The sequence below is a fragment of the Vipera ursinii genome, assembly GCF_947247035.1.
Source record: "Vipera ursinii genome assembly, chromosome: 2".
NCBI classification, from domain to species: domain Eukaryota; kingdom Metazoa; phylum Chordata; class Lepidosauria; order Squamata; family Viperidae; genus Vipera; species Vipera ursinii.
The window spans coordinates 63,838,718-64,127,075 of NC_139513.1; the positions used below are offsets into that span (position 1 = coordinate 63,838,718).

Below are 288,358 nucleotides of genomic sequence, written 5' to 3' on the forward strand. Positions count from 1 at the left end.
AAAAAAGGACAATAAAATATTCTTGTTTCTCATTTATAGTTTCCACATATTAAACATTAACCAAAATTTGTTCCATTTTAACATTCAATACATCCTTCATATCTCTGCATCCAAATATACTAACTACATTCTATCATTCTTAACATATATACATCTTAACCCATATCATTTTAAAAAACTCAATATTTCAATGTTAATATTCATACATTTGTATTTTGTTTTTTATTTTTATTATTATTTTTGTTGGGTAATCAATATTTTATCTACTCATCAAATCATTCTCATAATCCCAGTACCATCCTGTCTATTTTAACATTATCTATTTCAGGCCTCTTAAAAATGTTCATATTACTTCAATCTTATTCTTGCTTTCTTCCTTTGCCATGTCATTTTACACTTCTTTGCCTCTGGATCATCAAAGCATTCTTTTATTACTGTATCATATTGCGGTGGACCTCCAATCTTCACCTTTGAAGAATTAAAGAATCTGCCAATAGCACCAAATCTTATTATTTTCACCTCTTGATACAATTGTCCTGGTCCAAGTAAACATCCTTCCATATTTTCTCCATCACCATCTTTAGAAACCTGTATTTGTTGACTATTTAATTCTTCTGCCAATGTACTTAATTGTTCAATTTCTTCTATTGAGTCCTGTCCCAATAAGATATTAGTTGTAATCACAGTCTTGGTTTGTGCTTGTTTCATCGAAATACTTTCTAACTCTTTTCCAAAGGCTCTTATTTCATTGCCAGCTGTAGAAAGAAGCTGATAAGTTTGGTAGGATATTTTCCACAGAACATGAATTTGTTTTTGAAAATCTTCCATTGTAGACCTTCACACCTGGTTTTCAAGGTTACTCTTTATCTTCAGAATTGCAATTTCAAATTTAGCCACTGGGTGTCCTCCAAGTACTTTAAGAGTTCTTTTCTTTTGTTATTTCTTCTTTAAACGTTTTTTGTTGTTGTTGTTGTTTCCAAAAAACACCCCTGAATTTGTTCGCCACCTTCCGAGGGGAGGGTTAAATTCCCCCTCCCTCTCCACAGGGGGAAAGTACTTAGCAGCTTAATTAGGTGACAAAAGGCTAATTGAGGTACAAGAGAGGATTCTTACCCTCGACTCTTCCTCGCTGCTTTAATGTTGCCTAATGTTAGCTTTGACTTCGGCTGTCTGCAGCTTAGGAGCTGGCCATATTCCTATGGTCAGTCATTCGTCCGCCAGTACAAAGGGAATGCAGGCACTAACGAGGGGTTGCTGCCCCCCCCCACGTTTCTGCAAAGGTCCCTTTTGTCTGGACACCCCTCCAGGGCGACTCTTCGGTCCCTCTAGGACCCCCCCAGCGATGCGAATCTGGACGTGGAAGACGGGAGCCGTCCTCCAGACGTCCATTTTACAGCTGTAGGCAAACCAGAAGTCCTTTTTTCTTCAGCTCTTTCTATAAAGTTTCAGTTAAACCACAAAAGAGTGTTCATTTTGTTTCACCATTGTACTATATGGGAAAATCAGAAAGAAGAAACACATACAGCTGGGCCCAGGCAGCAAAGCAGAACCTCAAACTGGATACATCTTGATGAAGCTCCTAACCAGTGAGAGTTGAAGATGGGGAAGGAGAGTTCCAGTAAAAAGCAATGTCTAGCGAGGCATTAAGTTATTAAGGTTCCTATCCATTTCTCTATTATAAATGTCCAATTTTTAAAGAAAGAAAGAAGAGCATAAATTATATCCAGCCATGTACTTGGATTCTCAGATGTCTTTTAAAGCTATATTACTTTTGTGAAATAATTGTGATTTGTACCTCTTGACTGCAGATGAAATATTAGGCTTGGGCTTAATTATGTGGAAAGTCCAAGTCAGTTCACCCTAGCCTTGTATGTTCTCCTGATGCTTTCATTATTGTCACTCCCAGATTTCCTAACCAAAAGGGCCAACTACATCTCTGAGGATAGAAGAGAATGATATGAGGAAAAAAACTACAGCTTGATCTAAAATAAATCATTTTATATTGCAATGGGAGACTGTATCAGTTGCTTCCCAATGTGCATACAGTAATGTCTGTGACCTGATTATAGAAAATTTACTAATTATTTTTAATACTAGAAAATGAATTAAAAATTAGTGTTTGGTTTTCAATTTTCACAGGAAATAGATCAACTATGGCTGTACTCTTGAAGTAGTTCAGATATGCTTTCCAAAAGGAGACCAAAATGCATGGGAATGCAAATTTAGTATTCCTTTGCAAACACACTTTAAAAAGGCTGTGATCTTTCTTGGAAACATACAGCACACAACTGTGGTACTCCAGGGAAAGACACAACCTATGAAGCTGAACTTCACACTGAAGGTTGCATTTCAAAGTGGCTCTGAAATCATTTGTGAGAAGATAAGAAGTATGTACCTCTACCTGGCCATTTTTCAAAAATCCTCTGCAGAACACCATGTCTGATATATAACATTTTTCTTTAGAATAGCGCTGCCATGGTTCCAACAGTCACTCCGAGCCACTCCAACAGCCACTCCGAGGCTTGAAAATTCCTCAAAGAACATGTTTATAAGTTACAAAGTAGCAGCACGATCAAAAGTGAAACCAAGTCTGAAATTCCCACTAAAATTTCCCAAAGTATAACATTATACCCACAAAACTATGCCATCACTACAGTCCCCAATACATTCATTTGAACGGGAAATAACTTTATGTATGATTGACTTGTGAGGCCGGTGTGTTGTGCAATTAGCTCACATGGCAAGAAGATGGTGGGTTTGTTGTCACTGTGAGTTGTGGTGGTGGGGGCACGAAGGGAAGCTCAGCCAATCTCAAGGCATACATGGCTGTACTTTGACAATAAAGGTTCATTCAATTTGGTGGGCTTTCTAATACAATGCCCAGTCCCTGGTCACAGAAGCAGTAGATGACCTTGGTTCCAGCAGGACAGAAAATTATTATGACTAGCGAAGCACCTGGGCAACCCCCCCCTCCATTCTGTGTGGCAACCTAGAATGAAGAGAAAGATGGCTGCAGCCAGGCTCATTGTGGAGTTGACAAGTGCATTAAAAAGCAGGATGGGGTAGTTTAAATAAATAACAGGTTTGTTTGGCTAGGCTTGGCTCAGCTTGTAAAAATACTGTGGAAGGGAGGGAGGGAGGGAGGTAAATTATATGGTTGGTCCAATCAGAGATAGCTGATGATATTTGGGAAATAGCAAGCCAGATGTATTTTTGTTCTCCCTGCAATAATTGCCAGATTCCCTTTTTGAGTTTGCTGTCTTAAATTAGTTCTTCGATTCCTCATTTTTATTTAAATTCTTGCTTGATCCATTCTTGCTCAGTCTTCTTTAGTTTATCCCTGGTTTTCACTCCTCTCCTCTCTTGTTGTTTCCTTTCCTAAATCAGCTTCAATTTTCATTGTATGCATTTGTAAGTAATGTACAATTGTACCTTCTATCTGTCATTTATTTTTGTAAAAAAGTATTCCTTCCTTCTTATTTTGACCCAAGTGAGATATGTTTATGCATATGAAAAACTCTCTCTAGAAATTACTGGACTTTTGAAAATGATGTAGAAATGATTAAAACACTATATAATTTGAAAAATTCCTGCCTATTCTTTTGTAATGGTTTTTGTAAATTCCCATTCTAAGAAAAACTAAACAAACATATATTATAGATTCTGTGGGGCACATGTTAGATAATGGGAGTACATAATTCTCCATTTCCCCAGTTCCTGTCCCCAAATAAGTGGGGTGGGGGTCTTATCTCTCTGCTCTAAATCAAGGGGAAGTGGGCTATTTCTAGAGTAGATTACATCCCCCTTATAAAGATCTAAAGAAAATTGTTTCAACCTAACATACAATTGGGAAAAGAACAAGGGTGGTAGCTCAGGTTTTCGGAAAAAGATTCCAGCTAATCCTAAATTAGACCTAGGACTTGTTTTGTGTTCAATTAATCACTTCAACAAGTCCTATTTATTAATATGGTAGGAATAGAACCTGACATCATTGCTAGTGTATGCAAGAGATTTTTAGTCCAAGAAAGTGACAGATGCAGACAATTCAGCCAACGCTTGTTTTATAAGGTAGTCACTCCTCCCCACCTTATTATTTAAAGAATTTACTTCACTGTGCATGAAAGAGACATAAAAGGTTGCTCTTTCAGCAGGGAGAAAGCAGAGGTGCTTAATTCATTCTTTGGATCTGTCTTCACACAAAAGGAAAAAAACAGCCCGATCTACCAAAAGCAGAACCATAAAAACAGACTAGGGAAAAAATTAAAATGAGCAAGAAAATGGTAAGACAACACCTGTCTACCCTAGATGAGTTTCAAATCATCAGTACCAAATGGATTACACTCCAGATTTCTGAAGGAGCTGGCAGACATAATCTTGAAACCACTGAACTATATCTTTCAAAGACCCTAGAACACTGGGGAACTAAAAAAAAGAGAGAGAGAGAAAATGGATCCAGGAAACTGAAGTCCAATCAGCCTGACAATACCTGGAAAGATCCTCACAAAGATAATCAAGGAATAGATCTGCAAACAGTTTGAAGTAACCAAAGTTATAACCAGAAGTCAAGGGTTTGTCAAAAATAGATCATGCCAAACAAAACCCATTGCATTATTTGACAAAGCAACTAAATAAGCATACCAGTGAAATGCTATATACTTGGACTTCAGTAAGGCATTTCACAAAGTAGACCACAACCTACTTCTCAGTAAGATAGAAAAAGGATAGATGGTTTTGTAACTGGCTGACAAATCACACTCAATGTGTAATCCTCAATGGAACTACATCTATATGAAGGCAAGTATGCAGTGGGGTGCTCCAAGGCTCTGTCTTAAGCCCAGTACTCTTCAACATCTTCATAAATGATTTAGATAAAGAAATAGAAGGGGAACCCATCAAATTTTCAGATACTGGCAGGAATTGCCAACATCCCAGAAGATGCTTATCTTGGCAATTCCTGCCAGCTTCTGAAAATTAAGATCCAGAAGGATCTCAATAGACTAGAACACTGGGCCCTATCTTAGAAAAGGAAATTCAATGGTGAGAAAAGTAAGGCTTTACACTTAGGCAAGAAAAATCAAGTGCACAGGTAAAGAATAGGTGATGTCTGGCTCAATGGGAGTAACTGCGAGAGAGATCTAGGAGTGCTAGGGAAGTCCTAGTCCTAAATATGAGCCAGCAGTGTACTGCAGACACCCAAAAGCCAACACAGTCCTAGACTGCATTTACAGAGGGATAGAATCAAGATCATGTGTAGTACCAATTCATAATGCCATGAAAAGATCACACTTGGAATATTGCACCCAGGTTTGGTCACTACAATATAAAAAAGATGTTGAGACTCTAGAAAGAGCACAGTGAAGAACAACAAAGATGATCAGAGGACTGGAGGCTAAAATATATGAAGAATGATTGCTGGAACTGGGTACCGTATATACTTGAGTATAAGCCGAATTTTTCAGCCCACTTTTTGGGCTGAAAAATTCCACTTCGGCTTATACTCCAGTCAACAAAAAAAACTTACCGAGGACTTGTGCTTTGGTGCTTCCGGAATCGCCCGCACCTCTCCCAAGCCACCGCCGTCCGAGACCTGCCGAAGTTTGGGGAGGTTTGGGGAGGTGCGCGCGCACCTCCCCAAACTCCGCGCCTTGCCTGCCTGCTTCTTTCCGCAGCGGAAAGAAGCAGGCAGGCAGGGCGCGGAGGAACGGAGACTTGCCGACGTTTGGGGAGGTTTGGGCGTCTCCCCAAACCTCGGCAGGTCTCCGTTCCTCCGCGCAGACCTGCCGACGTTTGGGGAGGTTTGGGCGCCTCCCCAAACCTCCCCAAACCTCGGCAGGTCTCCGTTCCTCCTGCCGACCTTTGGGGAGGTTTGGGCGCCTCCCCAAACCTCCCCAAACCTCGGCAGGTCTCCGTTCCTCCTGCCGACCTTTGGGGAGGTTTGGGCGCCTCCCCAAACCTCCCCAAACCTCGGCAGGTCTCCGTTCCTCCTGCCGACCTTTGGGGAGGTTTGGGCGCCTCCCCAAACCTCGGCAGGTCTCCGTTCCTCCGCGCAGACCTGCCGACGTTTGGGAAGGTTTGGGCGCCTCCCCAAACCTCCCCAGGTCTCCGTTCCTGTTTGGGGAGGTTTGGGCGCCTCCCCAAACCTCCCCAAACCTCGGCAGGTCTCCGTTCCTGTTTGGGGAGGTTTGGGCGCCTCCCCAAACCTCCCCAAACCTCGGCAGGTCTCCGTTCCTCCGCGCAGACCTGCCGACCTTTGGGGAGGTTTGGGCGCCTCCCCAAACGTCCCCAAACCTCGGCAGGTCTCCGTTCTTCCTGCCGACCTTTGGGGAGGTTTGGGCGCCTCCCCAAACCTCCCCAAACCTCGGCAGGTCTGCGCGGAGGAACGGAGACCTGCCGAGGTTTGGGGAGGTTTGGGGAGGTTTGGGGAGGCGCCCAAACCTCCCCAAACAGGAACGGAGACCTGCCGAGGTTTGGGGACGTTTGGGGAGGCGCCCAAACCTCCCCAAAGGTCGGCAGGTCTGCGCGGAGGAACGGAGACCTGCCGAGGTTTGGGGACGTTTGGGGAGGCGCCCAAACCTCCCCAAAGGTCGGCAGGTCTGCACGGAGGAACGGAGACCTGCCGAGGTTTGGGGAGGTTTGGGGAGGCGCCCAAACCTCCCCAAACAGGAACGGAGACCTGCCGAGGTTTGGGGACGTTTGGGGAGGCGCCCAAACCTCCCCAAAGGTCGGCAGGTCTGCGCGGAGGAACGGAGACCTGCCGAGGTTTGGGGACGTTTGGGGAGGCGCCCAAACCTCCCCAAACAGGAACGGAGACCTGCCGAGGTTTGGGGACGTTTGGGGAGGCGCCCAAACCTCCCCAAAGGTCGGCAGGTCTGCGCGGAGGAACGGAGACCTGCCGAGGTTTGGGGACGTTTGGGGAGGCGCCCAAACCTCCCCAAACAGGAACGGAGACCTGCCGAGGTTTGGGGACGTTTGGGGAGGCGCCCAAACCTCCCCAAAGGTCGGCAGGTCTGCGCGGAGGAACGGAGACCTGCCGAGGCTTGGGGAGGTTTGGGGAGGCGCCCAAACCTCCCCAAACAGGAACGGAGACCTGCCGAGGTTTGGGGACGTTTGGGGAGGCGCCCAAACCTCCCCAAAGGTCGGCAGGTCTGCGCGGAGGAACGGAGACCTGCCGAGGTTTGGGGACGTTTGGGGAGGCGCCCAAACCTCCCCAAACAGGAACGGAGACCTGCCGAGGTTTGGGGACGTTTGGGGAGGCGCCCAAACCTCCCCAAAGGTCGGCAGGTCTGCGCGGAGGAACGAGACCTGCCGAGGCTTGGGGAGGTTTGGGGAGGCGCCCAAACCTCCCCAAACAGGAACGGAGACCTGCCGAGGTTTGGGGAGGTTTGGGGAGGCGCCCAAACCTCCCCAAACAGGAACGGAGACCTGCCGAGGTTTGGGGACGTTTGGGGAGGCGCCCAAACCTCCCCAAAGGTCGGCAGGTCTGCGCGGAGGAACGGAGACCTGCCGAGGTTTGGGGACGTTTGGGGAGGCGCCCAAACCTCCCCAAACAGGAACGGAGACCTGCCGAGGTTTGGGGACGTTTGGGGAGGCGCCCAAACCTCCCCAAAGGTCGGCAGGTCTGCGCGGAGGAACGGAGACCTGCCGAGGTTTGGGGACGTTTGGGGAGGCGCCCAAACCTCCCCAAACAGGAACGGAGACCTGCCGAGGTTTGGGGACGTTTGGGGAGGCGCCCAAACCTCCCCAAAGGTCGGCAGGTCTGCGCGGAGGAACGGAGACCTGCCAAGGCTTGGGGAGGTTTGGGGAGGCGCCCAAACCTCCCCAAACAGGAACGGAGACCTGCCGAGGTTTGGGGACGTTTGGGGAGGCGCCCAAACCTCCCCAAAGGTCGGCAGGTCTGCGCGGAGGAACGGAGACCTGCCGAGGTTTGGGGACGTTTGGGGAGGCGCCCAAACCTCCCCAAACAGGAACGGACACCTGCCGAGGTTTGGGGACGTTTGGGGAGGCGCCCAAACCTCCCCAAAGGTCGGCAGGTCTGCGCGGAGGAACGGAGACCTGCCGAGGCTTGGGGAGGTTTGGGGAGGCGCCCAAACCTCCCCAAACAGGAACGGAGACCTGCCGAGGTTTGGGGACGTTTGGGGAGGCGCCCAAACCTCCCCAAACAGGAACGGAGACCTGCCGAGGTTTGGGGACGTTTGGGGAGGTGCCCAAACCTCCCCAAAGGTCGGCAGGTCTGCGCGGAGGAACGGAGACCTGCCGAGGTTTGGGGACGTTTGGGGAGGCGCCCAAACCTCCCCAAACAGGAACGGAGACCTGCCGAGGTTTGGGGAGGTTTGGGGAGGCGCCCAAACCTCCCCAAAGGTCGGCAGGAGGAACGGAGACCTGCCGAGGTTTGGGGAGGTTTGGGGAGGCGCCCAAACCTCCCCAAAGGTCGGCAGGAGGAACGGAGACCTGCCGACGAGCCGCGGCTACACAGGGTATTCCTGTGTATTCAGGCTTGCAAAATGGCGGATCGAGCCTCTGCTGGCGGCAGAGGCTTGCAGAACGGCGGATCGGCTTATACTCGAGTCAATAACTTTTTCCAGTTTTTGGGGGTGAAATTGGGGGTCTCGGCTTATACTCGAGTCGGCTTATACTCAAGTATATACGGTATGTCTAGTCTAATCTAGTGAAAAGAAGGACTAGGGATAACATGACAGCAGTCTTTCAATATTCAAGGGGTTGCAACAAAGAAGAGGAAGTCAGCTTTTGTAGAAAAGCACCTGAAGGCAGGACAAGAAGTGATGGATGGAAACTAATGGAGAGAACCAACTCAGAACTAAGAAGCTACCCCCACCCCCACCCCAGTCATCTATAACAATGAAAAAAGGCAAAACTGAAAGTGTATGGCCATGGGATTTTATGAGTTCACAAGATAAGATGCAAGATACAGTGCAAAACACTTCTTGATACTTTTTTTTTCTTTTTCTTTTAAGAACCATCAAGAAGCCTTTAATTCTGGTTCTCATAGTCTTTCCTGGCATTGTCCACTCCCTTCTTTACCTGCCTTCTTGGAAGATAATTATGGTGGCTTGAAACATTTCAAAGGAAACATTTTTTCTATTGAAAAGGTTTGGAAGCTATAATGTTAGCTGAACATTTCTAACTATATAGATTCTCAATGCTTCTACTTAGGGTTGATACTAAATTTTCTCTGTGGAAACTGCCTTCCTCTTCCTCTTATCTAGAACCTTCTTTCCTGGGGAGGTTTTGTCGCTTAGGAGGGTCTTCATATCATCCCACCCTTTGCTCTTGCTGTCTTTGAATCAATAATTTTTCAGTAGGGAAACACTGCCCAGTACAACTTCAGATCCCCAGAGATCAACACTGTTTACTGAAAGCAGTAACCAGCCAACACTTTGTAGATGTATCTTGAGTTGCCAGCCACCATGTCACCGCAATTCTTCTCCCCTTTTGCTTTTCAAAACTCCACCTCCTTTTGCCAGCTCAAGAACTACTCCTCTTTTCTGCTATGGAAAAAGTTTTCCTAGGAGAAATGAAATTATGTCACCTATTCTCAGGTCCTGTTTAGCAATTAAATTAAAACGAAGAGGTTGGCCCATACATAACAGAAAGGCAGAGAGTTTTGCAGACTGTCACATACTTCTTTCCTTTTACTTTCTAAAGAAAGAGTTGAGCAGCTTTTCCATATCTGTCACAGTTTTCTCAGATCATTGTTACAGGTGACAGTCTCTGGATCAGTTCCCTATTGAGACAGGTCAGCAACCTGGGTGTCATTTTTTTCACGGATGTTCAATCACAAACCTGTATTGTTGGAGGCTCAGGTACCAGTATGCAAGTCTTTTGTTAATACTCTTCACCTTGTCTAAACCTATGAATAGCTGGTAGCCTGTGACTACAGTGAATTCACAATCCCACAAATAAATATTTGGTTTTTCTTTGTCCATTTCAGATTGTACACCTTCTTCTCAATGGTGCTGTATGCCTGGAAGATTGCAGGCTTCCTAGTACAATCAAAAGGAATAAGAATAAGATTGTTTTATCTCTGGAGATTTCCTCTAAAGATGTTAGGTAGAGCCCTTATTGGAATCTAAAATAAATAAGTAGATTTTGCCCAATTATCGGATCTAGCAATCATCTGTTCTGGGCACAGGGCAATTATCAAACTTGGTCACCTAATTAGATAGCTTAAGTCTATTCTTAAGTCATCACTGGAGGCTTGTAAGAATAGGCTGGACAATCACTTGTCTGAAATGGTATAGGGCCTCCTGTCTGAGCAGGTGGTTGGACTAGAAGACCTCCAAGGTCCCTTCCAGCTCTATTCTGATTGATAGACAATATTCAGTTGGTTTAAACGTTAACAACTGAAGACTACTCGTGGCATGATGACTCAATTAACATTTGATTGTAGCATGTTTTGCATTTCTTTATGGAGTCTCTGATTCTTTCTGAAATTTTATAAGTGCATTGCTTCATTGGTTTTGCTATGTGATTGTTAATATTGTACCTTGGTGTAATAGTTCCTGGTTTATTTATGAGCACTTCTTTGAATCCTAGGAATGTTTCTGAATCTGCTTTCTGTTATGAAGGTAAGACTGGATTTCAGTATGTTCTATATTTGTATCTGAAAAACAGCTACACACTTCTACTGCTAAATATTTTTCTCTGGAAGCTCCCAACAGCGTAGCTGTCTTTTCTCTCATAAGCAATTTTCTTAAAATTTTGCATGATGGAATATTTTGTACTACACAAGTTCTATTTTCTGCCATATAATAAATGGGCCTTGCCATTTGAATTCTTAATTAAACTAGTTTGCCATTTGCTTTCCTAATTAAACAACAAAGTCAACAGATTTCCTTCTATTTCTAAAGGTTTATATCTATGCGTCCATGCTAATTTCTGGTTCTGCTGAATTATGTAATAAGAGTGTTTTTTTCTTTCCTTCACTCAGCCAAGTTCTTTCATCTGAGACTTCCCTAATCCAGATTTCCTTCACCATATCAAACACACTCTGAGCCTTCTGCTGTATAGTAGCCCAAAGAGGCTGATTCTTCTGGAAGCCATGACACTTTTATACTTCGAAAGAGTCTTTAGTGAAAGCATCCCAATGCTGTCTTGTACCTACTAAATGAACTTGTTTTACGGTGTCTGATTCAATCTCTTGGTTAGACCATCTTGAGAATGATAAAGGGGTTCTAATCCACAGATTTGAATAAGAATGCTTCAGCAATGCAGATTGAAAACTGTATTGGGGCTTAATTGATGAGACTCTCATTAGTACACACCCATTCTTTTGAATAGCCTAAACAGTTCATTTGCAACAACTCCTGCAATTACTGTATGCAAGGAATATCTTAAGGTTAACTTGCTGCATTGTATATAACCATCAGTGTATACTGATTTACCTTGTTGTTGTTAGCTGCGAAGTCGTGTCCGACCCATCGCGACCCTATGGACAATGTTCCTCCAGGCCTTCCTGTCCTCTACCATCTTCTGGAGTCCATTTAAGCTCACACCTACTGCTTCAGTGACTCCATCCAGCCACCTCATTCTCTGTCGTCCCCTTCTTCTATTGCCCTCAACCTTTCCCAGTATTAGGCTCTTCTCCAGTGAGTCCTTCCTTCTCATTAGGTGGCCAAAGTATTTGAGTTTTAGCTTCAGGATCTAGCCTTCTAAAGAGCAGTCAGGGTTGATCTCCTCTAGGACTGACCGGTTTGATCGCCTTGCAGTCCAAGGGACTTGCAGGAGTCTTCTCCATCACATTAGTTCAAAGGCCTCAATTCTTTGGCGCTCAGCCTTTCTTATGGTCCAGTTTTCACTGCCATACATTGCAACTGGGAAGACCATAGCCTTGACTATACGCACTTTTGTTGAGAGGGTGATGTCTCTGCATTTTAGTGTGCTGTCTAGATTTGTCATGGCTTTCCTCCCGAGGAGCAAGCGTCTTTTAATTTCTTGGCTACAGTCCCCATCTGCAGTGATCTTGGAGCCCAGGAAAATAAAATCTGTCACTACCTCCATTTCTTCCCCATCTATTTGCCAGGAATTGAGAGGGCCGGATGCCATGATCTTGGTTTTCTTAATGTTAAGTTTCAACCCAGGTTTTGCACTCTCCTTCTTCACCCGCAACAAGAGGCTCTTTAGTTCTTCTTCACTTTCTGCCATTAGAGTGGTATCATCTGTATATCTTAGGTTGTTGATATTTCTTCTGGCAATCTTAATTCCAACTTTTGATTCACCTCATTGTGATTATCAGGGACGTTAAGCTCATTCTTGTATAGTTCTTCTGTGTAATTTTGCCATCTCTCCTTAATCTCTTCTGCCTCTGTTAGGTCCCTGCCATTTTGGTCCTTTATCATGCCCATTTTTGCATTAAACGTTCCCTTCATCTCTCCAATTTTCTTGAAAAGATCTCTGGTCCTCCCTATTCTATTGTTTTCTTCTATTTCTTTGCACTGTTCATTTACGAAGGCATTCTTATCTCTTCTAGCTATTCTCTGGAATTCTGCATTCAGTTGGGTGTATCTTTCTTTTTCTCCCTTGCCATTTGCTTCCCTCCTTTCCTCAGCTATTTGCAAAGCTTCCTCAGACAGCCATTTTGCTTTCTTGCATTTCTTTTTCTTTGGGATGGTTTTGGTTGCTACCTGTTGTACAATGTTGCAAACCTCTGTCCATAGTTCTTCAGGCACTCTGTCTATCAGATCTAATTCCTTAAATCTATTTGTCACCTCTACTGTATATTCAACAGGGATATGATTTAATTCATACCTAAGTGGCCTAGTGCTTTTCCCTACTTTCTTCAGTTTAAGCCTAAACTTTGCAATGAGAAGCTCATGGTCTGAGACACAGTCAGCTCCTGGTCTTGTTTTTACTGACTGTATAGAGCTTCTCCATCTTTGGCTGCAGAGCATATAGTCAATCTGATTTCTATGTTGACCGTCTGGTGATGTCCATGTGTAGAGCCGTCACTTGGGTTGTTGGAAAAGAGTGTTTGCTATGACCATCGTATTCTCTTGACAAAATTCTATCAGCCTGTGCCCTGCTTCATTTTGTACTCCAAGGCCAAACTTGCCTGTTATTCCGGTTATCTTTTGGCTTCCTACTTTAGCATTCCAATTCCCCATGATGATAAGGACATCATTTTTTGGTGTTAGTTCTATAAGGTGCTGTAGGGCTTCATAGAACTGGTCAATTTCATCCTCTTCAGCACCGGTGGTTGGGGCATAGACTTGGACTACTGTGATATTGAATGGTTTGCCTTGGATTCGAACTGAGATCATTCTGTCATTTTGAGGATTGTATCCCAGTATTGCTTTTCCAACTCTTTTATTGACTATGAAGGCTACACAATTTCTTCTGAGGGATTCTTGCCCGCAGTATTATACCTGATGGTCATCTGAATTAAATTCACCCATTCCTGTCCATTTGAATTCGCTGATACCTAAGATGTCAGTGTTCAGTCTTGTCATCTCTTGTTTGACCACGTCCAGCTTTCCTTGATTCATGGATCTTACATTCCAGGTTCCTATGGAGAAAAAATCTTTACAGCATCGGACTTTCCTTTCACCACCAGACACATCCACAGCTGAGTGTCCTTTCGGCTTTGGACCAATTGCTTCATTCTTTCTGGCGCTACTAGTACTAGCCCTCTGCTCTTCCCCAGTAGCATATTGGACGCCTTCCGACCTGAGGGGCTCATCATCCAGCGTCATATCTTTTTGCCTTTTGGTACTGTCCATAGGGTTTTCATGGCAAAGATACTGGAGTGGTTTGCCATTTCCTTCTCCAGTGGATCCCGTTTTGTCAGAACTCTCTGCTATGACCTTTCCATCTTGGGTGGCCCTGCATGGCATAGCTCATAGCTTCATTGAATTACGCAAGCCCCTTCGCCACGACAAGGCAGTAATCCATGAAGGGGCTGATTTACCTTAGCTAAAGGTAAAGTTTCTAAGATAAGTTAAAGTAAAGGTTCAGCTGTATGTATAGCAATTTCGGAAAATAGTGACCAAAATAATTCTTTCCATCGGAGCCTTGTCCTGTTTCCATTTGTGTTTCGATTAGCAGTTATTTATCGATTCCAAAGTTTTTTTAAAAACAACAACATTGAATTTGGCTGATGTAGAATTTTGAACATCATTTTACTCAATACTTTGTAATATCTCTTTTGGCAGAAATAACAGCTTTCCAAATATTTCCAGTATCCAATTAAGAGTCATTCTGTTCTTGCCTTTGGGTTTTTTTCCCCATTTTTCCTTGCAGAATTCTTCTAACCAGAAATGCTGGTAAGTATCTTTGCATGTTTGAGATCTCTGCACAGATTTTCAGTAATAACTCTGAAGACCGTTATTCCAAGAACTCATTCATGGTTGTCTTGCTGAAATATCCAATTTCTTTTCTACATGCTGCATGCTGATATGTAGTTGAATTCATTCTTCCTGTGATCTGCATAATATTCCCTTACCACTGACTACCAGAGAAATCCAAAACATAAAACAGCTGCTACTGTAATGGTTGGCAAAATATCTTTTCTTTCAAAAACTTCATTTTTTTAAACCTCCAAATGCATCTTGGTGTGCATGCTTGTGGATAAAAAGGTCTTTTTTATCAGATCCAAAACATTTTAGGCTTTTCAAGGTTTTTTACTTAGATGATGACTTCTGGATGAGATTAGAAAATTTTCCTTCTAATAACAATGCCATGCAGATTATTCTTGTTTAAACAACTTAAACATTTAACTGTGCTGACCTGTGAACAATTATACTAGGTTCAGCTAAACTTTCCAGCAGGTTGTTGCAGTGCTCTATATGTTCTGTTTTGCAGATCTGATTATTTTGGAGGAAATACTTTTCTTGGACTTTTTTCAGCTGAACAGCTTCATGTAATTTCCTTTCTTAGCAATATTTCCTAGTGTTAAAATGTTGGATGCATTTAGATAATTTTAATAGTCCTGCCCCTAATTTGTAAATGACAGAATCTTCTTTTTCAAATGCTCACATTATCCCTGACAGAAGCCCATGTTGTTGAAAATTGACAGAATAAAAATCAACACCTAAGAACTTGACTGTGTTAAAGTTACTTGTTCATCTGCAGAATTATCTAAACCTACCTGAGAAATCATCCATTGTTTTGGAACTTAACTTTATGGATTGTTAAAAATTAACCAGCATTGAATAAATTTGGAAGGGTGTTCACATTTATATATCTATTCATGGTGTTTCATTTTTTCTGAATCTGTAAACAAGTGCATTCAGTTTTGTACAATGTTATGCTTAACTTTGTACTATGCCATTAGTTGTAGCAGCTTCTATTCATTCAGATTCATTAAACTTTCCAGTTTGATCAACTATATTAGTGTCTATAGGTTGAATAGTTAAAACTAATACATAACCCTCCTCCTAATGTTGATGTGCAGCTATTAAGAAATGGATATGGCATTGGTAAGCATAGATTTCAACCAGCTTGTGGATTTTGTTTAAACATGTTTTAACTCTGAGCAAAGGTCACTTCATTTCACTTAAATGAGGAATCTTTTCCTAAATTTCAATACATCAGCAATAGGAATATTTAAAGATTTAATTATTTGAATTATCCTCCATTCTTGACTTAACATATTTAATTCTCTGATAAGAGTTTCTTGAGAAAAAGGACTACATTTGTTGAATTAGTGAAATGCAGTGTAGAGGGTTATAGAAATTGTAAGAAATAGAATTGGAACAAATACTACTGCTCTCACTGAAGATCTGAATCTTATTCTTGTTGTTAGCATCACTATTTTGCCATTTCCATGCTTCCCTTTAATTCTCTGGGCCACAGTTTAGTCCATTTAATAGGACCCTTATCTGTAAGGGAACACAGCATACTTCTTATGATATAGGCAGAAATCTGGACTCAGTCTAGAGTAGGTATGTTTGTCCAGTTAGTGCAGGCAATTCCCATGAACCTTCCTTTCATGTCCAATTATTTTTCTGATTATACAGAAGTTAAAAAACATAATTGGTAACTAACTGGATACACCATCTCCTATGAAAACTAGCTGAAGAATTCATTATGTTACATGTGAGGGCCAATATCTGTTACCATACATTATTCTCAAAATGATGGCCAAATCTACACAGGACTATAGTTGGATCTGAGTGAGCAAATGTATAAAACTATATTTTAATCTAGAAACTGATTCTTTCCAAGTCGGCCATAGAAATATCCTCTTTCCATCCACAAATTTTGCTTGCACTTCAATACAAAACAGAAAAAAAGATGCATACCTACATGCTTGTGCTTCAATACAAAACAGAAAAAAGATGCATAGCCTCTAAAAATATTGTGCAAAGTGATATTTATTGCAGTGGCCAGATAGCACATCTAATCACATGTGAGCCATCTAGTCATTGTATTATATCAGTTTGCACAATCCTTTCCATGGATGGGACAAGAGACTTAAATGTGTGTAAATAGCAAAGAGATAATTTCTGTGATGTTGAAGGTCTAAATAAAATTCATAAATGGACAGGTAATTTGATGTAATTACAGCTATTCAGTAGAATGCCCAATTTTAAAGTCAATGTCCAAGATTTCCACATTGAACCCTAGCTGTGACTAACTGCAAAAGACAAAGAAAGAATATACTTAATAGTACATACCAGGGGTAGGCAACCTTGGCTCTTTTATGACTCGTGGACTTCTACTCCCAGAATTCCTGAGCCATTCATGCTGAGGAGAAATGGAAAGGTTTCCATACTGAGCCATGCTGGCTCAGGAATTCTGGGAGTTGAAGTCCACGAGTCATAAAAGAGCCAAGGTTGCCTACCCCTGGTATATACTTACCTCCACAAAAGTAAACTAATCCAGATCAAAGCAGGAAACAACCAATCCAAACTACAAAAGAGAGGAAAGTAAGCCCTTGTAACTTCATCAACTTCATGTACCATCATAGCACATAGGAACTTTTCCTCCGATATGTAAACTGAATCATTTATTGGATTCCTGATCTTTGACGTGCACCATACTGATCTTATGACAAAAGACAAGAGTCAAAGTACTATCCTTATCCCTCCCCCGCTCCACAAAACAATTATGTGAGCCTTGCCCCAACAAAGGAGTTATCACACTATAGGGCAACCTCCAGGAAACAGTCCACGAAACTCTGAATAAAAGAAAGGATAACTCTGCACTTATAAGGCCTAAGAAGATTTGGCTAGATAAAATTATCTATTGTTGCAATTTTGAAATCTATTATTTGTCTTTTTTTTTCATTTATGTACTAAGTGTTGTGAAGACATTCTGGCTACAACATTTGTCACCTCACTGATTACCAGGTTGATTTGGCAGGCTAGGCAATTGTCACCTTCATCCAGTCACTGCTGCATATGTGCCCTTCTAAAGTTGTGTGCTTGAACGAAAAGGTGAAAAGGAGTATAAAACTCCCTGGTATTTGATATACAAGAATTGCTCTCCTTTACTGGAACCTCCCAAAATTTCAAGGAAGTCTTGAATATTTTTAAATAAAGTGGATTATCTGAAATAATAAATAACTATACTGAAAGAAAATTCATTTCAACACTGCTCTTTTTTTTTTTAGCCAACTAAATATATAAATAACTGGAACTTACAGGAAAATTTGCATCTCAGTGACTCAAAAATTATAACTAATTCATTTCATGAATGAAGGCAAATATAAATGTCCCAGGGTAACGTTGCAGGATCCAATCTGGGTCAGTCACCATGACCAGAGGTTTAGTCTTCTGAGCAAACTCAAATATTCTTCTAAAAACTATAGTGTTTTCCATAAAGTTTTAACTCCCCTGTGAACCGCCCTGAGTCCTTCGGGAATAGGGCGGTATATAAATTCAACTAATTAATTAATTAATAAAAGAGATGATTTAAGAAATTCTGTCTCTTATAATTTATAATAAAAGACAAGAGCATAACAGCTTGATGAATAATTATCTAAAAAGTAGTTTAAGGACTTTCCTCATGAAAATCTGGACTTTGGCCAGCTTAAACAAAATCAAACTGTCCTTTTAATACGGCTATAGAAGTGATGATGGATACAGCCACATTTAAGACATATAAATCCCCAGGGAGAAAATAGACATTTCATCAATCTGAGGCATTCTCAGACTTTTTGACTTCTGCCATATGCTAGAAAATTCTGCTGCAAAAATTATAAAAAATTTGGAGAACTTTTATACCAACGATGTTTTAGTTTAGACAATGGTATTTATTAAGGAGAAAATATTTAAACTCTGCTGGATTTCAGAATTGGAGCAGAGTTAAAATTGTAAGAAAATATTCTTTCTTCAGCATTTCAGAGGACAGTTACAGATAATAAATTTATCTCATTCCCTCAAAAAATCTTCTAATCATTTGACAAAATAAGTTTGATAACCAATATAATTTGATTCTCTATATAAGATCAGATGATGTACCAAATGGATCCATGTACACTGTGGTAATTTAATCAGGTGTTTTTATTAACAAATGCTTTAAGGGGCTTCCGGTGGCGTCGCGGCGCCGAAGACAGCCTTCCCGGGCTGCCCGCGGCTCAGCTGTTTGTTTTTTCGCCCGTAACAGCGCCGAACAGCTGTTCGGGCGAAATTGAAGCCCCCTCCTCGGGAGAAGAGGAGGGGGTGAGGCCCCAGGTAGGGGTTGAGTTCTCCGAGGCCGCCTGAGCTCGGAGCTTGGGCGGCTGAAGGATTGAACTCCCCCGAAGCCTGGGTTGCTCCCAGCTGGCCGGCGTGTCTGCTCTGAACTTCTTGGAGCAGAGCCAGGCGTCTGTGAACCATCCCTGCCTGAAGAAAGGACTATGATTTAAAGGAGCAGGCAGAGCGATACAAGAGATAAAGGTGAAGAGGCTTATTTTATTATACTCTCTAACTACTTGAACTTTTTAAACTCTAAGTGAAAGTGCGTCATATTTGAGGATTAAAAGATGGCGGCGAAACCTCCCCCTAAAACTCTTCGGAGTGGTGGATCCTCGCCAGTGCAACAATCATCTTTACAGGCGTTGCACCCTTCTGAAGCGCTGACAGCGAAGGAGTTTCGAGATGCTGTGGATAAACTTTTGGACTCAATTAATCAATCAATGGCTGACAAATTTGCGCAGATGGAGGAGAAATTGGAGAAACTGGAGGAGAGAATGGAAGAGAGGATGGAACAGAAGCTCAGCGTGATGAAGGTAGACATTTTGTCTTCAGTGCATAAAGTGGCGGAATGTGTGGAAGAATTAGATGAAAAGATGGATGATTTGGCTCAAAGGAATGCTATATTAGAAGTTAAAGTAAGAGAGAATGAAAATGTAAGAGACAAACTGGAGAAGGACTTAAGTTTAGCCCAATTTTACCAGATGCAGTTTGCTGTCAGAATCAGAGGCTTAAAAGAGGATACTAAAGAAGATTTGAAGCAGCTGATCTCTGAGGCTTTTGAAGAAGTATTAAACCTGCCAGCATCTGAAATAAGAGCAGCTATGGATAAAGTGTTTCGGGTGAATTCATGGATTGCCAGACAGAGGAAGTTGCCTAGAGATGTGGTGGTTTATTTTGCAAAAAGAGAGATCAGAGATCAAATTATACAAGCTGCCTATGATGTTAAAGTGGTGATTGCTGAACAAGAAGTTTTGGTTTTAAAAGAAATTCCTCCAAGGATTTTAAGGGGAAGGAAGGATTATACATTCCTCGTGCATGAGCTCAAGCAAAGAGATATAAGGTTCAGATGGGAGATTCCTCAGGGGCTGATGGTGATGCATGAAGGTAAAAGGTACCGGTTGATTACTGTGAAGCAAGCGCGTGATTTCTACAATAATGTCCTAAAAGCAACCCCATTAACGCTCCTGGAAGCTGGAAAAGGATCTGGAGAAGAAGAACAACAAGAGGAGGAAACAGAGGAAAGTGGCGTGGGAGGAGATCAAGTTACAACTTCTTTGGATGATCCTAGAGAGCAAAGAGTGACGCGTGCTGCTTTAAAACGAGCAAAGAAAATAATAGAACAAGATCAGCAAAAGACTTCAGTTTCTTCGCAACGTACATACAGTCAAGCTGTGGGAGGGGCACGGCCTAAAGAAGTTAGTCCTATCAAGGCTGTGGTCCAAGGGCTTCTGGATGATATGCATGGCAACTAAATTTTTAACTTGGAATGTTAATGGACTAAATTCACCGCAGAAGAGGAAGAAAGTTTTTCAATATTTAAAGCAATTTAAGATAGATGTTATATGCTTGCAAGAAACGCATATTAGAGTTTTGGATCAAAAGTATTTACTGAACTCGAGACTGGGTACGCATTTTGTTGCCTCTGCAGAGAATAAGAAAAATGGAGTAGTTGTTTATGTTAAAAGTGCCTTAACAGCAGACTTAATTGAAGCAGATAAGCATGGAAGATATGTTATGATTGAGCTGCTGTTAGAAGGTAAAAAGATGCTTCTAGTTGGACTATATGCACCTAACCAACAACAAGTTGATTTTTTTAGCTTACTTCATACAAAGCTTACCCAGTTGGATTATAAATCTTTTATTATTATGGGAGATTGGAATGGTGTTCTGGATGTACACTTGGATAAAGCTGGAGCTTTTAAGCGTATTCCAAGCCACGCCAGACTGCCTAAAACTTTTTTTGAATTGAAGGATGATCTCGAATTGCGAGATATATGGCGGGAGAGGCACCTGCAGGAGAAGGATTATACTTTTTACTCTGACAGACACCAATCTTTCTCAAGGATTGATTTTATTTTGTTGACTAATGATTTCTTTTTGAGAACTAAAAAAGTGAAGATATGTGCAAGAACTATTTCAGACCACAGTCCAGTTTGGTTGGAGATTGATAAGGAGAAAAGCGACAGGCGCTCGTGGCGCGTAAATGAGAACTTGTTTAGAGATCAGAGAAATGTGGAAGAATGTAAACAGCGGATGAAGGATTTTTTTGAGATTAATATGAATAAGGGTACCTCTATGGATATGGTTTGGGATGCTAGTAAGGCCTACATGAGAGGTGTGTTGATATATATGAATAATAGACGTAGACGTGTAGTGGAAACTAGAAGGAAAGAACTGGAGAATGAAATAAAGGAAAAAGAAAGGGCTTTGATTTTGAATCCAGGGGACGTGAAGATTAAAGAGGCTATTAGGTTGTTAAGAGGACAATTTGATAAATTAATGGCAGACCAAGTGGCAACCAATCTGCGGTTTGCTAGGCATAATACTTTTTGCAACGCTAATAAACCAGGCAGATGGTTAGCCTATAGACTGAGGAAGAAACAAAGGGCCTCTAATATAGACAAGATTGAATATAAAGGAAGGGTCGTGTTTCAACAGAATCTTATTAAGGATGCTTTTGTGGATTTTTACTTGAAATTATATACCAAAGAGGAAATTGAGGTAAAAGACATTGATAAATATTTGGAGAATGCTAATATTCCGGTCCTTACGCAAGCACAAAGAGAGGGGATTAATCAACTGATCACAGAAGAAGAAATCCTTACAGCAATTAAGGATTTGAAGGTTGATAAGGCGCCCGGTACAGATGGCTTGTCTGCGGCTTTTTATAAAAATTTACAATTTGAGATGATAAAACCGTTAAAGGAACTGTTCCAGACAATCCAGAGGGGGGGAAAGGTGCCACCGTCTTGGAGAACAGCTTTTATCTCATTGATTCCGAAGGAAGATCAGGATGCTACTCAAGTTAAAAATTATAGACCGATTTCGCTTTTAAATACAGATTATAAGATATTTGCTAAGGTTTTGGCTAATAGACTGATGAGGGTTCTGCAACAGGTGATTCATGGGGATCAAACGGGGTTTATTAGTGGTAGGCAAATGAAAAATAATGTTAGACATATAGTTGATGTGTTAGAGTATTTGGAAAGGCACAACCAGATCTCTGCAGCGCTAATCTTTTTAGATGCTGAAAAGGCTTTTGATCAATTGAATTGGCAATTTCTGTTGAGAATGTTAGATAAAATGGATTTTGGGGAAAATTTCTTACAGCCGATTAGGGCATTATATCAAAAGCAAACTGCCCGAATCATAGTTAACAATAGTCTGACGGCAGTATGTAATATTGAGAAGGGCACAAGGCAAGGATGTCCGTTATCGCCCTTGTTATTTGTATTAACTTTAGAGATATTATTGAACAAGATTCGGAATTCGGAAAAAATTAAGGGGATACAAGTTGGAGACCAGGACTATAGATTGAGAGCATTTGCAGATGATCTGGTTGTTACAGTGACCCAGCCAGAGAACTCTGTTGTGGACCTGATAGAGATAATAACACAATATGGGAAGGTTTCTGGATTTAAAGTAAACATACAGAAAACTAAAATTTTGGCTAGAAACATGACAGTTTCACAGAAGGCCTTCTTGGAAGGATTAACTGGATTTGAGATTGTTAAAAGGGTTAAATATTTGGGGGTAATTTTGTCGCCCTCGAATACAAAGCTATACAAAAATAATTATGAAAAATTGTGGGGGAAAATTCAAAAAGAATTGGAGAGTTGGCAAAAATTGCAATTGACTTTGTTGGGACGGATTGCAGCAGTGAAAATGAATGTCCTGCCCAAATTTTTATTTTTATTCCAAATGATACCGATTCTTAAGAAAGACTCTAATTTGGAGGAATGGCAGCGTGGTATCAATAAATTTGTGTGGGCAGGGAAAAAGCCACGAGTTAAACTTAAGATTATGCAGGATATTCGTGAGAGAGGTGGCCTTAAATTGCCTAATTTTAAATTATATTATGAAGCTGCTGCATTAGTAGGAATAAGTGATTGGATCAATTTGACGCAATCGAGGTTATTAAATCTTGAGGGCCATGATTTGTTGTTTGGCTGGCATGCATATTTGTTGTATGATAAGAAGGTAGGTACTGTGTTTAGGACGCATATTTTAAGACAGGCATTGCTGAGAGTTTGGAAGAAGTATAGACATAAGCTAAGTTGTAAGATACCATTGTGGGCAATTCCAAAACACGCAATAGAAAATATACATGCTGGTTTCAAACACGATGAGACTACCTATAAGGAAATTTTAAGTTTGGAAAGGAATGTTTGGTGCTTGAAATCATATAGCTTCTTGCGAGAAGAGAAGGTTGTTCAAACATGGTTTCAATATACTCAGTTACGGGCCAGGTGGAAAGAAGACCAGAAAATTGGATTTGCAACGATTGATGAAAATCTGATAAAGCAAATTAGAAATCAGGGACCTGCACACATTAAACGGATATATCTTGCATTGATAGAGATTGATTCAGAAACAGAGCTTGTTAAGGACTGTATGATAAAATGGGCCCAAAATATCCAGGAAGTTATTACAATGGACATGTGGGAGAAGATTTGGGTGAGGAATGTGAAATTTACTCAAGCTCAAAATTTAAGAGAGAATTTTTATAAGATGTTTTATAGATGGCATCTAGATCCTAAAAAGCTTGCAAGTATGTACCCGAATTATCAGCCTAAGTGTTGGAGGTGCGGGGCTGAAGATGCAACATATTTTCACATATGGTGGACATGTAAAAAGGTTAAGGCCTTTTGGATTAAAATTTGGTGGAATATACAGAAGATCTTTAAAAGGAGGATAAAGTTTTGTCCGCAATTTTTTTTGTTGGGAATAATTGTTGATGCTACAGTGGTGGACTCCAAGTTGATGCTGAATTTAGTCACGGCAGCAAGACTTTTGATAGGACAATATTGGAAGAAAGAGGAGCTGCCGACTATAGAAGAATGGACTTTAAAGGTTTCCGACCTGGCAGAGATGGCGAAGATATCGGCTTATTTGAAAGATTACTCGCAAGAACGTTATATTTTGGAATGGAGAAAGTGGATTGAGTTTATCCAGAATAAGTATAGGGTTAAGAAGTTTTATTTAGCATTCGAATAAGTCTTCTTTCGAGTTTTTTCTTTTCTTTTCCTATTTTTTTTTTATATATATTTAATAATGTTAAGTTTTGTTTGTTCTTATATAAGTTAGAGAGTGATGGATTTTAGAATTTATGGTTGTTAGTATATGGTTGCTTATGATTGCTTTTATATATATATACCTTGTATTTAGCTCTGGGAAGTCCGGGGGGGGGAGGGGGGTGGGGGGGAGGGAGGGGAGGGAAGAGGGAGGGGGGAAGGGGGGAGGGAAGGGGGGAGGGAAGAGGTAGGGGGGAGGTAGGGAGGGGAGGGTGGAGGGGGATGGGGGTTTTTAATGGAAAATTGTATTGTAAAACTTTTCAATAAAAAAAAAAAAAAAAAAAAAACAAATGCTTTAAGGAAAACTTTCTGATTTTCAGTCAAATGCCTCATTTTTTTTATGAAGAGCTTAATTCCATCAGCAGACTGTGTCTGACAAAGAATTCTTTCTGTGGTAATGCCAAAACACTTATAATAGTTTGGAATAAAATAGATTAAATATATTAAATATATTCAAAAATGTGATATCACAATGGAAAATGGAAATAAAATGTTATTTTCAGACATTTATTGTTCATGCTGCCCTTTGAATTTATTGATTTTTTATGAAGAGCTTAATTGCATTAGCAGACTGTGTCTGACAAAGAATTCTTTCTGTGGTAATGCCAAAACACTTATAATAGTTTGGAATAAAATAGATTAAATAATTATATTAAATATATTAAAAAATGTGACATCACAATGGAAACTGGAAATAAAAAAATGTTATTTTCAGACATTTATTGTTCATGCTGCCCTTTGAATTTATTTATTTTCAATTTCCACTTGACCCCAGCCAGGAGATATTTATTCAACAAAAAGCAGCAAGAAAAACATATTATTATTTTAAACTATAAAATAATTTATATCAAATATTTTACTTTTGGGTTGTTGGGTCATAATGTATAGTTTTCTCTTTAAAACTACAAACATTCCAGCATCACACTGTAGAATAACAATAAAAAGCACAAATCTTTTGCATAGTATTAAATGAACAGAGACAGTGAGCTCTTTATTTACAATTATTGTCTAGATTTAAAAAATTCATAAAAACAGATGAATAAACGTATAGAAATAATAAACCCTAGTGGGATGGATTGCCAAATGTACTGCTGTATTTTTTTCCAGATATCTCATGCTTTCAGGTACAATAGAGAGCAAGCATTTTATATATTGCAGTGAATTTCAACATATGGATCATCTTAGTTTTTCATATCATCCTCCTGTCACAAATAGAAAAGTACATGATGCACATCTGGTAATCAAAAAGGTTCTTTGAACTCATCCATTTCTGTTGTTTTCTTGAAAAAAGGCTCTTTCATGTGTACATAAGCACAAACAGTTTTTTGTTGTTCTTGAGAGAATCCTATGCCTCACATTTATATATATTCTATTTCTTTTTCTTTCTTTTAAAACCAGGTATGTACAGAATTGAATGCTGGTTTCTTTTGAACAGTTTTTCAAGTCAGCAAATGGTACTTTCTAGTTATTTAGGGAGCAATATTACAATACACACACACACACACACACACACACACAAAGAGTGAAATCTAAAAAAAATACAAGGGGAAAAAGCCAATCTTAAAATAAAAGGTAAATCATTAAGATGTTGAAAACAGAATGTATTCAAATAGCAATAATTCTGTAGTTACTTGAGTTCAAATCGACATGCTTTTCCCTGTATATAGACTTTATATTCTCAAGTGTGGTATTCCGTGCATAATACAGAATCTCAGTATTACACAAAAGTTAGTCACTGTTATTTACAATCCAAGGTTAAACCTTGACAAACTTTCAGTCTGATTGTAAGAATAAAGTGATCAGCTGGTCTTTCCTGCCAGCTGTGAGAGTTAAGAAATGGAGAAGAGGGTTGCACAAACCTAGAAACATTTGCTGTTCTGTCAGACATTTGGATCAAAACAAAGAGTGTATTGTCAAAATACTTTAAAACCATATTAGAAAAGTCCAGAAGCTGGCAATTCAAGTTGATTAGAACTTTCCTGGATGAATAGTCATGAGCATGCCTTGGATTATTATTCATTTCAAGCTGACATTTGGCCAGGAACCTTATCTTGACAGAAGTGTTTCTGGCTTGCAATGGTTCTTCTGATTACAGAGTTGATCGTTTCGTCAAACAACTTCAAAACAGCAGGTAATATCACTACTAGTAAGTTGATAAGCTAAATAAAACGGTCTTTTGCCCACTCTTCTAGTATTGTTGTGTTAATCAAAATGTCTCCCGGACTATACAGTTTTATGGAAAAGATCATAGGCCGAAAAGTTTTCAAGCAAACCTTGTACTAAATAGAAAAGTCGGTTATGAAAAAATTGTGACCCACAAAGAGCTTTGCATTCAAATAGTTGACATAACAATTATAGAAGTGTCTATATTTTCAGGGCTGTTACCATCTTGAGGGAAAAAAAACCAACCACATAGCAGATGTGATTAAGGGCTTTCCCTGTAGAAAGCACAATATGATATCAAAGTTGGTTAATTTATACTATCTTATATACGTTTGTGACTATGGGAAGACAAACTGTTTTTAAAATAATCACACAAAGCACTTTAGTATACATTTCATAAAGTTTCATTCAGAACTACATAGTGCAGAAAATTATATATTTTCTCTTTTTTATATATCAAAGCAACAAACCCTAGTGGTTCTCATCCAAAATGCCAACAGCCCATACTTTGCAAGAAATGAATGTCTACATTTTTAATAAAACAGAATCAGTACACAGTATTCCAATATTAGTCTGATCTTCATACAAAGCTAAATATAACTTATTTTTGAATGGATATTCAGAAACTCCAGTGAACTTTATTATGATGTCTTTTTTAAAAAAAATATTTTTAAGAAGCCGTCGCAATACATTTAAATAAGGAAATGGCCTCATTATTGAGTATTGCATCAAGATGAAATGAAACAATTCATTAAAAGAGAGAGAGAGAGCAAAAAACCTGATTATTTAAATTTCTTTTAAAACAAAGGAAGCCTTTCTGTTCAAAACCCTCTTTTTGGGATTACAGCGTTACATCCAGTTTGTAATATTTTGGCTTCTTTGTTATTTGCTAGCAGTATTTACATAACCCCCATCCCACCTCCCACCCATCCCCAAACCCCCACCAATCCTGTCAGGCAAAAATCAGATCACAGCAAATTGTAAATGATCTCGGCAGGTAGTGCTGTCTACAAATGTTAAGGAAATTATCTACAGTTCTGTAAACAAATTACATTCTTTATTTTTAGGACATAAATAAGTTAAAATAGAATGATTTGAGCAGAAAAAAGGCAACATGCCAACAAAGAAATGTGTGCATGTGTGTGTGTGTGTATATATATATATATATATATTTCACACACACATACATATACATACATACTTGTGCACACACATGCACATATAGTATATATGAATATATGTATATGTGTGTAAGCTTAGATATGGATACATATATACATATACATATACATATACATATACATATATATATATATATATATATATATATATATATATATATATATATATATATATATTTATAATATATTATTTATATATATAGTTATAATATATTATTTATATATTTATATATATATTTTCATAAATGTTCATTTTAGGTTCCTCTGGCCAACTGGTGCAAATCTACTGTGCAAGTTAAGCTTTGCAATTTCAAAAAATAATATTTAAATTAATCTATACAACTGAGTCCATGCCACACAAGCATTTAAAAAATTCACAAACTGGTGAATTGGATAAATAGCTCCAAATAAGTCTTCTCCTTTTCCTGTTCAAGGAATTAAAAAGGAGGTGGGGTTGAAGTAGGGAATACATTCATGCAGGATAGCGTTTGTACTGTTTTTGTTTGTTTCTGCAGGAGACAAAAGGGGGAATATGTCAATCAACCATTCATTCTTCCAAAAATCACTGTGACTAATGATGCATTTATTTATCTGTTTCTTCAAAGTGATCAGGAATTCAAACAGCTTCTCAGCCAGCATTGTTTATACTTATTTGTCTCTGTTATATATTATTATTATTTATATTGATATTTTTGCAGTGACTTTTCAGCTAAAGTGATGTTTCCAGGCTATGAATTGGGCTTCCTGGACTAGAAGAGGTAGCTGATTTGCTTGTGTCAGTTGTAAGGTTTATCCCACTGTCAATAGCACTATTGTTCTTGTTCAGCGAAGATGGGGGACTCGGCTTTTGCTTGAGGACAGAGTCTTCTTCTAGTTCTGTGTCATCAATGAGAGGAATGTGGGGTTGGAAATCTTCTATCCTAAATTCAGGATGAGTCATAAAGTTGTGAATGGAGGTTCTAGATTCCGGTTTTTCCAAACCTTCATAGAGAGAGCTACGGAATGCCTTCACGACGCGGATCTGGGAGAAGGAAAAAGACGAGAGATGTCAGTGGCAACGGCTTTTTGAAAGCACCACAGAGTGATGTTAATTCTTGGGGGAAGGGATATTGGGTGAAAAAAATGTGATGTATGGTTAGGGCACACAGGCAGCTGTAGTTCACAGTCTCTGGATTCTAAAGGCATAAACAAGAGACTCAGCTTTGTACATTTTGAGCATCTGTATGAACTGCAATGTTAAGACCATATGAGTTTAAAGCCATCAGACCTCTTCCCAGAGCTGATGGGAAGCGCTGGTTAAAGAAAGTGAAATCCACTCATGTGGTACATTCCTAGTAAAAGACAAGCCATGTTAATTCCAAAGCAAATGTAGTACCATGCACCTTTCTCATTTTGCAGTGAGTAAATAGGAAAGCCTTGGTGTGTGTGTTTTTTTTTAAAAAAAAACACAGACAGTATTCCTTTGTACAGAAAAGTATAAGACAAAATAAACTGCATATCTCAAACAAGAAAGCACAAAACACAGACACAGTTGGATGAAAAAGTATGAGAGACAAACACAGGAGCCAAATGTAAGAATCCCCCAAAATAATGACCATCTTTTTTTCCAAATAAAATAAAATAAAGGAAAATAAACGAAGCAGCCAGGAGCACAACAAAAAAGAAGTCAAGCAGACAAAATATTGGGGCAAAAAAACATGCTAGGAAAAAGTCTGTTATCACGTAAGCACAGCTAACTGACACACAACAACTACACTTGAAAGCCTGGATAATGTGAACATGAAATTGTTGATCAACTTTTGTTTATTTTTCATGCATATGTGAGGTAAACACTCGAGTATAAACCCAATGTTCTAGCCATTTTTTTAAAAAAATCCTACTAATAAGTAATTTATTATATATTGTGATTATGAGGTTTCATATACTGGAATTATAAAACATCAGATTACTTCATCTGTAATTCATGTAACCCATGTAAATATGACTCATAAAGGTGAGCTAGTAAAGGTACTTTTTTATGTCAGTTCTGTAGCTCTCAAACTATGACCATTCAATGTTTCAGTTTATTTTTCCTGCTTTTCTCTTACTAAATTATAAGATGAGAAAAGTGAGCAGTAGGTTTTATTAAATAGAACTGTGGCATTACGGTGGATCAATTTACTAGGTCTGCAGATATCTGAAGTGGGAACTGATCCATCTGTTGCAGGGCAGAAAAATTCTCCTTGAAAAAAGAGAGTATTTTAAATGTCTCCTGTTCAGTGCTACCAAGGAGAAAAGTGGCGTTTCTTCAAGGTAAAAAAAATTACCAAAGGAAAAAACAGAATGGTAAAATATGTGCACTGTTGAGAAATGTATCATGATTATAAATGAATTCTGTGACTTCTGGGCATTTTGCTTAGTCCTTAACTATAGGGTGAATGAAACAATCCTGCTCGTGCCCTAAGCAGGGTCACTTCAGCCACTCTACAGGGTGCAGGATTAAAAACTGGTGAGGAGAATGCAACTACCCTTAAAGATAAAAAAAATCCTGCCTCTCCTAGTGGCATCAGAGTGTCTAGAAACTCTATTGTGGTTGATTCCTCACTTCAAATGTTGGAAACCCCTACTTTAAAATTCAGCCATCTATTAGGAAAAACATCTCTCAGAAAAACTGAAATCAACATCACTAACTTCTAAATTTAGTTCTAATTGCATCTAGAACTTGAATAGTCAATGAATGTTTGGACTCAACTACTATTGCAAAGCCAAAATGAAAAAAGAAACTTTTTTCCTTACACAAGTTTCCAATTCCTCAAAGTTCTTTTTTTGAACTCTTCAAAGTTAATTGCTACAGACACACAATAGGCCCAAGCACATTTCCAGTTTCTCGTTGTCCTTTCAATCTTGCATATATCTGCCAACTAGTTAAAACATTTTTCCTGTTGGTCAACTACATCTGCCATTGAAAGTGAAGGTAGTACTTCACTTAATTTATGTACTGGGGCACTCTTCTCAGAAATGATCCCTAAGGACCTTTCTTATTCAACCATTTATGGTAAGAGAAACATAATGGGAATTTAACTACTTCTTGTTCTGGCCAACTAACTCTGAAACAGAAAATGCCCAGAAAACTCATCTTGAAGAGAAAGAAAAACATGCTGAGAAAGGAAATATCCCTGTCCACTTATCAGTTTTTATCCCAGTGTTACATTTATATAGAATTGTAGTTAACATATTGGAAGAATTATAATTAATTCTATTTAAATTCTATTTTTTTTTTAAAAAAATCCTGGTTTCTTTGCACACATAATTTCAAAATTCATGTAACTCATCATAGACAAACTCTGTTTCAAAGAATGTGGTCTTGAGTCAGAACAACATTTAGCATTACTTTATATATATTAGATATAAGATCTCTTCACAAACTATTTGTATTTTTAAGATACTATTAATGTGCACTCAGAAATCTTTTGCTTGGAGGTTTATTACTCTATATGCATTGGGAACAATGATTAAGAAAGAGGATATCCAAGATAATCCAGTAAATGCTTAAATGGCCAACTAAGTCCAAATGTAACCCGTCCAGTGGACCACATCACTAGCCTGTAAAATGACACTGTTTGTAACTGATCACACAAATTTTCATTATGTACAACTCCAGAAATATTATTCTTCTCTTATTATTACCTTCATTTAATTAGACAGGGGCTATATATTTTCTGATTTCCCCCCCTCAGAATTCAAATAGTACAAGGCATAGCAATGAAATAATGACATTGGTAAATATGGGCTGAGAGTTAAAAGTTCAAGATTTAGGAAATTTAGTTTGCTTCATTTTTAACGCAATCATGTCTCAAATTCAAAGAGAGAGAGAGAGAGAGAGAGAGAAAGCAAAACTTTATTTATCACTCTGCCTCCATTGCTGTAACAGTGACCTAATCTCAGGAATCTGTTTGGAAGCTACCATGGCTCTGGGCTGCATTTGGCCCATGGGAGCCCATCAGTGTTTCTTCTTTTTTAGGAAAATGTTTTGGATTATTCCTCCTGAAGAAGCAGAGTCAAAAATAAAGTTTTCTCCCAATAAAGTTAGGAGAAATCAACCAAAGATGATTCATATATAGATGCAGAGAACCTTGGCAAGCTCTCTTTCACATTTGGCCCGAAATGAACATAGTGAAAAGACCCACATAAAATATCAAGGAGTTTTCCAGCCTCTTCTTAAAAAACTTGCAGTGTTGGAGCATTCACAGCTTCTGGAACCAGTGGAACAACCTGCCTCCAGAAGTGGTGAATGCTCCTACACTGGAAGTTTTTAAGAAGAGACTGGACAGCCATTTGTCTGAAATGGTACAGGGTTTCCTGCCTGAGCAGGGGGTTGGACTAGATGACCTCCAAGGTCCCTTCCAACTACTTCTTCTTCTTCTTCTTCTTCTTCTTCTTCTTCTTCTTCTTCTTCTTCTTCTTATTATTATTATTATTATTATTATTATTATTATTATTATTATTATTATTTCTACATCATTTGTAGTTGGTGGAATAAGCTTTCTTGTTGGTGTTTAAACTGTAAGCAATTGGATACAGATATTTTTATTTTTATTCTAGAAATAATGTGCCATGGCCAAATTAGTCTGACTTTCAATGTAGAAGATACTAAGAGGCATCAGCATGCATCTAGCCTATTTTAAAGTAGTGTGCATATATTGTTGTCTTGTTTCCAAACTAGTTTGTGAATCTATAGAATGAGGCACACTTTTAGCAATTCTGCATATACGCAATCTAGGAAACTCATAGAATACCATCTCCAGAGATTTTTGTATTGGCTAAACTTTAAATTAGGATCTATAGACTAATTAAATCCCTGTTCAGAGATTTTGTGATGGTAAATGCAGGAGATTAGGTTATTTCATGGCATTTTTAAAACTTTGTAGGCCTGCTCTCTATGCACATATATTGTATGGAAACACACCAGAAAAATATATATAATAAAGATGGCAATTATGTAATGGAGACAGTTAATGAAAAGGAAATGATAAACAGCAAGAAACATGGCTCAATTTTCTTACAGGAATGGAGACAACAGAAAAATGTTTTTAACAAAGGACTGGGGTAAGGGTGGGGATCACACTTCAGGACATTCTGACATGGCTTCTAGTTTCCACTTCCTTCTTCTCTGCTGCTGCAATGAAAAGTGTTTCAGATCTGCTGAAAGTAAGACTTCAATAGTTCGGTTTGGCAAACAAAGGATAAACACTAACGCATTTTTAAATACTGAGGATTTTTACATCCATCTGAAGAAAAATAAACATTCTGACCAAATACAAAAATATCCCTCCTCACAATTCAATATTGATAACCCATTTGTACTAGAGTGGTAAAATATGGGCTTATACTCGATTGTTTACCTGGCTTTATCTAAGCCAAGTACCAGAATTGGGTTCACATTCATTATCAGGCTCAAGGTTAAAGACTCACAACCTCTTTTTATTGCACTCTCTCCTGCTGAACCCTTTTGTCCAGGGGTCTCTAGCCCTCTAGAAAAACAAACACATTAAATATTCAGAAAGCAGAGTGTACTGCAAAAGCAAATATTTCATTTCTACTGAAAACCCTATACCACCAAGAAGAGCTGATCAGGCAAATGTGAAGTCAGTTTTGCAAAGAGAATAGTTGCTTTACTTAGTTGAAGTTGCAATTATGCAAAGGTAACACTGAAATTCAATTAATTAACTATGATTTACCTTTCTTTTGGAATAAATTCAGCATATTAAAAATACTGAGGGCCATTTCTATCTTGCTACCAGCCCGAACACTTTGGGCATATCCTGATAAAAAACTCAATCAGCACCATCACAAAGATAGTTATTGAAATTTTTGTCACATGGTAGAGCCCAAGAGATCTTATTCTAGTGCCTGACAAGGAAGCATTGTTATCCATTCCACGTGCAAAAACCAAGTGGACTAGCTGCAAAAATGTCAATACCAGCAAAAAACATCTTTTAAGGTATACATTATTTTAGAGGGAACAACATGGGCTATTTGAGACTTGCACTTGTTGTTCATGAGAAAGGAATCCAGGCTGACACACAGAGTTTTGTCTTCAGGAGAACACAGCAGACTGCACACTGCTTTTTGCCGCATCTGCCAAGTAAAGTAGATGCCACTCAGCAGGGTGGCAGGGCAGGTCCTGGATTGGGGTGGCACTCTCTTAAGTCAATCCACTAAAACACATAAGCAGTCTCTGTGATGAAGGTGGGCTTGTTCAAGAAAATGACATTGTTCTGCAATCTTCCCTATTTTAAATATTTTGTTATATTTTAAAAGAAGAGAAAAAATATGCCAAAGGTAACTATTAGGGTTGTGTATGCTTTGACAAAGGGACGCGGTGGCTCAGTGGGTTAGGACGCTGAGCCTGTCGATCAGAAGGTCGGCAGTTTGGCGGGTCAAATCCCGAGTGCCGCGTAGCAGAGTGAGCACCTGTTACTCGTCCTGGCTTCTGCCAACCTAGCAGTTCGAAAGCACGTAAAAATGCAAGTAGAAAAATAGGGACCACTCCGGTGGGAAGGTAACAGCGTTCCGTGCGCCTTTGGCGTCTAGTCATGCCGGCCACATGACCACGGAGACGTTCTCGGACAAGCGCCGGCTCTTCGGCTTTGAAACAGAGATGAGCACCGGCCCCTAGAGTCGGAAACGACTAGCACGCATGTGTGGGGGAACTTTTACCTTTTATGCTTTGAAAAGAGCTGAGGGGTCCTTGGTGCTCTCTGAGCTTGCTTGTTTTATTGCAGGAGTTTCATTACCCAAACTAGGTTACATCATCAGTGCTAGTTTGAAAAGAACTTTCAGAGTTTTTTAGACCTCCTGTGAGCCTCTGGGTAATCACAGCAGTCTTCTGCTACCAATTAAAGCAACTATATCCTTTCTCGGGTTTGTGTGCAAGTCTGAAAAAAAGAGGTTGCTGCATTAAGAATCATATGTATGAGCCAAATCCTTGAGCAGAAACCTGAAAAAAATGACTATTTTAATTATTAGAAGAGACTTACTATGCCCACAGTCATAGATTTGGAGTATAAAACATGGATAGTTCACATACTTATCCAGGTTTTCTTTATATGTGCTAGAAAATGGACATCCAATCATGAAAAAAAATCTATTTGGCGAGGCTTTGGATAAAACACTTTAGTTTGTAGACTTTATTTTTTAAAAAAACTGCATTCTAATTAGGTAGCAGTCAGAGTAGCAGCGTATCTGAATCCTAGCAAAACCAAAATTCAGATTCATGTAATTTTTCAGTCCGTGAACTCTCATATCAGAATAGGCCTTTGCATAATTGACAACTTAATTAAAATACTTCATATCTTTTTTTTAAAAAAAGGTACTATAATATAAACAATTCTTTATGAAGTGATACTTTTCAATACAACGTTGAAAATTAACAGCACAAGTACATTTGTTTTAAATGTTAGAATAGAGTGATAAATGAAATTAAATGAAAGATGCAAGATATGTAAGATATCTGAAGGATGCTCTGAGCCGCTAGGTAGAGTTAGTCTCCAGTGCCAATGCAGCAAGTGTGTCAAAAACGGTGGCATTAATGTGCGAAGACAGAACATGCAGTTTTCTGTTTCCCCCCTCTTTTTAAAAAAATTAAAATGACCCCTGGAATATGTTACCAGCTAGCTGCATACAAATAACATTTCTATTTTCTTTAACAATGTGTACTGCAGCTTAAAATTGTTTAGACTTTTTTTTTATGATGCAGAGAATGAACTTCAACATTCACTCCAGCGGATTACTGTTTGTGTGACCCGACTTTTCTATTCTATTATTGCCCTTTAAAGTCTCTCCATCTGCAGACCAGCAGAAGGTGAAAAATTTCCTTCAACACCTTCTTGTTAGGAAAAACTGGTCATCTGCAGGAAAGGTTCATTTGATCCCAGCCAAAGCATCTATGGAGTCATGTTTAATATAAGCCAACCACAGTTTTCATCTATCGCTGTGTACTGGTGATCATGCTAATATTATGAAACAATATCCAAAAGTAAAGACTTTGCAGCCTATTTTAATCAATTGTTTTAAATGTTTTACTACCCTCAAACAGAAAACTCTAGATGTATTTTATTTAAGGCTATCATCGGTTTAAAATATTACAGAAGTTAAAAATATATCTAAATTATTACTTAAAGTGGGGTCCTATACCCATGCATACACAGAATAAGTCCCCTGAACTTTACAGGACTTACTGCTCAGTAAACATGCATCACACTGCCTAGTCCCTGGAATACTGCTCTGTGGGTAGTCCTCATTTTACAACCATTTGTTTAGTGATCATTCCAAGTTACAATGGCACTATAAAAAAGTAACTTATTACTGGTTTTCACACTTACAACCTTTGCAGCATCCCATTGGCCACATGATCAAACTTTGGATTTAGGGGGGGAACTGACAGATATTTATGACAGTTACCATGTTCCAGGATCATGTGATCACCCTTTGTGAGCTTATCACAAAGTCAATGAGGAAGCCAGATTCACTAACATTTTACTAACTTAACAAATGCAGTGATTCACATGACAGCGGTGGCAAGAAAAGTTGTAAAATGGGGCAAAACTCACTTAACAACTGTCTTGCTTAGCAACAGGTATTTTGGGCTCAATCATGGTTATAAATTGAGTATTGAGATCTTCAAAGCAAAGCATCATGCATAATGGAGTAGATTAAAAAAAGTTAAGCTGCTAAAACTGAAAATAAGGTTCTTTATTCCCTGCATGTGTACCAATTTGGTAAAATGGAAAGATGTGAAAAATCAGAATCTTTCTTTCCTTTGTTGTGTACACCTTGGGGAAGTCCGGTCTCATGCAAGAATTTTGAAAAAGATACTTAAAAAAGACTTACACAGGACCAAGACTTCTCATATGTCAGTTCCATCTCCAGATCATGTGACCAAAGGGGCATGACTTAGCTGAAGGCTCTGTCAGGTGATATTTGCACTAAGTCTAAGTGGACATAGCAAAGGCAACAAAGGAAAAGAGAGTCCTTTGTGTGCATATTGCTTCCACTTTGCCCAAGTTGTAGTAAGTAGATCAAAATTTACTTTTTACTGGTAAAGGAGTTATGGGGAACTCTTTACATATTTAGCTATTTGTAAATGACTAGGCAATCTAATTAGGCTTGGATATAATTACTAAGCTTCAAAGTAGAATTAAATAATTTTGGTTAATTAAAAAAATATGAACTTTTAATAGCTTAGATGTAGGTTCCTACTATTTTACTGATATAAAAAAAGTCAAGCTCAATGTAACAATTTGAAGCATGAAGCATGAAGCATTTCCTGGAGAAATGTAAAAGAAATTTGTGTAGTCAAAGAAGAAATATGAACATGCGAAGAACAGACCTATTCATTATAGGAGAAAATTGGTACTTATTCCATGGAAAGTAGTTATAGATAAGAATAATTTATCAGTGGAAATGAAGACCTGTAGGAAGTAGTGTACCACAATGCCATTGTGGTGTGAAAACTATACCACTCATGTTAAAATGGAAGAGATAAGAAAGGGCACAGTGGCTCAGTTGTGTGACTGCTAGACAAATGAGCATCTCTGTATGCAGATGCAGTAAGAATACACACTCACGCCCAACCGCCGCAGCAGGTGTGCTGGTAGGAGAGGAAAGAGCATTGGATAACGAAACGTGGCTAGGGCTAGAAATATTGGTTACATCCTGGTTCTGGCTTGTGACGGAGGATTGTCTCCTGAGAGCTCCCTGAAAGGAAGTGCCACTCTTGAAAGTATTGACTACTTCGATCTGTAATGGAGGAAAGAATGAGACAAGTTGCTTGAGGAATGGACATAACTTTGCAACTGACAGGAGCTGTATTCTCTAATAATATTCAGCTGCTTCCCCCAAAATCATTTCAGTCTTCAGAGTCAAAAATAATGAAAACGTCTTTTAAGATTTAAGAGTACACAGTTTCTATGCAAAAGAGAATCGTGCAATATCACCACTGCTAGGTCGATTTATAATAGCAGATTTGTGATTTAAAAATAAATGTGTGGTGGGCACATTTTTCCTGCTGTCCTTGGACTTTGCTGCTCTGTCACATAATGCTATAAATTCAAGCCATTCAGGCACACTGCATCTGCAGACATTAATTATCTTTATATCTATCAGGAGATCAATTTTATTCAGTAGGAGGAAAAAATATTAAAACACTTCCAATTTCATATAATAAATTATATACTTTGGGGTAGTGAATGTAATACTATGAATGTCTGTCCCCAAATAGGTTTTTTTTTTATTTTTCAATTCACAGCTTATTGTTTATAGGATTGCATAATAGTATGTAAACTAGAACAATCTTTCAAATGTAATTCTCTTGTGATATTGGATCTCAGTATCTATAATCTCTGGCCAACAGAGCTGCATATGCTGGTCACTGGTCACTGAAAACCAACAAAACTGGAAGGCACCAGACCAGGGAAGAATATAATAATACATCTGTTGATATATTTATACCATAATCACTTTCTTGCAGTGAGTAGATTAATTTCTTTAAGATAAAACTTTTGCAAACATAACTTCCCATAGATTTTAACTGCAAGAAAAATAAAACCTGGAATTATTTGGATTAAAAAATTAAAAAAAGATTCCTATTTCCAATTTCTTAGGTCAGATGCACACATCTTGGTGTTCATAAGAAAATAGTATCTACTCTAGATAAATAAGATAATTCAAAAAATTAATTTGCTATTTGTATTTTTCATCTGTAGCAGCTGCTTCCATAAAATCCCAAGGTAAAATCAGCTACAAATTTTGCATTGCCTATGAATTATCATCTGGTTTTGGATCTCTCTTTCTTTTAAACACCAATTGTGCAATAAAAGGCATAATATTACTCTTCCTTTCTATAGAGTTATAAGATTATAATTATAAATAATTATTATTATTTTTAAATTACAATGAATAAAGTCATGGATAGCATTTGTAACAAATGAAACAACTATCTGTGAAAGGCAATTAGAGATTCAAGAACTGCAGGTAATACAACTTTTTTTTTTGCACCTCTCAAAGATAGCTAAAAATCAGAGACATTTATGACCATGTTTAGACAGGAAATATACAAGAACTGCAATGTAAGTATTAAAATAGGGTGACATCATTTTTAAAAAGCCCTCTACCAAATCCAGAATCAAAACAAATCAACCAGATAAAAAATCAAAATAATTCATTCCATCTACTTTTCATCTATTTTCTCTCCCAACATTATATATATTGTCCATGCCAGCATTATATAAAGATTAAGACAAAAGGGCAAACAATAATAAAGGTAAAATTGAAATATAGACAAAATAAATCTGCAGATAACTTGATTTTTTCACATTGAATTTTTAATGGGAAGGAGAACAAATTGGCCAAGGGAGAAAGATTGGGCAATTCTTTTAAATTTCATATTGGATATATAGTCTTGCAAATATGCCTTTGTGCCACAAATACCCAATATGAGAGTCGTTTAATCACTTCTGCTCTCTTGCACCATAGTTCTCATCAGTGGTGTCCACAGCAAAATAACAATTCATATGTGATGATATAGTCATGTAAATGCTACAATTATGTCTTGCATTCATAAGAAGAGGAATTTTCATGATTACATCATCACATACTTGTCATCATTTGCTACCCTGGATATCCATGATTTCGTTAAAGATAGATGTACCCTCCCTTTCTCCAAGCATTTACTAGGATGTCAGGGAATCTTCTTTTGAATCTCAGAGAAAGAAATGCTTAAACTGCCATTCAGTCTAGGAATCCAGCAAATATTCTCTAACGCTTGAATGGGAGCAAACCTGGTTCTGTTGCAGATTGCTTCTGACATGAGCAATCTCTAGTATGAATTAAGTTAATCAGAAACATTGAGTCATTCTCCAAAATATTGACCTTCCTGCAAAATAGTGTTGTATGAACACGGGGTTATATTTTGTAGTAGTGATTTTCAGATAGACTTAATCAATTTAACAATCCAGCAACTCTAACTTTTGAAATGAAAATATGTTATTAGCACTTTTGAAGTTTTAAAGAGAATACAACAGATTTTTTTCATTACAGTAAAAAACTTTGTATATACAATAAGTAATATAGCATCTAAAATGACTTAAAAGACCTATTCCATTATGGTTTATATTCTCAATATCTACACTGAGTATTTTTATCCTGATAATAGTTCTTTGTGCTTCATAACCAGATGTTAACACTATGGTTTCTTCAAAAACTTAAGGGTCTGCAGTCATGAAGAGAACATCTGAAAACTCAGCTATAGGAATGGAACTAAACGTGCAATATTTTAGATATTATAAACATGAACTACATTAATCATGATAATCTTGTACAATGTTTTGTGCTTGATTAATGACTCAGCTTCAGATTACAATAGAAAAGCTAATTTACACAAAGCGAAATGAGTTTGGCTCAAAAGGACTTGCATCCTTAATATTAAGAAATGCTTACTTACCTATATAAATAAATATTCTTAAATTAGAAATAAATATATTTTCTGGATTAAACTATTCTACTCCAGGATCATGATACACTCTCCAATAGAGGCATTTTTTTAGAATCTGTGTTAAGAAACTGCTATGAATGGAACATGGTGAAACTGCAAATAATTTACAGAATCACAGAGCTGGAAGGGACCTTAGAGGTCTTCTAGTCCAACCCCCTGCTCAAGCAGAAAACCCTATACCATGTTGGACAAATGGCTGTTCAATCTCTTCTTGAAAACCTACAGATTGATATTTTGTTTATGGCTAAACTAACTGCCTTATAGTCTGCAAACTATTTACCAGTTGGCTCTCCTCTCTCAAATCTGAGGAAATATCCTTGAAAACCCCATAAAAATGGGATTTCCTGAAACTGTGTCCACTTCACAGCTATCAGAACATATTGGCTACAGCACAATTTTATCAATCATCCATAACTTTATTCAAATCAATGTAAGACAGAAATCTCTATTTACACATATCATATTATAAAACAATTCAATGTCACTTTTAAGCAAGAGAATGATCCTCAACTTCCTCTGAACAGACAAGCCCAACTCAGATCTGGGAACAGCTTTATGGCAAGAACAAACATTCTTGAGGGTACACAAGAACAAAATAAAATAAAAAGGAAGAAGGAGACCTCAAACAAGGAATAACATTAAAGGAGGATATGGCTGAAGGATCTGATCTTCCTTATTCTACTTGGAGGACCCTGAATACGTAGGTTAAGAGTTGAGGTGCCTAAGTGTAAAAGCAATATGCTCAAGCGGAAGCTTTTAGCAGTTAACAACACGCTGTATGAAAGTGGAGAGACACACAGCCCAGACCATCTGTGGGCATGTCAGCTACTACTAGAAACATGTATTGATAGCATGTATTGATAATGACTTGGCAAATCCAAGAAGGTAACTTCATTCTGACAGTTTAAAATTTGATCTAGACATGGAAGAAGAAAAGAAGTCACTTTCAACTGGGCAAATTAAGGCAGATCAAAGAACAACCCACCTACTATATTAACCCACAGGATTTGCACTTATTCTGTGTTGTCATATTCCATCACTGTGTTTCTAGGTATGCTTATGAGAAATAGAAATTGAGTTGCTATTTTCTTGGAAATATAGTAACTTAATTTCTATGTTTTAAAAATCTATACAGATCCTACAGGTAAAAAGGATAGGTGGAGAAGGGGAATTGCTTTTTGATACAACAAAGTCCATTCTGTTATGTTTTTTGTAAATTCTAAGGAAGAGATGGAATAAAACTGAGATTGAGATTAGAGATTTATCTCTGTCAAGCTCATGTCTTCCTACAGTATGAAGAGCAGCAAAGGAATACATATCCAATTATTTTACCTTCCCTCTCTTCAAAATATGTCTATCAAGAATGTGGAGAGATGCTCTATCTTCTTCATGTTTCCAGAGGCCATGAAGCTTTGGATGATGACAATAAATCTCTACTCATAGGACACCAAGATTTCCTAATCACCTCTTGTTAACTCATAACTGTAAACCTAATATATATTTTTTGTTCAGTGTGTACACCAAAAGTATTTTTAAAACATTCTTCATTGATTGCAAATTAACACAAAAGTAGAAGGGTACAAAGTAGTAAGGGGTTATTGTAAGATACATTGCTAAAATTCCTACCATTATGTATCTACATCTAAGTAAAAAGAGAAGTATCTTGGTTAGCAAGAAAGCATAATTATTGTTTATTTTGGTTTAAACAGTTAAGTAGAGAAGAATTTTCCATGGATCATGAAGATAAAAACATACAAAAGAACTAATGTCTATTTTTAAATCTACGAGAGGAACTAAGTGGAGAGTTGGTTCTTTGTTGTTCACACTCACCACAACCAGAAAGACATCCTGATAGAAATCTCAACAGACAACAGTCCTCCTGCAGCCACCAAGAAGAAAATAATCCACATTTAGAGGAAACTCAAGGTAGATAATAGCTTCTCTCCCAGGGAATACATTTTGGAAAAAAACCTTTCCTAAAAATTGCTAGTAAATTATTAACTTAATTTAAGTTAGCAGCTTTTTACTGAATTACTAAGTAATGTAGATTTATCTTCCTATGTGTTACTCTCCATCTAATACTAACTTTCCTGTTTTTAATTTCTGATTTCCATAGACAGCAACAAACTGAGTGCACTGGGCTGATGTGTATTTTATTTTCTACCAAATATATTTCTTCTTTAAAAAGAAAGTCTCTCGCAGTATAAAATGAGGCTGCACTTACTGTAACACAGATTAACATGGTCTGCAGAAAGAAATCATGTTTTGACCTTACAAACTTTCATTCCTTCATGGCATTTTAAAAGTATGCCTTTTCAAAAATGTCTGGTTTTAGTGCTATCTATACTTTCTCTCCAATGACTAAAAACCCTGTACAGAAACAGAGGAATCAAGGATTTGAATATATATTGAGATGTGATAATGCAGTTTACTAAAAAGTTTGTTATAATTTTTAATCCACACATTTCTGTTTATTTTTACCCATTTACAGATAATGCTGATGCAGTGTTTTTCCCTTATGTTTTGTGAAACAATTATATAACAAATCAATGGAACACAAAACCTTAAGCTAACAGAAAGGCAGCATCATAAAAAAAAACCAATGTTTTCTTAGCCTATGTAGTTTAGCTTTCAATGACCATATGTAATAAAAATGTAAACCATTTAAAAATGATTGAAGACATCTTTTTGAGAGTCTAAAAATATAGGTCACAATCAAAAAATGGAGAATGTGTTATTTGAAAAAATGAAAATAGATTGGAGGAACACACTGTTTAGAACTGTAATATAATAGTCTGACTTTATGCAAGCCTTAATTACACAGTAATATACATATGTATAGAGGGACGCAGTGGCTCAGTGGGTTAGGATGCTGAGCATGTCGATCAGAAGGTTGGCAGTTTGGCGGGTCGAATCCCGAGTGCCGTGTAACAGAGTGAGCGCCTGTTACTTGTCCCAGCTTCTGCCAACCTAGCAGTTCGAAAGCATGTAAAAATGCAAGTAGAAAAATAGGGACCACTGTGGTGGGAAGGTAACAGCATTCCGTGCGCCTTTGGTGTCTAGTCATGCCGGCCACATGACCATGGAAGATGTCCTCGGACAAACACTGGTTCTTCGGCTTTGAAACAGAGATGAGCACCGGCCCCTAGAGTCGGAAACGACTAGCACGCATGAGAGGGGGAACCATTACCTTTACTTTTACCTATACATATGTATATACACCTGTTACAATAAAAGCAAAACGAGTAAACAACTTGTTGGCCTGTACTGAACGAATATTCTGAGGATGATGGAATTAAAGTTCAATATACCCGGAGGATTGGGAAAGGTTGATTTAAGGCTACACTTTGCATTTGCATTATTATTATTGTTATTGTCATTGTTCTCCTGGAGAATATTTATGTCCAACATACCTGAGTTTGGATTCTATTAAGCCCTCTGAACCAGAGGATTTGCCCGCGGCGAAGTTCCCTCTCTGCATGATCAATCTCTTCTACATCTTCACTCATCTCCTCTTCAGGCACTTCTTCTTTTAATGTAAGCCCCCCTGCTTCCTTTAGAAATTTTAACCTACTGGTTGGGATGCTTGCAATGACCTAAAATAAACATTATAATTATGCCAAGAGACAAAGTTTGCAGGGAGAATATGAAAATTTACAGCATAGAAAAAGTACAAATGATACCTTAGGGGAAAAAATGATACACAGGGACTGATCAGACAAATGAAAGCTTTAAAGCAGACTTTCCCATCTTAATGCTCTTCGATAAATTAGGAATAGAGGACAATGAATCAGGGTAAGGCTATATTTAGATTAAAAGACTGAGAACCAATAATCCCTTTGGGATAAATGCTTGCAGATGCCCAGTGAAAAAAGTCAGTGGCCATCATTACCAGCTTCCACAAAGGTACAGGGGGACTGTTGTTCTCTCTCTTTTTTAAAAAAGAAATGCTAAATTAAAGATGAAATCAGGGTCAATGCCAAACAGAGTTGGGTGAGACGTACCCATTGGTACTCATTCTACCCACCTTTCATACCCTCCCTTGTAGACACGGAAGGGTAAAAAGTAAAAGTGAAAGAAAGAGACATGGAATTCTAAGAAAAGCCATTTTGTTGATCACATGGTTGACTTGGAGAATTACCATCTAGGAATCCTTCATTTACTGAATGAACAATGTGTATCAGTTTAATCTACGAATCCCATCCATGATCTAAGCAATACTTCAAATTTAGTCTCAATAGAAGGATGTGAAAGCATAAATATAGCACTGCTTTAAAGTAGTTGTGCCTTTCCTGGTGTTGTACACAATGCTACAGTTGTGTTCCTGCATTCTCTAAAGCACTAGTTTTGGAAACTAAAATACCTAATTCAGCTCTTCTTGCTGGTCCCAAGATTACATCAGATTCTTGTAGCCAGATCTCCCCAAAGTCTCACTAGAGTCTTTACAGAAAGACATGGCAGAATGTTGAACCTCATGCTAATGCAAATAGAACATATTTCCTTGAAGTATTAAAACAGTCACATGTGGCAGGCCAGCAAAAATCTTGTCTCCTGTGCAGATGTGCTAACAACTAGGGATGAATTTCAAAATAGAAATATGAGCCTTGCAACTCCTTCAGTCATTAACAGAGAAGTGCTTTTCAACATATGTTAGACAACTTATTTGGAATGCATTGCACAGCCTTGCTTACTGCTGTAAAATTACCCAGAATATATATATAATATAAATATATAATTGATTTTCTAATGAATACAAAGAAAATGGTCCTTACCTGCCCCCATACAAGTTCACCTAAACCAATAAATACACACCACATCCATTGGTCAAGTTCCAAAGGAGAACAACTGAAAGGTTTTCCACCAAACTGTACAATTACTATCTACAGAAGGAAAGAATGAAATGAAATATGTATTAACTACCAGAGTCCCAAATCCTATTCTTGTTTTTTCTTCCAAAAAATAACATTCCTATTTTTATTTTCTGCTTCCTTAAAGAAAATAATACCAGCATGCTTTTGGACCAATAAAAAAGAATTATTGATAAGCTACAGCCTTTACCTGCATACAGAATTACTCTGTCTGAAACAGATTCTCAAAATCAACAAGACACCAAGGACAATGAAGGAGACAGACCCTACAACAAACCCAGATGTCTAATTTGCCCCCAATCTACAACAGCACCAACACAAATCCCAATGAATACACACATGATTTGAGATGGCTTCACATATTCTTCCTCTAATGTAATATATTTATATTTGCTGTCATGTTGTATGCCACCCAGTCACATAATTTGAATTGGGTGGCCTTATATATCTGTATAATAAATAAATGAAGTAAATCAATCAATCAACATAACTCTGCTTCCACTATGAAAAGAAGACAAACAGCAGGAATGCTGCAGGAATGCTCAAATGTATATAAAGAACTTTAATAATGACCAAATTAGCAATTAATTTATAGATCTTTAGATATTTTTTTTAAAAAAGACTATAATATAGGATGAAAGCAGGGGCTTTTTTTCTCATAGAATGCTCAGAATGGAATTCTGGCACCTTTTTTGGATGGAACCTTGTAGGGTAGGCAAGGCGGGTTGTATGACATGTGTGAGGTCTGGCACCTTTTTCTTTTACAAAAAAAGCACTGGATGAAAGTATAAAAGGAGAAAGACTGTACAGTGAAGCGTGCAAACAATACTGGCTCTCTTAGCATTGTCAGATGATTACCTGTACAGCAAATGTACCCAATACAATAGTGCAAAATATAGGGTTTCTAAAGATGCCATCAAAAACATTCCTTTCACCATGGATTTTGCGTGCATTGATTTCATTAAATAGCTGCATCATGACAAAAGTATTGAAGATGATGGTGTAGTGCTCAGAAGGTGGAGAGTGGAGTGGTGCATTTCTGCCACTATCGATCTTGAACATTTTTTCCCCTGGTCAAAGCAGAAAATAAACAGAATTTAAAAACATCATTTGAAGTTTCAATTCAGAATATAATTTGTTCCCAGCTCATCACAATGTTTTATTAGGTCATCTAAATCACCATTGCCCCAAAATTATGAAACAAACTATCTGTTCTCCAAGTATGTCATAGTCCACAATTTCCAAGGTGGAAGTTTTTAAAATACAATTTGTCCCAAACAAACAGGACTATTTATCTCTAATTACAGTATCCAGTCTAATCACTGAGAACCAAATGTTTGCTTAGGAATTTCAGCAGTGCAACTGAAGTTCCTTTTGGGGAAGTTTGGATTAGAATAAAAACAGGAATGGCACCAGGGCCTCCTAGATGTCTTCTATTCCCACTTCTACCCTTAACTCCCCCAAAGCAAAATAACAAACAACCCCCCACAAGTCTAGAAGAATCTTCTAGAAAAATCTAGAAGATTCTGCCCCTTCCAGTTATATTATTATATAATGGAAGCTCCTGCTGCCCTCTGGAAAAAAAGTAGCTCCCTATCACTGATGGGTTACCTGTTCTTCCTTTACACCTAATGGAAAATTTTCAGTGTATTATGTAACTACAGGCTTTATCCACTCATGAAACATAACACCATTTAATAATATTGAAACTGAATGAAAGTAAATTTGCATAATGCTAAAAATTAACTGGCACCACACTATTTTTATGTAGTTAATCAGTGGGTATGTTTTATTGTATCAAAAATGATATTTTCAAATTTAAGAGTCTTTCTAATTATGAAAGTGATTATGCCGTAAACCTGGATTTAATGTACCTGGATTTAACAGACATAAGATGCAATGCATGTATTTCTATATATGCATTAAATCTCACTTACCATTTTAAGCAAGTGTAAAATAATTAGAATTTACCATTTTAGGCATTTGGAAAACCACATTCAGATTTAAATTCTGTGCCTGGGCCACAATTTCCTTTCTCCCAATCCCCTACCTCATTTGTTTGTTAAAGCAAGGTTTTACTGTATTTGAATCTGGTGAATTGATAAAATCAGGATGCTAAAAAATATCATTGACAAAAGTTCCCCTAAAGAAAGTTGAGACATATGGATAGTGTTGTAAATCATATAACAATGTATTTTGTAATAAGATCAATAATACTACATAGATTTTAATTAACTAGAAGACAAATCCATCTAGAATTGTCACTGAAAATTCTATTATAACTTTTTGTTATTCCTTCCAAAAGCAATTTAGAATTGAAGTAGAATAATTACATTCAGATCACAGTACTGAGATAGAAAAAATGAAGTATAAATACATTTCTCTTCTGCATGTTTATTAAGTTTCAACAGAAACTCATTTAGAATTGATAGAAAAGGGTTTTATCAGGGTTGAACTGTGGAGTCCTTGGTACTCTCTGAGCTTGGTGGTTTTCTTGCAGATGTTTCTTTAGCAAACTAGATAACATTAACAGTGCTAAAAGGAAGTGGGGTTTGCTCAATCATTTAGAAATGATAAAGCGAGAAGTACCAGAAATGTCATTCTGCTCAATAAATCAGTAGAAATCCATTTTAAAAAGAAAGAATTTGGAAGCCTAGTCCAATAAGAAGACAGGGCAAAAAAGAAAGAAATTAAATTGATAAGGAGAAAGAAGAGAAGAGAAGCCTCAAAATATTTTAAATGAATCAAAACGTTCAACTAGTTAAATGCATTACTAGATGAAAGGACTATTAAACAGTGAAACTGCCAAGACACAAAATAAGCATTGTGTAAAATGGTGGGCAGATGTCTATAGCATATCTGAATACATGGAAAAGATTTGACTCCGCAATTTGATAATAGGTACTACCAGTTGTTGTTTTTTAATTAGGTCTTTCACTGAACAGCTAGTTCTTGACTTACAACAGTTTGTTTAGTGACCATTCAAAGTTACAATAGAGCTGAAAAATATGACTTATAATGGTTTTCACACATCCCCATGGTCACATGATCAAAATTTGGCAACTGGTACATATTTATGACAGTGGCAGTGTTCCAGGGTCATGTGATCATCTTTGGCGACCTTCTGACAGGCAAAGTCAATGGGGAAGCCAAATTCACTTAACAACTGTGTTACTAACTTAACTTGCAATGATTCACTTAAAAACTGTGGCAAGAAAAGTGGTAAAAAGTGGTAAAACTCATCAAATCACAGAGATGCTCAATGAAATGAAAAGAAGGACTGTGATGGCTTTAACTTCTTCAACTTCCAACATGGTTAACATAGCTGCTGAGAAGAAGAAAAAAAATCTGTTTTAGGCTTTTCTAATTGTTTTTAAAAAAATAAATAAATAAGAGGCTCATTTTTTTCTCATTTGTATTATCATTTTGCAATGGTTGGGTAAAGAACTATGAGTGTAAATGAAATGTATAGTTGTCTTTGGTATAGAAGGTTCCAAACCACACGCCCTGATTGTTTTTATAATTTTGTTTGCAACTGAGGTGATAACATTGCACTTGGATGAATCAACAGAAACATATATGTCAAATTTTCAAGACACAGACCAGGTCTGTCAGTAAATGAGGTGGGGCGGGTAGAAGGAAATTATGATCCTCCATTTTAAATACATAAAGATAAGGCAGAAACATAAAGCATTAAATTCACTAGAATTCTAGGCCTTGTTTCATCATCCCATAACATGAAAGATTAGAAGATCAGGTATTAAGACTTAAGATAATTGTCAGGTTCTTTCTTAAAACGCAAGAAGAAACTGTTTCAGCTGACCTGTGATTTGATCACAAGGATGACATGGAACTGAGGTCAGACTTGTTCATCACTGAAATATATCCTCCCCTGCCATGGCAACCAAGATTATGTTTCTTTTCTTTTTCCTGTCATTGCCACTGAGCTGCCCTTTGCAGTAAAGGTTAGGATTAGAGCTTTGAGAGAGCCCAAGGCCTATCTGCTCTGCCTAGCTTTCTAAAGCCAACTCTTCTCTGCATGTATTTTTAGCTGCTACTGTCCTATATTTTCTTGACTCTTCAGCTTTTTATATTTTTTGGCACAAAAGGAAAACAAAAACAAATCTTACACATGTTACTGTGTAATATATAGATATGATCAGATTTAGCTTGGGTCCAGAATGTTTCCAAAAAGAAAATAATAATTCAATTTGTACAGTACAGTCAACATTTTGAACTTCTCCCACTATATTCAAAAAATCATTGATTAATAAAGCAATTTTCAGACTGAAGAAGAAAGTTCAGTCATCAATCACTATAATTTATTTAGGAGAGAGATGTACTGCAGAATTTTAATGGTATTAGGTGCACCGAGTGTCTGCAACCAGCACCTTATTTATCTGGGTGCTGTCATTGATTCTTTCCCTGCTATCTTTAACTGCTAGCTGAGTTTCCAGAGAGCTATTTATTACTCTGTACCAGTGAAGCTCTGACAATATGTGAAAGGAAAAGAAGACCTTGATGCAATCAATGAAAGTTGTAGCTGATCTCCACTTCATGTAATAAAACCCTATTGAAACTTCAACTTGTTTTAAAATGTTGCAGACCAAAGAGTGAATAAATCTTTGGATTTCCTGAAGTCATTATTTGAATTATGTACTCTGAACAAGTTCATGGTTATGTGAAATCTCATGTTGTGTATCATTTGCAGATTCAGAAGTCAAGGAGTTCATTGTCTGTAGTTTGAAAAAGTAACAATAAATGACATTTGAGCTTACCAACAAAAAGGAGGGTAAAAATTAGAATGAGTTGATACACAGCGTGGCCCAGAATATTTTTCATCATGGTACGAGAAATAAGGGGTTTGTTTCTACCATATGGTTTTCTTAGCAGAAGAGATTCTGTGGGAGGTTCCGTAGCCAGAGCAAGAGAAGCAAAAGTGTCCATAATCAAATTGACCCATAGCATCTGTACGGCTTTCAGAGGAGAATCCTGAAGACAAAAAAAAAAAAAGATAGAAAGCATTATATCAACATTACTATTATGTATAGTCCTTTTACCATTTCTGTAGAGCTTGTCTTAGCATAATACGCTTTGCCATTCTAATTTCTATGTGTCTCCACAACAAAAAGACTTAAATGAGAAAGTTCTATTAACGTGAAATATGATAGTGTATTTATCTGATCTATCTTACTTAAAGCCATCCTTTCATCATTCTACTTAAATCCCGTTGTCCTTGAGAATGTGTGGATTTGATGATGGTGGACTTAACACTGTCAAACCTACCCACGAGAAGATCACTGGGAAATAATAGGAAGCACAGAAATAGGACAGATGAGAAAAGCAGTCTTAGTTTAGAAAATAATGGAATATCAAAATAAGTAAGTAAATCCTATTGCCTAGAACAGGGGTAGGCAACCTCGGCTCTTTTATGACTCATGGACTTCAACTCCCAGAATTCCTGAGTCAGCTATGCTGACTCAGGAATTCTGGGAGTTGAAGTCCATGAGTCATAAAAGAGCCGAGGTTGCCTACCCCTGGCCTAGAAGGTAGGCAGTTTGGTCCTTTCAAATATTTTAGGTTTCAACCAGAGTGGCTAGTTGTGTAGGATTGTGGAAGATATCATCCCAAATATTAGAAAGCATCAGGTTAGAAAGCACCTACCCATTTCTGAAATACTCAAGGTTTTATGCTTTATTAGCTACAGTATTCATTTTCAATCCTGCATAAACAACCACTAGGAGGAGCTATCTGCTCACTAAAACCAGCAGGAACAACCTTGGCATCTCTAAATGGAACATTTAATAAACAACCACAAACTAATTAATACCTCAAGAGGGAAAGTAACTTACTATTAAATGTGTTTTATTAAACTGTGGCTTCAGTAGTGACCTCTTCTCAGCATCTTCCATTGCTACAAACTATAACGACTTATGGGATAGACTTGATATGATAGACCAGTCAGAAATGAAATAGAATTTATTTATTTTTATTAACCGAAAATAATAAAGCAGTTCAAATTGATTCAAATCAGTTTATCATAACATGCGTCTTAAGTAAAGTAAAACTCTTTTTGACAATGCAAATTATTCCAAAATCAATCTCTTCATTCACTATAATTGAGTAATATGTGACTTGAGAAAAATTCTACAAATCTGCTCAGAATTCACCACTCAGTTGAATTTGTCTAAATATTACTGAACTGTCACTTGAATTCTCATTTAACAATATTCTCCTTTTTCACTACTGTTAAGTATACATGAAACATCCAAAACAACACACAGCTTGTTATATTTGTGTTAGCTACCCTCTCAAGACATAGAATTAGTCCTATTATGCTGGCATTTTTGCTGTAAAAATAATCCTGCTTTAAAGCATAGAATGCTTTTGTAGTTGTTCCAATGTGAACAAGTTTTCTCTGCATTTTTAACTGGTAAGACCAGGTAATGACAACTTGCTTTGCTTATCCAAAGTAAATTTACCATAAATAACTGGATTAACCCAAAACAAATCCACCAACAGGCATACACACGTTATATATATAGAAGCAGTTTTCCATTCATTCAACAGTTTTTATAAATTTCTCTTTTCATCCAATTGTGATCTATAGGTTCACCAATCATTCCAAAAATATTGGGAAGCCATATGAGGAAGGGAAAAATGGAAACTATCTCTCCTAATTACCTCTTTTCCCGTGATTTTATGCACCTTCAGGTAATTAGGCGCATAATTTTGGACTACTACTCCCAAGATGTACAACCCAGTAACTATGGAAGAAATCAAGATGTTTCCTTGAGAAAAAAGCTAAGATTTATGAAAAAGATTACAATATGGACTGCACCAATCAAACACGCTCAGAAGTTAGAATATAATTTGTAGCACCTTTGTGGCTGATTCTCTTCCGAAAGCAGGAAGATAAATTTCACTGAACAATGTGACCTTGTGTGTGATTGGTGAATATTTTGAGCTGAAGTTATCAAGTTAGAATTCCAAACAGTTAAAAATTATTTCTGGAAGTATTTAGTTTTAAATGCTGTTCTCGCTCCATATGCAAGTGTCAGTAAAATCCAAAAGAACCACAGTATGTAATGAAAAGCACATTTCTGACTTTGATCCATCCTCTAAATTGCACATGTGCAATTGTCAGCTGTTGCTTTGGATAGCACAGCATTCTCACTATTCCACAGTACCAAACACTGCATGTTGCTTAGGTGACTCTAATAATTGTCTACTCTTCAGTCAAACAATAAAAGCTCATTCTGTACCACAACCATGGCATTAAACATACCTTAGTTTTTGGTACTTGGTGTAATGAAATTTCTACTGAAGTCTAAAGTCTTAAAGTTGACAAAGCTGGACACCCCAGCTTAGAAAGGGATGAGTAAGATAGACATTGATCAGCCTCCTGATTGGTGGAAAGAATTACTCCCATATATATGAAATTTAAGTCCAACTAGGGAGAGACGAATGAAGGCTCTGCTGAGCTTTATTGTGATTTATGCAATTGTTTTCTAATGTGTTCATTCAATATATTTAAATCCTCCCAGCAATAGCATCCTTCTACATATGAACTAAAGCCATGGAAAAATAGATGAAGTCCAAGCTTCTTAAATCATTAAAATATACAATGACTGGATAATTAAAATGTGGTTGGTTGGGTTTTGGCTTAGCATATTGTGCAAACCTAGCAGTAAACAAGACAGAAATCCATTCTGAGTGAGTCAAAGCACACTCTTTTCTCTAAAGTATTCCTCTCTTGGTTTTTATTTGCTTATTTGTGTTGCATGGTGTAACCAAATATTACTTATTGTAAATGTTGACCTGGCTTTTCCCACCCCTGCATGTTTTTAATTGCAGTGCTTCCTCTGAGGTTTTGTTACTCAGAGGGACTAATACCCCTGAAGAAATCAATAGTTGCAACCTTTGAACACCTTGAAAAATTTAGCAGAGTAACTTGGGAGGAGTTTCAATGTTGCAGCTTCGAAAAGAGACTGCCTCAGGTTTCACTTGGCCATATCATGATAACAAGGTAAACTTATTCTTTACAGTACACCTAATGACTTATTCATAATTTGCTCCGTGAGGCTGAATTTTCCTGTTGCACCAGAGTGAACAATATATGCTATGTGAATAACTGCACTGTGTTTTCAAGGTATATTTTGTTACAAGCTTCTATAGACAATGCAATGTGCATATACATACACAGGGACACATACAAACACACACACCCTGAAAGAAAGAGAGAGTCTTCTCTGCTCCACAACTTTTGAAAATCATGATACCATATTTCACATGTTTACAACTGGCATATGTAAAAAAAAGTGTGTGTGTGTGTGTGTGTATCTGTCAGAAGAAAATATTGATGAAAACAAATTTTCTATAAAATACAACATTTTTATTTTTTTTATTTTAATTCCATTTATATCCCGCCCTTCTCCAAAGACTCAGGGCGGCTTACAAGCTTAGCAGTAGCCTTCATTCTATGTATATGCCTGCTTATTAGGGCTTTCACACACCCCGAGCAGCATTATTACAAAGTCAGCTTAATTGCCCCCAACAATCTGGGTCCTCATTTTACCTACCTCGGAAGGATGGAAGGCTGAGTCAACCTTGAGCCTGGTAGGATGCGAACCTGCACTAATTGCAGGCAGCTGGTGTTACTTAAGGAGGCATTAGCCCACTGCTCCACCAAGGCTCATGGGAAGGGTAACAACATGAAAATGGAATGCAGAGAGCTGGAATGGCATCAGAAAAGGAAAAGAAAGAGAAGACAGTCAGGGGGATGAAGATGAGACAAGGGAAAGAGATAACAAGTTAGGGGAAGAAGACAAGGGGGCGGGGAGTGAGAAAGAGCAGGACCTTGAGTTGATATTGGGTTGCATAGTCTGGATCCAATAATGGCATGTCTCTCTTTAGTTTACTCTCAGCCTTACCTGGGTAATGCAAGCACCAGTGAAAGCCACGATCACAGCCACCACATTTACGGTAAGCTGGAACTGCAAGAACTTAGAGATACTGTCATAAACATTACGGCCCCACATTACAGCTTTCACAATACTACTGAAGTTATCATCTGTGAGGATAATATCAGAGGCTTCCTTTGCCACATCTGTTCCTGCAAGACCCTGAAAAATGAAGAGACACCAACAGTAATTCACTAGAAGGAGTAATAGAAAATCAGTTTGGATGAGTGCCTGAATAGGGTCATAAAAAGGAAGTTTTTTTCAGAAAACGTTATCCTTAAATATCTGTTGATGAATAAAATAGTGGTCAAGATCCAAAAAGAGTGTGAAAGTAATTTCTTGGACTAGCTCACTTCAGCAGATGGCAAGCATACTGGAATCTGTTTGTGATCTGGCATATTGCTCAGAGCTGAAGTTTTAGTTATTTACCCAACTGCCCTTCCAGTGGACATATTTTCAAAACCATTTTGAAAATACAAGTAATTGCAAAATATAGTATGAACTAATATTATTAAAATATACTGCAGCATAACAGCAGATTGAAAGAATCATTGAGAAAACTTTTTCAGCATTAAAAGAAACTTTGGGGGAATATTTAACCCAAATTCCAAATGCAATGCATTCACTCACAGTAATAGATCAAATCGAAACCAGAAACAAACTCAAATATACCATTGCAAAGCCAACATCAGCCTTTTTAAGAGCTGGTCCATCATTAGTTCCATCACCAGTCACTGCTACAACCTGCCTCTGCTCCACTTGCGTGCTGTCAATGATACCTGCAAAATATGGCAATGCATTCTTAAGTAATCATTTAAATATGCCATGCATATAAGTATGTTAGAAATCTGCCCAGCTCCAGAGGCTCTGAGTAACATGCAACATTAAGAGCAACAGAGATTTAAAAAAATGAACAAAAAATGTATGCCTCAGAAGAAAACATGCAAGTACCATAAAACATCTTAAAAGTCTCTTACTACCATCCTAATCCAAGTCTTGGAGAATATGTCAAGCTTTCAAAGACTTTTCAAAGATAGTCAAGGTGCATCAGACAGATCTCTATGAAGATGATATTCCAGCAGACAGGCAAAATAAAGAAGGGTTTCTTTTAGGATTTTGCCAGGTGACACTGTTTGATCATCAGTTTGATTTGACTGGAGTGTGTCAATTGTACCCAGACTTTCACTTTGAGAGCGGGCAACTAAATTTCATTTTTGATGTGTGCTATTGCGCCCACAGTAAAAAAAATGACAATAAAGGTTGCCTTGCCTTGCCTTGCCTTGCCTTGCCTTGCCTTGCCTTGCCTTGCCTTGCCTTGCCTTGCCTTACCTTACCTTACCTTACCTTACCTTAACGGAAATTTCTTTACAGTGAGAACAATTAACCAGTAGAACAACTTGCCTTTAGAAGTTGTGGGTGCTCACTGGAAGTTTTTAAAAACAGATTGGACAGCCATTTATCCAGAATGATATAGGGTCTCCTATTTGTGCAGAGGATTGGACTAGAAAGACCTCCAAGGTCCCTTCCAACTCTGTTATTCTGTTAAGTGCTTTACGGGTGGTAAATACTATTAACTGGTAACCACATCTTTCTCTTTTTTACACGTCTCTCACATACAGTGCACATAAAAGAAGGGTTTGATCACATGACATCTTGAAAATCACATCTAACTTATTACCTATAACTAAGGTATAGTACCCATGTTTATCTTATTACTTATGGATCAAGCCCTCCAATTTTATATTCACTTTACTCAGAGTGTCCCAGGCATTGCTAAAATTTGAATAATTTTATTTGTAGGTGTGAAAATGTCTCCACAATCAATTGTCCTAGGCTCCACTAGAGATGAGGAATATTAAAAAAACAGCCATAGCCAAGAAATTAGCAGAGATGAAATTTGAAATGCATGCTAAAGTCAGAATCTCCAATTTCAATCGAATTAGAAACTTTTCTACCAATCCATCAACAAAAAAATTGTAATGAACTGGTCAACAGCTGCAAAGAAAAAGTACAGCTCTGAGCGCAGGTATGTGACAATACAAAGACAATACAGTGCAGCTTGGATGAAGAAGATGAAAAAAGGGGAAAAAGAAGTTGAAAGAACTTATAATAACAGCAGAAATGGTGGAGAAAAGAGTAAAGATCAAGAATTGGTCAGCATCAGATGAAGATAACCGCATTGTTCTGGTTGAAACATCTGACTAGCCTACACTTACTTATTGCCAAAATGTCTAACAACAATTTCTACTGCAAAGAGTGAAACAGAGTATAGGTTAACATCTGACAAACTAGCTGATAATAAAAGAGCTAACAAAAGGATAGCACCAGGTAACTACAGGCCAATTACCTGCTTAGCAACAAATTTAAAAGTGCTAACTGGTATAGTAGCTGATGCAGGCCCACTGCAGCTACTCGAAAATAAGCTCTTTCATCTGAGCAGAAAGAAAACGGGTCAAACAGCCAAGGGACCAAAGATCAGCTCCTAATTGACAAGATTACTTTGGAAAATTGTAAGAAAAGGAAAATCAACTTGAATGTAGTTTGGATTGATTATAAGAAGGCATTTAACTCCCTGCCACATGATTGGATAATCAAAGGCCTAGAAATAACAGAAATCAGTAGAAAAATCAGAAGCTTTGTGCAAAGATCAATGCACAAGGGAAGGCACAGTTGCTGGTGAATGGTGATTGACTGGGAGAATTTAACATCAAGAGAGGAATCTCTAAGGAGATTCACTATCACCAATACTGTTCGTCATTGCATCTGTCAACAATACTGAACAAGTAGACCAGGCTATTCCCACATCCTGTAAATGGATGATCAGAAGCTGAATGGAAAAATACAATGTGAAATAGAATCATTGTTTTCAACACTTTCCATATACAGTCAAGATATTGCAATGGAGTTTGGATAGGATACCGGTAAATGTGCCATCTTTACCTTCAGTAGCACTTAGACTTATATACTGCTTCATCATAAGCCCTCTCTAAGACGTTTATAGAGACAAAATCTGGATCAGATAAGTAGTAAAAACATCAACAGTTTGGATGAAGATCACCACAAATATCTAGGCAATCTTCAGGCTAACATCAAGCACATTGAAATCAAGAAGAAAGTTAGTAGTGAGTATATCAGAAGAGTGAAGATCTTAAAGTCCAACTTCAGCGGCAGTAATATCATCAAGGATATATGTATATGTATATATGTATATATGTATATGTATATGTATATGTATATGTATATGTATACACTCCCACCCAATCAGAACACACTTAATCCCCCACCCAATCAGAGCACACCTCCACCCACAGAACACACCCCCTCTGGCAGTTTAAAAAAGAGGAACAAACAGCCACATGCCTCTCCCAGAAGAAGGAAGCAGAAGCCACCAGCCTGATGATTATGGATGGGATTCTGTTGAAATGTTGCTCCTACACCTTTAGTTCTACGCGGGGAAAAACCCGAATAACCAAAGATCCACGTACGAACACCTGCGAAAACGTCAGAAAACATATATATATATATATAGAATGATCTTTGGTCATTTGGGGTTTTTCCCACGTAGAATTGAAGGTGTAAAAGCAACGTTTCGACGGAATCCCATCTGTCATCCTCAGGCTGGTGGCTTCAGCTTCCTTCTTCTGGGAGAAGCATGTGGTAGTGGCTGTTTGTTCCTCTTTTTTAAACTGCCAGAGGGGGTGTGTTCTGTGGGTGGAGGTGTGCTCTGATTGGGTGGGGGATTAGGTGTGTTCTGATTGGGTAGGAGTGTGTTTTGAATGGGGTGTGTGTTCTGATTGGTTGGGGGTGTGTTTTGAGTGGATGGGCTGGTCTCAGCTGCCAGCCTTAGACCTGAACTGGTGAGTTGTGCTGCTTTTGTTCGGCTCCGTGTTTGTGGTGGTGCCATGTTTTTATAGTGGCTGTCAGTTTGCTTATTGTGTGGTTTGGAGGGGTTTAAAGTGGCTGATGTTGCAGCTGTAGTTAGGTTTCTGTTTTGTGGTTGTGCGTCGTTATCGTTGTGGGTTCGGATTTGCTTTTTGAATGGTTGTGTGGTGGTGTTGTCATGTGATGTTATCATGAGTTTGGGTCTGGTATCATTCTTGGTGGTTGGGACTCGTCTGTCAATCAAGGTGGGTTTCCAAATGGCTGGTAGGCGAGAGGTATCATCTCGTTTGTTCATGCTGTGGGGGCGTTTTTCTATCTCGATGGCTTCTCTGATTATTCTGTTGTTAAAATGTTCAATTTTGGCGATAGTTTTGGTTTTTTTAAAATCAATTTCATGTCCCGTGTCTTTAAAGTGTTGGAACAGGGATGAAGTTTGTTCTCCCTTTCTGAGTGAGTTCCTGTGCTCTTCAATGCGTGCACTTAGATTCTAATTTTCAAGAAGCATAGATAGGCGTGAAATATGCATGTACAACAGATAACCGAATAAGGGGGAAAAAAGTGAGATCCTTATTAATCCTTCAAGCCGAACAACATGCATATGGTCAAAACTAAATGTCTCAAATAATTCTGTGTAACTTTAAATGAACTTCATTTTAAAAAAGCTAAAGATGTTCCCAAACCAAAAGCACTCTTCTTCCATTACAGGCATTATTCTTCTCTTTTCCTGCTGGCTCTGCTGTTTGCTGAGTGCTTTCACCACTGTTTTAAACTGAAGTTATATAAAACATTCAGGTTTTATGCTATAATCTTATGCTCTGCAACCCATCTCATTTAGATTCATTTTTACCCTCCCTCAACCCTGCTAACTGCATTTCCTCCACAAAAGAGTTCATTTTTTCCTATATTAAGTGGATGAGTAATTGAAAAGAGGGAGGGGTTGCATCTTTTAATGCAGACTGTGGAATAAATCTGAGAACCTAATTCTGCAAGATGCTAACAGCATAAACATTTTAGCAGGATTTCTGACATCAAATAAAGCAAATGTTAGATTGAAAGTTGCAAATGTACAGCCATGTGGCTTTGTATGCATTATTTTAGAAAATATATTTTGACCCTTCTTTATTTTGTTTCTGATTCATCATATTGTATGTTATTGTTGTTACACTGTTAGCCTCACAAAGTCTTTTATAGTTAGACAATGAAGTGAGAAGGCCACATGCTCCACTTCTTATGATCAGTACCAAAGGCAAAATTATTATTAAACTGGAGAGCAACAACAGTATATGTTGTAAAGACTTGCATATATAATAAAATGGCCAACACCTAGGGTGGAAGACAGCAAAAATGATTTGGCTCTGAAGTGACATGAGAAGACAATGCAAAAAGATATACAAATGCAAAAACTGTTGAATTCTTTTACCTCAAAATATGGGCATTTCACAAAGGATAGTCTAATTTTGGACATCTGGATTTTGCTGGCAACTATTGCTCTTGGTTGGAGTAGTTTAAATAATATAGCATGCATTAAGATGTGTGAAAATCAAAGTATATGTTTGAAGTAAGTATAATTTAATTTAATTTATTCAATTTAGGGGCTGCACAACTCTAAAAGACTTTGGGAAGCTAATAATGTAACAACAATAATATACAATATGATAAGTCAGAAACAAAATAAAGAAGTAAAAAAGAATAAAAAAAACAAGATGGCAGTCCAGCAAGCATACACAGAATATATCTCACAGGAGCTCCATCCACACTAGCCCAGGGATCAACCAGGAACCTAATGCTTTCCAGAATATCTTCAGGTTGAGAGTTAGTGGATTATAGAGCTTCATTCTAGAAGGCAAGTGCCACAATAAACACTCTTCTTGGGTGTCGAAAGATGGGACCCAGAGGATTCTAGACTTGGCAGGCTGCCCATTGAGTCAGATACCATGGGAGATAGGCAGTCTCTCAAACAGGCCCAAGCCATGTAAAGCTTCATAGGCTATAACCAGTGTCCCAAAGGTGCTTTTTCACAAGGCAACTGGGCTTTCTTGTTTTTATTTGAAGACATTTCACTTCTCATCCAAGAAGTTTCTTGAGCTCTGACTTGGATGAGAAGCAAAACGTCTTCAAAGAAAAACAACAAAGTACAGTTGCCTCATGAAAAAGCACCTTTGGGATAACTATGACCTGGATGACATATAATCTCCATAGACATTATAACCAGTGCTTTGAATCATGCCTGGAACGAAATGGCCACCATTGCAGCTCATGAAGAAAGGTTCACATATGTATACAAAGGCAGACCCATTACTACCCATGCCACTGTATTTTGGAACAGTTGCTTCCAAGTAGCCCCATATACAACACATGCAGTAGTCAAACTGTGAAGTGACTAGAATATGAGTATCTATCTGAAGGGCTTCTCAGTCCAGGAAAGGGTGGAACTAGTAAACAAGAGAAAGCTGTGCAAGGACCTCCTTAGCCAGAGCCACCACTTGTGCCTCACCCTTGAAAGGAGAAGTGCATTTCCATCCAAGCTGAAGTTGAAATATCCCCAGCTCCAGTCCTAATATCTGCACCCACCTGGTTTTGGTAGGATTGGACTCAAGACAGTTCATCCCCACTCAAGTCCACACAACCTACAGACATTGGATCAAAACTTCAATAGCCTGGAGTCTAAATATACAATAGATAACAACAGCATACTGAACCCCAAACCAGTGATAACATGCATAGTGGCTCATGTAGATATTAAATAGGAGGGGGAAAGCATGGCACTCTTCATAAAGAAGAAACCTATGGATCGATCTCTCCCTCTTAATAATGATTGGAACCAGCCCTGAAGGAAGACAACTGTAAAACAGTGCTGCCAATCTCCAACATTCAGAACTGGTCCAGTTTGATTAACCAAACCAAAAGTCACTCAGAGATCGAGGAGCACAAGAATAGCCTCTCATCCCAACCCCATCACTGTTCATTAATAAGCACGACCAATACTGAATATTGGACTGAAATGTGACTAAAATAATCTGCTTCTTCCAGGATTCTCTGTAGCTGCAGTCAAAATAGTTGTCTAAAATCATTGGGTCCAACGATAGCTCTTGAAAAGGGGATATACTACTACCAGCATCCCAGTTTTCTTTTTTAAAAAAAAAAAATGGAATAAGGAAATGTCCATTTAAAAAATGGAATAGTTTGATAGAAAAACTGTATTGCAGTATACAAGGAAAATGCATAGAAAATTATATTTGTGAGAGGGCAGTTATAGATTTTAATGGAAAATATGATTCCATGAAAAATTATCCAAGCACTACAGAACACCTGCAGCACTGACAAGGACCACATTCTTGTATTATGGTTTTGTTTTTGCTTTTTTGTAATTTGCCATTCTGTGTAAATAAATTTTATCATCAAGAAGTTGTTACATCTAATTTCTTGGGACTATGTGGTTTATGACTATGTTCAGGAAATTGTGTCAAGCAAGCAAACTGTTTAGGTTTCTACAAAAGTCATCACAGAATAATAAATATATAGAGATACATCCAAAGTGCAGACTTACCTTTTACCAAGGTATGTTTGTCTGTGGGCGATGAACGAGCAAGGACACGAAGTTTTGGCCATATCTTATCAATGCGTTCCTGCTCTATCTGAAAACAGTAAAAAGGGTAACAAAAAGAATCCATTTGTCAGTCTTCAATGCATTTTAGTGCCATTTTTTTAAAATATCACTTTTAAGGATAAAAAGAAATATTCCAATCCTCAATCAAATTAATATTATTATCTGAATAATATTGTTGTACTATTTTTTTAAATATTGTACTGCTTCCAACAACTTGTTCTAAATACTCCTGATGAATACCAGATTATTTTTGTGCAGTTTCTTTATCAGTTTTTTAAAATAATGAAATAGGAATTTTCTAAACTCACAAAAACACTTGTGATTAAATGTAGAATATAGATTTCTGTCATATCTTAAAAAATAATCCTGCATTTTAAGGATGCAAATTTCTACAATTAAAAGTAAGCATCACTTTATAAGTGGGATAAATCCTAGAATCAAAAATTTTATGGAGGGAGGGAGGAACAGAAGAGCGGGAGGGCAGAAGGCTGACCTTTATTGTGAACATTTTATAGTTATCGTATATAAAAAGAATATTAATAAAAATGCTTTTCAGCTTGAATGTACACAAAAAGAATAACTGGAATTTGCAAATTTTCTGTGCTATTTCACTCTTCCTGCTGGTAAATTGTGGATTAAATAATCTCTAACAAAGGGGATTAGCTCGGGGTTGAACTGTGAAGTCCTTGGTGCTCTCTAAACTTGGTTGTTTGCCTGCAGACGTTCAATTACCCAACTAGATAGCATCATCAGCATAAGGGACCTAGCTGAGTTTGCACTAATGGTATTACCTAGTTGTGTAATAAAACATTTGCAAGCAAAAAAAGAAACCAAGCTCAAAGAGCAACTTCACATTACATAATCTCTTTAAAAAGGATTGCAAATTATGCTTCAATCCTGCTTTTGAGGAATGGTGAAAACTACTGTTTATCAATTCAGATGTTGTTTCCATGAAAGTGCAAGTCACTTATTAAAAGGAATAGGGAACAGATAAAACAGGAGTGGAGCTTTTTGAAACAGTACCACATTTTTAATTTAATTTAATTTAATAATTTAATTTGTATACCGTCCTTCTCCCGAAGGACTCAGGGCGGTGAACAGGGCAATACTTAATAAAAAACAGGGTACAAAAATTAAAAAGTGATTAAACAACTATGCCCGTAGTAATTGTTACATATTAAAAATTAAAACTAATTATAAAAAACCCAACCCCATCCCCTCAGACCAGGCCAGCTTGTTCAAAAACGAAGGTTTTGAGATCGCGCCGGAAGGAGCGAAGGTCGGGGGCCATCCGGAGCTCGACCGGTAAGCGGTTCCATAGGTCTGGCGCGCCCACAGAGAACGCTCTCCCCCTGGGGGCCACCAATCGGCATTCTTTGATCGGAGGCACCCTAAGGAGGCCCTCTCTGTGGGAGCGCACTGGACGGAGGGAAGTTGACGCCGGCCGCAGGTGTTGCCGTAGGTAATCCGGATCCATGCCATGAAGGGCTTTGTAAGTCATCACTAACACCTTGAACCTCACCTGGAGAGCAACCGGTAGCCAATGCAGCTCGCGGAGCAAAGGTGTAACATGGGAGTATCGGGAAACCCCCAAGACAACTCGCGCGGCTGCATTCTGCACCAGTTGAAGTCTCCGGGTGGACCTCAAGGGCAGCCCCATGTAGAGAGCATTACAGTAGTCTAGACGAGAAGTCACGAGCGCATGCATGACTGTACGCAAGGCATCCCGGTCTAGATAGGGCCGCAACTGGCGCACCAGGTGAACCTGGGTAAAGGCCCCCCTAGTCACAGCTCCAATATGCTCTTCCAAAGAGAGCTGTGAATCTAGAAGGACCCCCAAGTTGCGAGCCCTATCTACGGGGGGTAATAGCTCACCACCCATGGCCAGAGATGGAATAATTGGAATTTCCCGGGATGCCGGCACGAACAGCCACTCAGTCTTGTCAAGGTTGATGCACAAATGAGCAGTAAGGAAAATTGAAGTGTATGCATGAGTTTGAATTACTCTTGACAATTTCTGTCAGCATTTAATATTACAGTATTGCCATTTTTGGATTACTGTGTATCTCTTGCACAGAAAACTAAAAAAAACAAAAATAAATGGAGAGCAGCACCTTAAAAATAAACAATTGCTTTATCTTTCCAGGTCTTTAACAATTGGGCAGAATATATATATATATCTGCACATGACTTACATCTCCCTTCTCATTCCGAATCCTTCGATTAAAATCCTTTCCTTCAATACAGAGGAAATCTTCACCAGGGTGAATAATTCCACATTTTATGGCAATGGCACGGGCTGTATTGATGTTATCTCCCGTAACCATGCGAACTGTAATTCCAGCTCGCTGGCACTTTCTTATGGCTTCTGGGACCTAAACAATGAGATAGAATGGAAGACGGAACAGAAAAGCAGTATATAAAATAATAATTTTGGAATGGAATATTTTCAAATATTGAAAATTGCATCATTACTAAAATAAAACAAGAGAGACATCACGGGCTTTTTGGAATTGTAAGAATATACGGTCCCTAAGAATACGGCAAAGAGATATTCTGAACAGTTTGCAGAATGCCATGTACTCTAATTACCAGTTTATTATTTTCCCCATGTCCTTAGAAACAATCTGATTGCTAATAAGGAATGGATATTTTACTTTTGAAAGGAAATAGAAATCCTAATAAGAGCCTGCACATAATTCAACATAGAATTTTAAAAGAATTTAATTTGAAAATAAAATGTGAGAAGCATAAGAAATCTTAATAGTAAAAAGAAGACGTGTGTTCAGTAAGCAAATATCAACACAGTGGCACAAATTCATTCTGCTATTTCTTTAACATAAAATAATAATACGCTCCAATAGGCTTACCTGAAAAGCACATAACACTTGTGGAAGTGGAAAAGAACTGCTAGTGAAGGAGCACATTCCTCATATAACACAACTGTGCACTGCCATGGTGATAAGCTTGTTTGAATCTACTAGTAGGATGTTAGCATTTGTACCCGAGCAGGAGTGGTCTGCTCTTGATCTCCAGTTCTAAGTTTCTTTTCTTTTTCTTTTTCTTCCACCACCCCCTTTTCATTATGTGTTGTTTCCATATATTAATGTTTCTATAAAATCTTTAAAAATGTTTAACAATCTACAGTTTAATGTAGCGATATTACAGGCATAAAATTATTTAGCTTTTTCATCCAAGTTGAATGTAACACTGAAGAACCACTACAACCCACAGCCAAGTAAGTGTTTCATATTTTCAAGAAATAAAGGGTAGCAGCGGGCATAGCAAGGAGGGAAGAGCTAGGATCGTGGGTTTTTTTTATATATAGAATTAATCTCATGTAAAGTCCACATTACAGTTTTTGCATATTTCTTGCTTTATAGTAGTTAAAAAATAATTGCCATGCTGTGGTGAATGCAAATAAAGTCTCCTCAAGTCAAGAAGATCTTCTGGCAATTTGTTAAGAACACTATGGAATGGGTTTTTCTTGGTTTTCCCCCTAGGACAGGGGTTCCCAACCCCCAGTCCATGGACCAGTATTGGGCCACGACATGTCAGCAACCGGGCCGCACAAACAAGCAAAGCCCCATCCGCGAGATGCAGGCAGCACACAAAACCATGCACCCTTCAGTCCGTGGAGAAACCTCTCTCCACGGAACCAGTCCCCTGGTGCCCAAAAGGTTGGAGACCTCTGCTCTAGGATGTTGTTGTTGTTTTTGGTTTGTTGGTTTGGGTTTGGTATTGTCTGGTGGCTTGCCAGATAGGCCTTCTTAGCTTTCTGACAATGAGCAAGATCATGAGAGGTAGTGAGAGGAGCCACACAAAAAAGTAGCTCAGAGAGCACCTGAGGCCCAGGAACAACTCCCCATCTCTATCTCAATGAGTCCAACAGAGAAATAAGGCCATGTTATGCTGTGCTTACTACTAGGATATGATTCAAACTCCAGGATTTGTTTAAAAAGTATCCCACTATAGCAGGAGTCTTCAAACTTGGTCCTTTTATGACTTGTGGACTTCAACTCCCAGAATTCCTCAGCCAGGCACACTGGCTGAGGAATTCTGGGAGTTGAAGTCCACAAGTCATAAAAGGGCAAAGTTTGAAGACCCCTGCACTAAAGGGATGATTTAAGAACTGTTCTTCTATTTTGTAGATCAATTATCTAAATTTTTCTACTGTCTATTGAATTGAGCAATTCCTCCATCAGCCATGGGGCAATCAGTAAAATTTGTTTTATCTTCATGTATTTTATATCCACATTCAGAGCTCTCCATTATTACTATGTAATGACTATAATTGCTTTTTCTTTCACTACATGGTTGCCTTCCTTTCCCTCCAGGCATCCAGCTGTTGGCAGAAGTGCTAATAATCAAGCATGTCTTTTAATTCAGTTATAACTACTGATTAGTTCATAAGAAAGAGAGCAATATAGATATTACAACCTACGGTAAACCCACAAGTTAGTAAAATGTGAAATAGAAAATAAACAAATAAATGAATCCTTGAACAAATCTGCAGAACAATAAACTTGGACTGATTTGATATGAACTGCATCACAACTTTCTAACACAAATGCAAACAGGGTTCTCTGACTATGCAATTTCAAACCACAGGGGAAATAGCTACTCCAGGATCTGATATTTTAGAAGTGAAGAACGGCTTTCCCAGGTGGCTTAATCTTCAAGTTGAATTTTTTAGGGTAAATTTCATACATTTTTTAAATATATATTTGGAAGGAAAGTTAAGTGTCCTCTTATCTGGGATTCATAAGACAGCTGCATATGAAAAAAGCACTCAAATTACCTTTAACACAAGCCGGTTCCTGGTGAAATAAATGTTAAAGTATCACTTCTGTCACAATAAAGCAATCATATAAACCATTCTAAACTCACTGTTCTACTGTACTATGGCCCATTCTTAAAATGCTGGGAATCTCATTGTGGACTTATACCAGAGATGTGTAAACTGCTAAAAACTTTTTCCACACTAGTAGGTCATTGTTGCTATCTCGGATTTTTTTAAAAAAAAAAACAAAACAAAAACAAATAAACTATAATTATGATAGTCTTTTCGAAATATGATTGTGAAAGCAAAAAATAATAATCAAAGCTGTCCTCCGTGAGTCAGTAAAATCCACCTTCCAGTTCTGTTAAATTTCTACCTCTTGCAAACAAAATGTATAGTTCCCAGTCAGAATCACTGTACTATTTATTCTGGTATTTTAAAGCTTGTCTTATTGTGTCTAGAAATAGAGGGGGAACTTCTGCTAGCTTCCTCCCTGAATAGTTCTCTTTACTTGCACATTAGTGAAGAAAGTACCGTAGTGAATAACAATGCAGGACTGTCACATACAGCCCCAGCCATTTCACAAGCTGCTTCACCCCACCCATACTTTCAAACCGAATGATGAAAGGACTTTTCTATCAAAATGAATAAGAATGATTGAAATCGATGCTAGTTAACTAGTTAAGTGTCACGGAGTACACCTGATTCCGGGGCATTCTATAATTGAAAGCTTGCCATTTCAACCTGTAAAGGCTCTCCAGTAATTTCTTTGATTGCATCTATTCATTGCCTTTCTTTTCTAGTTCTACTTTGTCCTTGCTCATTGCCTGCTTGCGTCACATGCCAAAATTATGTGAGCTTCTGCTTGCGGCACATCACCTCAAGGGAGCAGTCAGTCTTTCTGTGGTCAAGGAATGACTGGTTCTTCTTGCAATCCTTGGTACTTTTCATGGCCACTGTTCAGAAGCATCTACATTTCTCTTTCACTTTCTTTGTGTTTAGCTTTTACAGATTTCCAGATGTCTACTGCTTTAACTATTCTGATCTTTGTTGTTCTTGAAAAGCCCTTCAGCTTCACAATCCAGTCCAGGTCTGCTATTGTTTTCCTCTCTAGAATTAATTTCCAGCACCCTGTCCATCTTTATTCTGGAGCCCAAGAAAACAAATGTTTCTACTGTCTTCCTTTCATCAACTGCAAGTTCACTAAGCATGCAGTATTAGCAAAATAGTTCCATTTCTGATAGTCAAATGAGAATTCTAAAGGCGTTCAGATATTCAGTTGTACATATTGTTTTTATATTGCATTATGTCTGGAAATATTGAAAAGTTGATTTAAAAAAAAACACCTGATGTTTTTATTTTTTTTACTACCCACAGGGGGGAAAAAACCCTCTGAGCTTCTTGCGTTTTTTGTTTGGTTTTAAAATATTTTTACCTCTGGTCTTACAGGATCTTCTATGCCAACCACGCAAATGCAGGTAAGATCTGTTAAAATATCATTTTCATTGTCCCAATCTGGTTCAGGATCGTTGGGAAAGTCTCGAAAACCAACACAGATGGTTCTCAATCCATCACAGGCCATGGGCTCAATCACTTTCTTAACCATCTCATCTCTATCACGAGGTCTAAAAATGCGAGCCTCACCTGCAGCATTAAGAATCTTAGAACATCTGGAAAGAAAGGAAAAGAAATGACTGGATCACCAATGCAAACAACTGAGAGGGGTGGGTTAGATTATGGCATTTAGGATAAAATTTAAAAAATAATATAGCAGCAGCAGCTTGGATCATACTTTCCTGAATTAATGAGTGAAATTCCATATTAAAGTTTTTCTAAAGAAGTAGATGTGTCAAAAGATCTCTTTACCACTTCCCTTTATGCTTTAGTTCAAATCCTGCTCAAAGCAAGTACTTATAATAAAGAAATAGAGATTGGTGACACTTGATACATATTTTACTCAGAACTGTCCAGTAAATAAAAAACAAATGTACTGCAAATTTTACATACAGTAAAAGAATGTCTCATTCTTTTCATGGAGATTTGAAGATTCAGTGGACACACATCTGACTATCTGTGGCAGTAGTATATATTCACAAAGCAGCTTCCATACAGAATTAATGAAAATGGGTTTCAAAACAAATACCATGCACATACTTCTTTAGGACAATTTCAGAAGCCCCTTTGCTATACATTCGGAAGCTGTCATCTGGCATTTTAATGACAGTGCTCATTGATTTTCTCACAGAGTTAAATGTGTAAACTTTGTAGAGTTTCTCTTCAGGCATTTGATTCCGAGCAGGCTGATAATCATGCTTTAGATCCACAAGAAATCCAAGCAATCCACATTCAGTCTTGTTGCCAACCTGACGAGGTAGACCACCTTCCTTTTCTGGTGGCTAAGGAGAGAAAAAGAATTGGACTTTAGGGTTTGTCATTTAGCATCCTCAACTGATCTCATCTATGATGACCTGTAGTTCTTCCCTATTATTATCATTTTTAGTTAGCCCTCAACTTATAACCAGAATTGGGACTGGAACTTCTGTCATTAAGTGAATCATGCAGTTGTTAAGCGTATCTGGTTTTCCCCCCATTGACTTTGTGTATGGAAATCTTCCTGGGAAAGTTGTAAATGATAAGCACATGATTCCATTGCAGCAATGATTAATATTTACTAACAGAAAGAAAACAATCATTCTGTAGTTCATCTGAACACTAGATTTAGCCTGGGTGGTCTCTGAGCAAATCCTATCATAGCTATGTGTAGTGACACTGGGTAATTTGAAATAAGGTAATTTCAAATAATAATTTGAAAATTCACAATTTTCAATCTGCAAAGTGGATGTAATAATGACATGAAAGCATTTTGACCATCAACAAGCTTAATCTAAATTAAGCTCTCCAGATTTGTCAGATTTCAACTGCCAAAAATAATGTAGTATAATGTTTAGACAATGAGTTGGGAGACCCAGTTTTAATGGCGCTTGCCAGGAAAGAGAAGAAGAGAGGATATTGCTTGGAACTCCTGAAGGCAAAAAAAAAATCAAATATAAGTTTAACATATAAATAAAATAAAAATAAATAATTCCCAGCCTAGGAAAGCACTGTAGAAGTTGAAGTCATTTGAAAAGTATCGTGTGGAGGAATACTGCTATGTAAAGTCATAATATGATTTTCCTGCTTTCAAGAATGAAAGAAGTACTTGAGAAATTTTTGTAATCAATACAGTTATTATAGAATGTTTAGTCTATCAGCCCAAGGTAAACCCCCTTCATGGATAACTGCCTTGTCGTGGCGAAGGGGCTTGCGTAATTCAATGAAGCTATGAGCTATGCTGTGCAGGGCCACCCAAGACGGAAAGGTCATAGCAGAGAGTTCTGACAAAATGTGATCCACTGGAGAAGGAAATGGCAAACCACTCCAGTATCTTTGCCATGAAAACCCTATGGACAGTACCAAAAGGCAAAATGATATGATGCCGGAAGATGAGTCCCTCAGGTCGGAAGGCATCCAATATGCTACTGGGGAAGAGCAGAGGACTAGTACTAGTAGCGCCAGAAAGAATGAAGCGACTGGGCCAAAGCCGAAAGGACGCTCAGCTGTGGATATGTCTGGTGGTGAAAGGAAAGTCTGATGCTGTAAAGATTTTTTCTCCGTAGGAACCTGGAATGTAAGATCCATGAATCAAGGAAAGCTGGACGTGGTCAAACAAGAGATGACAAGACTAAACATCGACATCTTAGGTATCAGCAAACTAAAATGGACAGGAATGGGTGAATTTAATTCAGATGATCATCAGGTATACTACTGCGGGCACAAATCCCTCAGAAGAAATGGAGTAGCCTTCATAGTCAACAAAAAAGTAGGAAAAGCAATACTGGGATACAATCCTCAAAATGACAGAATGATCTCAGTTCGAATCCAAGGCAAACCATTCAATATCACAGTAGTCCAAGTCTATGCCCCAACCACCAGTGCTGAAGAGGATGAAATTGACCAGTTTTATGAAGCCCTACAGCACCTTATAGAACTAACACCAAAAAATGATGTCCTTATCATCATGGGGGATTGGAATGCTAAAGTAGGAAGCCAAAAGATAACTGGAATAACAGGCAAGTTTGGCCTTGGAGTACAAAATGAAGCAGGGCACAGGCTGATAGAATTTTGTCAAGAGAATAGGATGGTCATAGCAAACACTCTTTTCCAACAACCCAAGAGACGGCTTTACACATGGACATCACCAGATGGTCAACACAGAAATCAGATTAACTATATGCTCTGCAGCCAAAGATGGAGAAGCTCTATACAGTCAGTAAAAACAAGACCAGGAGCTGACTGTGGCTCAGACCATGAGCTTCTTGTTGCAAAGTTTAGGCTTAAATTAAAGAAAGTAGGGAAAAGCGCTAGCCCAGTCAGGTATGAATTAAATCATATCCCTGATGAATATACAGAAGAGGTGACAAATAGATTTACGGAATTAGATCTGATAGACAGGGTGCCTGAAGAACTATGGACAGAGGTTTGCAACATTGTACAAGAGGTAGCAACCAAAACCATCCCAAAGAAAAAGAAATACAAGAAAGCAAAATGGCTGTCTGAGGAAGCTTTGCAAATAGCTGAGGAAAGGAGGGAAGCGAAAGGCAAGGGAGAAAAAGAAAGATACACCCAATTGAATGCAGAATTCCAGAGAATAGCTAGAAGAGATAAGAATGCCTTCTTAAATGAACAGTGCAAAGAAATAGAAGAAAACAATAGAATAGGGAGGACCAGAGATCTTTTCAAGAAAATTGGAGAGATGAAGGGAACATTTCATGCAAAAATGGGCATGATAAAGGACCAAAATGGCAGGGACCTAACAGAGGCAGAAGAGATTAAGAAGAGGTGGCAAAATTACACAGAAGAACTATACAAGAATGAGCTTAACGTCCCTGATAATCACAATGAGGTGGTCACTGACCTCGAGCCAGACATCCTAGAATGTGAAGTGAAGTGGGCCTTAGAAAAGCTGAGCAATAACAAAGCTAGTGGAAGTGACAGTATTCCAGCTGAGCTATTCAAAATCTTAAAAGACGATGCAGTAAAAGTGCTACACTCAATTTGCCAGCAAATTTGGAAAACTCAACAGTGGCCACAGGATTGGAAAAGATCAGTTTACATTCCAATTCCAAAGAAAGGCAGTGCCAAAGAATGTTCAAACTATCGCACCATTGCACTCATTTCTCATGCTAGTAAAGTTATGCTTAAAATTCTACAAGCTAGACTCCAGCAGTATGTGGATCGAGAACTACCAGAAGTACAGGCAGGATTTTGAAGAGGCAGAGGAACTAGAGATCAAATTGCTAACAAATGCTGGATCATGGAGAAAGCTAGAGAGTTCCAGAAAAACATCTACTTCTGCTTCATTGACTATGCTAAAGCCTTTGATTGTGTAGATCATAACAAACTGTGGCAAGTCCTCAAAGAGATGGGCATACCAGACCATCTTATTTGTCTCTTGAGAAACCTATATGCGGGCCAAGAAGCAACAGTGAGAACTGGACACAGAACCACTGATTGGTTCAAAATTGGGAAAGGAGTTCGGCAAGGCTGTATACTGTCGCCTTGCCTATTTAACTTATATGCAGAGCACACCATGAGAAAGGCAGGGCTAGATGAATCAAAAGTTGGAATTAAGATTGCCGGAAGAAACATCAACAACCTAAGATATGCAGATGATACCACTCTAATGGCAGAAAGTGAAGAGGAATTAAAGAGCCTCTTGTTGCGAGTGGCCCTCTCAATTCCTGGCAAATAGATGGGGAAGAAATGGAGGTAGTGACAGATTTTATTTTCCTGGACTCCAAGATCACTGCAGATGGGGACTGTAGCCAAGAAATTAAAAGACTCTTGCTCCTCGGGAGGAAAGCCATGGCAAATCTAGACAGCACACTAAAAAGCAGAGACATCACCCTGTCAACAAAAGTGCGTATAGTCAAGGCTATGGTCTTCCCAGTTGCAATGTATGGCAGTGAAAGCTGGACCATAAGAAAGGCTGAGCGCCAAAGAATTGAAGCCTTTGAACTATGGTGCTGGAGAAGACTCCTGAGAGTCCCTTGGACTGCAAGGCGATCAAACCGGTCAGTCCTAGAAGAGTTCAACCCTGACTGCTCTTTAGAAGGCCAGATCCTGAAGCTAAAACTCAAATCCTTTGGCCACCTAATGAGAAGGAAGGACTCACTTGAGAAGAGCCTAATGCTGGGAAAGATTGAGGGCAATAGAAGAAGGGGACGACAGAGAATGAGGTGGCTGGATGGAGTCACTTTAAGCAGTAGGCTTAAATGGACTCCAGAAGATTGTAGAGGACAGGAAAGCCTGGAGGACATTGTCCATAGGGTTGTGATGGGTCGGACACGACTTCACAACTAACAACAACAACCAAGGTAAACTAAAAGTCTTCTAATAACTGAAAGTACTACAAAAATGCAATATTAAAACGTTTCTTTGGTCAGATGCATGACTTAGGAGCTTACTTCCAGGTGAATAGACTTAGGATTGTACAACATTCTGAATTACAAAACATATTGAGAAATGTAGCTCAAGATATGAGACAGTTCAACCTTTCTGTTTCACTTTCACTAACGATCAAGTTAGCATCCTTTAAAAGGTAAAGGTAAAGGTTCCCCTGCACATGTGTGCTAATCGTTTCTGGCTCTAGGGGCCGGTGCTCATCTCCATTTCAAAGTCAAAGAGCCAGTGCTTGTCCGAGGACGTCTCCGTGGTCATGTGGCCGGTATGCCTAGATGCCAAAGGTGCACGGAACACTGTTACCTTCCCACCATAGTGGTCCCTATTTTTCTACTTGCATTTTTACGTGCTTTCGAACTGCTAGGTTGGCAAAAGTTGGAATGAGTAACAGGCGCCCACTCTGTTACACAGCACTTGGGATTCGACCCGCCAAACTGCCGACCATCTGGTCGACAAGCTCAGCGTCCTAGCCCACTGAGCCACCACATCCCAGCATCCTTTAAGGGATGTGCAAAAGATCTGAAGGTACACTTCACTTTTGCCTGACTTCTGGAAACTCTATTGGTGGTTCCAATATCCAGGAGAAGCTTAAGTACATATACTTCTTCTCACCCTCTCCTACCAATCCAAGCCAATCTCAGTAAGAGTCCCCAGTTTTTACCCATCTCAAAGAGATTTGTGTTTTAAACAAAGAAGGACACTCCCAATGATAAGCAATCTCAATGTACATGTTTCACAGATAAACATGACATTGATAAACATGACAATAATTATACATTTAGATGATAGTATATGTTGCTGTTTTTCACTGTATCTGCCTGCCAAACTGATTTCCATACAGTAGAAATTACTGTAATCAATCTAGAGCAGATTATTAATCAAAGGTTTATATTCCCGGTATCCTCTTCGAACTTGTAGGCCATTCATCCTTAACGGCAAATAAATGCAAACATATGAATACAAAATAGCAAGAAAACACACTCAAACACATACACCAGCCCCTATAAAAATATTTGGAATGTTAAAATAAGCAACTAATGAACCAGCAATTTTCAGCATCAGATGCAGCCATGGACAAGCCTTCTTCGATTTGGTACTTTTATAAGAGCATCTTCAGATATTCTCAATATATAAGCAGTGTTATACAGGAGAAGGTAACATTATTGCCATCATCTAGAATTGTACCTGACCACACATAAACCCCCCAGTATCCTGTACTAATAGTACTTTACAAATATTCTTCACAGCAAGCCCTCTGTAAAGAAAATGCAATAACAATCCAGAGAGAAGTCATGGGAGGACAAGTGCCTTCATAAGTCTTAAGAGGCTCTTAGACACTTCTCTTAATTTTCAAAACAAATGATTAAAGTAATTAAATGATAATGAAAACAATTATTATTCCGGTCTCTGGACATTACAAGACAATGTGGCTAATTTTTTATTTACTTGCTTAGTGATTTATGTCATTATTATAAGGCTCAGTCTGCCATTCTCTATCCTATGCATGTCAGAAAGCTATTTTGCAAAATGTTTAACAATTCAGGTCTATTCATTTTATAATATGATTTCTCTGTATCAAAAATCTAATAGTCAATGATTTATTGAAGAGCAAAACTCTGGTCTGTTCATCCCCAGCTTGACCTTCTGATTATTTTCATTTTCAGAATTTACCAAACACCTTTTGAGGCATGCTTAACATACTAATTCTTATAAATTCATTTATTACACATTTTCTCTACAACAACCTTCTACCAATCATCAAGCAGCAATGCAGTCTTCACACTCAGATAAAAACAAGTGGCAAAGCAACTTTAGGAGAAAAACACACCCAAATGTTGACATCTCTCCAGCTATGCTATCTACACTGTAGCCTTTCCATTTTTAAAACATTCCCCCGCTCTTATGATATCTTCATCATTTTTTTTCCTGGTCACTAACATTTATAAAATTCATTTCAGTTCCACCCTTTGACATTTCAGTAACATTTTCACACAAAATACTTTAAAATACTTCTTCAAGCTTTTCTTCGCAATTTTATTGTGTTTATTTTTAATTCTATTCAATGTGTTGGAAGCTCATCATTTATCCCTTTGACACAACATTTTTAATTTCCATCCAAAGCTGTATTTTTTGTGTTTCTTAAACTCTTTTGGACTACATTTTTATAACTGATGTTTTCTCTTCCTATACATTGCATACTGTCTTTTTATCCTCATTTTTTCACTTTTACCATTAATTTCTATTATCCCAGAACTGACTATGTTTTCATTTTAATGACAATAGATGGTATGTTGCCAGTGCGTCTCTAATTTGCTTTTTTTTCTTTTATAATCAAGTCCATATGTTCACCTGATATTCAAACCTGGGTACATTTATGGCAGTCAGGCAAAGACACTCGGAGTAAGTGCTTAATACTGTAGCAAGATGATCTGCAACTTCCTGTCAGGTACAAAAAATCAGGACTATGTATTAAGTTGCAGTACCCAAGATTTATTGGTCAATAATTTAGTTAACTAAAGTTCAACACTTAATTGGTGCACAATAAGTCTCAAGGTAATTCTTACATTTGGGTCACATACTCAAAATGGGGAACAATATTCAGAATGCTATACTGTTTTCTTCAAACACTTTTCTGTTTCTTTCAATGTAACATATATCAATTCCCATCACCGCCTAAGACTTCCTATATTCATATACCTCACACCAAAATAGATGTCCCTTATTCATTGTGTCTTATACAAATTTATCCCTTTCTTTCACAATTATACTTAAAATTTTCACCTACCTGCATGCATTAACTGTGCTCCACACAAATAAATCCTCTTTATTCAGGCCTAGCCCTGGTGGCACAATGGTTAGAATGCATTACTGCAGGCTACTTCTGCTGACTGCTGGCTGCCTGCAGTTTAGCAGTTCAATTCTCACTGGCTCAAGGTTGACTCAGCCTTCCATCCTTCCGAGGTCAGTAAAACGAGGACCCAGATTGTTGGAGGCAATATGTGGACTCTTGTAAACCACTTAGAGAGGGCTGTAAAGCACTGTGAAGTGGTGTATAAGTCTAAGTGCTATTGCTATTGCCAGCACTCTTGCCTTTTTCTTACTTTCAGAAGCAGATAACAAAATTGTTTTCTTGTGTTCAAGAATTAATTCTCTTTACCAGTTATTTTTCCTATGTACCATGTCACAATTTCCCATATGTCATGATCATTACCAGAGAGGAACAATAGAAACTAATCTATGCTGCCTATTATGGCTTTAGTCAATTGAAGCATTTTTATAATACTTCTTAGTAAGAAGAAAAAAAAGAGTTGGCTACATTACTAGTCTTACTTGTACCCATATCACATGCAAAATTCTCTCAGCAATTTTAGAACATATGGGCCAGTACAGGTAGTCCTTGACATACAACCACAACTGAACCCAAAATTTTTGTTGCTAAGTGCAACATTTGTTAAAAGAGTTTGCTCCATTTTCAACCTTTCTTGCCACAGTTGTTAAATGAGTCACTCTAGTTGTCAAACTGTTATTAAGTGAATCTGGCTTCCCCATTGACTTTGCTTGTCAGAAGGTCACAAAAAGCTATTACACAACCCTAGGACACTGCAACCATCATAAATACGAGTCAATTGCCAAGCATCTGAATTTTGAACACATGACCATGGGGATACTGCAACGGTCGTAAGTGTAAAAATCGGTCATAAATCACTTTTTTCAATGCTGTTGTAACTCTGAGCGGTCAGTAAATGAACTGTTGTAAATCAAGGACTATCTGGAGTGTATATGCAATAGATTGACATAGTCAGAATATAAATATTCATAACAGTCTACAATAAACTCCAGTTGGGGAGTTGGAATGGCCATTAAACTCGCAATGTTTAATAAGATTTATAAAATTAAACTGCATAACAAAAATTATATCTAATTTCCCATAGGTTCAATGAAGAAACTGATTTTCTCTCTTATTAGGAGATTACAGAATTTAAGCATATTAAGTAATATGACTTAATGTTCTATTGGTTGCTTTTTTTAAAGTTAACAACAGTTTACTATTTAAGCTTTAAAAATTATTTTAACTTAATTAAAGAATATGAAAAGCCCTTACTATAGGTCAGGCAAGACTTAAAGAATTAATGAAGTGGTTACAGTTGAAAATAATTCATTCTGAATTAGAAATCATTTGTTCTCAAACATGTCACTTATTCAAAGGTCCATATTTTTTAAAAAAATCTGATATAAGTATATTGCCAAGAAAAAGTGCTCATATGTATTACAGGCTCCTTTTCGATGCAATTTTCCTGCAAGGAACTCTTTGAAATAAATATGAATAATTTATAGGAAGATCCCTTATTTAAAATAATAACCTCACATTTTTAATATAATGCTTCTTAGAAGTCAAATGAATTAAGTTTTTTAAAAAAAACTAAGTAGGCAATTAGTGATTGGTAATGGCTGCATATAAAATTTCTCAGCTCTGCTTTGCATGTGATATCTCACATCAGCAAAAATTTCCTTCAAGCAATGGCTTAGTATTATGTATCGATTGTACAGTTTCCTAGAGAAGTTACTGACCCCTGAGCAACCTTCAAAGAACACATCTGCAATGGGATCCTCTTGGCACTCAAGGGACGCTGTTGAAGTCTTGACCCAGTGCTTGGATACTATGTACTGTATGTCTGGATGGAGCAGACTTAGGCTCAATTCTGACAAGACCAAGTGGCTTTGTTAGTTTGGTTCCCCCTGATTCTAGGGACATTCCATATTTAGTGTTTAATGAGATTGCACTTCCATGTGCAAAATTAGTGTGCAATCAGGAGATGAGTTCATAGCTCTGCTCAAAGAACAGGTGGCAGCTGTGGACAAGGATGCCTTTGCACGTGCAATTCAAGATGGTGGCTATCACATATAAAATGCTTCATGGAATAGAGCTTGGCAACTTGAGAGACAGCCTGGCTCCATATGTTTCCACTTAGCCACTGAATTCAATTAGGGTAGGCATGCTCCAAGTCCCTACAGTTAAGCAGTGTCACTTTGTGGAACCTAGGAAGTGGCCCTTCTTGGTGATGCTTCTTGTCCTATGGAATGACATTCCCCCATAGATCCATACTGTTCCTACTCTTATGACTTCTTAGGATCTGCTTAGGATCTGGTTGTTTTCCCAGGCCAGCGTGGGAGTAGAGCACCCTTTGGGTTTTCTGGGCCTATCTTCCAGTTAACCATTTTCTTTCTCTTATATTTGCTGCTTTCTTTTATTTATTTTTTATATAATTATAACTCACCAAAGTCACTCTGGAATCAGGCAATATCAAAACTGAACAAAGTAACAAACATGAAGCCATGATTCTTTGAATAAAACTTAAAACTACACTAAAGAACTACACAGTTCTTTAGACTGCTCACTTGTGTTTACCTTTCTTCCATTATAACCCCAAAGATATATTAAGTCCTATTTCTGAGCCATGTATCCTTTATTGAATATTTGGTTTCGAAGCAGAGCTGGAATCATTTTCTACTATGTTACAGGTTAGGGAGGTAAAAATAACATCTTGTGTGAGTGCTGAAATGAATAGAAAGGAGAACAAGCAATTATCTTCCTGTTGTGCCTTTTCTGCCCAAACCGGAGAAGAGAAAGAGAGCTTGTTACTTTGAGCTACCTCCTGGGCTTAAGAGAACCACATGCCAAATGGCAAAGGACCTGCCCTTTGGGAATAATAGGAAAGAGGAACTGGAATGATGAAGCATTTTAATGTGCTTTGAAATTAAGGAAAGAATTGAGTAATAAGAACCCTTAACAGGACTGAGGCTTTTGTGAGAGTTCAGCTACGATGACAAACTACTTCCTTACTTTGGTAGTTTCACAATACAATCCTGCCTTAGACAGGGCTATTTATGAGTAAGGACTGATCTTATCTGCCACTACTTTGCAAAATTGGATTTTCTCTACCACTTACATGATACACTTTAGTCTTTCAGTCACCAAATAAGGCTCCAGAATGATATGACATGATGCATAGCCCTAAAGTCTACTGTAGTCCTATTGTGGTCTTCCCAATAGTTCAGACATTAATAAGGTTCCTTCCAAGTTTTTTTTTCATTTTTTAAATAAAACATTTAAAAAAGGAGGGAGGGAGGAAGGAGTCATAATGAACTCAGAAAAAAGAAGGGAAAAAGGGAAGATAAGCTATACTGCTGGGAATGAAAGTGCTGTGCATGCACTTAAGTGCCTCTTTTAATTATTTGTGATTAAATTACAGGAACATTGGTTTTTTCTCCTCTCTAACTCTCCAATTTTTATCTCAGGTATGAAATAACAGACCTTAATTCACAATGTTGCTGCTTGGGGTGTGTGTGAAAGCCCTAATAAGCAGGCATATACATAGAATGAAGGCTACTGCTAAGCTTGTAAGCCGCCCTGAGTCTTCAGAGAAGGGCGGGATATAAATGGAATTAAAATAAAATAAAATAAAATAAAAGGCTTTTGAGCTTATTTTTAATTGGTACTCATTTTGATTTTTATAACAGTATTGGTTTATTTGTATTATGAAATATTGCTTTTGGTTTCATCTTTTTAATCCAGGATGGGCTATTTTGCTTCACAAAGTGGTAAATCAACACTTGAAAAAACTCAACAGGCAATTCTCATCTTTCAAATCAAAGAACATATTTTTCTGAGAAACCCCAAAAGCCATATTTGTGCAACTAAACAAGGTTATCCCAGAGATATACATAGCACTATGTAATTCACTTGAGGGTATATGATTACCTGAATTAACTAACAATACCTATAGAAGTCAATAAAAGTCAATAAAAGAGTCAATAAAAGAGTAGGAAAAGCAATACTGGGATACAATCCTCAAAATGACAGAATGATCTCAGTTCGAATCCAAGGCAAACCATTCAATATCACAGTAGTCTACGTCTATACCCCAACCACCAGTGCTGAAGAGGATGAAATTGACCAGTTCTATGAAGCCCTACAGCACCTTATAGAACTAACACTGAAAAATGATGTTCTTATCATCATGGAGGACTGGAATGCTAAAGTGGGAAGCCAAAAGATAACTGGAATAACAGGCAAGTTTGGCCTTGGAGTACAAAATGAAGCAGGGCACAGGCTGATAGAATTTTGTCAAGAGAATAGGATGGTCATAGCAAACACTCTTTTCCAACAACCCAAGAGACGGCTCTACACATGCACATAACCAGACGGTCAACACAGAAATCAGATTAACTATATGCTCTGCAGCCAAAGATGGAGAAGCTCTATATAGTCAGTAAAAACAAGACCAGGAGCTGACTGTGGCTCAGACCATGAGCTTCTCATTGCAAAGTTTAGGTTTAAACTGAAGAAAGTAGAGAAAAGCGCTAGGCCAGTCAGGTATGAATTAAATCATATCCCTGATGAATATACAGTAGAGGTGACAAATAGATTTAAGTAATTAGATCTGATAGACAGAGTGCCTGAAGAACTATGGACAGAGGTTTGCAACATTGTACAACAGGTAGCAACCAAAACCATCCCAAAGAAAAAGAAATGCAAGAAAGCAAAATGGCTGTCTGAGGAAGCTTTGCAAATAGCTGAGGAAAGGAGGGAAACGAAAGGCAAGGGAGAAAAAGAAAGATACGCCCAATTGAATGCAGAATTCCAGAGAATAGCTAGAAGAGATAAGAATGCCTTCTTAAATGAACAGTGCAAAGAAATAGAAGAAAACAACAGAATAGGGAGGACCAGAGAACTTTTCAAGAAACTTGGAGAGATGAAGGGAACGTTTAATGCAAAAATGGACATGATAAAGGACCAAAATGGCAGGGACCTAACAGAGGCAGAAGAGATTAAGAAGAGGTGGCAAAATTACACAGAAGAACTATACAAGAATGAGCTTAACGTCCCTGATAATCACAATGAGGTGGTCACTGACCTCGAGCCAGACATCCTAGAATGTGAAGTGAAGTGGGCCTTAGAAAAGCTGAGCAACAACAAAGCTAATGGAGGTGACAGTATTCCAGCTGAGCTATTCAAAATCTTAAAAGACGATGCAGTAAAAGTGCTACACTCAATTTGCCAGCAAATTTGGAAAACTCAACAGTGGCCACAGGATTGGAAAAGATCAGTTTACATTCCAATTCCAAAGAAAGGCAGTGCCAAAGAATGTTCAAACTATCGCACCATTGCACTCATTTCTCATGCTAGTAAAGTTATGCTTAAAATCCTACAAGCTAGACTCCAGCAGTATGTGGATCGAGAACTACCAGAAGTACAGGGAGGATTTCGAAGAGGCAGAGGAACTAGAGATCAAATTGCCAACATACGCTGGATCATGGAGAAAGCTAGAGAGTCCCAGAAAAACATCTACTTCTGCTTCATTGACTATGCTAAAGCCTTTGATTGTGTGGATCATAAAAAACTCTAGCAAGTTCTTAAAGAGATGCGCGTACCAGACCATCTTATTTGTCTCGTGAGAAACCTATATATGGGCCAAGAAGCAACAGTGAGAACTGGACATGGAACCACTGATTGGTTCAAAATTGGGAAAGGAGTCTGGCAAGGCTGTATACTGTCGCCCTGCCTATTTAACTTATATGCAGAGCACATCATGAGAAAGGCAGGGCTAGATGAATCAAAAGTTGGAATTAAGATTGCCGGAAGAAATATCAACAACCTAAGATATGCAGATGATACCACTCTAATGGCAGAAAGTGAAGAAGTACTAAAGAGCCTCTTGTTGCGAGTGAAGAAGGAGAGTGCAGAACCTGGGTTGAAACTTAACATTAAGAAAACCAAGATCATGGCATCTGGCCCTCTGAATTCCTGGCAAATAGATGGGGAAGAAATGGAGATAGTGACAGATTTTATTTTCCTGGGCTCCAAGTTCACTGCAGATGGAGACTGTAGCCAAGAAATTAAAAGACGCTTGCTCCTCGGGAGGAAAGCCATGACAAATCTAGACAGCACACTAAAAAGCAGAGACATTACCCTGTCAACAAAAGTGCGTATAGTCAAGGCTATGGTCTTCCCAGTTGCAATGTATGGCAGTGAAAGTTGGACCATAAGAAAGGCCGAGCGCCAAAGAATTGAGGCGTTTGAGCTATGGTGTTGGAGAAGACTCCTGTGAGTCCCTTGGACTGCAAGGCAATCCAACCGGTCAGTCCTACAGGAGATCAAACCTGACTGCTCTTTAGAAGGCTAGATCCTGAAGCTAAAACTCAAATACTTTGGGCCACCTAATAAGAAGGAAGGACTCACTGGAGAAGAACCTAATGCTGGGAAAGATTGAGGGCAAGAGAAGAAAGGGACGACAGAGAATGAGGTGGCTGGATGGAGTCACTGAAGCAGTAGGCGTGAGCTTAAATGGACTTCAGAAGATGGTAGAGGACAGGAAGGCCTGGAGGAACGTTGTCCATAGGGTCGCGATGGGTCGGACATGACTTCGCAGCTAACAACAATACCTATAGAAGATGCATTCAAATTTTTTAAAATATTGTTCCAAATTTGAAAAAAATCAATTTAACAATTATCCTTCAAAACACATACATGTCAGTCAAATTGTGGTTCCTAATGCTAATGTTACTTTTAAAAACTGGCAATAAAAGATCCTTCTTATTTCTTTCTTATTAGTAGTGGCTGTTACTATTTGTTTTTTGGCAGCTTCCTTTTACTACATAATTTCAGAGGCAGACAATATATTCAAAAATACCAGGGAGGTCAAGTTGTTTATATGCCTTAAATCTTTCCTTTTGCAGTTGTTTCAGCTGCAGATTTCTGGCAAATATTTGCTTACACAGTTTTGTCATTTTTCCAAAAAACATTTAAATACTCATTACACTAGAACAAGTCTTCACTACAATTCATTGACAAGCAATAAATCATAAAACAGTAGATTAATGACACCTCTGAATTTGCACACTTCAAGTTAATCATTTATTTATTTTCATTTTGTTCGTACTTCCCAGTCACAACTTTTCACGGTTTAATACATACATGCTAATAAACACATATAAATGAATTGTAAATTATACTTATACTGTAATATTAAATTACAATTAAAAAATAAAAACATGGAAAGAAAAATAGAAGGTGAAGAAAAGGAAAAAGAGAGAAAAGAAAGAGAAATAAGAATATATTAAAGAAAAACATACACAAAAACACACACACAGAGAGAAAGCTATGATTTCCCCTTCATCATAACAAGTACATACAAGTTTAGTAACTTGTTACTTTTTCTTAAAATACAAAAAATGATTTTCCTACAATATATCCATCTCTTATCTATAAACGAATCCTTGTCACTCCAGGGAAGAAATAGTGAACTAAAAGACTTCAGAGGAAGAAGTGGCAAATTAAAGACTATAGTGAAAGATCAGTAGACCAACTTTAATTCCTCTCCAGACAATGAGAAGACTTGAGATCAACCACAAATGCTTCAGACAGTTGCTCCTCATGAGAGTAACAGCAGTCTCCAGCAGGTTTAGATCTCTGGGGACATGACACTGGGTTCGCATATTTCCTTTTCTAATCACTTTCAGAAATTCCTTGTTAATTGTTTTTCAGCCGTTAGGAACCTTTGGATCGACAGGATTTATAGCACCGTGTGAGCTTTCTTCAATCCTTAGCAAAAGAAGTATTAAATGTATATTTAAAGACTTAAAATTCTTTTGAAACTAACAGCAAAAGGGTGATTAGAACTTTGATTTTGGAATCTGGAGTTTGGAAAGTTACGAATGGACTAAGGGTCCAGTTGGATTTGAAATAAGATTTTGGAATTAATTGTAAGAATCCTTTCCATTGGAGATTCCTTTTATTTCAAATTCTTTAAAAAATGATGGGAGGAGATAGGAGGAGACTTAGATGATTTGATGCTAGAGGGAATCAGAAGGAATTAGAAGGAATGAAGATTATACTTAAAGAAACTAAAGATTAAGATTATTACAAATAAAGGAAAGAATAATACATCCACCTGCCCAATCAACTAACCTATTGAACTCCCGAATGGATACCCAGAAGGAAACCATTTTCAACAACATGCAGAAAGGCAGAAGTGAGGTGCTTCAAAAATCAAAGATGATTGATTTTTACTATATGGCATCTAGTTGATTTCAATTCTACACCCACTTAAAATTACATGAAAAATTTCTAAATGGATATCAAGTGCATTCACAAAGGATGCAGGCAAGGCAAATGGCACCTGTATCACAACCTAAACTGCCTCCTGTATGCAACATCATGATGTAAACATGAACAGACAGTTTATCTCATTATATCACATAGCACACTCTTCTTTGTTTTGGCAACACTGTGGCTAAGTATGAAAATTATGTTTAGTAGAATGACAAATGGAAACGGACTATGAGTGATAAATAGAAGAAAATAACTGCAAGAAAACTATAAGAAAAAAGGGAAAAAATATACGCACAGAAATGCTTGTAACAATAAAAAGGCACTGAGTTTTAGAGATTGCTATTGATGCAAAATAGACTTTAGCTATGTTTCTTTTTATTAACTCATGCCTTTGTTGGTTCTCTTATTTCATTTCTGTGCTTTTCTGCATAACAGTCCTTACCTTGAGAGTGAATAGTATCATGAAGAATATATAATGAAGAAGAACTTGATTAGAGATGCCAAGTGGGAATATGTTTAATCTCCATTTATCAGCTAGTATAGAGGACTATATGCTCTTTAGACTCACAGCAGTAATGACAACAAATATTTTTCACTAACAGCACTTGACTCAAGTTGCTGTTGATGTTTTACTGTTCAACAGTAAGATAAAGGTAAAGGTAAAGGTAAAGATTCCCCCGCACATGCGTGCTAGTCGTTTCCGACTCTAGGGAATGGTGCTCATCTCCATTTCAAAGCCAAAGAGCCAGAGCTTGTCTGAGGATGTCTCCGTGGTCATGTGGCCAGCATGACTAGATGTTAAAGGTGCACGGAACACTGTTACCTTCTCACTGTAGTGGTCCCTATTTTTCTACTTGCATTTTTTACGTGCTTTCGAACTGCTAGGTTGGCAGAAGCTGGGACGAGTAACAGGTGCTCACTCTGTTACGCGGCACTCGGGATTTGACCCGCCAAACTGCTGACCTTCTGATCGACAAGCTCAGCGTCCTAACCCACTGAGCCACCGCATCCCTTCTGTTCAACAGTAGGTATTATTTATTTACTCTTTGTATAGTTTTAATTGCAGTATATCTGAAACTTGGACAAAGCTAGGTAAAAGAACACAAAGAACTTGAACAACACACAAAAGTTTAGGTATAAACATTTTCTCAGGTTGGGAAAGATATCGTTTACTAGAATCCAAGTGAAATACAGCAGCACAGTGCCAGAACTGAAATTTGTGCACCAAATGTCTGTGTCACTGCTCTTCTCTTTGTAGGGGCTTCGGGTGTGGGTGTGTCGGGTGGGGGTCTTGTGGTGGGTCGGGTGTGACTCATCAGAGAGGCTTATGACGGGTCTTGTGATGGGGAGGTTACATCAGTAGGTTACACCTACTGCCAGCATCAAGTTCCCTTCGTTCAGTGCGCTCCCACAGGGAGGGTCTTCTCAGGGTGCCGCCGGTAAAAGATTGCCGGCGGATAACACCCAGGGGGAGGGCCTTCTCTGTGGGTGTGCCTGCCCTCTGGAACCAGCTGCCCGTGGAGCTTAGGACTGCCCCCGACCTTCGTTCATTTCGCCGGGACCTGAAGACCTGTCTCTTTGAGCTTTCCGGCCCAGGCTGAGAATTTTAATTGGGGTTTTTATTTTTTAGGGGTTTGATTTAATCATTTTAAATTATTTTTAACTTTTGTATTGATCTTTGTTTTAAATACCCTGTAAACCGCCCTGAGTCCTTCGGGAAAGGGCGGTATATAAATCCAATAAAATAAAATAAATAAATAAATAAATAAAATCCCAAGTGTAAGTTTTCCCTCCTGAAGGAGCTTCCCATAGTTGGTCCTCTCATGTCCATTCAAATTTAAAACAGTCTCCTGAGGAATGCAGCTGCGCTCCATTCTCAAGCAGTTTTCCTGTGCTTGGAAAGGAACAGTGAACTTTCATTCTGCTGAAGCATACTCCCCACCCATTTGGCCCCCAGAATTCATGGCAGAGTGAAGCATAGTAACGGAGTATTGAGATGGCATCTGATATCCCAATTGTTTTCCAGAATGTCTCTGCAGAAGTGGAGATATGCTGTTTAGACCCCCTAGCAGAGACAGAAACTCATCTGAGCCTTGGTGGAGCAGTGGGCTAATGCCTCCTTAAGTAACACCAGCTGGTTAATTGTTCTAACTGTCAGGAAGTTTCTCCTTAGTTCTAGATTGCTTCTCTCCTTGACTAGTTTCCATCCATTGCTTCTTGTCCTGCTTTCAGGTGCTTTGGAGAATAGCTTGGCTCCCTCTTCTTTGTGGCAGCCCCTGAGATATTGGATCACTGCTATCATGTCACTCCTCACCCTTCTCTTCGTTAAACTTGTTGTTGTTGTTAGTTGCGAAGTCATGTCCGACCCATCACGACCCTATGGACAACGTTCCTCCAGACCTTCCTGTCCTCTACCATTTTCTGGCTCACACCTTCAGTGACTCCATCCAGCCACCTCATTCTCTGTCGTCCCCTTCTTCTATTGCCCTCAATCTTTCCCAGCATTAGGCTCTTCTCCAGTGAGTCCTTCCTTCTCATTAGGTGGCCAAAGTATTTGAGTTTTAGCTTCAGGATCTGGCCTTTTAAAGAGCAGTCAGGGTTGATCTCTTCTAGGACTGACTGGTTTGATCGCCTTGCAGTCCAAGGGACTCTCAGGAGTCTTCTCCAGCACCATAGTTCAAAGGCTTCAATTCTTTGGCGCTCAGCCTTTCTTATGGTCCAGCTTTCACTGCCATACATTGCAACTGGGAAGACCATAGCCTTGACTATACGCACTTTTGTTGACAGGGTGATGTCTCTGCTTTTTAGTGTGCTGTCTAGATTTGCCATGGCTTTCCTCCCCATGAGCAAGTGTCTTTTAATTTCGTTAAACTACACATACCCAATTCCAGCAACCGTTTCCTATTTTCCTAATTCACTTTTTCACTTTTCCTAATTCACTCTAAAGCTTTCCCTGCACAGAGTCTTAAGTAACACCAGCTGCCTGCAATTAGTGCAGGTTCTCATCCCACCAGGCTCAAGGTTGAGTCAGCCTTCCATCTTTCCAAGGTAGGTAAAATGAGGACCCAGATTGTTGGGGGCAATAAGCTGACTTTGTAATAATGCCGCTTGGGGGAGGGGGGGCGAAAGCCCTAATAAGCAAGCATATACATAGAATGAAGGCTATTGCTAAGCACATTGAGTTGTGCTTTAGATTGTAAGCCGCCCTGAGTCTTTGGAGAAGGGCGGGATATAAATGGGATTTTTAAAAAAATCTCATTCAGCTGCTTCTGCAGTAGTCTTAACCAGTAATCTTTTATTTGATTCAAATCCTCTTCCACAATGAAAGCCTGTGGTATGGTGATTAAAGGATAGGTCTAGGTTCTGGGAAAACCTAGATTCAAATCCAACTTAAACACTAACAAGGAAACTCATTGGGTTAATCTCCCTCAGCCCAGCCTAACTCATAGGACTGCCATTGTATGAATAAAACAAAGGAAGAACTCCAGATTAGTCCCTCAGGAGACAAATCTAACAAACCAAATAATAAATTACTTCTTCATAAAGAGCAGCATTTCACCATGCTTGAAAATAACATTTTCATTCTGGCAAAACCAGACAGTTGACAGTAGACTGATAATTCATTCTAAATTTAACATTAACATCCAGTGAAGAATCTATTTCTTAGAAATACAATGCTTGCATGGTATTTTATATAACAGGTGATATAATACAAGTAAAGCTGTAATCCTACAGTTGTTGACAAATGACCCATTTTCTGCTTGTTTTGCTTGAAAAAGATCTGTCTACCCCTCTCTGCCCATCACTTTGTCTTATTAATTAACTGGTGCAGAGTGTATATGGGATACCCATTGAACCATGCTTCAAATCTGTTCTCAAAGACATTTTACCTAATTGGTTATGCAAAATTTACATGAGATTGAATTTCATTTGGCAGGTTATGCAAAATTTACATGAGATTGAATTTCATTTGGCAGAAAAAAATTTCCAGGCAATTCTCCCTGGCAATGAAATTGACAGTGACACATGGCAAGGGGGGCATATTCTTTTGTCTCACAATATCTTTCCAATAATAGAAGGAATTCTTTGTCTTTGCTGTCAATATCATCTAGCCAAATCTAATTGGATATGAGTTTCTATGATGTCATCATGTTTCCTAATAGTATGTTAGCAGTGGTGGGATTCAAATATGTGAACAACCGGTTCTCTGTGTGGATGCCACTTCCGGAAGTCCATTCCAGGGCTGGGCAACAAAAAATTAGCTACTGGTTCTGCTGAACTGGTGCAAACTGGCTGGATCCCACCACTGCATGTTAGGCAGGCCACTGTCTTTCATGCTCGGTTTGAATATCTGCCCTTAGTGGAATAATGCTAATGTAATTCTCAGGGTTCCCATAAATATCATAGGTACTGTGTTATAGTGATCAGGTTTAGGTGCACCACTCTCTTTCAGTGTAATCTACTCCATGCAACTATTATTGTGAGGGGGAAATTCAAGAACAGAATAGCACGTATACAATGGGGAACGTCTTGCAATATCACTCTAGTGAATACTACAAGTCATATAAGATAACTGAAAGTTCAGTATAAATATTATTGTGATAGAATGTGCACAACTGAGGAGCAGTGAGAGAAAGTTTTGTCAACATATAGCTTTCCCAAAGAAAGGCCCAGATTAAGAGACTGAGCAGTCCTGAACTGGATGAGGGAGGAGGAAAGAGGTTCAGGGTATATCTAGCTTAAGTCTGATAAGATTCTTTTCCAGTAGATGTAAGCAAATAAAGGATTAAATTCAATTGGATTTCTCAGTGTTGTTTCTGGGCTTAAGGTTGACAATTATGTTATGATAGCTGTTGTGCTCTCTAGCCAGCTTGGGTTCTAAACAAACATTTTTGGATTATGTTCAAGCCCAAAAATACAGAAAGCAACTTTTTCCATCTTTTGAAATTAATTTTTTTAATTTGAAAATTAATTCTTGCACTTACTCAGAAAAAATATAGACACTAAATACAGTGCGGCTTATCTGCTGGTAAATTACAGAATGCATGTGATATATATTGGTATAGAGACAGAGATACAAATATACACAAAAGAGAAGATATACCAATGCCTTTTTGTCACACTGTTGATTAGCTCACTATTTAAAAAAAAATAAGAGGGATTTCTAAATACCAGAGTTTCCCAAGCCAACATTCATGCCTTATAGTCTTTTGTTTTTGAAAATAATCGACTCACCAGAATCTTTGTAGTGTAAGCACTGTTGATGGCAATTGAATTAACCAGCAAATCCATTGTTTTGGCTGGAATAGAATCTGGGTCGGGGATCTCTTTGTAATGGACATCTCCAATATAGGCTTGTACTACTGTCATTCGGTTAGTTGTTAATGTCCCTGTTTTATCAGAGCAGATGGCTGTAGCATTTCCCATAGTCTCGCATGCATCTAAGTGACGGACCAGATTGTTATCTTTCATCATTTTCTGAAAGGGAAAGCATACAGATAAATATTTCATTCTTATAGAATGCATAATCATTTAAAAATAATTTTATTTTAAAATTTTATAAAATATTAGTGTAAGACAATAACCTTATAAAAATTAATGTGTTAATATTCATCAATTATATTTATTACTGATAACAGTTATATATGCTCAGGTACACAAAATTCATTTGCATTCACTTCCTGAAACTGTGAAATTAATATGACTCATATACATGCCAAGAGCCACTCCACAGTGAGATGGGTGGCATATAAATTTAATAAATAAATAAATATAAATAAATAAAGATGATTTTGAAACTTTTCAAGAATATGAGGCAAAGAATTCTACAAAATTGAAAACAGAAAGACATAACGTGGCTACTTACTCATTGCCATAAAGTGTCAATAAATAATTAAGTGTTGCCTCTTTGATTATTTCTAGCAAATAGTCTTCACTAGAGTATTAATTTTATATTAACAATGTCTAATGAAAATTGTTCCTTTACCAACATTATTAATTTAATAACCTTTCTCCAACCTGTTACCCTCATGATGCCCTGGAATTAAGTGTATGTAACCCCCAACAAGTTTAGTAAAAATTATGAACATAATACAAAAAGAAAAGGAAAGGAGATGTTGTTGTGATTCAGCATCAGCCTGTGGTATTGGCAGCTGAGTCTGATGATTCTGAAGAGGAGGAGGAGGAGGAGGGGTTTGGAGAGCCTTTGGTATCAGAGGGAGGCTCTGATGCACTGCAGGACTCTCAGCCTGGCCCCTCCCATCATGTTCCTCCTCAGACTCAGCCGTGTGAGCATGAGGTATTGGACGGTAGATGATTCACAGATGGACCTATTCAGGGACGCTAGGAATCGGAGGCAATCCAGCAGAGCAGAACAGAGGAAGGCAATGAGGCAACACAGGAGAAGGCAATGAGAAGCCATGGATTGGGACTGCTGATAAAAGGGGAAGGTGTGGGAAGTGCTGGTTGCTGAAGGCAACCATTTGAAGATCTTCTGCTAGAGTCCTGGTCTGTTATTCCTGTTTAACTCTTGTTTGAACACTTTGTAAATAAATTTGGTTGGGTTTTTTCCAGCCTGTTGACTATAAAAAGGGGTTGTCCCTGACATTCAGACAGGGCTGGTCATAGGCTGGAACAGAACAGATGTATTCAATGAGAAGATTCTAAGGGAATGCTGCACAACTGAAGAAGCTTGAGAATAGGAACCAAAAATGGAAGAGCAAATCATTAAGGAATTAAAATGGGAAATTAGGTAAGAATTAGTAAATTGATCAAACTTTAAATGGGACTTCATGCAAAGTAATATTAACCATAATGTTCACTGCCTTTTGTCATGCATTCTCTAAAAGTATAATTAGTGGATGTTAGATCAGATGGCAACAATTTCAATGGTGTAACTCTATTATGTAAACAAGGACATCCTTTTATCTCCTTGCATTCATATCAGAGGATAACCCTGAATTCTAACCTTCCAGGGAAAGAGAAAAAATTATCTCTATCCACATCTGCCATATTATGCCTTATTTAATGTATCTCCATTAGATAGCACCTAGAGAAAGCGCCAGATGATAACCCATCATTTTATGTATCCTTTTTTGTACTTTATCCAGGTCTAGAGGTTTTTTTTATGTGCATAACCAAAACTGTACATAGAATTCCAATTACAGTCTCATCATAATTTTACATAATGGCACTAATGCATTGTCAGTTCTATTTTCCTTTCTCTTCTTCTTTTGAATTCCAAGTAAGGAATCTATTTTTAAAGCAGCCTGGGTTGACTTTTTCATCTCACTCTTTAGCATGATTGCATGCTACCAGCTTAATAAATTGTAGAGTCCTGGAATTGGAAAGTTAAGATTTCTAAGGCTAACAGAATGTTGATAGCAGTACAGGGATCAAACAATATTTCAAAGGTTTTGCTGCACAGACCTGAGAGCCTGCTTATGTCAAACTATTTAGCAAAGATGAATCAAATTAAGTACAAGTATGAATACAGACAGCAGCTGACATAATATTAATTTAGCAGGTTGTTCTGTAAAGAAAAAAAGCTTCAGATCAGAATGTACCTTCAGAAATCTCTCTCTCTCTCTCTCTCTCTCTCTCTCTCTCTCTCTCTCTCTCTCTCTCTCTCTCTGTTTAAAGGTATATGCACAGAAAGTCACTGAAAGTAATAATATAACAACAACAATATATTCCATGACTCTACATCATTTGTTTCCTGCCACAACTTGTAAACCACCTCATAGCATCACAGAGGTGGAAGGCCCTTAGAGGGCACTGATTCAAATTAATCACTGGGGAAGTGATGTTCCAAAAGGATAGAGAAGATGGCGGTCCCTGTTAGAAAGGAGACAAAACATGTCTTTCTTTCCAGACCTAATGGATGGTTAGATATAATAGGAGAAAAATATTCCCTATAACCTGGGCACATCTCTTGAAGGGCTTTACACCTTGAATTGAACCTGAAAGCAGACTGGCATCTGATGCAGCTTGTAGAACAGAGATGTAATATGCACTGAATTGAGGAGTGCATATAACTGCCTAGGCCACTGCATTCTGTGACAGCTGCAGCTTCCAGAGGCTGCTCAAGGGCAGCCCCATATAAAGTGATTTGCAATAGTCCATTCGGGAGGTAATTAAGGCATGAGTGACCATGGGCAAAGCTCTCCCATCCAGGATCAGGCATAATTGGAAAACAGCATGAAACTTTACGAGACTATCTGCATCATTGGCTAACAGTTCATACAGATTGGAAGTTCCTCTTGAGGCCTAGCCTGAATCTCCTTCCCTGACATTTTAATCCAATTGTTCTGGTCCTGTTCCTTAGGGAAATAATTGCACTCCCCCTTATGTGTGATAGTCCTTCAGATAATTTCACAACTATATTGTCTCTGTAAGCCAAATAAATCCAGATCCAACCTTGCATAAAATATATACGTCAGGGAAACCTGCACTGTAAGCAAAAGAATTCTATCCAATTTTTTTCAATTACATCTTAAATCTTTATTTAATGTTGAGAATTGTGTCAGCTGCCCCTTTTCTCTTTCCTACTTGACTATATCTGTACAATAAAACCATCAAGTTAAACAGTTATAATATACGGCATTACAATACTGATTTTTTTAAAAAGACTTCTTTAAAAACCCTCTTTTGTACAATTAACTAGTGGAACGGCCTGCCTTCAGAAATTGTGGATGCCCCATCATAGAAAGGATTGGACATCCATTTGTCCAGATGGTATAGGGTGTCCTGCTTGAACAGGGGGTTGGACTAGAAGACCTCCAGGGACCTTTCCAATTCTGTTATTTTGTTACTGTTTTTGTTACTGTTACTATCTATCCCAAAACAAACTAAAGAACACAGAGTGAAATTGCTAAGTGGACAGAAATAGTTTCCTGCGAGCCTTCAGCTTTTGTTATGGCCACAAACTGGGCTATGAAACTGGGCTAATATTGAATTATCTTCTGTCACAAACTTTCAGGCCACATGGACTTGGATAAGAAAAAAAAAACTAACCTGGACAACAAAACAGAGATTTGGGCCTTAGAATCCTTGAAGCAGAATCTGACTATTTTCTGAATACATTAGAAAAATTAAGCAAATATTGGCCATTGTGCAGCTTTTTACAGTATGAAATAAAACGCATCAAAGAACAGGAGACACTCCAGCATTCAAAACAAATTGTCTTCCCTCCCCACCTGCCTTCAAAACCTCCGTAGGAGTTCCACTAACAGTTAATGGCAATGGTAGAGTACAAAGTGGGCTTATCACAATAGCAAGTGCATACAGCTTCAGTAATAACATCTTAGTTCTGTAAGTAGGTAATACTTATTCTCCTAATGAAAATCTTCATTATCACTTCTTTGACCTTAAATATTTAAGATTGGCTTCTGTTCCAACCACATACACAAGTATAGTTTAGTTTAATTTGCTAACAAAATAGCATTGTTTTGAAAAGATTTACTGGCAAATAACATTATCCTAAGGGGGTGCAATGGCTCAGAGGTTAAAGAAGCTGAGCTTGTCAGTTGGATTCAAGAACTAAGTGTTGCGCAACAGGGCTCCTGCCTACCTAGCATGCAAATGTGAGTAGATCAATAGATACCACTTCACTGGGAAGGTAACAGCATTCCGTGGGCCTTATATAGTCATGCTGGCCAAATGACCTCAGAAATGTCTTCAGACAGTGCTGACTCCCTTGGCTAATGAAATGAGCACCATCTACTAGAATTGGGCATGACTGGACAGAAGAAACTTTTACCTTTACCTTAAACATTATCCTGAAAGAATTGTGCATAAGTTTTTTTTTTAAATTTACATTCGTTTTCAGACTGCTACTTACTTTTACAGAATAAGCAAGGGATATGGTAACTGCCAGTGGAAGTCCTTCTGGAACAGCAACTACAAGCACAGTCACACCAATAATGAAGAACTTGACAAAATACTGAACATATATAGGTGTGCATTCAGGCAGCCATGGCTTCTTCTTGACAACAAAGTTTTCAATAGAAAAGTATAGTACTAAAATGATGACAGTGATTGCTGACATTACCAAACCTGGAAGAGACAAATATATTTTTTATTGTAAAAGTATTTTTTGTGTGATGTAACAATCATCGTTTCAAAAATAAAGTCTCTTATATATTACATCAAAATAGCACATTCCTAGTCTAAGACATACGAGTGCCCAGAACCATTTTGTTACAACATGAGCAACAAATAAATTAAGAGAGAGAGAGAGAGAGAGAGAGAGAGAGAGAGAGAGAGAGAGAGAGAAAGGAAGGAAGGAAGGAAGGAAGGAAGGAAGGAAGGAAGGAAGGAAGGAAGGAAGGAAGGAAGAAAGAAAGAAAGAAAGAAAGAAAGAAAGAAAGAAAGAAAGAGAGAGAGAGAAAGAAAGAGAGAAAGGATAAATCCAAGTAATTAACTAGCTTTTCTTTGGGACACCAGAAGACACAACTGTTTAAGGCTTTAGTATAAAATGCTGTAATGCCATCAATGCTATAATGTTTTTCTCTTATTCTTGAAGGGGACTTTTTTGTGTTAAAAATGCAATGGAGAAAAGAAAGAGAAGAGTCTAGAGCAGGAGTGTCAAACTGCCAGCCCACAGGCTGAATGCGTCATGCCAAAACAACGCCTACCCCATAGCCGGCAATGGGGAAAAAAATTACGATATGTCACAACACGTCACGTGATGTTGCAAGTTTGACACCCCTGTTTTAGAGCAAGGATTTTGGGGAGGGTTATAAATAGCTATGGAACAGAAGAAAAAGGTAGGTAAGAATGGTGAAATTAGTTATGTAACTGATTTCAAATGTCAGACTTTTTAGCATTAAGGATGAAAATTGAAATAGCCATCACAAATTTCAGTAAGGAAAATTGCTAGAAAAGAGAATGAGGAATTTCTCTTCTTTGAATTTTCTTCAATAACTTGGTATTTGTGGCACAGCTTTCAAACACAGTGAATGCTTTTTTGGTGATCCAATTCCCACATTCTTAACAATGATGAATTAGCAAATGCTGGAAAGCCACGTGACTTGTATGGAATTAGGTGAATTGCCTTCCTTCTCCTAACACTTTATATTAAATTGCCAATGGCCTGCAGCTGTACTGGCATGTGTCAATTTACTTGTACCTATTCTAATTATATCTTAGTCTCCTGAATGTATCATAAACAGGTATATTTCAAACAGTACAATATGCAGAAAGTTTAATATAGAAAGAAGATAAATGTTTTTTATGTATTCATTACCAGAATATTAACCTTGTTACAGCAACTTCTGTCTTTGTAGTTTAATCATACACACATTTTTCAAAAAAGCATGTAATTAGCTTGCATATTTATATTCAAAGTGACATACAAACTGCTAAATTTAAATGAAATTAGTCATTTCAAGTTTTGACCATGAAAAGTGAAAGATGGAGGATGTTTTTAATTTGTAGAAATAAAGAGAACATTGTTAGATGTGCAAATCTAAGAGTCATTGATGTCATAACATCAGCACAAATTCAGGAATAAAAGTTTATTACAACTAGTATAGTTCAGAAATTTTAAAAATTCTTTTCCACTATACATACTTGATACAGCGTCTCATAAAAATGTACAATACCTAAATTTAAGAACACTGATATATGCAATACACAATTGAAAAAATGCAATTCTCATATCAAATGGGGTATAGATGTTTCCGCACCCACTTACCTTTCAGGCAGGCATCTCCTCACCGGCCCACTTCTTCTGTGATGTCTTCTCGAGCCAGGCCTGTGTTTCTCAGTCACAGGCCTTTCTGGGAGGCCTGTGCAGCCAAGAACTGAGCTATGGATTCAATCCATAGCTCTGTTCTACAAGACCTCTACAGCTGAGGATTGAGCTATGGATTGAATCCATAGCTCGGTACTTGGCTGCACAGGCCTTCCAGAAATGCAGGTCAGAAAGCAGCTGCAGAATGACGCTGATCCTTTGGACCCACAAGAAGTGGACCAGCTGGAAGGGCTGGTGGTGCCAGAGGTAAGACATCCCTCAAAAATAAGACCTGATGCCTCTTATTTTTGGGTTTTTCACTTAATATATACAATATCAATATGTATCTTACCTGCTTTGCCTATTTGGACAGCCAATTTAGTTAGCTTCCCTTGAAGGACAGATTTCTCTTTCTTAGGCATGTTGGCTTTCCTCTTGTCTTTATCATCTCCCTCTCCACCTTCAGCACTCTTGAGTGGCTGCATCTCCATTGCAGCTGCCCCATCCTGCTGTTTGGCTTAAATACAAAGCAGTATTTGGGGGGATTATACATGCCTTAGAAAAGCTAAGAACCAGGATTATAATTTTAATAGAATTATAAATAACCATTACCAATTCTTGATACTATAAAGAACTTTGGATATAAAATCTTTTGCTACTTTATCTTCAGCCTGGATGAATCTATGCATTCACTACAGACTGAGTAATCTTACGGTACATTATTAAATAAAAGCCTTGGTGGAGCAGTGGGCTAATGCCTCCTTAAGTAACACCAGCTGCCTATATATATATATTAATTAAAAATAATTTAATGTTTTGAGTTTATATAGTTTTTTATTTTTTATGATTCTAAACTGCCCAGAGTTATGTAAGATGAACAGCCTATAAATTTTATAAATAAATAAATAAATAAAATTTAATATCTCAAAATATTCTCAATTTTTCTCCATGACAGTCACAACATAGACTGCATCTATGGTATATATACAAATGTTTATGAAGTCTTCCTTAAAATCTTTAAGGAAATCAACACTGAAGTACTTCACTTTATCATCAGAGAGCTGAGGTTGGAGATAAGTAATCTGATATCTACCAGATGTTCTGTTAATCTCCACTTCCCACATTTGCTCACACACTGATGTAAGTAACTCAAGAACAATTCTAGATTAGTGATACCCAAATTACTTCCTAATTCTATAATTTTACATGTATGTATTTAAGAAATTTATATTGCTGCCCATCTAAAATAATTGTGATTCTGGATGTGTACAATCAACAAACACAACAATAAAAAAACCAGTTAAAAATCAACAAAATAATATGCTACTCAAAACTTTTCTGTTTTCTTTTATTTATATTTTCTTCTTCAGTTCAAAAAGGATATTTAGACATAATATATTAAATACATGTTTACTGGTATATATCATAAATTTTGTACAGACAAATGATAAGGGAAATATTGATGTGTCACATTCTTGCTGAAAAATATTGGAAACTAAATATATGCAATCAAGTCTTTCAATGCCAGACTGTATGCATGCATGTGCATGTTTATGATTGTGTATGTGTGTGTGTGTCTGTGTGTGTGTGTGTGTGTGTTTTGGTGTGTATTTGTGTGTATATATATTGTATGTATAAACCAAGATTATCACAGCTGTAGGGCTAATGCTTTCACTAAGTAACATATACGGTTAAAATTATTAAAGATATGAGAGGAACAATTTTTATATTTTGATAAAACTTGCTGAGTAAATAAGACTCTCACTGATATTAGCAGAAAATAAAATGTCTTGCTGACTATTCTCTTTGTTTTCATTTTATTAAGAATTGTTTCAGACATTTCAGTTGTTCAGACTAACAAAGGATATGAATTTTACTTCCAACATAAAGATTTAAACAACCACAAGCAATGGAGTTCTTTGGCACTTCTGTAATAACAAGCTACTTTTTTAACTCTTTTTTAAAAACTTCTTGCTTTAAATGAATTGCTTGTTTACACTTTCTTTTATTGTAACAATGCAAAGCATTCTCTATAAATATGCTTGATCTGGTCATTTTCATGACATCGCACTTTTGCTATTTAGAATGTCATTTTTATGTTTTATCCACCATGCATTATTTTTTCTAATAGCAGTGATACTTACATCCCCAAACTGGCAGGGGCTTCTAAATAGCCTAATTTCCACTGATGAGATTTCCCATTCCTACCTACCTCTACACACACCTTCTGTGGAAGGAAAAACTAACCGTTTACCCCAAACAAAACTCTCAGTTCAGATCTCACTAATATTTTGCTTTCTAGAGTAATTTTAACCATCTCCCTTGATATAAAGAACATTACCTTTATTCTGGCTGTTTTCCATATTCCCATCCTGCATTTTGCCTACATGATGAAAATTGTAGCAGACAAAAAAAAAACAACACCAAATAACAAACAAACAAAAAACAAAACATACAATAAACAATCAGTACACAGAAAGAGCATGAGAAGGACAAATTTTAAATTTAAAAAGCAATGAAAAGTATGATCATGTTTTAAATAAAATGCAATGCCCACTGAGATATTTATAAGCACACACGATCTTCCTGGACAAACATTTGCAACTAAATTAATATAATTGCTACCAAAGATTTCTCCATGAATTATTATTAACAGTCATACATATTTTAAGGCAGGATGGTTTGTGTAACTCAGCACCTGAATTAATCATTCCAAATTATCCAAGCAGGTGTTTTTTTCAACGGCAGCGGGGGGGGAGCAAAGCGCGACAGACCAATGAAAGCAGCTTCATGACACAAACTGCCCCTTTTCCATGGCCCCATAATGTCACTTCTATCATTCTGACCAAGTACTGAGATCCTATGAGTGCCATTTTTCAAATGTTTCATAATTATGCAGAAGTTCCTATACTGATGTCTTATGGTAACCACATTTTAAAATGCTGTCTGTAAAACTTCAAATGTATCATATTACAAAGGAGCCTGCAGTGTGTTTTAAGGTCCTAGAAATGTTTGTCATCTGCAGCTCCTTAAGTATTAGGATGAACTCAGCTAGGATTGGCATAAAGTTTAAAGAAGATTTCAATAATCTAATCTAATCTAATCATGAACAAATTTAGTGTGATGGTACCAGACTAGAGAATGGGAGATTGTGAGTTCCAGGCCCGCCTTAAACACAAAACCATCTGAGTGACCTTGGGCCAGTTATTCTGTCTCAGCCCTAGAAAGAAGGCAATAGTGAACCAATTCAGAAATCCTGTCAGGAAAATTGCAGATGCCTGTCCAGGCAGTCACCAGAAGCCAATACTGACTTGAAGGTATAATTATAATAATCTGGTTTGTAATCAATACCAGCTTAATGATTTTAAAGTCTCTTTCTCAGCTGGAAGCATGAGACTACAACACTCATGGTGCTTAGATTTCTGACCTAGCCATAGTTCAACACTCTTAACCCGGAGCTTTAGTGTCATTTTAAAGATGATTTTTTTCCAAAAATTGAAAAAATATAATAAGCCCAGTGGCTTGTTGTGACATCTGAAGAGTAAATGGGCTACTAAAAGCATTTCAAAGCACTAAAACTGATATTCTCTCCAGGCCCCTAAAACGAACATTTTTTTTCTGGAATATATGTAGAAGGCATAGGGGGAAAAAACCCTTTTTTTCAACTTATAAATCCCCTTTCTTTTGAATGTATTCAGAATACAAGTGAAATGTCCAAAGCAGTCACAATAATTTCCAGGTCATGCTGCCTGGTACTCATCCATTCCTAAACACTGATATCTCCTAAGGCTGCACTTTGCAGAGAAATCCTTAGTAATTTTTTCCAGTTCAGAAAGCTCTACTAAAGTTTCAACAAATATAGAAGAAAAATTGCTGATCAAATTCTAAGTGGGAAGCTCAAAGACCATAAAGCTTTTAGTCCGCAACAAAATCTAGGCATTGCCTCAGACTAATAAAAATTAACCATTTTAAAAGTATTTTTTAAAATGGTAGAGATATTATTAAAATATATTCATGCTAAAATGATTAAAAAATTATATACAATTCCAGCCTCTTTGTTTATGCTTTTTTACAATATTTCATTGTAGTTTGAAACCTAACATAAACAAAGATTGTTACATTGTATTTAAATATGCAAATTTAATAACTAGTTATTTATGACAAATCAGATGATATCATATGTTTAGTGAGATTATACATGAAAAATAATCCAAAATATTAATAATGTTTAGAAGAACAACCTTCATTAAAATTTCTGAGGAAATCAATCTTTATTGATTGATGTCAAATAACTAAAGACATTTGAAATAACAAACTTCCTGCAAAGAAAATAAAGTTCAGTCTTCAGTACAGTATTTCCCCTAGAAAAGTGTTTGATAACTTGTAAATAACTTGTAAATCATCCCACACTGGAGTGAATGTATATGTTTATATACAAACTCTCAAATATGTATATTTGAGTAAGTAATTTTAGAGTATAGGTTTTTTTCCTGAATTTGTAATAAGGAATTGTAGGTAATGTTGACAACTTCAGCAAAGAATCAATCTATTATTGTAAAACTGATTTTACTGTTTAACCATTATATAATACTGTAATCAAAATGGGCAGCTATTTTATTTTATACAAACACATATACATGTACATATACATATGAATAGGCCATACCCACATTCTACAATTTGACCATTATAACTGCCATATAAGTGTATGTACTGACTCCCTTATCATTCAACCCTTGCTCTGATGATGTGAACAGCTTGTTGACGAAAGCTCAGCAATAAAGAAGATTTTTTTCTTATATCCTGGAGTTCATCGTTTTTATTTTTACTGATTTCAAATATATATATATATGAGGATGACGGATGGGATTTCGTCGAAACGTTGCTTTTACACCTTCAATTCTATGTGGGAAAAAACCCAAATGACCAAAGATCCATATATATATATATATATATATATATATATATATATATATATATATATATATATATATATATATATATATATATATATATATATATATATATATATATTCTTTATAATTACTGCAAACTCAAATTAAACTAACATTTTTCTAGAATGAAAAAAATCATGACTGTTTTAATACTAAAAATTTTTAAATTGCTTTATATCCATTTTTCATGGATAATACCTTTATTGTATATACAATTACCAAATATGATTTCATGTTCTTTCTTCAGAAAATGAAATATTATAATGTTGTCATGTGTTAAAATATTGGCATACAAAATCATTCAACATTAAATCCTTAGAATGAAGCAAAATGTCCACTAAGATTTAGTTATGTCTAACTAGAGGTAACTGATATTTAAAAAATCTTAACCTGATATTTTGCAATCTACTTTTTTATTGCATTTACACTACAATTTAAGCATCTTTTTCTCAAGCCTTTTCTCTCCACTGACACAGATAGATCCTATTGTGAAATTCCATCATAATTTTCAAACTTATACCTTTCACTGTATAAGGTATAATTTTCAAACTTATACCTTTCAATGTCTGGAAGACTGAAAGGAATCAAGCTCTGGATCAAATGGATTCACAGCCAGAGGATACAGCCTCACCATTGAACTTTGACTTCTTAAACAATCTCACTACATTCTTGAGTCACCAAATCAAGCAAGAAGTGACTAACACTCCAGACAGGTCCTCCAGAATGGAATCAGATGTAATGGCTGTCTATATCATTCTTCAGTGGCTGGGACTACTATGGAAAGAATTTTCTACTTTTTATTTTAAAAGGAAAGAAACTTAGCCAGGATTGTGGGGGCTTCTGTCTCCTGGCTCTCTTCACTAGAGAGCTTACCTTGCCATGGTTTTTCACTGCCAACCTGTCACAATTGACTTCCCTTGAAAGCTTCAAGAAACTATAGAATGAGAAAAGAATGTCTACAAGCCACAGATTTTTGTGCTTGCATAATTTACAGCTAACTCTACAGATCGCTTTGATGGATATGACATCTTTCAATTCCACATTATCTATTACAAGACTTAAATATGTCAAAATATATGTGTGTTTAGATCTCAGACTTTATTATACAATAATAATTTGGAAATTTCAACACAGCCAGAATGTTACACTGTAGCTTCTTATCTAATAAAAATGTTATTTAATTCTGAAATACTGTAATTCCAACTCTGAATGTGATTTTCATGAACACTGATGTCCATTTCAGTGGATTCTTCCTGTTGAAGTCATGCCAATGCATAAGAAAGAGGCGCTCTCTCTCGCTCTCTCCCCCCCGCTACACACACACACACACACACACAAACAATATGCTTCCAGTTCCTTTCTTGTCAAGTCAGTCTATCGCTATGTAGTTCCATGATCATCATCATGTTGCTTATTATCATGCCTCCAATTTGCCTCTTGCCTTTGTCTTGTATTTCATCAATAAAACTCAGTTTCTGGATCAAATATCACTAAATGATCTTAGCATCCCTCAATAGTGAACAGTGATGGGATAACAGTTTAGCAACAGTTGAAGGAATACAGTTTTAAATTCCTAGTTTATTTTGGTTCAATCAAATAATCAAGCGCATGCCTTTTAAAAACAAAACAATAATAAAACAACAATTCCCTATCCAAATTATGCTATCCACTTAGGATAGAGAACTTTTACATTTGTACATGTATCAGGAACTAACACATGCAGGTCTTCATCAGAAAGCAAGATCTCTGCATGTCATAAATGCAGATGATTTAAGAAACCCCAACTGCTCTTAAGAGTTTCATGTTATGACAACTTAATGAGAACAGCTTTTAAATTAATGTCAGGGTCTGAAGTTTTCCATAACTTTTAACTGAGAAGACAATCAACAAAACAAAAAAGGTAGCTGATGTGAAGCATGCATTAAGGGGGAAAAATGTGAGACCTTTAAATTAGATTTTTATTAAATGCTGTAATTTCATTTTACATCTAGGGTATTTTTTCTAGTCAATCTCCCAGTTTTGAAAAGATACCATACAAAAATTAATAAGATTCAACAAGGTGAAATGTAGGAGTCTGGCATGTTTAAAATCCCTTTTCACTAGGAAACAAAGAACCTCATAAACTAAGAAATGTTTAGATTTGCTTTTCTCAAATAATATCTCCTCTCAGCACAGACACATTTTTAGCCCATGTAAACTGCTTCTGAAGCAGCTGGAAGTTATAAAGGAATTTTGATACAGTTAAACAACAATTGTTTTAAAGACAAAAGTAAAAGACTTGGCCACATGCAAGTTAATATGAATGAACACAAGTCTTAATAAACTTTTCAGCATAGCATTTTGCAAAAATCTTACACATGATCCACAAGAAAATACTGTACATGGTCAACAAACAAGACCAATGGAACAATATTCTAGAACTTTGATTCATGCATGAGAACTTCCCAACATAATCCATATACATGTAAAAATATTATGAGGATAGATTTTTAATATAAAAAATGCTACAGAATCCTTTCTCTGCAAAAATCATTAGTTGCTACACTAATACTTGTTATTAACCATTGTAGTATTAAAGAGAATTAAACACTAGTATTTAAAAATAGTAATTACTTGTCACGGTTGTGAAAGTTGGACCATAAGAAAGGCTGAGCGCCAAAGAATTGAAGCCTTTGAACTATGGTGCTGGAGAAGACTCCTGCGAGTCCCTTGGACTGCAAGGCGATCAAACCGGTCAGTCCTAGAGGAGATCAACCCTGACTGCTCTTTAGAAGGTCAGATCCTGAAGTTGAAACTCAAATACTTTGGCCACCAAATGAGAAGGAAGGACTCACTGGAGAAGAGCCTAATGCTGGGGAAAGTCGAGGGCAAGAGAAGAAAAGGATGACAGAGAATGAGGTGGCTGGATGGAGTCACTGAAACAGTAGGCATGAGCCTAAATGGACTCCAGAAGATAGTAGAGGACAGGAAGGCCTGGAGGAACATTGTCCATGGGGTCGCTATGGGTCGGACATGACTTAAACTAACAACAACAAATTACTTGTCAATATGCAACTCCATAATGCTGCTTTTGTCATTCTGACTAAAGCCCTGAGATCCTGTGGATGCCATTTTTCAAATGTTTCATGGTTACGCAGAACTTCATATCCCTACTAAGTTATGGTACATCCTCCTGAACAGCTGGATGCACATATTTTAATATAGAATATTGCAAAGAAATCTGCAATGTGTTTTAAACTACTGTACACACATTTCATTCTTCTGCTGCTCCATAATCCAAGGAAGAATTAGGATGAACTCATCTAAGGTTTAATTGAAATTCATAGAAGAAATAAAATAGGCAGAGCTTGTCTCAAAATATGCACTTATCACAATAGCATTTCCTCACATTTCTTCCATTTACTATAATACAATTAATGTAATACAACATAAAACAACATAACGCAATATAAATGAAAATCAAGCACCAGGCTAGAAATCAGAGGCACAAATCATAGGCACAAAACCAAATGGATGACCTTCGGCCAGTCAATCACAGGAAGAAGGCAAGGATAAGCTATTTCTGAAATCTTGTCAAGAAAACTGCAACTAGTCCAGGCAGTTACCATGAGTAAAAGCACTGACTTGAAGAATAAACTTTAAAATTAATAAGATTAATCAACTTTATGTAATAGCTACACTTCTGGCTGCTTATCACCCAGGGTTTTTTTGTGTGTGTTTTTTTGTTTTGTTTGTTTTGCTCATGAATCCATATGATTGCTTTTTATATATTCTGGAATACACATGTTGTTTAACTATGAAGGATAGAATCTATTTTATAGGATAGAAAGTTACACTATCCAGTAGCAAACTATGTGTTTTGAGAGTCTAATTTGTCCTAACTGTAGATGTGATTATAGAATTTAACTTGCTTGACTTTAAATAATAAAAAATAATCTGGTTTTATTTTTGTAATCTTTGCAATGCTTCAGCATTTGTGATCTGCCAAGCCATAGCTACCAGCTGAGGACACACAGGAAGCTCCTGTTTGTTCTCCTTTTCAGAGCTGATGGGAACTGCTATTCCCTTTGTCCTGTATCAATGGATATAATCTGATATTAGCATTACCTAAGCAGATAGCATTCAACTTACCATCTATATCTCATTACTAAATTGAAACTAATGCCTTGAATGTCTTCCTTTTTGTTTTGTTTTGTTTTGTTTTTGGGGCAGAGGAAAAGAAAAATACAGGATCTATACTTAGTCACAATTTTTCCCCCTATTTGTTGCCACTGGTAAGATCTAGTTAGATCCAAATCCGGTTTATGAATCTATGCTTCTATCATTAATGGTATCAGCAATAATGTTGATGCCAAAGAATAAAATGAATATAACAAAAAAAATTCAACAATATACAAATATTTCATCTAAATCTCAGATTAAAATTCCCCATCCACCCTTAAATTTATTTCCTTATATGGAATTTATAATATGAACATGCTAAGAAATGGAGTCAAGAAGTTGGTCAAAGACACATTCCACATTTCAAAACTGAAGATATTTTTGTTCAAAGGAGGAAAAATGCATGAAATCACATTCAAGACACATGGATAGTTCATAAAAAATATGTTATTCTAAAAATATGTTATTCTAGCATCATAATCTATGGAAAATACTTAACTTGGTGCTGAGAAAAATTGGTGGAACAATACAATGAAGTGCATTAATGTTAGTAGTTGTGTTTAAGCCAAATTCATGACCCCAAGAAAATTGTTTTCCCAAAGCTAGACTAAGACCATGAATGCTTATGAGAGTGCCACTTTGGAAAAATAGAATGAGAAACAAAATAGACAATCATGCCATCTTTCAAGTATGGATTGGGAAGCATGGAAACAACAGTTTGATGTTGAAAACCTTTGCAAGGAGAAAACTGATTTGAAATATACTTGAAGATGGTCTTTAAAATCTGATTCAACAGTAAAAGTCCTTAATTCCTACTTGAGTCTGATTTGAAAAGATCCCTAGATTCCTACTTGTTCTGGTCCCAGTGTTACCTGAGTGAGAAAAACCAATTTGGCTTGCTGTAAAGTGGTTGGCTGTGTGGCATCTCTTATAAGCTGCAATACAATAGGAGCTCTCACCCAGTAACCCCATGCACATCCCACATCTGTGCAGTTCAGGAGAGAAAGAGGGAAGCTGATAGAGTTGAGAGAAATTGTTCAAATAAAAACAATCCCAGTGTTCTTAACGTACCATTGACTAAGCTGGTATTTGCATTATCAGTGGCAATTGAACTTGCTGCCCCATCTGTAGTTGAAGGAGGATGGAAGGAGGAATGGGAAGAATCTACTGAGTAATAATGAATAAAAGAAAAAAGAAAAATAATAATAATATGAACAAATTCACATGACAGAAACATTTATGGACTAATGTGGCTTTATTTTTTTCCCAAAACATAGTTGTTTTAAAGTAAGCAACATAATGTCTAGAAATGAATGCTATTACAAGAATGTTACAGAAGTGAAGAACAAAAACTCATACATGGAATATTATATATAAAAGGAAATGTGAAAGACATTTAACAGGGTTAACAAACTTTAACAAAGTTGGTGAAAAACTGATTTTACATAGTACTTCTAATGCCTTTGTTCCACTATGCAGACATTCTTATGTTACTTTAAAAAAAACTGAAGGAAAAAATAGTTTAAAAGTTTCTGCATTCACGATAACCATCTATCCATAAATGATATTTCAAATTATACTAAAATGTCACAATATCCATAATTAATATACTTAATCCATTTGAAAATACCCTATTTAAAAGTCTTGATTTATTAATAGCTAATAGGGAACCATTTTCAGTGCTAAACCTGATATTTGATGTTTGATGTTCCCTTTATAGTTTTGTTTCAGAAAAAATAACTTCATTATAATATTGTTTGATGTTTACAGGAATTGATGACAGGAGATAAAATCACAAGCTAAAAATTGTCAGCAGTTTTCTTTACAAAAAGGGGAACAGGACAAGCAAGAAGTTCTTACACCACAAAAAAGCATGAAAGTTTCCTAGTGATTTTGTACTGATTGAAGTGAAGCTTTACTGAAAATGGAGTTAATTATCCATCATGAAAACCTTCTCTGAAGTAGTCTCTTCTGCTGTTATCTATGTTTTATTTGTTTTCTATTATGGCTGATCTTTTCAAACATACTCTACTGAGAAATGCAAATGCTAAGGGAATTTTTTTTTTGTTTTCTGTATTTATTTTTAGTTTCCTTTTAATGTCATGCAAACAATATCTAGACCAGCATCTGATTTAACTGATAAGAGATTCAGTCCTTCGTTTATCTATTCCAGTTCTAAATATTTAAGATTAAGAATGTATGCTGGAATCCCTACCAACATTAATTTTTATTAACTTCCAAAATAAGCACATCCTTTCGTTGTCTTGGGCTGCACATTTTAAAGCCTATTTTTAATCACTGACAGACAGTAGGAGACATAGTGATATTATCAGAACACTGAGCCCAGGGTTTTCAAACATTTATGGATTTTAACTTTGTTTTAAAACAAAATTAAAATAAGTGCATCATGTCTATTAACTGTTTTAACATATTTATTTTAATGCCTAATTTTTATATATGAATTACAGGCATGCTGTCTTCTGCTTTTTAAAAGGACAAATTGCCTGCCCATAATTCTAAAACCTAAACTGTTGAGCTGAGGTTCCTGCCCATAGTCCAGTAGGAATATTTTGGGAAAAATCTGTGTGAACACAGATAATAGTCCATCTTGGGATAGAATATTGTGGATACTCAGATTTGCAGTTTGACTAAATGCCAGCCAAACTGCTTCCATTTTTGGATTTACTGTTATCAGTGACTTATAAATTTCAGCTAGACCAATGATTCAGACATCATTTAGGAATTGCAAATGATGTCTAAATGACATTGCTTCACAATACACTTGGGATCATTAAAGAAGTGCTTTTACTCTTTAGATTATTATGTTATTGAATCTTCTGAAGGCCAGATGTGGCAACAACCAAAAGCGTACATGGAAGCCTTCTGGGGTTTCATGTCTACATGTCTTGAAACAATTGTATTTTTTGGTACAGAAGTCAATAAGCACAACAGTGCCATCTACTTAGGAACAATAGGAGGAAACAGGCTTGGGAAGTAGGTTATTGTACATCATGGCAAGCAGGATATTGTACGTGACATGTATGTGGTCTGATCATCATTACTTTCTAAAGCAGCCTATTTATTCCATTATAATTGTTTTGCCAGATAAGGTTGGTGGTCATGGCAGATAAAGTTTATACTCCTGCTTTAAGGAAGCTTCTAAGTACCTAAGCATGCATTTTATCTCTCCAAATTCCAGGCAGTTCATCTTTCTATTAGTTTTGCTGTGCTACAAAACTTGTACATGTAAGAAAATGTAAATGAAAGTTTAAAAGTGGCAAATTCATATTTTAAGCTGATTTTTCCAAAGATTTGCCATACAGCCAGAAAACAATTGATAAAATGGGGATAAAAAGAAGTACAAATTTGTTGTTTATTTTCATTCAAATTAAATAGTGAAAGAATTTTTTTGAACTACAATATTTCATTCAAGTCTTTTTTTTTCCTTTCCAGCCATTGAGATAAGAGTCCCATTAAAAGCCTAATTTTTCTCCTATGGCACAGTATGTTTCTTATTCTCTCTGGAAGCTGATGTCCATCTTCCTGTATCATATTTGCATGATGATTTTTGGAAAATGTTAATGAGGAAGAAAGACATACACTACAGGAAATTGAAACACAAGCACAGACTTTTGGAAAACTTCAAGCATACATACAATGAATGTATAATGTTCTTAAGAGAACAGGAACATAAACTAATGATCAGGTGTATCAACTCCCATTTTCACAACTTCATGCTGGAAGGATACCAATGTCCTATTTAAAGAAATAATGTGTGGACCAAAGTACTTGCAGGACAACAGCTATTGGAGGCCTCCTTGAATGAAACTGCAGTGATTCGTGGCAATGAATGTTAAAAACTTGTTAAATGTTTTATTTGACATGTAATAATGTCTTATGAAAGCTATATGAACTATGTGAATTCTAGTTTTTACTTCTTCTTCAGCTGACAGAATAACCTGGCAAGTTATTATTTAAAATAGGACAAGGGAGAACTATGCTTAAAAGATAATAGTTTGTGAAAAATAAACAGGATCTTCCCATAGCAAAACAGGCATAAACTGCAGATATTGGCAAACTAAGGCAAATGAGATTGCTTTGTTCTTTATATAGTTCTATTTTTATCTATTTATATTTAAAATGCCTAAACAGTAGGTCTTAGTCACTCACCCATACTTTCTGAGAAAATTACTTTCCAACTCATGCTAGTGTTGTATCCTGACATTATTCTCAGCAAGAAATGATAAAACTGATAACAATTTTATGACTTTCTGTTTTGTGGAAACTGTTCTTCACTAGTGTTTATTCTCAGTTAAGAAAGTCTGGAATATGTTGTCTTAAGTTCAAACAAAATTAGTAACAAATTATTGGTGAAATCTGGCCACTGCTTACAGTAGTATAGAACACAGTTAGGTCTGAAGAGAAGCATTTTTCTCCCACTTGTCACCACAGAATTTGGATATCTATTATTTTTCATATATAATTTTATTATATATATTTTAAATGTTTAAATATTTATAAATTGCCATAGATGTATATATAGTGTACTATAAATGTTGCTTTTAAAAATTTTATCCTTCTTTATGTGTAAGGAAGCTACTCTATTTCCTTGGGAAAAAGGAATCTCAAAAGTGTTTCTGAACAGAAATATTAGAGCTGAGATTCAATGTGAAATAGTGAACAAAAATATATGTTTATAGATGATATAACCATAGGGTCACTATAGTTCAAGTGTATTTAAGTGTCTGTGATAGGCGCAGAATAGACTTTTATGAAAGAAGAATGAGTTTCTCAATAGTATAGTTATTAATCAACTAGTGATACATGAATTGATAAAGAGGAAAAATATTTAAATGAGAAATTCACCAGATATTTGTAAAGATCATTAGCCAAACCTCAAAGAGTAGTGTAAATTACTATTTTATTCAAAACTTACAGTAGTTTAAAAAGACTGGGAAGAAAAATAATAATAATCCCAGAAGAAAGCAATGGTGAACTCCTTTAGTATTGTTGCCAAGGAAACGGCATGGTTGTGTCCACATAGTCAACTCAGGGACAGCTTTATTTTTAGGGTAAAAAGATTTGGCTTTCTGGGCTGAAGATTAAAGTGATTGTCACATAACTTCCCATGGAACAGAATCAGCTTTTTTTCCAAGAAACATTCCATGTGGGAAACATTCTTAGCTTGTCTGTAGATATTTTATTATGTCTAAATTTTCATTTCCATGGATAGATTTTCCATTCATAGAAATAGAGTCACACAATCATTTATCCATGAAGGGATTCTTCTTTTCATGGAACTGAATATTTGAATCAAACTCTGTTTTTGCAAACTTAAACTAATTCATATTAGCTATGAAACACGTAAGTCAGGCAGAATTCTTAATCTCTATGCTCCTGGCATAAAAATCATGAGCAATAAAACATGATAAAACTTTAAATAAGTATGGTTTTAAATTAAAATGTTAAATATACTTCAATTTATGTTTCATATTTTGATATTACAATTCAATTTCTCCAGATGAAAGAATTATTATAGTTATAATTTATTTTTAATTGAAGCAATGAACTTATCATTCTTTGTACAACTTCAATTTATAATGAATTTGGGATATATTGATACAGAATGACTCTTGCAAAGAAGTATAGGTAATTTAAGATCACATTTCGTTCTCACATTTTAAACCATCCATACTAAGTATTCAAAATAGCCAGTGCGCACACAGTTCAAGCAGCTCACAGCCCTTATAAATCAGGACTGAATTCACTGGACTAAATTATACTAACATAAATTCAAGTATTCCTATATAATAAATTTGAATATCAAGCCTACGTTATAAATACAGACATTATTTGAAAATATTTTAGGTGAATTTGTACCTTTTTTATCTTTTTTCTCCTCTTCCTCTCCTCCAGCACCTAGCAGAGTAAAGATGATTCCTGTTTGAGAATTAACTCCCACTGCAGTAACCACCATTCTTCCTGAGCCTTCCATGACATGGGTACCTAAAGATATTTAAAACATGGATTTTAGTCGGAAACGACTAGCACGCATGTGCGGGGGAACCTTTACCTTTTTTTTTTTACATTAAAGCTATTTGCTGATGATAAAGATTCAGTGGTGTGTCTGGTACTCTCCAAGTTTGGTTGTTTTCTTGTAGACATTTCATTCCCAAATTAGGTAAAATCACCAGTGCTACTAATCAGAATCAGAATAGAGCTGGAAGGGACCTTGGAGGTTTTCTAGTCCAGCTCCCTGCTCAAGCAGGAGTCCTTATGTCATTTCAGACAAGTGGTTGTCTAGTCTCTTCTTAAAAACTCAAGTGATGAAGCACCCACAACATCTGAAGGCAAGCTGTTCCACTGGTTAATTATCCTCACTATTAGGAAGTTTATCCTTAATTCCAGGTTGCTTCTCTCTTTGGTCGGTTTCAATCTGTTGTTTCTTGTCTTTTGCCTTCTGGTGCTTTGGAAAATAAGTTGACCCCTCCTCCTTGTGGCAGCCTCTCAAATACTACCTTGGTACAAGTTTGGTAATGAAACATATGCAAGAAAACAACCAAGAGACCAATAGGAACCTGCAGTTTAATCCTGAGCTACAGATATTTTCTTGTATTGATAAAGTTACTGTTAGACATGCTGAACTGTGGTCTACATTCCACTTCTGAGAACAAAAGACACAGCTAACACACAGGTAACATCTCACAGAAAATATTGAGTATCTTTGCTAATTGCATTTTAATAATGAGACTAATGATGACACAATTGATATATGAAATAAAGTATTAAAATCATAAGGAATTTCTACTATGCAAGCCTTGTTCATTTTTAGTTGAGTAAAAGGCAACATGACAGAATTACAAATGAAATTTGTAAGGTTTTCCTTAGATACTAAAACTTAGAGTCATTCAACATAAAGGAATGGGAGAATTTCTTCTCACAGCACATATGGAATTCACAACCAGACATTTTACAGTTCAGCACTCTAGACACATTCATGGAGGATACTGCTACCAATAGTTTCTGGACATCCTAAAAATATTTCCTTCCAGGATAAGGAAAACACACTTTTGAAGAAAATCTGCACACTGCAATGAGAGAGGACCATTAAACTCATACTTGCTTATAGGTTTCCCTTGGTGAACTTGTTGGTTATTGTATGAACAGAATGCAAAAGTGGATAGGTCATTGATCTGAATTAATTTTTGTCTCTTGTTATTCAATTATGTTATTTTCATATACTGCTTTGGAATAAAGCCTTAAGTACTCATATTGGTGTAATAATTACTTCCAAATCCAGAAGTACCTGTCACCGAACTCCTCTGGGCTGGATCTAGAACAATGTACTGCTTTCTACTGAACACACAAAACCAAGTGTGTTGGAGGAAATGGTGCTAATAAAATCTTTCCATATTTGCAGGTAAGCAGAAAGCCAACCCAGGAGCACCAGAATGCTGTACTGACTGAGCAGGAATAAAGACAAAAAACTCATTTCTCATAAGCAGATTAGTCACGGCCAAGTGTGTGGGAAAAGATCACCAACTGTGATCCATTTCCTGACATTGCCAAGCAAAGCCCCAACAATTTTGGAACTGCTGATTAAGAATGCCCTGGTCAATCTGAAGATAAGACCAAAGACTTATCTTTGATTCTGAGTTAATTTCAAAGGGGCTGACATGAAGGAATTTTAGTTTCTGCTTATTGTATACCAATTATTAACTTTCACATAAGCACAAGCAGTGGTATTTTTTATTCTCCATCCTATAGTAAAAATCCAGGGCTAATCCACCCTTTCTCTGTGTGTGAGTCAAGAGCTCACAGCTCATGATACAAGCAATAAAGCTAGTAGACAAATAAATACCAATTTCTGCATATTTTATTTAAATGAGTCCAAAAAAGAATAGAAAAGCATTATTTTTAGAATTAACTTGCTAGAATAAGAATTAGTGTAGAAAAGTATTTATGGAGGAAAGAACAAAACATTTTTACAATACAAAGCAGTTTCCTGCTTTATATATACATAGTAAGAGAAAACAAACTCATAACCAACATAGTGAAATTGCTACATAAATTAAACCAATCATGCCTAGAAGTGAGGACAAGTGTTATCTTAAGTGTTCAGTGAATCCAAAATATTTCCTAGGTTTGAAGCCTGCTCTAATGCTTCTGTTTAGCAAGAATCCAATATTGGAGCACTTTCTGCTGAAGAATCAAATGTGAATTTTAGTTGTTTTTTCTCCAGGCACTGACTGACCTGATTCCTTAATATAGCTGCATTTTTATTCATTTTTAAAAGAAAATTAATAAAGCATGATGTCCACCAGTGCCTTCTTTACTCCTGAACAAACACAGGTTTCTTTTTTCTTAAGTTTTTCTGATTCTTTGCATTTAGATGCAGAAAGTTAGAGAGATAGATAAACTAAGGTAAAACATCATTATGATATTTCTCAGGCAACAAATCAAAATTTGTCTGATAATTCATGTTTTGGAGCATTCTTCTTCTTTCGTGTAAAACAGTCCTGAGAAGGAGTAAATTGCAAGGAAGAAGCAGAATATTTTCACTCTAAGTGAAGTTCCTTTTTGCCATCCAAGAATATGTAATATCCATTTTGCAACACAACTATTGCCTATTTTTCACGTCTATCACAAATTTTCATGTGACCTTGGCAAAATGCTTTTCTCTTATATTGGGAATAACAGCAATAAATAGCATTCTTATAATCCCATAAGAGGATAGATGCTATTTGGAACTACAGGCACCACTGGTATTGAAAAGACTCACGAGATCCATGAACTCACGTATCATTTTCACTTACTTGCTTACACATTCCACTTTTGCAAATGTGGAAGCAGTATCCAGAAAGAAGTTAGGACAGATATTATACTGAGGTCTACTACAGTGTGTTGTGACTGATTAAATGTAGGGTTTCTGTGCTTGGACTTATATCTCCTGCTGTGCTTTCTGCACTGTGCTTTGAGCTTTCATGAAGAAAGCTTGCACTGACTGCTTAGTTTGCCATCCTGGAAAATACAAGGGCAAATTTATACGTACACTTTGGTTAACATAAGCAATTTGGCTTCTTACATGTCTGGATGATGCACGTATATCATAGCATCATTAACATATAATCTACACAACATCTTTGCAACATCACACATAGATTCTATAATGAATATGCGATCATAAGTTGTTTTTTTTTTAAAAAAACCTTACTACTGCACTGATTAGCAATGGCAGTTCCAGTTGCCCTTCTTAAGCAAGGACCTACAACTTGCAATCTCCACATTGATTTTTTTGTTTGTTGAAGTTAGTGGGGAAGGTGCCAAATGGCAATCATGTGATTGTAGGGAAAATTCAGTAGCACTTGTTCAGTGCCACCATTGCAAGTTCAAACAGTTGCTGAATGAGTGGTCCTTAAATGAGGACACCTGTAGTTCCATTAATTCATAAAGGAGAAATTAATCATATAATTAGATCAATATGAACTAAAAGTATGGTGGGATTGTAACTTATGCAGACAGCAGAGGTTTTGAATTCACTTTCTACTGATACTTATTGCTATTCATTAGCACTCGAATTCTGATATGCTGTAAGAAATTCATTTAAAAAAGACAGATGCCAAAAATACTATTGGCAAGAATGTGAAAAGGGAGAAAAGAGAGGGAAATATCCTACTTAACACATGTTGAAAAAGAGCAGATGCAATAAAGATTTTTTGTCTTTAAAAAATCTTGTAAAGACAGGGTTATGAGCAAAAGTGGGTGATTCTGGACAATTTATTCTTACAATTTATTCTTATTTGCCTCTCCCAATATATACAATATAAACAAACTGGCCTTTATAAGGATATGAATGATATAAAACTTACAGAACTTTTACAAATAGTATACGCTCCCACAGAGAGGGCCTCCTCAGGGTGCCGCCGGTCAAAGAATGCCGACTGGTGACCCCCAGGGGGAGAGCGTTCTCTGTGGGTGCACCGGATTTATGGAACCATCTTCCGGTAGAGCTCCGGATGGCGCCCGATCTCCGCTCCTTCCGGCGCAACCTTAAAACCCATCTCTTTAAAGAAGCGGGCCTGGCCTGATGGGATGGGGTGGGATTTTTATTTTTATTATGACTTCAATTTTAAATTTGTATTATGGGCATTGTTTAATCATGTTTTAATAATTTTAATTTTTGTATCTGATTTTTATGTATTACCCTGTTAACCGCCCTGAGTCTCTTGAGAGAAGGGCAGTATATAAATTAAATAAATAAATAAATAAATAAATATAATCATTTCATTTCTGAGTCTTATTACTTTATGAAACAGAGGGATAAATTAACAATTGAAAAGGCATTTTAACAGGATATGTTTTGTTGTAATAATTTTAAATGTAAGAAGGATAGCCACAGCTCTAATTGTTTTGGCCTACTGAATGAATCAAGCAGTTGTGCATTCTGGGGCCTATTCATCAAATCAATGCCATCTTACAGGACCCAATAAATGAAGACCTGGCTCTTCGAGCTCTCTGGCCCAGGCTGAGGATTAATTTATTTTAATTGGGGTTTTAGTTGCACAGGGTTAAATTTAATCTTTTTTAAACTGGTTTTAACTTTTGTATTTTTGGTTTTTAATTCCCTGTAAACCGCCCTGAGTCCTCAGGGAAAGGGCGGTATATAAATGTAATAAAATAAAATAAATAAATAAATAAATAAATAAATGTGCTTTCTCTGCTACAAAACCTGCCCTCTGAAATGATATTGCCTTCCCCCAAAGATTTGTGAGACTGCCACCGTTATCACATTCCTCAAAATCTTTTATTTTTTTGGTTCTCCCAAGCTGGTTATGGAAGCCTTTTTCCTTTAGCTTAGGTTTCTTCTAATGGTTGGTGGTGTTCTCTTTTATATGTGTGGTTTCATTTCTTTTAATTGCAATCTTCCCGGAGCCACTAAGGAATTGGGCAGCCTCAACACTGAAATAAATAAATAAATTTGGAGTAGATATTATTCTCTCTCCCCCACTTATCCCCTGAACTCTCTATACACGCATACATATTTTACTATATTTATACATATTTTACTATATATATTTGACATTTAGGCATGCATTTTGTTACACTATGCGCAATTTGACTAATATTACATGAAAAATAAATTGAATTTCTCTGGATAGTTTTGGTTTTTAAAAAGTGGGTTTATATAAGTCAGCTGAAACATCATTTTAAGACAAAATCTAGTTCCAACAAATCTATACATATATAATTTTCTACTAACAATTGACCTGATTGACCACTGTATTGTTGTGTAACTATTCTTAGCAAAGATTAAATAAAACGTTGCTTTTCATCTCCATGCATGAGTCAGAAGTAGCTAATATTATGCAGCAGCTAAACAAAGAATTTTATCTACCCTATTTCCTGCCAAAAAACAGATAACAGTATGAAACAGAAAATAGGAAATGTTTATGCCCTTGATATCACCAAAATAAACAATTCATGCTGTCTGATCAATACACTATATAAAAAAAGAAAAGTCCTTCAACCTTTTATCAAGTCTTTAGTGCAGACATGTCAAACACAAGGCCCGGGGGCTGGATCCAGCCCGCGAAGTGGTTTCATGTGGCCCGCGAAGCCATCCTGGAAACAGTGAGGGAACGGCCCCCACTGCCTTGGCCCTGGCCCAGAGACCCTCCTTCTGACCCCCAGATCTGTCCCACTCCTGCCCAGGCCCCCATAGGCACCCTCGATGTGAACGATGTATAGCTGGCCACGCCCACCCAGTAGGCCATACGCACTCTAACCACGCCCACCCAGTAGGTCACACCCACCCTGGCCATACCCACCCGGCCCCCTGAGGGCAACAGCAATGCTGATGCAGCCCTCAATAAAATTGAGTTTGACACCCCTGCTTTAATGGGACATACCAATAGATTTTCAACAGCTCATCAGATTTCCTTTCCCCCTATCCTTTGCGAACAGAACTCAATATTAGGTTCCTGAGAGTTTCACCTAAAGAAGATATTCTTTGACCAGCTGGTAGAAGGTTACATTTTGTTGTTCCTGTTATTCAATCTTTCCATTGCTTCTGACTCTTTGTGAGCCACTAAACATCAGTCCTCCACAACTGTCTATTATGTATACCAAACATTTATGCTTTAGCTGTGCTATTAGTGCTTCCACTGAGCAGTCTGTTTTTATTTCATCTAGTACTGAATTATTTGTTCTTGCATAGTACAGTCAGTTCTCATATAGCACCATGATTCCATTGTTAGAAACCCTCATGTTATATACAAGATTACACAATATGAATAATAGGTTTTATGGAAAAAATAGAGTTGGGCCACACCATTCAAGAATGAAAACTCATCTGTAACCAAAACATGTCTAAACACACTAAATAATCCCGTATTTAATACAGGTCAGTATTTAGTAGAAAACTATCCACTTTCATATATTTTTTTCTGATTGAAGAATACATGGATAATGAATTTGAAGGAGGAAGAGAAAAAACAGAAAACAAAGGATTCCATTTCTGTGATTATCAAAGGTTTATTTAATGCAGAAAACATACCTGAAAGCAGCATCGGATCTTTGTCAACGGATTTGCGGACTTGATCTGATTCCCCAGTTAAAGAGCTTTCATCAATCTTAAGATCATTTCCTTGAATAAACACTCCATCAGCAGGTAGTAGGTCACCTATCAGTAAAATCATTAAGAGAAAATCTAATTTGAAAATTTTAGACATTTTGCAATGTCTAAACTACACATTATACATGTAATCTATGAAACTTCCTTATTCTAGATTTTCATAATTAAGGTATGAATCTTTAAATCACTGCAATCCAAATAAAAATATACTCCTTCTGTAGATGAACTTTTAGTAATTTATCAAACTACTGCCACCTGGTTAGTCTATTATTACTCTCTCTTTTTCTCTTTTGTTGCTATCAGCCCATCAGAGATAATAACTATGCTAAACATCCACATATAAAGTATATTATTTGACTGGATCAATCTAGAGGATATTTTGGCATATGACAAGCAGATTTTAGAATTGGTCATTCTACCCTTTACCATGGCATCATACTGCAACTTCTGGCTGAAAACATCCATATAATCCAAACAGGCTTTGCATTTATATACTGCATTCACTGACTAATGATCTGCATTTGTCTTATCTCCAGAAGAAGGTTTGGGTGATAAACTTAAAAATACTTCTGCAGACAGACAACTACTGTTGTGTATGTTTGTGTGCTGGGTTCTTTGCAGCAAGCAGGAGATGAGGCAAGAGAGTTCAGGCTGGAACATACTTTATTGAATGCAGGAACTGAACTGTTAACCAAGGCTTCTACGCAGCTACTTATACTCTGGCCACTAGGCAGCAGCCAATAGGTTTGAAAGAACCTATTGCCGCCCTAGAGCCAACCAATGGTGGTCCTGGAGACGGCTTGTCTGAGGAGCCAGCGACTGTTACCCAACTCTCTGCTTAAGCAATCTCACAGTATTCAAAAGCCACGTGGTACAGTTCAGGCAAAACTGGCCCAATACATTACACCCCTCCCCACTAGAATGTACACACATTATAATAAAAAATGGTTGAAAATAAGGTACAGCAGTGTTACAAGTGTTTGCAATAATACATAAAGTATAGCAGTGGTACAAGCACTTACGATAACACAATTACTTTAGAACAAAATTCTGCAAATAAGATGGAGGCTTACGTGACCTTGCAGAATGCCTGGGGGATCCAGGCAACTCCCAGTCTACCAGCTTGCCTGCCAGGCTGGGTAGACCAGGATTCATGAGTCCACCAGAGTCAGACTGACTTGAGTGCCTTTGACTGGCCCTTCCAGGTCGGCCCAAATGAAAGTCCAACATAGAAGCAGAGTTAGTACAGCAGCTGTCTTGATTGGGTTGACTTTCTCCGCCAGGGGACCCATGTTGCACTCCCAGGCTTTGCCCATCTACGACCACCTCCCCATTGTACTGACTGCTAGAGTCCTCAGGGCATGTGAATTGCCCCACTTGGCTGCTGGTTTCTGGCTCTAGGAGTGGACCCATGGTATGGTCCTCGCTTTGTGGCCATTCTGGGAACCGCTTCCACAGCTGATCAATATGGGGGTGAACGACTCGCCTGCCATCCAGAGCCACCTTGTATGAGAGAGGGCCCAAAACTTTAGCAATTTTACCTGGCATCCACAAGTTCCCATGTGCCTAGTTCTGGGCCCACACCTCATCACCCACTTGCAACCCCCTCAGAGGCTTTGGGCGAGAGGTGTCTGCTGCCACCTGGTCTGGGTGCAGCCTGTCCAGTTTAGTGATGAGTCTTCTTCCCCAGTGAAGTTCTGCTGGGCTCTTGCCTGTTGCTGTGCAAGGTGTAGTGTGCTGGCAAAGCAAAAAATCAGCCAGACTGTGGTGCCAATCCCCAGTCACTATGCGCTTGAGTGACTCCTTTGTAGTGCGCACCATCTGTTCGGCCTGCCTGTTAGTTGAGGGGTGAAAGGGAGCCAATGTAGCATGCCTTATGAGGTTAGTCCTCAAGAAGGCTTGAAACTCTGCCGCTGTGAACTGGGTCCCGTTATCAGATACTATGACGTCCGGCAGCCCGTGTGTTTAAAAAGCTTCCTAAGCAACTGGATGGTCCTAGCAGTAGTCATACTTGCGATTGGAATAACTTCCAGCCATTTAGAGTATCTGTCGACCGCTATCAAAAATTGCTGTCCCTGAAAGGGCCCAGCAAAGTCAATGTCCTCAACCAAGGAGTGTGTGTCTCCTCCCATCTGGGGACAGGAGCATGTGGCATTTCTGGCCTGGACTCTTGACACATGTAGCACCCATGTACTTGAGCCTCGATAGCCTTATCTAACCCAGGCTACCATAGGTAGCTTCGTGCCAATGCCTTCATCCGGACGATGCCCAGATGTCCCTCATGCAAAGATTGAAGTACCCTATCTCTTAATGAAGTGGGGACAATGACCCTGCTCCCCCATAAAATACAACCCTTGTGAGCTGAAAGCTCATGTCTACGTGTGAAGTAGCTCTGGAACTTGGGTCCAGGACTGTTTTCTAGCCACCCTGTGTGAATCCAGGATAGCACCCTGCTTAAAACCTTGTCTGCAGCAGTTTCTGCAGCCACATCCCCAGCATGGAGGGGAAACTCAGGCAAATCCTGAATGGACATAATGCAAGCTGCTGGAGCCAGAGCCGGCTCAATCTGTGGCAATGGCAACCAGCTAAGGCCGTCTGCGTGGCCCATGTCTTTGCCGGGTTTGTAAACCAGCCTGAAGCTGTAGGCTGACAAGATCATCTTAACATCCTAGGGGACAGAATTTGGGGTTTCTGCCTATCTGTAGTAAATAACCCCAACAGTCGTTTATGGTCTGTGAAGACTGTGAATTCCCTGCCATACAAGTAATCATGGATTTTCTTCACCCCAGCCACAATGGCCAAGGCCTCTTTGTCAATTTGTGCATAGTTGTGCTCAGCAGAGGACAATGTCCTTGAGTAATAAGCAATTGGGACTTGAGTCCCATCACTTTCCAAATGACTTAAAACAGCCTCTAGCCCATAAGGGGATGCATCACATGTAAGGCATACAGGCAATGACTCTATAAAGTGAGTGAGCACTGAACTGGAAGACAGTAGTGATTTTACTGCCTTAAAACTGCTTTCGTGGACTCTGATCCACTTCCATGGGGTGTTTTTGTTCAAAGAACCAGTGTAACAGCTCTGCCATTGCACTCTTGTTAGGAAGGACCACATGGTAAAAATTAAGGAGGCCCAGGAATGCCTGAAACTCTCTCTTTGACCTGGGGCTAGTTGCCTGCTGAATGGCCTTCAGCTTGGACTTGGCAGGGTGGATGCCTTCAGCATCAATATGGAAACCCAGGAACTCAGTAGAGGGGACCCCTATGCTACACTTATTCTTTTTAAGTTTAAGGCCCACTTCGCAGAACCATTGAAGGACAGCCTTAAGCCTCCTTGCAAGCACCTCAGGAGACTCACCGGTGATGAGCACATCGTCAAAATAGGGGAAGACCCCCAGAATGCCCTTGAGCGTACACTCCATGATGCCTTGAAAAATGCCAGGGGCTACACTAACCCTGAATTGGAGGCACTTTACTTTAAAAGCCCCCTGTGCGTTACAATGGTTTGTGCAGCAGCTGTGGCCTTATCCACAGGTAGCTGCTGATAAGCCTGTGCCAAATCTAACTTCACAAAAACCATACCCCCTTGCAGTGATGCCAAGTTGTGGCTAACGACTGGCACTGGGTACGCATGCTGCTTAAGTGCCCGATTAATGGTGCACTTATAATCAGCACAAATCCTGACCTCCCCATTGGCCTTAAGTGTCGTGACAATTGGGGTTTCCCATTCACCCCCATCTACGGGCTGTAGTACCCCCTGTTAAACTAGCTTGTCCAATTCAGCATCTATCTTGTGTTTAAGTGCAAATGGCACTCTGCGGGGTTTTATCCTGATAGGCATTACAGCAGGATCAAGTTTAAAGGCTATTGGAGGGCCCTTGTACGTTCCAAGGCTAGTGTCAAAAACGTCCGCAAACTCCTTACATACTGACACTAAGTTCGCCATTTTTGTCCAGTTGATTCCGGTGAGCCTGGATGCCCAGAGCATCAAACCAATCAAGCCCTATCAAGCTTGTTCGCTGACCCTCCACTACAATAACATCCAGAGGTCCTGAAAACCCATTGAATTTGACAGCCAGTGTGGCTTCACCCTTGACAGCGACTCGAGAGTTCTAGAAGTCAGTCAGGATAATGTCGGATGGCCTAAGCTTGGCCTACCTCTTGCTGCAGTTGCAGACAAAATGGAAGGTTTCAAGTGAAATGATGGACACAGCAGACCCAGTGTCCAGTTCCATCCTGCAAGGGATGCCTTGCAGCTCGACCTGAAGTTGGAAATTGGGCTTGACAGGGCAGCGAGCTCCCGTGCGGCAAACGCTCCAGTGGCTGGACCAAAACCCTACGCTACACTGCCCCGGGACCCTGGTACCTCTCCTGATCAGAATGTCCAATTGGTGGTCCTTCTGTCAACCTCTACAGACTGAAGCAATGTGGCCAGTCTTCCTGCAGTCCATGCATTGGTGGCGGCCGCCACAACCCGGACACTGAGAGAAGGGAATTGCCTTGTATGTATTCACTTGTTTTTGGTTGTTGCGTCATTGTTGGTCTTTGTGTCGTTGAAGCTTGTCCACTTCGTGGTTGCTGTCAATGTCTTCTGTGAGTTGTGGTGGATGGCCTCCTCAGGCTGAGTGCTTTTGGCAGGCCTCATGGCTTTCACGGCCCCAACAGCGGCTTCATCTGCCATGATCTCTTTCAAGGCTTCCTGGAGCAAGAGAGCCTCTTTGGCAAAGAGTTTCTGCTGCAGCTCTCTGCTCTGAAGTCCACAGATGAGTTGGTCTCAAAGCCTTTCTTCTAAATCGGTGAATTGCACAGATGTGAAGCTTGTCTCAATGCCGTGATGAATTCTGTGGCTGTTTCACCCAGCTGCTGAACTCTCTATTCGAATGCGTACCTCCAAGCTATTACCAAAACCTTGGGCTGGAAATGGTCGCCAAGCCATTTCTTCAGGTCTGTGAACGTTACGGACTCCAGCTGTGCCAGTGCGACCAAATTCTCTGCGATATTGATGTTGCAGGGCTGCAGACACACAGGAGCATTGCGGCCTTCAGGCCGTCTTCAACGACTTGGTTAGTGCAGAGGTAGTTTTCGACCCTCGAGATGTACGACGACCATCTCTCTGGGCAAGTGACATCAAATTCTTCCAGCTTTCCAACCTTCACCATCTCGGGAAGTCTTCTTCGCTGGGGCTCATCTTCTTCCTTGTCCTGCTCCTTCGTAGGCCCAGGGACTGGTCCTCAGGGATGGTGGTCACTAGCATGGCTGTGCTAAGCTGACTGAGGGGGGGGGGGAAATGCGTTCCCTGCCTGGTGCCTTGGCTGGCCTCACTCCCTAGTGACTTTCAGCTCTTCTGAAGGAGCAGGATCCCTCCTTCGTCGCCAGTGTTGTGTGCTGGGTTCTTTGCAGCAAGCAGGAGATGAGGCAAGAGAGTTCAGGCAGGAACATACTTTATTGAATGCAGGAACTGAACTGTTAACCAAGGTTTCTACGCAGCTATTTATACTCTGGCCACTAGGCGGCGGCCAATAGGTTTGAAAAAACCTATTGCTGCCCTAGAGCCAACCAATGGTGGTCCTGGAGACGGCTTGTCTGAGGAGCCAGCGACTGTTACCCAACTCTCTGCTTAAGCAATCTCACAGCATTCAAAACCCACGTGGTAAAGTTCAAGCAAATCAGGCCCAATACATTACACCATGTATAAACTTTATGACAATTCTAAAATAAATGTTTTTTGCAGCCATTACTCTAAAGAGAATACAAGCCAAGCAGGAATGAGAAAAGAGTGTTTTTGCCCCCATTGTTTAATTATATATTAACTTTCTTTTGGCCAAAATAACAAAATTACCACATCAGCATCTGAAATTAGCCAATATTCCAGTCCTACTGTGTACAGAAAATGTAGTCACAAACTTCAATTGGACTTAAGCAAACCCTGAGTACCTTAGCCAATTACTGTTCTGTGGAAGCACTAGAAATCAACTATTCCAAAACTAAGATCCCAATTTTTGCAAAGCCACATGGAGTGCATACAAGGAGGTTAAAAAGCCAGATTATACAGCAGGGAAATTTTTCAAAAGCTCAGGCATGGTGTTCCATTGTTTTACTAAATGCAGTGCACATAAAAATTATGTTATCCAAAATGCACAAAAAGCAGCATATCCAAGCACTACTAAAGCTTTATTAACCCAAAGGACAACTACAATTATTGTTTGGTGCACAGTTGGGTCCTTACTGTTCTTTTGCTCTACTAAAAGAGTTTAATCCAAATTTCTAAAGATTATATTCTAAATGGCCCCAATGTCCCTAATGTAGTATTTAAAAATGAGAAAGATTTCACCAAAGTTGAAACACGCACATAGATTTGCATTATTTCATATTGTTCTTTTTAGAATGTCTGAGTTCTTTCCTTATTGAGAACAATTCTAAATTAATATGAAACAGGACAATTCTGCAAAAAAATTATCATCTCTATAGATAGAGATAAAGATGTATAGATACATATAACTTTTGTAAACTAAACCTGATATTTCAAATTATAAATTGATAAAGGCAGAGATAGAAATATCTAGATATACCTTTTGTAAATTATAACCATTATAATTGCTCCATACGTTTTAGATTGTTTTTCCCAACTTGGCTGCTTGACTTTATCTTTGAAATGTCATCCCAAATTTCCTTAATAAGCAATTAAGGGATTAAAATATCAGGTTGCATTCTCCAGACACAGTACAACTCCACTGACTTTAACAACTGGACCACAGTTGAATTTTGATTCATGTCATGGATGAAAATAATGTTGATTGTGCTCATCTTGCAGGAAGCCAATCCAAATATATAGAAAAGATTAATCATGCCATTCATTTCATTGAGACAGATAGAAACGGTGTTCTTGACATTGGGATGTGCATTATTCTCATCAGAAATATACTCATTTTTTTTCATTAAGGATAGATGCTTACCACAAAATTTAAAGATATGAAGCAATATTGCTCTTTTTTGTCTTGATGAAGGTTCTTCTTTTGCTTTCCTACCTATTCTTTCTCAAATTATCCTTCAGTTGATTTTCATTAGCTGATTTCCCAATAACGCTATTGATACTCAATTACATGGTACCAACTAGTGATTTTACCTATCAACTTAAGCTAGTTCTTTGATTACTAAATATAGTATTATGTTATTCCTCACAGATGAATTTAAATTGTTAATAACACTGTAACATTCTTTTCAAATAACTGATTGTATGTTATATTATTTTTTTCCTGTGTATTTAAGGAATCAGCCTTAATTGTTCAGTTTATTAGCTACTATTTTCTTGCTACTATTTAATATGTTATAAAGAAGTCCTAGGGATTCAGACACAAATTTTCTAGAAAGTATACAAAAAAACATACCATATTTGACTTGTGCAATGTCACCAACTACAAGCTCTGCAACTAGAATCTGAATTACTTGACCACCTCGGACTACAGTAAACTTTTGTTCTTGTTCAATACGACTCTGAAGTCCACGGAACTGCTTCTCTTTGCTCCAGTCATTAAAGGCTGTAACCAGCACCACGCATATAACAGAGAGCAGAATGGCAGCTCCTTCAATCCAACCAGCTTCTGCCTCACCTTCATCTTCACCTCCTCCTGCGGCAGTTGCACATTCTGAACAACAGAAAAAAAACCCGGAGATTATTTAAAAATTATGAAAATCATTGTTTAGAATTTTAATTTTTAATATCACAGCTTCTGATAAAATAGCATCACATATTACGGTTAACAATATGGGATCTAAGTATTTTACAGCAAATAGGAAAGCACAGCTACTTTTCTTCAAATGGGTTATTAAATAATCTAATTGTTAGAAATATCAACTTTCATCAGATACATTTCAATAGGTAACGCAGTAGTATTTGAGAGCCAGTTTGGTGTAGTAGTTAAAGCATCAGTCTAGAAATTAGAAGACTGTGAGTTCTAGTGCCACTTTAGGCAGAAAACCACTTTGGGGTGGGGTGGGAATCATATCATGTATCTTTGAGAGATAAATGTTGATCAACTCAATCAAGTTTGGTTGACGTTATTAAATTTATATACCGCCCTATTCCTGTAGGACTCAGGGCGGTTTACATGGAAAATTAAAAGCATAACATACAAAAATTAAAATCAGTTAAAACAATTAATTCAAGTCCCCAAAATTTAAAACTAAAACCCAATTAAAATTAAACCCCTCAGTCTGGGCCACACAGTATTATAAAACAGTATTTGAATACACCGATATTGGAGAAGGGGGTTTATTTTGAGCACCCTCTGACACTCATATTCAGTCTACGGAGCTTCATAATTTCTGCTGGTCCCATATATATAGAAACCTAACATAATGTTATGGCAATTTACCTTTCAGCTGTTCCACCAGTAGCTAACGTCTCATTTGCAACTAAAGGATTGGGTGGTTTGTGTGGGGAAAACTGCAGACACTAATGGTCCTTTATGTCAAGTTTGAAAATAAGCATGGATGCAGCCATTTTCTCCACTCATTTTCAGTTATACACAGCAATAGACGGAGGGGGATTTTCCAGGTGCTTCGCTATACAAAACAGACTTTTTCCCGTGAGAACCAAGGTCATCGGCTGCTCCCAGGATTGCAGGCTTGGCATTCATGAAAAACCCACCAAGAAGTTATATTGGGGAATATAGTAGCTTGCATAGCTTTGGAGGTTGGATTTTTTTAACTTTGTATTTGGGATTGTTAGGTGCATATTCAGACGTGGTTTCACTTTTGCCATGCCGATACTTTGTATCAATAAACATGTCCTTTGAGGAACTTGCAACCTCAGAATTCTGTTTTATTTGTCTCTTATCTGTCGGAACCTTGACACTTTATATGCTCTGGGGCAAATCAGAAAGCTTTGGCATAGCTCTGTTCTTCAGAAAGACCAGCCCTAAGCTGACTGGTTGCAAAAGCTTGGTGACTTTATATCAGCTGCTCACATATGGACAGGTCTCTTCAATTTTCCTCCTTGTCTGGTGGCAGAGTTAGCCATCTTAAGGGAGTATGGACCTCAGCAAAAAAATAATCAGTGGGGCTAGCTGATAATGAAGAATATTTTTATGTTTTATTGATTTTATGTAACTTCTTTGTTTGATTGTTGTGAGTTCTCCACAGTCATTGAGAGTCACATGTCATACAAGTTTAATTATAATTATTTATATAAAACAATATAAAATTATTAGTTCAAAAATATTTCAAGCATTTATTAGTTTAGAAATGAATAGAACACTTGGATCTTCTATCCTATTTGATAAAAGCATATTTTATATATTAGACATAAATTTTTACAGACAAGGATACAAGTATTTTATTTTAGCAATTTACAGTAGCACAATTCCACAAATACTTTTGAAAAACATTCACCAAGTACTTCTAAATAAAAAAAACAGAAAAATGATATCTGGAATGTACTGAATAATTTTCCAATGCAGTTATAAGCCTCATTATAGAATATCAATGCATTATATAAACTTACTACTCTGTAGTATTTTACCTGTCAAATGACCAATTCAGTTATTATAAATTATGGGATTATATGAGCAAAGATGCTGAGGCATTGCAAGAAACAACAGTGCTCAGTCTTCTGGTTTCCTATTATCGTTAATTAGGGATGTTTGGCCCAAAGATTACAAAGGAAAACATGAAGGAAATAATATTGACCTTTCAACATATTCTAACGCCAACTGAATATTAGTTATCACTGAGAAAAACAGTTAAACCAAGCCATTAAAATTTGAATTCCATAACCTAAAAAAGAATGGGGAAAAATGTGATTGCCCAAATGCTCTTAAATATCATACTTCCATTATTCTAGCTTGACAAAAGAACCCAAAGCACATCCATAAGGAAACACAGAATATCATTGCAGTCGCTCACTTCAAACATACTGGAGATCAATGCAGTTTGTGGGACTGCTGTGATCTCTGAAAAGTAGCAGTAACGGCAACAAAGGTAGACACTCAGTGAAGAGGGAGAACCAAGGTAACACTTCTACTAATTTTCCCTTTCAACACAGATAAGAACTGAATGGAAATCCAGTGCAACGCCCCTCAGCTGGGCTCAAAGAAAGGTCAAAGTAGACTGCTGACCTTCTTATTGGATGTATTCCACAAGAATAGCTATATCATTGTGAAGGCACTACTCCTCCAATTTGCACAGTAATCAGAAACCGAGTACTCAACATTATCATGAGTTGCATAAAGGTAATCCTGGTCTGAGACTTCTGCAGATAAAAGGTTTCCAACTTGAACAAGGAATTCATAGTGCAACGTCAACCAAAGAGCAAGGTCCATTGAATGTTATGGGAAACATTCCAACATATATTGTACATGGGGTTACAGGTAAGAAAATGGGCAGTTATCTGATTGTTTCCTTTCTTCCATAATAAAAACAGAGGGGTCACATTAAGCAGATGATTTCAAGAAGAATATCTGCACCCCTCAACTAGTTAAAAACATAGATAGTAACAGGGAAATGATTAATACTTGTACTTATCATTACCATTAGAACCACTACGTAAAAGAGAATTTCACACTAGAAAGAAATAAGATTTTGTTTGAAAATCTTAATTATTTCAGAATCTACATAATCAACTATATCAGGATGGTCTGTCATATTTATGAATAAAATAACATGGCTTCATCAATGGGTTGGGATAAATGACACTCTTCTATGTTTATTTACAGTATATATCTGACCTTAATATGTTGAGAGTACTGTCAATTGATTGAGTTGATCAACATTTATCTCTCAAAGATACATGATATGATTCCCACCCCACCCCAAAGTTTATATTTATGCTTTTGTTGCAGGAGATTACATTTATGTTTGGCCTACAAGTATTTGCATTAATACCTACAGGAACACCATTTAACAGGCATATGAAGATTCAGCAGAACAAGAAAACATCTGTGTCTTGCACATAATGACTAAGGCTTACTGGGCCATCTGCAAATGGATGGGAGGGTTCATATTATCTACTAAAATAACTAGTACAGTTCTTTTTTCAAAATTGCATTCAGGCATCAATGTGGGAACTGAAAAATACATGGACTAATATTTCATTTGCAATGCATTACAGTATGTTGTAAATTAAATTAATGTTAACAAGCAAATAACATCTATTTCTCAGCTTACAGGACTTCTGAACATTTTCACTAAATAACACTAAATTTCTAACTAAAATATCCATGTGTACAGCGTACTATTCAAAGGTTCTTTATTGGCTGCTAAATGGGCACAGTATAAATAAGTTATCTCTGATCTACCCATTACAATATATTTTCTATCTGTTATGGTTATGTGCACCAAAACTGTTTCAGAATAAGTGCATCATATCTCACATAAGCATTAGCCTAATTCCTTTCTGCCTTTTATAAAGGAGGTTCTTTTTTCATGTTTCCATAGGAACCTGAAAAAAATATGAGAATTAAGTTTAATGAACCAACTCCTTAAAACAGCATTACCTTTTTATCAGGTACTTCTAATTAAGAGCAAAAAAGCTAATAAATGTCTGAACATTTATGATGAATCATTTTTCAAAGCACATTTACGTTGCTTTAAATGTTAAATGCTGCTTACTCCAGTCCCGATTAAAAGAGTTTGAAATTAAGGTTTACCCTTTCCAGTTCCAAATATACTTTTTCAAAAGGCAACTGGACTTTCTTTGCTTTTCCTTGAAGACATTTCGCTTCTCATTCAAGAAACTTCTTCAGTTCTGACTGAATGGTGGGGAATGGGAAGATTTATATTCCTTGCAATCATCTAGTCGTTAAAATTCTTTCTGAGAGTCGTTGACCCCGTTGTGCCCTCAGGGTTACCTGAATAATGCAAATTGGTATGGAACCTTTTGGAACTGCTGAAAGGACTGTGTTTATAACAGTCCTTTCAGCAGCTCAAAAAATGTTCCTCACCCAGTTGCACAGATAAACCTCCACATGGCCTCAGCGACTTTCAGAAAGAATGCTAATGACTAGATGACTGCAAGAAATATAAATATAAATCCTTCCATTCTCCACCATTCAGTCAGAACTGAAGAAGCTTCTTGGATGAGAAGTGAAACATCTTCAGGGAAAAACAAAGAAAGTCCAGTTGCCTCTTGAAAAAGCACATTTGGGACAACCATGACCTGGATGAGTGAGAATCTCCATAGACCTTTCTCCTTTCCATTGCACCTCTTACCTCTTTTCTGCTAATACTGGAAGCTTTAAAATACTGAATTTCAGCTAGCTCTAAATCAAGGGTTAATGAATTTACATGAAGGTATGAATAAACATAATATACATATTGTGCCCTTGTTTCCATTATCTGTACTGATTACAGAAAATCATCAGCTTGAAAAGAAGTTATAGCAAGAAAATGAAAGAAAAATGTATTATTTTATATTGTGAAACATATTTCATACGTATACATATACGTGTATGTATGTGTATATACAGTATGTGTATATACAGTATGTGTATATACAGTATGTATATATATATATATATATATATATATATATATATATATATATATATATATATATATATATATATATGGATCTTTGGTCATTCGGGTTTTTCCCCGCGTAGAACTAAAGGGAGAGGGCATGGATGGGGTAAACATTAAGACAGATAGGAAGAGAAGCATACAGAATATGAGAAGGATTGAATATGACAGAGAAATAGGATGACAGATGGTCAGTGATTGATCAAATGTACATCTCATTTCATATTATACTGTGCCAATCTTGTAGCTGCCCTCGTTTAGATGCATCATTTGATTTTCCCACTTTATTCAGTGTTAACTGTTCTTTCTCTCCCACAATTATCCTATTCAAACAATTCACTTTATAAATTTCACAGAGCATAGAGGAAATCTTTTTTATGTATATAAATCTAGCTAGCTAGCTATTTATTCCCATAGGATATTCATTTAATAAAGTAGGACTTATTTCTGTACAGGGATGCAGAAGACTGCATTATTATATTTGCAAACACAGTTCTTTCAGATTAAACACAAAATATTTAGCCTTCAATCTTGGATCTATTCAGCCCAACTGAATGCAACAGAAGTTACTTCTCAGTAAATATGTTAGCTTACTAAGCATAACTACTTTATTTATTTATTTATTTTCCCATTTTTAGCCATTTTTTGCTAATTTCAATTTGGAATAGGCGAAGTGGAAATATTATTCCTAAAATGCCCAAATTTCAATGGAAAACAATGCAACCATTTTTGGTACCATGTACGTTTCCCAATATAAGCATTCTGAAAATATGCTGTCAAAAACTATCCAAATATTCATGAAGAAATGCTTTAAAATATTTTGAGTGGAATAATTTATTAATGAGTGTGGAAAAGGCACTACAGTTCTAATACTAAATGTTATTTTTTTCCACATTTCCCAGAACATGAACTGTCACACTTGTAAAATATTTTCTCATAGAAAAGAGACACCATGCTTTATCATGAGAGCAAAAATGTTCAGATTGATGGAACCCAACCAAAACATTTTCATAACATGTATTCAAAACTTTCTTACTTTATAATAGGAGACCAGTACATTTGCAAATCCAGGGTCCTGCAATATACCGGACTGTCGCTGTTAACAAATGACTTGTCTTTTTTCAGGTTCAATAATAAAACTTCCCTAAACTTAACCATAACTTCTAACATTTTAATAATTGCAAAAAGTAATAAAATATAAATCTAGTCACCATGCCCATTATTATATATGATGTGGAAAAGGAGGAAAATCCTGAAGGAAATATTTTCTCAATCATCAGCTGAAGCACTCATGTCAGTGGGGGAAACCTATAAAATTTTCCAGTATTTAAAAAAAATCAGGCCAAAATATTTAGTCAAAATCCCACACTGAAACTGATTTTTAAATGAATCTAGCAAGTATAGTACTGTATTTATTTTAGTTTTGCTTATTTCTCTACTCTCGTGTTTTTCTTCCTGGTCCTTCAATAAATAAGTTGACATGGGGTTATCTTAATATACCCATTTTAATACATGGTTGCCTATCTGATATAGCTTTGCATAAAATTTTCCTTTCCACAATACATTTTGTACTACTATAAACAATTTGTATATATGATAATGGATTTTATATAACAATAATATATGTATATATTTATAAACCATGATCGTACATACAATAATATATCAATTAGTAGAACATTTTCAGTAAAATATACAATGCTGTCTTATCAATCTAAAAGGAACACTGCAGATATTTATTTACAAATGTGCTTAATTCTCTTAAACCTCATAACGCTATTCTTTTAGAAAGTCCCAGTAGGGGCTTAGTAGCCAAAATATATGACAATTTATCATTTTTTTATTTATTTATCAAATTTACTAGCATTAAATTAAAATGCATTTGTAGAGATGTGATGTTATCCTTGTAATAAGTGTTCCTCTGAAACTTGGCTTACAAAAACAATGTCACAAATGTTGAGTTATCTTTTCATGGTTAAAACACAGTACAGAACTTGCCAAGCACAACAAAGGCCAGGATGACCTGTTCAGGAAACAATGCCACATTCTTTATGTACCTCAAGACATTGCACCTTTGGATATGAAATACAAACCAAGTGCAGCACAAAGAAACTTGAAAAGATCCTGATCCTTTCCATATCACAGAGCACCACGGCTCTGTGATATGCATTGGTTGCCAGATGTCACATACAAACACAAGGCACTGGTTTTATTCTTCTGTTACGTATATGCTGGAGGGAGGTCCTTATATCTGTTGTGATTCAGGGTCAGCCTGTGGGTTCGGCAGTTGGGTCGGACGACTCAGAGGAGGAGGGGGGTGTTGAAGAGCTTGCTGAGGGGGTTGGAGAGCTTGCTGATGAGAGCCCTCAGCCAGGCCCCTCCCACCTGGTCATGACGCAGACCCAGCTGTGTGAGCCTGACAGCGTGGATGAAGATGACCCACAGCTGGCCCTGTTCAAGGACGCCCGACGCAGGAGGCAGTCAATCAGGAGTAAACAGAGGAAGGCAATGGGGCACCTCGGAAGGAGGCAGAGAGAAGCCACGCCATGAACTGTATAAAAGGGGAATGCGTGGGAGGGCTGGTTTGCTGAAGGCAACCGCTTGAATAGCTCCTGTTTCATGGTTCGTGTCTTGTTTGCTTTTGTATCCATAAATTTGGTAGGCTTAGTTCCAGCCTCTTGCCTTCTTTTAAAAGGGGTTGTCCCTGCCTTTTCTGCAAGGCCGGTAGCAGGCTGGTACAGAACAATATCAGAAGGAGTTGCATAGCTTTGTGGCATATCATAAAACCCTTATTGCTGGGTTTTGTGAACTACTGATTCAGGGCATGGTTTAAAAATTACACCAAAGAACAGCCAATTAGAATTTACAGAGATGTACCCAAGTAATATAAAAGCAGAAATAGAGAGATGCAAAGATGTTGCTTTTGAAATTTGAACTCTGTAGGCAGGTATCTGTGGAAAAGAATTGTAAGGTTTCAGGCCCCCATCCGACGAGCCACCAAAAAGAATGAATCCGGAACGGGAGCTGGTTCTCCTAAGCCACGTTTATTATCCTCACAAACTGTTGCTCGAAGACAGACGAAGTCAGCGTTGATTCTACAGCATAATCAATGCTGTTAAATAGCCGGCAAAGCCGACACCCTCCACCACACCCTTAATTGTTCCACCACACCCACACCCTACTTAACTACCGCCTCCCATGGTTCCCACCCTTTGGCACCCGTCCCACCACCATTGCAGCCGGTAAGCCAACCCCCAGCCCAAACCACCCTCCTTTCCCCCAGAGCTCCGCATACTTTCATCTCCCCCCTCAGCTCTCCAGTCCGCCGTGAGTTGTGTCCTGAGCCCCTCCCCGACCCGCCGGTAGTCTCCACCACCCCCTGAGTCACCCTGGCTCCCGTCCTTGTTCTGCCGCTCGGGCGCTGGGCATCCACCGGCCGCTCCACCGTACGGCCGCTCCCCGGCCTTCTGGTCGGCCCCGGAGGCTGCTAGGCTGCGTCGGCGTCCACGCCCTATTCTCCAGTCCCTGAAGGCCAGTAGGTCGCTCCATGGCCGTACACGGCAGCCGTGCTCCTTCCCGGCTCGTTGGCTGCTTCCGGGAGCCGGCGGGCTGGTCTGCGGCCTCCCCAGCTGACGGGCGGGCCGCCGCTGCACTGTCACCTCGGCCGCTCTTCTTCCTGGTCTGCTAGGACGGCGTGGACGCTGGCGGCCGTTTCCGGAGTGCGGCAGCTCGTCGGGGAGAAGAAGAGGCTGGCGGGAGTCCCTGGAGGCTGGTAGGTCGCTCCGTGGCTTCCCCGGGTGTTGAGCGGACGGTTGCTGGGGTGTGGCGACGGCCGAGCACTGTCCCGGCCCTCCAGGAAACCGCGGGCGCCGGTGGTTGGTTTCGGGGCCTGGCGGGGCACTCCGCGGGCACCGGCGGTAGGTTTCGGGGCCTGGCGGATCGCTCCGCGGCCCCTCTGAATGTCGGGCATGCCAGGCCCGACATGCCGCCCCCCCCTACCAAGGGTCCTCCTGCAGATGTAGAGAACAAGGTCACAGAATCATTCACTCCGCATACACCTCCGTGTCCCCTACCTCCCGGTCTGCTAGGGTGGGTACGGTGGAATGCCCGGACTAAACGTGGAGCATGGACGTCTCCCCGCGACACCTACGTTGCCTCCTCCACCGGGTACCCCTTCCACCGAAGGAGATACTGTATGGCGCCCCTCCGCACCCTGGAGTCCAACACCTCGTGCACCTCGTACTGATCAGCGTGAACCGGCCTGGGACCCCCCTCCCCTGCCGCTGCGGTAGCCGCTGGAGCAGGTTTCAGCAGGCTACTATGGAACACCGGGTGGACCTTACCCAAGAACTTTGGCAACCGCGGTCGCACCGTCACCGGGTTTACCACCTGCACCACCCGGAACGGCCCGAGGTACTTGGGTCCTAGCTTGCGGCACGGGACCTGTAACCGTAAGTACTTGGTGGACAAGTAAACCAGGTCCCCCACCCGCGGTGTAACAAAGGGCTTTCGTTTCTTGTCTACCTGTGCTTTGGTCGCAACGGCGGACCGGTCCAATGCTTCCTTCGCTGCCCCCCAGGTGGCCGTGATTTGTTGCATCCAGTCCTGCGGTGAGCACGGAGACCCCTCCTCCTGGAGGCATTCAGCGAAGGGGACAAATTCGTGACAGGTGACCACCCGATATGGAGAGAAGCCAGTACTGCTATGAACCGCATTATTGTACGCCACTTCAGCAAGCACTAACAGGTCTACCCAGTCCGTCTGCTGAAAAGAAATGTAGCTCCGTAGATATCGTTCAATGGCGGCGTTGGCTCGTTCTGCGGCCCCATTGGTGCTGGGGTAATAGGCCATACTCAGCCCCTGCGATGAGCCGATATGACGCAGGAACTCTCTCCAAAACTGAGCTGTGAACTGCACCCCTCTGTCCGAGATCACACGCCGCGGCACTCCATGCAATCAGTACACTTGCGTGAGAAACAGCCATGTCAGCCGACGAGCTGATGGCAACCCCTTACAAGGAACAAAGTGTGCCTGCTTGGAAAACAGGTCGACCACTGTCCAAATGACGGTGTGACCCTTGCTCTCTGGGAGGTCCACAACAAAGTCCATGGCGATGTCTTGCCATGGCCGAGTCGGGTCAGCCACCTGCTGCAACAGCCCCAAAGGCTTCCCAACTTGGGGTTTTGTAGTAGCACAGACATGGCAACGCCGTACATACTCCTCGATGTCACTCTTCATGCGGGGCCACCAGAATTGACGACGTGCCAGATGTAAAGTTTTCACAAACCCAAAATGTCCCGCCTGCTTGGTGTCGTGACAGCCATAAAGAACGCGTGGCCGCACAGTTTCAGGTACATACAATCGTGTTCCATGCCACGCCAGGCCTTCCCGCATAGTTAATAGTCCCGAATTACTCCGTAACCAGGCGTCCTCCTGCAGGGCCCTTTGGATGGCATGGTTCAAATCCTCCTCCGTCACCTGTCCAGCACTCCCTGAACCAACCCCCTCCTCCACCAGTGTCGGGATGAGTGCCTGTACCACCTCCTCCCTCTTGCTGTCAAATTGTGGCATGTGGGATAAAGCATCCGCCAGAAAGTTCCGACCCCCCGGCACATACTTCAACACAAACCGGAAGCGACGGAAGTATAATGCCCACCGGACGTGCTTAGGCGACAAGCGGCGAGGGGTCTGTAGGGCCTCCAGGTTTTTATGGTCCGTCCACAGTTCAAATGGACGGGAGGCCCCTTCCAGGAGGTGCCGCCAGGTCTCCAAGGCCCAATGGACCGCGAAAGCCTCCTTCTCCCACACCGCCCAGGCCCGTTCAGTGGGAGTCAGTTTCTTGGAGGCATAAGCGCACGGCTGCAGGACCCCGGAACTGCTCCGCTGAAGGAGGACGGCCCCAAGAGCAACATTGCTCGCATCCACCTGTACGACATAAGCCAGGTCGGGGTCGGGGTCGGGGTGTCGCAAAACGGGCTCTTTAGTGAAGAGGGACTTCAATTCCTCGAATGCCCGCTGACACGCTGTGGACCACTCCAATTTAAGCCCTGGTCGTGGGCGTGTCTTTAATTGTTGTGTGCGAAGATCTGTTAACAGCAGGGCGATGGCTGCGAAGCGTGGGATGAACTGTCTGTAGAAGTTGGCAAAGCCAAGGAAACTTTGCAACTGTCGACGGGTCCGCGGAGCCTGCCACTGTTGAATGGCGTGTACCTTTCTAGGATCCATCTCCACTCCTGCCGCCGATATACGATACCCAAGGTAGTCCAGCTGGACCCTATGGAACTCACACTTGGACAGTTTAACATAGAGCTGCGCTTCCCGCAGTCTTGTCAATACCTGGCGCACAAGGAGTACATGCTCCTCCAAGGTGTCCGAGTAAATAAGGATGTCGTCCAAGTACACCAAAACTCCCCGGTACAGGAACTCATGCAGGACCTGGTTGATCAATTGCATGAATACAGCTGGGGCTCCCTGTAAGCCAAACGGCATCACTCGGAACTGGAAACTACCAAGGGGACAATTAAACGCAGTCTTCCACTCGTCCCCGGCTCTGACCCTCACCCGGTAGTATGCCTCCCTCAGGTCCAACTTGGTGAATACCCGGCCTGTCGCCAAATGGGCCAACAGGTCCTTCATCAAAGGAAGGGGATAGAGGTGCTCCACGCACACCGCGTTAACCCCTCGGTAGTCCACACACAAGCGCAGGCCCCCATCCTTCTTCTCGCGAAAGAGCACCGGCGCCGCCACCCGAGACCGTGCCGGTTGGATAAACCCCCTCTCCAGGTGTTTATCTATGTACCGCCGTAACTCCTGCATCTCCTTCAGGGACATGGCGTACATACGGGGCTTAGGCAGTCTGGCACCAGGTTCGAACTCGATGGCACAATCCATCGGCCGGTGGGGTGGTAACGAATCGCACTCCCGTTCATCGAAGACGTCCATTAAGTCAGAGTAAACTCGGGGTACGTGCACCTTCGGGTCATCCATGACCCCGCAAGCTTCCTCCCGCGTCCCCGTGTCCTCCGGCCCCAGAAAGGAATGGTGGAGAGGGGGCTCGGGGCCCAGACCCAAGCGAAGATGACGGCAACCCCCCTCCCACCAAATCGTGGGGCCCCATTTGTCAAGCCAGGTAAGGCCCAGGATAACAGCTTCAGTCATAGAGGGCACCACAACAAAGCGCAAAGCCTCCCAGTGGGCCCCCAACTCCAGCTGGACTGGTTCGGTAACATGAGTGATAGGAGCCCCCCCGAGGAGTGACCCATCCACTTGCTGGAAGCGAAGGGGAGTTACCAGGCGTCGCAGCCGGATACCCACTGTAGCCGCTGTTTTCCAGTTGATAAGACACCAGGTGCTCCCTGAATCGATCAAAGCCCTAACCGCCCGTCTCTGCCCAGACATGGGGCTCACCAGTACCACTGGGAACACGAAGGGACACACCGGGGCGCTTACCATTGGATCCTCCACCAGCTCCAGATCCTCAAGGTCTTCTGTCGGCGTGGGCTGGGCGGTTACGGGTCCGGTCGCCAAGGGAGGAGTCGTCACCCGACGAGTGTCATCGGCTGCCTGATAAGCAGTTCGGGACCGCTCCGAGGTCTTCCTAGCAGGCAAAGCCCGTCTCGAGGTCGCAGGGGGAACCATTCGGGCCGGCGGAAGCGGGCATTCAGCCACCCGATGACCCGGCTGGTCACACCGAAAACACCTAATACCAGGCCGTGGTGGCTGTACGGAGGGGGCTTTGGCCGCTGGCAAGCCAGGCCGCTCCTCCACCTTCGCTCTTTTGGCCGGGCGCCGGGCTCCCCCCTCAGCTCTCCAGTCCGCCGTGAGTTGTGTCCTGAGACCCTCCCCGACCCGCCGGTAGTCTCCACCACCCCCTGAGTCACCCTGGCGCCCGTCCTTGTTCTGCTGCTCGGGCGCTGGGCATCCACCGGCCGCTCCACCATACGGCCGCTCCCCGGCCTTCTGGTCGGCCCCGGAGGCTGCTAGGCTGCGTCGGTGTCCACGCCCTCTTCTCCAGTCTCTGAAGGCCGGTAGGTCGCTCCATGGCCGTACACGGCAGCTGCGCTCCTTCCCGGCTCGTTGGCTGCTTCCGGGAGCCAGCGGGCTGGTCCGCGGCCTCCCCAGCTGACGGGCGGGCCGCCGCTGCACTGTCACCTCGGCCGCTCTTCTTCCTGGTCTGCTAGGACAGCGTGGATGCTGGCGGCCATTTCCGGAGCGCGGCAGCTCGTCAGGGAGAAGAAGAGGCTGGCGGGAGTCCCTGGAGGCTGGTAGGTCGCTCCGTGGCTTCCCCGGGTGTTGGGCGGGCGGTTGCTGGGGTGTGGCGACGGCCGAGCACTGTCCCGGCCATCCAGGAAACCGCGGGCACCGGCGGTTGGTTTCGGGGCCTGGCGGGGCGCTCCGCGGGTGCCGGTGGTAGGTTTCGGGGCCTGACGGGTTGCTCCGCGGCCCCTCTGAATGTCAGGTGTGCCAGGCCCGACATAAGGGATATTCAAAAAGAATGAATAAGTCTCAAGACTTAAAAAAACCTGGTTGTTCGAATTGTCTGGCCTGGACTGAGGGATTTTAAATTTTAAAGTATTTTAATTAAATCATATTAAATTATATTAAATTAATTTTAAAATTTTAATTTTATTGTTATTATGAATTGTGGGCTTGTACTAATTTAATTCCATTTTATTCTCTTTTTGTACTGTTTTAACTGCCCTGTGAACCGCCCTGAGTCCTTCAGGAATAGGGTGGTATATAAATTTAACAAATAAAATAAAATAAAAAAATAAAGAGATGACCAAAGATATTTAACAGGGACAATCCTTTTAGGGTAGAGAAACTACTGTGTCAGAATAGCTTGATAGCAGATCCAATTACTGAAAGAGGTAGTGGCCAGGCTAAAACGGGATGCTTTTAATTGGATTTCTGCACTAATCAAAGATTTGGATTCAACATCTAAATGATACCTTTATGATTCTATGATGTGTAAGGGAAGGCTGGAAGCCATGTAAGTTTTCAATTTTTTAAAAAAATGTGATAATTTTTCATTTTTGTGACTGTTTACAAACTCTATCAGACATCATTATAGTTTCTGAGATTCCTGATGTTGGAATTTTTTTCTTTCATGTTTACAATAAGTTTAAATTTAAAGAAAGATTGTATAGTGTAAGTAGTAATAAACAGTTTCTCCATTTGAAAAAATAGAGATATCATACTAAATCCCATGTAAAAGGTAACATATATTTTTTGCATATCCTGTGACCTATCTGTTCTAACTCTAGATAAAGAAACATATGCTTAACTATAAATAAGGAGGCATCTATTTTCATTCTAAGATAAGGAAATATTTGTTTGCAATATATTAACACATTCCATTCATTGATAATGACTTGCTAAATCTCTAAACTACTGTTGTTGTTGTTAGTTGCAAAGTCGTGTCCAACCCATCGCGACCCCATAGACAGCGTTCCTCCTTATAAAAAGGGAGACAAGTAACAGTTCTTTGTGGGCGCCCACCCATAAGCACTTGAAAACTTTGGACTGAATAAATATATATTCTTTAAGCTCCACTGATTCTCTGGTGTGTTGTACTGAATTTAGGAAATTATCCAAGGGAAAAGAATGTGTCTGATCCTTGTGACACTGGCATAACAATTTGTTTATTGCAGAGTCCTTGGGAGTTGGTTGTTTTCTTGCAGACATTTCATTACCCAACTACGTAACGTATCAATGCTAGAAGGGAATGGGGTTTTCCCTCTGTTTATATACAAATGACTTGCCCTATCAGTATTGGTGGAAATATTCTTGGTAGTTCCTGATGTAGATAGGATTAATAAAGCAGGGCTTTAGATGGCATATTTCAAACTAAAGTAATCCTATCACTTGGTCCTTGAAGAAACTGTTTTTCAAGGCCAACTTGAACCAGTAAGTTCTTTCTATTAGTATGATTTATAAAAAAAACAAAGAAAAACCCACATTTTGAATCAAGCATTGCCTTACTCTGATTCCACTAATAAGCCAAAATGGGAAGCATTTTTATTCAACAATGCTACTAGATTTGCATTAAGGACATGGCTTTTCCCCTTCTTATAATTTGTAGCTATGCATGAAATACTAGAAACACTGGGCCAATCCATTTCAGATGTATACAAGGACTATGGCATTTTGTTTTCAATTAAACTAAGTAGAGGAGTTAAGTTAATACCAAGGAGGAATTGAATTCTTCCACTATTATTTGCTGGTAATGCTACTCATTAACCCATGCAGCAAGAGGAGGACTATGCTATAGATCCAAGATCCCTGTCAATATCAATAGTTATTTAGCATGTGAGTTGGAATATACTAGCGGTCAGGATGATTGATGACAGTTCTGCATCAATGCTCTGTAAGATTCACTCATCATAATGTGCATGCAGTTTTAACCTATTGCTGCATCTTTATACCTACAATAGTTAATTCAGGGGGAAAAATAAGGATTTGGTAGACAAAAATAAAATCAAGCCATATGATATGTTTCTCTTTTATTCCTGCACCAACTGATAAGTCACTATCAGCCACAATATACATTATGGCATTGCACCTCTTAAAATGATGTTCAGTTCAGAGGTAGTCACATTATGTTCAAGTCTATAATTTTCCCATATGAAATTAAGAGATACAAAATTGAGGAACAATTTTAAAGTAAGTCATATCACATTAATCCTTTAGTTAATAGGCAGAAAACTGGATATTAAAAACAGAGAACCTGCTGCTGCTCCCAAGCCTATGTAACAATGGAACCAAGGAAATAATATTTATTAGATAAACAATGGAGAAACAAGTTTTACCTTCATTTTCTTCTCCAGGTGGATGATAAAATGAGAGCCCAAGAGATATGATGGCTGCGATTTCCAAGATGATGAGAGTCACATCCTGCAATGCTTCCCAGACTAACTGTATGAAAGTTTTTGGCTTCTTTGGAGGTATAAAGTTTTTCCCAAAAATTAGCCTTCTTTTATCTAGGTCAGCAGTAGTGCCAGGTAATCCTACAGATCAAGGAAAAATTAATAGTAAGTGACAAATCTGTTAATATTTTTTAAACTACGGTTTAAAATACAACTTTTTTGCTTTTATCACTTAGCATTTATAGTTTATTAGACTTCCAGTTTTGTAATTTTCTTTTGGCAAACTCATTCTCAGCTAATGTATCACAGAGATGTCTGGGTATTTGCAAAGGCATTTGAGAAACACAATTCTACTCTAGCTTTTCCATTAGGCAAAAAGAATGCTAAAAATCCACGGGCAAACAATCCAACTTATGTTTATACAGAATGCTAAAAAGAGGATTAATTTAGCAAACAAATTTACAAAATTTCAATTATATTAGCAAAGTAATAGATAAAAATAAGTTCACAATTTCCTGTCTATGTTTTTATAGCTAAGAAAAGTATTGGGTGGTATTGTGAAATATTTCTGCCCTTAAGTTCCATTTAGTAACAATAAAATGCTTCTGCTTGGACATGTTTCCTCCCACTTTTTTCCATTCTCCCAACTAAATCAGTCTTCAGAGCCTTACTCAATACTATTCCAGAACTTTCCTCAAATATTAAGGGATTGCTTTGAGAGAAAGAAGCATAACAGAAGACTGAAAAAAATCTGAGTCTTTTGAAACAAAAGTGTTTTCTATTAGTCATAAAAAGATGCAGAGCCAGCCAACGTGTAGTGAGCATTTATATAACATAAATGCTATACGTAATATCCAATTTATATCATGTTATACCTAGGAATATATACAGTAACTGTCATTCTATTTACGAATATGCCAGGAAATGCCATTTATTAACATAATGCCTGAAAGAGACCTTAAGCTGAAATTCAGCTGTCTTAAAGTAGTTATATTTCATCCTAATGTTCAAGTCAGTCCAAACTCAAAATCTCTTACTATAATTAACTGTTGTGTCATTTCCTCTAGCTACTGCAAAGTTTATTGCACAGTGCATTAAAAAACTAATCAGGAGACAAAGTGTTGATCCTACAAGGAAATGTTATTATAAACAGTTGCAGAGAAATATATTGGAGTAAGACAAACAAAATGATTTTAGGGGATGTACGCTGTATATTTTTGGTGTGAGCATCTCTAAAATGGAAAATCCAGGGGCAGCTGCTGGATAGCACAACTTCTTTAAAGAACCTTAAGAAAGTGATTTGTAAGTGATGTTTATGGATCTCTTCCAATTGCAGTATCAATTAGCAATGTCCTTCAAAAGACATCATTTGATATTATTTTTTCCAGCAAAGGGAAATCTTTGCGCTTGTACACATCTGAACATAGTCAGCAACAGCTTGAAGTAAGAGTTGGAAAAAATATGCATCTTCTTTAATGGTTTGACAAGAAATGCTTCATAACATTTCCTCACATTCAGAAACAGTTTTTCCAAAGGATTTGTACAAAAATCAAACATTGCTGTGAAAACAGACTAGATGGGTGTACTGCATCTATTGTAGAAGAACGTTCATGAAATTTCCAAATTAACATTTTAAAGACAGTGCTAAGAAAAATTCACAGGCATATGGTAAAAAGCTGTGAGTGAACAACTAAATGCAATGGAGTAACAATTCAAAAACATAATTATTATATTGCAATGTATTTGGAGGTGCTTAAGTGTAAAGTCAATTAAAGTTTATTCTAGGGCAACACAGTTTGCTATCATCACTGTACCCCTAGATACTTTTCTTGAGAATTATCAAGCTTCCTGACAAAGAGTATGCATGCTATAACACCAATCTCTGGCACCATCTTCATGTACAATGATTCTGCCTCCCCCTCCCCCCTCCATGTTTCTTAAAAACATTCTTAAAAACTAAATATGATAGATGGCTGCTGCTTTGGGTACAAGAAAATAAGGCAAAGTAAGCCACCTCAAAAGAATGTCTCAGATTACCAAACTAGATAATTAAATAATGAATAAAAATGATGTGGGAGAGATGTGCAATTTAATGGCAGTACACAGCAAAACAGAGATGATAATTGGTAGCATTATTTTGCATTATGAATACACAATTCCCACAGAATGAAGGAATTTCTCCTTTAGAAGTAAAAACAAAAAACTGACATCAATAAAGATTGACTGAAAAATAGTTAAGACACAGTTAATTGATACTAATATTTCATCAAGTTCATAAATCTTTTAATTAATATTATCTAGTTGTCATAGTTCCAGAACTACTCTTAAATCAAAGGATCTGGCACCAAGCCTGGTTTGGCTTTAGTGTAATTCTAAATGTACTTACTAAAGGGAAAGCTCAATTGAATACAATGAAATTAAGGTTTGAATAAACAAGTTTAAAAATGTGTTATTTCCTATTATTTGGACATATCTCAAGACAACAAGGCAGAAACAATCATCTATCCAACTCAGTCATCTTTCTTTGGCGATCCACCCACATTATAGTAACCCATAAGAGTGGGTTGCATCTTGGTAGTCTTTTTTCACCTTTCTGATACATTATGTTCAATATTTGATAGATTTCTTACTATTCATTTATCTCCTCTCTTCTTTTTTCTTCATGTGTCTTAATATTCTCTTTCCATTGAGTTTTAATAAGAAAATATATATATTTATGAAATGTAAAAAGGGAGGTGTAATGAAGCATTCTGTTCATTAATCTCTCTAAAAGAAAAGAAGAGTAGTGGAGGCTCTTAACTTGACCTACCATTATTCATTTATTGACAAAGTGTCATGGAAGAATTTTTTTTAATCAGTACAGTTTTCTGAGCTTGCTTCACCCCACAAGGAGCCTTGGTGGAGCAGTGGGCTAATGCCTCCTTAAGTAACACCAGCTGCCTGCAATTAGTGCAGGTTCGCATCCCACCAGGCTCAAGGTTGACTCAGCCTTCCATCCTTCCGAGGTAGGTAAAATGAGGACCCAGATTGTTGGGGGCAATAAGCTGACTTTGTAATAATGCCGCTTGGGGTGTGTGTGAAAGCCCTAATAAGCAGGCATATACATAGAATGAAGGCTACTGCTAAGCTTGTAAGCCGCCCTGAGTCTTCAGAGAAGGGCGGGATATAAATGGAATTAAAATTTAAAAAAAATGAGGAGACAAGTAATTGTTTTAGAATTATTTAGACAATCTTATCAACACACTTTTTTATTACGTGATGTTGATGTCAACTTTTAATGACCACATAGACAGATCTTCTCTAGGATGAAAATGGTACACAATCGGTTATCTCCTAGTAATTCCAAAAGAAGGTGTATATTCATAGACAAATTGCTTTGTGAACTGCTCCATCCACTGGATTGAATTTTATAGTCTCTATAGATGCTAAATGTTTGCGCACCACTGAACCACGCAAGACTGTGACAATATTTAATAGAAATGTAATACATGTATAAATGTGCAGGACTGCATACTTAATCTCCACTGTAAGGAATTTATAGTATCTCTATATTTTAATTAAATCTCACGACTGGTAAGCTATACTTCAGTTATCCAGTTCTGCTAATAGCTGCAAGAAGCACTATGTCTCATACCCACATACAGTATCAAGGTGTCATAAAGATGTCTGCTTGCACATATATAATATAGTATTCATTTCACACTATATGTATTTACCATTGCAATGTGTGGGGCATTTCCTTGTTTAGAATCAAGAGGAGATATTGGAACCTGAATTCAGATACTGAATTAATCAAATAAGATTTATAGTATTTCTATATTTTATTATTTTTTTTTATTATTTAGTTGCCAGAAAATATTTAGAAAGGAACTTGTAGTACAGAAAAATGCAATTTTTTGGAAATTCCTCTCCCTATCATCTAGTGGTTCTTGAAAATCTATTCCAAAAAGGTTGGAAAACATTCATGAACAACATAAAAGGTGGCAGAGAGCCCTTGGGGGAGAGGGGAGGGGGGCAGAGTGAGAGAAATTGCCTGCCATTAGTAACAGATTGACAGCTCTGGTGAAGCCCCATGACAGCCAGTACGATGTACATTCTAAACCAATCTGTGGACAATATCAGACTAAACACCTCTGAAAGCAGAATAGACACAGCTCATTTCAGTTCCTGTATCAATCTTCTTGTTTTCAAAGCAGAACTCTTTCACGCTGAACCTACTAAATACCTCCACTGCCTTTATACATCAGCATCCTCTCAGCCCTTGACTTGTCCTTGAGAAAGCTCTTTACAAAAATGACTCACACATTCTACACTCAATTAGATGTCATAAAACAAACAAAGTAACCCAGAATTAATCACTCAGGAACTTTTCATGTGCCAGGGACAGCCTCAATCAGGTCGTAACAAAAAATAGAAAAGTAGTATGTTCAATAATCTTTTTTCTACAAAACTCCCTAGTTTTCTAAGCTAACATTAGGAGAATGTTTACATAAAATATTTTAAGTATTTTTTAAAAAAATATTTTGCAGTACCTTTTCACATTTACTAGATTCAGTATGCTACTCTTCTTTTCTCTATTTTTGTGCATCCTTCCAAAACACCCAACCCACTATTATTTCATTTTGTTTCTTTTACAGAATTTTCCTTGAGAACTATATGGCTGAGATGTTCCAAGGGAGAACGTTGCTTATGTTTAACTGAGGAGCCTTGGTGGAGCAGTGGGCTAATGCCTCCTTAAGTAACACCAGCTGCCTGCAATTAGTGCAGGTTCGCGTCCCACCAGGCTCAAGGTTGACTCAGCCTTCCATCCTTCCGAGGTAGGTAAAATGAGGACCCAGATTGTTGGGGGCAATAAGCTGACTTTGTAATAATGCCGCTTGGGGGGTGTATGAAAGCCCTAATAAGCAGGCATATACATAGAATGAAGGCTACTGCTAAGCTTGTAAGCCGCCCTGAGTCTTCGGAGAAGGGCGGGATATAAATGGAATTAAAATAAAATAAATAAATAAAACTGTATCTCAATCAAACTGCAGGGCGTAGGAGACAAACAGTACTGTATTCTGCTTATTGTATATAACTCTCAAAGGAAATTCCTGTACTTCAGAGATAGGAAAACACTTATGAGGGCCTTCCACTATCCATCTTTCCTTCTCACCAGAATATCTGTATTTATTAGAGACAAGCAGAAGAGCTGCAACATGTATATCTATTGCAGGAACTAATCTGGGTCAGTCAGTGGAACCAGAAGTTGGAGCCAATCCTCAGGGAACTTCTCATATCTCTGTATATCTACTCCTTTCTTTCTCCTCTATATGGAATATATTTGCTCTGGAACTATTGGTTATATATGTATATGTGGTCATGTGGCCGGCATGACTAGATGCCAAAGGCACACGGAATGCTGTTACCTTCCCACCGTAGTGGTCCCTATTTTTCTACTTGCATTTTTATGTGCTTTTGAACTGCTAGGTTGGCAGAAGCTGGGATGAGTAACAGGCACTCACTCTGTCCTGAGTGCCGCGTAACAGAGTGAGTGCCTGTTACTCATCCCAGCTTCTGCCAACCTAGCAGTTCGAAAGCACATAAAAATGCAAGTAGAAAAGACTTCCGGTGGCTCCGCGGCGACGGAGACAGCCTTCCCGGGCTGCCCGCGGCTCAGCTGTTGTTTTTTCGCCCGAAACAGCGCCGATCAGCTGTTCGGGCAAATTTGAAGCCCCCTCCTCGGGAGAAGAGGAGGGGGCGAGCTCCCAGGTAGGGGTAGAGTTCTCCAGGGCTGCCTGAGCTTATGGCTTGGGCGGCTGAAGGATTGAACTACCCCGTAGCCTGGGCTGCTCCCAGCTGGCCGGCGCCTCTGCTCCTGATTCTTGGAGCAGAGCCAGCCGTCTGCGACCACCCCTGCCTGAAGGAATGACTATGGATTAAAGGAGCAGGCAGAGCGATACAAGAGGAAAAGGTGAAGAGGATTATTATATTATACTCTCCAGCTTGATGGACTTTTTTGGATTATAAATCTGAAGTGAAAGTGCGTCACATTTGGTAAAAGATGGCGGCTAAACCACCCCCTAAAACTCTTCGGAGTGCTGGAACTTCTCCTGTGCAACAATCATTACTGCAGGCGCTGCATCCTCCTGATGTATTGACATCAAAGGACTTACAAGATGCTCTTGAAAAACACACCCAGGTAATTTTGGAATCAATTAATGATAGATTTGTACAGATGGAGGAGAAATTGGAGAAATTGGAGGAGAGAATGGAGGAGAGGATGGAACAGAAGTTCAGAGTGATGAAGGCAGACATCTTGTCTTCAGTGTGTAAAGTGGCTCGCTGTGTGGAAGAATTGGAGGAAAAGCTAGAAGATTTGACTCAAAAGAATGCTATATTAGAAGCAAAAGTATTGGAGAATGAAGATAAAGTGGAAAAGGAACTGAGTCTTGCTCAATATTACCAGATGCAGTTTGCCATTAGAGTTAGAGGCTTAAAGGAGAATACCAAGGAAGATCTAAAGCAGCTGGTTTCTGAGGCTTTTGAAGTAGTGTTGAAACAGCCAGCATCTGAAATAAAAGGAGGCATGGATAAAGTGTTTCGTGTGAATTCATGGATTGCTAGACAGAGAAAGTTGCCTAGAGATGTGGTGGTATATTTTGCAAAAAGGGAAACTAGAGATGAAGTTATACGAGCTGCTTATGATACTAAAGTTGTGATTGCTAATCAAGAAGTTTTGGTCTTAAAAGAAATTCCTCCAAAGATTTTAAGGAGAAGGAAGGATTTTACATTTCTTGTGCAAGAGCTCAAGCAACGAGATATAAGGTTTAGATGGGAGATCCCAGTTGGGTTGATGGTGACGCACGAAGGTAAAAGGTACCGTCTGGTTACTGTGATGCAAGCGCGTGATTTCTATAATAATGTTCTAAATGCAACGCCATTAACACTTCTGGAAGCTGAAAAGGGATCTGGAGAAGGAGTGCATCAAGAGGTCGAAGGTGGTCAGATAGAAGACAACGGTGTTGGAGGAGATCAAGATACAACTTCGTCGGATGATTCTATAGAACAGAGGGTGACGCGTGCTGCTGCAAAACGATCTAAGAAGAGAAAATAGCAGGATTTGCAGAAGTCTATGGAATTTCTAAGACGTATTCATAGTCAAGTATGGGAGGTGGGAAAAGATTTGGGTGTAGACGCAATATATTTTTTATATGTGGTGGTTTTGTGGAAAGGGTGAGTTTTTTTGGATTAAAGTTTGGTGGAATATATAGAAGATTTCCAAATGGAGGTTAAAGTTTTGTTCGCAATCTTTTTTATTGTTTGGAATAATTATAGATGTGGTACTGGAAGAGGAACGGCCGATTACAGAAGAGTGGACTTTAAAGTTTTCTGATTTGGTTGAGGTGGCGAAGATTTTGGTTAATTTGAAAGATTATTTGTAAGAACGTTATATCATGGAATGGACAAAATGGATGGAGTCTATTTAGGACAAGTATAGGGTTGAGAAGTATTATATAGTATTTGAATAATTCTTTTTTCCTTTTTTTCTGTTTTTTTTTCTCTTTCTATTTTGGGTTTTTTTTTCTTGTTTTTAATGTATATTTAATATTATTAAGGTTTGTTTTCCTATATAAGCTAGAAAGTGTCTCTTTTTTATTTTAGTTTTTTATATATATTTAATATTGCTAAGGTTTGTTTTATCTTATATAAGCTAGAGAGTGATGGATTTTAGAATTTATAGTTGTTAGTACATGGTTGCTTATGTTTGCCTTTCTTTTTTTCTTTTTATATATATACCTTGTATTCAGCTCTGGGAAGTCGGGGGGGAGGGGGGGAGGGGGGGAGGCAGGGGGGGAGGAGGGAGGGAGGGAGGGGGGGAGGTAGGGGGGGAGGAGAGAGGGGGAAGGGGTTTTTTTTTAAAGGAAAATTGTATTTTAAAACTTTTCAATAATAAAAAAATGCAAGTAGAAAAATAGGGACCACTACGCTAGGAAGGTAACAGCGTTCCGTGCGCCTTTGGCATCTAGTCATGCCAGCCACATGACCACGGAGATGTCCTCGGACAAGCGCTGGCTCTTCGGCTTTGAAACGGAGATGAGCACTGGCCTCTAGAGTTGGAAACGACTAGCACGCATGTGCGGGGGAACCTTTACCTTTACCTTTTTTATGTATGTATGTATGTATGTATGTATGTATGTATGTGTCATCCATCTCATCTAGAGGCATCTCTGGGTAGCTTACAAACATTAAAACCATTAAACAGCCACTATTAGCTTTGTGAATCTAAGAGTTAGTTACATTATCTAGGGCAGTAAGTTGCATATGGACACTCATCCAGTTGATGAGTGTGAACACTAAAAACTGAGAAAGATAATTGTGGAACACTGTGGAGACTGTAACCTTCCATGATCACTTCATTTAAACCAAGGAGATCATTGAGCAATTCAGTGCAGAAAGCACAATGAGTCAAGCCATGATTGGCTTAAACATGGCTTAATGAATAAGCTATAACAAAAAAGAACAAGTAAGGCAATTCACAACAAATGTTTAAACTCATTCTGAGATTCATATTTTATTGATTTTCTTCAGTTGTAACTGTTCTTCTCTTAGAATAGACAGACACAGCTTAGGCAATACAACACCTAGAATCACATACAGTATCTGAAATGAGTAGCTATATACAATAATTCAAATAAGGAAATAAAATACCATCAATGGGTATTCTATGCTGTTAGGGGAAGCACCTCATTAAATGTTATTTATGGAAGAGTAGCATGCAGTTTTTAATATCAATGAAGGTTGCAATGACAGAAAAAGACATTCCTAGCACTAAAAAGACAACAACTAGAATTGTACTGCAAAGATTCTCAGCAGTCACAATTACATTTAGCTCTTTGGAGGATTCATAGTTACAATACAGCTGTTTTCTCAGCAAGAGAAAAATGTCAACCTCCTGGAGAGCCTTAATTAAATAAAAGGCAACTTTGCAAAGTGGGAAGAGTACTGTTAAGTCATCAGCCTAACCATTTACATGGTACCATGCATTAACCTTGCTTGCCAACTTGATTATCATTATAAATTACATCTTTTTAAAACCAGAAGCAGCAGTGGCATTTCTTATCTTGGCATAGCAATTTTCTATTCTGGTAGATAGGTCTAACAATGTAAAGCATCGACAGAGAGAACAGAAATGAGGACAAGTTTTATTTTTTCTAAATGTTCTGCCCTAATGCGAGCAATGAACCAAACCTGCCCCAAAATCCAGGGCTGGGCAGTGATAGAAACTTTTGATTCTTCAGGTCTTTAGCCTTTCCTGTCCCAAACGGTTGAAGATAGGAGTCCTGCTGAAAGTGTCATCAAAATGTTGGGTGGAAGTGGATTTAAACTCATGTTTTCTCCTCCCAGATCCAGGCTCCATCACTGACCTTGGAGTGAAAAATCTCTGGGATTTTCTGAATCTTGATTTAGAAACATTGTCATTGGCTCTACCATTTATCTAAAGAATTCTTACAGAATTATGAGATCTACTTTTCAACGAAAATATCACATATCTTATTCATTGTTCTATGCGAGCCTGTTCTTGAAATACCTTGCTGACTGTAGAATTATGGACATAATGTTAGATTAGAATGGGAGATGGAAATCTCTAAAATGCTTTCTGAGACCCTGCATATTTGGCTTATACATGTGAAAATGAAGCACCAATTACTGCTCTCTTGTCAAAGTGAAACTAGCATTACTTAAAGGAAAGTACGTATTAATGTTCTATGATCTGTATTCTAATGGGAAAAGATATGGTTAAATTCATTTGTTATAATGAAGCTTACTTGTCTTGGCAGTGAATGCGCAGATAGAGTGGCAGCATTGGGGATGTTTTGACACACACATTGTCTCCTTTCTTGGAAATAAACACATACATTACTTTAGCCTCTCATCCCACAATGGCTTCTGCTGTTCCTTTCTAAAAAATCAGATCCTAGCAGATTTGAAGCAGGCTACTTTTCTTCAACATATATTTCTGAAAGGAGGTGACAACCCAAATAGCTTATGTTATGTATATAGGGGTTGTTTCCACAGGATTGAGCCACAGACACCACCAGGTGGCAGGGTACCCTGTCCAGATTGGCAGAGTGGTCCTTGGCAGGAAATCTGGACAAGGGGATTAGTCCCAGGTATACCTGGCTAGGTATATAAGAGGGGCTAATAGCCCTTTGTCTCCAGTCATGTGCTAGCTTCAATAAAGGTCTATTATGCTGAGCCCTGTTGTCCGGAGTCATCCATGCGGTCCAGAACCCACTACACAATAGCTTATTTCAACAACTTTTCTTCACCAGTTTTCCAAGTAAGCTTCTTCTACTATTTTGTTAGCTATAATGGAAGTTTTAAAAAATTATTCAGGGAATCATCAAGATTTTCAAATACAATAAAAGCATTAAAATTAAGATCTGCCCATAGGCATCAATAGAGAAGATGGAGAGATAATATACACTGGATTAGACATCAAGCCCTTTTACTCCTTGATTTCCCATTCCCCCAAGAGAAGAATGCATGCTTTTACTAAATGTATGGGGGGGATATGAAAAATAGCTTTGTTAATGCAAATACTAAAACTTTTTTTTTCTTATCAGGAAGTTGAAAAAGAGTGTTAGATGCAAGAAATTTATTTGACACCCAGATATCCTCCAGTTTATAGATGCATGGTACAGTTGCATTTACTATGATCTACATGAAGAAAAAAAGACACAGGTATTCCTCAACTTACAACCATGGTGGAGCCGAAGAATTTCTGTTATAACTTATTGCATTTGTAAGTCAAGGCACCATGTGATTTTATGATCATTTCTACAACAGTGGTAAAGCAAATCACCACACTCATAAAGCAAATCATGTGATCATTAAGCAAATAAAATGGTCGTTAAGCAAACCCATTCTTTTGAATGGGTGTTTTTTGGCAGAAACTAGCAAAAAACAGCAAAAACTAGGGGGGAGAGTCATAAATCACACCCATGTGAGCCAGTTGCTAAGCACTCAAAATGCAATCATGTCACCTCAAAGGAAGGAGTGGCAGTTGTAACTTTGAACATGGATCATCAGTAATTTTTTTGAAGTCTGATATAATTTTGAACAGTCATTAAGTAACTAGTTGTAAATCGAGGACTAACTGTACTCTTACAGGATCTGAATTATTCCTGGGCAGAGAACCTCTCTATTCCCGTTTGATTTTATGAAATTTTTTTGTAGAAATTATTTTAAAGACATTCTGAAGAGTTGGAGGAAAGTCCTTGCAATTTTGAAGAGCTAGGGCAGACATGTCAAACACAAGGCCCGGGGGCCGGATCTGGCCCACGAAGTGGTTTCATGTGTTCCGCGAAGCCATCCTGGAAACAGTGAGGGAACAGCCCCCGCTGCCTTGGCCCTGGACCAGAGACCCCCCTTCTGCCAGACAACCTCAGATCTGTCCCACTCCTGCCCAGGCCCCCATAGGCATCCTTGATGCGAATGATGTAGAGCTGGCCACGCCCACCCACTAGGGCATACGCACTCTAGCCACGCCCACCCAGTAGGCCATGCCCACCCAGGCCACACCCACCCGGCCCCCTGAGGGCAACCGCAATGCTGATGCAGCCCTCAATGAAATTGAGTTTGACACCCCTGAGATAGGGTGTGATGTCCTGTCATGCTATTCTAGGAATATGCAAAACTATAGATATAGAGTAAAGCCACAAAAATTCCTTTGAGCATATGAGACAAATTCATGTAAGAAGCTGCGCTTTTTCCTATACTTCCACAATAGCCTTGTCATCCAAGGAAAATTCATGTTCAAAGTAAAGAGGCATTCACAGTATGGTGTTCATGCCCACACTTGGCCCCAAACTTCTTTGTGGCTCTGATTCTGAGGTACTGCACATGCCTACACTGTGCAACATTATCTAAAATACAGAAAAAAATAATAAGGAAAGAAAAGAAAGCCATGAGGGGGGGGAAGCAAAGAATATAGCAAAATCAATACCAGAACCATTTGATTTTTTTTATCCTTGCAGCCCATGCCCTCTTTCAAGCATTGCCTTTGGTTCTGATATATACACATAAATATTATCTCTTCATTTATCCCTACAATGATCCTGAAAGTAATCTGGACTGCAAGTGATTCACTGCTATCATTCAGTAAGGGGCTAAACTTAGCAAAAGGTAGGTTTCATTTATGTTTCTCCAGTCTGAATCAACTACCCTTAACCCATGTCATACATTTACTTTATTGGCCTGCATGGAGGGATGCAAGATTTGTGCATTTCCCATGCTTCCATTAAATTTGGAAATCACATTTCAGGAAAGATCTTTCTGGCTTTTTCAGCAGCAACGTTAATGTCACCACTGAGGAGGAATCCTGCCCTTCAGAAATGGTTATGGAATTTACCCTTCCCCGCTCCTCCAAGTATGAGAAAGTATCCATAGGTCTAACAGAGTATTCTGAAAGGCAATTTTGTCCAGCTCTATATGAAATGTATAAAATAAAAAATTAATATGCAATTATGGACTGTACTCAAAATATCTGTTGAAGAAGGAATGGTTGTGTCCTTCTTGCTATCTGCATTTTTAAAAACGTTTTCTTTCATTTTAAAATGTAAGGTCTTAGTGCAGAAAAGCAATTACGGGGTGCATGTTGCATGTTTCATGAACTCTCAACTACCATCTATATTTTTGTACAAGTTAGCTTTCCCAGTTTTTTCTTTTTTTTTCTTTTTAATCTTCCTTGCCTTTGTCTATTTAACTGTATTAGCAACACTGGAGTTGAAAGAAATGAATTGCTGCGAATCTCTCCAGCCTTCAACACTGTTTCCTGATGCTAAAATTAACTTGGGTCACTTTGCCCTTTCTGTAGACCAAATTTCTGCTATAGCAGATAATTGGTTGACTGATTATGTGTTATCAAGTCAGTGATGGTTCTCAGCAATTACATAGATAGATTTCCTCTATTATGATCTGCCCTTAACCTGGTTCTTTAAGTCTTTCAATAGTGTACTGATGATCATTGTAACTGAGTCTATCCATTTAGCTGCTAAATTCTTTCTACCTTTCCCAGCATTAGAATTTTTTTCCAGAGAGTTGAGTCTTCCCAGAATGTGTCCGAAGTGGAGGCATTTGATCATCCGTGCCTTGAAGGAGAACTCTGGGTTGATTTGTTCAATGGTCCATTGGTTTGTAATTGTGTCTGTCCACAGCATTCTTAGGAATCTTCTCCAACACCAAAGTTCAAAAGTGTCAACACTCTTTCTGTCCTGTTTCTTCAAAGACCACCTTTTGCTTACAGGACAGTTACTACTTGCACACATCACTGTGAGAAAAAGGTTGCCTTTTAACAAATTCCACTAATTTCCATAATATAAAGTTATCTCTACCATTTGTTCAGATATGGGGGACAACATACACACATTTCACGCTAAATTAATATTTTGTACAGACTTGTTTACAGTAACAAAAATGTCCACTTGCCAGATTTCAAGAGAATTAATTAGAAATAGATTTTTATAAACAAATGATGTGCCAAGCCTTTGGCACGATAATAAGCACAGTATCCTGTGCCAACATTTTCTTGCTTGTTCAACTATAACATTCTAAATGGCAAATGAGTTCATTAGAAACTGAATAAAGGATACAGTTAATAGCATATATATTAACTTATTGATTAACTAAAATGGGTTTGACTTAAGGTGATTATAGGAAAAGCAAGATAATAGAAGATCCATGATCAGAAACCCCAGAATATTTGCTTTCCCACTGGAAGATAAATGGGGAAAAAATGGGGAGCTATTTCCATGGGTGAGATTTTACAAAAATGAAGAGAGGGGAAATTATCAGTTACAATAATGGATTCTTTTGTCTTTTCAAACTGTTTTGATAAAGTGTCCTGTAACATTGCTCAAAGAGATAGATAGAGGCCATGAGGAGGCAGACTGAAAGCAACATCCAAAAAAAAAATTACACAAATATGAGCTGCCACTGCTGTGGCTACTGCCTGTAGATGGCCTTGGGTTAGGCTGAAACAGGAAATAAATAAATATAAATAAATAAATAAACCTTTATTGTCAAAGTACAACATGTGTACATTGAGATTAGCTGAGCCTCCCCCTGTGCTCTCTCCCCCCAACACACAGTGACAACAAACCCTCCATCCTACCACACCATGTGAACCAACTACACCACACACCGGCCTCCCAAGTAAATTCTGCATACGTTGACAGAGATTATGTCCCATTTAAAAGCCTAATAGCCCACGGGTAAAAGCTATTTTTCAGCCTGTTGGTATGGCTGGCTATATTCCTATATCTCCTACCGGATGGTAGGAGAGTAAAGAGATTTGTCCCATGCTTGGGACCTAAGCAAGTGCATTCTAAATACTTAACAAACATTTAAAACATATATAGATAGATGATAGATAGATAGATAGATAGATAGATAGATAGATAGATAGATAGATAGAGATAGAGAGATAGAGAGATAGAGATAGAGATAGAGATAGAGATAGGGATAGGGATAGGGATAGGGATAGGGATAGGGATAGGGATAGGGATAGGGATAGGGATAGGGATAGGGATATGGATATGGATATGGATATGGATATGGATATGGATATGGATATGACACCAATCACAATAAGGTTCATCAAGCTTTCCTGATAAGCTTACTTACTATAGCCTACTGCTACATGTGAACACAGCCAGTGCCTCCATCTCTTAAGACCTTCCCCAAATTTTACCATATGTGATTCAGAATAAACAAGCATTTATTTATTGGGTTTGTATGTTGTTCCTGATTATTTACTTTATTTGTATAAAGGCCATTCCCTAGGGCCATACGTTCCTACCTACAAAGCTTGGGGCCTAGATACCTACAAGATGATCTTTCCTAAATATATTTTACCCACCTGACCTGAACAAACACTGAATATCTATGGAGGCTCCCTATTTATCATGCAACAGGAGGGGGCAAGAAAATAAACATTCTTTGGGACCACTGCCTCCTTCGGAACAACTTGATCTCCAAGCAAGGATGAGCCCACTCTGAAGCCTTGCTGTTAATAGGTCTTCAGAAATCAATTAGGATAATAAATGGATAAACACTGTATTACTGTTATGAATAATATTTTATCATTATATTTATGGTGCTGCATTAGTATTGTACTACTTTTGTGTTTATGTACCTGAGTAATTTTTGACTTGAAATGGTCTTTAAATTTTATAAAAAATAAAATAATTATTTTTCAACCTTCCAAGCCACAAGGTGCAAGGGTATTTCAGGGAAAAATTTCTTTTAATTTAGATTAGAATTTTATTAAATCAACAAATGTTGTCATTTACTTTGATTAAAATGTTTTACACTGTAACATTTGAAAAAAGCATTGTAATGTTGCAATGAAGAAGTCAAAGCACGTTAAAAAAATGACATGAATGAATGTCAGAAATCCTAAAACTGATGATGTCAAACGCCTCAACTTAGACTATTGCATAACCGACGGAAAGAACGAATGGCATAGAGATACTTTATTTTGGTATCAGATTGTGAACAGTGCGTGCTGTAAAGAGCACACAGTGATCCTTTTTTTGAAAGAATCGTCCCTCAAGACAAATTTCATTTCAACCTCAATATATTGTTGTAAATTATGGATAACACTTGCAGTAAAACACAGTCATCAGAGTCTAGTGAAACTATGGTCTTATCCTTCATGAATTGTGCCACTTCAGCATGGAAGAAAACTGACTGTCACATAAGACAAACATACAAAACAACACTTACTCGAGAGCATTCCAGACTGGTCTGGAATGTATTCCCTGAATTTTCCATATATTTTCTATTTGTTCTGACATAAAGGAAAATGCTTGCCGTAGGAAGGCCAGGGCTGCCTCCCCATCCCATATAAAGGTTTGTTAATAATTAAAGACTTCCTTTTCTCTAAGCATCCCTTTCAGACTCTCACTTCGCATAGATCTGATAGCAGTCATCTCAGCCCCCTCAGGTACACTCATCTATAATTCATCATTCAGAATTTCAGTTGACTGCAGATGTGCTCTCACAATGAGAAACACTCATTAACTTCCTCTTCTTGAACAAAAGTCATTGATAGAAAATGGGTCATTTTATATATGCATGTGTTTGTGTGTCTACATATGCACAGTATTTATATACATGCCCAGTTTACTTCTGTTTTCCAAGCCGTTAACACACATAGCTTGTATTTGCTAATCAGCATCATCGTATTTGTACACTTCTCCATAGACAAGTAACCAAAAGATTTTCTCCATTTCGTCAAGTACTAAGAATGAGCTACGGACTAGACTGGCGTCCATATAACCTGGAATTAAATTGTAAGAGTTTCCTTTTTTTTATAAAGGAACGTGATATTCTTATTATCTATGCTGGTAGTGGTTAGCACAGTACTAACATGCACTATCTGACTGCTTAACTGTACTATCTCTTCTTATTATTTCTTGACAATATGAGATGTGACTATTAGCTTAAACAGAAAATAAATAATCTACACCTTTTTGTTTTGTTGCATTTGACCATAGAAGATATAATACCTTCTGATAAATTAATGCAAACAATGGTGATGCAAATATATATGAAGGACTGGGCTTATTGCTACCTAGATCATAATCACCATTTCCAAAGACCTGCCAGCATTTAGCTTCTAGATGTTTAGCTAAATGGTTTAGATATTAAATACTGAGATAAAGACCAGGCATGCATGAAAATTATTAAAGGCAATCCTTAAAGAATATTCCTTTCCTCTCGTTATCAAGGGGATCAACCTTTCTGTTCATTTCTGATTCTGTGCTTGTTTTTTGAAAACAGCACCGAAGAGAAATTAATTATCTTCTACATCTTAATCTTCTTGAAGATATTTATAAGATAAGGACTCTCTTCTCCTGGGATTCAGATTCCCACTGCTATGAAATACTTATCTTATTTATTTTTTCACCATTTTAATCCCTTTACATAACTAAGGGCCATGCATAGCATAAAACACAGACATCATAATCCATTAATTCACATTCATAATTAATACTGATAAACCAATAAAGTAATCCAATCAGTGCCCAGAACCTAATTAACCTTCCTTCAACACAGACATTTCTATTACTCACTCAATAATCTTCTGTATTTCAAAATACATGTTAAAAAATTCACTCCTGAATCAACACCAGAGCCATAATTTTGTACTATGTTTCAGTCTGCACTTACCTTACTTTCTGACAAGTTTCATTCAAAACTAAATGCCAGGAAGCAGATATACTGGGAACTGAGTCCTGACTATTGTGTGATTTATGATTTATGATGTAGTACTATTACAGGAAATCTGGAATGTAAACCAAAGAAAAGAGCAAGCAACTAAACCCTAGAAAACTGAGTAAGGTTTATTATAAAATCCCTCCAGAAATAGAAGGCTTAGAATTTAGAATTTAGAAATGTAGGCAAAAAAATGTGCTGTGGTATGCTGTTTTTAAGCTCTTAAAGTCTGGCAATCTTTTGTTTCCGTGACCTCATTTCCCTTGACCTTCATAAATATAAACTGTACATACTATTGTTAAGGGATGCAGTGGCTCAGTGGGTTAGGACGCTGAGCCTGTTGATCAGATAGTTGGCAGTTTGGCGGGTCAAATCCCGAGTGCCACGTAACAGAGTGAGCGCCTGTTACTCATCCCAGCTTCTGCCAACCTAGCAGTTCGAAAGCACGTAAAAAATACAAGTAGGAAAATAGGGACCACTATGGTGGGAAGGTAACAGCGTTCCGTCCACCTTTGGCATCTAGTCATGCCGGCCACATGACCATGGAGATGTCCTTGGACAAGCGCTGGCTCTTTGGCTTTGAAACGGAGATGAGCACCGGCCCCTAGAGTCAGAAACAACTAGCATGCATGTGCAGGGGAACCTTTACCTTTACATACTATTGTTAATATTAATTTTAGGCCTTCCTTTCATAATGCACATTCTTGAATATTACTTAAGAATATCCTTTACTATGGGGAAATCTCATCAATGTATTTATTATTTATTTATTTATTTATTTATTTATTTATTTATTTATTTATTTATTTATTTAATGGGACTTATATGCCGCCCTATCTCCCGAAGGACTCAGGGCGGCTAACAACAATAAAATACAAATAAGATACAAATATTAAGAAGAAATTAAACTATACCTAGCCCCAACTAAAACCAATAAAACGTTAAAACCATATTAAAACCCCTTATCATCAGTCCAGGTCGGCCTGCTGGAAAAGAAGTTCACGACGGAAGGACCGGAGGTCAGGGGCCATCCAGAGCTCCAATGGGAGCTGATTCCACAGGGCAGGTGCCCCCACAGAGAAGGCCCTCCCCCTGGGGGTCGCCAGCCGACACTGTCTGGCCGACGGCACCCTGAGGAGGCCCTCTCTGTATGAGCGCACAGGCCGATGGGAAGTCGTTCCTGGCAGCAGACGGTCCTGCAGGTATCCCGGGCCTAAGCCATGAAGGGCTTTATAGGTAAGATTCCTTTTAGAATCCAGAATAATCCCACAAAGCTTTTTCAGGAACCAAAGAAACTAGACTAGAAGACCTCCAAGGTCCCTTCCATCATCATCATCATCAACAACACCACCAAGAGATTAAAGTTTACCAATAACACTTATTTTGACCATGGATGATGTACAAACCACCATGATCCTATATATTTCAATAACCATACTACTCCTCAAAACCAATTCCCTTACAATTGTATCACATCATTTGTGGCATATGAAAATATACAGGCTCAGCTACTGCGAAGATAAATAATTTGTTAGTTGAAGTATTTGAGTGCTTTGTCAATTTTATTCCCTTTGGTTCTATACTGGAAACCTATGATGGGGAGGGAAAGGGGGAGGGGAGAGGAGAGGGGAGATTTGGATAACTTTGTTCCTGAAACATCTACACTTGTGGACTTCAACTCCCAGAATTCTAGGAGTTGAAGTCCACATGTCATAAAAGGACCAAATTTGAAGACTCCTGGCTTAGATGCATCAAAGAAATGGAAACTGATCTTGCAACACAAAGCAGGTTGCTTTTCAAAGGGATACACAATGCTTCAGAAGGAGGCCAATACCACGACTGTCAAGTGTCTGCCTTAATGAACTGGAGAAAAAAACAATGTAGTTTCTACTTTCACCTTTTCTAGAATATATAGACACTGGTACTATCTCTTTTTTCATTCATATACCAGCCAAACCTTGACACCCTTTATAATTCTGCTTCCATCATTTCTCCAGAAGCTAGAGAGATGAAAAATGAAAATTAGCACAATCACAGGGATAAGGTATTGCAAAATTCAGTACCCAGTTTCTGTTTGGTAGTTTATTTAATGTAAGACGTTTTGGATGCAACATAGAACTCAACATTTCTTCACAATTTTTTGAGATGAAAAAGTAGAGTAAAATCCAGTCGTGTTGCATTGGAATGAGAAGCTTTTCCACTGATGTTTTCACTTGAAGCATTGATTTGATCCAGCCAGTATCTTAAATCTACAGCAGAGATTGAGATTTCATGGTCAGCTGCACTATCTTAACAACGGGGTTATTGGCTTTGACATAGTCTCAGTGATCAGTTACTAAGTAAATTTAGGCACTACTAAATTTAAAATTCCAGATATTTTATCCTTTCTTCCATTATGGTTTCCTCGGGAGATGTATGGAGAACATATCCGGCATAGCAGTAATTTCTAAAATAGTAATCTTGGAGAATGAATTGATTATATTGTAATGCATATTCTAAATGAATATTGAAATCAGTACTAACCCATCAGTTCTATATGAACAATGTAAAAGAAAACCCTCTTCAGAAGTACTTAAATTCAATAAATTACCCTTTAATTGCCACCAATAGCTCCTTCCAATGCATCTGGGAGAAATAAGACAAGTAGAGACAATTAAAAAGAAAAGTATCTCAGAGCACTTGTTTCATGGCTTAGGTGCAAAATTACTATTTGCCAATGAAAAAGTGTTTATCAAGATCTAGAGATGATAGCATAGTTACTGTAAATTTTAGCACCTGGCATAACAAATGGATACAATTTCACACTGTACATATAATGCGATTTTCTGGATTCCAAGTACTAGATCAAATAAATCGAGCAAAACCTGGCCCACATTTTCAAATTTTAAACACATTTTGTTACCTCCCAAAAAAATCTCAACCAGCTGAGTTAGAAATAAATGTAAATCGTAGGTATGAAATTTGGATAGAAAATATTTTTAGACAAAACAAGTTTGGATGTCAGAACCATATGTTTATGTTGAAATGCAATCATATTATAGTGCGTTGGATCAGCACAGACAGCAGCTAAGAAGAATCAGAATTAGCTAGGACTTGGGTAACAGACCACCAAGGGCTATTATAGTCTAGTTGGGAAAAGAAACATTAATAGCTAATTATCTCTACATTGTTGCCCATACATAAACATGGAGGGAAGGAGGGAGGGAAGGAGGGAGGGGGGAGAGAGATAGGGAGTGATAGAGAGAGAGAGACCATTGAGCACATACAGGGAAAACATTACCTTTCATATTTAGATGAAGAAAAATATAAATGGAGGGGACGAAGTGTCCATGGTTTAATAAATGGAGCCTTATTAAATAAGTAGTCTTAATTAAAGTAGCAGTTAAAATAATTAATAGGTTTTTAAATTATTACAAATATGTTTTACTATTATCTAGTAGATAATAGTATCTACTATATGCAATTCTCTTCAAAAACATAATTCTGATCCTGAACAAGTCACAGACATTGTGAATAAAGTGTTACTATTGGAATTTGGGGAAATCACTAGATGGGGGAAACTTTGCATGCTTTCCATCGGGACAACTAAAAAAAACACTTCCAGAATCTTCATCCTCTAGGCAGCATTTGACAATCATTTCTAGGAGTAGAAATGTATCACAATATATTTGTGTGTGTGTGTATTTGTATGTGGAGAGAGGGAAGGAGAGAGAGAGAGAGGAGTATTGATTTGTTTTCCTCCCTCATAAAGTCACCTTTATAATACATGTAAACACACAACCCTAAACCTATCCACTTCTTGTTCTCTGGCTCAATAGTAGTAACTACTTAATAGTAGTAAGTAAAGAGCCTTGGTGAAGCAGTGGTCTAATGCCTCCTTAAGTAACACCAGCTGCCTGCAATTAGTGCAGGTTCACATCCCACCAGGCTCAAGGTTGACTCAGCCTTCCATTCTTCCGAGATAGGTAAAATGAGGACCCAGATTGTTGGGGGCAATTAAGCTGACTTTGTAATAATGCCGCTTGGGGTGTGTGTGAAAGCCCTAATAAGCAGGCATATACATAGAATGAAGGCTACTGCTAAGCTTGTAAGCCGCCCTGAGTCTTCGGAGAAGGGCGGGATATAAATGGAATTAAAATAAAAAAAATAAAAAAATAAACAATGAGAGGGTTCTTGGAATCCTAGTGGACAATCACTCAAATATGAGCCAGCAGTGTGCTGCAGCTGTCAAAAAAGCCAACACAATGCTAGGCTGCATTAATTTTTGAACCTGATTATGGATGGGCTGGTCAGATAGTTTTTTTAAAAGTGTATACCTTAAACATGGGCTATCCAAAAAATTTTATTAATTGAGGTGAGAGAATCTGCTGGTGCCTATGCTGTCTTTCTTCTTATTCGTGTCCTCAGAGGGAAATATTGTTCGTAGAGTTAACTATGCAGTTTTGTAGCTGTTGGATTAATATACACATACATACATATTGTAAACTACAAATATGCATACATCTCCATATAATATATACCTTCTCATCTCAAGGCAGGTTATATAGGCATAAAGGCTGGTTCAAGAAAAATTCAGCATTGGAAAAGGATCACTTCAAACAACACATAACAAGCTAGCGTTTTCACAACAAAATATAGTTCCCAATGCAACAGACTTGCCATATAAAAGGAATGAAGTAACTGGATTGTGGTGAAAAAGCATCAGAAAGTTAAAATACTCAGTAGGACTAACCACGATTTGATGGGCTGGTTACCTCCTGTTGGACATTACAAAAGTTCGTAGGAAACTGGAATTCCTTGAAGACATCACATAGGACAAGGTTCTGAGAGTGATGAGCATCCCACCTTGATTCTTCTGGAATTCAAACCTAGTCTGTCTAGCTAGAATTTGAGATTGTTAAGCCTGCTTCGTTTTGTAAGTGAAAAGAGATTTTGGATGAGGGATTGGAGCTTTTTGTTCAGAAAGCAAACAAATTGTAAATGTGGTTTGTTTCTATGTATCCATTGCACAAGAAACAAAATGTAGAATTAAATATACAATCTTTAGTCATGCTGGCTAAAGCTTTATGCTAGTCTTGAAAGCAAGGAATTAGGAAAACCTATCAGCTGCCTACACCTCTACAATGCCTAGTTAAAGCTTTTACTCATAAGATCAAAACAAGCTACCAGGGAAAGCCAGAATTCCAGAGGACCTGGTGCTAGGACTTGGTAACCTAGTGTGACGATGAGTGCGTACTATATCTGGATTGGTCAAAATGCTCATTCTCAGTTTATAGTTCAAGTCAAATTCTCAGGGGTCATCACAGCTACCCAGATAACTGCACTGGGATATTTCTTTTAAACAAGTAATTTAATAATTAAATTATTAATTATATTATTATATTAGGGGTGACATGATAGCAGTGTTCCAATATCTCAGGGGCTACCACAAAGAAGAGGGAGTCAAGCTATTCTCCAAAGCACCTGAAGGCAGGACAAGAAGCAACGGATGGAAACTAATCAAGGAGAGAAGCAACTTAGAACTAAGGAGAAACTTCCTGACAGTTAGAACAATTAACTAGTGGAACAACCTGCCTACAGAAGCGGTGAATGCTCCAACACTGGAACTTTTTAAGAAGAGACTGGACAGCCACTTGTCTGAAATGGTATAGGGTTTCCTGCCTGAGCAAGAGGTTGGAGTAGGTGACCTCCAAGTTCCCTTCCAACTTTACTATTATGATTATGATTAATAATATTTTTTTCATAATTCAACACTTTTTCAACCTTAGCATACTGTCTGTATTTTATTCCATCTCCATTCTGATTCTGGCAGCTGCTAATCATGGAATATAGTACAGCTGGGGGAAAAATGTAAATATAACAGTAATAGCATTAGCAACAGTTCCTCTGGAAACTGAAACAGAATTGCCAGAATCTCATGACAGAACATGACATGGATTGATATCACTGTTAAACAAGATTAACATAAGAAATTAAAAATAGCATCTTTGGAGAGGAAACAAAGCTTGTATTTGCCCTTAAGAGGTCTGTCTTGCTCATACTAAAACAGCTACCACACTACGAAAAACTATTTTTAATCAAAGCAGACACTTGCTAATGTTACTTCATGCAAATTACTTTGAAGATCTGAGACTGAAGTCGAGAAGAGGTAAGTCTCACAAGGTGTCTACTTAACATTTCTGTGCCACTGATGTTATTACAAGAATTCTTATGTTTCTCAAGTCCTCTTACTGCATTATATTGGCGGGATTGCATAAATGGAAGCACGTAGAAGGAAAATAGTTGAATACTTGTAATTTTAAAAGCAGCATATTTCCATGCATAGTACGGCACATATTTTTACATTTGCCATATGATAACCCATGATTTAAGACACAGAACGGGGGGGGGGGGAATAAACAGACTCTTGTCACCCTCAAGAAAAAGTAGTAAAGAAGAAAAAAAAAAGGAAAGAAGAGATGAGGTGCATAGCCTTTTTATCCCCAGCCCTTATTATCATGCCTGAATGAAATATTCTTGCCCATAATTCAACCTTTCGTTGCATCACTGACTGGCCAGTTGAACTCTAAGCAAGCAGCAGGAAAATGATGGAAGAAAAGCTGTTGCAGTAGAAAATCTAGGCCTCCAAGGAGGCAGATGTTTAATCCTTCTAATAATGAAAACTGCAGGGGGGGAAAGGAGGGGGAATGAAACAGCTGAATCAAGGGAGTGCTCTGAGGGTACCCCCACTATTTTCCAGTGTGGACATTGCAGAGTAAACGACTATAAGCCCTTCAAGGTGGACTTTGGGGTTAATGGGTGAAAGACAGGATTGAGAGAAAAAGCCTGTAACAAAGCCACATGTCACAGTTGAGGATACGGGAGGGGGAGGGAATTAATTAGTTCTTCTCATCCCAACATGGGAGTGAGTAGCTTGTAAATAGGGAGTTCACCAATGAGAAGTTGCTCTAATCAATTTCTGGCAACCTGGATGGCAGATAATGTTGCCATTCCTGAGAATTAGATCGTAGTCAGCAGGGTAATTTCTTGATTCAGCCTCATTTCCAACCAGGTACAGCATGGAAGACACATGTCTTAAGGCTATGATATTGAATGTGCCCTGAGCCTGCATATAGAGTATGAGAGGAAACGGTTTGTGTAAAACACACACACACACACACAGAGAGAGAGAGAGAAAGAGAGAGAGAGAGAGAGAGAGAAAGAGAGAGACTGGGGGGTCCAATTAATTGCATCAGTAGAGTGATCAATTTATGTATGTTAAAAAAATTGCTCCTGTTTTTCTTTTTCTTTTTGCGGGAAGAATATACTTTTTGCCAGATGTCGATATAATTTTTTATTTTTTATTTATTTGTTTTTCACATTTCTTAGCAAAGTGGCATCCAGAAGCAAACCCTGCTCTCACAGAGCAGGGATGTTACATGTGCCCTTCTTTGGACACCTAAAATTGCCTCCTTACCGGCTCATTTTTTACCGGCTGAAGCTTTCAGATACGTTTCAAAGGTAGCCCCACATAGAGCACATCATAATAGTCCAGCAGAAATGACCAGGCATGAGTGACCAAGCAGAGAGCCCCCTTATCTACCTTTTCGAGAAGGAAACTTTCAGGAAATCAGATTTATCATTGTATTAATTCAAATTGAGCAAGAATATTCTAAGTTTGCCCTCCTCGGCATTTGAGCCAATCACTGAGATGACAGAACAACGTGCATAACACTTCTTTTGTTAGGTGTTCTAAAGGTTAAATCACTGTGGCTAAAAACTGAGATTTATTTTCTATTTCAGAATCTTGTTTTAAGTACCCTAAATTTGCCTTGCTGTTCAAAAGCTGTCATTTCTTCTATTATGTTGAATTTTTTTTAGATAATAGGCATTCCTTTTTGAATGCCTCCTTTCTTTCCAAATCTCCCACATGCTACCCTGAATTTGAGTTTAATATAAAAGGTGAAGGAGTCAAATCAAATCGAATCAAACAGTTTTTACAATATGGTCATAGAACAAGATAGAAGAAATACATAGAAACTCTGGTTTTCTTCCAATGACCTTTAGCAATTTTTCCCCTCTTTTTAATTATCTACCTGACTGAATACATTTATAATTATGAATAAAAATGGTTTGTCTGTCTACCTATCAAATGATCTACAGCCGGGGAGCGCGCGCGTGCACAGGACTGCCCTGTGGAGAGAATACTTGAATGTTGATTTGGAAGGAAGCAGAATGGGCTTCATCAGAGCATCATGAAACTGGCAAGAAAGTTTGGGGATGGTGAAGCTACATTCAATACTTGGAACAACAGGAAAATAAATTAAAGATTTCTGAGCCTTTGTTTTATAATTCACAGTGGAAGAATCATGCAATTTCCATCATTATGAAATGGTGCATCATTGGAGCGCTACTGTGATGCCTCCAAGAGCATTTTGTCCAAAGGATGGAAGTGAAGGATCAAGCCTAAGACAAATATGTAGTTCAAATTAATTTTTATTGAGTCTGAACTTCTCACAAGAACACAGTCTCATAGTGTCATCCTATGTGTCATATATGTGAAAAAAAGTTTTCTCTCCTTTTCCATAATCACCAGGGAATCACTGCCTCTTCTGGATTTCTCTTGCCCTCAGAAAAGAGAAGAGAAATAGTACTCTGAAACCATAGGGCACTTTGATGATTAACGAAAAATGAATATAGGACCTCAAACTTTCTGCCTTCTAATAAAGAGAATAGACCAAATGCTCCACTCTAAGAGTAGGGTGGAGATGCTATTTGTAGCCAGGGACTGAACTCAATTTGCTTTGACCATTCGTTAGATCAGATTCTGGTGCGTAGGTTGCATACTTTTGAACTCTATCCTGGCTCCTGGTTTTAACTGCTGAAGTTCAAGCTAAAATTTGGGTCAAAATTGTATGTAGCCCAGATTGATTTCTATGCTGGGAAACACGGTTGAAGTGATTCAGCCCAAATTTCTACAATCCACACTTGCTAAATTGCTTGTCACAAAAGAGTAGGAGCTGGGTGACAGGATTTTTGAGAAGCAACTAACTAGCTCTGGCTGATGCAAGAGCTTCCATATTTATAACTCGGTGTTTTTTTGTGTGTTTTTTTAATTCCATTTATATCCCGCCCTTCTCCGAAGACTCAGGGTGGCTTACAAGCTTAGCAGTAGCCTTCATTCTATGTATATGCCTGCTTATTAGGGCTTTCACACACACCCCTAAGCGGCATTATTACAAAGTCAGCTTAATTGCCCCCAACAATCTGGGTCCTCATTTTACCTACCTCGGAAGGATGGAAGGCTGAGTCAACCTTGAGCCTGGTGGGATGCGAACCTGCACTAATTGCAGGCAGCTGGTGTTACTTAAGGAGGCATTAGCCCACTGCTCCACCAAGGCTCTTCTTGCTAACCACATGGATATTACTGAATCTTTTATTTTGCTTTAGCAGTATTTCTGTTTCTGGTCACTGTAATAGTATTATATTTTATTTCCAGTCACTTGGCCATGGTAAGGAATGTAGATAGGTGCTGAACTTTGATGACACATTGTCAGACTGCATATCATAAAAACCTGCCAATCCATTCAAAAGTTTGTATAACACAATTTTTTATTTTTTTTAAAAAAATAGCACCATGGACAAAGTTATCCCAAAGCAAAACATTAAAGTAAGAAGAACTCATCTGCTTTCCACACCCCTTGTTTCTAATATTATTACGCTATAATTTGTAGAAGAATATCACAAAAAAGTCATGCTACTGTTTCAGAAAAATGAGAATAAAATTGATAGATACAATTGCCAGATACAGCATATGAATGCTGTATCATATGCCAGATACAGCATATGAATTAAACATAAATAATATGAATTTAAAAGGAATTTGATGAAAAATAAGCAGCGGACTTGTACTATCCGAGATAAGTATTGAATAATGGTGTGAATAAAATTTCTTCCATTGAATGAATCTCCCTCACCTTATTATTTTTAAAATAGTTCATCACTCTCTATTGGATTATTTTATTCGTGTTTCATGACAGGAAGAGAAGTAGCCCATCAAACCTATCCCATTTGGATTTGCTCTTAGCATCTTTTATTGCTCTCATCCATGCAAGTCCTTTGATACTGGTAAAATCAGGAAACAAGAATCATTTGGTTCCTGGAATGATATTTCTTGTTAGGGTAATATAGTAAAATCCTGAAAGCAAGAGCAATTTTCCAGATCAGTTTATACCTAACATAAATACTCTATTTTTTTTGTTCCCCCACCCTCACCTGGACTAAGAAATATTTCCAGTAATAATCCTGTTTCCCCCTTTCCCCCCCCCCTTAACAGTCCTGCTCCCTCTTCTACAGAGTATGGAACATTACATCAGACTATCCTCTTAGTTAAAGGGAGTTTGGGTTTGCAGGCAATGATTTTCAGTTACAGTACATTTCCCCATATTACGCAACAGCCTCCCACTGGAGATCAGGCTGGTACTTCCTACAATATTGTAACAGCTTTGTTCTTTTATTGGTTTTTAGTTTTTTATAATGTTTTAATGATGCAAATCATCAGAAGTCATTTTCTGAATGCAGGATTACATAAACACAATCAATTGATCAAGTTACCTATTATTCATTTCTTTAGTCCTGAGTTTTCAACTGCACCAACTTCCTTATTTACAGAATCAAGTTTGTAGCTATGTCTTGGCTATGTTTAAATAACAATATGTTTATTTTCTTGCTTCTATTTATTACACTGAAAGAGAACAATCTAATTTTATACGATAATAATGACTGTTACTTTCTTATTATGTGTCATAACATGTGGCAGCAGAGTAGTTACCAATATTTGCTAAACTCGGAAAAGCAAACAGTCAGGAGTGGTTAGTACAGTACTTGGATGCGACTTTCTCTCCCCCCCCCCCGCCTATCCCAGATATAGGCTGAACTGGGACATTTAAAAAAATTCCACAGCAAATGACATCATGTATTCACCAAGCAAACAATATAAACATGGACATGTACTGATCAGGAGGTATTGTTAATTTAAATGAGACCTCTTCCGCTTATGTTATATAACAGCAAACTGTGATATAGCCTGGAAAGCAAAAGAAATTCATAATTACATATATTTGAGATATCCAAAAATTTAGAATTCATCACCTGTTTTAATGGTTCATTTTAAACTTATGGCTTATATAGGAATAACCCAACAGTCTACAATATACATGAAACTCTTGTCTTAAATACAAGTTACTTCTGCACTCATATATATAACAAACAAAATGGTATAATTTACTAAACACAACAGATTTATTTATCATTTTCTCTTCCATATCTATCATAATTCTACTGAAATTGCTCCATCTATTTGCCACTATTGCAAACTGCTCCATCTATTTGTCAATTATTGTAATGTTATTGAGAAAATGAAATGCCTTCAGAAGTTGTAGGTGATCCAACACTGGAGTTTTTAAAGAAGAATGGTATAGGATTTCCTGCTTTGGCAGAGTGTTGGACTACAAGACCTTCAAGGTCCCTTCCAACTCTGTTATTCTATATTCTGTAACTCAAGAATGTTCATTTCCCATGTATTTCCTACATATTTCAAAGCTGTTACTATTACCATTAATAACACATAATAAGTTTAAAACAATAGTGTCTGGACTAAACATCTGAATGCTAAATTATATTATAGCACTATATTTCTATGATGGCATAAAATGGCATGAATTGTGATATCAAGGAATTGCTTTTCCTTCCACAAGTAAAGCAATAATAGATCAGGAATGGATTAATCTAAAGGTTTATGGAAGATACTGAATTTCTATCCTGTCTTACACTGCAAACTATCATACACAAGATTGTGCACTTTAGGCTTGGAGAAATTATTGGGGTTAATATGGTGTTTTGTACAAAAGAAAGTCACTATGAACTGAAGGGATCAAGAACCAAGAGACTTCCACTAAAAATAAATTCAGGGAAAAGATCTTTAACATCTCCTTTTCTCTTTAACATCAAATGCAGTTCTTATTTTTGCTTTGCATCTCTACAGCAGAATTCTCACAAGAAAAGGAATCTGCAAAAACGTGACATCCTATCTTTATTTCCAGAGCACAATTTCACATCCAAACTAAATTGTTAAAAATATCTTTAAATTTTCCAACTTTGTATCACTTATTGTACATTGGAATGAATGTTACTTTGGGAATCTGAATGGCTTCACAGATATTTCATTAGTTTTGTGGACAGCCATAAAGCAAAATGATTTGAAATTGTTTTCTATCAATTTTAAACTATAATTTTACTATTGTATAGAAAATCAAACAAGAAAAATAGATGAACTCTTTGCTAATGAATTAACAAATGTATGTAGGAAATACACTACAGTAATATCGGGAGACTTTAACTTCCCTGATATCAACTGGGAGATAAATTCTGCAGCAAGTGGGAGATTGAACAAATTCCTAACCAACTTAGCTGACAACTTTGTCATCCAAAAGGTAGAAGAGGGAAATGGAGGAAAAGCTACACTGGACCTATTTCTTACTAATTGAGAAGAAGTGATAGAGGGAGTTGAAGTTGCTGGAACCTTGGGGGAAAGTGATCACGTCACATTGGAATTCAATATAATGCAAACACAAGCAATAGAATATAATCCAACCAGTGTCTTAAATTTTAAAAGAGCTGATTTTAACAAATTCAGAGAGAGTCTAAGCAAAATTGCCCCCAGAGTTGCAGACGACCCCTGACCTTCGGTCCTTCCGCCGTGACCTGAAGACGTGGTTGTTCCAACAAGCGGGCCTGGACTATGGTTTTAATTAGCTTTTTACTGGTTTTTAAATTGGGATATAATGATTGTATTTATTGTTTAATTGTTTTTAAAATTTTCTATTTTATGTTTTTAATTTTTATTGTTGTGTGCTGCCCTGAGTCCTTAGGGAGAAGGGCGGCATATAAATTTAATAAAATAAATAAATAAATAAATAAATAAAATTTCAGCTCAAGAAGCATGGGAAACACTGAAAAATATGATCATAAAAGCCCAGTTCAACACAATACCACTGAAAAAGAAAAATAAGAAATCCAAGAAGAAACAAAGATCTCTCTGATAAACTGAAATACAAAAAGGATAAGTACAAAAAATGGAAAGAGAGACACATAACTAAGGCAGAGTATCAGCAGATAGCTCGAATCTGCAAAAATGAAGTTAGGAAAGCAATGCCTTAGAACCGTGGTGGCAAACCACAGGTGGCACGCAGAGTCCTCTGTGTGGTCACACACACTGTCACCCCAGTCCTGGGCCTTCAGCTGGGTTTTTAAAAACCTTTTCACTTTAGACCTCTGTCGCCGTTCAATCAATTTCAACTTCTCGCAGGAAAAAAAAATCTCACAGTGTTGGAATTGATTGATTGAACTTTTTAGTCCCACCCAGTATGCTGTTACCACTGCAGCCATGCCCACCCAATGGGCCACACCCACCCAATGGGCCACGCCCACCCAGCACCCGGGCATTCGGTCTCTAAAATGTTCACCACCACTGCCTTAGAATGAACAAAGACTTGCAACAAAAGTCAAAGATAATAAAAAGGGTTTTTTTGAACATATAAATAACAAGAAAAAAGTCAAGGAAACAGTTGGTCCCCTAAAGAGAGAAAATGGGAAGAAAGGAACAGGCAGTAGAGAAAAAGCACAGCTGCTCAAACTTATTCTTTGCATCAGTCTTCATGCAAAATGAAAATATAGCCAACCTATCAAAAGCATAAACTGCAAAAGACAGACTAGAAATGAAAATTAAAATAAGCAAAAATGGTAAGAGAACACTTGTCTGGCCTTGATGAATATAAATCACTGGGACATGATGGATTACATCCCAGAGTTCTAAAGGACTGGCAGATGTTATCTCAGAAGAATTGCACCATATCTTTAACAAAATCCTGGAGTACCCAGGAACTACCAGAGGATTGGAAAAGAGCTGATATGGTTCCCATCTTCAAGAAAGGGGGAAAAACAGACTCAGGAAACTACAGACCAATCATTCTAACATCAAAACCTGGGAAGGTATTGGAAAAATAATCAAAAAGCAGATCTGTGAACATCTAGAAACAAATAAAGTTATAACTAGTAGCCAGCATGGGTTTGTTAAAAACAGATCATGCCAACCAATGTTATTTCATTATTTGACAAAGTGACTAAATTAGTAGACCAGTGAAATGTTGTGGACATAGTATATTTGGACTTCAACAAGGCATTCAACAAAGTAGACCACAACCTACTTCTTGATAAACTAGAAAAATGTGGGATAGACAACATCACCACCAGATGGATTTGTACCTGGCTGACAAACCATACTCACAAGTAGTCCTTAATGGAACTACATCTAGCAGTTCCATCTTAAACCCAGTACTCTTCAATATCTTCATAAATGACTTAGATGAGAGAACAGAAGGGAAACTCATCAGATTTGCAGATGACACTAAGCTGACAGGAATAGCCAACACCCCAGAAGACAAGATCAGGATCCAAAAAGATCTTGACAGACTTGAGCAATGGGCCCTATCCAACAACATGAAATTTTATGTGGAGAAAAGCAAGGTTTTACACTTTAGTAGGAAAAACCAAAGGTATGAGAACAAACTAGGTGAAACCTGGCTCAAAAACAGTAACTGTAAGAGGGACCTTGGAGTCCTAGTGGACAATCATGTAAATATGACCCAGCAGCCAAAAAAGCTAATACAATTCTTGGTTGTATAAACAGAGGCATAAATCAAAATCATGTGAACCATTAGTATTACTTTATAAATCCTTAGTAAGATCACATCAGGAATATTGCATCCCATTTTGGTCACTACATTACAAAAAAGATGTTGAAACTTCGGAAAAAGCGCAAAGACCAACTAAGGTGATTAAGAGACTGGAGGCAAAAAAGTTGCCGGAATTGGGTATGGCCAATCTAGAGAAAAGAAAGACTAGGAGTGACTTGATAGCAGTATTCCAGTATTTGAGGGGCTCCCACAAAGAAGAGGGGGTCAACTTATTTTCCAATGTACCAGAAGATAAGACAAGAAACAATGGATTAAAATTAATCAAGTGAAGGAGCAACTTACAACTAAGGAGAAACTTCCTAACAGTGATAAGAATTAACCAGTGCAACAACTTGCATTTAAAAGTTGTGTGTGCTTCATTCCTAGCTGTTTTTAAGAAAAAACTGGACAGCCACCTATTTGAAAGGGTATATCTCTTGCTTAAGCAGGGAATTGGACTAGAAGACCTCCAAGGTTCCTTCCAGCTCTATTATGATTGATTGATTGATTGATTGATTGATTGATTGATTGATTGATATGAAATCAATTTTATCAGTTTACACTTTCTAGGGTAACTTATCTTTGTTAATCATCTCCAAAGCCTAATATCACAAAATGCTATGCCCATGATTCAGAAACGTTACACCTGAAGGATCATGAAATGCTTAGCACTTAAGTATAAATATATAAAAATATGATTACACATTTCAAACTTTATATATAATCCTTCCAACACTTGCAAAATGGTTTTGACAAAAATGCATACATTATAAAATTGACACATTATGTGCCATCAAGTCCTTAAGCAACTACATAGATTTTCTCCATGAAAATGATCTGACCTAATCTGGTCTTTCAGGTCTCCCAGCAATGTATTCATTACCACTGTAACTGAGTCCATCTACCCTGCACACTATACAAATTTCAAAAGAGATATTTTATCTTTTTTATTAGGGGAAAGTATTTGAAAAACGTATATGTGAGGAAAAAATGTATACAAAATGTGTATATTTTTGTAAATATACATATATTTTATAAAATGAAGTAGTTTGTGCTATTAAAAAATGAAACAGATATATTCTCCCATGCCTACTTGGCATTATTATAGTTTTCCTGATTGTTTTAATTAAGGTACTTCCTGAATAAAGTTTTTAAGCACAGAATGAGCACTCAGAGGTTCTTATAAGACTCCAGTGATAGTGTAACACAGACTGTGGTGCAATGTTTCACGTATACAAAGCAAACTCAGATAGAAAGATGATATATCTCTATCAAGAAACAGAGAACAGTAAGAATGATATGAAAAAAGAATATCCTACTATCCAAACACACATACAGCGCCATATATGGCAATGGAAATAACTGTAATATCTTCAAGAATTTTTATTATATAGTCCTTTAAAAATAAACCTTCTCTAAAAAAAATCAAATTAGCATTTTTAACAACTTTCAAGAGCAGTACTATTTTTGTAGTTTCACACTACAGAAGTTTTAACAGTGAGTTGTCTCACTGTGCTCCAATCTCTTTGTTGAAGTTTTTCCCCTTTGCAATTTTCTTTTCCAATTTAGGCACACCACAAATATACAACTCAAAATCTATTTGATGAACTCATCCTAAGGAGGATTAAAAAGACATTGTACAAACCATGATACCAAACCTCTGGGGCTAATTTATGAAAGAAAAACATTAATATCACTTACCTTCTATTGGCGAAGTTTTCAAGTGTCTACAGAGGCCTTCTGTGTCCCCGTACATCTCTTTAATTTTGACCACTGCTTCCATTCCTCGAAGTTCCATAAGAGAACGGAGATCCTGAAGCGAACACCCAAATTCTCCTGCATGATTGGCCTCATTTCTTTGGTTCTTTGAATAAAAATCGCTGTTTGTCATGTCACCCATTGCTGATAATATTGCTCTGTTCAGTGTGCTATGTACAAATTAAAAATTTGTAAGGGTAAAAACTCAAATTCCAGCCTAAGAACAAATCCACTTTATGTGAACAGTAACATGAACAGAGTAAGCAATGAGTGATAGAAATGTCTCCCACCAGGTGATAGTCCACAAGATGGCTGTTTTCAAGATTGCAGTCCAATTCCACTCCATTCACTCTTTCCCATTATGCTGTATTTGGGCAGTTGGCATCTACATGGTCATTTCTTTTTTCAGACCTTAAGAAACAAAAAAGGCATTAAAAGAATAAGCCAGACATGTAGAAATTCATTCCATCATCTCACTCTGAAATGGGGCTGAATAGTACAACTTTAACACAGAAGAACTTCTAACATTCTTACAGAGATGGCTTCATATATTTCGGTCATACTAGCTGTGTCACCCAGAGCACTCTTTCCAGCTTCAGAAGCTAGTGTAACAGTCTTACTTTAATCAAGTCCCAAGAGCAACAGCTAAATGAAATGGCTCATGAATATTAATAAATAAGCCATTAGTCCAACAGCCTACATGTGCCTTTGGTAGGAACTCTTGTTCAAACTGCTATATCAATCTTTCATCTGACAAAAACACCAAAAAAAATCCAAACAAATCCCACCACCTACTCAAAACTATGACTCATAAAAATTAATTGAATATTATTAGCTTATGATTTCATCCATTATAGAAATTATTTTTTGTTGCAAGGCAAATAAAACTGAAAAGGAACATTTACATTTCCAATGTTGAATACGTTTAAATATATCAAAGTTTGCCATGTTGGCAGTCTCTGATGATAAAAAACAAACAGAAAGAGAGAGATTTAAAAATACCTGTATGCCTTTAAGATAAATTTTATTTGACAAATAGAGTTGCTTTCTTTCAGCACCACTTTTTATTTAATACCCATAGCATGAAAAACTGAACATTCCCTGAAAACCCTAAGTAGAAAAATATGCCTATCTGATTTTAATGTACAATATTCATGAATAATCATGGGTAAATTACAAGAGGCAGCAATTTAACAATATATTATGAAATTATGTTTCCCAGATATACTTGCTAGTGAACTTCATTCACATTCTCCATAGCCAGCTATTCTACTTCATCACTGAGAGTTTAACTTTCTTAGAAGTTTGTTTTGTTTAAGTGGAATAAAGCCAGTGTACAAATTGAAAAGGGTTTGCTCATTGAAAAACAGATTTTTCAAAAAGTTAATACGAATTCATAATAAGAGACATTACCTATGTCCAGTAATATGCTAGTGTATATTTTATAATAAAGATACATTTTAAGGTGCATATAAAACACATGAAAGTTTATCAATTTTAATCATCCTAACCTGCAGGAATGGAGCTCTGAGGAAATATCAGTAGCCGAATATAAAGCTTGAAGAAAAGTGTCTAAACCTCTAAATTGCTATTGCATTTAATCCTGATGTTTTTTTAAAAATAATCTCCTTCAAACAATCTTGACTGATAAAGACTCTATGGATATGTTTATGCTGCTTTCTTAGTGACAACACAGAAGTACTTTATTGTTTCTTTCTTGAATTCAATTTTCCCAATTTAGCCTTCAGCCTTGGAATCTTTGGATGTCTTCCAAGCAAGCACTAGCCAAATCTGACTCTCTTCAACTTTCCGAGATCAGCAAAGATCAGCATGAAGATGACCCTTATTGTGACATTTAATCCAAAACTGGAAATTATTACAGAAACTATTTCCTCTTCCAGTTGCATAGCTTCAAATTTCCTGCCACTCAGATATGTCACAGGTTACTGTCTCTTAACAGTACCAAAGTGCTTGTATGTGAATGTGAATTTTGTAGGAGAGGAACACCAGAAGCATAGCTGAAGGGAACATAGCTGAACATAAATTTGAGAAAAGTATGATAAAACATGATCAGATCTGTCTACTTACTTTTAAATACTTTCTGCTCAGCAAATGTTAGGTAAAATATGTAAGGATGGATCTTTTACCTTCCTATTTCTTTGCCATTTTCCTGATCTAAATTACATGCATACAGAGAGAGAAAGACAGAGAGACAGAGAGAGAGAGAGAAAGAGAGAGAGAGTCAGAGAGATGGGTCTTTTTGAATAAAGGTTGAGGCAATGAGATTAGGTTGCAGGATATCGCTAAATCCAAAAGCTTTACTATTTCATGAGGGTTTGAAATATTTACTGTAGCATGAAAAAAAATCTTCCACTGTCTGTTAAGCCTAATGAAATCAATGTAGAAGTTAGACAGATGACAAATATAAGTTAGATATAAGTGGTAGCATCAATGTCAGAAAAATATTTGATGTATCAAGAGTTTTTACTGAAAGCTAGGCTGTAATCACTAGACTCTTCCTTCATTAGCATTTCATTTCGGCTTTAAGATATGTTCTTTTAACGCCACAATTCACTAATTTTATAAATTGTTCTACTGTGAACTCTCTTTGATGAAAATACTTGCTGGGATAAACTTGATTTGCTTAGGTGTGGTGCCTCCAGCAAAGAAGCATTAACACTGCACCCTCATTCTACCAATATTTGTTCCAACTTTTCTAGAAGTACCATGTCATTTTGTCAGCCAACTTTAGGCATGCTACATGCTACAAAATAATTTGCCTGCTTAATATTTTATTTGAGAATCAATTAAAAATTAACCAACAAAGAAAAGGCAAAAGGGTATTTATTTCTTATTAATGCTTAAGGAACAATTGAAATTCTCTGTATCAGATATCCTTAGGAAGATAATATACTGTTGTTTTGTAAGGTATATTCTCATATGGTAAAAGTGCAGAACACAAATAGTACTAGCTATTAACTATAAATTTTAGGTTCTTATGGGACCTGATATGAAATCTGTATGAAGAGTTCATGAATTTTACCCCAAAATTTAGCAGTTTATTACAATTGAAATTCCTCAACACTCTAACTCAGGGGTGTCAAACTGCCAGCCCGCGGGCCAGACGCGTCATGCAGAAGCTACACCCACCCTATGGCCGGCAATGACAAAACTGTCCCAATATGTTGCGCAACGTCACGTGACGTTGTCTGCTCTAACTCATTAATCAGTACAACCATTTCAAAAATGTAGGGGTATTTCTTTACATTTATTTATTTACATTTATTTGTATCTGTTTCCTCCTAGGACTCTAGGAGAGTCACAATAAAATCAACAAACACAGCCTACAATTTTCAAACATTCAAATTTCCAAATTTCCAAACTTCATTTTGTACAATGGTTTTTCCATTTCTACTTTAATTGCATATATATACTTAACACAAGAGCCTTGGTGGAGCAGTGGGCTAATGCCTTCTTAAGTAACACCAGCTGCCTGCAATTAGTGCAGGTTCACGTCCCACCAGGCTCAAGGTTGACTCAGCCTTCCATCCTTCCAAGGTAGGTAAAATGAGGACCCAGATTGTTGGGGGCAATAAGCTGACTTTGTAATAAAGCCGCTTGGGGCCCCCCGAAAGCCCTAATAAGCAGGCATATACATAGAATGAAGGCTATTGCTAAGCACATTGATTTGTGCTTAGATTGTAAGCCACCCTGAGTCTTCGGAGAAGGGCGGGATATAAATGGGATTAAAATAAAAATAAAATAAAAAATTTAATGATTCTTAGACAATGCCCCCAATCTTATGTTCTTACTAAGATTTAACCAACTTTCCTTTTCTCCATGGTATGTCATGTTCCATTTTATCCTTTCTTCCGTCTATTTTATTTCATTTTTATACTATTGAACTTGTATGATTCTGACTCCCAATGATTCTGGGAAGCTCACATTTTATCCCATCTGTTCTCTAATGGAGCATTTGTTTCCTGGTACATGTACTATTTCTTCCTTAATTTTTTTAAAGTATTCTACTCAGAAAATCATTTCTCTTACCAATTCCTGTTTATTTTAATTTGTCTTATATTTAGTTCCATATGTACTTAATTATATTTGCAGAAAACACAGTATTTAAATTACTGTTACGATTAAAATAAAAAGCAATTTGATTAGGACCTTAATTACCGGTATATGAAAGAAGCCTCTAAAATATTATCCTGATTTAAAGTACATTACATTGCCAACCACATTTGGGTTTTTTTGTACGGAATATTTTCTCTTATGTATATCTGGAAAATAATTCTTATCAACTGTTTTAGAAAATTATCAATTTATTGGAATTCTTCTCTACTTCAGGATGTATCTCTTGTGTACTGGAGACTTTGAAATATCTTCCCTAAGTGACATTTATCTCTATCTATCTATCTATCTATCTATCTATCTATCTATCTATCTATCTATCTATCTATCATCTATCTCTATCTACTTATCTATTTCTATGTCTATTTCTATCTATCAATCACTATCTATCTATCAATCTTATATATTTATTTATTATTTGATATTGCCATCCATGTTGTCCTGATGATTTGGGGCGGCAAAGACAATACATATAATAAGAAATAAGAAAATATAAATACACGCATAGTAAAAAAAACAAAGAAAAACATGGCAATTTAGGATAAGACCATCAACAATAAATTAGTAATAACTCAGACTTGAACTACCTCCCAGCCCCTAAGCGTGGAAAACCAGTAGGTCTGGAAATCTTTCCAAAGGTTCAACAGAGTTGGGACCAATCCCACATGGAATGATACTTGAATGATTAGGCACATGATGGAGAAAGTGAAGTAAAACATATCCCGCCTGATGAACATAGTGGGGGAGTAGAAAGAGTTGAAGTAAATGATGATTTAAATATCCCCTCCCCTCCCATTAATGGTTTCATATGTCACAGTCAAGATCTTGATCCCTACTTAGAAGCCTTCTGGGAGCCAGTGCAGTTTGTGAACCAATGGTATAACATAGAGCAACCCATTATTGCTCCTGCTACCACATTCTGGACTAACTGCAACTTCCAGATATTTCTTCAAGGGCAACACTGGGCAGAGTTATTGCAGGAATCCACATTGGGAGGCATAATGAGATGGGGATACATATAATGATTGTAACAGCAGTACAGCACAATTAAATCATCATCCATCCATTTAGGCAAAAAGCTAAACAGCAAGTTTTAAATAGAACTCTCGATACAACTGCAAAAATTAGAAGGACTTGATTTGGGCTATGGTCTGAATGCATTATTTGAAACTATATTTTCATAGAGTACTTACTGGATGATTGAAAGGCAAATATTTTTTTTAAAAAAATCTACATTGTTTGCCTTGGCCAAAGTTAGCTAGATGTGGCATTTGTACTTTCTCTATTATTTGTGAAGTGCTTCAAATGAGATGCTGTAGAAAGCACTTATACAGAAAAAAATAGAAAAATATTTCTTAAGTGCTTTTGGAGCAAATATAAAGCTATAAACAAAAAAAAAATCCAACAACAAAAAAGAAGCCAGAGGGCGGGGGGGGGGAGCCAGAAACCTTACAGAAGTTTAACTAGAAAGAGCTAAGAATCAGTCTTTTTTAAAAAAAATGGCTATTGAGCTCAATACAGAAGTAACTGGCAGGGTGCTATGACTTAATATATTATGGTTGCACTTTATAGGTTTTTAACCTATTTTTATGGTTTGTTGTGAGATGCTCAAGATTAAATGTGGTCATAAGCAGCCACATAAATTTTCTATATAAATATTGTTAGGAGAGACTCAGGCTTGTGTCTTGTGTTGGGACACTCAGACTGAAGTTAGTGTACTGCCCTCATTACCATTGTTACTTAGATTCTACACTTTTGGCAATTCAGTCTCCAAAGTTTTCCAGGATATTTAGGGGACAGATTTGAGATTGCAATGCATTGTTAAGACTTAAGCATGTGAAAAAGAAATTTATTAACGTTTCATCAATTACATGGTTGCTTAATCCTTGTTCCTTGAGGCTTATTACCTCTTGACTGCTTGCTGAGTCCAGAAATTATAAATTTCTCCTTAAGAGAAGAAGTCAGCCTCAGTTTCAAAAAAAAAGCCTCTCCTGGAAAAAAATCATTGGGTCTGAATAATTATATGGTCAACAACCTTTTCTTTGGCAAGTTTTCAAATGACTGATTGACTGATAAGATTCAGACAGTCTTGGATGATCCCTTTCAATATTTGACATCTATATATAAAAACACTCAATGTTCCCCATTATAACAGTTTGTAACCCTATTTCTGTGGGTCAATCCAAATTATTGTGGAGATGAGCAATGCTGTTGACCAATTCCATTAGAGTGTTTTTGAAAATCCCTCAGTGGCATAGTGTGGGGGGTGCAGGGGGGGCCGGCCGCACCGGGCGCAACATCTGGGGGGCGTGCTCGACAGCGCCGGGATCTGGCAGGGCGGAGGCACCGGAGCCCCAGCCGGGAAGGGCCTGACGCCCCACGGCGTGCCACACACACACACACACACACACACACACACACAAACACACAACCACACAGCGTGACTCCTCCTTCGGGCCGCTCCGCCTTCGCTCCAGCGCTGGACAGAAGCCTTCTCTCCCTCCTCCCCCCCGCAAAGGAGAAGGCAGCTCCTGAGCGTGCACAGAGGCGCTCCCGGGGTTGCCAAAGGCGGGGGGGCACGGCGGGGCTTGAAAGAGGGTGGATTTCCCGCGGGGGGAGGATCGCTGCAGCGTCTCTCTGGGGGTCCCTGCTCTGGAACGAAAGCCGCGTCGGCAGGTTGCCGATCCAACCGTGCATGCAGACTTTGGGGGCGAGACGACGTGGTCGGGTGCATGTGCGTGTGTGTGTGTGTGTTTGTGGGCGCGCCCGTGCTGTCTCTGTTCTGCAAAAGGCGCTTTTTAAAAAAAATAAATAAAAAATAAATAAATCCTGTCCTGCTGGAATGCAGAAAAGCAGCCTTCGCCCCCCCCCCATTAAAAGCTTGAACTCTTCTTCTGCCTTCAATCTCAGTTTCTGGAGCGCGAACCGGATTAAAAGACAAGGATGCGTTCGATTGGCTCAAGAGTGTGTGAATTTGACCGGACCTGGTGCGGGGAAAACGAGCGCTCAGATGCCGCCTTCCCCAAATTGGCCATAAACTGGGATTCGTTTCATGTCATTCAACCGGGGCTTCGTGAACGTCACAGAAACACACATTAACTGTGTCAAAACATTTCTCTCTCCAAACTCCCAAGCTACAGACTTTCCCTTTTATTTAAAGGGGGTTTGTTTGTTTTTTTAAAAAAAACTGTTTTATTTAATAAACAGCGGTTTATTTAAAGACCACATTCACACAGCACCCTAATGGCAAACCAAACGTATCATTGGGGTGACATGACAGCAAAGAATGGTGTGTGTGTGTGTGTGTGTGAACTTATACATCCAAAGCACCAGAAGGCAGGACAAGAAACAATAGATGGAAACTAATCAAGGAGAGAAACATCCTGGAATTAAGGAGAAACTTCCTGACAGTGAGGACAATTAATTAACCAGTGGAACAACTTGCCACCAGAAATCGTGGCTGCTCCATCACTGGAAGTTTTTAAGAGGAGACTACTCAAATTGTATAGGGTCTCCTGCTTGAGCAGGGGGTTGGACTAGAAGACCTCCAAGGTCCCTTCCAACTCTCTTATTGTTATGGATGTGGATAAAGGTACAAAGAGAAGGAATGATAGTACCTCACTCGGAAACTCAGTTAAAGTTCCCAACTTTCTCCCTTCTGTCTGCTCCTAAGTCTTCGGCACCCAGCCTGGTCCGCTGACTTTGAATGACTGAAACATTTGCTGGCAGGATGCTAAACCAACAGGTAAAGCTCAATTCCCTTACGTCAGACTGACTGGCAGTCAGGTAACAACTGCAGCCGCCGCACCTGCGGCTGCTTGCTGCTGCTGCTGCTGCTCCTCCTCCTCCTGCTGTATTGACTCTCTGCGGCCACTCGGTTCCCCCTGCAGGAGGCGATCGGGACCGCCCCCCCGACATACGTCGCCAGCAGTGAGAGTTTCCAGCCAGGCCGGCGAATCTTTGGGGTGAGGTGCCAAAGAGAAGTAGGCGGCTTGGCTTGGATAAGCAGCGTCTGGGCAGAAAATAGGTCGGGCGCCGCAGCAAGTATGAATTCCTGGGGTTCAGCCTAAGCAGGCAAAGCTGCAGGGTGGGTTGGTTGGCTTTTCCAGCTTTGGAATAACCTTGGGAAGCTGAGGCATTGTAAGTTGGAAGTCATTGTTTGTCGCCTAACATGTTGAGTCAACCCCACGCCACATGCTAAGCCATAAACCGTGGTTGGTATCCAGGGTTTAGGACAAGATGGAGAAAACTAGCCAATTGTGGGATCATAAATCTTGATGAAGCCCATCATCGCTCCATGTGATGTATGCACTCAATCTACAAACGTAGTCCAAGCCTATTCACATCTGTTGTAAGGTCATTCTCTCGTGGGGTTTATCCTGACGTCCACTAAGAGTGGAACAAACATGCCCCATTAACCATTTTCAACGCCATGTCCTCTCTTTGTCTCATCCTAAATCACAGCTGAGGCACCTTAAAGTTGCCTTGTTTCAGTTTTAAACTAGCATTTTCCCTCTTCTCCAGAGACCCTTTTTTGCCTTGAACCTAACTCAGGGGTAGGCAACCTTGGCTCTTTTATGACTCATGGACTTCAACTCCCAGAATTCCTGAGCTAGTGGAAGAGACTCGAGTGCTAAAATCCACAGGTTAGGGGGCGCAAATTACTTGCCTTGCCCCGGGTGCTGACAACCCACGCTACGCCACTGAAATCCCTTTATTTCTATAAAATCACCGCACTATTATAACAATCCCTCACTACCATCATAAAAAGTCAAGAATCAATGTTCTTAAATAGTTTTTTGCCAAGCAATGCTACAGTAGCAATGCATTTAAACTAAGGCTAGGAAGAAGTAGTTAAACCTTTCTAATAAATGTCTCAGTTAATCATCAACATGGCTTCTAATCCAGTGTCTTGATCCTTGATCCTCTTGTGCATCTTCACAACTATCTGCTTCTTTCTATTTATGAGGCCCACAGGAATTATTATCTGGGTAAGTAAGAGGAGGAGAGATGATAGATAGATAGATAGATAGATAGATAGATAGATAGATAGATAGATAGATAGATAGATAGATAGATAGATAGATAGATAGACAGACAGACAGACAGACAGACAGACAGACAGACAGACAGACAGACAGACAGACAGACAAGATGCTTGATGGATGGATGAGTAGAAAGATAAGTTGAATCACTTATGGATAATGCAATAAACCATGCTGGCTTTTGTCTCAACAATGCCTTCCCTCTTTCATCTTTTTTGGCTTCCTTCCTCAGTTGTTGACTGGGTTCATATATCACACGAAATTATGTTATTTGGTTTAATCTTTTGTATATCCAATCATTGTTATTTGCATGGTTTATTGTGTTTTGCAGACCCAACCAACTTCAATAAACCAAACCACTATCCATGTCTGGAAGCTTCCTTTTTTTAGTATAATAATAAAGTATTATTAGTAATACCCACAGGCATTATTTATGTTCTCTGTGTGGGGAGCAACACTCTGCTAAACTGGTTAATCCTTTTTGTTACAGATACCTGGCAACTGCAGACAACAATTTGCATGATCGTTAAATATGCAATAATCAGGTAAATATTAACTAGGTTGCTATGAAATATGCTGGCATTGCTTAATACACAGTATCATAGCCAACAGTAATATTATAGTTATTAACATCATTATGCCAATTAACAAATTATTTGTTTTGTCATAAGGTGTGAATAGAATGCAATCACATGTGGAATTCCTTACAGGAATCCCAGCAATAAATGGGAAAAATACTTTTTAAGCAAACTGAATGATAATATATATTCATATCACAACGTGAACTGTCAATCCACAAAAGAGAGATGATAGTTATTAGGAACCAATACGTATAACATAAATCTCTAATCCTAAACATCAAACCACATATAGAAAAATTGATGTGTGAAATTTCACTGACTTTGAAAATATTCATTTAACTTTTCAATACAGTATAATGAATATAAATAAAAATAGGAAATTTTATTTCTCTGTAGATGCTGGGTTTCTAGTGTTAAGTAATAAGCAAAATAATCTGTAGCAATTATTTAAATACAAATTTATTTCTGATAAATGACTTAATATTTCTATCCAGACTAAGAAATCAAGATTTAAAATGAACATTAGTCAATGATGTGATTAGAAACTTACAACTCACTTCTTTTTAAACAGTATATTTTGCTGTATTAGTGTACATAGGGATGCTCACTTCAGACAGAGACTAAGACCCACTTGAGCTAAATCATGATCTTCATGCATGCCCATCTGCTCATTTTTTTAAAATTCAATTTATCTAGTAGTAGAGACTAGATATGGAAAGCCATTTTAAAAATTTTAATAAGAGAACAATGCTATATCAAGATAGAGTTACTCAGGGAAGTGCAATCAAAGTCAAGTTCACTTCCTAACAACAGGAAACAGGTGAAAACAGGCTAAAGTTGAACTGTATCAAGATGGAATTGTTATTTATTTGTGTCAGTTTTCTGTTAGTTCCAGTGGTGTCTCTTAAGGAGGCAGCCCTCCCCTTCCTGAGCTTATAGCTAGGAGGTCCTTTGCCCCAATCCAGATAATATATTAATTGTAGCTCTACCTGCAGTCATTTTCTGTAGTAACTCATGCCCCTATTACCCCTTGCCCGATTACTGCAATGCGCTCTACACAGCTGCTACCTTTGAAGACCATAAACCACTTTATGGCTGATGTTTGAATCCATCTGTTTGTATATTTTCATTTCTTTTACCCAACACAGAACTGCATTCTGCAATACAGTCTTTTACCTAATTCTTTGTGTCACTACAGTAACATAAGTCTCTTTATGTTTGCTATTTTAAGCGTTATCCTTGAAACAGAATTAATTAATGTATTTAGACTGTTCACTTAATTTTGTCCAGAGATTACCTTAAAGACCTCAATAGTTTCCTCAAGGACTCATGGATAATGACAACCTACAGAAATCCATCAGGCACCAACATAGAGGGAACCTACAGTAAGTCCCGTGAGCCTGAAATGTTACGCCACAAACAAGTTCAAACCTGAATCATAAAAGCTGCAATCTTGTATTCAGTTACGCAGAATTAAATCTTGATGAACTCAATGGAACTAATTTGCAACAGAGAAATAAAATTACATTGTAAATTTAATGAAAGTCAGTGTAAGCTACTTCTTACACATTAAGATGTCTTCTGCATACAATAAAGTCAAAGCAGGTTAAGATTTTCATACTTTTTATCAACCCACAGGCTTCTTCCAAGCCAAACCTCCAGGGTGGGACACATTTCAAAATGCAATTATATTAACCATACATTAAAAGCACAGGAAAGTTTTACTTATTTTTGCAAAAGAGAGAGAGAAGGGTCAAAAGAGATTTATGTGACCTTTAAACATTGGTAGGCCAATTTCGTCTGAGATTCAGATCATCTGTATAAGGGCAAAAGGTCCATTAGAATGACCTGTCCCAAAGACCCATGGAATCTAAGGCAAATAGCCAGGACTTTTTTTCCTCATAGAACGCTCAGAACGGAGTTCCGGCACCTTTTTTGGATGACATGTGTGAGTTCCGGCACCTTTTTCTTTTACAAAAAAAGTACTGCAAATAGCAATAGCACTTAGACTTATATACCACTCCATTATTGCATACTGCCCCCAACAATCTGGGTCATTTTACCAACCGTGAAAGGAGGGAAACTGAGTCAACCTTGAGCCCATCATATGAAGCTCCAGGCTGTGGGCATGGATTCTACCCACTGGGCCACCAAATCTCCTGACTGACAAAGCTGGTGATTTTGTTGATACCCTTTCACATTATGGAATAATGAGAGGGGAAAAATCATTGATGGAGGGAAAATCCAAAGATTTGGTGAGCTCCTGGATCTGTCTCTAAAGCAGGAGGTATCAGTGACCCAGAGTACATTCATCCTACTGTGCCTGGTCTGGTGTCTGTAACTCTTCCTGGATAGCAGTTTCTGCTAGTCTATGCTCTGGTGACCTATTTGGAAAACTACAAAATAAACAGTGAGTTTGCAATAATGGCAAAAGCAGAGAATGATATTGTTGAGTATCTTCAGAGATCCTATACAGGTGGTCCTCGAGTTACAACCACAATTGAGCCCCAAATTTATGTTGGTAAGCGAGAAACGTGTTAAGTGAATTTTGCTCCATTTTACTACCTTTTTCACCATGGTTGTTAAGTGAATCACGGCAGTTGTTAAGCGAATCTGGCTTCCCCATTGACTTTGCTTATCAGAGGTTCGCAAAAGGAGATCACGCAAGGATCATAAATATGAGTCTGTTGCCTAGTGTCCGAATATACAATCAGATGACCATGAGGATGCTGCAACAGTCATAAGTGTGATACATAGTCATAAGTCACTTTTTTCAGTGCCGTTGTAACTTAGAATGACCATTAAGTGAACTGTTGTAACTCAAGGACTACCTGTATCAGGACCATATATTACTGGTCCTAAAAAAAACTGCATTGGTAATCTAAACACTAACAGTCAGACATCATAGATTTAGAAATTACATTTAAGATTCTTAACTATTTAGCCTCCAACACAAGAAAGAATTCTTCTTCTGGCATACTCTTGTCTATAAGTTAAGATTTGTAGATGCCTTCTTCAGGGCACTGATATTATCTGACTTTCAGTACTCTTGCATTTATGCCTTAGCAACTGCAGCCTGGCAATGCAATTTGTCTCTTAAGTAAATCTTTACTTCTTTTAATTATTATTCTGTCTTTTAATCTGTATATCTTCATTTTCTTTCATTAATCTTTCTTTGTTTTTTGTGGGTTGTAATCTCCACAGGGTCCTCTGAACAGAGGGAAAGCTATAAATATATTAAAATAAAAAATAAAATGATTATTTAATAACCAAATGACTCTCCGATACTTCATTTTCAGTCCTTGGAAATAATATTTTCAAGCCTGGAAATAGTTAAAACCAGAGATCCTGCTTGATTTTCACTTTGAATCACAAAAGTGGGAAGAAACATCAAAGTATGCATAAATTTAAAAGCCACTGGGATATTTTTTTTGTACTTGGCGTCTTCAGCCATGGTGACTTGCTATTCAATCTCCTTTTATTCTTGGCACTGATGCTCACAAACAATAGACTCATTCATTGCTGTGACCAAAATATCACAGTCCTCTGCCTGGCTAAAAGTGAAAGTCAACATTTGACTTTAATCTGTAATCAAATGGGAGAGGAATCTGGGCAGGCTATTTGTTCAGGAGAAACAAATCCCACAGTTTCAAAAAGTGCACTTTTTCTAGTTCTATCTACATATTTTTACATAAATATTGCAAAAAGTCACAAGTTCTAGTAAGCTCAACCAAGGCAGAGCAAAATAAGAAAACTAATATATGCTCAAGGAATGTAAAATCATACATTAGAGCACAGAATGTGATGATTTGATAAGTGTGATAATGCACGAAATAGATTAGAAATGGACAAAGATATTTCTCATTTATTGTCAATCAACATAAATGCAAACTCTATATGCAGACATCACTGGACCCAAAGAGACTATTAATATAGTGTATTGGTATATTATATAGTGCTCTGGTAGAGGACAGGAAGGCCTGGAGGAACGTCGTCCATGGTTTTTTTAAAAAAAAACTCCTTAGAAAAATTACTATGGATGCCCTAGTTGCACTGAAGTTATTTAATTATTGCCCTTAATCTCTGATGGAACCTCATGTTCTTGTAAAAACTGAAGGTTCTGCAGAACACTCTTTTAAAAAAGCCTATCAAGTGTACACTACTTAGAGTCATGATGAAGTAAATAAATAATAGACAATTCAGAACTGCAATCCAGTTAACCAAGACATTTCTAGGAATATGATATAGAACAGTATAGACCAGAGGTTCCCAACCTTTTGGGCACCAGGGCCGGTTCCATGGAGAGAGGATTTTCCGTGGACCGGAGAGTGTGTGGTTTTGTGTGCTGCCTGCATCTCACGGATGCTTGTTTGTGCAGATCAGTTGCTGGTATGGCGCAGTCCAGTACTGGTGCACCACCTGGGGTTGGTGATTCCTGGTATAGACCATTAATTACTATTTTCAAACATCAGAAGATGTTGATTATGATAGTTAAAATTAGAAGATTAAAGATAGTATGTATGCCAGCAAGATTTCATCTTGAGACCAGTCAAAATAAGTACAATGAAAGTAACGTATGTAAAAGTGAACCTGATATTTTATGCAAATCACACTGAAAACAAAAGTCCAAAAACTTCAAAAAAGCAAAAATTCCAACAGACTTTCAGAGCAAGCTTTCATGATAGTAGAAGAAAGGAAGATAAAAGCCTGAAGCAAAGCTTTCAGAATCAATCAAGCAAAGAAGGGAAGAAATCTAAGTTAAGATTGTCCACAAAAAAGGATAAATAATAAGAAAAGGAAAATAAAATGTTTTTTAAGAAAATCAATAGAATCACAGGAAAACATAGGATTAAGATAGATTTGTTCAAGCATAATCATGAAAGTACTCTAAGATAAATGAAGAGGGATATATGGCTACTTTGTTCCTAAGTAGAAATGTATTTTGAAGGGGATGAGGGCATCTGCATCTGCTGACAACTCCTTAAATCTGCATATTTTCCTGGATTCTCAAGGTAGCTGTGAAATCCCTGGAAAATACATGCTTGAAGTACATGTCTGAGTTAAGGAGATAGCAACAAGGTGCGAAGAACTTGTCACACCCTTTTGGCATCTCCTTACTCAATCAAGTATTCTCCTGGGATTTTATACAAGTTCACAAAAAGGCATGGCTTCTGTAAAAGGATATACTAACAGGTGAGCATATAGAAGTCCTCTCTGAAATTCCTTATTTTATTTATTTATTTTTTATTTAATTTAATTTTTATACCGCCCTTCTCTCGAAGGACTCAGGGCGGTGTACAGGGCAATACAATAAAATACAATATATAAAAATTAAAAGAAATATTAAATACAACAGCCCAATTCAATAGATTAATACAAAGCGTTAAAATACCCCTAAACCCATCAGACCAGGCCGGCTTGTTCACTTCACTTCACTTCACTCTGAAGCTTAAATCACTGCATATCTTTACAAATAATGTTAAAAGAAGATGGAAAGCCTATGCTGGTACTTTTTCAAGTATTGGAATTGTATAAAGATATTTTCAGAAAAAGGAAAAAAAAAGTTAGGAACCAGTTCTTCTAGAAAGCTAATAGCAATAAATAAGCTGTCAAATAAGAAAGCACCAGGGGCTCTTGAAATAACCACTGAATTGTTTAAAGTTGCAGGAAAAATGTAGTTTAAGTGTGAAAAGTTCTACATCAATACAGATTAAACAAAACTACATGGTCTAGAGATTGGAAAAAATTGGTGTGCCATATATACATAAAAGAGAAGGGAGAGGCAAGAGAATTTGCAAATAACCAAACTACTGCAAAAATTCCTCAAAGAATTTGTGAGAAAAGAAAAGGCCGAAATGTGTAAGTCAGATAACCCATATAAGATGGATAATCAATAGTTTTGAAGAATAAAGCTCGGCTTTTTTTTACTGACTATAGGAAGACTTCTGATTATGTAGATTACGCCAGACTGTAGAAATATACAAAGGTTAAATAAATGTGCCAGAACATCCTATTATTTTTTTCTGAGAAACTTTTACAATGATCAGGAATGCATTGTAAATGCTGAGTTCATAAAAGTTCAGAATACAAAACTGAGTAAGACAAAGATGTATATTTGCTCCATATCTGTTAAACTTAATTTAATTTAAAACACTGGATTATTTTTACTGTAAACAATATTGTAAAAATGCATGATTAGAAGAGATGATAGTAGAAATCTGAAGGTTGAAACTCTATACAAAATAGTTAATCTAAATTAAATCATTAAAGGACCATGAATATGAAAATAAAAGTGGAAACTGAAAAAACTGTGTTACTTTTTGATATTAAGAAGTCCGAGATATTTAATATAATACCAAATAATTGATCAATTTACTTTCTTGGGTTTAAGAATAGTAAGCATGAGAGAGTACTGGAGAAGTAAAATGGAGATTAGTTCTTAGAGGGAAAAGGAACAGAAAATTTAAACATTATGAAGAAAAAAGGTGTCTCTGTGCTAAAGAATGGATGCCTTTGAAAACTGAACATGGACAATGAACCACAGAAAAAAGACAGATATTTTTGAATTGTGGATTTTGAAAACACTTAATAACATTAAAAATTAAATTATTAAATTTGTATGCCAACAGACTCCAAAAAATTGCAAAACCAACCAGAACTTCATAATTTCTAGACATGTCCTCCAGGTAGATATTTTAGAAAAAGCTAGAATGCTTGGCAGGATTGATGGAAAAGAATATGGGATAGGTGAGGCTTTTGGATGGGATCTAAAAGATCTTTGGAATGTCTTTTGAAGAGCTACTAATTCTCAACAGACGCAATTTGAGAACGGAAGTATGTCTCCACATACTCCACATGGGCCCGATTCAATGTCACCTGTCTATTTCATGCTATCTTATAGTTTTGTTATTAAAATTTGTAACGTTATGAATGAAAGCTGATTTGAATTTAGGAAATTAATAGATATGTACCTATATACATGTAACTATAAATTTAACAGTAATAATAGGAACGTGAAATTCAGGTTTATTGTATATTTTTCCATTGAATCTGTAACAAAATTATATTATATATTCTATATATGCAAACACCTACAGTATCTATATGCGCAAGTAGTTCAAGGCAACAGGTTAAATGCTGTGTTATAATTTTAATACTATTCAAATTGCAGTAGATAAATGAGATCGATTAATTAATTGATTAATTGATTAACTATCAATTAAGTGAAAAAATAACCAGCTTTGCTTCCATGACAGCAGGCACTTTTTCAGCAACAGAAACAATTTATTAGAATCAGCATACTTGTGCACTTCAGTAGCATAAATCCAGTGGAATACTCTAGAATTTATTATTCAGAGTTTATCTGCTTGGGATTGACCTGAACATCCCACTTTGAAGGATCATCAATTTAGTTAGTTCATAAAAATACACAGTTGAATTTAACTTAGTATTACCATTCTGTCAGGTACAAAAGTATAGCTTTAAACCACATTACACTAGTTATCCCTTTGTGCACCTATTTTGGAAACTGTCATTAGACAACAGCTGTAAAAAGCTTTTCACCAACTTTTTCCTAGGTTGGTAAAACAGAACATTGTGTTTCACCAGCTTGGTTTTGTTTCACCAACCTAGGATCAAAAAGCTTCTTTACAGTTATTGTCTAATGCCATCATAATAAAAAGTTCTTGATTAAATGAAAATGGGCTCACCCTTGAAAGATTTCAACAGAGCAATTTCCAATTATTTCAGCTGACCTTACTATCAAATAAAATGTTTGGCAATTGGATATAAAATTCATTGGAAATCAGTTTGGTACAGCCTTGATGGGATTGCACCAAAACAAATTAATGGTTTCTATATATTGGGAAAATTGTAATTGTAGCTTCCAAGAATTACAGAAATACAAAAGGAAAATAAGGAGGAGGTTTGGTCTATTCAATACATTATCAGCAATAACATCCTAAAGGAAGGCATAGGGAATCTAAAATCCATGAATTTAGGAAATGAAGAGTTGCTGTAACTTTTTGTGACAGTCTACACATGACCATTTTGGAATAACATTATCTTGATCCTTTACAAGAATAGCTACGTGTAACTAAACATCATTCCCAATTTCAATTCTTAATCTAGTACTTCACAAAATTACTATGGATTTAAAAATGTGTAGAAAATCAAAATTATTCTTTTATTTTGCTTTGTTTTGAGAGTATTTGATTTATGCATGTTTTTGTTCCTTGCATTTAATTTCTACCTTGCTATAAAAAGATACAGGTTATGAACCAAAGAATATAATGAACAACATTTTGCACAATATTTCTAAACAATACCAATAAATAAAAATGTGGTCAGAATAATTTCACAATCAATTATGGTTCTTTTGGATGTAATTAAATTATTTCATATTTAAAATTAAATTATAATTAAATTATTTCATTATTTAAAATAATTGCATCTGTTTACCTATGGATTTAGACAGACACTGAAATAATGATACAGAGTGTCACAATTTTCCTTTATTAATGTTCTTTATGTTATAAATATTTTTGTTAAATGATTGCATTTTGTTAAATGATTTTCCTACTATATAGCTACTATATAGCTATGAAATCTTTGTTATTTAACACTGAAGAAACCAAATCTGCTACTTACCTAATAGAGAAACTGTGAAAACAGATAAAGCAGGTAGCAACTTGTAAGATTATTTAAACAAATGGAACAGCATCTTACCTTAGGATGTACTTTGAAAATATAGTGACCCGCCTATGTTGTAAAGCACACCTTACTTATTTAAATAGGGAATGTTTGATCTCCACCCCTTTCTTACTTTTTTTAACTGTTCATTCCCCAGGAAATATAAAATACGGTAGGTTCTTAAGTTACACACAAAAAACAAAAGAGTTGGTTGACTTCAGGCAGCATTCAAATTAAATCAAATAAATAATAAAAGGTGTAATGTAATATGAGAATAGCCTAGAAAGACTGGATGAATTGGTTCACTTTAATAAAACATTTCATTTTGGGGACAGTTCACAATATCTATTTCCAAGATTCAATATGTTTTACCTTGGAAGACAAAATTCAGAATTATAAATTGTGGAAGTATTATGAAGCAGGGAGGATAGTTAGGAAGATACAGCAGACACTGTTTTAAATAAGTCAAAGCAGTGTCTTTTTAGACATAGAAAAGGCCAGAGAAATTTGTTGGGGGATAGGAACACTTCACATTTTCACCCCTCAGCAGCTTTCACCACAGATAGTCCTATTCATTTAGCGGACATTCAAAGTTACACAACAGTACTGAAAAAAGAGACTTGTGCATTTATAACTGTGACAGGATCTCCACAGTCACATGATTAAAATTCAGATGCTTGACAATCAGCTATATTTATTAAATTAATTTGCCGCCTATCCCAGGACACAGCAAAGAAATGGGAGAGACCAAATTTGCTTAACAACTGTGTGATTAATTTAGTAACTGCAGTGATTCACTTAACAACCATGGCAAAAAAAGCTTGTAAATTGGGTATGACTCATTTAACAACCTTCTACCAAACAAAGAAGAAATTGTTGAAATGGTAGCCATGGTATACAATTTCCTTGCCCTTTACTGACCAACGTAGCTTCTCTGTTCAGGACAGGAGTTTAAATTCTCACACAATTTCTCCAATGCCAACGGTAGCAAAGTTTATCATTCATCAAAGCTAGCTGTCACATAGGAAAGAGTAAACAAACAGATACTACATTAACTCATTACTAAAATAGAGAACGGATGGGATATTACAGACCTGTGTAACCATTATAACATTCTCTTCTGGAATAAAAAGTGTCAAGCAAAGTAAACAAAAGAGTAAAAATTAATAAATAAAGCAAATTAGAAGCATGAAAAAATACTATTAAATCTAATTTACACCAATATTATTCATTATATTTCTTATTTTTCTAGCTTGAATGGCATATTTGCTTCTACAATAAAAAAATATAAACTGCCTTCTGTCCTTCAAACTTCTCACTTATCTTATCTCATTCATTCTACTTTCATATATTTATCATTTTATTTTTAATCATTCTGTGCATGTGATCCAAACATATCAAAATACTTTGAAACAATCTTCTAAAACACTGCCAGAGATACAGACTTCATATTTCATAATAGCTTGTATTATTTAACAGATTATCTGAAAATATCTCATTTGAAATGATAGCTTATTAGTGATCTGAATTTCACATATAGAGCTGTTAACTATTATACCCAAATTTATGATGGATTTCATGTTTTAAAAATCTCCATTTTAAATCTCAGTCCTAGTAGTTAATTTTATGAATTAACCGACTCAATATTTAAAAAATGCAATGTAACTTATTGACCTACATTATTAATAAGGATAGTGGTATTTTAAGATATTTCAACATTATTTTCAACACTGATATAAAAACATGGTATTAATTACTGAAAATTAATCTGAATTAGAAATCTGATGGTAAATTATAGGCAATTGTGTTTGTGAAACCAGTTATCACATAATTACTACGAAACAGGTTGACATCATATTCAAACATAACATGTACATGTTATTTTCAGGCATTGTATTGCTGTTTGTCAATAGGCATCTGAATACAATTCTTAAATCAATTTTGTTTTATAAAATCCTCTGGTTGGACATGCAGAACTATTGGATTCATCCAGTGTTTTTTGTAGGCATCCTATGCGTTCCTTCTCAAGGAGGGTCTGGAACTCTATTCCCTTTGGGAATCACTTTCCTCCAAAGATTTAGATGGTACCTTGGTTCCTGAATTTCAGAAGATATTAAGAACTGAACAGTTCAGAAGGGTAGATGGATGAGTGACATCTGTTTCTTAGATCCTTGCTTATATTTGTTGAATTTTCTTGCTACATAGTTTTTCTATTTTATATTGATTTACTGAGTTAAATATTTATTTTTATTGTAACTGTAAACCATCATAGGTCATCAGGAAACATGACGATATTGAAATATAGTCAATAAATATCACTGTAAGAGATAGCCCAACAAATAAGTGTAGGAAACAAAATATGTGACAATATGCAAAGTGAAAAATATGCTAACATTTGGAAAATATCGCAGGATTAGACCTATCTCTTGGCTGCTTTTCTGTGTCAATGTCTACAAGAACTTTATTTCATAACAACATATATTGTCCTGACTGTCAAAAGACACATCAAAGGATCAAAAGTACCATATAAATGTTTTTTCACAAAACAAATGCTTGGCAGAATTTCAGTAGTTGCTCCTTTATTCTTTCATATGCTGCATGAGAAATCTATTTAGCTGCTGCCAATCTGAATATAACTGAAAATATATCTAAGGAACCACCTCTACATTGCAAACAAACTGAATGCCTTATTTTGTTGTGCTCCAACAGTAAAATATCACAAACTGTCTGCAAAATCAGGAAATAACTGGATGGGTAGCAGTTCATTCTTATAAGTTATGTAAGCATTAATATATCTTAAACAGCATACCCTATTTGTTTTCTTCATTTATACAAAAAGTGTAATGCGTATATGCAATATGTCATGGAAAACAGTCAGAAAAATGTTAAATATAAGCTATATAATTAATCAAAGATAAAAGGCACTGTGACCTTAAAAATATGTAAAGTATAGAGTCAATTCAAATCCCCTTCATGGATTACTGCCTTGTCGTGGCGAAGGGGCTTGCATAATTCAATGAAGCTATGAGCTATGCCGTGCAGGGCCACCCAAGACGGAAAGGTCATAGCAGAGAGTTCTGACAAAACGTGATCCACTGGAGAAGGAAATGGCAAACCACTCCAGTATCTTTGCCATGAAAACCCTATGGTCAGTACCAAAAGGCAAAACGATATGATGCTGGAAGATGAGCCCCTCAGGTCGGAAGGTGTCCAATATGCTACTGGGGAAGAGCAGAGGGCTAGTACTAGTAGCGCCAGAAAGAATGACGCGACTGGGCCAAAGCCGCTCAGCTGTGGATGTGTCTGGTGGTGAAAGGAAAGTCCGATGCTGTAAAGATTTTTTCTCCATAGGAACCTGGAATGTAAGATCCATGAATCAAGGAAAGCTGGACGTGGTCAAACAAGAGATGACAAGACTAAACATCAACATCTTAGGTATCAGCGAACTAAAATGGACAGGAATGGGTGAATTTAATTCAGATGACCATCAGGTATACTACTGCGGGCAAGAATCCCTCAGAAGAAATGGAGTAGCCTTCATAGTCAATAAAAGAGTAGGAAAAGCAATACTGGGATACAATCCGCAAAATGACAGAATGATCTCAGTTTGAATCCAAGGCAAACCATTCAATATCACAGTAGTCCAAGTCTATGCCCCAACCACCAGTGCTGAAGAGGATGAAATTGACCAGTTCTATGAAGCTCTACAGCACCTTATAGAACTAACACCCAAAAATGATGTCCTTATCATCATGGGGGATTGGAATGCTAAAGTAGGAAGCCAAAAGATAACTGGAATAACAGGCAAGTTTGGCCTTGGAGTACAAAATGAAGCAGGGCACAGGCTGATAGAATTTTGTCAAGAGAATACGATGGTCATAGCAAACACTCTTTTCCAACAACCCAAGAGACGGCTCTACACATGCACATCACCAGACGGTCAACACAGAAATCAGATTGACTATATGCTCTGCAGCCAAAGATGGAGAAGCTCTATACAGTCAGTAAAAACAAGACCAGGAGCTGACTGTGGCTCAGACCATGAGCTTCTTGTTGCAAAGTTTAGGCTTAAATTAAAGAAAGTAGGGAAAAACGCTAGGCCAGTCAGGTATGAATTAAATCATATCCCTGTTTAATATACAGTAGAGGTGACAAATAGATTTAAGGAATTAGATCTGATAGACAGAGTGCCTGAAGAACTATGGACAGAGGTTCACAACATTGTACAACAGGTAGCAACCAAAATCATCCCAAAGAAAAAGAAATGCAAGAAAGCAAAATGGCTGTCTGAGGAAGCTTTGCAAATAGCTGAGGAAAGGAGGGAAGCGAAAGGCAAGGGAGAAAAAGAAAGATATGCCCAATTAAATGCAGAATTCCAAAGAATAGCTAGAAGAGATAAGAATGCCTTCTTAAATGAACAATGCAAAGAAATAGAAGAAAACAATAGAATAGAGAGGACCAGAGATCTTTTTCAAGAAAATTGGAGAGATGAAAGGAACGTTTCATGCAAAAATGGGCATGATAAAGGACCAAAATTGCAGGGACCTAACAAAGGCAAAAGAGATTAAGAAGAGGTGGCAAAATTACACAGAAGAACTATACAAGAATGAGCTTAACGTCCCTGATAATCACAATGAGGTGGTCACTGACCTCGAGCCAGACATCCTAGAATGTGAAGTGAATGTGGGCCTTAGAAAAGCTGAGCAACAACAAAGCTAGTGGAGGTGACAGTATTCCAGCTGAGCTATTCAAAATCTTAAAAGACGATGCAGTAAATATACTACACTCAATTTGCCAGCAAATTTGGAAAACTCAACAGTGGCCACAGGATTGGAAAAGATCAGTTTACATTCCAATTCCAAAGAAAGGCAGTGCCAAAGAATGTTCAAACTATCGCACCATTGCACTCATTTCACATGCTAGTAAAGATATGCTTAAAATCCTACAAGCTAGACTCCAGCAGTATGTGGACCGAGAACTCCCAGAAGTACAGGCAGGATTTCGAAGAGACAGAGGAACTAGAGATCAAATTGCTAACATACGCTGGATCATGGAGAAAGCTAGAGAGTTCCAGAAAAACATCTACTTCTGCTTCATTGACTATGCTAAAGCCTTTGATTGTGTGGATCATAACAAACTGTGGTAAGTCCTTAAAGAGATGGGCGTACCAGACCATCTTATTTGTCTCTTGAGAAACCTATATGCAGACCAAGAAGCAACAGTGAGAACTGGACACGGAACCACTGATTGGTTTAAAATTGGGAAAGGAGTCCGGCAAGGCTGTATACTGTCGCCTTGCCTATTTAACTTATATGCAGAGCACATCATGAGAAAGGCAGGGCTAGATGAATCAAAAGTTGGAATTAAGATTGCCGGAAGAAACATCAACAACCTAAGATATGCAGATGATACCACTCTAATGGCAGAAAGTGAAGAAGAACTAAAGAGCCTCGTGTTGCGGGTGAAGAAGGAGAGTGCAAAACTTGGGTTGAAACTAAACATTAAGAAAACCAAGATCATGGCATCTGGCCCTCTCAATTCCTGGCAAATAGATAGGGAAGAAATGGAGGTAGTGACAGATTTTATTTTCCTGGGCTCCAAGATCACTGCAGATGGGGACTGTAGCCAAGAAATTAAAAGACGCTTGCTCCTGGGGAGGAAAGCAATGGCAAATCTAGACAGCACACTAAAAAGCAGAGACATCACCCTGTCAAGAAAAGTGCATATAGTCAAGGCTATGGTCTTCCCAGTTGCAATGTATGGCAGTGAAGGTTGGACCATAAGAAAGGCTGAGCGCCAAAGAATTGAAGCCTTTGAACTATGGTGCTGGAGAAGACTCCTGCGAGTCCCTTGGACTGCAAGGCAATGAAACCGGTCAGTCCTAGAGGAGATCAACCCTGACTGCTCTTTAGAAGGCCAGATCCTGAAGCTAAAACTCAAATCCTTTGGCCACCTAATGAGAAGGAAGGACTCACTGGAGAAGAGCCTAATGCTGGGAAAGATTGAGGACAATAGAAGAAGGGGACGACAGAGAATGAGGTGGCTGGATGGAGTCACTGAAGCAGTAGGCTTAAATGGACTCCAGAAGATGGTAGAAGACAGGAAGGCCTGGAGGAACATTGTCCATAGGGTCGCGATGGGTCAGACACGACTTCGTAACTAACAACAACAATTCAAATGCAAGTGTCCTCTATTTATAAACAAAGAATGCTTAGAAGAACATCAAATTAATTTAATGAAAAAATTATTTGAAAACAAATCTAGCTCATTATCAGATTATACAATAAATACACAGCTATTGGTCGTTGTTACGAGAAATCTGGATGAGTGATGTCATTAACATTCGTAAACACTCAATTCAACATTTTAAATTCATCAACTAACAACACTTACCGTATTTTCCGGCGTATAAGACGACTGGGCGTATAAGACGACCCCCTACATTTCCTGTTAAATTATAGGGTTTGGGCTATACTCGCCATATAAGACTACCCCTCTTCCAACGCACACCAAATAAAAATTAAAAAACATCAGATTTGATTTTAATATGGTAATTTTAATTTAAATGCTTATGACATGCAGGTACTTAGTAGGAAAACTGTCACTTATAAACATAAGGCTGTTTGTCATCAAACATGTAAACATAAAACAGTTCAAGTGGATTAAACTTAATAATAATAATAATAATAATAATAATAATAATAATAATAATAATAATAATAATAATAAGAAGAAGAAGAAGAAGAAGAAGAAGAAGAAGAAGAAGAAGAAGAAGAAGAAGAAGAAGAAGAAGAAGAAGTTGGAAGGGACCTTGGAGGTCATCTAGTCCAACCCCCTGCTAAGGCAGGAAACCCTATACCATTTCAGACAAATGGCTGGCCAGTCTCTTCTTAAAAACCTCCAGTGTTGGAGCATCCACCACTTCTGGAAGCAGGTTGTTCCACTGGTTAATTGTTCTAACTGTCAGGAAGTTTCTCCTTAGTTCTAGGTTGCTTCTCTCCTTGACTAGTTTCCATCCATTGCTTCTTGTCCTGATTTCAGGTGCTTTGGAGAATAGCTTGGCTCCCTCTTCTTTGTGGCAGCCCCTGAGATATTGGATCACTGCTATCATGTCACCCCTCACCCTTCTCTTCGTTAAACTACACATAATTTAATTTAATTTAATTTAATAATATTTCTATACCGCCCTTTTCCCGAAGGACTCAGGGCGGTGAACAGGGCAAGAATAAAAATACAAATTACAAAAGTTAAAACAAGATTAAATAAATGCCCACATACTAAAATACATCTTTAAAACCTAATAAAATAACAATAACAAACACCCCCCCAATCCCCTCATCAGGCCAGGCCAGCTTGTTCAAAAAAGTATGTTTTTAGCTCGCGGCGAAAGGAGCGAAGGTCGGGCGCCGTCCGGAGCTCAACCGGTAGCTGATTCCATAGCTCCGGGGCGCCCACAGAGAAGGATCTCCCCCTGGGGGCCACCAGTCGACATTCTCTGACCGGTGGCACCCTGAGGAGGCCCTCTCTGTGGGAACGCACAGGGCGGAGGGAAGTCGATGCCGGCAGCAGGTGTTCCCTCAGGTACTCCGGACCCCTGCCATGTAGGGCTTTGAATACCATTACTAGTACCTTGAATCTCACCCGGAAGGCAACTGGTAACCAATGCAGCTCACGGAGCAGAGGTGTAACGTGGGAGTATCGGGAGACTCCCAACACAACTCTCGCGGCTGCATTCTGTACCAGTTGGAGCTTCCGGGTGGTCCTCAAGGGCAGCCCCATGTAGAGAGCGTTGCAGTAGTCTAGTCGAGAGGTCAAGAGCGCATGAGTGACCGTGCATAGATCATCCCGGCTTAGATAGGGCTGCAACTGGCGCACCAGGCGAACCTGGGCGAAAGCCCCCCTAGTCACAGCTCCTATGTGGTCTTCTAGGGTGAGCCATGAATCTAGGAGGACTCCCAAGTTGCGAGCCCTATCTACGGGGGGTAATAGTTCACCCCCTACAGCGAGAGGTGGAATGTCCGAATAAACCCGGGATGAAGGTATGCAAAGCCACTCAGTCTTGTCGGGGTTGAGTTGAAGTCTGTTCCTCCCCATCCAGACCCGAACTGCCTCCAGGCAATGGGACATCACGTTGAGGGCATCACTGGGGTGGTTTGGGGTCGAAAGGAAAAGCTGGGTATCATCGGCATACTGATGATACCCAACTCCAAAACCACGAATGATCTCACCCAGCGGTTTCATATAGATGTTGAACAGGAGAGGCGAGAGGACCGACCCCTGAGGAACTCCACAAATGAGAGACCTCACGGTCGACCTCTGCCCTCCTGCCAACACCGACTGCGAACGTCCCTGGAGATAGGAGGAGAACCACTGTAAAACCGTGCCTCCCACTCCCAATCCCCTGAGACGCCGCAGCAAGATACCATGGTCGATGGTATCGAAAGCCGCTGAGAGGTCTAATAGGACCACAACAGAGGAATGCCCCCTGTCCCGCGCCCTCCAGAGATCATTCACCAGCGCGACCAATGCCGTCTCCGTGCTGTGCCTGGGTCTGAAACCCGATTGGTACGGGTCTAGATAATCCGCTTCATCCAGGACCAGAGGGAGCTGATGTGCCACCACACTCTCAACAACCTTTGCAAGAAAGCGAAGGTTGGAGACAGGACGAAAGTTGTTCAATACAGCTGGGTCCAACATACCCAATTCCAGCAACCGTTTCCTATTTTCCTAATTCACTTTTTCACTTTTCCTAATTCACTCTAAAGCTTTCCCTGCACAAAGCCTTAAGTAACACCAGCTGCCTGCAATTAGTGCAGGTTCTCATCCCACCAGGCTCAAGGTTGAGTCAGCCTTCCATCCTTCTGAGGTAGGTAAAATGAGGACTCAGATTGTTGGGAGCAATAAGCTGACTTTGTAATAATGCTGCTTGGGGGGGGTGAAAGCTCTAATAAGCAGGCATATACATAGAATGAAGGCTATTGCTAAGCACATTGATTTGTGCTTTAAATTGTAAGCCGCCCTGAGTCTTCGGAGAAGGGCGGGATATAAATGGGATTAAAAAAAAAAAAGACCAAATGGGAGATCCGCTCCAGGTATTCCAGCCAGCCCGCCCAGTTCCTGAGTCAAATGTGTCCTTAGAGCTAAGCAGCTCCTCTGGTATTCCCCACCTGCCTTTCAAGTTGCTCTTGCATTCCCCACCTGCCTACAGCTGCTCTTCAACTTTAGAAGGAAAGACGCCCAGACCCCAGCCTGTAAAAAAATCACAGACTGCAGCTTCTACTCCAATTGGTCCTGCTTTCCCTGCGCAGACTAAATGGAAGATCCGCTCCAGGTTTTCCAGCCAGCCCTGTCTCTAAAGTTTCAGCACCTGGCGTATAAGTCGACCCCTGACTTTTGAGAAGATTTTCATGGGTTAAAAAGTCATCTTATATGCTGGAAACTATGGTAGCTGTATTATATGAATCAAGGACCACCTCCTTTGTAATTTCTGTTCCAGTTCAGAAGTTAATTGTGGTATTATGAGTGTGAAGAAACATGTTCAGATTGTTTTAATGTTTAACTTGTTAATTAAATCGTCATTATTGTTAGACACCAAAGAAACTTTGAAAATGGCTGTGCAGTTTCCAAAATAATACTGTTGCATAAATAAATGAATTACTTCCTTGGCTTTGAAAATGGTAGATAGAAATGAACATACCTCAGCTTAAAAAAATTGTGATTAATAAGTGTCTCTATCTCTTTTGTTTGTGTGGTGGGTTGTGGGGGGTATGCGTGCATGTAAAACCATCATTGTAGATTCCATAATGAAGAGGTCTTTATCTTTCAGTAGACTAATTTGGGATGATAATGATGGTACACTCTCACACATAAATATACAGTTGCAAGAAAAAGTATGTGAACCCTTTGGGATTATGTGGTTTTTTGCATGAATTGGCCATAAAATGCGCTCTAAACGTCATGTAAGTCACAACAATAGAAAAACACAGTCTCCTTAAAATAATAGTACACAAACATTAGCTGTTGTCATGTTTTAATTGAAGATAAGATGGAAACATTCACAGTGCAGGATGGAAAAAGTATGTGAACCTTTGGACTTAATAACTGGTTGACCCTCCTTTGGCAGCAATAACCTCAAGCAAACGTTTCCTGTAGTTGCAGATCAGACCTGCACAATGATCTGGAGTAATTTTGGACCACTCCTCTGCACAAAACTGTTTCAGTGTAGCAATATTCTTGGGATGTCTGGTGTGAATCGCTCTCTTAAGGTCATGCCACAGCATTTCAATCGGGTTGAGGTCAGGACTCTGACTGGGCCACTCCAGAACGTGTATTCTGTTCTGTTGAAGCCATTGTTTTGTTGAATTACTTGTATGCTATGGGTCATCGTCCTGTTGCATCACCCATCCTCTGCGGAGCTCCAGTGGCGGACAGATGGTCGTACGTTTTCCTGCAAAATGTCCTGATAAACTCTGGAATATATTTTCCCATCAATGACAACAATCCGTCCAGGCCCTGAGGCAGCAAAGCAGCCCCAAACCATGATGCTCCCTCCGCCATGTTTTACTTTGGGGATGAGGTTTTGATGTTGCTGTGCTGTGCCATTTTTTCTCCACACATAGTGTTGTGGGTTTTTCCCAGACAACTCAATTTTGGTTTCATCTGTCCATGTTTGAAGTTTGCAAATAAGCACCTGGATGTTCCACAGCATTACTGGCAAAATATACTGTGGACAAATGAAACCAAAATTGAGTTGTCTGGGAAAAACACACAACACTATGTGTGGAGAAAAAATGGCACAGCACAGCAACATCAAAACCTCATCCCCAAAGTAAAACATGGCGGAGGGAGCATCATGGTTTGGGGCTGCTTTGCTGCCTCAGGGCCTGGACGGATTGTTGTCATTGATGGGAAAATGTATTCCAGAGTTTATCAGGACATTTTGCAGGAAAACGTACGACCATCTGTCCGCCACTGGAGCTCCGCAGAGGATGGGTGATGCAACAGGACAATGACCCAAAGCATACAAGTAATTCAACAAAACAATGGCTTCAACAGAACAGAATACATGTTCTGGAGTGGCCCAGTCAGAGTCCCCGACCTCAACCCGATTGAAATGCTGTGGCATGACCTTAAGAGAGCGATTCACACCAGACATCCCAAGAATATTGCTACACTGAAACAGTTTTGTGCAGAGGAGTGGTCCAAAATTACTCCAGATCGTTGTGCAGGTCTGATCTGCAACTACAGGAAACGTTTGGTTGAGGTTATTGCTGCCAAAGGAGAGTCAACCAGTTATTAAGTCCAAAGGTTCACATACTTTTTCCATCCTGCACTGTGAATGTTTCCATCTTATCTTCAATTAAAACATGACAACAGCTAATGTTTGTGTACTATTATTTTAAGGAGACTGTGTTTTTCTATTGTTGTGACTTACATGACGTTTAGAGCGCATTTTATGGCCAATTCATGCAAAAAACCACATAATCCCAAAGGGTTCACATACTTTTTCTTGCAACTGTATGTGGACATAGTCCTTTGCTTAAGAAAAAGACAGATTTTAACCACAAATCATCAAGTCTAATTTCAAATACTCTGTCAGTGGTGGTGAACCTATGGTACACATGTCAGAGGCAGCACTCAGAGCCCTCTCTGTGGGCAGGCGGACTATCACCCCAGCCCCAACTCCCCCTGCGGCCCCTTCCTCACCAGGAGCTCTCCAGGAGGAAAGTCACCCCTGGGCGTGGCCTGTGTGGAACAGTGCAGACAGACATGGCAGCCAGGCAGCAGGGACAAGACTCAGCCCTCGCATGCAGATGATGCTGAGGGTGCAGGCAGAGGGCATAGCTGCCATGGCGCTGCTGGGCCACCTGGGCGATCTGCTGCGGTGGGCCATGGAGGCGGTGGATGGCCCTGTGGGTGGGGCGGGGAAAGGCACTCAGTCTCTAAAAGTTTTGCCATCACTGCTCTATGTAATCTATGCACAGTGGGAAGCAATTGATCGTCTAATGCCTGAGGAAATTAACAGGAACCTTGAACCTGTTAGTCTGGTTACTTGTATGTTAAATTATTGTCTGAATTGGTGCATGGCTCCTGGGGGCAATTTGTCTTTAGATCCATGTAATGGTAAATTTATCTTTGAAAGAAGGTTGTTTCTATTTGCCTTCTGCCTTGAATGTGTGCACCCTTGTCAATGTGTGTGCACTTCTCAATCTATTACTTTAGATAAATTCCATCCAGTCTCCAATCTTTGTTTATTAGATAAGGTCGTTGTGAAGGTGGTCTAATTATAACTCCAACTGGAAGACATAGATTATCTTGACCCTCTACATCAGACATATCAAAGTCGCAACATCACATGACGTCACATAACGTATCGGGACTGTTTTGCCATTGCCGGTAATGGGGTGGGTACGGCTTCTGCATGATGCATCTGGCCCGTGGGCTGGCAGTTTGACACCCCTGCTCTACATTAAGGTTTCAGGCCATGGCAGAGTTTGAAGGCAGCATTGATTTCACTTGTCAATGGCTTCTAGAGATGATGTAACCATCATGGTTTTTCATGACCTCTCAATGGTTTTCAATAGTTTTAAACCTGTATACTTCAGGCCCAGTTATAGGTTATAGTGAGAAGTGCAATGTTGCAGTGGTTGTCTTCTCTTCTGTGGCCAATTTCATTTGGTGCTGTCAGATGGGGAAAGGTCCAGGTTGAAATCTTGGATCTGTGTGCTCTCTTGGATTTTACATCTATGCCTTGCCTGTTAACATCTATATCAACTGGCTGATTAAGGTAATCCAGTGACATGGGATCAGATTTCATAGAAATTGTGATCACTAGATGATAAAAAACAATGCTGTCAATATCTTGTATCATTGCCAGGAGGCTGCTTGGATCTGAATGGAAAACAATAGGCTCAAACTTAACCCTGGCAAGACTAGGTGATGTCTGTTGGAGACACCAATTCAAGAAGAGTAGTTAAAAGAAATCAAAATCAGATATTAAAATTAGAGATGCTAGGATGGGATTTATTGCTAGCTACTGTTGTGGAGAAAAACTGCTTTTGGGGAAAAACAGAAACTCAGTTCAATAAAAACTGTCCCATGCCAAAAGTGGTTCAACCATTGTGGAATTGTAGATGTTAGTTGACTGTTAAAAGAAACAAGAAGTAATAGGAAAAGGAGGGCTACATAAAGACTTTCCCATAAACTATAGACTCAGCTATATAGCTTGCATTAAAAATGATCATCTACTTCAACATTCTTAGTTCTGAACCAGGATTAGCCAAGATCCCTCTCATTTTTCAGATCTTAAAATATTTAATTCTATGTTCACTTACATCCTTTGTTTCAATACTGTACTTAATTGCTTTCGCAGAAGCCTAAGAAAGGTTGTTTCTGTTTCAGGATGAAATTTGCTGAATTTAATTAAATAATTATTTTAAAGAAAATAAATACAGCTATATGTGACTCTTGTTTCGATTTTTGTGTGTGAATTGAAAGCAAAAGCTGCAAATACAGATCTAAAAATCTCATTGACAGATAAGAGTACCTGGTTATTCCTCAATCTATAAAAAACCAGTGAAATGTTTGACTATAATGATCATATATTTGAGGCAAAGATTATAGATTTCTGGGTATTTCAGAATTTTAATTCCCCAAATTAAACCCCCAAAGTGATTTAGACATTGCTTAAATTACATAAACTGAAAATAGTCATAATTCCATTAATACTTTCAAGCATTAAATAAAGTAGTTTTCCTTTATTCAAGGCCTTAAATACATTAAATTTGATGATTTTCTCACAGACCTATTTTTTTTCCAAAAAGTACAGAGATTTTATAAGAACAGTTTCTGATATGACAGAAAGGAAATAACTAGCAGTTTTATTGAACCATAATACTTGACCTCAAACAATATTGGTCAGGAATGAACTATTTAATCTTATTACTATATTATTGTCAAGGGCAAAGAAACACTACCAAGCTCATTTAATATTTCATACTGTACTGGAAAAAATATCTATATAAGCAAAAACTCACAAACCATAATCTTATTTACAAAAATATGAGTTGGTGATTGTTGTTATTATTAGCTGAGAAAAACTAGCAGGACAATTTGTATTGTTGTCATTTATAGCAACTGATAAAATCAACATAGCTTCAAACTATAGAAGGCATTTTAAAGATAGAAAAAATCCCTTAGATTCGATATATTTCTTTGAACTACATATTGAAACAAAATTAAACTCTTTTAATGTGCAAATAATTTGGACTCAAATTTCATAAAAGTATTAGAAAACAAATGTGTAATGTGAGGGACAACAAAGTTTCAAACGCTCTTACAAAATCTATCCTATGTTGTTTGTTTTAAGCATAAAATGTCTAATGTGTAAAGCTACTGATATCATCTACCACAAGTTACAAAACACCGGGGCATACATCAACCAACTTCCATAGACAATTAAATTACTGTAGAATTATTATCTAAAATTATGTTTTGTATAATGTTACCATTCAATAATAATCAGTTCTCTTAAAATATCATATAACAGAGTGTAATGGAAATATGGGCCTAATGATTCAGTAAGCCAATAAGCAAAGTAATGGAGAAGTAGGGTGCAATATAGGTACATAGGCCTGCAAGCTTTAAATTCAGCTGAATGTCTTCTTATGTCATTTTTGTAACCACAGTTTATCCAATACATCAGTCACTGGATTCACACCACATACCCAGGCAAAATTTAAACAAAAATTAGGTGAACATACTTCATGAAACAAGGTTTTTGCCTCTGGAGATTTGTACATTTCTTTCTATTTAGGATTTAGAATTCAAGTTCAGTTTTATATAAGCATCTCGGAATGTGAGCTCACATATTGGTATAATATAGAAATCTATGAACTGAAATATATTGCCTAGAGAACAGAGCTAGGGTAACCTCGCCAGATATTTATTATTCTAACCATCACTATATAGGGATTAATTAATATGGTGTCTTGAATGAACAGATGCAGCCCATTTAACTTTGAATAAAAAAAGTAAATATTGAAAGAAAAGGGCTACAAATCATATTCCTACCAGTTACTCTGCTCAGGGATAACTCTATGAAGGACCAACAGCATTACTAATTTCCCTGATCTTGAATTGAATTAAAGATTCAAACATGGAGGGAAGAGACAAACACTTTGTCCATAACAAATATCATATTGCAGGAAAGGTTTTTAACCAAGCGCAGTATCAAAATTACCGGTAAATGGAGTCTCCAAGTTCAAAAGCAGCAATGTAGTGTATACTAACAGTTCACAATGCCTCAAAAAACAAAGGAAATAAGCCTTGATAATTTGTTAATACCTATAATCTGCAGTTCATCTGGCAAAGTAATAAGCTATGGTCTGGACTATGTTTTTAATGAAAAAGATAAATGTTTGTTATAATTGTATACATTTGTGCAAATCGCAATGTTACAAATATTTTTTTTAAAAGTGGCTGACCAAATTGTGCTGCCAAGAAACTTTTATCTTCATTCTCATAAATGTTTCCTTCCATCCTCAGATTAAACTGCTGCTTTGCTCAAAGAAACAAAATGAACAATAGAAAACATTATTCATGCTATTCTTTGGAAAACAAGGACCCCAACAAAGTCTCCAAATATATACTCTAACTCATTGTTCAGTTAAACTAACATGCAAAAATAAAATCTGTATATCTGTTGAAGCCAGAGTAGAGGTAGAGTATGTGCCTTTACATCTATGTGTAACTTTACATTTGTTTATTTCAACATATAACATTGTTATATAAAATAGAAACTGTTTTCATTATCATTCAACTGATATAAACAGATGTCCAATGAATAAATGTCAGTTCCCAAAGGCTTCTTCCTAAATGAGGTACAGGCAGGGCTTTTTTTGTCATAGAACGTTCAGAAGGGAGTTCTGGCACCTTTTTTGGATGGAACCTTGTAGGATAGGCAAGGCGGATTGTATGACGTGTGAGTTCCGGCACCTTTTTCTTTTACAAAAAAAGCACTGGGTACAGGTATGTCTTTTCTGTATAAATAACATACAGTAGAGCCCTTTGCATACCCTTGGAACCAATGGGGATTGCTCCCACAGAGAGAAAAGCAGAACTGAAATCTGATTGCTTCTAAGCACTATGTCTATTTTTTCTAAAGTGATATGCTATTCCGGAGTCTTCAAACTTGGCAACTTTAAGACTTGTGGACTTCAACTGCCAGAATTCCTCAGCTGGCTGGCTGGCTGAGGAATTCCTGGCTGGCTGAGGAATTCTGGAATTTAAAGTCCACAAGTCTTAAATTTGCCAAGTTTGAAGACCCCTGTGCTATTCAGTGTTCTCATGAAGTTTTCTAATTATATTATCCATCTGTATTCACCTTCACCACTAAAAAGACCTTGAAGGTCAACTTCAATGGCATAAGAGATCTAATTATACAGCTGATAGATACATACAAACTGCTTTGGACTAAGTGTCTAAAACTGAGTATTTAGCATATAATCTAAGATTTGAATGTTAACCCCAAAAGCTGCATTCTTTGTTTCTTGTCTCTATATACGTACCATCTAATACAGTTTTGTAATACTGAGCCTATTCTCAAGCAACATTTTCTTTTTTCTGTGACGATCAGCCGCATATAAGAATGAACACTACACTGTGTCAAAGTGAAATTCTGACACATACAAGGGTATTTGCTCATGATCTGATTTGCCTGTTAACCTTTCAGCTGGGCAGACCATTACAGCTGGTCCAATATTTGATTGCCCATTCATCATTTAAGATTGGAGAAAGGATTCATGTCTCGCCAAAATCTTACAGGAAAGGTCAGTGAAGAAAAGGCATCAGCTATGATGATTCATAGCTTCCTATAACATTACTTTCTTACATAAGAAGGTTATAGCAAGGCTACCAGAGTAGAATGTAGTGGGGACAGGAAAGTGGCCAGAATCCCTTGGATCTGAATGTTATTTGGCTTGCAGTAATAAAGTTGGTATATTTTCAATTAAATAACAGTATCAACCACAAAAACACTTAGTAATGACTGAAGGTTTAAGATACTTGTTTCAATACATGAATCATTCCAGCTATATTCATAACAATATAGAATCTACAATTATTTATGCTCTGATGAGCTCCCAGTTAAAGAGTAATGTACCCTATGGCATACTTTGTGTCAAGTATTACATCAAGACCACTGGAGATTTATTCCCCCCACCTCTCTCTCTAGCAACTCAAATGGTATTCCTGAGCTCCCAAAAGAAAAATCAAGGTCATGGGTAAAATAAATTACTTCCTTTTTAAAAATTTGGCAGATGCTAGCTCTGTATATTTGCATATGTCAAATTTTAAATCCTGAATTTGTTTAACCATCTTTTCATTGTAAAAGACTATTTGCTCCTCATTTTTCATGCCAAGCTGTTGATGCTACAAGTTTCCTGCCTTGCCAGTTCTAGCTCTCACACCTCAAATAACAAATCAACCCACAAGCTAACCAATATTCACATAACAAACAGTTCTATGTAATAAGATATGTTTGGCATGCTGAGCAACCCATAAAACTGGATTGAGCAAATCACAGTTACGTTCACTACAGTGTGTTGTGCAAACAAAGCATGCGTGGACACGTTCTTGAATGTGATATGGAGGCTGCAGCTTGTGCAAACTCAAATGCAAACTCAGGCGGCATATAATTATTAAATTATTAATTTCATAAATAATAATTGCAAAAATAATTCTCAAGGGGTTCAAAGGATTCGAGATAAAGACCAAGTAACCCTTGTCCTTAAAGTGTTGTCTATCTGGAGCACTAGGGGGCTACCAGAGGACTGGATAAGAGCTGATGTAGTTCCTATATTCAAAAAAGAAAAAAAAATGGATCCAGGAAACTACAGGCCTATCAGCCTGACCTCAATATCTGGGAAGATCTTGGAAAAGATAATCAAGCAACAAATCAGCGAACACCTAGAGGACAAGAAAGTCATTACCAAAAGCCAACATGGGTTTGTCAAAAACAGATCATGCCAGACAAATCTTATTGCATTATTTTTATTTATTTATTTATTTATTTATTTATTTATTTATTTATTTATTTATTTATTTATTTATTTATTTTATTTCCATTTATATCCCGCCCTTCTCTGAAGACTCAGGGCAGCTTACAAGCTTAGCAGTAGCCTTCATTCTATGTATATGCCTGCTTATTAGGGCTTTCACACACACCCCAAGCGGCATTATTACAAAGTCAGCTTATTGCCCCCAACAATCTGGGTCCTCATTTTATCTACCTCAGAAGGATGGAAGGCTGAGTCAACCTTGAGCCTGGTGGGACGCGAATCTGCACTAATTGCAGGCAGCTGGTGTTACTTAAGGAGGCATTAGCCCACTGCTCCACCAAGGCTCTTATTTGACCAGGTGACAAAATTAGTGGACCAGAGGAATGCTATGGATATAATTTACTTGGACTTCAGTAAGGCATTTGATAAAGTAGACCACAACCTACTACTTGATAAGATAGAAATATGTGGGTTAGACAGTGTTATGTACTGGGCTCTTAAAGAATACCACATGGGTTGCTGGAGCAGCTAACGGCTCTCCAGCAACCCAGACTACAAGTCTCCTGTGCTGCAATTGGCTATCTCCAGGTGGCAATGGTTGATTCAAACCTATTGGCTGCCACCTAGGGGCTAGACTATATATTGCGGCTAGTTGCAGCCTTTTTCCCAGTACAGTTTCTGCACAAAATAAACTATGAGTTACCTTGTACTCAGCTTCGCATCTTCATTCCTGCACCAAATAACCCGCTATTTAACAGTGGCGATGAAGGTGGGATCCTGCTTCACTGATTAAGAGTTGAAGTCTATGAGAGAAAGGCAGCGCAAGCTATGCTAGTGACCTCGTGCTCAGTGGACTCATTCCCTGAGCCTGGAAGCAAGATCCGGAAGAACACAGGAACCAGCAAAAGAATGCCGAAGGTCGGAAAACTGTGAGAATTTGATGTGAAACACCCAGAGGAATGGCCATCATATCTATCACAAGTAGAAAACTACCTCCGGGCCAATCAGATCGTGGAAGAACAACTGAAGGCCACAGTGCTACTCTGCATGTGCGGCCCAGCAACCTTTGATTTGGCCGAGAAACTTTTCACGTCCCCTGAAGGAGCAAGCCAACCGAACTTCAGCAGCCGCTGTGCCTACTCTGCCAAACAGTCTGACTCTGGGGTGGGCCAACCTGCAGAGGCCAGCCAGAGTGCATCAAATCCCCTTGACTCAGGAGCACAAAGGGACACAAGTCTACCCAGCCCACTGGGTAAGCTGGTAGACCACAAAGTGATGGAAACTCTAAGACGTTCCTCTAGGGCACACAAGCCTCCTTCATATCTTGCAGATTACGTTGTAAAATAAAGAGCTATATATTGTTGTAATACCTGTTGCTACTACACTACAGAATCTAGTGCTATGATGTAACTGTCTAATAGTGCCATTTTTGAAGCCTATTCATTGAGACGTTGTTTACTAACATTGTAACCTACATTGGTTGTTTTTTTTTTACTTTTATTATTATCACTTTTATTTTAGTGTGTTTGGATAATGAGTCTTGACAATTGTTGAGACTAATTGGTGTTATTATGGTCTGGTCTAAGAGGGGAGGGGTGTTATGTACTGGGCTCTTAAAGAATACTACGTGGGTTGCTGGAGCAGGTAATGGCTCTCCAGCAACCCAGACTACAAGTCTCCTGTGCTGCAATTGGCTATCTCCAGGCGGCAATGGTTGATTCAAACATATTGGCTGCCACTTAGGGGCTATACTATATATTGCGGCTAGTTGCAGCCTTTTCCCCAGTACAGTTTCTGCACAAAATAAACTATGAGTTACCTTGTACTCAGCTTCGCATCTTCATTCCTGCACCAAAGAACCTGCTATTTAACAGACAGCATCACCACCAGATGGATTCCTAGCTGGCTGACTGGCCATACTCAGCATGTGGTCCTCAATGGAACCACATCTACAGGGAGGGAAGTGTGTAGTGGGGTGCCCAGGGTTCTGTTCTGGGTCCGGTGCTCTTCAACATCTTCATCAATGATTTGGATGAGGGGATAGATGGGGAACTCATCAAATTTCCAGACAACACTAAGCTGGCAAGAATAGCCAATACTCCAGAAGATAGGCTTAAGATACAGAAGGATCTTGAAAAGATTTGAACATTGGGTGTTATCTAATAAAATGAAATTCAATGGTGAAAAAAGTAAGGTTCTACATTTAGGCAAGAAAAACCAAATGCACAGGTATAGTATGTATCTTGCTCAATAGTAGCAACTGTGAGAGAGATCTTGAAGTCCTAGTGGACAATCATTTAAATATAAGCCAGCAGTGTGCTGCAGCTGCCAAAAAAGCTAACACAGTGCTAGGCTGCATTAACAGAGGGATAGAATCAAGATCACATGAAATGTTAATACCACTTTACAATGCCTTGGTAAGGCCACACTTGGAATACTGCATCCAGTTTTGGTCACCACAATGTAAGAAAGATGTTGAGACTCTAAAAAGAGTACAGAGAACAGCAACAAAGATGATCAGGAGACTGGAGGCTAAAACATATAAGGAACGGTTGCTGGAACTGGGAATGTCTACTCTAATGAAGAAAAGGACGATGGGTGACATGATAGCAGTGTTCCAATATTTCAGGGGCTGCCACAAAGAAGAGGGAGGCAAGCTATTCACCAAAGTGCCCAAAGACAGGACAAGAAACAATGGATGGAAACTAATCAAGGAGAGAAGCAACCTATAACTATGGAGAAACTTCCTGACAGTTAGAACAATTAATCAGTGGAATAACCTGCCTCCAGAAGCTATGAATGAATGCTCCAACACTGGAGGTTTTTAAGAAGAAACTGTACAGCCATTTGTCTGAAATGGTATAGGGTTTACTGCCTGAGCAGGGGGTTGGACTAGATGACCTCCAAGGTCCCTTCCAACTTATTATTATTGTTGTTGTTGTTATTTTATCTTCCATCAATCTCAGTTTAGATTTTTAATAGTTAAAACCCCAAATGCAATTATCTAAATGAATGTATCCCCCTGTATCACACTCTACTGCCAAAATTTGAGATCCAGAATTTACCACACCCTAAAACCTATTATAGAAGTTCAACTCTAAAATATTTCAACTCTAAAATGCATTCTCAATAAAAAATAAAAGTCCACTTGGCTCTATTTTTGGCAAGTTGAAACTTTTATTTTGATAAAGCCTTTTCTCCAATCATGTTACTATTGATCAAAGCGGAATGAATTAGGGATACTGCACTAAATCTGAGTATTACATATTTTATTCGTTATTTATTGTGTATAAGCTCTAACTTCCTAGGGATAATTTTACTATTAAAAGCAACATGACAAATTCTGTAAATATGATTATCCATTTTAAAGAGATTGTTTTGGAGCTCTTTACAAAATCTTTCTGTTTACCACTTTATACTTCATTTGTAATGTAGGTCATTAACCAAGCAATGTTCTACTACCACAGTTCCTTATAGAATCCCACTTTATAGTTTCCTCTATCAAGAGAATTGTCATTTTACTTCTATTTTCTCATGCGCTATCATTATTAGACTATAATCTATTTGTGACTGCTAAATCTATTCAAATAGATTTGCAAACACTTAATAAAGCAACTCTCTTTGAACCACTAGAGCAACTACATTTTTTTTTCTAGGCTTGTATAACTGGTTAAGAAGCTGCTTCCAGCTATTTCCACATGCACTGAAATGCACAGGCACTTAGCTTTGCATACCTGTACTTCAATGGTGGGATTCACATATGTGAACAACCGGTTCTCTGTGTGGATGCCGCTTCCAGAAGTGCATTCTGGGCCCTGTCAACAATAAATTAGCTACCGGTTCCCAGGAACCGGTATTCTGGGAGTGAATCCCACCACTGCTGTACTTCCCAGCAAAGTTTTAGGATCATTTACAAACAAACTAGGCTTCTATGCTTTTGACAAACCAACTCATCCTTTATAATGAAGGGTTTATTTCTTCATTGCGTTTACATTCTGACAGCTTAAAGCAATGAATATCGATGTTTCACTTCATTTTATTCTTATAACATGCAGGGATGAAATCTTGCTTTCTCCCATGAAAGATGCCAACACTCCATCATCAAAATTAGATCACAAAATATCTATATTTTGGTGGCATAATTGTTGTTACAAAAGCTTTCATGAGACAAGCTTGACTTTCTTTACTTGCAAATTTAAACACACCCTCCCCAGAATGAATTGCAATCATGTTATTGAAATTTCCCAAAATGAAAAAAAATTAAAATATTAAGCATCTTTTTTTCTAAAGTATAAATTTTGACCATGCACATCACAATTTAAGCTAAAAAAACAGAGGAATTATTTGTGGGCCTGTCTCTCTTGAGGGCATTTGCCCATCCTACTACATCAGATAAGCAGAACTGTTCCAGGACCTTTCCATAAATGTTTCCAGTCCCTGGAAAGCATGCTTCCTCTGTGGTGACCACTGCCATGTGGAAGACTTTTTGCCTAGATGTTAGGCATATGGTGTTAGCCTACAATGTTGGGTTGAAAATATATTAACCATGATGTTGTTATGTCTTTAAGAAGTTAATTGGCCAATGGGTGTGTAAGTGTTCTCATGGCCATAAGAGGAAGCTAGGAACGTAGTTTCTTTCTCTCTCTGAATTCACTGATATCTACCGTTACTGTTTTTGCTCTGCTGTTGGTTTACTACTGTTGTAACCTGAACTGTGTATTGACCTCTGGACCGGTAAGAAGACTTTGTAGTTTTGGATTACTCTTTGGACTGTTGCTATTGTTTATGAGCTGGACTGTTTATTTTTTGACTGTGCATTTTTGTTCTTACACCACCTCAAAAGTAAAATACTTTTTGCTTTTAGAACTCAGTGTACTCCTGTGTGTGACTTTTACTACTCTCAGTACCCTTCCTTGTCTGTGCAACTCTTTGGTAGCACAAGGAGACCTTGCACAACCAAATTCCTCAACACTGGTTATGGGCCCAGGCCTGTACTGAGAGTTAGTTCACACAGTATTCCTAGCTGAGTTTGCTATTTGGTGTAAAATGGCACAGGAACTGTTGTCAGGCATCTCCTGGATAACCCGGTTGGATGGGACAAACTATGTTTCCTGGTCCATGAAATGCTGTTTGCTTTTGCGCAAGGAAGGACTATGGTCTGTTGTAAATAACCCACCAGATACTACTGCTTGGGATCCAGATGATGAAGAGGATGCAAAGAAGTTAGACAACTTTAAACGAAGCAATGAGAAAGCTCTTTGTATTATTGGACTAACACTGAATGACCAGCAGCTTGTCCATATTCGTGGTGAGGAGTCTGCTGCTAGGTGTTGGGGCGTTTTGCGAAGGCTTTATGTTCGAGACAGTGTGGGTGCACATATACACCTTACACGTAAGCTGTTTAGGGCTCGTCTGCAGAAGAATGGAGATATGCTGACCCATTTAAATTACATGAAGGCAACTTTTCAAGAACTTCATGAAAAGGAGCTGATTTTTTCAGAGTTGCATCAGGTCTACATTATTCTGTCATCTTTGGATGAGAGTTATGATGAGTATGTTTCTTCTTTGGAAGTCCTGACCAGAGAGGAACTGACATTGACTAACATTACTGGGAGACTGCTGGAAGAGTCCAGAAGAAGGCGTGACAGAGACCAGCTGAGAGAGACACAGCTACAAGAGGAGCAGCCATTCTCCACTGCTTACAACGTCAAGGAATGTTATTCTTGTGGGGCTAAAGGGCATATAGCCAAATTCTGTAGGAAGGGTAGAAAACAGAATGTAAATAGCAGTGGAAAGGCTAAGAAGGGCATTGGTTTGGCTATTTCTGGTGAACCAACATCCAGAAACAATGAATTGTGGGTTGTTGATAGTGGGGCTTCACAATGCATTACTAAAGAGAAAAAGAGGTTTGTTAATATGAAAAACAGCAACCAATATGTTTCACTAGCCAACGGTTGGAGGATGAAGGCCTCTGGTGAAGGTAATTCCTATTGTCCATGCATTAATGAACAGTTACCTATGTTATATATACCTAAACTAAGATTCAACCTGTTATCTGTAAGGGAATTGGTTAAAGTTGGGTTTGTGGTAACATTCAGAGGGGAGCAATGCACTATTGAGAGGAATGGAACCTGTGTAACTGCTAATTTGAAAAATGGTTTATTCTTTCTCACAAGTAACCAGGTTAGTACAGTTAAAGCTAACTCAATATGTGAGAACAAGAAGCCACATGACGAATGTATACATTTATTGCATAGGCGGTTAGGGCATGTAAACTTTAACTCACTACGTAAAACAGTTGAATTAGTAGACGGAATTAAACTGAAGCCATGTAGTAAGTATTTGAATTGCAATGCCTGTAATCAGGAAAAGAGCAAGGCAACTCCTGCAAACAGGTTAAACGGTTTCAAAACAACTGTTCCTTTGGAAGTTGTGTTTGCTGATTTAATTGGACCCATGAAGCCAAGTTTAGGAGGATCATGTTATATTTTAAGTATCCTTGACCACTACTCTAGATATGGTTTTTGTTATCTGCTTAAGTCAAAGGCAGACACTTTCCAACAATTTGCAAACTGGCTGAAATTTGTGGAGAGAAAAACAAAGAAAAAGGTTCAGTGCATAATTACTGATAATGGTACTGAATTTACAAATAAGTGCTTTGTTGATATGCTAGAATCAGCTGGCATTGAGCATAAACATTCAGCTCCTTATAGGCCTCAACATAATGCTTTTGTTGAGAGACGTGGGCAAACATTACAAGCCATGATGAGAACCATGTTACAAGATTCTGGCTTAACAGATAGACTGTGGGGGGAGGCAGCAAAATGTGCAAACCATGTTCTGAATATAGTTGTTAATACTTCTACTGGTAAAATACCATATACAATATGGCATGGTAGAAAACCAAACCTTGATTACCTGCACACGTTTGGCACCCCAGCTTGGGTCCACATTCCTGCACAACTCAGGAGTAAAGGCCAACATAGGGCTAGGCAATTATACTTCGTAGGTTACGAAGCTAACCATAGATCCTATCGTTTCTGGGAACGAGGCACAACTAATGTATATAACAGTGCGAGTGCAAAATTCCTTGAGCACGTTGGTTGGGATAGGTTAGAGCAAGTAACTGTTAATACTGATCCTCTAGTGTTTGAGGACTCCTCTGATAACGTAACTAGTAATGATAATACTTCTCCTGTAAATATAAAAGATGAAGAGGAGATAGGGGAGATAATAGATGAATCAGAGAAAGAGGAAGGAAAGGAGTCAGAAACTCAAAACCCTGTAATTCCTTGGCGTTCAACGCGAATCAGACATCCACCTGATGGCTATGAAGCAAGTGTAATATGTCAAGTTAGTTCAGTACCTTCTAACTATGATGAGATCAGGATGTATCCTGAAAAGGAACAGGCATCATGGAAAGCTGCAATGAACAGGGAGTTGAAGTCTTTGCAGGATCTTAAGGTTTATGTGAAAGCAAAACTGCCACCTGGTGAGCAAGCTATAGGTTGCAAATGGATATATAAAATAAAGAAGGGAGTAGATGGAACCGTAACCCATAAGGCACGTTTGGTTGCACAAGGTTTTGCCCAAACTACTGAGGATTATGACGAGGTGTTTGCACCCAGTCTGAGGGCAACTACTTTAAGAGCAGCTTTAGTATGGGCAGCTAAAAACCAATATATGGTTAACCATGTAGATGTTGAAACTGCATATCTACATGCTCCATTGCAACATACTATTTATTTAAGAATACCACCAGGATTGACCAGTGATAGAAACCATGATTGTTGGGAATTAAAGAAAAGCCTCTATGGATTGAAACAATCAGGCTATGAGTGTAATACATGTTTAGTTGATGAGTTAAGTGCATTAGGTTTTGTAGCCAGTAATGCTGATCCTTGTTTGTTTAGAAGAGAACACAATGGAGTGTTATCTTTTCTTTTATTATTCACAGATGATATTGCAATAATAACAAAAACTGAGTTAGAAGCACAAACTATCATTTCAAGATTGCAAAATAAATTCACAATTAGAAATCTTGGGAAAATAAGCCACTATTTGGGGTTAGATATCGTGAAAACGAATAGGGGTTTTAAGGTGTCGCAAGCCAGTAAAATATCTCAATTATTAAAGAGATACAATATGGAAATGTGTAAACCAGCAAAAACTCCGATGGCTATGGATTTGAAGGACGCTAATGTTGAGAGTCCTATATTTGATAAGGCTATGTACCAATCTTTGATAGGAAGTCTTATGTATCTGAGTAATTGGACTAGACCTGATATTTCTTACTGTGTAAACCAATTAGCTAGGTACAACAATAATCCTACTGTTAGACACTGGCAATCAGCTAAACGAGTATTAAGGTATTTGAAGCAAACTATTTACTACTCGTTATATTTAGAGCCAAATCGTGAGTTAATCCTTACTGCATATGCAGATGCGAGTTTTGCCTCTGATACAAACACTCGTAAATCTACTTCAGGGTTGGCTATAATGTTGGGTGATTCTTTAATTGGATGGAAATCTATTAGACAAAAGCACATAAGCTTGTCTACAATGGAGGCTGAATTTTCATGTTTATCAGTGTTATGTACAGAACTGCTAGTGTACAAACAATTATTGTTAGATATGGGTTTAGATGTAAATGATCCATTTATTGTGTATGAGGACAATCAAGCTGCGATAAAGATGGCTAATAATGCTGCAGTAAGAACAAGATCTAAACATACTGATCTTCGTTATTTAAATGTCAGACAATGTGTCAAGGATAAATTAATACAGCTAGAGTATTGTTCAACTGATGTAAATATTGCAGACCATTTTACGAAGGTACAAAGTGCTGTGAAACACAATGCTAATTGTGAAAAAATGTGCATAAGATTGAAAGAGTTATATATTATTCTACCCAAAGGGGAGAATGTTAGGCATATGGTGTTAGCCTACAATGTTGGGTTGAAAATATATTAACCATGATGTTGTTATGTCTTTAAGAAGTTAATTGGCCAATGGGTGTGTAAGTGTTCTCATGGCCATAAGAGGAAGCTAGGAACGTAGTTTCTTTCTCTCTCTGAATTCACTGATATCTACCGTTACTGTTTTTGCTCTGCTGTTGGTTTACTACTGTTGTAACCTGAACTGTGTATTGACCTCTGGACCGGTAAGAAGACTTTGTAGTTTTGGATTACTCTTTGGACTGTTGCTATTGTTTATGACCTGGACTGTTTATTTTTTGACTGTGCATTTTTGTTCTTACACCACCTCAAAAGTAAAATACTTTTTGCTTTTAGAACTCAGTGTACTCCTGTGTGTGACTTTTACTACTCTCAGTGCCCTTCCTTGTCTGTGCAACTCTTTGGTAGCACAAGGAGACCTTGCACAACTAAATTCCTTAACACTAGAGATGCAGCAGGCCTCTATACTCCTTCTGAAAAGTCTTGAAGAACTGGCTTCTTCTGTCCTAGCCTATGTGAGTCCTTGTTATGCTCACAAGGAGAAACCCCTCTTCCAACAAGCAGGCAGGAACTGCAAGAAAAACCAACCCCTTTTATTATTCACAGACCTGAGTTAATGTCCAAGGCAAGCAAATACAGTTCACAGAAACTGGATCCTCAACACGAACGGTTGCCTTCGATAACCAGCCCCTTCCACACCTTCCCTTTTATTATTCAGCCAAGGCATGGCTTCCTAATGCCTTCTCCTTTGCTTTTGGAGCCGCCCTACTCTCTTTTCTTGCTGGTGTTTTCATGCATCCTGAATATTTCCCATCACTGTCATCACTATCCAACTCAGACTCCCAGCACGGCTGTATCTCAGCCTGAGCATGAGTAGAGGGGCTGGGCTCATCAGACTGTAAGTCTTGGAGCACCTCAGAGCCTTCCTCTGACTCTGATGTCACTCCAGGCCCCTCCTCCTCATCTGATTCCTCAGACTCAGCTGCCAGATCCACTGGCTGGTGAGGAATCACAACATGGCTGCTCCTGCAACTTTTAGGGTAGAGTCAGTGTGGAGCCCAATAAGATCCATGGATCTGTGGTAGAGTCCTACCCCTTCATTCCAAGACGGATTTTTAAACTTTTTTTTAGTTTTCATTCTGATTGTTAGGGTGGGAAGGTGTTTACTGTTTTGTAAGCTGCCCAGAGTTACATTTCCAATACGGGCAGTTCTAGGGCTATTTTAAAAATGAGTAAATAAATTCTTGAAAATCAATCAATTTTTTCCATTTCAGTGATATCCTGCATTCTTCAAGCTAAAACAAGTTGCCACTTTTGACCTGCACTAAGATTCAAGTCAGTGAATCATTTGAGATGGAGAGAAAATAAATGGTTCAATGATTGAATAGGGATCTGACACCACTGCTTCACACTTTATTTTTCCCTTTTATCATATTGTACTTTCTTTTTGATTTGCAATGATTGCGACAGAACTAGAAAACATCCTATGGGAAATGATTTGGCAGCACAGTTGCATCATAATTACTATGCAGTATTACTTTTATTAGTTTTCAAAAGTTTTATTAAGATATGATTAATAGAAAAAAATATGTTGCTCCATTTGCTTATTTTGTATAAATTATATAAATTTAGTACAAAATCATTTAAAAATAATGAACAAATAAATGAACAAATAACCTGGAATAAAATTGTTTCCAGCAACAATACTGTGATTATTGTTTTAATTACAAAATCTAATTGTGTATATATCTTCTTCTTGCACTGTGCCATTTTAGACTCTAAACAAAATATTAAAATAACCTGGAATAGTGGTTGTTATTAGCAGCAATACTGTGATTATTGTTTTAATTACAAAATACAGTTATGTATATAGCTTCCTCCTGTACTATATCATCTTAGAAACTAAACAAAATCTTAAAAATAGAAAGTAATTCTTCTGTTATGACACTTTTTCAGTGACTGTTCAAAGTTATGATGGCACTGAACTTGCAGCATCCCCACGGTCACATTATCACAAATATGTCACAGCAAGCCAAGGTCACATGATCATAATTTCCAACATTTTCTGCCAGCTTCCCAGAAGCAAAATCAATGGGGAAACCAGCAGGAAATCAGAAGTCACAATGATGTATAGTCCTCACTTAACAACATGCACAGTCCTTGAGTTACAAAGGCAACTAGGACTGCCAGAATTGCTGCTGCTAAGCTGTCACATGGTGGAATGGAAATTAGAAATGGAAATTCTGTTCCCAAGTGCTATCATAACCTGAGGTCTATATGTAATGTAATGTAATGTAATGTAATGTAATGTAATGTAATGTAATGTAATGTAATGTAATGTAATGTAATGTAATGTAAAAGAAGAGAATAGGGTAGGGTAGGGTAGGGTAGGGTAGGGTAGGATAGGATAGGATAGGATAGGATAGGATAGGATAGGATAGGATAGGATAGGATAGGATAGGATAGGATAGGATAGGATAGGATAGGATGGAGCTGGAAGGGACTTTGGAGGTCTTCTAGTCCAGCACCCCCTATTAAAAACATTACATTTCAATAATATTTTAGGATATAACCCAGAAGAAATCAAACTGCATTACATCTTTTAAAATCTTTCTCAGCCCACTTCATACCACATATAAACCTAACACTCTCCTCAAGCTATGATTTTCTTCCTCTGCAACACTTCATTTGGAATCACTTATGAAATATTATTCAGCAGGGATGGCCTATTACATATTTTCTTAGAACTACAATTAATATTTCTCCCTGTAGAAATTTTCCATTGGGGGTTCCTGCAGCAGATGATCAAAAGGCTTTGAGTAATCTTGTAAGCATTTTTCTAGCTGTATATCTGACCACTAACAATCAAAGAGGGCTCTGACCTCAGCTGTAATCTTCAACACTTGACACAAAGTCTGCAGCAGTAAAATTTTACAATTTCCTTTTTTAAAAGTCTCACCTCACTTCTGGTGATTTACATGAAACAGTGAAATACAAGGCTAAAAACTCCCCAGGTATTCCCAGGTGTGACATCTGAAAACAAAAGGAACTATGGCACTTTTTAAAACTAAGTAGCATATATAATTATATAGGAAAGGCCATAGTAACTCACAAGATCAGTACAGAGGCCAGGTTCTGGAATATAAGAAGCTTTAACATTTGAAATTGTTGCACCAGTTGGACCTCTCTGAATTTAGTATAAAGTTGCTCCTTATGCTTATTTATTTTTGCTGAAAGATACTATAAAGTATATGTGCTAGGTAGTGAACATAGAAAGAAAAATATTTTTCTGAAAAACCTAATACATATTAATTCACCCACCATGCCTACCTGCAGTGTTGCTTGGTTTTTGTCAGAGATGTTCTTGCAAATCCATCCCTTTGGGCTTATAAACTTGAGTAATGGCTAAACAATTTTTTATTTTTATTTATTTTAAATATGTATACAAATTTAACAAATAACAAAGTTTAAACAATGTCATGTTTTGGTATTTGAATTTAGTAAATTTCTGGCACGGTGCTGTTATATATAGCATTAAAAACATAATACAAATATAAAAATATGTATTATATATTTTCATTCCAATGAATTATTGAGACTGGTCTCTGTTAGAAATCCCTCTTATTTCTTATTCTTATAAAGAGAAGAGGAACGTAATTCCCCACCATCTACCCTGCTGTGACTATGGCCTGAACTTGAACAAACCAATATATAAATGTACAAAATGTGCAAAATAATAATAAAAATGTGACAAAATATTAACTGAGCAGTTGAGTAAGTATCTTTCTAAAGTTGATTTCTAAGAGAGGGCATTTATTTTATTTACTTACTAAATTTATTTCTCACCTTTATATACTGCCAGAATCCAAATTCTAATTGCATTTCAATTAGAAAATTAGCTGGCAAATTGACATCTTATGAATTTGTAAACATATATTCGTAAATATAATCTGGCATTATAAAACTTTACATAAGAAGGAAAAAGAAGAGATATTGGCAAATGGCATGAATAGAAAGATGTTTAGTTTTATAGGAGGCGGACAGAAATATCCTTGTATTTATCTGGTTCCTATATAAGTCTGCACAGAGCAGTTTCACATTCTTACTGATTTCCCGTAAGTACACAGATATTGATTCAACCTCTCCCAGAGAGCTACACTGAATCAGGGTACCACTATTTTACTTTAATTTACCACTATTTTACTACTATTTTAATTCTCAACATAATATCACTTAACATTGCTCTAGGACGGGGGTCTTCAAACTTGGCCCTTTTACGACTTGTGGACTTCAGCTCCCAGAATTCCTCAGCCAGGCATGCTAGCTGAGGAATTCTGGGAGTTGAAGTCCACAAGTCGTAAAAGGGCCAAGTTTGAAGACCCCTGCTCTAGGAAATTAAAACAGCAATGTTTAATATGTATCAAGTCAATAATATTATTTGCTGTGTCACATACCATAACAGATATTCAAACTTCATTATGTACAATTTCTAAATTGTAAACTAACTTCGTTTCTTTCTATTTGACAAACTATAGTTGGTATCAAATACATCACTGTCTACATTTTTATAACAAAATTTGACAATTTCACTGTAATATTTTTTGCAATCTCAATCCTATTCTCATGGAAATATCACAAACTGTGCTTGAAAATTATCTTCAAATATACATATAAGTATGTGATTTAGCTAGCATATAAAAGTTTTCAACTTGCTGCAGTTACAGCTTACTGTATTCTGAAGAGCTACTAACTTCACTGAATATAACTTGCATAATACATCGGATGTAAGAGATGGCCATAATCTCGCCCTTTAAATAGATTAGAAAACAGTATAGAAAAGAAATGAAAACTGATAAAATGACTTTTTATCAATGTTTGAAGGAAGTTAGACAGCTTTTTTCTATATGACAGTAACGCAAGTCCTTTTTATGAAATCTAGTATAATAACTGGATTTCAAGAACACAATGATAAAATAAACTTGAGCTCAAACTGTATCCTGTAATTATCTCAAAAGGGGTGGAGATGTATATGGTAAAGGTTCCCCCGCACATGCATGCTAGTCGTTTCCAACTCTAGGAGCCAGTGCTCATCTCCGTTTCAAAGCCGAAGAGCCAGCACTTGTCCGAGGACGTCTCCATGGTCATGTGGCCGGCATGACTAGACGCCAAAGGCGCACGGAACGCTGTTACCTTCCACCGCAGTGGTCCCTATTTTTCTACTTGCATTTTTACGTGCTTTCGAACTGCTAGGTTGGCAGAAGCTGGGACGAGTAACAGGTGCTCACTCTGCTACACGGCACTCGGGATTCGACCCGCCAAACTGCCGACCTTCCGATCGACAAGCTCAGCGTCCTAACCAACTGAGCCACCGCGTCCCTGTTATGTATATGGTACTGAACTATAAATCCCAGACACTTTTGTTGTTGTTGTTAATTGCGAAGTCATGTCCGACCCATCGCAACCCCATAGACAGCATTCCTCCAGGCCTTCCTGTCCTCTACCATCTTCTGGAGTCCATTTAGGCTCATGCCTACTGCTTCAGTGACTCCATCCAGCCACCTCATTCTCTGTCGTCCCCTTCTTCTCTTGCCCTCAACCTTTTCCAGAATCCCAGATGCTTTATCCCCAGGTATTTTGTTTGGAACTGATAAGAGTTGCAATTTAGCAACATCAATAAGACCACAAGTTCCCTATCACTTACTTTAAGCTTCAGTCTTTCCCTACCAACCTAGGATTATTATTTTTTTACTATGTTTCTGACTTTAGTTTCTTATGGGAAGACTTTCCTAAGATTTCTCTAGATACAGGTTTAAGATTGTAGAGACAACCTAAGGCTTAGAACTGCCACAATGCTAAATCTTTTTTTTAAAAAAAATCCTAATACCTAGATACCTCTGGAAAAAATGTAAAAATGTAAAAATCACCTTTTGTCTTATTACTCTTATTAAAGTTATTATTAAAGTTATGAAGGAATGATATTTGTATTAGGAAACATAGAAATGTAGACTCACACATATAATAATATTTTTCTTAAATAGCTTGGTTCTCCCACAAATAGCTTGGTTCTCCCACAAATCACCATTGATGCAACTTAATGTAAATGCTATTAGTGATCTAGTAATTAGTAATTAATTAGTAATTTTGCCCCATTTACAACCTTTCTTGCCACATCTGTTAAGTGAATCACTGCAGTTGATAAGTTAGTAATGCAGTTATTAAGTGAATCTGGCTTTCCCATTGACTTTGCTTGTCAAAAGGTTGCAAAATGGAATCACCTGACCTAAATTTGAGTCAGTTGTCAAGCACTGAATTTTAATCAGGTGACTATGGGGATGCTACAGTCACTTTTTTCGTGCCGTTGTAACATTAAACAGTCACTAAAGGAACTGTTGTAAGCAAGTCAATGAGCACTGAGGAACTATTCGCTACTTGTGGGAAGCGTAAAACCAAAAGACCCTTTGGATATGAATTATTTTCTCTATGATATTTAACATTTCTAACTAATAGCTCCACTCTGAATTCTTCAACCAATATGTCAATATATCAGGTATACTCACACACTATGACTGATTAGTTCTTGGTTATCTTTGCTACTTTAGAGTTTGCTTATTTTGTTAGCTTACAGTATATAGTTTTATGTATTCTGAAAATCCAAATGAATTAAGTAACTAAGTTAAGTTACTCTATTTTTTTATTTAAATAGTAATATTACAATATTTTAAAAAGGGAATAAATGCTTATTATGTCAGAGGATAATTTTGTCAACCTTTTTCCAACCTTTTTCCAACCTTTCATAGGACAAAATGCAATTTAGAATACAACTCATAAAATCAACATATGACCATATTGGCAAGATTATTTTACTAGTTTATGTGTGAAATCTCTTTTGTCCAATTATGGAAACCATCTTAGAAGCATCAGTTTCTTCTCAAATAAAATAAATAAATAAATTGCCATAGACAAATGTCAGTAATTCCATCTACCAGTTCCCCTATATAACAATTAGAATTGTATAATACTCATGTACTTTTTTACCACCTTATATCTGGAAAACAAAGTTAAGTGATGAACATCAAAATATAATTAAGAATGCAATCCTCTACAAATCAAATCAGAAGGAAATGTTACTGATTGTGTTTCCCTTGATTCAGTGTTGACTCCTGACCACTGCCTGAATGATTTCCTGTAGTTTTCTTGGTAAGAGTGTTGTGAGTGATTTGTAATTGCCTTCTTCTAGGGCTGAGAAAGAAGGATTGGCCCAAGGTCATCTGGTTGGCTTTATACCTAAGATGGTTTCTAGACTGATGCCTTTGCCACTATCCCAAATAGACTTTATCTGAATGGAGCTTATTATCATATAAACAGAACTACTCCATAAATGTACCTATGTATCCATGAAATTTCAGCCTAAGACAGATATTATTCCAGCATTCAGTTTGATTGGTTTTAGTTCTTAACTTAACACACACAAAATGCAGCAGTTGTTTTTACTATTGCATTGTTATAATAACAATGTTAAGTATAGGCAAAGCTGCATGTATGACAAAACAAACTACATACAACTCCCTGGACAAACAAAGGGCTGGAAGAAAATAATGTTTCACTGAGAATTTATAGTGGACATTTTGAATACTGAAAGCATATGCTATTATCAACATCAATAAGAATATTTTTAGAACATGCAGAGTGCATCACTGTAATTCTTTTCTAAAGAAAACAAAACATGCTGCATGAAAGACCATAAAGCCAATTGAAAGCAGTAGTTGCGAAGCTTATATTTTGGAGTTTTACTAGTTGGTGGTCTTTTGATGCTATATAGAATATTGAACATCTATAAATAATTTCTCATTCTTCCCCATTAGAAACAATTGCTTTCTGATTTTGTATTGTGCAAAAAGAGAACAGGTCCACAAAATTAACGTGTTACAGTTCCAATTTCACATTTTTGAGCAAATGAAAAAATACTCTTATACTCTCCCTTTTGGATGGACATGATAAAAATAGAATAGGTTGTCAAAAGAGACCATAACCCAAATTATGTGCAATATGACAAATACATAGTTTTAATTGTCCACTGTGACTCTGCTCATTGTTGCACTAAAGTCAGAGACATATTAAAAGATTTAGAAGGAGCAAACGAAGTAACTAACTCTGTAGATGGCACTGAGTTATCGAGGTTAGAGAAATCTCAAGACTGCAGCTACTGCCAAAACCATTTTTCAAGCTGTCTATGTGCAATAAAATTAGAATTTAGTTTTAACATAAAAATAATTTCAATGAATTATTCATGTAATCACTAGAGACTACAGCTGAGCCACTGTGTGCCTCCTTGCAGGGCAGATTTAGCACAGAAAAAAAGAGCTCAAAATAAAGGTGGAGCTACAGTGAGGCTTCAAAGAGTGTTCTCTTTGCTTTAAAAGGGGGAGGGGGAATATCCCCCATTCCTTCTCCTGCTTAATCTGGATGAAAAGAGTGAAAGTGGCCTTTTCCAGCCATTATCTTCCTGCTTATTAATAGAATAGAATATCTTTACTGTTATTGTGTAACTCACAACAAAATAAAGTGCTGTTCACACAAATAAAATCCACAAATAAGAACAAGTTGGGCTCAGAAAGGGATTTGGACACCACGTATGAAAAGGTAACCCAACAGAAGAAGAGGAATGAAGACAAAATTAATATCCCATTAAGAGAGACAAAAAAAACTATTTCAGCCATTGCTTTTATCTGCTACGTGAGTGCTTTCAGAAGCAACTCCGGCCATAGTTGTAAGCCAGATGGAGCAGCAGATGGGACCCTGATTTGCAGCTGTTACACTTCTTAAACCTTAAAATTCACACATCATCTTCTGTCCTGTGAACTGAAACCAGGAAACAAATTCTCCCCTTTGCCAAAAGTCAGCCAGGCAAACTACACTCCACTCCATTCTTTTCCACTACTGCATTGTATTGCAGAGCATCCTCATGCTAAAAAATGTTGTATATACATTAAAAAAATCTGGAATTAAGTAAGATATTGTGAATTTTTGTCTTGTGGATTTTATTTCTAGAGAACTGTACTTTCTGAGGAGGGAAATCATGAAATCTGTACCTAATGGTGATAAATATTAAATACAACTGGCGCTCATCCAATCTGAAGTAAACCAAGCTAAGGTCAAGCATTTCTGAAAAATAATCTTTCTGCTTCTGCTTTTCCCCACCACCCTCATTATAATTTCAAGAGGTTTGGGGTGGAGAAAGAGCTTCTATTGCTACAACCACATATGCAGTCTTCCAAAATATCCTGATATCCTGAATTGAAAACAAGTGAACTGCACACATAATATACAAACACCAAACAAATAAATTCCCATACTTTCTCCACCCTTCGCCCTTTGCAATGTTTTCCAGACAAGATAAAAGAATCGGAGAAAAACTAATATGAAACTTGAAAGAAAGGAAAAAGTCAATTTGAACATAGCAGGCAAGATACAGCATGTGGAGGCAATGATAACTAGCACAGGCCATTTCAAAGCAGCAAGAAAAATAGTGAAGAAAAAATAAATCTGACACCTAAAATGTGGGAATTACACTAAGCCTAATCTTTAACTAAAAACTTCTGGATAGTGCCATAATTTCACCCTATCTTAATCCTTACCAGGACTTTGTGGATACACATGCAAGTCACCCCAAGCCAGGCTTAATGTAAACAATGGCTTAAGGCAGGGGTGTCAAACTGCCGGCCTGTGGACTGGGTGCATCATGCAGAGGCCACGCCCCCCCCCCCAGCTCTGGCAATGCAAAAAAAAAGTCATGATACATCGTGACATGTCACATGACATGACAAGTTTGACACCCGTCGCATAAGGCATAGCCAAAAATGCAACAATACAGACATTTCTTCCTTTGTTGAATTTGTTGAACACCTGTGTGTTTGAAATTTGTACATTTGAATTTGAAAGAATTTGCTGAATACCTGTAGGATAAAATCTCTCAAATGTGTTCCCAGTTAGAACTTTTGAATGGTGCTGGTCCTTCTGAGATGCCTAGAAAGTTTATTGTCCAATAAATTGGGATCCTGTTTGACCTAAGGTAGTGGACAGGGTCCTCTGCACTGTCAATGCAACTACCTGTCAATTAGAACCTTGTCCTTCCTGGCTGGTGAAAGCCTCCAGGACAGCGACCACCAGTTGGGATCATGCAGTGATAAATTCCTCACCTGCAAGAGGAGATATTCCCAGGACCTTTTCAGGAGGCCCTGGTTTGTTCTCTCCATAAAAGACCATCATTCAACTACACCTGCCTGGACTACTTCCATCCAGTCTCCCACCTTTCCTCTTCTGGTAAGATGGTGAACAAGGTGGTTGCTTATCAACTCCAGGGGATCCTGGATTAAACAGATTTCCTAGATGTCTTTCAGTTAGAATTCAGGCCTGGCTAAGGGACAGAGACAGCTTTGGTCACAGTCATGGAAGATTTTTGATGGGAGGAGGATAGGGTAATGCAACCATTCTCACTCTCCTTGACCTCTCAGCAGCCTTTGATATCATTAACCATGGTATCCTTTTAAACTGCTGTGCAAGTTGGGTATGGCACAGTTTTGAGCTGATTCAGCTCCTTCCTCCAAGGCCAGTCCCAACTGGAACTGATATGGAGTGAGACTTCCAGCCTTGGCCCTCTCGCTTGTGGTGTCCCACAGACCTCAGTACTATCTCCTCTCTTATTTAATATCTATATGAACCTGTTGGGTGAAATCGTCCCATCACCATGGGTTGAGACTCTACATCTTTTAAATATGGCTGTCTCTGCCCTCTTGCAATGCCTAGAGGCTGTAGGACTCTGGATGGAGGACAACAGACTTAGACTGAATCCCTGCAAGATGGAGTGGTTTGGGGTGCATGGCTCACTCAAGATCTGAGTGTTTATCATCCTTAGTTCTGAACAGGGTTTTACTATGCCTTTCAGACTCAATTCACGCTCTAGGAGTTCTCCTTGATTCTTGTCTTCTGCTCAAAGAGCAGGTGGTGAGCATGACTAGGAAAGGTTTTGCAAAGCTCTGGTTTGTGCACCAGCTGCAACTTTTCCTGGATCATATCTCCCTATGCTCAGTTACTCAAGCCTGGTCATCTCTTGTCTGGACTATTGGAATGTACTCTACATGGGGCTATCCTTGAAATCTATTTGGAAGCTTTTGCTGGTACAAAGTGTGGCAGTGAGAGCAGTCTTTGGGGCCCCTAGGATTATCCATATTACACCTCTGCTCTGTGAGCTTCACTGGCTACCAGTGTGTTTTCAAGCACAGTTCAAGGTGTTGGTTATGACCTTAATGGCATAGGTCCAGACTACCTGATGAACCACCTCATCCTGCTAGGACATGCCCATCCTACTAAGGCCAGCAGAGAGGGCTTACATCGGATCTTGTTGGTCAAAGAATATCAACTATTGGGATCTAGAACAGCCTGCTGCAGCCTGCTACTCTTTGGAAGATCTTACCTTCTAAGGTAAAGATCTGCCTCTACCATCCTTCCACAAGAGTCTGAAGATCTGGTTAGGGAAATGGGGAAGTTCTACACCGGAGGTGGCAGCTGAAATGATGGCAGACTCCCCCCTCCCCCCCCCGCTCCTTGATTTGGTCCTCAGCTATCCATCTTTTTGATTATCGTATTGATATATTTTTGTTGTGTTCCTTTTACACTGTTTATTTTATTGTTCTGTAATTTTATTTCTATTCTGTTTAGATCCTTTCATTTTCTCTCTTTTTATTATTATATTTTATTTATTTTAATATTGTAAGCTGTCTAGAGTAGCTCCTCGGTGAGATAGGCAGCAAATAATTTTAACAAATAAATGAAATGAATTTCACTATGAATGGCCACTAATTTCTTTATCTCATGTATGGGGGGAAAAAATCTGAAGCCTCAACTGGAGCCTCTTCAAGTCGCCCTCAAGTAAAAGTAGAGCTGAAAGCACTGGAGATACTGCAGCTAAAGGAATCCTCCATTGCAGTCTTTCCAGCCTCCTGGCTCAATACTTGTATGCCAGAATCATAAATTAATACCCATCCCCACATACACCCAACTATACAGTAGTGACAATGTAAATAAAGAGAAACATAAATAAAAAATGCTGAATTAGTTCACTTACATCACAGATTAATCTACTATCATTGTTTCAGCACCATGCTGAGCCTAATTACTGTAGGATGTAACTTATTTTGTGAAACAAGTATGAATATTTGTTCAATCAGTATATGGCCTAGGAGGAATTTGCATCTATATCTCTCTTTAGTCTGAACAGAAATTACAGACCTCAATGCCCTATTCCATTCTTTTGTAAAGTTATAAATGCCAGGCTCCTATGTATATTTCTGAATGCTTCAAAAATATGAAGTTTTTTCCCCCTCTGGAGAGAGCAGCATGTAAGACAGGTTACCTGTGCATTAACCATTTCTGAACAGAGTAAAAATCAGGAAATCACAATTTCTAGTGCTTTTGAGGATACATTTTTCATATCTTTCATTACAGCTTGAAAGATATTGGCCAGAAGGTATCAAAAGCTTACCGTAGATAAAACTGTATTTAGCCATTACCTATTGAGACATCTTGGGACAGATCTTTTTTACTTTTCATAGAAAGTAAATTGACAGGAGGATATGCAATGCCAATTCAAACTGTAAATATAAATAAGGATTCTGAGTAATATTGAATGTTATATAAATGCCAAGACAATTTGTTAGCTCTTAAATACAGAGTAAAATAAGTTGGGTGACACGGTCCTTGCCAATTTTACTGCATTACAACAAGCCAGTGAAACTATCTTGTTCTGAGGCTGCCAATACAGTTGCTATCCCTGCCCCCAGCACCTAGTCCTTTCACTGCACCAGTAAGTTAAGCCAGCCTCTTTTGCACTTATTTTACCACTTTCAAAGCAAATCACAATGCCTTGCCATTGTTTAAAAGCTACTCAGAATGGAATTGTCTCTCTTTCTACAGTTGGTTTTCGTACTGCATAGTATTTTTCCCCCAAAATAATAAACCTGGAAAAAGATTTGTGAAGTATTTGTAAAGGAAATAGCTGATTTTTTCTATTTAATTTTTTTAAGGGGATGGAAAAGATTGAGATAGTCTTAAACTTCAGATAAATATAACCAGCATCCTGATACAACATTGAATGATTTGTATATATATAAAAACTCTTTCATATATAGCTGATATCTTACAAGCAGTAACTACCAATTTTCAGATCTTATTTTTCTGCAGCATAAATAATGTCTATCTTCCTGCCATGACATTAACAACACAATCATACACAAGTCTAGTCAACAATAATGACTTTAAGACTTGCCAACTTGTCAATTCAATTGTCACAATCTTGATATGACAGACTTATGTACCTGAAGGCTTGTCCTTCTGCCTCCTTCTCCTCATGCACCTGACTTCAGCAAACATACTGGTTCCCCTAAAGCACAATGCGTAACCAAATTTGATCCTGATTTGAAGTAAAACTAAAATCCCTAGTTTTCAGAAATGCAGGTGATACGTATCTATGTTGAAGCCATACAAACATAAAGGCAAGTAGCGTGGAGAAATTTAATTTAATAATTACTACATGGAATGATTAATTGTTAGATTAAGATTGTGAGATAAATTAGATTATAAAAATGCAGAATGATTAAAATGAGTATAAAAAGAATATTTTAAAAAATATTGTCCATATTCTGAAGCCCATTTATTTGAATTATTCTAAGTTAACCCACTGTCTATTTTACTTATTTTAGTCATAATGAATATTATTTTAATTATAAATATGATTTTTTTAAATGTCCAAAAAAAGCAATATTCCATCAGTAATTTTAGGTTTTTTTTTTCTGTTTTGTTTTGTTTTGTTCTGGAACAATAGCAAATGTGATATGGTTAATCATCATATCACTTTTTTAATGCAGTGAGTAAACATTAAATATCATACTATATTTTATCAAATTATGACTAACAATACAATGACAGGTCTTATCACACAATTGTCAATCTTTACAATAACAGTTCAGATATTTTACCTGTTCAAAACATATTAGATGTTATTTCAATACATACTACAGGAAAATAAATAAGATACAATATAATTTCCAGGTAAAAAGTCAGGAGAGATAGAATGTAGCTTGCTAAGGCCACCTAGTGCTTTTACATTAGAACTGGGACCAAATTGGGATTTTTTTCCCCTCTCACACACATTCATAAATAGCACACTACACCAATGGAAATGTTCACCCAGCATGCAAGCTGAATCCCTCCTCAATCTGCTGTTAATGCATCAAGGACACCAAACCTCCACTTTTAACCTATTGAAACTTGTGGACACAAATCTCAGAAAGAGCACCTGGCAATCTATGTATGTGACTCTGTGTGTCTGTGTGTGTGTGTGTACACATGCACACAAACACAGACCCTAAAAGTAAGTCCTCTTGAGGTTAGTAACATTTCAGATTTAGCAAGTAACTTGTCAGCAACTTAATTGCCACCCTATGTTTTAATGTCATTTCAAAAGATGCAGCATTCAGTCTAGCAATGTTACACCTAAATTTTCAGACAATCTAGAATGCAGTTCAATCTAATGTATCTTTGCTCAGAGGAACTCCTCCTGATTTCTTTGGGGATGTACTACTACATAAATATATCTGGTTTTGCAGTCAAATAGCCCAAACGTTACATATATTTGCTCAGAAGGAAGTTCTACTGAATACTGTGATACACACTCAGATTTAAAAGTGTGGGATTGCAGCCATAGTTTTCCAAAGTTCCTCCTGGGATTTACCTCTCCCTCCAAAAACAAAGATATTTTTTTTAAGAAAAGAGTGTGATAACTAGTCATTTTCAGGCAGACAAAATATTTTCAGTGTCTTAGCAAAGATGCCACAATAATTCACACAGCTGTCTATTCCTGTAACAGGTTCACTGCTTGAGAAAGCATTACTTTCCAGTTTAACATCAAAGCATAGATTATGCAACTTGGACTGGAAGGTACCACTCTAGGATTAATTAGTTAATACTTCATTCCTGAGCTACTCACTATATGCAAAGATGAGGCAAAGGCATTCATATGCAATCATTTCTACTGCTGTACAATTTCCCAATATTCATAAATATCAAACCCTCAGGTTACACTGCAGTGTAATGAGCCTTATATCAAGGTTGAAATGTACTTCCAAGGTCATATCTCCAATAATGTCCTATCAGACTCTGGAGTCTTTATATTCCTGCCTAGACAAAAGAGCTTAGAAAGATAAAGAAAAATCAAATGAAAAAGATACAAAATGTTTTCTCAGCTTTTCAGACAAAACATATGAAAATAGTAATGATTATTTGAAATAGATTTTAACCGATCACTATAAAATGTCACAGCATAAGATATTCAAAAATGTCATACAAATGCATGTGAGTTGGAAATTAAATTTCTCAGTGTTTTCTGGAAACAAGTTAAATCTAAGAGTAATACACTTCTAAAGGTATTTTCTTGGGAGAACTCTAGAGTACCGTGTGCTACACCCCAGTATTTTCTCCTATGTTATCCTTGTAAGTAGAGAGAATAAAATTGCCCTCAAATACTGCACCAATGTACATTTAAGGCTCCTTTTTATAGTACATAATTTAAAGATGTCAACCATCTTCTATTGATGAGTGAATAACTGTCTCTTCTGTTGAAATGTAAGCATATTTAACTGTGATGTACTGGGTCAAAATCAATTCTGCTCAAGAATATAGGCACAGAGAAAATGCAATGATGCTGCATTACTATGTTTTTCCTCCTTAAAGAATTCTCAATATTTCAGCTATTTGCAAATCCTGGGTGTTTTATCATCACTTAAGGGCAAAAACCAGCTGGGTATCCAGGTCTAGCACTTACTTGCAAGTGTGAGAGTGCTAAAAATCCAGGATATGGATCACTTTTTTCAAATGCAATACAGGTCCCAGGAATCTCTTGTATTAAATATATGCTTATTCTAAAGCAAATATATGTATGTACTCTATTTGACAAAAATTGAATGAGCCATCACGCACAATCCTTTTTTTACCAATATTATGTCAACTCTTTCTACAATAAAAGACACAATATCCATTTCATCTTTTAGTGCCCTAACATTTTAATACTGACTTTAGCTTTTAATAACAAGAAGGCAAATAATCAAAAGTCACATGAATAAAAGCTGCTGCCTTAAGCCTTTAAATGTATATTGCGACCATCTCTCTTCAGTGCTATTACAAAACAGTGGGATACCTTTTTTTTTGTTCTTTTATATTTTCTTGAAGGTGACATGAACCGCTAGCTGGTGATTCCAGGAGCTCCCAGTAAATCACCTTTCAAGTCAAAGACAAAATGTGTGGTACAAAGTTACTGGCTTAAGTTGCATAGAACAAACTAAGTCAGTAAATCCATACCTTAAGAAAAGGTACTGACTGACTTGCTGAGTAGGTACAAAACAGACATATGATGTACAACTTCTTGAACCAGAGATCAGATAGCTAGGGGGAAAAAAATCTTGCTCTTGTGATCCTTTTAGACACGTTTTTTGTACACGAAAGAGATAAAGCTTCTTCATGAACAAGTCATGAACACTTTGGTGAGAACTTTATTTAGAATATTCTGAACTATATAAACTATCATAGATAGTTTTACCTTTGTAAATGAAATAGCATCTCCTGCTTACAAAAAAACAAAAAAAACCCTCAAACTCTTCTGCCTTCATGTGCAGCAGCATATTTTAACTCAATAAATGTATAAATTATTAAATCCCTAACTTAATACTATAGCAAATGCATAATCAATTGATTCCAGGCATATATCCTACTAACATGTATAGATGATTGTATGCAAAATACAATAATACGAAATATTTAAAAGCTCTCTTTACAAATTTTATACCCTAATTTTAATATATTAATATTGTTAATATTTCACTGATTTTATTGATTTTTTAAAGAACTGATTTCTACAAAGTCTGCTTTGACTTTTAAAGGTTATCAGTCAAAACAGGTATATATCCTTGGCGCACTCCTAACAGAAATAGTAAAGCTTTATGGTGTGTGGTTCGTTTTTACTAATATCAGCTGTATTTCATATAGAAGTTGCATTACCTTCCGACAGACACAAGGACAGGAACTAAATCTAGCGCATCACTCAGTCCTCCAAACGTCCACACCATTTTTCCGTCAGCTTTTGCCTTCGAATGCAAATTGCCCAACAAACAGTCTCAAAATAGAAGGAATGGTGGTAATAATGATCGCAATAATGATGGGAAAGCTTCGGGTGTAGCTACTTACTTGCCTAAGATATCACAAATCCCAAATTACACAGCGGAGCAATCACCGTTCGGCATCTGTAAGAGACTGATCAACTGAGCTTCATTACTGGAGTCCCACTACAGACCGTACCATCCAAACCGAGCAGGTGGGGGGGGAAGCGCGATATTTCCGACCGAGCATCTTGCCGAAGGAGAGAGCAGGCTCCGGGAATGGGGATGCTCGGCGTTGCCAGAGGAGGAGGGGCGGTGAGGGGCAAGGAGCAAATGTGGCACCCAAAGGGAGGCTTTCTGTTGTAAAGAGAAGGGACCCAGCCTCCATATTGTTGCTTGTTGTTTTAATACTTCCCTTGAGATAATGACAAAAAACGGAAGATGGCAAACTACCAGGAATGTGCCACTTATGGGAGAAACCTTTCAAGGACAAGGACCGACAAGTTCGGGAGAGGAGGGAAGACAGAGAGCGTGGGATGGATTGATGCAACGGAGGGAAAGGGGGGGAAAGCAATTCAGGACTGCATCTCTGCAAGAAGTGATTGCGGACTTCTTAAGTCTTTCGTGTAAATTTTATTGAGAGGGTGGAGAGAGAAGGCAATCAAATTCAACGGTATATTTCTGCAATTTAGTTTTTCTCAAGACACCGAATTCGCTCATGTTTATCCAAATAGAGCACAGTGCCTTTTTGATATGTACATACGTGTGTGCGCGCGCGCCCGTATTCACGCACGCACGTTAATGCATGTATTGCAAAATGTTCTCACACACTTTTGGGCAAATTGATGACGATTTTTGTCTTCAGTGTGATTTTCTTTTCTTCCGTGAGCTGCACAACTTTTGCCCGTCCCCCTTTTGGAAAGTAAAGATTTACAATAAAAGAACGCAGAAGCCAATCATATGCTTCTGCGCAGCCAAGTAAAACATTGTAAGTGCTTTAAACCTAAAACAATAAGGGTCGCCTTTTTGCATGTGAATTAATAGTTTTCCTTTATTTCCTGCTGTGGTATATTGCAGGTTTTTACATATCTAGAATTAGCCTTTGTCAAAAACTTAGGATGAAAGAAAGAAGTTTTTTTTTTTAAAAAAATGGCATTCTCTTTTAATGACCATATATTGTAGGGTTTACTTGTAATCTTATGTTTATGGACTAACATTTTGATTTTCAGACACTTTTAGGTATTTGAACCACTGTCTTCATGTTTGGAGTGAGTCAAATGCAAAGGGAAGCCTGTGTCTTTAAAAATGCAAAATATTACTGTGCTCCAAGTTGCAAGCTTTTGTAGCATCTTAGTGACAGCATTGCTTCGTGACTAGGCTGCATTTTGAACAGAGCAGACTCAGCATACCTCTCTATACGGATGCTCTGTCATCCTTGCTTACTTGCTGTTCGGAATATCAATTCAGCCAGTTAAACCAAAGTCTGCACTGCAGTGCACCAAAATGGAAGCTTTTTTAAAAAAAAGGGAAAAAAAGACTAACATCTCTGATAAAGGAAGATCACACTTTTTGTCAATCTGTTAGAAAAGGGGAGTGAGCCTATAAATCCACGTATATGTTTAAAAGAATGGAAGTTGAATTGACAAATTGGAAACTTGAAGAACACATGCTTGCTGACATCATCTACTGTGACACTCTTATATTTAGACTATAGCAGTGCTTTCCCCTTGAGCGGCTGAGTGACAATATTCAGTATGGAAGATGAAATGGTGTCGTGAGAACATTTAAGAATTAAAGCATTAAAACTTCTAGCTGCCATCTTAGGAGCTGCATAGACTTCCCAACTGGGGATATTAATCATTTTTCACTAACAGTTCCAGTCAGAATTGCAAGTCTGACTTGTAAACATTATTGATTCTTATAACATATAAAAGCATATTAATTTATAATATCTAGTTTCTCTGAAAACAGAAATGGATCACTTGAAACAATTCCTTCTTTTCAATCATCCCTCTTTGTGGCCCTGCATTGTAGTTACAGCAGTCAACTCACAATTTAAACTGAGTAGCACCAATATAGTGAAGGTTAGGACCAGTATTAGACTCATATCCTGAGACCTACAAAAGGAACAGATGAAGATAATTTTTCAAGCATTTCAACTAATTACTTAAAGGGTAGCTATTTCAACACAAGTACTCCCAGTGGTCATTTAGAGTAGGGTCTCCAGTATCCTGGGCCAAAAAATGTGATGATCGAGCTATTAACCATGTCGCAAGTATCATCACTTAAGAGAGCCTCAGTCTCCCAGGGCTTCGTGTAATTTGCAGCGTTATTACCTTTGTTGTAATGTCATGAGTCATCACACTGTCACCTGGGTAACAGCGGCCAGCTAACATTACCGAAAGCAATCCCATCAAGACATGCCTTCTGAAACAAGAATCTGGCCTATTTTGTTCTGAAATTAAACCGCTGATCATTATCTTCAGCTGCATTGTGCTTTTTTTTTTCAGGATGTATACTCAAGCTTATTAGGTGACTTCCTTTGAGGCCCATATTTTAAAAATTCTTTAAAACTGGTTTTGAATTTGCTGCCAGAATCCATAATGAATTGTACTGTCTGACAGACTGCTACCAAGGATGCAGCAACCATAATGATTAGGAAATTTTTTGTACTGCAGGACTGAATGTTTAACTACAGCAGATAAAACCAATGAATGACTCCTTGAAGAAGCTGTCTAAGCAAAACCACATTTAGAGCAGGGACCACAGAGCCCTGTAAAACTAAATATTGTAAGCTCATGTTAGAAAAGTGAAGTATTTTGAAGACCAAGGACAACAAATATGCAGGACATGCTCTCTCTCACACACACACACACATACACACAAACATTCTTGAATATGGTCAAAAGATAATCTGATTAGATTATAGAGTGGTTTAAGAAACCACTGGGCACTAACTTTTTCAAATAATCTGCAGATATGCCCATTATCTCTCATTCTACTCTGATCTTTGCTTTAAATGGCTTGAGGTGGATTGAAAGAGGCCTTTTCTTAATGGTATACTTTCATTTCTGTTTCTCAGCCTGATTTACCCATGATACTTTAGGACAAATGGGCATTCATACTTGGGGAATCAGAAGAGCTTTTAAAAAAAGAAGGAAAGAAACCTTTGAATTAAAAGAAGCAAATAATTAGCCCCAGAACAGTGACTGGACAAAGCCATTAGTGCTGAAACCAATTGCCTTTGCTTATAAATTAATATTAGTTTCATAGGACTGGGTGGTCACAAAAAAAGTCAGGAAAAGTAGCAAAATTTAGAGCAAATCAAAGAGTCAACCCAAAATGCCAGCAAGAATACCCTTTAAAAAAATACCAAATTGTAAAAGGGTAGTGAAGACCTAAACAATAACTTGCAAGATGAAAAACTAAATTATTTCTAACCAACAGTCCTAGTAGCAACTAGATTGCAACTAGTAGCAATCTAAGTTCCTGATGTTGTACCAGATATACTAGAAAGCAGAAGAGTGGGACAAACTTCTGAAGTTTTACAAAATGTTGAACTGTTGATAGAAAACCTAAAATTATTAAACAAGTGGACTTATGGATTCTAGTTCTAACTTATAATCATTTGAGAAAAATACCAAAATAGTGAAATAAACAAAGACTAATATAAAAGGTTAAGAATCATTCCATAAATATGAATATTGGCATTTATATGGCTTATTTAAACATTGTCTTAACTTGAGACAATGGTTTTTCTTCTCTCGGTTTTTATTCATAGCAAAATGGACAGAATAATCAATAGTAATAATACTCTAATGATTGATGGTTTTGCTGAATAGTAGTGCTTCTCAGACATCTGAAGACTGATGTGAAAGGATAAATTATGGTACGCCTATTTTTTTTTAACTTGCAAGCCATAACTTTCACAAGCGAATGAAGTGGGAGGCTTTGGGATTGTATGAAAAAATCCTAAACTTCATTTTCTTACAAAAGATTTCTATATGTGAGAGATTTGTTCCTGTGTTCAAGAAGTGTTCAATCATATGAAACCTACCTGCAGTCTAAAATGGTACAGAATAATTACAATTCTATTACTACTTCACCTGATATTTATAAACAGGCTGTCACCAAATCAATTATGCCATTCCTATCAATATTTTTCTTCTTAACTTGCTCCTTTATATTTTCAACAATTTCTGATTTTATGAGTTGCACATCTTCAATATTTCTGGGAGAAATGGTCTATATTTATCCCTTCACATACTCTGGTTTGTCCCATTTGTCTTAATGGACCAGATTACTCCTTTGGTTCTTCAGGTGACCCTTTGCTGTATTATTTCACTTACCTCCAGGAAGCTGCCAACTCTTTTCACTTTTATCGCATAGCATTTCTGGGATTGCCTATACCAGCTTCCATTAATGTACTTCTTGCACTAATGCATATCTTCATTTTGGCCATTTCCCACTAATGCACTAAACCACTTCCACAAGTGCTTCTGGATGGTCCTCCTTCATGCCACCTCTTCATTACCAGTGCTTTGGCACTCGCCTTCTGCTTTGAACTTATTACTGTTCCATTAAACATGAAGCTAGATAGTTCTCAGTACTCTGAGTTTACTGCAATTATCCAATCTATTTCTAAACATGAGATCAATCCACAATCTGAAGGAGGGAGAAATTATATTTACCCAATGTTTGCCATTTACTGATGGATAGTCCTAGACTGACCTTAATATTAAAAATAAGATGGCAGTTATAAGTGAGCTACCAGAATGCAAACCAATTAAACAAAACTACAGATACCTATAAACTGCTATATTTTGTAGCCCCAAATATGGCTCAATAAATGTATATATTTTTAACTGTTATTATACTAGGCTTATACACTACTTATAGCCAACTTTGAGCAGTTCATAGATCTCCAAATCAAGATTAAAACCATGCACCACAATATTTTCTTATGTTTATATTTTGCCCATTGTAAAAACTTCCAATACATGAAAAATTAAATATTCCAGTACAATTCAGCAAAACCCCTCCCAAATTACAACATAAAATCATAAACCAAAACTTATCCACAATAATTTCAAGGGGGAAAAGTAGGGAAAACAACAAAAAAGTTGAGAGAATAGATGGCACACTCATGAACTCAACCAGAATGTTCTCCCAAAGTGCCCAGTTTTTAACATCCACCTAAAAATTATTAGAGAGAAGGTTAGTCTAATCATCCTCAGAAGACTATTTCAAAGCACTGATGCTACTCCTGACAAACAACACCTCCTGGCTTTGGCTCCCTTCTTGAACCAGTATTGAGGAGTAGCCATACTCAGAACATCCATTCACTCTCCAGGAAGATCAAGTGCATAAAAGTCCACCAAAACACCCGAGGTTTAATAGCTTTATAAAATACTAACACAGCCTGATCTTCTCCAAATCAGGAGACTGCTGTTCTGCTTTAATGCACTTGAAAAGGGCCAACTTCAGGGCCTTTGCAGATGCTATTCTCGAAAGGTTCCAGAGTCATCCTTTTTTTTCTAGAACTCAGATGAGGGGCAGAGACCCCTGGGAGAGGAATATCCTGCAGATATAGCATCCAAATCCTCGATGGGCTTTACAGGTGACTATCAGCACACTGAATAATATGCAGAAGCAAATTTGTAACCAGGAAATCTCTTGAAGCACAGAAGTTAACGCTGATGAATTAGCTCATGCTCAAAACTATTCAAGCCAGAGTCTTCAAGACCAACTGCTATTTGCAGGTGGCCTTCAGCGGCCGGTGGTACAGGTTGAAGATCAGCCTTAACATTATTTCTAGGGAAAGGGATTTTTTTTCCTTTTTGTGTTTTTTTCTTTCTCTTTTTTCTGTAGGTAGTTTGAGATTTTTCTTGCTTTTTTCCTTTTTCCTTTTTTCACTATACAGCTCTTCTTACAAAATAGGTTAGCTTTCTTTTAATAATAATAATAATAATAATAATAATAATAATAATAATAATAATAATAATAATAATAATAATAATAAGAAGAAGAAGAAGAAGAAGAAGAAGAAGAAGAAGAAGAAGAAGTGGTTGGAAGGGACCTTGGAGGTCATCTAGTCCAACCCCCTGCTCAGGCAGGAAACCCTATACCATTTCAGGCAAATGGCTGTCCAGTCTCTTCTTCAAAACTTCCAGTGATGGAGCATTCACCACTTCTGGATGCAGGTTGTTCCACTGGTTAATTGTTCTAACTGTCAGGAAGTTTCTCCTTAGTTCTAGGTTGCTTCTCTCCTTGACTAGTTTCCATCCATTGCTTCTTGTCCTGCTTTCAGGTGCTTTGGAGAATAGCTTGACTCCCTCTTCTTTGTGGTAGCCCCTGAGATATTGGAACACTGCTATCATCTCACCCCTCACCCTTCTCTTCGTTAAACTACACATACCCAATTCCAGCAACCGTTCCCTATATGTTTTAGCCTCCAGTCCCCCAATCATCTTTGTTGCTCTTCTCTGTACCCTTTCTAGAGTCTCAACATCTTTTTTACATCGTGGTGACCAAAACTGGATGCAGTATTCCAGGTGTGGCCTTACCAAAGCATTGTAAAGTGGTATTAGTACTTCACTTGATCTTGATTCTATCCCTCTGTTAATGCAACCTAGCACTGTGTTGGCTTTTTTTGGCAGCTGCAGCACACTGCTGGCTCATATTGAAGTGATTGTCTACTAGTACTCCGAGATCCCTCTCACAGTTACTACTATTGAGCAAGGTACCACCTATACTATACCTGTGCATCTGATTTTTCCTGCCTAAATGTAGAACCTTACTTTTTTCACCATTGAATTTCATTTTGTTAGATAGCGCCCAGTGTTCAAGTCTGTCCAGATATAGGTATGTTGCTATTTAGCTTATAGACAATGTCATATACTAATAACTAAACTTTTTAAAAGAAATGTTAATTGTGATGTTTTCATAGTTTAATAACATTATTTTAAAAAAAAAAAATAAAATCTATCCTATGCATTTTGTTTCTCTGTGGCAAGTTAATTTCATCCATTAAATGTGCTACTCTACCCTCATTTCAGTGTTATTTAGTTCAGCTTTCCAAAACCTAATGCTTTCTAAATAAGTTAGATGACAGCATCATCACTCTTCATCCACTAGCTGTGGAATATCAAAAGTTGGAATCCAATTAATTTAGAAAACACTTCAGTTTTAGTGAATGGTACATGCATGCCGTTGTAGTACTCTGGTTGCATAAATCTGACAAAGATTAACTTGTAGTAGGTACCACTGAAATCAAGCAGATATAAGAAACATGTAGAGTGTTTTTTTAAGAATTTACATGTACATCTACAAATATAGATCATTATATACAGATAGTTCTGGACTTACAACTATGTATTTAGTGACTAACATTTAACATTACAAAAGTGACTTACAAAGAATCCTCGCACTGAGGGCCATTGTAGCACCCCGCATGATCACATAATCAGAATTTGGACACTTGGCAACCAGCATGAATTTATCACAGTTGCAGTGTCCTGGGATCATGTGATCACCATTTGTAATCTTCCCAGCCGGCTTCTGATAAGCAAAGTCAATGGGGGAAACTGGATTCACTTTATGGACTGTGTGATTGACTTCACAACTATTCACTTAACTGATCCCAATTGTGTTCTTAAGTCAAGGACTATCTTTAAACTATCTTATTGAATTTATATTTTAAAGGTTTTTTTCATATCTGGTCCTATTGTTTCCCTTGTTTTTTCCCCATATTTATTGGTTTTCTGTGTTAATTTGAGTAATTAACATTTCAAGCAGCTAAATATTTGTGCAGCTGACATTTACAATATTTTAATCTCCCATGTGGTAGCTGGATCTAGAAGTAGGAGAAAGCATTTTGCTATAGGCAGTGTATGCAAGAACATTAGTGGTTTTCCTTTTGCACTGAACTTAAAATGCTATATTAATGTAGCAGTGCAATTTGGAGATGATGACAAGTACTGATGGCTTTCCATTGCTTGTATTCCTTTCACATTACCAATAAGCCAGCTGCTACATTTCATGCTGTTGGATATTAGTGGCACGCTGCCTCTCTACTCATTCCAAGCCAGAACAGCACTTGACACAATACCAAGAGTTTATATGTAGAACAAATAGCCCCTTTCAAACTTCTTTGCCTATTCAGTGAGTGCATATAGTGCACCCATATTCATTGTGCCATATGTAAAGTAGTCTACAGACCCATGACACCTTTCTCTTTGATGCTGTACAGCCTGGGATGCATACAGAATTTATCATACCATCTCAAAGCATTCAATATGAGCTTCATTTGACAAGGTGCAAAAATATTTGCCTGCTTTTCAACATTTTTTTAGAATATGTCCATGGTAGCCAAAAAAGATAAGGAATCTGGTAGCACTTTTTCCAACTAACAAATTTTATTTAAAATGTTCATGAGCTCACTTCATCAGATGCATGGATTGGTTAAAATGATGTAGAGTTTAATTTGGGATAAGGCAAGGAGTGGGATGGGGAGGGGAAGGGATGGGAAGGGACATCTGCCTATCCCAGATCCTTGGGAAGAAGTCAATAAGTGAATAAAAATGCCAAATCCAGTCTAAACATCTGGCTGCCTGGATGACAATCATAATGATAAGAAATCCAATTGCCCTATGAGTTGTCTATATTACATTATAGTATAGTATAGATCTTACAGTAATAGTTCTGGTAGGTTGAACCATGGACTGTCCTATTTTCTATTTTCCTTTTTTATTTGTACTATGTTGGAAAGACATAATTATAAGCTATGCTATAGGTCATTAGATATAAAAAATTGTACTCAAAGTCACAGTAGTTGGGGAGATTGTAAATAATTAAGGGATAATAATTGCACAAATATAGGCTGTGACAACCGCATTATTAACATGATGCAATCAGAAAAATGTTCTTCTTGATAATACAGTGTTCACAACATTAAACCTCTACTGTTTATAAAATGCAAATGTACCAAAATGTGCAAAAACATAAAATTGAATTAAATCATCCAGTTCCCATAAAATAAAAACTTGAATATATTGTCTGCCTGAGACATAAACATTTGCAAGGCAATAAATAAAATATTAGTGTTACATCATATAAAAGTATCCCTAGTATCACCAAGTCTAAACATTTCTAGATAGAAATCACTTTTAAAAGCTAATGGGTTTGACAACAAAAACATTTCGTTGTCAGACTATGTTAACAATGACAAAATCTGTGTAGCACATCTTTATCCTGGGATGTCCCCAAATATTGATGCCTTCTCTATGTTAGAATACATTTATTACTGTTGATCAAATAATCAACATATATTCTCATTTGCAATTATTAAATTTTTATGATGTTAAGAAGGGGTTCCATAGTTGACACAAAATTATTAAGATTGATTGATCAAAATTGCAATATTTTGCTCCATAATACCATATTTATTTTCAAAATTCATGTTTTTATTACTATTAACTACTTTCTGTTTCATTTTTAGGAATGGACACAATACAATCAAAATAACAGTCTGGCCCATTCCAAGGACTAAATGGAATATTGCAGAAAATGCTAAAATATTTAGGGAATAAGAAATGTTTACATATCCTTAATCAGTGTATTGGGTGGCCCTGAAATAATGCTTCTTTCCCAGTTTGATAAAGAAAATGTTTTTTGATAATAATAGAAAAATTACTAACAAAATTGCTTTGTTTTATCACCCAGTGTTTTCTTTTATGTAAAAAGAAGGTTGGGTAAATTCTTAGACAGTAGCTCTATCATATCTTGACTGCCAAAAATCTAGAAATCACTAGACAATAGCAAAAAATAGTTTGCTGTCATCATACAACATATATGGCTGTCACATAAGATTTTACTCAAGTTCAACTGAATTTGATAGACACTTTTTCACATTTTCTTTTCTAAAAAATGCAAGAACTTTCAAGGATTTTGGTACTAGAAAGCTGAATGAGAAGAGTTAACTTAAGCATGATAAGTCAAGGAAGTTCCACGTTGTTGTAGATATGTTTGCAGAAAGAAAAACATTCAAACAAAGACATCCTTGGCTATAAATTATATAAGTGTAGAAACACCATTCCACTACAAAGCTTTCTAAAACTGACCAAAATAAATAGAGAATAAATTTTTCTGCATAATTTAAAAGAGCATTTTTGCATCTTATACACTTGTACAGTTAACTATACTATCATGGGACTAAAGAGATCTTTGTATTAACAACATCTTTTAACTGAATTTTTACTTAAATACTCAACTTTAGAAAACGTTCATCAACTTAATTTCAGCTCAGATTTTCATCATAAACCATCAAACATCTCTTATTTTAGAAACTATGTTGGCTACTCTGTTGCATGACATTAATATATTGCTAAAGACAAAATTAAAAGGTGGAAACACCATCAAAGCCATCAATACCTGGGTCATACCTTTGATACCATAAATTACTCAAATTATTAACTGGACAGAAGCTGAAGTAGACCAAAAAACGAAAAACTCTTAATTATTCACTATTATTACATCCCCATAGAGATATTGATAGACTATAAAAATGAAGCAAAAGTTTACTTCAAGTGAAACAAGCTTGAAGAGGAAAAGCATGCATTGTCTGATTATGTAAAGCACAGCCAAAAACAAGCATTGATCTAAGTTAAAAATTAGAACTTACTGAATGTGCTTTACTGAAATAAAACATGAATATTGATATAATGCAATAAAATCAAGAACAGAATGTTGGCAAGGGAAAGCATTACATGATCAATGTCTACAAAAGATAGAAGTGAAAGTGGATGAAGATAAAATCTGGCAATAGCTTGCAACTGGAACATTAAGAAAGAAAACTAAGGCTGGATTTTGGGTGCTCCAGAGCAAACTATTCAAACTAATGAAATCAAGGCCAGAATTGAAAAATCATCAAATGATTCAAAGTGCAGATTGTGCAAAGAAGCAGAAGAAAAATAGATCAAACACTCAGCTTGTGCAAGAAGAGTGCAGAAACTGATTATAAATAACAATATAACACAGTTGCCAAAATGATTAACTGTAACATCTGTAAAATTAACCATGTGCCTTTAATGAAAAGTTGAAGTGTGGATAATTGATGTCAGGAATGGTAGAAGACAAAAAGTTGGAAAAGGTCAGAAAGTTCAAGGTATGAAGACCAAAGATGAAAAAATATGGCATAAACCGGCTGTGGTGGTCCCAGTTGTTATTGGTACACTGAGAGGGCATACCAAAAAATCTTGGACAGTCCTTAGAAAACCTGGGCATTGACAAAAATTTCCATTAATCAGTTGCAAAAAGCCACACTGCTTGGATCCACATACTGTGCCAATACATTATGATATCCTGGATTTTGCAAAGAAGTTGATTGGTATGAAGGCCAACATCAGCTATAGAATTGGCAGCTGTGATTTCACATTGTTGTGCATAAAATAATAATATCCTTTTTTTTCTTGTATGGTACTTTATCACATCACCAATATTTTACCATTTAATCCAGCAGTTTGAATAATCCTCTGGTAAAAACCGTTCTCTAGCCCAATGGTAAGCCCATAATTAGATATTTGTCTGTTCAAAATGACCTTTTGCTCTTAGTCAACCATTTCATGGAATTAATACTTGGAAACAACTCTATGTTGGTTTGAACACTGACATCTCTTTTACCTGAAAGGAAATAGGTATGTGATAGAACATGCAGTGCTTTACTCATCTGGAATGCAGACAGCCCTAGCTGTTCTTGTAGGCCATATCTGGATGATCTCCTGAGATCTACTTGTTGTTTCTCCACCAATATTTAAGACTTCGATTGAGGCACTGCATTTTACAAAATGCTTAGGCTCTGACTACATGAGCTGAAATGATGCTATCAGCTTCCAAGATGTTTCTTTAAAAATACCTGTTTTACTTTTGTACAAATAGAGGAGCTTTTAATAACCCCATAGCTAAGTAAATTTTAGTCTTATATATATATTAGTCTAGAAGACAATTGCTAGGAAATTGTATCTGAATATTTGTAATAGCATATTTAAGCTTATCATAGCTTCACTACACATCTTTTGAAGTGATCTACTCACAATCCTGGGTCAGTAAAGACCATGTCTACGTATGGAAAGGATTTAACTTGTTCTATAAGCTCCCCATCCAGATGCCAAGTATAGTTCAGAGGTTTCTTGCCAAGTACTATCACTTTGACCTTGTTAATTTTCAATGAGTTCAAAACACAATAGAGAATTAGTTTTTGAAAAAAGTCTTCTCAGGCTAGCAAAAACCTCACTTTCAGATTACAACTAAAAATATTCCATTTTCTGTTTGCAACAAATGCACTTACAACACAGTCTTCACAGATTTAATGAGGACTGGAGGGGGGCTTTCAAAATACAGCTTTATGTCAAGGTGGATTGTTGGGAAAAAGTATTTCAGGTGTATATCACACATTGGCAGACAATATACTGTTACTGCCTGAGGCTTTCAAGGTAATTGCATGGTGAATAGCTCCACAGCAATGGGGCTGGAAAAATTAGAGACTCCTTGTTGTGGTATGGAAATGACAATCTTGTCAAGACGAAGAATGCATCAGGCTAGAAATGAACCCAGACTCTGCAATACTCTTTATTGTTATAATGCTCTTTATTTACTCTTTATTGTTATAATACAATATAATGCAACAAACTTCAGTAGCCACTGAATGTAACATTTTCATGGACAAATTCTCTTGGTATTATAAGTTATATTCTGCCCATATTCTGGCTATTTCACTATGATGGGGGGGGGGAAACCCTTTCTATGGATCAAGCTCTGATATCTGGCATGCTAAAATTATATTTACACTAAAAAAATTAGTAGATAACAATAATGAAAACAAACTCATTATTCCAAAGTGCAATAATTCATATAGGTATAGAATTATGGAAGAATTATAGAATTTCATAGCTGGCAAATGCTGCAGGAGAATTATGCAAGAGGACCAGAAGAAAGACACCCTTTAGTTTTATGAAAACAAAAAGATATGAAGAAACTAAATAGTGTCTACTCCAAGGAAGATAGTTATATAAAAATAAATAACAAATAAACACCCCAAGGGTTTACAGTACGAATTTTAGCAGCACAGAGTTGTAAATGTTATGTTTTCCCACCATTCCATCAGGTGCTGCCTCTTGGTCCCAACATTAGCTGCAGTCACTTGACGCAGCCCTGAAGATCAAACTGAATGTAACATTCTGTAGCAGATCATTTTTCTCTGATGAAAATGCTGGAGGGTAATCCTCTGGCAGATTTCCCACTGCATCACACCAGCTGCTTTTCTAGCATAAGGAGACTGTGTAGGGCTATTGTTATCAACCCCTCCCCATAACAATACAAGGTGGAAATACTGAGGAAAACAAAATGTGAGAAATAGATTATCAGCCATTCTTTATCTCCTATTGATTATTAGTATTTTTTCTGCTGTTTTTGAAATCAAAATGAGGTCAAAGTTCTATTCTGACTCATGCAATCTCTTAGGCTTTAAATCGCGGGTGTCAAACTTGCAATGTCACATGATGTGTCCTAACGTATTGCGACTTTTTTCCCATTGCCCGCGATGGAGTGGCCATGGTTTTGGTGTGACGCATCCAGCCCGCAGGCTGGCAGTTTGATTCCTCTGCTTTAAATTAACTCAGCAAAAATGGTTGATGTCATCAGTTCAAACAACATCTCAATTCCCTTCCAATGGAACATTGTGTGCATATGCTAGTACTTGGAATAACTTAACATAAGTTTCTTAATCACTCACATTCTTTAGACCCCAACATTCTTTTGACTTTCAGGCTATTAAAGGTTTTAATCAATAGGATAACCAGTAGAGTAAACATGTTTCAACTGAACTTGCTTTATTGATAAATAATGATAAAATCCTATAGAACTATAGGATTTATACATTCGATCTATTCCCAAAAGTGACCATTTAAATATCTAATAATTCAATCATTAATAAGAATTTAATTTCAAGAACACATTGAAGCTTGACCTTTAGGATATGTGAGAAGTTACAGTTTTATTTCCTTTTTCTTTCTCTCCTTATACTTTATTAAACCACTAAATTGTAAAACAACAAAGTTACTGCAGTTAATAGGTTAATTCAAAAACTATAACATATATTAATTCTATAATTATATTAAACTATTAGTCCTTGTAAAAAGGATAATATAGAAAGCAACCAACAGATTAGAAAATAACAGTCTGCATATTAATACCAAAAAAGGACATGTAACAGTGAGTAAAATATCATAAAATATCTTTAATTTTATATGTAAAGTCATGCTGTTAGAACCATACATAAAATGGAAGGTACTATATGTTAAACCTATTTTTTAGAAAAGGCTGAGAAACAAGAAAAATTATTAGTGTTGCCCACTAGATTAATAAGAACCCTAAAAATGGAAAAAAAAATACGTGCTTCTTTGATTACAGAAAGTCTTTAATTGTATTGTCCATGTTGACCATGTCAAGCTGTGTAATGTCCTTAGGAAAATGGGAATCCCTTATCATCCAATTGTTTTCAGGAAAAGCTAGACAGAGCACAGAAGGTTGTAGTCTGGATGGAATATGAAGAAATAGACTAGTTCCAGCAAAGGAGTGAGACCAGGCTGTATACTCTCTCCTTATTAATTTATTATGTATATGCTGAATATGTTTTGAAGGAAGCTGGAATGGTTTTAAAATTAGAGAAGGAACATAAGAATCTCTTCTAGACTGACAATATTGCTCAGAGAGCTGGAAAGAGTCAACCTGAGAATGAAGTGGATGGTATCTAAATTTGATAAATAAAATAAAATAATGCAAATGATCTTCAAGCTCTAGTACTGAAAATCAATGAGCAGAGTGAGGGAAAATGGGACTAAGATAAAATATAAAGAATTCACACAATGGCATTCTATTATATTTTTTAAAATGACAATAAATGTTATCTATGTATGGAAACGAAAGCTGGACTCTGAAGAAGCAGGAAAGCAAAAGTATTGATGCTTTTGAACTAAATGTGGAAGACTGTAAGATCATCCTGGAGAAAGTCTATCTATCTATGTGCTGCTAAGAACTGACACCAATTTGATGGGACATAATTAATCTATCAGTCATCTAGATATTTTAAACATACATTTAAAATTATTTTTAATTCATGTTTCTAAGAATTGCTACTGACTATTGAATGTATGAACTACTAGGTAATACCAAAAGGAAAGTTGTATGCATAGTTAAACAAAGCCTCCTCTATTAAAATTATTGTTATTGCTATTTATTATTTTCCTCTTCAATTATAATAATGCAGTCTGCTTTACGTGCCTATTCAAACCATTTGCCTCTTATAATAGCTAGTCCCAAACTACGTGTTAGATCAATTTCAGGCTGTTATCTGAAGCATCAAATCAATTTACTTATCAAAAAAAGCACAAGTCATGCTTCTTTTTTTCCTCCTTTGTGTAATTATCAAAGAAAAATACTAGAAGCAGCTACATCATCTTTGACTCAAGTCAGCCCTCAGAATGTAGAATCAAATGCTTCTCATCGTCTTTTTTTGACAAATTCAGTCCTATCAGAAATTTTGTGTTTTCTTCTCTGACCCATTCTTGGTGCTACTTTAAGGTAGCTCTTATTAACTGCCTAGACTACTCCCTGCAGTTTTTTGGGCAAAATTTCTGAAGTAGTTTGCCCTTGCCTGTTTATTCCTAGGGCTGAGAAAGACTGGTCCAAGGCCACCCAGTTGGCTTTGTGCCTAAGGCAAGACTAGAACTCATACGCTCCTGGTTTCTAACCTGGTGCTTTAACTACTGCATTAAATTCTGTTAGTTAGGTTTTTTTTGCTGCATCTAAATATCCATTTAATCAATATTTTTATCCTCTGGCAAGTAGCAAATTTCATCACGCTCAAGGGAAAAGTTCCTATCTATTAATATCTATGATAGAAAACCATAGGTGCAAAAGAGGAGGCAAAGGACTTCCCCATTCCCATCTATTTGTATGTCATACATATTATAATCCTATGCCATCATTCTTTCCTGGAGGTATTCTTGCTTTTTGGAACCTCTGTGCATCTTTGCTTAAAATAGGAATAGACAATATTTATAGTCCTAAATGGACTCCAGAAGATGGTAGAGGACAGGAAGGCCCGGAGGAACATTGTCCATAGGGTCGCGATGGGTCGGACACGACTTCGCAACTAACAACAACAAATAGTCCTAAATACTGAATTCATGAATGAATGAAATATTGAATTATTTTCCCAGATTAGGGTCTCACATGCATATGTGCATTTAGACAAACACTTTACATAGTCATCTTTCTTATGCCCAATGAAAAAAGAACAGCCTTGAAACTAGTGAAATAAGAATCTTGATTCTCATGCAAGAAACAACTATTTTGCAGAACATATGGCAGAGAAGGCCAAGGTTGAGAAAAAAAAGCAACCTAAAGTCCATTAACTCAAACAATTATGAGAAATCAGTCCAGTCTGAAATGTGAGATTCAAATACATTTAATCAGATAGCCATTATACAGACAATATATTTGTATGTATGGCTTCTTAATTCTCTGCAATTACACTGCTTCTCTAACCTACGTGTAGAATGCAGTGTTAAGGAGTAAGAATTTCATAGCTAGAACTGACACCAAATCATAATTTAGCCAGCAGAAAGAAAGAAAGACCATGACTCTTCTTCTTGTTGTTGTTGTCAACTTATCTGCAGATCTCTTCTGTTAGTGTTGTGGGGATTTAGCCATTTTAAGCAGAATCTCTGAGGCTAGGATGTGAAACCCAGTTTATTACCACCCAAGGTTTTTCAAAAGTTTGCTGGAGAGAGACAGTTTTGTTTTCCCTTCTGGAAAATCACCAATTTTAAGAAGAATCTTTGTGTACATAATCTTTGTGTAATTGGATCAAAATATCTCTTTTGTATTCTTTTTCTTTTAATAACAATGTTGTTTCCTTGATGCTAAGACAGTGAGAAATATGGATCTTGAGCAGAATTGCTATGAGATGGGGGAAGGCAGTATGACTTTCTTCTTCCATAGACTCAGTAGGAAATTTGTGCCCTTCAAATATTGGTAACCTACAATTCTTTTTCTATTTCTGATGGGGAATTGGAATTACCAAAAATAACTATCTTTTCTTCCAAAACTGTTATATTTTTGACATCGCGGATAAAATTTTCCCATCATTATATAACAATTTGAATTTAATGGTTCTTCAAAGTAACACATCTGTTGTGGGTTTATTACACCTTGAAGCAAAGAAAATTTTGTACCTTAAAAATATTATTCTTCTCTAAAGAATAAGCATTGATTGCTGCTGCAGATTGCTCTGTGGGATATCATAATGCTAGCATTGTCAGAATTTATTATACACCACCTACGACATACTGGGTGGTGAGGCACACTACACCTACCCCTTTGCCAAAAATATTTTTGACATTTAAAATTAACCAGTGGGGCTATTATTCCTCCCATACCATTTCAGTAGAAGAGTACTTAAATTAATACAGATGACCATGTTTTAAGTAGGAATCTATTAATGCAGATGACCATGTTCTAAGTACAAGTCTAAGCATAATAAATGTGCTGGGGGAGGAGAAAGGCGGTTATGTTGAAAAAAATATGATTAAATGCCAAGACTTACAGATTTGGGGCAGCTATTGGGACAGGAGTGCATACTGGCAGAATTTGTGTGATAATATTACCACACATCTGTTGTAATTTTGTAATCGTCATAATTTCTTAAGAATAACATTGTGAGCCTCTTTGAGTTTAGCACTGGTAAAAAGAAAACAAGAGAAGCAGGATTCCTCTCATGCTTGGCAGAATTATTCAGCTGATCAGCTCACTAAATGATTAAATATCATTAAAGACTTTTTCCCAGGAAGCACATCTGCTGCCTCTTCAAGTCTTATCTTCAGTTTTTTATTGGGGAATCCGTTTCTACTGATCTTATCAGTATGGTCATGCTATTTTTACCTATTTGGCTAATATATTTCACAAGAATTATGCAAAACTGTCCATTCATTCTTATTTCTTACTAGATGCTCTAACAAGTTTTTAATCTGTACAACTCAAAAATATTTGGTTAGAAATTTGGTTATATTCAAGTACATATTTTGTAACAAAGTTCAGACTACCTTTATTCACGTTCTTCCTTAAAATGCTATATGTAAGACTTGTGATACAAATTTTGCATGCTTCCTGACAAAATATCTTTCTGAACGATAATTTTGCCTTGATAAATCCTTTAGAGTAATTTACCTGAAACAATAATAAATTAACCTGTAGGTTATTACATAGACTAGTTTCACAGTTAAGCATATTCTTAAGTCATCATTTTTAATCATTTCTTGGAAAGTAACCATAAATTTATATTTTTGATAGATAGTTCAACTTTGAATTATCTAAGATATCTGACTTAGTTGACATCTAGAATATCATTTTATGACTATATTTACAATAGTTCTTCAGGAAGTATCACTACTTGCATAGATATCTGAAGTAAAGCCAGATGCAAATAATTTTCCTTCTTTATAGTTCACTCCTGTTGCCCAACTATGTCCAACAATCACTTCCCAATTGCTCAACTAAATATCAGAACAGACTATTGAGTATGGTTAACAAATCTCAGCTACAAACTTTCATATAACTACTAAATAGCAAAAAGCTATTTGTCCAAAGCTGTTTGCTGTGATTTAGTGATCAGGTTCTGGAACTTTAGAAATTACAACAACAGTTTAGACTGGGGCTTTTCAAACTTTTCCAGAGAATGGAACCTGTTAATTAAAAAAAATTACAGAACCCCTGATCCACATGCAAAGCTGTAATAATAAAAAAATTGGTTGCATTTGAGTGAACTTTTTTTTAAAAAAAACTTAGTTCTTTTGCAGAACTTTATCAAATTTTCAGTTTAAAAAACTATATCTTGGACCTTAGACATGGAGGAATTACAATGAAGTATTAAGTGCTTCATTACTGTAAAATATACTTTACTGTATATTTCTACATAAGGGATGCGGTGGCTCAGTGGGTTAGGACGCTGAGCTTGTCGATCAGAAGGTCGGCAGTTTGGCGGGTCGAATCCCGAGTGTCGCATAATAGAGTGAGCTCCTGTTACTCATCCCAGCTTCTGCCAACCTAGCAGTTCGAAAGCACGTAAAAATGCAAGTAGAAAAATAGGGACCACTACGGTTGGAAGGTAACAGCATTCCGTGCGCCTTTGGCGTCTAGTCATGCTGGCCACATGACCACGGAGACATCCTCGGATGAGCGCTGGCTCTTCGGCTTTGAAACGGAGATGAGCCCCGGCCCCTAGAGTTGGAAACGACTAGCACGCACGTGCGGGGGAACCTTTACCTTTTTATATTTCTACATTGCATTATCCACTATTAAAAATGCTATCATTATTATTTATGACAAAGAATTATGTTCTAGATTTTAAAAATCAGTTAAAAGCCAAAGTTATTGTTTGGCTTTCTTTTCCTTTTCTTTTGGTAAATATCAGAAAATCAAGTGCAAAGGAGTGGGGAGGAAGCATTGCATAGAGTAATGATAGCAGCCACCAAAGGAACATGCAGGACATCAGAATAAAAAAAATCTGGCTTTCCCCTCTGTGCCTTCTGAAATAGAATGCAAACTTGAAAGAATAAAAAAAAAAAATAGAAAAAGTACTATTCTCCGCAGATGATACCACTCTAATGGCAGAAAGTGAAGAAGAACTAAAGAGCCTCTTGTTGCGGGTGAAAAAGGAGAGTGCAAAAGTTGGGTTGAAACTTAACATTAAGAAAACCAAGATCATGGCATCTGGCCCTCTCAATTCCTGGCGAATAGATGGGGAAGAAATGGAGGTAGTGACAGATTTTGTTTTCCTGGGCTCCAAGATCACTGCAGATGGGGACTGTAGCCAAGAAATTAAAAGACGCTTGCTCCTGGGAAGGAAAGCCATGGCAAATCTAGACAGCACACTAAAAAGCAGAGACATCACCCTGTCGACAAAAGTGCGTATAGTCAAGGCTATGGTCTTCCCAGTTGCAATGTATGGCAGTGAAAGTTGGACCATAAGAAAGGCTGAGCGCCAAAGAATTGAGGCCTTTGAACTCTGGTGCTGGAGAAGACTCCTGCGAGTCCCTTGGACTGCAAGGCGATCAAACCGGTCAGTCCTAGAGGAGATCAATCCTGACTGCTCTTTAGAAGGCCAGATCTTGAAGCTAAAACTCAAATACTTTGGCCACCTAATGAGAAAGAAGGACTCACTGGAGAAGAGCCTAATGCTGGGAAAGATCGAGGGCAATAGAAGAAGGGGACGACAGAGAATGAGGTGGCTGGATGGAGTCACTGAAGCAGTAGGCGTGAGCTTAAATGGACTCCAGAAGATGGTGGAAGACAGGAAGGCCTGGAGGAACGTTGTCCATAGGGTCGCGATGAGTCGGACACGACTTCGCAGCTAACAACAACACTATTCTCTACCAATTTAAGTGAAGTCATCCAGCAGACTACTTAGTTCCTGAAAGTTTTTTTAAAACCCTACTGTGATTTATCTTTATTTGGTGCAAAGGTGAGAAAAAGGGAAGTTTTCTGTCCTTTTCATTCCATTGATATACATGAAAATTTAAAAATTATTTAAATTTACAAGAAAAGGTCATGATGGCATGCTGTTATCTTGGCTTTTCATGCTTCTCTGTGTTTATTATTACAATAATAAATATGTTTTATTTATTGCATTGTGAATTTTCTTAGAATCTTCAGCAGGAACTTCATTTGATCTATTTTAAAATCTATGGCCTATTTTAATATTTAAGCCAGTAAGAGATATTTCTAAATATGTTTTAAAGAAAATTTTAAAGATTACAACAGTACACGAAGTCAAGAGAACAATTGACGGCAGATGACTTTCAATTATTTTCAGATGCACAGTGAAGAGAAAAATGTAATATAGATAAAAAAGGTAATTGAATAGAAGTTAGTACCCTTCTAATGGAGAAATAGATTGTCCACAAATTTTCAGAGTCTCACTACTGCTTTATTTATTTGAATATGTACAATTTGGCTTATGCCATAATTGTTCTGGAAATAAATAGACTTGTATGGTAAAGTCAGGAAATCATGGAAGTTTAGAATTGTTTTTGAACTGGCACAAAGGGCTCATATAGATATATTTTTAGGCACAGAACTGAATAACGTGGATACCTTAAGCACTATTGTTGGCAGATAATGATTTAAAAAACAAACAAACAAACAAACCTCCTATTCTTTCCTTTTGCCTTGATAGTCTAGTACAGAGTGGACTTTAAACAGAACATCATCCCTCATCCTTCTGACTCTACTCTGATTGTAATCTTACTCAAGATATGCAAAATAGACAAATCTTCAGCAATAATTTAGTTCCTAACATTCTAAAGACCCCAATATCTCATACATTTTTGCTGTTTAGAGTTCTTTGATCATTAGTATTTCCTGAAAGAATTGTTATTTCCAGGTGGATGGCATCCAAAAACATGGTGTTGTTTTTAACAAGATAAATATCCTATTTAGCTTTGAGTTGGAACTGAATCCTCCTATTGCGGCTTCACTGTAAATGAAACCAGCCCTTGACTTTTTGAATTGGATCGATGAACACTTTTTATAAATACTATAAGCAGCTTCCAACATTGCCCAGAGAAAAGATTTGTTTTGTTTTTGTTTCACCTGGAACAGTGGATTTTCTTCAAGTTTTAATTAATATTTTAAATTTAAATGTAATTAGAAAACTAAGATGCCAATCCTAGTTATCACATAGTTTGATGCATGAGCAACTAAAGAGTTATGGTTCATGTATAAGAAAATAAAATGATAGACAAGGTCTTGTTTAGTTGAAGGTTGAAGGATAATTATGAAAATCTACTATACATGAGTTTGAAACTGTCCAGTGTCTTCTTTCTTAAATCAGCTTTTCTTACATTAGGGAGTTAATTGAAAAACAAAGCTGTACATGTGTAGTTGTAATCCACTGAAAAATTTGCAAAAGTAGAAGTTATCTCTCAGAGGGGAGGGATCCATTCCTGATTTTTGTCATTTTTTTTAATCTCCTGGTTTTAATTTCAACACATTTACCCTCTCAAGATTCTATTCCCATTCACCTATAGGAAAACAAAGCACATGATGCCAAGAAAATTTTCTTCATCTGAAGTCTGAAGTGATGGAAATTTGTTTCAAGAGCCAAATAAGGAAAGATAAGGCTATGCTTTCAGTTAAACTGATCCTTATTTGTTAGGCTTCATCATGGATCAGTAGACTAATTTATTGTATTTTAATGTTGTTGTCTAGAAAATGTACATTCCCTATTATTGTTCCAAATGGTACTTTATTTGACAGATGTTCTAAACTGTAACAAAAACACATTTTAATAATTAATACACAATAGAAGAAGTAAAATAATTTTGAAAATATTAACCCAGTGCCAAGCCATATTTAAAAATCCAGTTTGAAAGCCATTAACTTGTTATTGTTTCTCTTAATATTTCCCTGAAAATTTAGGAATTCTGACTGTATTTTCTTTATATGTGATTTTAAAAATCAAATCAATTTTATTTGCAGCCAGAATGCTCAAAATCAGATTGTAAATGAAACTTGTCATTGGACAAAACAGTTTTACAAGTAAAATATTTAATAAATATTACATAATAGACTTAAAACCTCAGTTCATTGATTTCTTACTAAAAGCTTTGTTTCTGTAGCTATATTTAAAAATCTGGCTGTAGCCACTGTAATCTTACAATTTTCATCTGTAAGTAAAACTTTTACATATTCAGAAGTATCTCTTCCTGGTTTAAATATTAAAATGGCCACAGATTTTAAAGAAGATCAAATAAACTTCCTGGCAATGATTCTAACAAAATTCACAAAGCTAAAAAATATGTTCCACCATTCAGGATCAATACATTACAGGGACAAAATCTTTGAAAAATAGATTTTTTAAAATCTACCATATAACATATTTGATGGCAATATATTTAATTTGGCTTTTGAAAAGGTTATTCTGTGTTTACTTAAATACAAACTATTCTTATTTATTTAATAAGTCTTTATTGATTAGCCCTTGGGCCATATCAAAGTGCAAAGTTCCAGCAACAAATTTGTTACTAAAATTTGATAAAAGCAATTTAAAATGGAATTTGATAAAATACAATTTAAAATGGATTAGAATAAAATACGATTTAAAATGAAATGGGAATAAAATACAATCTAAAATGAAATTGTAATAGTGTGCAATAATTTAAGATATAGATAAAATATGATAAAATTATATTTTGGAGTGGCCCTTGCAATCTACCCCAATCAGTCCCACATATGCAGATCTCAACCGAACCATTTTGTTTAAGTACTGTGCTGCGTTAAATGTTATTTTCAAGTTCTGGCCAGACATAAGGTAAGTTGTTTTGATATGGGGATCCCAATGGGTCATTCGTTTGGTATATAGACCAAGATACCTGTCTCTCACCCTCTTATACAAGCAGGATGTGAGCCAGGTCTTTTACCTTTGCCGCTCCGCAAATGCAGAGACGCTCATTGTAGGATATAGCATGAAATCTCCCATATCTGTCCATTGTGTCAAACTGTTCAAATCTTGCTCGCATAAATATCTCCCTAAGATGTTTTGGTAGTTGTAACTTCAAATAACTGTCTACTTGAAAAGTATGTTTGTATTTACTCAGGCATTTCAAGTTACCTATCTTTTGTGCTTCTATATCCTTAATTCTTTGGGCAACTCTTTTTTGGGGTTGTTCTCCTGTTACGCAAGAGACAGGAAGGCCACAGCTTCTTACAAAATTTGTGAGTTTGGTGATCCAGGAGATTTGTGATTGTAGTTTTATTTGCTCTAGTAGACATAACTTGGGGAGTCTATCAGTCTCCATTTCATTAACTTTGCACCAGTAGTTATAAGCTCTAATTTTAGATAATGCATGAATTGTATGAATATAAACTATTCAAATAATTAAGGAGTTGAAAAATGTATCGGAAAGTAATTCCAAATGTTGCAGGAGAACATGATACTTTGGTTTGGCCATTAATTCCTGGCTTCCTGAATTATCTTTAACTGATACAATTAATTGCTAGTGACATGTCCCTATAAGTTGAAACTCTGGAAATGGAGCTAATGAATTGTTTAACTATAGCCAAAAATGAAAAAGGGAATTTATAGGAAGCAGTAACATAAATTTTATACCAATACGCATAGTACAAATTTAGCCGTATTGTAAAAATATCTCGTATCTCTTATAAAGAAGCCCAAAGATACTATTTAAACACTAAAAGCAAAAGTAAAAATCATCTTACATACTTATCAGAAGTACTATCTGAGCAAATATTAAATTAAGTGGGGTGTCCTTGGTGCTCTTTGAGCTTGGTTGTTTGCTTGCAGACATTTCATTACATAACTAGGTAAAAATAAATAACCAATTCAGACAGCACCAAGCCTCCACAATTCAACCCTGAGCTATGTATATACTATTCTATTGGAATTAAATTAAGTGATATACAAAAATACTTTGATATATTTTTCATCATGTGGATGTTAAATTACTAGAAAAAAAAGTTTAAGATATCATTTATCTATTACAGGTTATCCTCTACTTATGACCAGAATTGAGCCCAGATTTATGGTTGTAAGTTCATTAAGCAAGTCATCATGGGACCAACCCAATGGTACAACATTTTTGTCACATCATTAAGTGAATGCCATGGTCATTAAGCAAACCCGTTGTCCACAGTGAGCACTTTTTTGCCAGACAGCGCATAAATGCAGGCCACTTACCAAGAACTCAAAATGTGATCACATGTGGAGAGCCTGGCCAGGAAAACTTCAAATACAGCTCATGAGTATATATATTTTTTGGGGGGGGTCCGTTGTATCTAACACTGACTATGTCAGTCATATGTAAAGGACTACTTGTACAAAGTGACCCAGTGAATGAAAAACATTGTTATTATGATCATGTTCATGACTATTACCACATTATGGGATTATGTTTTAGCTACCTTTTCTTCAGAATAAAATAGTATTCCATTGCCATTAATATTTTCCTATCTTGTTTAAGACATATGTTTAGTTTTGATTCAATGTTGTCCAGTGGCATAAGATGTCTTCTCATTATAAGTGTAATAAATGCAATGTGCGAATGACCTTGAAAGACTGGAGGAAGAGATACACTCCCTAAGAATGATCAGATAAAAGATGGAGAAGCCCACAACTGAGTAATGGGCAGAGAACGAATTTAAAAAGTACAGTATCTGCCCTAACTTACCAGGCAACCAAAAATGATGACAGGAGATTTACACTTTCAGACTTGCAAGATTTCATTAGTGTAGTTTTAAAACTACATGTATTCATCTTGTCGTGTTTCCTGTCTGATGTTCTTGGGAGCTGACAATAAGGCACCCAAACAGAGTATATTGGAATGGATTAGTTTCAAACTCTTATGAGGAAGTGGGAAGGGAAAACAGTCATGGTGTTGAATTACCCTTACAGAAATCTGTAGCTATTTTTGCATCATGGAAAAAAATCTATGTGGTCACTGAATCAACAATGACTTGATGACAATCAATGTCTACATTTTAAAAAGCATGGGATTAAGACTAATATCAAAAGCAAACTTTCTAGATGACAGCTTAGAATTTGCAAAAGAGAGTAATATTTACAATAAATTTGAAAAAAATTAAGTATTTTATATATCTAGTAACTATTCCTATTACTTAAGAGAATATTTCCCAGCTAATGAGCTGAATCCTATGTTAAATCACACTGTGTTTACCATAGAAAATACCACTTTTAAAAAATTATTATGGAATATTGACATCTATTTTTTTTGTTTTAATTCAAAACGTACAGAACTACTTCCAAAAATTCTCAAGTAGCTACATAGGTTCCTAATAGAGTAATGGGGGTATTTGAAGATCAAGGATTGTTTATACATAAAGACAGATTACAAAAGCAGTTTGCCCTTGATAACATGAAGGACCAACAGCACTACCCATTTATCTTTTGCTGTTCACTTCCAATGAAACTACTTAAGTTAGAATTTCCTCCTCTTGATCATCCTGGTATAAGCTCACTCCATGCCACTCTCTCTGGCAACTGTTGCCTCCATGAAGATGACAAACAAATGTTGCTCAATTTCAATCAATACTGAACACAGACCTAATTATTACAGATTACCAGTGAAGCAATTGTCCTTTGTTAAATTAGTTTAAGGTTGGTTGGCTAAAAAACATTGAGGGAAAATGCATAATGGTGGGATAAAATGGCTTTTAGTTGTTAATTAGGGTATTAAGAATTTTAAATATTCTAAAAATACATTTTTGTTTTAAGTTCTCATAACCCTTTCACATTTATACTAATTAACTTCATCCATTAATTTATTTTGGTCCCTTATCAATATTTTCCCAATACCAATTAATCTTACAAGCTGTACCATTTAGCAAATATATAGTAATGAACTTTACTATATATAAATATTTATCTTATTTTCTAATATTGCTTACAGATGTAGAACTGTAATTGAAACTCAAATTGCTTTTCAAACAGCATTATATAAAAAGAGAATCTTAAAAGAAAAAGCATGATTAGGTGTAGGAAAATAAAATAGCAAACAAGTAACATTCGTATAAAAACTCAAAAGAACTCTAAAAATAACACAAAAAATATGGAAATAGAAAGAAATGTGAGAGAGTACATCTCTCTTATTACAAATAAATACATAGAGCAGTTTTCAAACCAATTCTTTAAGATCAGATTCTTAGAATAAAGATTAAGGCTTAAATTGGCAATAAGCCCAGACAAGTCAGATATTACATATATGACAGAAGTCATCATAGCTGAGAAACTCAATTACCGGCTCACCCATACTGTCAAGGCCCCAGGCTAGTTGGCAAAGCCAAGTTTTTAATGCATTGCAAAAAATGAGTAGGACTGAGGCAAATCTAATCTCTGGGGAAATGAAGTTCCAAAGAGCAAGCGTCATGACAAAAATGACTCTCTTCCTGCGCCCAGCCAAATGGCATTCTCTCAGCAAAAGGGACCCAGAGCATGCCTCTTTTGCCAGATGTCACAGGATAGGTAGACATCATAGGGGAAAAAATATTTTGTAGGTGGCCTGGCTCTAAGCTATGAAGGGCTTCAAGTAACTACCAGCTCCATGAATTGCATGCAGTAGCCCAGGGGTCTTTAAACCTGGCCCTTTTATGACTTGTGGACTTCAACTTCCAGAATTCCTCAGCCAGGCACACTGGCTGAGGAATTCTGGGAGTTTAAGTCCACAAGTCATAAATAGGCCAAGTTTGAAAATCCCTGCAGTAGCCAATGCAGCTCGCAGAGTAGTGGTGGCACATATGCTAAAGAAGAGGGAGTCCCAAGCACCTGAAGGCAGGACAAGAACCAACGGATGGAAGCTAACCAAACAGAGAAGCAACCTAGAACTAAGGAGAAATTTTCTGACAATTAGAACAATTGATCAGTGGAACAACTTGCCTCCAGAAGCTGTGAATGCTCCAACACTGGAAGTTTTTAAGAAGAGACTGGACAATATTTGTCTGAAATGGTATACAATTTCCTGCCTGAGCAGGAGGCTGCACTAGAAGACCTCCAAGGTCCCTTCCAATTTTGTTGTTCTGTTTCTGGTGGACCTCATAACTGCCCATGTAGCTGTATTTTGCATTAGCTGCAGCTTCCAAATACTCTTCAAGGCAGCCACAGATAGTAACAGTTTAAATTATTTCAATGAGCTGTCTTGTTCACATCTTTAAGATACTTCTTATGAGGAAATAGTATACAGAACATGTTTTAGAGACAAAATAAAAGTAATGTTTAGCTAATTATAATTAATTACAGATGGGATTTTTATTATTGGCAGAAGCTGTACTTCATTACTGTACTCCAGCTGTAATCCTCAAGTCAGTATATCCAAGACAGACATTACTAGAGGAAGAGTCCATATGTCCTGCTAAAGTTTACCAGCAAGTGAATAACAATCAGGCAGAAGGATTTGTGGGTGTTGCAAGTGAGGAAGCCTCGGCAATGTCTCTCTTGCATTGCAGCAGGCAGCAAGACACCAGTGCTGCAGACAGGGAAGCTATGGCTGAGTTGTTGCTGCTCCATTGCTGCATTTCCAAACTCCTCTCCTCAGCTCCCCTTTGCACACCTTCCCACTTCCACACACAAGTCTAATCCCATCTGCCCACCTGACTGAGGTCTGCACATGCTCCATTTTCACCATTCTTAGTAAGACAAACACTTGATTAAATAATCTGTTCCAGTTTAGACACAAATTCATCTTAAAATGACAATCTGGTCTCTCAGAATAGCAGGTACTGAAAGCTATGGTGGTGCATTCTTGGATTTGAATTTTTCCCTGCAGATGAACTTAAGCAAACATATTACAAAAAAAGAAATCTACTGAGGGAAGCTTTTCTCAAATACGTAGATCTGTTTATTCTGTGGCATCATGATTAATGCAATGACAGCTGTAACCCACTTTCATCTTTCAGTTTATATAGATAATATTTTACTGATAGTTAGATGATGGTATTAGACAACACTCTCTCAATCTGTCATAAATACAGACAGAAATAATACATTTTCATCAACTAGAGATTGGCAGCAATACTTGACTTTAAAATGGGAGGAAGAAAATATGTCATTATGTTTCAATCATTTCCACTTTATATTAATAACCTATAAATAAAATAAATAGATTTGCTCCTTTGTACTTTGGCTGGGCTTCAATGGTGTAGCTCAATGAAATGTTCTTGTGCTTTCTGCTTTCAAGTAGCAGGTTTCACTTTAAGTGGGAAGACAATTTGCATGTTATGAAAGCTTGGAAACTACTATGTGGTCATCTACTATTAAAAACATTATCACTATATTCCACTGCCACAAATGACAGAGATATATGCATCTCTAATTAACTACATTGCTCCAACTCATGCAGTGACACATGTTCCTAGGATTTGTGGCAATGTGGTAGAAATATCTCCCACTCCGTGTATTTCAGCCAGTGTGTCAAGGTACTGATAGACAGGGACAAATAAAGCAGAACTCCAAGGCTTTGAAAATCCTCAAAGTTACAAAGTATCAGCACATCAAAAGTGAAACCAAGTCTGAAGACACACGTAACAGTTCCACAATACAAAGTTAAGAAATCCCACACCTAAGGTTATGCAAGCAACTACGTTCTACAATACATCTTCTTGGCAGGTGTTTCACAAAACACCCAGCCTGCAGTCTTAGAAGAAGCCGATGACCTTGGTTCCCATGGGACAAAAGGATATTTTGACTAGCCAAGCACCTGACAATCCCCCCTCCCACATTTCTATGTGTCAACCAAAAGTGAATAGGGAAAATGGCTACAGCCACATTCATTTTTAAAGTTGGTAGTCGGCTCCCCATCAGAAAGAGAGATTTTCCTGCAGGGAAAAGAAAAAGCAGGTTAAGCGTTCCCTCGAAGCTTGTGAGGGTATTTATCGTAAAACATCTTTATCAATCTATCAGCTTTCACATTTGTACATTTCACCCAGGTCACTTCTGAAAGGGGATAACCTTTCCACTGGACAAGGTATTGTAACTTTCGCTTGTACAACCTAGAATCAAGGATACGTTTAATTTCTTAATGTGTCTCCCTCTTCTCCACCATTGGACCCATCGGCTTCTTTGGGACAGGTCTCAGAGAGGATTCTGACACAGGTTTTAATAGACTGCAATGAAACACAAGGTGAACTTTCCCCAACAATCATGGTAGTTTCAATTCCACCCTGACAGGGTTTATGATTTTAGTGATAGGAAAAGGACCAAGAAACTTCAGCCCCAATTTTCTACTGGATAATTTTAACTTTAAATATTTCACTGAAAGATAAACTAATTGTCCAACCTGAAAAGGTTTCTGAGGGGAGCGTTGTTTGTCAGTTTGTTCTTTTTAAACCTTGGTAGCTTTGGTCAATGCCTTCTTCGCATTCACCCAAACCCCCTGGAAGAATGTCACCTATTGGTACAGAGTCTGGGAAGTAGGAGGCTCCTGTGGTAACTCAGGCATAGGCACAAAGTCTTGACCTGTTACTATTTTAAATGGGGTGAGTCCAGTGCTACTGTGCATCGTATTGTTGTAGGCTACCTCTGTGAAAGGCAGGAGGTCACCCCAATTGGACTGCTGGTAATTTACATAGCATTTGAAGTACTGTTCCACCATTGCATAAGCTTTCTCAGAAGCTCCATTAGTACTCAGATGGAAAGCTGATGATAACCCGTGGGAGGACCCAATCATTTTAACGAACTCCCTCCAAAATTTCACAGTAAACTGGACCCCTCTACCAGAAATAATCTGCTTTGGGGCACCATGGAGTCAGTATATGTGCTTCAAAAATAGTTTGGTTAGCTTCTGGGCAGCAAGAAGACCCGAGCAGGTGATGAAATGTGCCTGTTTGGAAAATAGATCAATCACAGTCCATATTACAGTGTTTCCCTTCCTCTCAGGTAATTCCACTACAAAATCCATGGCTATCTCCTCCCAAGGTTGAGAGGGATCAGCCATCTGCTGCAATAAACCTGGTGGCTTTCCAGGATGGTTCTTCATGGTACCAAAAGTGGGACAACTCTTAATGTAACTCTCAATGTCCTTTTTCATTCTTGGCCACCAGAAATGCCTTCGCACCATATGCAATGTCTTTAAAAAACCAAAGTGACCCGCTTGCTTAGCACTGCAATACCTGGAGTCTGAGGCCATCTGGGAGGTATAACTTAGAACCCTTCCAAGCTAGCCCTCCCCTTAAGGTTAATATGGATTTGTTATCTTTAAACGTGACATCCATCTTTAACTTCTCCTTCAATTCCTTTAGCAAGCGATCATCAGGACCAGCGGGATTTCTGTGTGTGCGATCTGGTTGTTATTTGAGAAGCAGATTGCGATGGAGGAATAAAGGAGTTACTTACTTCCTCTCAGTTGCTCTTGAACTGGGGCATTCTAGACAAGGCATTGGCCAAAAAGTTTTTTCCTCCAGGAAAATATTTTAAAGTGAAATTAAAACAGTTGAAGTACTGAGCCACAAAACTTGTTTTGGGGATACTTTACTGGGGGGGTCTTGAGAGCCTCCAAATTTTTGTGATCAGTCCATACCTCAAAAGGAATTCCCCTCTCTTCCAAGAAATGATGCCATGTCAGCAAAGCCCAACGAACTGCAAAAGCCTCTTTCTCCCAAACAGCCCACCTCCTCTCAGTGTCAGTTAATTTCCAGGAAGTGTAAGTGCAAGGTTGTAACTCCCCTCTCTGATTTTTTTGTAAGATAATGGCTCCCGCAGCCACGTCACTTGCATCAGCTTGAATGATGAATTGTTGTCTGGGGTCAGAGTGTTTCAGGACTGGTTTAGCTGCAAAGAATCTCTTCAGTTTTTTGAACACTGCCTGGCACTCTAATGACCATAGCAATGACTGACAAGGTCAGGGGTTTTCCCCTCCTTTACCTGTTTTGAGTAAATTGGTGATTGGCATGACTATCTTTTTGAAAGAGGGAATAAATTGACAATAAAACTTGGCAAACCCCAGAAAACTTAGAAGCTGCTTGTGGGTGCATGGGGGTTGCCATTCCAATACTGCTTTAACTTTGGCAGGACCCATTTCTACCCCTTCATTCAAAATCCAATACCCTACATAATACAAGTAGATCTGGTGAAATTCACACTTTGACAATTTTGATACAGTTTGGCTTTCAACAGTCTCTTCAATACCTCATGGACCATTTTGATGTGTTCATCCATGGTTTCTGAGTAAATAAGGATGTCATCAAGGTAAACCAAAGCCCCCTTATATAGATGATCATGGATCACTTGATTTATCAACACAGCAGGGGGATGGGCTGCAGTCCAAAAGGCATCACTTTAAATTGGAAACACCCCCCCCCCGCAATGGGCAATTGAATGCTGTTTTCCACTCATCCCCCTCCTTGAACCAGATCCGGTAATAAGCCTCTCTTAAATCCAGCTTGGTAAAGACTTTTCCTTTAGCCAAGTAGGTAACATGTCCTTCATCAGTGGGAGTGGGTTTTTGTGGCTGTGGCTGGCACACTCCTGGGTTAAGGGTGAGGAGCTGAGCACTCCACAGCACGGTGACCCATCTGACTGATAGTACTTGATTGGAGCCCTGGCTGGTGCTTGGGAGACGTTGGCGGATGCAGAGGCTTGGGGTCATCGGCCAAAGAGGCATTTTTCTTGGATGAACGGCAGCTTGGGCTCGGTGGTGCTTGACTTTCAGGGGCAGTCCAGCTCGATGTCCAGCATCACCACCATACAGTACCACTTACACAACAGGTTGGAAAAATCTCAAATGATGCAGGCTTGAAGCAAGTTGCAATCTAACCCGTTTGAAGTAGTTGATCAGTGACCACGCAGGCTGCAGCCCCAGCTGGTTGGCAACTCCCCTGAATTCACGGACATACTCCTTTGTGGGGCAACCTCTTTGCTTCAGGCAGTGGATTTGTTTTGCGGCCAGTAGTACTCGGGATTTGTCTTCAAATTGACCTCTCAGTTGCTCCATTAATAGATTAATGTCGTGCAATTCAGGAGCCCCTTCATCATGGAGGTTGGTTACCCAGTTGGCCGCTTCTCCCTCTAAATTTGCTGCCACAGAATTCATCATCATAGCCCCATCCAGGTAGGCATTAGGGTAGCAATCTAAATGAGCACACACCTGGTTTAAGAAGAAACACCCAGCCTGCAGTCTTGGGAGCCGCTGATTACCTTTGTTCCCATGGGACAAAAGAATATTTTGACTAGCCAAGCACCTGGCAATCCCCCCATCACCTTCCTATGTGTCAACCAAAGATGAATAGGGAAAATGGCTACAGCCATGTTCATTTTTAAAGATGACACAGTGTACAATAAGACGCTCAAATATATTGCTTTCCATCCACACTTTCATATTGAATCTACTTTTCAAGCAAAAATTAGATATATGGATTACATGGAGTAAAAGCCAACGTCCTTTCAGACCTGAAATACCAAGTTGATGCTAGAAATCTTATAGCAACAAACAGTATTTGACAGCAGGATAAGAGGTTGCTCACTGAGATTAGCAATTAAATCTAAAAGCAAAAATCTGATTTAAGGGAAGACAGAATAACTGTTGGGGAAATATTATAAATGTACATTTGGTGTCCTGAATTTATCTAAAATGTATATAAGACTATTCTCTTTCCTAAGATGTGGATGTCATAAGCATCTCATGCCACCCTAAGATTGTTTTTCCCCCCAAGATTAACAATCTAAAATTGTAATACATCAAAATAATATAAAAAAGCAGTGTTATACAAATTTTAACCAAGACTTGAACAAATAAAAAAGTCATATGTCATCAGAAGGATGATAAAGGAAGTGGACCTTCTCTCTCATGCTCTTGCAGTCTATTTCAATCTAACATCTGCCTCATTTCCCATGAATTAGGGCATGTAATGAAACAACTTCAAGGAAGATATTAACATATTGACAAATAAATGAGCACTGTGACATGTTTGGGCAGGGCAGAAACCTAAATTAAATAAGAGCTGTTGCAAATGCAACCTGTATGTCTACGTTCTGTAGATTGCAGACATAGAATCACAACCCATATTTCTATGAGTGAAGGGTGGCCCACGTCAGGTCACCTTAGCCGGTCCTTTTGCTGAATATAGGAAATGTTTGTTCTTTTCAAATATAGGTCTAGGGAAAGAGATCTTGAACAGCTTCTTCTGTTGTCCAAGAAGCTGGAGAAACCTTGATGCAGGTTACTATAGAAGCAGGTAAACCTATAGCTAGGATTGTGATTGATTGATATACTAAGTCTCAAACTATTTAGCTGTCTATATACTGTAAGTTCTGGGGTTCAATGTTCTAGCCTTCCTTTATATTTCAGACCAAGAATATATTGGTTTCTTTTCCTGTAGAATGTCCTTGGGAACTGTAATTTTTTGGCAGAAAACTTCATTTATATCAAATCATTGCCATCTTGTGGTCTGACAAAGTACTGTATTTTTTTATTTTTTCCCTTTCTTAACTAATTTGCAAGATAGTTCATTACTGTGCTCTGGCAGCTTTAAACTTACTTCCTTTCTCACTGAATGTCTGCTTTTTAATATTTTAAGCATCATTTTATCTTCTATCATTTTATAAAATGAAGTTTGATTGTATATTTCTCTTGTGAGATTGATTTATCATTGAATTCTCTAATTAACACCCATGTATGTTTCATAAGCTAACGTGGCATTAGGAAAATTATCTTTTCACACTTTGACTTTTAACTGACAACTAAGAGCAGGGACATCCTGTTTTTTAAACAGACTTGGGAGATAGAAGCTAGATGAGGTGCCCCCTCAAACACAGGTGATGGTAGCAGGAAGTACTAAGCCATTACTCTAAAGCAAGAGATAGGATGTAAAAACTCAGAAGGTGGGTGTAAAAACCCAGAAGGGTTCTGGGATAGGATGACTTAGACTTCTAGTTTTTCATCCTACGAGCCTTAGCATTCATTAGAAGGGCAAGGTTTGAAAGCTTGTAAATCCTACAAACACACTGAGGAGTAGCACTGTTTCATTTTAAAAACTTCCTCCTGGTATTATGGGTGTTCCAACAAAGAGCTCTTCAAAAATAAACTGCACAACCATTTGAACAAAATGACATAAAGTCTCCTGCCTTGAGCAGGACTAAAAGACTTCTGAAGTCCCTTCTACATCTATGATTCAATGTTCTATGTTCACATTTAAACACTGATGATCAAATGTTTTCAGGCCTCATATAAAGTTAGCAGCAGGATTGGAACACCCTATGTTCAGTGACATAATCTGCCAATTCCTACCATATTGCTGTAATAGATGAATGAAGGAAACCTAGAGGAAGGGGTACAAGAATTAGTAAATAAAAGACAATTCAGTTCTGGTAAAGAAAAAGGATGATGAAGAAACTCAAATTAATACCACACTGATTATGTTTGGTATAAAAGGAGCTAGAGAGAAAAAAATCTAACAGGCTTTCAAGATGCTTGTGTTATATATGATAAAAGAGTTTCAAAAGGTCTTGTATTATCTGTTCTAAGACATGAACACCTCAAAGAACTGACTCCTCTTCCGAAGGGACCCAAGGTTTCTGATTTATTTTTTTACCTATTTTGGGAAATTTACTCTCTGGATTTCATTGCCATTTGTCAATCACACAGTTAAAGTCAAAAGTTAATTGTTAATAGTTTTTTTCAGTTTTAATGAGATTTGTGAAATAGGCAAATATGAGATGTTTTGAGATCCCACTCATCAAGGGATTTCTTGCCTTGATTCAATTTTGCATTTTTAAACATTTAAGTTTTTTATTTAAAAAATCCCAATACCGCATATTATCTTATTTCCTTAACTTGTATCTCCAACATTATCTAATGGTAAGCAATAAACCAATAAACATACTAACATGACATTGGCTGATACCTCCAGCCCCTCTTCTTTTATAGAATTGATTTAATATGAACTTAATAGGTGACTTCAAGAGATTTGCATTTCTCCCACCTCTATTTCATTTTACAAGAATAATTGATGACCAACTCTCAGGACTGTTGTGGGGATAAATGCAAGGGGAAAAAATATTTTACTCATTCTGCACCTGCCAGGTTGGCTAAATTGCAAATATAAATAAATAAAATGCTAGGGTATTAGTAGCAGCCAGTGAAGGATTTCCTAGTACTAATTACTAGCATTATGCTGCTACCCCATAGTGGTGAGAGCTCTATGGGGTATGCCTCACCCAGAGTACGTTCTGGACCACCTCCGGAAGCAGAGACACAACCCATCGTGAGAGGATGAGGAGTGGCCTGCTTCTGGGGGTTCGCCCGGCCAAGTGGCAGTGGCAGGGCGACGATCCAGATACGCACCTACCCGGCTCGACCCTCCTGCAAATTCACCATCCAGGGGACAGCCTTCCTGGAACCACCTGTGACTATGCCCGTTCAATACTCTAGCATAGCACTGCACGCCCTCAGGGGTTCCCCACTCTCCTGGGTGCGACCCGCCTGCATCACATCCAATCTTGATGACGGGCCCAACCACTGGGCCTCTGAGAGATGGCCGGGCAGGGTCAGGGGCCTCCAGCACATTCCCATCAAGAGGCCCCTGATTAAGTTCTTAGCTAAGTTTTTTGTGGGGTTAGGGAGGGGGGAGGGAGGAGACTATGGTTGCGCGGGAAAGGCACACCTTCCAGCCACCATAACGCATGCCAGGCCCACGGCCGTTCGCGACGGCGTACAACGAGGGCCAGTCGCCGATAACACCCAGTGGCGTACTGACGAACGTCCCATCCCTAGGATGGTGGGGAATGGCAGAAGGTGCACAGACAGAGGGCCGTATCGTCACCGGGAGTGTCATCTCCGCTCTGTAAAGGCGGTGAGACGCTCCGACCCTCTGTTCTCCCCCGGAGGACCCGGGAGCAAAGGTGCGCACCCTCCCATGCTGAGGCTGGTCTACCTGAATGCAAGGTCCGCAGCCAACAAAGCTCACCTCATTCGTGACCTATTGGAGAGTGAGCATGCGGACCTGGCCTGCATCACGGAAACCTGGCTGGGCCCAGAGGGGGGTGTTCCTCTGGTTGACCTCTGCCCGCCAGGTTTCCAGGTACTGCACCAGCCCCGGGCTCATGGGAGGGGCGGGGGAGTGGCAGTTATCATCAGGGAATCCCTTAGCCCGCGAGAGACCACCGTCCCTCAGATGGTCGGGTGTGAGTCTCTCCTACTGAGATTCGGCCCAGGGGCGCAGCTGGGTCTGCTGCTGGCGTACCTACCACCTAATCGTGCAGCGGCGGCCCTACCCGAGCTACTCGATGTCCTCTCAGGGTTGGTGGTTGAATTCCCAAGACTCATGGTCTTGGGCGACTTTAATCTACCGTCCCTGGGAGGATCGTCCGAACTGGCTCGGGAGTTCATGGCTTCCATGACGGCCATGGACCTGTTGCAAATAATTTCTGGGCCGACTCATGAGAGAGGCCACAACCCAGACTTGGTGTTCTTGTCTGGACGGTGGCGTGATGATGTCGGTGGGGGTGCCACAACTGTTACGCCCCTGTCATGGACCGATCACCACCTCCTGCGGCTAGACTTCCCCCTTGCCACCCCCCACCGTGGGTGCACGGTGCCAGTCAGATGGTACCGCCCTAGGCGCCTAATGGACCCTGATAAGTTCCAGGCAGCGCTTAGGGACTCGCATGCACCCCCTGCTCACAGCTCGGCGGAAGCCTTAGTGGAAGCCTGGGAAAAGGCAGCCACGGAGGCTCTGGACCGAGTTGTACCCTTGCGGCCTCTGACCCGGCGCAGATCCCAGCGAGCCCCATGGTTCACCGAGGAGCTCCGGGAGATGAAGCGTCGGAGACGGGGCCTAGAGAGCCGTTGGAGGTCCAGTCGATCCGAATCCGACCGATTGCGACTAAGAATCCTCACCAGGTCTTATCTCGCTGCGATAAGGGTGGCAAAATCCAACTACTTTTCCACCCTCATCGCGTCCGCAGATAATCGCCCAGCTGCCTTGTTCAGGGTGACTCGCTCCCTATTAAACCAAGAGGTGAGGGAGGAACCCTTGCAGGGTCGAGCCGAGGAATTTGGTCAATATCTGCTGGATAAAATCGCTCGGATTCGAACTGGTCTGGACTCCAACTGGGCTGAGATGGAAGAACAAGACATGGACAGTCTTGTCGACGTCATCTGGGAAGAATTTGATCCTGTAACTCCTAAGGAAGTGGACAGGATTATGAGAAGGTTAAGCTCCTCCACATGCTTACTGGACCCGTGCCCTTCCTGGCTGGCCTATGCAGCTCGAGAGGCGACACGAGGCTGGTTCCTAGCAGTCATCTCTGCTTCTCTGAGTGAGGGTCACTTCCCCACCGCCTTGAAGGAGGCGGTGGTGAGACCTCTCCTCAAGAAGCCCACCTTGGACCCATCCTCTTTGAATAACTTTCGTCCAGTCTCCAATCTTCGCTTCCTTGCGAAGGTTGTTGAGAGCGTGGTGGCGCACCAACTTCCTCAGATCCTGGATGAAGCGGTTTATCTAGACCCGTACCAATCGGGTTTCAGGCCGGGCTACAGCACGGAGACGGCATTGGTCGCTCTGATGAATGATCTCTGGAGAGCCCGGGACAGGGGCCATTCCTCTGTCCTAGTCTTATTAGACCTCTCGGCGGCTTTCGATACCATCGACCATGGTATCTTGCTGCGACGCCTCAGGGGACTGGGAGTGGGAGGCACGGTTCTGCGTTGGTTCTCCTCCTTTCTCCAGGGTCGCTCGCAGTCGGTGCTGACAGGGGGACAGAGGTCGACCCCGAGGCCTCTCGCTTGCGGAGTCCCTCAGGGGTCGGTCCTCTCGCCTCTCCTGTTCAACATCTACATGAAACCGCTGGGTGAGATCATTCGCAGTTTTGGAGTAGGGTACCATCAGTATGCTGATGACACCCAGCTTTTTATCTCAACTCCAAACAATATCAGTGATGCCCTAGACGTGATGTCCCGCTGCCTGAAAGCGGTCCGGGAATGGATGGGGAGAAACAGGCTTCAACTGAACCCGGACAAGACTGAATGGCTGTACGTACCGGGAAGCCAGGAGATCCAGAACGTCCCACTGCTTAACATTGGGGACAAGTTACTTCCCCCTGTTGATAGGGCCCGCAACCTGGGTGTCCTCCTAGACTCGCAGCTCTCCCTGGAAGACCACATTGGAGCTGTGACCAAGGGGGCCTTCTCCCGGGTTCGACTAATTCGCCAACTACGGCCTTATCTGGACCTGGATTCCTTACGTACAGTCACCCATGCCCTTGTGACATCTCGCCTAGACTATTGTAACGCTCTCTACGTGGGGCTGCCCTTGAGATCCACTCGGAAGCTTCAACTGGTGCAAAGTGCGGCGGCACGGACACTCTTGGGAGCCTCCCGATACTCCCATATCACACCTCTCCTCCGTGCGCTGCACTGGCTTCCGGCTGCCTTCCGTGTGAAGTTCAAGGTGCTAACGATGACTTACAAAGCCCTACATGGCATGGGTCCGGACTACCTTCGGGAGCACCTTCTGCCGATGTCAGCACCCCACCGTCCTGTGCGCTCCCACAGAGAGGGCCTCCTCAGGGTGCCACCGCTCAAGGAATGTCGGCTGGTGGCCCCCAGGGGGAGGGCATTCTCAGTGGGTGCGCCAGCCCTCTGGAACACCTTACCAACAGAAATCCGGATGGCCCCTCCGTACCTTCCGTCGCGACTTAAAAACTTTCCTGTTTCAGCAGGCTGGCCTGGCATGATAGCGTTAATTGGGGTCCCAGTTTGTGTTCATTAGTGTTTCTTATTATCTTTATTGTTCAATCTGTATACCTTCCTTCCTCTGTACACCGCCCCGAGTCCCTCGGGAGAAGGGCGGTTTATAAAAACTAATAAATAAATAAATAAATAAATAAATAACAGTTAGTGCTGGAAAAGAACTGTTGTTCAAACAGATAGCAAATTAGGCTTCAGGCAGCAGTAATTTCAGCCAGACCAGACCTATCTTTGCTGACAGAACTGTCTGCTTGTTAGGGTGATTAGCCAGCCAGTTACCATGAATTTGCAAAGTTCCACCCAGTTTCTTTGTTTGCTAGCTTCCACCTTCATTTCCACCTCCACAAAATTCCTAAATAATGATTTCCTGGCATTCAGCCATTGGTTTGTCCTTGTCTGAGCAATCCTCTGCAATGACCCACATTCCCTACGCTTGGTTGCTATTTATCTGTCCTGCTCTGAACATATTAGGCAAAAGAGCAGGGAAATTAGATCTAAATGGGTTAGGAAAAGTGTGGTACATCATGCAAGGTAACAAAACTGCCATCTATTGTATTGTCCTCTAAGTAGGCAGATTGAAACAGGCATTTGAAAAGACAAAATTCAACTTAATCTCATTTGTTTCTTACCTAGCATCCACAGCTAAAGATTTTAAATGATGTAATTAATTCTTTTCCCCATGCTTTTTTCTGATCCAGACAGGCTATTCAAAGAAAAATATAGTTTGTTGTAGAGCAAGGAGAAAGGCTCAAGAGGTTTTCCAAAGAAACAATAACCTCACTTAACATCCCACACTGCAATTATGTATGTAGCTCTCTACATAATGTGGTATCATTTAGCTAACAAAGCAATTGTGAACTATCAATGCCAAGGTTTAAGCAAAATGCTGACCCAGTTTCAGTGGTGGGATTCAGCCGGTTTGCACCAGTTCAGCAGAACCAGTAGCTAATTTTTTGTTGCCCAGGCCCAGAATGGACTTCTGGAAGTAGCATCCACACAGAGAACTGGTTGGTCACATATATGAATCCCAACACTGCCCAATTTATATGTGCAGTTGACCATCAGAATTGTGTGTTCACTGTACAACCAAGTCTGATGCAGGCTGTTAACCTGCTCAGCACTGACTGGCTCTTTCCTAGAACAGCAGAGCAGTGCATTGTTGTTGTTATTGCTTGTTTGGGTCTTCTAATGGCTGGGAATCTAGATTTATTGAGTCCCATGACTGGGAATCCAATAGTGCCTGGCTCCCAAGTGGGTTCATCCTAATGTCTTCATTAGTGATGGTATCAGTGAAGACACTCCATGGAGAAGACAGAGATGTAAATAATCTAACTGAATAAAGGGTAAAATAAATAGGCAATGGTCAAACAAAACATTTATCTATATTTGAATACTGGGAAAGTATAATTTAAGATAAATATGATGCTCTGCAAATCCTTCACTTGGAAAACTTTAATATAGAATGCTGAAATATGAATGTCCAGTGGGCATCAAAGTGGGGAAGTTACAAAGTGTTGTGATGTCCTGATGCAAACTGGGTTTTGCCTTCTATTACATGACATTAGAAGTAAAAATGTTAGAGGAAAGAAATAAGGAAAATGAAGTATTTTGCATATATTTAAAAATCAAATAGGAAAAATTTAAAAATGGAAGGTTGGGCCAAAGAAACAAATCCTTTAATCAGTGGAATCTTCAAAATTAACTGCTCCACAAATGTCACCAAAGCCGAAAAGTTTCCTAATACTGTATAATAAAAACTTTTAATCTACTCTGTGTGTGCGCGCACCTTTTCAGCATTAAAAATTTTTTCCCAGTGACTCTTGCCTTCTCATTATGTGTCCAAAATGTTTAAGATTTATTTACTTGTTGCTGTATTTATCACATTTTAAAACCACTCATTTCCCTAGCAGAGTTTTAAATTTATTCTTAATGCTTCCCATAAGCAATCTGATTTTTCTTCACTTACTATTCAATGTTTCTGTGACCCAAGGTACTTTCAACAATTTTCTCCTCTACCACAACTCCGAGACCCATTTTTCTTCCTTTGGCATATCTGATGATCCAGCCTTCACAGCCGCATATTCCAGTTGAGAAAGCTAGGCTTTGATATGATATGATGTTGCTGAACTTTAATATTTTGTCAACATCTGTCATAGATTTTCTCTAGTTATAAAACTCCTTATTTCCTGACATCTCTTTCTCTGCGTTTCTCCTCTCTCTTTTCTGATTCTCTTTATTGTTTTTTAAGCATATCATCTTGAAATAACAATTGTTTCCATAGTCACAGTTGATCTCAGTCTATTGAGAGAAAAGTATTTATGAAATACTTAAATTAATTACCACCACCACTTTAATTTTGGGCAAATTAAGCCCCTGTTGCTAAATGAAAAGCAAAAAAGATACATGCCTATTTAACCAAAGGAATTGGATGAGCTTCTGTGATGGCTGTTAGTCTGGGGTTTTAAAAGTTATTCAATAAATTGCAACCTGTCAGTATTAACAGTACAGACATGAGTAAAACTAAGTATGGCAACATGATAATGACAGCATGCCATCACTATTTGTTTCCACTGGAAACTGCCAATGAGCAACTTGCCTCATTCTTGATCTTATCTATTCCTTGTCATTTATGATTTGTTTCCTGGAACACTATTCATAATTTAAACACTTCATTTTCTGCCTGAGAATGGATAATCCCTTTGACTATAACATTTCCCATAACTATTACCAATTCATGGATTCTGTATGAGGGACGTGCTCCATTCAGCCTTTACTGACTTTCATTATATGTCTATCATACACTGGTAGATCTGTAAGAGCTGTGCAGCATGGTTAAAGCCAATGTTAGAATCACTTGCAGAAAGTCAAGGTTGTAAATGGATCTCAAGCCTGATAATGAACTATTTCAAAGTCAGCTGGATTATTTTTGAGGCCAAAGGTCTTATTAAATCTAAAATTGCATTGAACAGGATCGGTTTTCAAAGGAGTAGAGTTTCCATCAGTCCCTCAGTGAAGTTTAGGGCTACAATAGGCTGGAAGGAAGAAATTTAAGCTTCTTTCCATAATGTTGTCCTGATGAAAATTAATCTCATTGCAAACTTACATCAGATATAAACAATAAAAATATAAGGTACTATTATTGTACTTTTTATTGATATAAACCCATCCTCACTTTGTAAGCATACATTCTCTATGTTCGTGGAGAAACGTTTCCCATCCTTGGCAACTTTAAGAATTGTGGCCTTCATGGGACCTAAAATTTCTAAGTTGAGAAACACTGTCATTAAGCCTCACTTTGATCACTGGCAGGACTACATTTTGCTGGTAAAGTTTCTGTGAAACTACTTCCTGTCTGATAAACAGATGGAATAATGATCTAGATCAATGTTTCCATATATGTCTGGTACTAATAGCTTTTCCCTGGCCTGATTGCATTGTTTTTATTGTTAAAAGCAGTCATCTTAAATGCAATGATGCATTGAGCGTAATGGTCTTTTTGGCCTTCACACAATTTGTACAATATGTCCTAGGTATAACATTTCTGGAATGGTGTCTAAAATGGCTAGTATGCCGATCATCAACCTGATCCTGGACTTTTAGGATACCATAATCCCCTAGTTCCACCTTGGTAGAGGGAAAGTCTATAAGGATTTCTTAACAGAGATCTTTTTCATATTTTCAAAATGCATTATTTTGCATAATACAATTACTAAGATGTGCTATTTTAATTTCAGGATTGTTCTATATGTTAAATGCCAGAAAATACATGTTGTATTTTATAACTTGCAAAGATTAAAATATATATTGTTTATATTGAAGATTAATATATTTACCCCTAATTTAAGTACTGGAAGTCTCCTGGCTTTTTCAGTTGTGTTTTTCTTGAAACAAAATGGCATGGCTCCCATCTCTTCTGATAACAGTGTTTGGGTAGCTAATGTTCAGGGACCCCATATTAAAAGGAGAACTGAGGGGAATGTATAAGCTAACTGGTGCTGTTATTCTCAACCACCTCTCCCCACTATTTTGATACTCAAAAGGACTGACTTGACTCTGTTGAACACTAGAGCAAGTCTTAAGCATGAGTTCATAAAATGAAATGATTCTACTTTCTATACCTCTAATGTTAACACAGCTTGCAATACATTTGTTTCTAAATAATTAACTAATGGGTGTTACAGGTTTCATTACTAGTAAAGCATATTGTGTTAACTACTTGGTATAATTTATATGAGCTTTATTTTTTACTACTTCTTGTTGCTGCAGTTTGACAAATACCGGTAATTTTTATTCTCTGAACTATTTTGATATTGATTTGAAACACATATTGATTTATTTTGTTTGTTTGTTTGTTGGATCTTAATCCTGCCTTTCCTCCAAAGCTCAAGTTGACATATATAGCCTTTTCTCCTTCAATTTTTCCCCACAAAACAACCCTGTGAGGTAGATAGGATTGAGAGAGGGTGAGGTTCCATAGCTAAGAATAGAGTGAACCTGGGTCTGCCCTACCTAGTCCAAACCTTAATTGCTAAATCACACTGGCATAAAAATATTACGTATAAAACATTCAGATTTAATTCAATTTAATTATTTTATTTTATATAAAATACACAGATATTAATGGAACTTTGTCTGTTTGTTATATTTCTATCCTACTCTTTTTTCTGCCTTTCAAATAAGCTCTTCTCATTTCCCCATCATTGCTACCACCACCCTATGAGATTGGTTGGGATGAGAGACAAGTGCCCACTAATTCCAGGGCTAACCATGGATCAGAATCTGTATCTTCCGTTGACTGCTCAGAAAAAAAAAGAGTGCACCCAGGGCACTCTCATTCACATCTTCCCATTTTTTCCAGCCCCAGGATTTATATCAGCTGTACCCAACACCCCTAGGATTATCACCTCAGTCACCAAATATTTTTCCATTTTAAAAAGCTGGCTTCATTTAGATCTCTCCCTTTCTCTTAGTTTCATAAGCATGCACAAAAAATGAACTTTCATTCCTTCAATTCCTTTATACTTTTGACCACAATATCATGGGTCATTACGTTCTCTGGTATTCCAAGTCACTGTGTTCCATAAATCATGGCTGCCACCATAGCTGTGCACCCATGATATTGACCTCTATTGCCAGTTATGATTTTGGAAAAAATACCTTTGAGGTTTTCTCATAATGATTAGCAGTAAAATAGACATAGGCATCAACAAAGTACCAGTCACTTTGGGCACATGACGCCAAAAGCTCAATCTGAGTCCAGCTCATCCAAGGATAGACACATTGTTCTACACAAGTTAGGCTCTCTATTCTAAAAATTATCTTACAGACCAATATATAGTTATCCACATCTCACTAATTAGGATGTGTATGGAGTATACTGCCACATTCAGTCATATTTATATTTAACTAACATAACTTTTTAAAATAGAAAATGTTAAATATTTATATAGCCACTTAAGCTATATCTTCTTCCTTCAAAAACATCTCAATAAAATGAAGATATGAATTAATGAGTTTATTCAAATTATAGCCACATGTCAGAGGAAGAGATATAGAAAGCATTTCCCCATTAACCCCTCTGATAATATAACCATAATCTGAATAGAATCTGAATAGAATAACACTAAATTTTATGAAGGATAAATGTCATTAAATAGAATAAGAAATTTTAATTAAAGTAGGAAAAATGAAGAGGTAGAGCAATGATTAGAGTATAAAGTGCTATGGCTATTGTGGCCTCAAGTATAGTTACTTTCACAAATGAAAGGAGTGATGGAACTTGTTAACTGCCCACTGTCCAATTTTGATAAATTAATATATATATATATATTTGCAATAGCCGAAGGTATCTTAATAATTTACTTGTTTGAAATTATATAAGGCATCCTACACTAGGCCTTGAAGCAATTTTAGAAGTCATATTTAGACAAACAAGTGGATGATACAGTAGGGTAATCCTTGTGGAGGGGTGGGGAATTCTTATTTGCTTCACTGCAAAAATTAAGATCTTACATAAGTGGCACTTAACCAATGAATGATAAGGGATACACTTTAGCAACATCTGATCTCCCAGAGTTTCTTCAGTTCTGATGTAGTTGATACTGAGCTAGCAATGGCTTGACTCACTATGCCCTACATTTCCCTACTAAAAGTATGACTCATGTACGTAGTACATAGAAAATAAATCAATAAATCAAATGAAAAGCAGTGTTAACTTCTGAGACTCAATGGAATTGTTCTCAGCATTTATTTACTACATTTATTTCACATCTTTTCTTCTTGCATATATGTCTATGTTTGCCTCCACTAGCCATTCAATAAATAAGGCTGAGGAATATCAACAAATAAAGTATAATTGTACAGGGTAATTAGGAATCAAAATACTGGGTTTCTCAGAATAAAAACTATTCTTTCATTTTTTTAAAAAAAAGTTTTCTTCCACATCTTGCAACAGGAGCACTATAAGTCCCTTATTAAATTTAATGTGTTTATTTATCTTGCTTACTAAATCCAAACAGTAAATGCTAAAGTTTACTCATCTATGTTCCAGATAAGCACAAATGTCAATGGTTTATGAAATGATAGAATTTACTTTTTACAAAACTAATTTCAGCTTTCATTAAAATGCTAGAAAATATGTTTACAAATAATATTTCAGTTACCTCAAAGCAGCTCCCATCAAAATCAGTGGGAAATAACTTGCATACATCAATTGCTTAATCACTTTCTTGCACTGTTGTATTAAAGTTCTATTTACAGAATCACATAGCCATTTTGTCCTTTTTACTAATACCGGATATTTATGATAGCAGTAAAGCAAATTACCAGGAGCCTCTGAATATGAATTCACTGACTAGTACAGCATTATAACATCCACTGTAATGGGAACCATATATATTCTGATGAAAGTTATATTACAATTCAGTTGCATGGAAGAGTGAGGGGGAATATAAAGAAAGCATAAAAATCACTACCTTTGCAAATGTCATAATCTGAAAACTACTGCAAAAGACAGCAAACAGCCCAAAAGTAAAATTATTTATTATTTATTTATTTATTTATTTATTTATTTATTTATTTATTTATTTATTTAGCAAAGTGAGGGTCAAAATGTAGGATATCAGAGATGTTCATTTACAGAGTTAAGTAACAGAATAATGCAAAAGATGACAACAAACAGTTTAAGGGGGTTCAAAAAATTTTCTGTTGATTGAATTAAAAGTTGGAATTAAGATACCCGGTAGAAATATCAACAACCTAAGATCTGCAGATGATACCACTCTAATGGCAGAAAGTGAAGAGGAACTAAAGAGCCTCTTGATGCGGGTGAAGAAGGAGAGTACAAAAGTTGGCTTGAAACTCAACCTTAAAAAAACCAAGGTCATGGCATCCGGCCCTCTCAATTCCTGGCAAAGAAATGGGGAAGAAATGGAGGTAGTGACAGATTTTATTTTCCTGGGCTCCAGGATCACCACCGATGGGGACTGCAGCCAAGAAATTAAAAGACGCTTGCTCCTGGGGAGGAAAGCCATGGCAAATCTAGACAGCACACTAAAAAGCAGAGACATCACCCTGCCAACAAAAATGCCTATAGTCAAGGCTATGGTTTTCCCAGTTGCAATGTATGGCTGTGAAAGTTGGACCCTAAGAAAGGCTGAGCACCAAAGAATTGAGGCCCATGGGGTCACAATGGGTCAGGCACAACTTCGCAACTAACATGCCTTTGCTCAAAATTTTGCTGCTTTATTGGTTATAGCAGTATGATCATCAAGCAAGTAATAGGATGAGCAGGAAGGTCATCTGGATAGGGAGGAAGGCTTGCTAACAGATGCATACTAAGTTTATTGGATAAATTTACAAAGTAAAAGAATTTGCCTCTATGTTTTCTCACCCAAAGGTCAAGGTCAAGGACATTCCAACAGGTGATCCTTCTAAAAGCAGATGTAGGTACACTAAACTATGAACATTAAACTGAGGGAAGATTCTATGATTGATTGATTGATTGATTGATTGATTGATTGATTGATTGATTTTAATTTATTTAATTAATAGCCATTCATCTATCCAAGAAAGTCTTTTGTGATGAATAAACAAAAACAATTACATTTAAACAGTAAGCAACTAAAATCGCATTGCAATTTTACAATAAAAACACAAACCATTAGTCACATGCACCCCTGAGTTCCCTATCTAATGTCCTACCCCGAATGTTTAGGGGGATTTATTTGACTGGTTATGGACTCTGTTTCAAAGAAACATACTTTAGGAACTACGTTCAAATCATCTTCCTATTCATTTTCCAAAACATTTTGAGCAGTGGCCTTTAAGAAGGGCCCTTTCTTGATCATGTCTGACAGATCACAAAATGATCCCTCTACAAATACATCCATTTGTATTTATCCAGTTTATTTTCATGGGTCCAGAAGGCTGCCATAGTAGTCTTTCTAACTCACCTTTTGCACAAATATGCATAGACATACATAACTGTTTTGAACAACAACATATCACTGTTACAGCTGTTAAAAAATTTTCAGAGAATTTGTATTCATTTTCATGCACTATTAAATCCCTTGACGCTGTTGGAAAAGATATCCCTTGGTCAACCAACATTTAAGGAAATATTTTTTTTATTTCAGTTACAGAGAATGTTAAGCACAGCATACAATAAAAATCAAGCAATGCCTTGGAAAGAAATTGCCACTACGTTATCACCGCATTGCTCACATTTGATTTTTTTTAAGCACGGGTATTCTAAAGATACTAAACAAACCTCTTTTATTCAGTCAATATATGGTAGAACTATTCCATATAATAGTGACATTGGAGAATGTATTAATGTAGTTGTCCATTGCACAGATGTTTTTTATTGGAATTATATATCTTATTCTTCAATGCACAGATTTTGCTTTGGGATTAGTCAGGTAATGAAACAACCAAGCTCAGACCAAACCAAGGGCTCCACAATAGTTAAGATGTTCTTGCCTTACAACATTATTTTATAAAGCTGAGGACAGATAACAAGATAACAAGTCCTCCATATGAATATTTATGTCTGTAACTGGGAGAAGGCACAGAAGAAGTGAGTCATTCATGATACATATATATTTGTAATAGTGTTTCCAAAGAATACAGCAACAAATGAATTCCTTAGAAGTCCTAGAATATGCAACTACATGTTATGAGGAAACAGGTATCTCTTGGGGTCTTCCAATAATAAGCAGCTGAGAAATCTGGCATGTCAGGGAACACTAACACAGTAACCTATCACAGTAACTTATCACCACAAGACCTGAGAAGGTGATCCAGAAGGAAAAGTGGGCCTGTTCATGTCCAGCTACATTATTTGAACCTCCAAATAGAAGTTGAGAGCACCAATTCAAAGAGTTTAAGTAGACCCTGGTAGATCATATGAAGAATATCAGTGAATCCACTATGTAGACATAAATAAAACTCTCAGTTTTTCAGCTGTAAATTCCAGGGGCAGAGAGATTTCATATCAATTTTTTATTTTTATTTTTTAAATCAAGCATTTTCTTTAATGAGGCTTTTGCAATTTTGTCTTAAACCACTATGATGTGACACTATTTAAGTATACCTGCATTTGAAGTCACATACTGTACTACAGATTAGTGCCTTTACATTTCAGTGTGAACCAAAAATATTTCTCTCCCATCTCATTGGTTCATACCTTGGCCCCAAAAATCAAGGTGGTGGCCACAACCTTGTGATCCAAGCAGTGCCCTCTTTTTATGTGTGCCACAATACAGGGAAAATGGCTGGGGGTCTTATCACTTGGGTTTGGCTGTCATCCTCCGTGGATGACACTATGTCCTGCTACAGCAGGGGTGTTAAACTGCCGGCCCACAGGCCGGATGTGTCATCTGGGAAGCCTCGCCCACCCCATTGCCAGCAATGGCAAAATAGTCCCGATATGTCTCACGACGTCACGTGACGTCGCGAGTTTGGCATGTCTGTGCTACAGCATCTACTTCATCTGAAAGATTATTCCTAAAAACCAGACTGGTCTCTTGAGCTATATTCAACACACTATGAGGAACCATCATTTCAACAAGTTTTGTGTTAACATTATTAACATTTTTCAGTGTCCCCGTGACACACTATATTATTGGACAAAATGAATATCCAATTAAAGAAACTTCAGAATGTAGATATTTTCTTATAGAGCAGCAATTAATCATGAAGTATACCAAATAAATCCTATTGCAATCAAAAAATAATTTATAAGTCAAAACAGATTTCAAAAGATTCTCTATCAGTTGGTGTCAGCAACAAGGTACAGTTCTGATCATTTTATTCTTTCAAACTATTTATGTAGATAACAAAGCATTATCCCTTGACACTGATAAATGCAATGATGGACAAATGCCAGGTTAATTCAGAGTTACCTTTTTCTTATCTGTTTTCCAAGAATTACCTCTCAACTTAGAGTACTGCATCTTATAATCTGAATAAGTGGTGGCAATTATACACTTTAAAAAAAAGCAAAGAGAACCAATCCAAATCTTGTAACTATACCTTTTTTTAATCACCAAAAGCTGTCACGAACTAGTTCCACTCAAAATGTCAACTATTTTATTTAAAAAATCTTGTCTTGCTGTGAAAAATTCAAGATCTATGACACATGGCTTAATTCCTGCGCTCTCACAAAAGGTGCACTGAAAGAAAAAAGCCTAAACATTTGAAACAAGTAGCATTTTCCATAACTACTTCCCCTACTCAATAAGAGTGCTGTCTCAGCACTACATCACATGGCCAGTAAGTAAATTAATATTCTGAACCAAGTATTTACAAGTTTTAATAATATCTGACTAGAAGAAACAGAGTAAGAGTCAAAAGTTAAAAGTAATGATAAATATTATCCAGAAGACATTATGCAATAAAGAAAAATAATATTATACCTTTCTTTTCAAAAGAAAAAATAATCTTGCATAATGTAATTTGATTCTTTTCCAATTTAACTCCTTTGTAAGACACAGTATGAAGTCACAGTGAATGAATTGGGTGGTGTAATAGAAGAAGAGTCAGAACCAAGGGCAGAGTCAAGAGAGCAATCAGCCTGGAGTCATTATGTTCCCACTGCTAGTCAAAGTTTAAGCCCTTCTTGAATTCTGTTATCTAGCACCAATTTTGTGTTGACCATTAATTGGTTACATTCTTTTGTATAGGCATGAGCAATAAATCAGCTTAACAAGAACTAAATATGTGATCCTGATGCTTTGCACCTAATAGACAGGTATATAAATGTTCTAAATAAATAAATAAACTATGTTAGAAACTGAATCTGCGGGGGGGAAATGAGGAAATTGGGGAAATCGTCACAATAAGCCTAGTAGCAACATATCTCTGAACAAAGAAAGTGATATATTCTTAGTAATTAATAATGGCATGTACAGAGAAGCCATGAATAGGAAATAAAGCATAGGAATAAATTAACTGGCAGAAATATTTAGCAACATATAATGTGTTACCTAAAACTAGGTAATAGAGCTATGCATGTTTCGAAAATAATTCAGAAGAAATAGGGCAAATAGAGCCCCTCTTTCTGTTAATTAAAGCAGGCCATCTATCTTAAGGAATCTACTCTTTTAAAAAAAGTATCCTTGTACAGATCACAGAGAGAAGTTATACGCACACAAGGTCCAAAACACATTTTTCCCCAAAACCATTTTTTAACTATACATGGTTCTACCAGGTAACCTTGGCTTATCTCAGAAAGCTAAGCAGGATCAGGCTTGTGAATGCTTAACTGAGAGTTCATCTAGAAATTTCAGGACTGGAAAATAAATGTCAAAAGAATTATTCAAGAATGCAATAATGGAAAATAACTTCCTTATCACACTGAAGTTAAGAAAACTGTCCATGCGCACGTCTGTGATGTTACCTGGAATCAAGCTCAGGCTCAAGAATACTTTCCTTAGATAATGGATCAAAATCTCCTCCTTCTTCTGTAGAACATCAAATATGCAAGCAGTTTAAAATAAATCGGGGTGACATTATCTGAACAGAGATCCACTCAATTTTTTTTCCACAGCCAGCATGAGGGATGAATTCAGTTTTCACCAGCAACGCACTACATCTCCTTTTTCATTTGTAAAAAAAACCTATTTATTGCTGTTCTGAAAACTAATTCTATGGTAAGCCCAGAATATGTTAG

The 288,358-nt window shown here is 37.9% G+C and overlaps 1 protein-coding gene across 8 annotated transcripts; it reads right to left on the reverse strand.

The window, feature by feature from the left end:
• Positions 1 to 27,985: 27,985 nt before the first annotated feature.
• On the reverse strand, positions 27,986 to 174,349 carry ATP2B2 (ATPase plasma membrane Ca2+ transporting 2; the record flags this gene model as incomplete). Of its 8 annotated transcripts, none has more annotated exons than XM_083353874.1 (21): positions 27,986 to 28,297; positions 43,222 to 43,404; positions 44,581 to 44,688; positions 45,535 to 45,746; positions 49,455 to 49,668; positions 53,610 to 53,801; positions 54,312 to 54,418; positions 61,069 to 61,156; positions 63,324 to 63,503; positions 67,347 to 67,581; positions 68,066 to 68,307; positions 88,761 to 89,003; positions 93,367 to 93,581; positions 95,615 to 95,779; positions 97,604 to 97,645; positions 105,450 to 105,545; positions 110,259 to 110,384; positions 116,935 to 117,060; positions 124,397 to 124,654; positions 140,339 to 140,536; positions 174,136 to 174,349. In XM_083353874.1, 21 exons carry the CDS (start codon positions 174,332 to 174,334, stop codon positions 27,986 to 27,988), a joined length of 3,741 nt encoding a protein of 1,246 aa, XP_083210000.1. The 8 variants fall into 8 exon arrangements, with proteins under 8 accessions (XP_083210000.1, XP_083210003.1, XP_083210002.1 ...); XM_083353877.1 differs by lacking the exon at positions 105,450 to 105,545 and adding an exon at positions 36,970 to 37,056 and having other exon boundaries at positions 174,136 to 174,334; XM_083353876.1 differs by having other exon boundaries at positions 105,450 to 105,542; positions 174,136 to 174,334.
• Positions 174,350 to 288,358: the final 114,009 nt, after the last annotated feature.